At 37.7% G+C, this 286,233-nt stretch overlaps 11 protein-coding genes across 15 annotated transcripts in view; 4 read left to right on the top strand and 7 right to left on the bottom strand.

The window, feature by feature from the left end:
- LOC131959225 (aquaporin-8-like) overlaps positions 1–6,234 on the bottom strand; it is a 9,177-nt gene extending 2,943 nt beyond the window's left edge. The window contains exons 1-4 of the mRNA XM_059324358.1: positions 5,843–6,234; positions 3,782–3,908; positions 1,406–1,611; positions 380–514 (exon numbers count right to left, since the gene is read on the bottom strand). Of these exons, the coding sequence (XP_059180341.1) occupies positions 380–514; positions 1,406–1,611; positions 3,782–3,908; positions 5,843–6,108 (734 nt within the window). The 5' untranslated portion in view covers positions 6,109–6,234. The remainder of the gene's footprint in view (positions 1–379; positions 515–1,405; positions 1,612–3,781; positions 3,909–5,842) is intronic.
- Positions 6,235–8,838: 2,604 nt separating this feature from the next.
- Positions 8,839–26,380, bottom strand: lcmt1 (leucine carboxyl methyltransferase 1). The gene is made up of 11 exons (XM_059324356.1): positions 25,994–26,380; positions 24,716–24,807; positions 23,600–23,721; positions 23,396–23,472; positions 20,550–20,611; positions 19,429–19,531; positions 13,870–13,990; positions 12,212–12,313; positions 11,460–11,551; positions 9,741–9,838; positions 8,839–9,508 (listed from the first exon to the last, which is right to left on the bottom strand). The coding sequence occupies exons 1-11, from the start codon at positions 26,077–26,079 to the stop codon at positions 9,486–9,488; spliced, it is 978 nt and encodes a 325-aa protein (XP_059180339.1). The 5' UTR covers positions 26,080–26,380; the 3' UTR covers positions 8,839–9,485.
- A 2,840-nt stretch (positions 26,381–29,220) lies between these two features.
- Positions 29,221–77,382, top strand: arhgap17a (Rho GTPase activating protein 17a). Of its 4 annotated transcripts, XM_059324350.1 has the most exons (22): positions 29,221–29,747; positions 42,003–42,042; positions 49,833–49,937; positions 50,152–50,184; positions 50,620–50,696; positions 53,018–53,129; positions 54,632–54,708; positions 55,999–56,116; positions 58,296–58,364; positions 58,518–58,599; positions 59,554–59,681; positions 62,571–62,682; positions 65,530–65,611; positions 65,772–65,852; positions 66,347–66,460; positions 67,010–67,101; positions 69,676–69,823; positions 70,118–70,396; positions 71,577–71,728; positions 73,795–74,319; positions 74,416–74,440; positions 76,654–76,773. In XM_059324350.1, exons 1-21 carry the CDS (start codon positions 29,695–29,697, stop codon positions 74,418–74,420), a joined length of 2,484 nt encoding a protein of 827 aa, XP_059180333.1. In that variant the 5' UTR covers positions 29,221–29,694; the 3' UTR covers positions 74,421–74,440; positions 76,654–76,773. The 4 variants fall into 4 exon arrangements, with proteins under 4 accessions (XP_059180333.1, XP_059180331.1, XP_059180332.1 ...); XM_059324348.1 differs by lacking the exon at positions 74,416–74,440 and having other exon boundaries at positions 76,654–77,382; XM_059324349.1 differs by lacking the exons at positions 50,152–50,184; positions 74,416–74,440 and having other exon boundaries at positions 76,654–77,382.
- Positions 77,383–81,326: 3,944 nt separating this feature from the next.
- On the bottom strand, positions 81,327–141,477 carry grid2ipb (glutamate receptor, ionotropic, delta 2 (Grid2) interacting protein, b). The gene is made up of 25 exons (XM_059324363.1): positions 140,902–141,477; positions 135,795–136,048; positions 135,364–135,693; positions 134,794–134,948; positions 122,758–123,036; positions 117,777–117,862; positions 113,220–113,289; positions 107,671–107,823; positions 107,347–107,502; positions 106,300–106,451; positions 105,883–106,017; positions 104,105–104,190; positions 103,686–103,836; positions 102,836–103,137; positions 99,074–99,832; positions 95,163–95,315; positions 94,782–94,869; positions 93,655–93,744; positions 90,167–90,363; positions 88,704–88,859; positions 88,532–88,618; positions 88,314–88,443; positions 87,202–87,320; positions 85,695–85,859; positions 81,327–84,352 (listed from the first exon to the last, which is right to left on the bottom strand). Exons 2-25 carry the CDS (start codon positions 136,038–136,040, stop codon positions 84,281–84,283), a joined length of 4,317 nt encoding a protein of 1,438 aa, XP_059180346.1. The 5' UTR covers positions 136,041–136,048; positions 140,902–141,477; the 3' UTR covers positions 81,327–84,280.
- A 1,141-nt stretch (positions 141,478–142,618) lies between these two features.
- zdhhc4 (zinc finger DHHC-type palmitoyltransferase 4) lies at positions 142,619–149,472 on the top strand. The gene is made up of 7 exons (XM_059324354.1): positions 142,619–142,764; positions 143,044–143,182; positions 144,678–144,751; positions 144,876–145,054; positions 146,368–146,493; positions 147,320–147,564; positions 149,062–149,472. The coding sequence occupies exons 2-7, from the start codon at positions 143,060–143,062 to the stop codon at positions 149,353–149,355; spliced, it is 1,041 nt and encodes a 346-aa protein (XP_059180337.1). The 5' UTR covers positions 142,619–142,764; positions 143,044–143,059; the 3' UTR covers positions 149,356–149,472.
- A 2,317-nt stretch (positions 149,473–151,789) lies between these two features.
- pgp (phosphoglycolate phosphatase) lies at positions 151,790–157,810 on the top strand. Its single transcript, XM_059324357.1, has 2 exons — positions 151,790–152,666; positions 156,147–157,810. Exons 1-2 carry the CDS (start codon positions 152,072–152,074, stop codon positions 156,470–156,472), a joined length of 921 nt encoding a protein of 306 aa, XP_059180340.1. The 5' UTR covers positions 151,790–152,071; the 3' UTR covers positions 156,473–157,810.
- Positions 157,811–158,960: 1,150 nt separating this feature from the next.
- On the top strand, positions 158,961–168,664 carry bricd5 (BRICHOS domain containing 5). Its single transcript, XM_059324359.1, has 6 exons — positions 158,961–159,167; positions 160,271–160,408; positions 160,905–161,054; positions 161,654–161,761; positions 165,143–165,293; positions 168,219–168,664. Exons 1-6 carry the CDS (start codon positions 159,114–159,116, stop codon positions 168,311–168,313), a joined length of 696 nt encoding a protein of 231 aa, XP_059180342.1. The 5' UTR covers positions 158,961–159,113; the 3' UTR covers positions 168,314–168,664.
- Positions 168,665–168,769: 105 nt separating this feature from the next.
- mlst8 (MTOR associated protein, LST8 homolog (S. cerevisiae)) lies at positions 168,770–175,385 on the bottom strand. Its single transcript, XM_059324355.1, is given in 10 exon segments — positions 168,770–169,680; positions 172,662–172,825; positions 172,925–172,965; positions 172,968–173,054; positions 173,140–173,292; positions 173,841–173,916; positions 173,999–174,161; positions 174,252–174,303; positions 174,813–174,990; positions 175,282–175,385. Coding segments are annotated over 9 exon segments (984 nt in total). The 5' UTR covers positions 174,942–174,990; positions 175,282–175,385; the 3' UTR covers positions 168,770–169,561.
- Positions 175,386–176,706: 1,321 nt separating this feature from the next.
- On the bottom strand, positions 176,707–182,713 carry meiob (meiosis specific with OB-fold). 2 transcript variants are annotated; one of them, XM_059324353.1, is made up of 13 exons: positions 182,568–182,713; positions 182,298–182,355; positions 181,970–182,101; positions 181,365–181,401; positions 180,979–181,174; positions 180,139–180,239; positions 179,870–179,922; positions 179,587–179,682; positions 179,341–179,433; positions 178,494–178,638; positions 177,755–177,941; positions 177,145–177,231; positions 176,707–177,068 (listed from the first exon to the last, which is right to left on the bottom strand). In XM_059324353.1, the coding sequence occupies exons 1-13, from the start codon at positions 182,622–182,624 to the stop codon at positions 176,955–176,957; spliced, it is 1,356 nt and encodes a 451-aa protein (XP_059180336.1). In that variant the 5' UTR covers positions 182,625–182,713; the 3' UTR covers positions 176,707–176,954. The 2 variants fall into 2 exon arrangements, with proteins under 2 accessions (XP_059180336.1, XP_059180335.1); XM_059324352.1 differs by having other exon boundaries at positions 181,365–181,434; positions 182,568–182,706.
- Positions 182,714–223,898: 41,185 nt separating this feature from the next.
- Positions 223,899–247,022, bottom strand: si:dkey-121b10.7 (heparan sulfate glucosamine 3-O-sulfotransferase 6). Its single transcript, XM_059324883.1, has 2 exons — positions 246,502–247,022; positions 223,899–225,398 (listed from the first exon to the last, which is right to left on the bottom strand). Exons 1-2 carry the CDS (start codon positions 247,020–247,022, stop codon positions 224,780–224,782), a joined length of 1,140 nt encoding a protein of 379 aa, XP_059180866.1. The 3' UTR covers positions 223,899–224,779.
- Positions 247,023–271,861: 24,839 nt separating this feature from the next.
- msrb1b (methionine sulfoxide reductase B1b) lies at positions 271,862–277,405 on the bottom strand. Its single transcript, XM_059324813.1, has 4 exons — positions 277,270–277,405; positions 275,309–275,451; positions 275,079–275,196; positions 271,862–272,554 (listed from the first exon to the last, which is right to left on the bottom strand). The coding sequence occupies exons 1-4, from the start codon at positions 277,322–277,324 to the stop codon at positions 272,538–272,540; spliced, it is 333 nt and encodes a 110-aa protein (XP_059180796.1). The 5' UTR covers positions 277,325–277,405; the 3' UTR covers positions 271,862–272,537.
- Between the last annotated feature and the right edge of the window lie 8,828 nt (positions 277,406–286,233).

Consider the following 286,233-nt stretch of genomic DNA (forward strand, 5'->3'; position numbering starts at 1 on the left):
ACCTGCTGCACCTGGCTCCTAACTTCCATAAACTTCCAAAAACTTGTCAATCACAAAAGTAGCCACCTCACTCTAAATGGGACCATAATTCACAAAATGAACATCATGCTGGATTAAGAAACACATGAAACTAAAGATTAAGACCATAAACTCTTTAGGGAAATGTTTACTGAGATAGTAAATCAAGTGAAAAGTAGGGTTATTTTCTCATATACTTCTATACAATCATCCTTTTTTCAGCCAGTATAGTCGCCCCCTGCTGGCCATTAGAAGGACTACAGTTTTAAGGTACTTCTATGGTGGCTTCCCTTTTCAAACAGAGTCCATGCTTAAATAGTAACTACAGAAAACTACCATTGTGTTCTGGATTTTTCCATACCTGATGAAGCTGACAGTGAGCAGTGCACCACAAGTGGGTCCGACCCAGTAGACCCAGTGATGGTTCCATCTGTTGGCAGCCACTGCAGGTCCGAACGCTCGGGCAGGGTTCATACAGGCTCCAGACACTATCCCTCTGAAACAACAGCCAGCACATGCCACATACACATTTTTAAACCGATTAAAATGCTAATTCAAAACATGAATGTTGTGTAAAAAATTGTCCCCAGATATCTATAGATAGATTAAACACTAAACTACTCTATCAAGGTCATAACCATGACCAATAATTAACCTTGGCATCCATCTGATAACTATAATAATAAATACCTGTGTGCAGTAGGGCTGTGGCCAGGACACTTTGGTCACAATCTCTGTAATCTAAGGGTTTAGCAGTCTGGGGAGCAGTTTCTATATTCAAAAACCTGCTCATTTTTGAAAATGCTGCACATAAATGGACAACATGGTCTCACAGGAATCCGTGAAATAGCCACGGATTTGCTTAACCCAAAATCCGTGGAATAGCCACGGAATCACTCAAATTTCCGTGAAACTGACACGGATTTTGCTACAATGCAAGTTAATGACAGTCATATCCTGTAACATACAAAGTGATCATGTACATTCACTGAGTGAATATTTAGAAAATAAAACATATATTTCTCACTACAAATGTGATCAAAATCCATTTTATGCAGAAACTAAGTCAAAATATTGATTTTTTCACTAAAAATGAGAGAACTGTCCGCCATGTTTTTTTGTTCTGACCGCCGGGACCTTGAAAGTCACGTGACTTGGAACAAACCAATAGGAAGAAATATCCATGGAATAGCCACGGGATATGACTGTCATTAACTTGCATTGTAGCGAAATCCGTGTCAGTTTCACGGAAATTTGAGTGATTTCGTGGCTATTCCACGGATTTTGAGTTAAGCAAATCCGTGGCTATTTCACGGATTCCTGTGAGACCAGGTTCTAAATGGAATAATGGTAATGTTGGAGATTCATTTTATTCTGACAGTCCTACCCTGCAAATATGTTGGCTGTCACAGTGAGGCCGATTGCGAAAGGAGCCCATGGTGAGCGGGTTTGGCCGTTGACAGCCCCCATGCACACCACGGTGGTAAGGAACATGGACATCACTGCTTCTGCCAGAGTGGTTGCAGCCAGATCAGAGGAGGGGACAAAGGCTGCTCCAATGGAAGCATCATACACCGAGGAGGGGTAGATTGCCTGAAAGCAGTATAACATATATCAACCAGTTTCATGACAAAATTGATTAGACTGTTTAGTTATAATTTATCTTTTTTTCAACTAAACCAACATATTCTCATGAACAGGTTCACAAATGATATCCAACAAAAAAATAGTCAGTGTTCGGTCATTGTTAGGCTTAAAATTAGTACAGAACTACTGGACAGTGACGTGAAACATGAGTAAAGGAGTTTCCAACGAGACCTGAATAATGGCCTCCTGGGCCAAAACAAAAAGAAGTCTGTTTTAATGTAAGTCAGTAGGAAAATTACCCTCCTTCTCACTTGATTTATTATCACAGTAAATATTCTCAGGATGTGTTATGGTCTCAATTATTCGTTTTAGGTCTTCTTCAATACACTGCAAAAAAGCCAACTTGTATTTTTTGGCCTAAAACAGTGATTTAATTTGGTAAAACTTGGAAATATAAATTACTCACATTTAGGGCAATAATGTAAGTTAGCACAACAAAGGAAGCCAATTGTCTGCTCAAAAACAAGTTTGTGAGTTGTTGTTACTTATATCTTTAAGTTGGGATTCACAACAAGGGACAATAGTTCTGCTAACTCTTATTTCTTTGTTGTGAAATTCGGTCATTAGTGAAAGCTAGCGGCTAACTGATGCTAGCGGCCAACTGATGCTAGCGGCTAAGTGATAATAGCGGCGCTGCTTGTTACAGCTACAAGAGTAGCCGTTAGCGTATCAATGCTAACTCAAAATTGTGGTCACAACATTAGCTGACATTTCATAGCAGCGTTACAATCGTGCCAGAGAAATTCAGAGTTGAGCAAACTCAAAAACAACAAAACTTAAAATATTTAGTTTAATTGTCCAACTTAAAATTTTATCGAAGTTTGTTGCCTTGAAATTTTGAGTTCACCCAACTTTTCTTTTTTTGCAGTGTACAGCATGATGTTCATTTTGTAAATGATGGTTCCATTTAGAGTAAAATAGATTTTAAAGCAGGGTATGTTTTATGGTGAGGCTACCTTATGATTGATAGGTTGCCACAGTGCACTGTATGTTAACATCTTTCCCAGTGTGTTTTCACTTTATCAAAGTTATCTGTAACATTTTGGGTGCTTTAAAATGCCTTGTTAAGTGTTTGGTTGGAATAAAAGACGCTCTGAGGAGGAGGCTGTTAAACATATTGTCTTCAGTGATTGTAATGTTTTGTTTAATGGTTATCTTAATTTTTTTTTTCCTTGTCGATGTTGCAAATGGAGCTTCTGTGATGCAATAAATATTTTTCAGCCTAGATCTGACAATAAAGCATAATTTCTTCATAAATTCTGAGTAACACAGGGTGACTGGGCCATAATGCATATATAGTATGCAGTATAGTAGTCATTTTGTGGGTGAAGTATTCCTTTTATTAAAAAAAAAATGTGAGTTAAGATTATGTGATGTTCAAGTCAAAATCTTGAAAAACAAGTCAAAATTTTTGAGATATTATGTTGGCGTGCTTTTCATTTACAAAGTGAAAATCATGGCTATCCCATGATTTTCACTTTGTCAAAATTTGTATTAATCCTCTAATATTTTTTAACTTGTAACTCAAAGATTTGACCTATGTAAAAAAATAATTTTATTTTTGACTTAAGTCAAATTTCGACTTCCCAGAATTATTTTTTATATTAACATTTTTGTTTTTTTTATTTTTGTTTTTATTTTTTTATGTATGTATGTGGTATATATATAATTATTATTATTTTTAATATTATTATTATTGTTATTATTATTATTATTTTTAATTCATTTAATTAGTTATTTTATTTATTCTTGTTTATTTGTTTTCTCTCGTTAGTGCTTCTTGCTTTGTTTGCCTATTTATTTTCATTGTGTGATACATATAAATGAGCCATGTTATATATTTATATATATATGTCGTAGCATCTGCCCCTCATCCACACACACGCACACACACATACACCTGTGATGCCTCTGTGCAAATCGTTTATCATTTATGTTTTTCTTTGTTGTTGTTTGCGCTGTATATCTACTGTCTCTACTTGTGGTCCACATGGTGTAGTGTATTTGTCTCTCATGTCACCTTGTTTGTTACGTCATTTCACCAATAAAAAAAAAAAAAAAAAAAAAAAATTGTTTTTGTATTTCCCTGGCTTGATTGGGCTTCCACAGGTCTCACCTTGCTCAAACCAGCACCGATCATCCCTCCAGACATCTGAGCCAGGACGTACGGCAGCAGCAGGCGGAGCTCCATCCCTCCACACAGGTAGACGCTCAGGGACACCGCAGGGTTAAAGTGTCCCCCACTGCAATAAACGCAATGAACTTTAGTCTCAAAGTGTTATAAACTGATAAAAATAACACCTTTGCATCTGATGTGATAAACAAGATGAACAGACTTGACATGCGATTCTTTCCATTGGTACTAAATTTGTTGCATTAAATAGAGCAGAAAATCATAAATAACTATTTGAAACTTATTAATGCCCACTCCAATCCAAGTAAACATCAGAAAGTCATGGAAAAAATTATGTTTTTCTTCAGTTTCTTGTTCATTCATTTTCTGGTACAACTAAAGGTTCATTTGTTTGGGCAAATATAATGATAACAACAAAAATAGCTGATAAGAGTTTAATTTAAGAGCTGATATCTAGACATTTTCATAAACAGACAATATGTTACAGAAATTTCACTTTAAATTAGTCAATTTTCATTATCTTTTGCTCTACATCATCACACTGTTAAAAAATAATCGCCCAAGTAATTTTTTGTCAAAATTGTTTTTTTTTTGTCTAAATCTTCTCCTCATGACGCCGGCTACCTATAGTAAAATCGCCTACATCCTCAGTTGATCAGATCATGTGATTTTACCCCTTTAACATCATCATTTATTTGACAATTTGCCACATTCATAGGCATCAGATAAGAACCCAGCAAAGAAAAGCTAGAGGGAGATTGTTTAGTTATCAGTTTGGTTTATCAGTGTTTTATTGTTGACACTAATATTAGTAACACTTTACTCTAAGGTGTCTACATAAGAGTGACATGAGCGTGTCATAAACATGACATGGGATGTGTCATGAACATTAATGACACTTTGAAGTAACATTAATGCTCATGATACTTGTCATGTCATGTTTCTGACAGGCTTGTGTGACTTTTATGAACACTGTAATAAATTATTCTGTAGTCATTTCATTTTCCGTAATATATTTGATAAAATGTATTTAATATAAATGCGTCCTTGATTTTGAGGCAGTTGTTTCAGTAACTTTAATATAAAAATGTTTGAGATAGAATCTACTTATTTCGATCACATTAAATATAATCTTTATGTGTTTGTAATTCTAAATCAAGAGAATTTTGAATGAATCCAACACAATAGAATAAGTCTGTTTTTAACTGACAGGCACTTCCTGTTAGGTTATTAACTCAACTTGTAATGTAGTTAGATTTAATTAATAATATTGCCTGCAATCTGTTGCCTCAATTTTACTGAGTAGTTATTGTTTATCTTTTTTTTTACAGTGTAGACACCTTCAAAATAAAGTGTCACCATATCTTGCTTAAGTCACAAAGGCATGTTCAAAAAATGGCCTAAGTCATTTATTTCTCTTAAGTTACATAATTTACACACAGTGTTATTACTATGCCAATAGCCATCCTTTGTTACATCCTTTTTGAGTGAAATGATCAATAAATGTCATATGTTACACTTTTGGTGGAGTTTTTTGTGTTTCCTGCAAAACTTGAAAAAAATTAGTTAGGCGATTATTTTAACAGAACCAATTTGGAGTGTGCACCATTCAATATATAAGAGAAGAACACTCATAAGAGTGACATGAGCATGTCATAAACATGACATGGGATGTGTCATGAACATTAATGACACTTTGAAGTAACATTAATGCTCATGATACTTGTCATGTCATCTTTCTGACAGGCTTGTGTGACTCTTATGTAGACACCTTCAAAATAAAGTGTTACCATATCTTGCTTAAGTTACAAAGGCATGTTCCAAAAAATTGCCTAAGTCATTTATTTCTCTTAAGTTACATCATTTACACACAGTGTTATTATTATGCCAATAGCCAGTGTGAAATGATCAATAAATGTCATATGTTACACTTTTGGTGGAGTTTTTTGTGTTTCCTGCAAAACTTGAAAAATGAGTAAGGCGATTATTTTAACAGGGTGATGACATACAATATCAATGTATACAAATATATATATTTTTTACCTGATTTGCCCCAGTATCATGATCAGCACTCCCAGAGCCAGTCCATGTGCCAAAGCCGGCTGGATGGCTCCACTTGCTTGGCTCACATTTCCAATAACCGACGCACACCCCACAAACACAAACAGGCTGGTTCCAAACAGCTCAGCCAGGCAGGGCTGCACGTACTGCTCGAAGATGCACCTCGTCTTGTTCGTGTTGCTCTCCACCGCCGACTCTCCCGTCTCAGTTATCGTGAAGACTTCTGTCTTGGTTTCTGTCCCTGACATGCTGACTTGGAAAATAAATTCTCTCAACACTGTGACACTTGTTCCTCTGCTGGACCACAGCCCGCTCTGGGTGGCCTGATGGATGTACACTTATGTATATGAGCCATTCTTTGGATGATCCATAAAGGACATACGCACATCCCATTTTTTTTCTCTGATGCCCCACCTTCCTGCAATTGTTTATACTCCCAAGACTGTTAGCAATCAGGAGAAGCTCATAAAATTATTAGTAGTGTTGTTGAAAGATAAGGATAAGGGGTGTCAGCACTACGGCAACACTTGTCCTCTTTAGGTGATATCACATATTTTACTCTTCTACCATGAGGAGGATCTAAACTTCCACTTTAAGGGTAGTGGGAAAAAAAGCCATGAATGCAATACCATATATATTATTGCTTTTATGTGACATGTTTGCAGTTATTCAGTTCTACGTAAGTAAAAGTAGAAACAAAAGAGTGTAAAAATAATCTATTACAAGTAAAAAGTCCTGCATTCTTAATCCAATTTTTTTTTTTTTTTAAGTAGTGTTAAAATAATTGATTATTTTCTATATTGGTAAATGATTGTATGCTTGATTTCTGCTTCTCTGGTGTCTGTCTCTGTGAGTGACGCAGGTCACTATCAAAGGTCAAACCTTGGGTGTAATATCTCTCTCTATGCATTTATATTACATCAGGCAATATGATTTTGATACAATGATTATGTTTGTGTGTTAATGTTATAACATATATTTCATTGTCTGTTTCATATTTTTTAGACTTTTAGAATCTATGTGAGACAGTGAAAATCCTTTTGGCTCTGTAAGATATACTATCTTTGTAGACATAACAAGGCAGGAGGTTTTTGTTGAATGTTCTGGAGAAGAGGCCAGATCAGGATAATAATAATAATAATAATAATCATAATAATAATAATAATAATAATAATAATAATAATTCATTGAATTTATATAGCGCTTTTCAAGGATGGCCTTGTCCGGGGCAGCAAGCAACCAGCTGGCATGACGTGCCGTTTTGTATTGATTAAAACTGGCGAATCAGCGGATCAAGAAGGCGGTACTTCCTGGAGGAAGTCGACCAGCATGTTTTGTGAACAAATGTTAGTATTTTAATGGGTTCAGGGAGAGAGTCGTGGTTCAAACTTCACGAACTGAAACACGTCTGTTTGTATTCAGGGACATGAGTTTTTGAACCCGGAGAATCTCTGTAAAGTGCACATTTTTTGACGTATTGTAATAAAACTATGTTAAACTGAGAACTTGGACGTCTCCAGCTCTTCATTTCCCCATCAACGATCTGCGCAGAAAAATGGTGAGGTTTTTTCTGTTGGTGACAGATTATCAATTTTCAAGGTTTCCTCATCAATTTCCCCCTGTGTTATTATATTATATATTATATTATATGTTGTTTATTTTTTTTATTTTTTAATGTATGTATGTATGTGGTATATATATAATTATTATTATTTTTTAATATTATTATTGTTATTATTATTATTTTTTAATTCATTTAATTAGTTATTTTATTTATTCTTGTTTATTTGTTTTCTCTCGTTAGCGCTTCTTGCTTTGTTTGCCTATTTATTTTCATTGTGTGATACATATAAATGAGCCATGTTATATATTTTTATATATATGTCGTAACATCTGCCCCTCATCCACATACACACAAGCAGACATACACCTGTGATGCCTGTGCAAATCGTTTATCATTTATGTTTTTCTTTGTTGTTGTTTGCGGTCTAGTTTCGGCAAAAGTTTCCCCTCTCACTGCGACGTATGTTGTTGTCGTGGCTATCATTGTCATGATGCGTTGGTTTATATTGGGTCAATTACAATTATGTGTCTGATCTCGCACATCTTGTCATTGTGTAAGATGTTGTTCTATATCGCATCAAACTATATTATGTGGTGATGTCTCCCATCCCCCTGTGTTATTATATTATATATTATATTCTATGTTGTTTATTTATTTTTATATATGTACGTATGTGGGTATATATATAATTATTATTATTTTTAATATTATTATTTTTGTTATTATCATTTTTTTATTTTTTTTATTTAATTAGTTATATTATTTATTCTTGTTTATTTGTTTTCTCTCGTTAGCGCTTCTTGCTTTGTTTGCCTATTTATTTTCATTGTGTGATACATATAAATGAGCCATGTTATATATTTTTTTATATATGTCGTAGCATCTGCCCCTCATCCACATACACACACACACACACATACACCTGTGATGCCTCTGTGCAAATCGTTTATCATTTATGTTTTTCTTTGTTGTTGTTTGCGCTGTATGTCTACTGTCTCTACTTGTGGTCCACATGGTGTAGTGTATTTGTCTCTCATGTCACCTTGTTTGTTACGTCATTTCACCAATAACAAAAAAACAAAAACAAAAAAAAAACCGCTACAGTAGTCCAAAGCAAGTGTCCAGTTGAAAATGAACTTAATAGAACTGATAATTACAATATCTATGAGTAATGTGATCCGCTTACATACAAAACTAATGATTAAAGCTGCTTTAAATTGTGAGAACAGCTGACTATAAAGACAGGTTTCTCTATGGATAAAGGGCATTACAGCACAATCCAGTTTATAGTTCACACGAATACTCATATAATTTATAAGTTATATCAGCCTGACCCTCCCACTGCAGATAACTCAGCTGATAATTAGATAACAAGTCAATAACAAAGTACATAAATGAACAAAGCAACACGATCTTACACAAAAGGACCTTTTTATTCAACTGTGCTTTAACAGCCTTCATCAAATATAATCTGTCACAAACTAATCTGTCATGTCCTTTGAAAAATGTTTTAATAATAGAAAACATTTTATGGTCAAATGTGAATTAACCAGCAGTTGCGATGTAAGTTTGACACTAGTTTTATTGCATGCGTGTTTGTATTGTAAGAAAATGAGTCTCGAAGTACAATTGATGAATAAATAAAATCAAAATGGAACATTAAAAAAACAGAAATATGACAGCTGAAATGATTTTATCCAGCACAGGTGAGCGGATTTTCCAAACCGGATTTTTAAGTGGTCGCAGACAAATATCTGAAAGAAAATGAATAAAACAAACTTGATCCGTTCTTTCAGTTGGTAACTGAGTGCCAGTGTAGAGACACGCCTCTTCACAGTTCTCAGCCTAATCATCTTTTACCTTCGAGACCTCCGGAGGACGCTCGTCAACTCACATTCTGCTGACGTCGGGGGTTTTCGCACCAGAACGGTTCCCAGACGAGGACTTGGTGGAGAACATTGGTTTCCTCTTTCCCAAAGCCTCCTCTCCCACTTCTTCTCCTGCTGTTGATTTTGGCGTACGCACGTGTAAATCATGTCCAGCAGCGGGGCGGTTTCACAATCAAAATGCCAACTGTGACAGACCTGAGGAAACACAACGTGACCTGTTCTTGTAAATGACCACAGTGGACATTCAAACTGGGAGGATGGCTGGAAATATGAACTGTTTAACCCATATTACTAACACAAAGTAAATAAAGTAAAGGACAGCGTGGCGCCAAAGTTGTCGCAGATGACCTGAACAGTCATAATTTCACTTGTCTTCCTACAGTTAGTTACAGTTTTAATGCCTCTGTAACATAAGTGGTTTTTTTACCCAGGTTGAGTTTGTCCTTGGTGGCCCAGCAGATGCTGTAGTGTTGAAGCAGTTGTTGCAGCAGCTCCCTCTCATCCAGGAACTCCAGACGCTCAATTCTGGGAAAAAAAAAGGTTTCATCATCTGTTCAGGAATCTGATCTTTGACTAAAGCATGGAAACAATCAAATACACCAAAATTAAGAGCATGGGTATTAACAGCAGAACAAAGTTTAGAGATGGAAAAACTAACTTTTAGAAATAGGGAACAAATACATATTTGAAACAAGTTATACTGTAAAGAAAGGCTGGTAAAAACAGTGGAAATATTTAATCAAATGAATGAACTAAATGGTCCCCTCCCCAACATGAACACTTACATGCATACACACACACACACACACAGATTCATGAACACGCATACATGCACCACCGCTTATTTTTTCATTATATTATTACTTTTTTTTTTTTTTCCTGTCATTAGTTTGTTGTTTATTTCTTTTCTTAGAGATCCTCATTTGGGGAATACCAGTTTGCCTTGTATATATGTTTGTCTGTTTACCCTATGTTTTTGTTATTTACTTTGTGAATATATTCCTTGAAAAAAAGGGGTGGGGGTGGGGGGGTGCAAGGTACAATATTGTAAAGAAAATGAAATGACTCATTATGTTTGTGAAAGTAAGAAGCCTTGCAATAAAGTATTAAAAAAAAGGAATCTGATCTTTCATACAGGACCGTACACAGAAGTGGGCTTTAAAAGCAACAAGCCAGCAGCACACACTCACTTTTTTAAGCTCATATTGTTTAGCGTTAAGTGTCTTTTATTCAGCTTTTCTGGTGTAGATCTCTAAGGTTTGGCACACTATGTTTTTGAGACTTCTCCTCTGACAACTTATATAGAATGATGATAATTATGCCGTGTTTTCAGTTTATGTACCAACACCAAAGCTTGTTTTCCCTCTTTCTTCTTAGGTGAAAATGGGACTTATTTTGTTTCTTTCAATTTAAAGGAAAGTTTTTTTTAAGTGAGGTTGTAACTATACGTTGATATATCAGTTCATCTGTGAATAATTCCAACTACACGGATGCATATCGCTGTCTTTAAACATAAACGCTTTTATTTTGACAATCTCCCTGTTTGAGAAGTAAAGTGAGCACACAGATAGAAGCTGCGTTGAGAATGATCTATGTTCATAATTGAAGGATCATCACAGACTCTTTAATTTAACCCATAAAAAATGTTTGCGCACTTAATGCTGCACTTTATAGGGAACAGAAGGTCTATTTTTATTCTTTGTATGAAAAAAAAGGATGGATTGTTTTACTGTCTATTTACTATCTACTGCAGTAACGCACTGACTTTGGGTGAGTCCCTCATACAACCTCACTTCAAAAAACTGTGTTGTACAACTGGGTTCAATAGAGTACTAAGTAGTATTTTAGTTGTGATGTTAAGTCTGTGGGTTGGTTTGGTAGAGCGGTCGCCTACTGATCGGGAGGTTGTTGGTTCGATCCCTGACCATCCTTGGGCAAGATACTGAACCACAAATTGCTCCCGATGCTGTGTTCATCTGTGTGTGGATGAATTCCCAATGATGGCAGGTGGCACCGTTTAGGGTAGCCTCTGCCACCAGTATGAATGTGTGTGTGAACGGGTGAATGAGCGCAGTCTGTAGTGTAAATCTCTTTGGATAAAAGCGCTATATAAGTGGACTCCATTTACCATTTAAGCCTACATTACCTTTCCACATCCTCCTGCGGCAGCATGCTGTAAACCGTCATCATGTCCAGAGCATCAGCATGCTCCCAGCCCGCCTTCAGAAACCGCTCCTTCTGCAAACAACACACATTAGAATACAGACCTTCAAACCATTACATTTAGGGAACCTGGTCGCACAGAAATCCGTGAAATAGCCACGGATTTCGCTTAACTCAAAATCCGTGGAATAGCCACGGAATCGCTCAAATTTCCGTCAAACTGACACGGATTTCGCTACAATGCAAGTTAAAGACAGTCATATCCCGTGGCTATTCCATGGATATTTTTTCCTATTGGTTTGTTCCAAGTCACGTGACTTTCAAGGTTCCAGCGGTCAGAACAAAAAACATGGTGGACAGTTCTCTCATTTTTAGTGAAAACATTTATATATATTTTTTTATATTTCTGCATAAAAATGGATTTTGATCACATTTCTAGCGAGAAATATATGTTTTATTTTCTAAATATTCACTCAGTGAATGTACATAATCACTTTGTATGTTGGAATAGCCACGGGATATGACTGTCATTAACTTGCATTGTAGCGAAATCCGTGTCAGTTTCACGGAAATTTGATCGATTCCGTGGCTATTCCACGGATTTTGAGTTAAGCGAAATCCGTGGCTATTTCACGGATTTCTGTGAGACCATGTTGCATTTAGGACTCGACAGGCCTCTAAAGTCATAAAAATCCTCTAAAAACACTAAGCTTGTGAGCCTGAAGTAATGAGTACCTGAGAGTCCAGGGACTGGCAGGCCTCCACTCCTGCCAGGGTGCACTGGCGACGCTGCAGGTTCTCGATCATCACCTGGCCGAATCGATCGCTCATGTTCACCTGGGGAAACGGATCACGTGAGTAGTTATGTTAGGCTACATTATTAAAGCTCAAACACACATCTAGTACTACACATCACATTTATTTGTATTCACATTTCCTTTAGCAATGACAGTTGGCTCTTAAAGTTATGTACTTACTTGATTCCTATGGTCTATGTCTAGTACCATCAGGTTGAATGCACTTATTGTAGGTCGCTTTGGACAAAAGCGTCTGCTAAATGACATGTAATGTAATGTAATTTGTATACAGGTGCATCTCAATACATTTGGATATGATGGAAAAGTCCGTTTCCAGGAGTTCAAGTCAAATAACACCAACCAAGTATTGAGTCATATACATGGATATATGTTTCAGAGGCCAACATTTCCAAATACATACTTTTTAAAATTGGTCTTTTGTAATATTTTTTTTTTGAGACACTGAATTTTAGGTCTTCATAAAATGTAAGCCATAATCATTATAATTAGAAGAAATTAGGTGAATTAAGACATGAAATGTTTCATTCTGTGTGTAATGGATCTATATAATGTGTTATTTCACCTTTTGAATTGAATTACTGACATAAATAAACTTTTCTATGATATGCTAATTTATTGAGATGTACCTGTAGCACCTTTCAACAACAGGGCAATTCAAAGTGCTTTACATAAAACATTAAAAGCATTTAAAAGAGACATATATAAAATTACATTCAAATATAAAAATTTAAGGCTAAAAACGAGCAGATAACATTTTTGGGAAAAAATATAGAAGTACATTCAAATATAACATTTTAAAATCGAAAGCAAGCTGCTAAAATATATTTTTTTAAATATCAATGTTATGACTGTGGTCATATTATAGTTATTGTTTAGCAAAATGCATTTGTATGTGTGCCCTGTGTTTTTGTTTTCCTTTTTTTATATGCAGATTGGGGTGTGCCATAGCCACGGTGCGATTGGTGGAGAGGTTCCACGCCTGTGCTGGGATTGGCTGCAGCCGGAACCACATGGTTTAAATGGAGCCAAGGTGGCGGCCGTCAGTGGCAGCAGGCTTTTTCCTCATCCTCCTCTTCTCCCAACCGGTTCACACCTTTTGAGTTAACTTGTGGTTTTGGACTTAATTCCCTTGTTTTGAGTAGTAAGGGTGGGTTGCCAGGTTTTGTTTCTCGTTTTCTCTTGTTTAAGTAGGTAGGGAGGTAAGATTTTGTATCTTTTGGTTTTTCAGATAAATTTCTTATTTTTGAGATAGAATTGTTTTGTTTGTTATTTTGGCTTTAGTCCACCCCTAAGTTGAAGAATATTTGTATTTACCTAAGTTCTCTTTGTAAATAAATATTTACCCATTCTTCAAACTTATCTTTGTTTGTGGCTACTTGGGAGATGGGGAAGATGGGGCCTTTTCATGTTGTGCTCTAGGCCCCCTAGACTGGGGTATAACAATCAAATTCTCTATTCATATGGCTAAACGACAGGAGGCCCTCTAGGAGCTTTAAAGAAACAGGTGTCTCTTGTGTAACGGAAACCAACACCTGTGTTCTCTGGCTGTACCTTGAGGTCATGTGTCTGGCTTACCTGTTCGTAGTTGATGAACATGGCGGTGTGGAAGGTCTCTGCTGCCCAGTGTACTACGTTGGAGGACTGGGAGGGCGTCATGTAAACCAGTACACACTCTGACAGGAACAGTGTGGGTAATCTGGCAGTTGGAACAGAAGTAAACTTACAAACACGACTAGAAAGAGAAACTGTAGCTCTTACAAAGCCAAACAAGCCTCCAAATCAGTCATTATCATTTTGTTTATATTATGATTTCTGTTTGGATCCAGATAAGTATTAAAGTAAACACAAATTACACATTGTCTTATTCAGTTACACAGCTCAAAAAAGTGAAACTGTTAATACATATTGCAGTTAGTAGATCAGGAGAGACTTTTGCCTTTCCACCAAACTGCATTTAAATTTGTAACATTTTTGAGATATCTTGCTAATCAACTAAAAGACAAACATGACTTCTTCCTCTATGAACTATTACCACTTACACTATGAAATCATCATACTCACAGAGGAATATTACATTCCTGGTCCTACTTAGTACAAAAGAAATACTCCCTCTTGAACAATAAAGATCATAACTTCACACTTTCGCATCAAGCAACTTCCTGAAACAGAGTGCCTCACTCTTAGTCAAACTTCCCTCGATAAATACAGGTAATAATGTGAGAGTTATGAGCTGGGGCCATAGAAAACATCCCATCATGCGAAAAAAGGAAGTCTGTGCCGTCCAATTACTATAAAATACACATGTGGCTTGGTATGATACTTAACTCCAGCGTAAAACATTTAAGGTTGTAGTTTCCTCAGTGGACTGAAAGGATGACAAGCTTCACAATAAAACAAATAATTAAGGTTTGGAAACTCCTGTAATACTCAAGGTGGAAACTTTCCATGGTAATTGGCAGGAATTTATGGGAAATTAAAAAAAGTAGTGGAAGTAGAGGGGTTTTCCTCAGGTTGCATTTGCCCTGTTATAAGCAGACAGTATTGTAAACCTTTGTAATGGAAATGACAAAACAAAATCACAAACAGAGAATCAAGAATATAATAGTTTTGGATTTTTCATTAGTTTTAGTTTTAATTTCGTTGTGAATTTTTGTTTTCAAATTCAGTTAGTTTTAATTAGTTTTTAGAGTGAGTTTTCCAGTTTTAGTTTATTTTTTATTTTTTGAAAATGCTTAGTTTTAGTTTAGTTTTTATTAGTTTTAGTGTTAGTTTTAGTTTTTTTGTAATGGGCTATATGTTGGATGCGAGATTCAAATAGATCATAATAAATTTTGCCTTTATTTCCTTTGGTTTATCCATCTCAGCCCCAATAAGGTTATTAACTCTTACAGTTCCAGGTGATTTGAATTTTGGTTCTAGTTCCCAGTCTCAGTAAACATATTTACCATGTGTTGCATGTTCAAATAGAAAAAAGTTGACAAAAACGAAAACTAAGGACATTTTGACTTTAATTTTAGTTAGTTTTGTAACCACGCAATACAGTTTCAGTTAGTTATCGTTTTTTTAAAAACTCTTGTGCCAGTTAAAAGACGTGCAGCAGCATTTTGTACCAGTTGAAGGCGGGCAATGGAGGACCCACTAACCCCCATATAAAGTGCGTTACAGTAATCCAGCCGAGTGGTCACGAAGGCATGGATTACTGTCTCAAAGTGCCGTGTTTGCAGGAGTGGTTTTATTTTTGCCAGCTGCCGTAGCTGGAAGAAACTGGACTTCACCACAGCTTTGATCTAGCTGTCAAATTTAAGGTCAGCGTCCACTTTAACCCCCGGATTACTCACAATTGGCTTATGATGTTGTGCCAAAGAACCCAGATCAACCAAGGGGGGTTTTACAGAAGAGCCACCAAAGACCATGACTTCGGTCTTTTTCTCATTAAAACGTTTGAGGACATCCATGCTTTGATGTCATGTAGGCACCTTAGGAGTGGGTCAATACAGTAGGAGTCATCTTTTTTGAGGGGGACATAGATTTGGCTGTCATCTGCATAACAGTGAAAAGAAATTCCATGTTTTCTGAAAATGGACCCAAGTGGCAGTAGATAGAGGGAAAATAGAAGTGGGCCAAGCACAGAGCCCTGCGGGACCCCACATGAGAGAGGAGCAGTGGAGGACACAGAGTCACCGAGGCTGACACAGAAAGTCCGATGTGACAGGTAGGACCTGAACCATTCCAGTGCTGTGCCACTGATGCCCACCCACTGCTCCAAACGAGCCAACAGGATTTCATGGTCCACTGTATCAAAAGCTGCAGACAAATCTAAAAGTACCAGGACAACACAATGACCAGAGTCAGTAGATAAAAAGATGTCATTAAAAACTCTTAAAAGCGCTGATTCTGTGCTGTGCACTGTTTTAAAACCGGATTGGAAGATCTCAAGAATAATTTTTGCATTTAAAAAGCCCATGAGCTGTGAATAAACTATCTTCTCTAGAATTTTAGAGATGAAAGGCAGTTTAGAGATGGGTCTGAAATTTGCCAAGACAGTAGGATCCAGCCCAGGTTTTTTTTAACAAAGGCTGCACCGCATCATGTTCAAAATTTAAAGGGACTACTCCAGAGGACAGACTGCTATAAATTACTGTGAGACAGGATGGGCCAACAGTGGGAAAAACCTCCTTAAACATCGGGGCGGGACAGTGTCACCCGGCGAACCCGAGGGCTTCAAATGACACACAATCTCCTGCACAAAGGGCAAAGTCACAGGCTCAAAGGTGTCAAAAACAGCAGAGTAGGGTACAAACACTGAAGGATCAGAAGCAGGAGGTGAAATAAGTGCTCTGGTAGAGGCGACCTTATTAGTGAAGTACTGAAGAAAGTTCTCACACAGAGCAGGAGAGGCATTAAATCCAGTAGGTGGTGCATTAAGAGCAGAGTTAATTACTTTAAACAACACACAAGGTTTATGACGGTTCACCATAACAATATCAGCGAAATATTTTCTTTTTGCCTCTCTTACAGTGGATTGGAAATGACGCCAGCAATCCCTCAATATCTGAAAAGACACTTGTGGTTTGTCCTTTTTCCATTTTTGTTGCGCTCTTCGACACTCCTGTCTGGCCATGCGGGTAGTTTCTAGAGGTGGGGGGAAAAATCGATACAGCATAGTATCGCGATATTTTGCGTGGCGATATAATATCGATTCATGGCCGCCAAGTATCGATACTTTTTTGTCAGAATGAATGGAAAAAATGAAGTGAATTCTTTGGTACTTAAAATGAAATCAATTGCTTTTTTGATCCACTAGATGGTGCTGTTGAGTATTATTCTGGTGAGGTCAGTAGAGGTGATCGTCAGCGTGACAGAAGAAGTTGGTACAACAAAGATGGCGGCACCGGCGATAATAAATAAGGAGAGCCCCGTCGGCGTTAATGTCAAGCGTGTGGATTTATTTTGGATTTTTTTTTAACAAGGAAGGGACGAATGAGATAGAAATGACACATGGAGTTTGCAAGGAGTGCCGCATGAAAATAAAATACTCGGGGAATACAACGGACTTGCGGGCTCATCTAACTCGGCACCATCCTGAGATCGCATTAACTGATGACGCCAAAGCTAAGGCTACATCATCGCTACCGAGAAACCAGCCGACAAAACTGCCTCTCAATTCAAAATCGCAATATATTGTATCGCAATACTCACCATATCGCGAAATGCTTAAAATCGCAATAATATCGTATCATGACTCAAGAATCGCGATAAAATCGTATCGTGGGGCCTCTGGTGATTCCCACCTCTAGTAGCTCTGATTTAGTTCTCTGTTGCCTGGACTTCAAAGGAGCAGCAGTGTCTATAGCTGTTTGACAGGTGTCCAGGAACCAAGAGTTGAGAGACTCTGTGTCGTCACACACAGACTCAGGAATCATGCAGCTCTGACTGAAGACTGCAGAGAAGTGAGCAGCAGTGAAAGAGTTAATGACTCGACATCTGCGAGCAGCAGCGCGAGGTTTAACTGTGTTACGGCAAACAGCAGCTTCAAAAAGTACAGGCATGTGATCCGAGAAAACAGCATCACAGACCTCCAGGTTAAGAACAGGCAAACCATGAGATAAAACCAGATCAAGTGTGTGACCACGTTCATGTGTAGGCCCCAGTACACACTGCGTGAGGTTAAAAGAGTCAATGATGTCTAAAAAGTCACTCGCCAAAGGGTTTTCAGGGCAACACACATGAATGTTAAAATCTCCAGCAATAAGGACCCGGTCATATTTTGGCATGATATCTGCCAAAAACACAGAAAAGTCTGTTAAAAAGTCTTTGGGGGGCCGATAGACCACCGCACACAGCACCGTGTGCGGACGCCCCAGCTCAAACAAGCTGAGTTCAAAGCTGGTGAACGTGGATGACGGCGATAACTGTTTACATTTAAAGTCACTCTTAGGCCCCGTTTACACGAGGACACTTGCGGGTAAAAACGACAAAATATTTTATCGGAAGTGCCTTTCGTTTAGACGGTGACGGCATTTTTGGGGCTTAAAAACGCAAAAATCTGAAACCACCTTCCAAAGTGGAAAAGTTAAATCCGCTCCGCCGTAGCGTGTCCGTCTACACTGACAAGACGCAAAACTCTGCTCAGATCTGCTCACGTCACGTATGTGTTTACGTCACATACATGCTCCAGTACAGGAAAATAAACAAACGTGGGATTATTTCCATGCGTCGGACCTTCAAGCTGCTCTGGCAGCTCTAATAAACTTACAGGAGTCTTTCCACCAAATGTACAGGATATGTAGAGATAGTATTAGTGAACAGAGAAGGATCTGTAATTACCTCCATCACATTTTGGATGCAGCAATTCGTCGGAGGCCAGACGGCTGTGAACGAGACCTGGGAGATCTAGTGATGGTGGATAACTTTGTGGAAGGAGTAGCTGATGAAAATGTGTGGCATGAAAACTTCCACATGCCCAAAGATGCTCTTATCGCTTTAAGTGATGCCGCCTGGCTGCATACAATCGAATTTCACACATTTTTGCGTCACCGTATGCACGCAGATTTCCTCCCGAAAATGCTCGTCTAAACGAGGAATAAAAAGTGAAGACGCGACGCCACTTTAGCGTCTTCTGTTCAGACCGTCCTCGTGTAAATGTAGCCTTAAAAACAGTCGCAATTCCTCCACCTCGGCCAGACGTTCGAGGAGAGTTAAAAAAGCAGCCGTCAACAGGTAAAAGTTCTGAAAAGACACTGGATTCACCAACACTCAGCCAGGTCTCGGTAATAAACAGGAAATCCAATTCCCGCGACATGAAGTAATCCTTAAGGATGAATGATTTTAGCAATATTTTATCAAAAAAGTAGCCACTCTACATGTCCACATGGATGGTTTTATCCTTTCAAATCAGTTCCAGACGTCCGATATTACATCACCATTATTGCCACACTAAAAATAGTGACTGTTATCTAGCCTTGCTCTCCATAAAAACACAGAGATAAGCTTGAATTCTTGGATCTCTAATAGACATACAGAGAAACCTAACGACACCTTTCAGAGGGCAGCAGAGGGAGGGACTTAGTCTAATGTTTAGCACGACTAGTAGAAAGCATGAAACCGAGATCAGGAAAATATATCTTCACGTACTCTGGATTAAGCTGGAACTTTTTCAGCTTTTCATCCAAGTTTGAGATGTCTCTGAGGTCTGCTCCAATGATGCAGTAACGGTCTGAGTCGAGGCTGTGAGCATCTGAGTGAACACAAACAAAAAAAAGATACTGAACATATGCACAGAAATATTTTCTGACCCCACCTAAACCCAACATTCATTATGCCATCTAATGCTACCTATACACCAGAAGACTTTGAAAAGATTTGGAAAGACTCCTGCAAGACTATCAGCTCACACCTGCTCACATCTAAAGACAAGTGTTGAGAGTTTTTAGTCCCAGCCTAGTCCCAGACTGAGATTCTACAAAGACTGTGAATCTTGCAGGGTCACTATTTACAAGACTACAACTAGATTTCCTTTAGCATTTTTTTACCTACCATGCAATTTTTGCGTGTGGAGTGGTTTGTGTTGAAAAAAAAAACAACAACAAAAAGAAGAGGAGAAGACGCCCTCACAAAGCTGAAAAAGGATTTCTGTTTTTCTGACATGAAAAGTTGACTATTTACAGTAAAAATAGATATAAGGAAGAATAAAGGAAAGGAAACTGTAGAAAAGAATTCATGATATACATTTATGTCCTATTTAATTATAATTTGTTTAATTGAATAATTATACTTATCAGCTCTATCAACTTTCATTTAGTTAATCACACATTCATCATCAATTATTTATGACTTATTTATATATACATTTATTCATTTTAACTGGGTCTGCTTACTGTTCTCTTTACTACGAAACAGCGCCCCCAAAATCCAACTTTTGGCCGTAAATATATTACATCTCTATATTTGTATTTAGGATTGAGTTTACTAACATTATTGTGATGTTACTTTTTCCTGTCCAAGTGGTTTTACTGCCGGTCTGGAACCGCTCATCTATTGGTTGTTGATTGTGTTACGTCACTGCGACTTGCGATCATATCAAACACGTTTGATATGATCGCAATCCCAAGACTAGGAAAAGACTGATAAGAAACAGCGCCGATTAATACCTTACACTAGGACTAGATTTACTAAAGACTTTTAGTTTTTAGTCTGGGACTGTGAAAATCGTTTGGTGTAAACCCAGCATAAGGAGTATAATGCTTGTTTATTACCGAGCAGTAAGGAGTCTGTGGAGTGGGTTTCGATGAGAGGTTTGGACAGGGGCGGTTTTGTCCTGGTAAAAAAGAAAAGAAAAAACATCATTAGAATGTATAACCAACTGCTTGTCAACAATAAACTTAAGCGACACTACATTCATTTTACGTGAATACCGTACAACAGTCCTGCAAAAAAGCTGACCTTCATGAGTTTTACAATATTATTTTTAGTATGTTTTTACATTTATATGACAGAGTAGACTACATATACAGTACAGGCTTAAAGTTTGGACACACCTTCTCATTCAATGTGTTTCCTTTATTTTCATGACTATGTACATTGTAGATTCATCAAAACTATTAATGAACACATGTGGAATTATGTACTTAACAAAAAAAGTGTGAAATAACTGAAAACATGTCTTATATTCTAGTAAGCAAAGGGTGGCTACTTTGAGGAATCTAAAATACAAGACATGTTTTCAGTTATTTCACACTTTTTTTGTTAAGTACATAATTCCACGTGTTCATTCATAGTTTTGATGCCTTCAGTGAGAATCTACAATGTAAATAGTCATGAAAATAAAGAAAACGCATTGAATGAGAAGGTGTGTGTCCAAATTTTTGGCCTGTACTGTATATACACTACCGCATAGAAGTTTGGAGTGAGTTAGAAATGTCCTTATTTTTTTATAAAATAATCAAATTACAATTTAAAATAACAGACATACAGTCTAGACATTGTTAATGTGGTAAATGCATATTAAAGATGGAAATGGCTGATTTTCTTATGGAATATCTATTATATATTGTCAGCAACCATCACTCCTGTGTTCCAGTGGCACATTGTGTTAAAACACATTTATAGTGTTAAAAGGCTCATTGGTCATTAAAACACCTCAGCATTATTTTAGCACAGCTGAAAACTGTTTGTGCTGATTTGAGAAGCAATAAAATGATCCTTCCTCAGGCTGGTTGAGTATCTAGAGGTAAAGTTGGAGATTTGTACAGGTTAAAATTATTATTTCCACCCTTGTAAATTATATTTTTGATTCATTTTGTAACTCATTTCATGAATAAAACAGTTTGTTTTCACGGAAAACAACACAGACATTGTCTGGGTGACCAGAAACTGTTGACCACTAGTGTAAATATTTTTTTTTTCATTTATTGTTCATACTACAACATACAACAACCTATTTAACTGCGGGATAAAGCTCTAAAGCGCAATATCTGTGAAATACAAAATGCTCTCAGGGAAAGCTGTGACGACTAAATTTCCCCAATGCGGGATAGTTAAAGTCATATCTTATCTTATATTAGAAACACTTCACATAATAAATAACACCACCACAAACTTGGCCCGAGAGGCAATACCAAATTATTAGATAATTATTGTACTATAAAAGCTGACCCGCCAGTATTATACGGCGCATTTACAGTTAATACTACAAATCCCACAATGCCCTGCTGTTGTTTTGGCGCGTCAATCAGGACAGGACCCAGAAACGCTCCTCTGTGACAGTCGTCATAGCAACCTCAAGCTAGAGCTGTCTCCGAGCTACCCCTTCCCAAAAACGGCGAAAAGAAAGGCAGAATTTATTAACCTGTTGAAAAAGTTTATTTTGATATTTAAATCAGAAGGATGCAAATAGAAAAGAGGCATACGATTTTTTTTTATTTTATTATTTAATAAATGAATGACATTGATGTGTTTTTTATTTGAAATTCGATTTTGCATGTCTGCACTATTTATTTATATATTGTATGTTTATAAGCGTTGCATATTTAATGTTAAAGCAAAACATGTTTGGTATATATTAAAAGGTTTATTTGTTCAATGTTGGCACGTGATTTTATTCAAGTTTTAAATTTTGGCCCATTGTGTATTTGAGTTTGACACCCCTGCTCTACAGTGACCCTTGTGAGACAGGTATACCTGATAACCTGACATCTGAGTGTTTACATGATCTGTAAAAATCTCCAACTTTACCTCTAGATACTCAACCAGCCTGAGGAAGGATCATTTTATTGCTTCTCAAATCAGCACAGAACAGTTTTCAGCTGTGCTAAAATAATGCTCAGGTGTTTTAATGACCAATGAGCCTTTCAACACTATAAACGTGGATTAACACAATGTGCCACTGGAACACAGGAGTGATGGTTGCTGACAATATATAATAGATATTCCATGAGAAAAATCAGCCATTTCCAGCTTTAATAGTCATTTACCTCATTAACAATGTCTAGACTGTATGTCTGTTATTTTAATTTTAAAAAAAGTGCATTTCTTTCAAAAATAAGGACATTTCTAAGTGACCCCAAACATTTGAGTGTATAACAGATATACTTACATACATGTATTTTTAAAGCATCTTTTACCTCTTTTTGTTGCCTATATTATGTTCTGCATTTATTTATTTTTACTGACATATCTTAACTGTTTAATTCCACTTTGATTCTGCATATTTGTCTTTGTGTATCCTTTTTATAACACACTTGCTCTTGTTCCAATACTGTTTCAATACTGTTTTCTAATGTTATATTGTCTTCAGCCTTCTGCTTTTCCTCAGCTCTGTCAAAGCACTTTGTAAGTGCTGTTTTTAGAGTCGATATATAATAAAGTTATCATAATTAAAATTACAGCACAAACACACTACATTGTTCCTTGAATTCTTTTGGACAACAGCTGTTAGTGGAGCTCTGTCTCCCTCTTCAGGTCTCAAGTCCACATTGCAATACCAAAGCCATCACTAACTAATGTTCAAATTAGACATTTATTTAAATATCCAGGTTTATATGCACAGATTATCATTATAACAATAATTAGAATAAGTATAATAACAGCATGGTTGTCTTACTTGATATTGTGTATTTTTCTGGCCACAACTGTTGGAAAATCAACTTCAAAGAACTTCCGTGGCATGAGGTTTTCATCCTATAACACACGCACACACACACACACACACACACACACACACACACACACAGAGGTTTAAATGCATAAGACTGATGGGGTCACATTTAGACCAGAGTCCTGCAAGTGAGCTGCATTTGTTGCAAACCTTAAGTCTCCAAAATGTGGTATCCAGTCCAGCACCCAGGTTGATTACTTGACAGTCACACTCTGTTTTCCTTATAAACGCATCGAGGAGATGGTTAACTCCTTGAACGCGGGCATAGTAACCTGTCAAATAGGATAAGGGGGCAGTAAATGAGACAACATACACCTGGTCTACGTCACATGCAAAAAAAACTGTTGCGCAATGTGGCTTTGCAACGTAGGATGCAAAATACTAACACTATCACACATATGGAGCCTATATAAGTCTTATAAACATTATGACTGTGTGAGTGGGAGAATTTACTGCTAACTTATCACATTGTAAAGTGAGATGTTGATAGCTGCTTAAATAGACAGTCATCATTACTTTATGCACTGCACACATTCTTTTAACTCTGCAGTGTGGTGCGTATTAGGGACTTGCTGCAGACTACTGACTTGTGGTGCAACTTTCAAGTAGGGGTGTGCCATATCGTATCGTTCACGATAATATCGGTATATTTTTTTTAATGGTTAAAAAAAATGCATATCATGATATTGGCAATATTCCTACTTCTTGATGTAGTGGCGTAAAGTTAACATTAGCTAACAATTAAAGTTGTTTTAATCACAAAAAGCGACTTACTCTCTGACGCTAACCACATGCAGCTTTCAAAATAAGAGCACAGTGTTTTAACAGAATCCACCACAGAACTAACAAGACTGTCAAAATAAGATGCCTGAAATAAAACATACAAGAACCTTTATTTTCCTTCACAAAATGTCATTAAAATATGCCCCCGGAACCCCTAAATGGTTATTTTTATTATTTTCTCCTACATTTTTTTTTATTTGGCAACTGTTGAGGTTTGCACTTCACACTACATTTTAGATTTTTATTTATTTATACAGACTAAAAAAAAAACATATTTTCTATATCTTTTTATCTTTTATAAGTATTTCGTAATATCGTAAAGAATATCGTTATCGCAAAAATAGCCTGAAATATCGTGATATTCTTTTAGGGCCATATTGCCCACCCCTACTTTCAAGTACATATTATGAGTTGTTCCACATGACTCTATTGACTTACTTTGAATAAAAGGAAAAATGTGTGTGAAAGAAAAAGCTGTATCACCTCTATTGATTTCAGGCGCCTTCCGCTCTCCAACAGATCTTGCAAAATACTGGATATAGGGGTCCTTCCAGTAGCTTTTACTGGTTGCAAACCTACAATAGCAATTACACATTTAATAAGATGAGATGCATAATTAAAGCACTAATGAAACAAAACATTTTTCATTATTATTTCATAAAATTACCCGATAATTTCAGAAGATTATACAAAGGGCATGAGCTCTAAAGATCTGAGCAGTTATCTGCTCCATGCTGGATGGTCTGATCCTCAGGACTACAATGGGATATCCAGATAAATATCCCCAATATTTCAATGGTGATTTTTTTTTAAATTTTCAATATTATGTAGCTGTGTATCAAAGCATCAATAATTATCTTTAAGGGATTCTGGGGATTTTAGTTTGTTATTGAACATAATTCATAATTTCAACTGACATGCAGCTTACGTTACACAATTACATGTCGTCACACTGTTAAAATAATCGCCTATGTCATTGTTTCGTCAAAATTGTTTTCTTTTGCCTAAATCATCTCCTCATGACGCCAGCCACCTATGGTAAAATCACCTACATCCTCAGTTGATCAGATCATGTGATTTTACCCCTTTCAGATAATGGCCTATATCAAGTGTGTGACTTAAGCGGATTTTTTATGCCTAAGTCAAAATAAAATGTGACTTTGGCATTTTTTTGAACATGCCTTTGTGACTTAAGCAAGATATGGTAACACTTTATTTTGAAGGTGTCTACATAAGCCTGTCAGAAACATGACATGGGATGTGTCATGAACATTAATGACACTTTGAAGTAACATAAATGCTCATGATACTTGTCATGTCATGTTTCTGACAGGCTTGTGTGACTCTTATGTAGACACCTTCAAAATAAAGTGTTACCATATCTTGCTTAAGTCACAAAGGCATGTTCATAAAATTACCTAAGTCATTTATTTCTCTTAACTTACATAATTTACACACAGTGTTATTACTATGCCAATAGCCATCCTTTGTTACATCTTTTTTTTTAAATGATCAATAAATGTCATATGTTACACTTTTGGTGAAGTGTTTTGTGTTTCCTGCAGAACTTGAAAAAATGATTTAGGCGATTATTTTAACAGGGTGACGATATAGCTTTAAGTAACTACGTAGCTTGTTTCATGCAGCATGGCCTTCCGTATGCATTAACTCCTTAATTTCTTCACCCTAACATTATGCATTTCAAGCCAAATGGTTGTAAAGTGAAATAATTAACTTTGCTGCAGCACGTCCTGCTGTTACCTTTTACATGTAGTTGCATCGTCACAGGTCGCCCTCACTGCTTCGTCGGAGGTATCCGAGTCTGTGAAGGGTTTCCGAGCTGCCATTAGTGGTCCTTGTATAGCCAACGTTATATATCAAACACATTAATACTGTACGCGTTGCATAACCGCGTCCACCTGCTTTACACTGGCTAGCTAAAACAGGCTAACTGGCTAGCTCAATTTTGACAGGTGGGTGTTTTTAACAAAACAGGGAAGAAGAAGAATTAACCTGTGAGCTTAGTCGGGTTTCTTGATAGTTATGGATAGCGAACAAACTAAAATAAGCAATATTTAACGAGAAAGTAATATTTTGCAGACTAATAACAACTCGCTGCTGGAAATGTACGACGACTTCCGGCCAGATGGCAAATACTTCCGGTTAGTATTTTTCAGATTAAAAGTTTGGCTGTAAAAGTTCTCATTTTGCACACAAATAAAATAAACATACTGCAACCCCGGCAAGTTTTTTATCTGCTAAAATCTGTGCCTTTATTATGAGGATAGTTCAACTACTCCATTTATGTGTTTTTAATACTTTTATGTTATTGACACAGGAGGGAAAAAAATGAATAAAAATTGTTTTAGTGATAAAACTAAATTAATAGGTAACTATAAAACGTTAAAATAATAACTTCCATAGTCAGGGAAATAAACAGTATTATAACAGAACGAAATAGTAAAATAAAATTACAACTCTAAAAGGTGTTGACACATAATCATTAAAAAAAAGGAGGGGGGTGCTTATAGAGTATGTCATACTGATAATGATAATAAAATATTAATAATAAACATACTTTTTATTATTTAAAAAAAGAAAGAAAATAGAAAAAAGCAGAAAAGGAAAGCATTATATGGCTAAACTATAGAATAAATTATTTTAACTTCATCGTTAACAATTGTGTACTTGATGTGCTACTTAACTTGTACAATGGTTAACAATAATTAAATGGATAAATAAATAAACAAATAATGATAAATGGGCAGTCCTTGGCCTAAAGGTTCGGAATCGGGCTTGTAACTGGAGAGTCGCCGGTTCGAATCCCGGTATTGACAGCTCTAGGACTGAAGTGCCCTTGAGCAAGCCACCTGACCCCCCTGCACAGCTCTCCAGGCGCAGTAATGTGCTGCCCACTGCTCCTTGCATGGTGTGTTCACTTGTGTATAAAAAAAGGATGGGTTAAATGCAGAGGTTGAATTTCCCCATTGTGGGATTAATAAAGTAATCTTCTTCTAAATAAATAAACCTTAGACAGTCTGTCTAATAGAAGACTGCTTTAGGATCACATTGATTTTTGAATTGCTTACACATTTAAATAATTAGTTTTAATATCTGTTATATACTCCTCTGGTTGTCTCCAGGTATCTTAAACAAATTCAGAATTTGTAATAAGACTTGTAAAATATGCGCCTAAATCAGCCAGCCACTTTCATCTGTTTCATTCTGAAAATAAGAGTGAAGACAGCAAGAATTATACAAGTGAAAACACTGTCTCACTTTGAGGGGTTTAAAAAAGGAGTTTTACAGAAGAGGAAAACATTAAAAGATGCAGAACAGTGACAGGACATACATCAACTCCCATGTGAAATATAGAATTCAAAGCCACATTTCCATGTACTTGCGTGGGGAAATCCTGCCATTGCCAAGCCAAACTCATTAAGGACACCTCAGATAATCAAGAATTCCTTTGTGGCAACTGTGGAGTGTGTCTGAATCCCTCAGAGAACCTGATGCAGCTTGTGTAAAGTCACATAAAAGGCAGAATTGTCCTACTTGTGGAAGAAACTTCAGCAGCTTTATTAAAAATCTGTTTGAGGATCCACACGAGGGAGAAACCATACAGCTGCACAGCCTGAGGCAGACCACATGCAGAACAATACAGGCTGCACCAGGCACACCGTGGCTGTTCAAATGTGTGTCCAATATTGTAACGCTTACATTGCATTTTTGTGATACCAGTAATTAGGGAGTTGACGAGCAGCTGAAAGGATAAAGATCTCTGGCTTCGATCTTATAGAAGCATAATGCATTTGGTCTCTGATAACAGCCTGTCTGGGTCGTTTTACTGCTATCAGTTACTTGAGTTGAATGCCATTAAGGGTCAGTACAGCCTCACTGCCTTACAGCTAAAAGGTTGTGGGCTTATAATAATACTTATTTCCAGTAAAATCTATGTTTTCCTGGTACTTTGTCTTTGAAATCATCTGAAATAAAGTAGAAGATAAATCTGTTTTCTGTTTTTTTTTTATTTTTATCTCAAATGAATCAGTGTGTTCAGAAAGTGCCCAGTCATTCTTATCTACACAATATACACTTGTTAATCTACACAACATCAACACACTGAAATGGTCAAATGTCTTCAGTCTGGCATACTTTATAATGAATTTATGTAGAAGCATTTACAAATCAAGTCTCCAAACAGTTCAGTGTTTGGAGATGATCTTTGTGTAGTTTGTAAAATAAGTTATGCAACCTCAATTGAACCAATTTGGAGTGTGCACCATTCAATATATAAGAGAAGAACACTCATAAGAGTGACATGAGCGTGTCATAGATAGATAGATAGATAGATATACTTTATTTATCCCAAGCTGGGAAATTACAGAAACATTATGAACACATTATGTAACTTAAGAGAAATAAATGACAATTTTTTGAATATGCCTTTGTGACTTAAGCAAGCTATGGTAACACTTTATTTTGAAGGTGTCTACATAAGAGTCACACAAGCCTGTCATAAACATGACATGGGATGTGTCATGAACATTAATGACACTTTGAAGTAACATTAATGCTCATGATACTTGTCATGTCATGTTTCTGACAGGCTTGTGTGACTCTTATGTAGACACCTTCAAAATAAAGTGTTACCATATCTTGCTTAAGTCACAAAGGCATATTAAAAAAAAATTCATTTATTTCTCTTAAGTTACATAATTTACACACAGTGTTATTACTATGCCAATATCCATCCTTTTTGAATGAAATGATCAATAAATGTCATATGTTACACTTTTGTGTGAAGTTTTTTGTGTTCCTTGCAAAACTTGAAAAAAATAAATGACTTAGGCGATTATTTTAACAGGGTGACGACATGTTGCTCCTGTCAGTGTCCAGGGGGAGGTGGTGCTGTGGCAGCTGCCTGGCTCCTTCCTGCTGCTCCTCTCTCTCCTCTGTGTGCTGCTCCTCTCTCTCTCCTCTGTGTGCTGCTCCTCTCTCTCCTCTGTGTGCAGCCAGAGGCAGGTTGAGCTCCGCTCTGCTCTGGGAGAAAGCGGCCGAGGATTATCCAGCTCGGTAACGTTAGCTCGTCGGCTAACGGCTCAAGACAGCAACCGAGAAGAGCCATGAAAAGCCGCCGGAGCCGGTGAAAGTGAGTCGCGGCTTACTCTGGGACTTTAATGTACGGAAACACACTAAAAAGGAGGCTCGCGGGACATGCCGTTGCCCCCAACGGGAACTTTTCTCTAGAGTTTCCACTTGGGGAAGGCTAGCTCAGGGGCTAGCGAGGCTACACACTAGTTTTAATTGGCTTTGGGCTCAATGGCTCCTGCTTGTTTTTCCCTGTCATAGCGACAGCTTGGAGAATTAAAAAACGGGGAGAGGCCCTGTGAACTTCATGACAAACCAAAGCCCAGCTTTGAAGCCTCACTTCGGAAGACGAGACTGGCAAGGGACCGAAAATGAAGAAGCAGTTCAATCGGATGAAGCAGCTCGCCAATCAGACAGTTGGCAGGCAAGTATTGAAGTCTGTTTACTGCTCATCAGCAGACCAGCACACACTTTTTACTGCTCTCTCTCACCTGACCTCCAATGCTTGGCGATTTAATTTAACTTTTAACCCTTACCCCATACTTTCCTTAACCCTCTTATTATGTTTGTTTCTCAGGAATAAAAATAGTGTGTTTAGAATGTCTAATTATCCAAAGGTGTCAGAAACTAAAAAATCCCAATAAACATTGTTTATATTTCATTATTAACTCCATTAGTAACCATTTCAATCAATATTTAGTGCCATGGTGTTCTTTACCTCTCACAGATCAGGGTTCAATGAGGATAATTCACTCGTTTTTCATAGAAAATGCACGTTAAAACTTTTTTTTTATGTACATTGGAAAGACCTACATATAAAATACAATAGTTTTATAGGATGTTGAGTTTTTGAAAATTTTATTTTACATTTATTATTTTTTTCTTTTATTGAGTGATGTTGATAAATTAACATGAGTCACCTCTTAGTATCTATGTAATATAAAAATGCAAATATGTGAAATTAACCGTTTTCTTATTTTATATGTTGATTACTCTCATTAAGACATGCAGAAGATGTTTCATCCCCGAAAAAAAATATTTTAACAATTTTTTTAGAGTTTTAGACTTTAAAATGGGTCAATTTGACCCGCAACATAACAGGAGGGTTAACTCGTTACGGCAATGAAATGCTGTAAAATCACATTAGAGAAGATCTAATCAGTCTTTCATGAATGAATCAGTGGCTTTTTAACCCTATAAAGCCAAGTGTATCATATTTGATACATACGTTTTTGAGACCTCTACATCATCAGTGTGATATTTTTTTTTCCTGAAAAACCTAATGAATACATGAATTGAAGATTAAAAAAAACTGAGCAACAAATTTCACAAAAATACCAGATGTAACAAAAATGATTTGCTGGTTCCACTGGTGGATCTGTCATTGCTGCGTGAAAACTTCATATCAGCAGACGTATGATGTTGTTTTATATGGGAAAAAAAGATTTTGTATGTTTGAGGAAAATGTTAAAAGGAAAGTCAAAGTTTTATTTGGTTAAAAATATTAGGTTTAATATGATTATGTTAGTTCAAGAAAAGCAAATTGTGAGCAACAAATTGCACAAAAAGACCTGATGTATCAAATATGATCCAAATTAAATTCATATATGCAAATTGATATTGAATTTAAAAAAAGGTTAGCCGGTTCAACAAACACTCCAGTTTTGAAAATTTAGAATTTTCTGGCAATTATTTCACGGTTCAGGCTTTATAGGGTTAATGGCAGACAAGCAGACTTAAGGACATGACACAATTAATAAAAAGTGGATGTGGGAATGTTTTCCTTGATGTGTGCAGTCCTCCTCGCTGCTGTCTGGACCCAGCCAGATGTCTTCTCTAAAACTTCCTGAACCAGCCATCTATGCAGTGTTGGCACTATTTATATGCAAAATAAACACGAGCAAAGAGCCCAATCATGATGCATTTTGCTCCTGGTCTCTTCCTCAGTTTTGGCCTGTTGCTTTCTTTCATTATGAAGGTTCATTCAGCAGTCAAAATCAATGTAACATAGCAGATATGTCTGACTAATTTTGGAAAACATACAGTAAGGCATGTGACCAAGATAGGGATAAATCAATTAGGGCCTGACCAATATAGGTTTTTGAGACTGATGCCAACAAAGATGAAATCATTTTATTGAAGAGACCATTGCTTTATCTCCTCCAGGATTGTTTCCTGCATTACATGTTCTGTTCTGACAACATATACTCCAATAGCAATATATCTTTGTAGGCAAACATCAGTCCATAATATATAATACATGATACTATATCTTTATAGGTCTTGTTCTAGCATCAATACAGGTTTTTTTTAAAGAAAGTATGGATATCTTCGATTGTCCTACACAATCAACAGATACCACTATGCATTTTTACAACAACATTTCTCATGAATGCAGATGCTGAAGAGGGTGAGAACTATGTATGGTAAACTGTGAAAACATGCCCATAAAAATGGTAGTTTAAAATATTATTGTTCTCACACTGATGAAGCAAATTTCAGCTCGTAACAGACACCAAACTATGATACAACTCTCTAGGGATGGGCTCTGTGGCACTGATCTAATTGCTTAAATACTAACTTTAAATGCCTAAGGAGTAAGTAAATCTTGTCAGTGTCAGTGAGCCAATAGGCCTGCAGCATGCTTGTACTGAGATCTAATAATGCAGGTGACTGGCTGGGGCTCACGTGTGTGTTGTTGTTTTTTGAGAGGCTTGACAACAGTGTGAGTTGCACCGTAATGTTGTAGGAACCGGTATGGTATCAAGGCATTGGTACCAGTACCAGTATCAAACATATTTATCAATAACCTGCTCTGGTCACTAGCAGAGGCTAGGGGTGTGCCATATCGTATCGTTCACGATAATATCGGTATTTTTTTTTTTATGGTTAAAAAAATGCATATCATGATATTGGCAACATTCCTACGTCTTGATGTAGTGGTTAAAGTTGTTTTAATCACAAAAAGCTACTTACTCTCTGTCGCTAAACACATGCAGCTTTCAAAATAAGAGCACAGTGTGTTAAGAGAATCCACCACAGAATTTACAAGAAGACTGTCAAAATAAGATGCCTTAAATAAAACATATAAGAACCTTTATTCTCCTTTACAATATTTCATTAAAATATGCCCCCGAAACCACCTAAATGGTTATTTTAATTATTTGCTCATACTCAAGAGTCGAGAGTAAATTTTTTGTATTTGGCAACTGTTGAGATTTGCACTTCACACTACATTTTAGATTTTTAATTATTTATACATTTTCTGTATCTTTTTAGGTATCTCCTAATATCTTCAAGAATATCGTTATCGCAAAAAATGCCTGCAATATCGTGATATTCTTTTAGGGCCATATAGCCCAACCCTAGCAGAGGCCTAACCTTTGTTGCGCAGTAGTATTTCTGGACTTGCCCTCTGTGCAGCTGAGTTCAGACGTCAAACAAAGGGAAAATAGAAGCAACAAGACTGATATGCTGCAGCAGAGGATGAGCTGTTATATACTCTGCCAGGTTCACTTTCACTCCGTGCTGATAAAGTGGCAGTAAGAGCTCTCTCCATTTGAGAAACACTAGACGCTCAGACATCAAACCTAAAACATATAAAATAGATTATTGTGTGTAAGTGATGGATAAGTGTCTCTGTCTCCACTTCAGGCATTTTCTCTCTCTGAACTTATAACACAGTGCAGTGTCTAAGCTATTAGGGGAATGAATGCACCCTCTGAAAGTATATAAAGCCGAACAATGAGAAAGCATTCTGCAGTGTTTAGGCTTGTTAACTATGTGCCACTATGCTGTTGTGTGATGACTCAGTGTCCCTCTGTAACCCGATGTCTAAAGTAGCGATGGCTGCAGCCAGGCCCTGTGTGGACAGGAGGGTGAGACACGCCAGAGGGTGTTTTCATCATGAGAGGTTGGCTCACATCATGTGTGCCAGTGTGTGTGTGTGTGCGTGTTTGTGTGTGTGTGTGTGTGTGTGTGTGTGTGTGTGTGTGTGTGTGTGGAACCTGGTCTCACAGAAATCCGTGAAATATATCCACGGATTTCGCTTAACTCAAAATCCATGGAATAGCCACGGAATCACTCAATTTTTCGTGAAACTGACACGGATTTCGCTACAATGCAAGTTAATGACAGTCATATCCCGTGGCCATCCCATTGATATTTTTTCCTATTGGTTTGTTCCAAGTCACGTGACTTTCAAGGTCCCGGCGGTCAGAACAAAAAACATGGCGGACAGTTCTCTCATTTTTAGTGAAAAAATCAATATTTTGACTTTGTTTCTGCATAAAAATGGATTTTGATCACATTTCTAGCGAGAAATATATGTTTTATTTTCTAAATATTCACTCAGTGAATGTACATAATCACTTTGTGGTGAAGATCTCGCCAGAAAAATATGACTGTACGATTCCGTGGCTATTCCACGGATTTTGAGTTAAGCGAAATCCGTGGCTATTTCACGGATTTCTGTGAGACCATGTTGGTGTGTGTGTGTGTGTGTGTGTGTGTGTGTGTTTTGGGGTTGTCAGTGTGTGTATGTGGGAGCCAGCAGGGTTTGGCACCCCGGGGCTGGCAGCGGGTGGATGGTACCAGATGAAGCTGAAAACAAAACTGTGTGTAGTTTCTGTATTTAAATAGCATGAAATATGACTGTTATAGTTAATTTTTGAGCTAGAATGAAAAATTTTTTTCTAAGTGGATTTTGTACTGACATGACAATGCAAGCAATAACTTTATTAAAGAATATTAAACTAGAGCCCGACAGATATACAGGTTGACATCACTGTATATTAGGGGTGTTGAAAATAATTGTATAATGGATGCATCGCAATCCAGATATGGATGATTCTGCATCGATGCAGTGACAGTCAGACAGATAATGTTGGTAGTAGGCTAGGCCTATGCTATTTATTTTTTACAGAAATTTTGGTTATCAGCAATGTCCTTAGAGCAGTAGAAAGTTATTAGAAACTACAACTTGTCTCCAAAAGTCAGCTATACAGTTTGTTAAGCACTTTAGATATAAAAAGTGAACCCACATTTATCAGACCAGTATAATTTATTGATGAAAAAGTAACCATGTGTTCTAATATAAAAAAAATTGAGGATATAATGCAATCGAATCGAATCGTGAGACCAGTGAAGATGCACAGCCATAGTGTATATGCTGTCCGATATGTGCCATTCTGAATTTTTTTACACAATATAAAAATGCAGAAAACATGATTTAGAAATGGTATTAGCTATTCATTTTTTTAAAGTCAGCAATTGACTGAAACTGAACAATAATAATGTTTATTTAGCTATATATTTTATCCCTATTTATTCTACATTTTCTCAGTTATCATTTATAGATGTGATTTACAGTGAAATGCATAGTTTGTATAATCTATAGTAATCTATGACATTACATTAATATTATTCTGGATTTTCAGTTGCCTTTATAGGGATAAAAATACTACCCTAAATAGAATAAGTAATAGAGGACAATGTGCTGCTAGAAAAAAAAATATATCTCTGTTTATTTATTAAAACAGGATGTTTTGGCTCTGGCTCTTTACCAGCGGAGCAAACATTTTGAAGAACTTTGGGCTTACTTTGAGGCACAGCTGGAATACTCATAATTTCCTCACTGCAGTATACCAGCAGTAAATTACAACTGGAGAGAGCGTAATGCAGAAAACAGACATCTGTATGTATGTGTGCGTGCATGCAGTAGTGGTTTGTTCTTCTGTCTGCACATGCAGGGTTAATCCCTCATGCACTCACATACATGCCTGTACTCAATGACTGATCTGTCAGCGTTTGGATTAAGGCAAGCGAGCATACTCTGCCATTACGTTTGTGCATGCTTGTGCATCTGCAGCTACAAAAGTGAGGAGTGCAAAGGCCCTCTCCGCTGCCCCCTGGGTTCCTGTGATTGTGCAAAGGCAGAACACTGTGTCCAGCGAGCAGCCGCTCTGAGGAAGTCTCTCCTTCTTCTTCTACAAACAGGAAACTGCCTCCCAGAGACACGCTTTCTAGAGAACAGGAGAGAGAGAAATCTGGGAAGATTGATGTGGAGAGAGAGTGAAACTGAGGTGCAGGGAAAAAAACAGCATGTGACTCATGCCAGGGAGAATAACAAGGATTTTTATATCTTTGTGGAAGCTTATTTAAGTTGGCCATCTTTCAACTCCTTGGCCCTATACATGCATGTTTGCTGAACGTTAACATGGTCGGATAGGAACACCTGTAAAGGAGATAACATATAAACGGGGTATAATCACTATCTGCTTAAAGATAAACTAACAATCATGCTCCGCAGACCTAGAATGAGGTCGGTAATCGGCACTGTTTTGCTTGTGATTATGACATCAGCCCTGAATGTGAGGGAAACAGTCTTAAGATAAGTTTGTCAATGGCCGAGGAAGGAATTTGATAATCAGTGTTCTTCAATCAAGGAGTGAGGACAGAAGCCGCTAACGAGGAGAGGTCAAAGGTAAAGGAAGGAAGAGGCCTTTAATCTGTTGGACCTGAGACATACAAGGTTAAACCAACAACACACATATCTAAGCTGTTAGAACTCTTCCTGTAAGGTTGGTTAATATTGCAACTTTTCAACTGATTTTAACTAGCAGCTGGAATAAGTCACTGTGCTGGTTGGTAGCAAAGGAGCTGCAAAAGTTGGGGAAATACACCTATTTGCTCTCTGGTGGAGATACAGATCCCACTCTTTGTCTGTTAAATATGAAGCTACAGCCAGTAAGTGTAGCTTAGCATAAAGAGTAAGAAACCAGCCAGGACTCTGCTGCTTCATGGCCTTATTCAGACTGACAGTAGCCCTGCGTGAAAGAACACAGCCCTCTTATTCGTTTGAATGGAGCCAGTGCGTTGATGCAGCGAGGGTGCCAACTTTGGGGGGGGTTCAGTGGCAATTCCAGGATTTTTTTAATGAGTTGGAACTGGGGTGGCCCATGGGAAATAAGAAAAAAATCAATCAGTAATTCAAATAGTGTTGGAGATTGGCTTAGAAAACATTGTGCACCATTTTTAGTGCCCAAATACAGGTGGTATGACATGAAAAGTGTCACTGCACAAGAAGACCTGAAATCCCCCAAGAAAGCCCAATGGTGGCTTCCACAGTGGGTCAGTAAAATCACAAATAGTTTAAAAATCACCCCATGCACCTCAGCTGAGAGAAGTTGCATTATATGATCCTTTTTGTTGCCATATGTAACAACCGCAATCTTCATTCTAGCGCAGTGTTGTGCAACCTAACGCTGACCTATTGTAAGTGGAAGTCCTAGATAACTCAAGAGGGAGTTGTGTTGAAAAGAAACTTTTCCCCACAGGGATCAGCTAAATGTCACTGTTGAATTAACAAGGTTAGGTGACTCTGGGCGTTCCCCCCTCGTCTGATCAGGCCAGCGCCTCGAGGACAAAGAGGTGTGTCAGCTGGGATGACTTTGTGGAACTGCTAGTGATGGACAAGACCAAGAGTATGAGGCCAGGCTGCTGTTTGGTTGTTTACTGGTTGGGAGCATTGTGTATTGACAACCCACATCTTATACAGTTTCTTCATTATATCCTTATGAAATAGTGTATCCAGGCATCAGTTACATTATTTTTGTTATGGCTTGCTGTCTACTCAGTATTTAACTCTACAGCAATCCATTGCCACATGTTGTATCTGCAGTTAGAAGTTAGAGTTGAAGTCTCAGAATTGGTGTCAATAGATTAAAATTTGGTTTGATTAAAATGAGGCCAGGCTGCTGTTTGGTTGTTTACTAAATTGGTGGGACAGAAAAATGTGACACAACTATGGCAAAAATGAAGATGTTAGGTATTTTATTATCTCAATAATCAGGTTAATATGAAGGCAGAATCTGTCGGCAATGGGACAATAGTTAGGGGTTGAAAAGTTTCTGGTTTAAGATTGTAGATTGTAGATTAAGCAGGGTTTGGTGGACTGTAAGTAAACAGTCCCTGTGAAAAGCAAAACAGGCAGAACACATCAGCCAAAAATGCAATCTTGCAAACCATTGGCTGAAGCCTGACGACAATTTAGCTGTTTACTATATTAGGTAACAGAGATAAACTGGCTACAGGATTTCCACCGGCTACACCTGAATCCCAGAAATAGCCCCCTAAACCTTTGTCAGACCCAATTAGAGGTTTGTTCCAAGATTGGCCATTTTAATCCCAATAATCCCAATAATTTGCCTCAGTTGCAGTAATTTATGTACTACTGAGCAGTCTTGATCATTTGAAACTGAAGTATCTTCAAGAGACAAACAGTCACAGTATTTAGAAAACTGAATTTATATCGTATTCAAACATAGTAATGTTACACTCTTTTGAGTAATGTTGAGAAATTGTCCTGATACTAGAGCTGAAACCATTTGATAGAAATTTATTGGCAACACGTTTCATAATTGATGAGTCATTTGAGTCAAATATTAAGCAAAATGCTAAATATTTGCTGATTCAAGCTCCTCAAATGTGATAATTTGCTGCTATGCTTTGTGTTGTATGAGAGCAAGCTTAATATTTTTGGGCTCTGCACAATATGAGCTGTTTTATAACTTCATTGGGTGTTTTGGGAAATTAGGACCAACCTTTTATTTAACTACACCTTCATTTATTGTGACAACATAGTGCTGGGAAGGGAGAATCTTGCTTAGTCATGATGCACAGGTTTATCTTTGTACCACAACAGTACGCCCTGAATGTATAAAATCCTTCATGTTTTGCATGTTGTTGCGCAGGTCTAAGGTTAGCGAATAGCTCACATAATCAGCCACATTACGGAGCTTGTATGAGTTGAGTCACTCAATTATTCCCGGAGCTCCTTTCATCTGGGTCCAGTATCCATTACCTTGTGCCTTAAGCTGCCAACTGTTGCAGCCGTAAGAGGCAGACCCTCCCTGATTGTGTTGAGTGGCCGCTAACAGCCGCTCTATTGTGCTTATGGCTGCAGTATTCACTTACTCCCCTTCCACTTTAGTAGTACATCGCCATGGTTACCATTCTGATGTAGTGGCCGCGGCTGTGCAGCGAGGATCTCATGTTGTTAAGAAGTCACATGCGGTGCTGCACAGTGACACACTTTCTCTAAAGGCTGCTGCTTCGGTGAGGCACGATGGGGTCAGCTCTATTCGCTCTAGGTCAGCTGATGCCGGCAAAACAATTGTTGTTTTGTTTGTTGTTGCCCGTCCTCACAGCCTATTTTTTGCATCTCTGACACAGTGCTTTTTGGGGTTGGTTCACAAAAGTGTTGCTTTTATAATGATCTAAGTGGCTTCATGTGTTCTGATTATTAAATTACAACCGGGTTAGGGCAAAATATACCCTCATCAGGTTTTCTTGTAGCTTAACTTTTCAGGTGAATGGTAAATTTGAATGAATTCAATTGAATGGTGGATTGCACTTATATAGCGATTTTATCCAAAGAGCTTGACTGCACTCATTCACCCATTATGTCACACACACATTCATACTGGTGGCCGAGGTTATCCTACAACGGTGCCACCTGCCACTATTGGGAATTCATTCATACACTGATGAACGCAGCATCGGGAGCCATTTGGGGTCCAGTATCTTGGCCAAGGATACTTCGACATGGTCAGGGATCGAAACACCAACCTTCCGATCAGTGGGAGACCGGTCTTCCAACCGAGCCACAGCCGCCCCAAGCTGAAGTCCTTGTTGCTTTTTATGCTGCAGTCCAGGGGTTCTCAAGGTTTTGATGACTTTAGTGACAATGTAGGGAGCCAGCAAATGATTGAGGCCGCATAGGAAAACTACACAGATAAAAAACAGGATCTTTTCCATCTCACTTCCACATTAAACTGCCATGGAAACCACTAACTTTAGCTAACAGGAATTGCGTTGATGACACACGTAATTCCCGTGTCACTTGCAAGGATGCAGCTAATTGCCATGCACTAACCAGTAACCTTCTACGAGTTGCCATCCCAAACCTGCCGGACACTTTAAGTAGCTGAGTAGTGTTTTAAATGTCAGCTACTGAAAGTAAAAGTAAGTAGTGTCGGACTGGTTGTTTTGGTCCGCACCAGAGTATGATTGGAGCGTTCACAAGCGACCAAACAAGCCGTAACAAGGATTTAACTGCACCAAAGTTTGATTGAAACTGACTAAACTTTGGCCCCTAAGAAAGTATGTTGTAGTCCGTCAAACTCTTCGAACTGAAGTTATGCTGGAAGTTATTTATGTTCATATTAACATACTGAATGATCATATGCACATGAGCCATAGGCGTGACAGGATAAGTCTGCTTGATGAATACAGTGGTGTTTTAGATTAAACCCTTGACAGGACCACATAAAGAGCTCTTCAGCGTGTAGACTACACCAGAACATGGATTCCATATTGTGGCTGTATAATCACGCTCTCTTGTGTGCGTTCATTATAATGTGTGTGTGTGGCTCACATTTTTTTCCGCAGCTAGCTGGAAGTCTTGTCAGTAGGTTTCTGTGGGTTATAGGTCCTCCCTCACTCATCAGCTCTGCCGTGGCTCTCCTCCAGAGAAAATCTTTCCATTCATCCCCAGCCTCTAGATTATTCTGGTTTGGCACTTTTAGGAGTCTTTAACCCCCCCCCCCAGCCCCCAAAATTTCTGTATTTGTATTTCTTTCCTTCAAACCCCCAAAACTATCATCCCCTCTCTGTCAGTCTCTCTCAGTTTCTCCCTGCTCCCTGCCTCTGTGTTGTAATTGAAAGCAGCTGTGACGAGGTTACTATAGTTCACAGAGAGCAGTTTTTGGAGGAGCGCCCAAGCTGCGTTTTGGAGCTCCAGTTACCCAAAATGCAGGCAAGCCACTGTCAACACGTCACTACAGTCAGAGGGCTGAACCCGCACTTGGAAAAGTTTGCACATTAGTTAGATAGAACAATACCTGCACAGTCTTCATTGTGCGTAACAGGAAAAGGAGAAAGTTTGATGTTAGAGTCACATGAGGAAAAAGGGGGAATAGGAGTGTAATACTGGAAGTCTGTTCATTAGCTCTATTTCATAGGTAGTATAATATAATTGACATTGCATGGTACTGAAATGACTCAATCTTCTTATATTTATCATTGGCAAAGGTTGTGGATAATACCTGGCAACCAGCTTGTGGTTGGTATTGTTTTCACCTTGTCAGTTTGTGTTCCTGGAAACACCTACAGTAGTGGAAACAATCACAGAGTGGTTTTGATTACTTTGCCAGGTGTTTCCATGCATGTCTGTTAGAGCTTGAATGATGATGAGATATGTTTTGAGACCAATACTGATTCTTCAGGGGAAGGATGCTAAAACCAGACCAAAGACCAAATGCAAAGGCCTAATAACCCTGAACAAGTAACACAACATTGAATTATGTCAGGAAAGGAAATGCTACATCCTACAACATATATACAGACAGACTAATGTGGTCTCAGGGTATTTACACAAATTGGACATATGTTTCTGTTTGAATTAAATTCACTGTCTGATGTTGTGCATTCTGTAGTGCAACTCATGTTTCCAGAATTATTCTAAAAAACACAATCTTTGGATATATAATTTAATAAAATGCTAACAATGAAATATGTGATGATGGAGCCAATAAAGACCTTCTTTTGGGAGCATTGTGTATTGACAACCCACATCTTATACAGTTTCTTCATTATATCCTTATGAAATAGTGTATCCAGGCATATGGTTAACAAGGTTATGGCTTGCTGTCTACTCAGTATTTAACTCTACAGCAATCCATTGCCACATGTTGTATCTGCAGTTAGAAGTTAGAGTTGAAGTCTCAGAATTGGTGTCAATAGATTAAAATTTGGTTTGGTGTGTCAATTCTTATAAACAGGCCAATAAAATAGGGTTATGCCCTACAGATGCATAATTGATGTATTTGCTTCATAATATAACGTGTACCTTCAAAAAATTACAATACAGCTCGTATCAAACTGTCAACCTCAACTATACTGCAATCTAGACTTTGCGTTTCTGCTCAATGAGTCTTTAAGTTGCAACTATACCAAGGCATTCAACTTGTCCCCAGTCACTTGACTGCATTGAGGCCCTCCAGTAGCCACAGAAGCCTGTGTGAAGGTGTTGATAAGCAGTATGAGCTGAGCCTGTGTTTCCCAGCCTTCTCCCTTTAAGTGAATCTAATCTGTCTGACCTCTTCAAGTCCAACTATTAGTTTACTATTAATAGGCTCAGGCTGAGCAGGGCCGGGTGGCTACCCTTTGAATGACGCCGTGAGCCTTGCTAGCTGTGGATTAAGTAAATCAAAACTTCTTACCAGGACAAACATGCCTTCTGTGTAATTGGGCTTAACAGAGACGTCACATTTGTAATGTTTATTATCAGATAGAATTCAAGCTTGTTCATGAGTAGAGATGCCTTGGTGCAGCTGCAGCAGTGAAGTCAGAAGAGAGACATGTTTTGCCCCCAGCCTGTTACCATGGCAGTAAAGCAAAGAGACCCACCCTCTCTTGAAAAATTCCCACGGATGCCCAGGTGCCCTGACAGTACTTTAGTGTTCAAGCTGGAAACCAGTCTTTCAAGAGCTGTGTCATTCGTCTAGCAGATATTTTCACACTGACTGCACAGTGTAATGAAGTACAACTACTTATCTGCTCTGGTTGTCTGTCAGTGCTAATCTCTGTGCTCTCTGTTGTCTTTTCTCACCCACAGAGCGGAGAAAACAGAAGTCCTCAGCGATGACCTCTTACAGGTAAATCATTAATCCGACCGGCGAGCTCTGACCAGCACTTAACACTGGAATGGCTGCGTCTGTTAGCAAGCGGCTGGAGTTACACTGACCAGTTTTTGTCTCTTCTGAATCAAATCAGTATGGTTCACAAAACTACTGTCCATCTGCTACACCTCTGAATTTGACTTCTCTTAACCCATTGACGCCTAAAACTTCCTGTAAAACCTCTGGGCGATTTTAAAATGAGCCCCTAAAACCTGAAGTTTTTCTGGAAATTCAACAGAAGTGTCAACGCTTCTACTAAATAATAGATTTTTCAGCCTCTGTAGCAGATAGAAATGAAATTCAAAAAGTATTTGAGAGCTTATACAAATACTACAAAACGACGTATCCGCTTTCCAGGCTTCAATGGGTTAACCCTATGAGACCCTCGAAACCATCACTGTCTTTAAGAGGCTGTAGCAGGCTCAAGCTAGTGAGAGCATGTTGGTATAAAACTAGTATAGCTATGGCATCCATTAGACCCAACCATGTCATGCCAGTTTGTCTGTAAGGCTAATAAATGATGAATTTTGGCATGGGAAAAACGGGCAATCTCATTATTAAATTGGCCCATTGGGTTTCCACGAGTCTCCCTTTACAAAAGTGTCCACATTACACTTATACTATGTAATTTTTGGAAAAATGTATTTAAAAATGGTGTATCTGAACATTTCTGCATACTGGTTTCCCTAATCAGTCTTGAAATTGCATACATTTGGAATGACTAGAAAGCAGATACTCTTGTGGATTTAATTAGCCTAATCTTTTTCATGTAGGATGATGTTGATCCCCAAAGTAGCCATTTCATTGCAGTGAGGGCATTTCCTGAGTCTTGACCTCACTGTCTACAAGGACCTGTTTTGACCTCTGGGATAATCACAGCCTCAACACACTCGAGACCTACAGCATTCAGACTAGAAAAACCTGACACACTGGGTTGAGCTGCCACTTAAATTATTCTTCAAGTTCTTAGCTTTTGGATTGTTTATTGTTTATTGTTAAAAAGATCCCCATTAGCTGTCACCAAAAGTGGGACGAGCTAGTCTTCCTGGGGTCCACAAGAGAACACAAAAATCACTTAACAATTAAACATCGTAGACATTATTATATACGTCATCAGAAATCATTCCGAATAAGTTATTACATTCATATCTATTACATTAATTCTCACTTTCATACAGTAAATATGTTAATTCACTACTCACAAATTTAAATAGTGCATTCTCAAGTAATAATTAAAAGATACTTTACTATTCAGTTCACGTATATTCAGTGGGCAATTATTCCAATAACTGATAGCACGATAAATAACTGTTCTCTTTAAGGCATTTGATTTTGGACATGGTAACATCATCTGACCACCATTAGCTGACCTTGTCACATAAGAATGAACCTGATCACATCTGACAATTTGGTTATATAAGAAAACAGGTTGAAAAGAATAGACAGTGTTTCTAAAAAATGTTGTTGTATTGCACGCCAACCTGTACTCTACCATTAACCAGGAAAGTTGACGGTGCATACTGATAGTGTTTGTTCTCATGGAACAAAGTAAAACCAACCTGGCAGCTCTGTTCTAGGCAGTTTGTAATTTCCTTAGTTGACCTTTAGATGCGGAGGACCATACAGGTGCAAAATAATCCAGGTGACATAATGTACACCACTTCTATGTGGCATCTACTTTTGATCCGCTTTCTCCCCCTAAGTGCCCCCTGTCTCCCCCTAACAAAGGCAAAAAATGGGCCCATGGTGGGTCTCTTATGGTTAATATTAAAATATGATCAGTATTGGATGCAAAACACACACCAAAGCAGTGAGCTCATCATCTAACACAAATATAACATGCAGCATTTAGTTCGGACTTCTCCACTGTCTTTGACAGGAAAGAGTCTGATTGAAGCTTAAAGAGCAGCTGGACCATGTGCTGACCAACCCCAAAAGTATGCAAGTTTCCATGCCAACCAAACAGCAGCTGATACCACTTATTAGATCCTCTGCTCTAGTTGAAGTTTGCTAATCAGTGGGTGTCACACTTGGTAACCTGCAAACTCATGGGAATGTTTGCTGACACATGGTTAAGAAACGCGTCTGGAGTAACAACAAGCTGCATAGAGGCTCGTGAAGCATATCTCTACATATCTCTACATATATCTATATATATTTTTTTTATTTTATTTTTTCTTCTTTTTTTGCTGGGACAGTTAGATTGTATAAATTATATGTTGATTGTAATTCAATGATTGTAAATATTGCTTTCTTTTATTGTTATTAGTTTTTCTTTTCTTTTAAAATTAATAACAGAATTGTAATAATTTATTGTAAATATTGCTTTCCTTATCTTGTTATCTTTTTCTTTTTTTAAACTTTGTTTATTCAGTTTTTTCACAATAAAACACAGACATACAGGAACACTCAGAACAGAATCCCCACCCCAGAAAGCGAAAACAAATATATAGATAGATAAACAACAATAATAATAATGATCAATAGATGACTCAATCTAAGACAATATAAGTTAAGTATGTTGTTATCTTTTTTTCTGATGCTTGCTTTGGCAATATATACATTGTTACGTCATGCCAATAAAGCCAATTGAATTGAATATATCTATATAGCTCTATGTGCGTGTGAAAGGCGCTGGTGCAGGGATTTCCCCCGGGAAAATCTCCAGCCCCTGAGCCCGTCTGAGGCAGACAGCAGGTGCAGCTGGAACAAAATATTGGCTGCTCAGCAAAGACATTCCAGGGATGCAGATTGTCTTTGTGTTTGAATGGGAGGCGTAATAGATGTTCAAACAAACTCAGCTGGCTTTGCGTTCCTCCTTGAGAACAGTAAGCACAACAATGTCTGACACCCTTCATTGTTGTACCCTCTTATGTAGCTGCTGCATAAACAAACGGTACTGAAACTTTCAATACCTTATCCTCTTTTAGGTGTTGTGAATCTTGGTCTTATATGAGCGAACATGTATTTGAGTGACAGTTAGAACATCAGAGTTAGCCAGCATGAGAGGCCGTAATGCAATTGGACAAGTGGACAGTGGTGACTAACGGCTTCGGGGCTTTTCACAGAGCAGAGGACGTTATATTATGACTGACAATTGACTTTCACTGTTCCTCAAAGACGCAGTTGTTCTGCTTCTGTCTGGAAATCGGCCGCTGAGACTCTGTTTGTTACTTCATAGGAACATTGCTGTCGGGTCAAGAAAAAAGGAGTGAGAGATGGAGAGATAGCAATCACACGACGCCTTAATTCCTGAGATGGCTGTGTTGTTCTTTGCACTTAAAACACAGACGTCAGGAAATCCTGGAATATTTGTTCAGTGCTTCATATGTGAGCTGTATTAGATTTATAGTTAAACTTCATTTCTACTGCTAGGGGTCTCTCAAGCTAAACAATAACAAAAGAAGGACTTTGATTTCGCTCAGTCTCCCCCTTCTTTTCCCCATTTCTTCTACTACACTCAACAACAAAATATTTTTGTTTTTACCAGGATTTTCACAGTGTAATCTTCCTGTAATCGCTCGCATTTATAAAGTCTTGTAGAGAAATGAAAGTGAGCATAAATAAAGACCTTTGGAAGCACCATCTGAGATTTACTTTGTCTCTTCAGGGTTTAAAACTAACTTATAGCATTTCCTTTTGGTTGCCATTTTAATTACCTTATACCTCAAGTAATTAGGATTCTATATGTTAGCTTAATCATGAAACTAATACATAAAAGAATCCTGCTGAACAAAAGGCATAAGCATCAGAAACGTGTGTTTTGCCACAGAACGTATTTTCTGCAATGATACAAAATCCAATGCAAAAACCCCATAGGCGAGTTCTCAATAGACCCCATGCTACTTCCAAGTTGGCCTACAAACATACAGTACAGGCCAAAAGTTTGGACACACCTTCTCATTCAATGCGTTTTTCTTTATTTTCATGACTATTTACATTGTAGATTCTCACTGAAGGCATCAAAACTATGAATGAACACATATGGAATTATGTACTTAACAACAAAAGTGTGAAATAACTGAAAACATGTCTTGTATTTTAGATTCCTCAAAGTAGCCACCCTTTGCTTACTAGAATATAAGACATGTTTTCAGTGATTTCACACTTTCTTGTTAAGTGCATAATTCCACATGTGTTCATTAATAGTTTTGATGAATCACAATGCAAATAGTCATGAAAATAAAGGAAACACATTGAATGAGAAGGCGTGTCCAAACTTTTGGCCTGTACTGTATGTCATTTCGTTTGCTCTCTATTTTAAAAAGGCCAAGAATAGTTTGCCAATTTCTCAAAATCATCTCCAATGGCCAAATTGACATTTCTGCTCTTCATTCGATCTCATTTACATCTCAGGTGTGAGTCTTTATTCTTGGCCCGTACATCTAAAGACCTTTTTCGTATACAATCCTCAGGGTGCAGAAGAGCCACCCGGCATTCTTGTACCAGCTGTCCTTTCCATGCAGCTCCTCCACATAGCATCGCATCCACCGGGGGGGGTACCACAGAAATGCTCCAGAAATACCAGGGTGCCTGCCTGCTTGCACACGCCCTTTATAGATGGCTTTAGCATTTTATCAGGAAGCAACCAGCTGTTGTTGACACTCCTGTCATAAACCCATAATGCTAACAGATTATTTTGTTTTTTGGCACTGCATAATTCCACCCTTAATGCGTCATGTAATGTTATTTTTGTTCATTCAGTACTTGTCCAGACATGTTAACATCCTCTCTTAGGAACCAATAAACAAACTCCGGCACACAGACTGTCTGTCTGTCTGTATGTCTGTCCGTCTATCCTATTTCGTATTGGGATTCCCTGTTCTATGACGCATCATGGGATTGACCAAGTGTTGACCTCATCGCATAGCAGCAGGAAAAACACACCCTGCTGCCTGCTGTGTGGACTCCTTGGCCTAGGTTCTCCCACTCCTCCGCGCATTTTATTTTCTGACTGTATGGTGTCGTGTGTCTAACCCCATTTCCTTACAATGGAAGGAAGAAGAATACTCCCAGTGCCATGCAACCCAAACATTTCCAATACACCCACACAGGAACTTCGTTAGAGCACAGAGAGGGGAATCCCCTGCTTGTTTTGTGCCAGGTACAAACTCGGTTGGGTCTAAGAAGTGTTCCCAAGTCTATAACTTATCCGAGTGGGTGCTTTGCTTGTGTGTGTATGTGGGTGCTTTGCTTGTGTGTGTATGTTTGTATTTGACCCAGCTGTTTTGGGAATGCCGGAGGCCACCATGGGTCGGGAATGACGTAAGAGCGCGAGAACAGAGGGAAGGGGGGGCGTTGCACGGAGGCCGATATCTGCTGTGGAATTCCTGAGTTCCCACTTCGTTCTGTTTTTGGAACACAATTGTCTGGTATTTGGTTGATCCTCCCTGTACATTTGTCTCTGTCCATTTCTGCTCGTTTTGCCCTCCAGACCTCAGTGTTCCCATTTATATTTGGAACATTGTTTGTCCCAGCTCTTGGGTACATGTTTGTCCCTTTGAGGGACTGATAGACTTTCTCTCATCAGTTTTTACTTACGAAAAACAGTAGACACACCTATTATGTTTGGAAGCAATGCATGTAATCTGCTTTTGACTCAAACCCGTACTTTGCATCATCAGACTTTTAAGCAGACTTGAACCGTAACTTGCAATCATCAGTTCTATTCATAGGGTAGTGACAGGCAGCCCTAATGTTGACATTGACTGTCACACTTGGGCACCTGGCATGACAAGGACAGTGAATAGTCATCCTGCAGAGTTTCAGTTGGCCTCTGTCTGAATAGCTGCATCTCCCATCAATGACAGTATTATATCTTGTCAGGCTAAAAGCACAGAGTGGATCTGTGTAGTTAGCTAGCACACAGGAGAACGCCTGTGTAATCAAAAAGGCCTTTTTAAAGGCAAAGAACCCCTCGCTCTCGGACACAGCCCATCGGTTGTTGCTATAGAGACACTTCCGATGAGTCATGTGTTTCAAAGATAACATTCCAGCGTTGTTCCGCAGGGACGAGCCTTATCAATCATGCGTGAACTTTGACCCCCGACTCCCTCGAGGCAGCTGCAAATGAAATGCCTACATGGAACTGGACCTCATCAGCCATCAACACTGCAGACACTCTGTTGCTGTGAGGGTTTATAGAGGCAGCGTGTTGTGGTAATAAAGACTGCTCGCCATGTGTGCGCTTCTTTAAGAGTGCTGTCACAAACAAGACAGGATGTAGTCCAGTCCAAGAACTAACATCTATAAAAGTAAAGCTACATTTCCACAACCAAATGACCTTGATTACATGACACTCAGCTGCACCCATTGCAATTTTCTTGGCCAATTCCACTTTCCAATTTCCAAAATCTGACTTGCTGATTAGGGCTGGGCAATATGGACCAAAAGTCATATCCCGATATATTTAGCCCGAATATCGATACACAATACATATCCCACATTTTTATCGCAAAAGTGAGTGCAAATGTTCAGTAAAAGTCAAAGCCAAATTTGACATGTCACAAGTTGTTTTATTGAAATCGTTTATTGTAGTGCACATAAATACTGTATAACAACAGGAGTACCTTTTAAAAAAATAAAATAAAATTCCATATTGTGCACATTTAAATAAAAAAATATCTTAAATAAAAATAGCCTATGAAATAAAATAGGCATTTTTTTCTGGAATAAATATATATTATTTATATGAGAAAAGAATAACGAACATTACAAAATAAGTAAATATGACAATCCCTAGTAAGGCAGCATATATATATATATATATATATATAAAGCAGCTTGCCTGGAGCAAGGATCACAGCTCAAATTTGAACTATACTATACTATACTATGACATATGCGATATGGTCTAATTCCATATCACATTTAAAAATATATCGATATTAAAAATATATCAATATATTTTTTAATGTGATATTGCCCAGCCCTACTGCTGATCAAACAAACTCAAAATCAACAAGTGCTCCAGTTTACTGGAGACCCGGCACTGCTGGTCGTATACCGCCCAGCATGCATGGGAATGAATTCCAATATATTTGATTTGAATAAAGTGCTAAGCACTCTTGCCTTTCAGCAAAAGGGTTAGAAACAGTTTGAATCCGGCCTGTGGTTCTTCTGTGTGGAGCTTGTTGGAGTCCTCTGGCAGCTTAGGTTTAATTAATGACTCTAAATTGCCCATAGGAGTGAATGAGAGTGAATGGTTGTCTGTTTCTATGTGTCCCTCCAGTGATAGTCTGGCAACCTGTCCAGGGTGTACCCCGCCTCTCCCAATGTAGGTGAAATAAAGTCACTAAAAGGTTCTTAAAAGTCACTAAATCTAGGTTGCAAGATGCCCAGTTGGCCCAAGTTTGCCTTATCCGGGAATGGGTGCAGCCAGACCTTTCTCCACAGCTCTGTGTCAGTGCTGGAGATATGCAAGACTAGCAGCCAGTTCCAATCACCGGACGATCAGTCAGTGCTTCTGTATATTGAAGATATTTGCTTAAGATCTGTGAACTTCCATGTCTGAACAACTGAATTTGTTTCTTTGAGCACTTTTAAATCCAAACTAAGAGTTATTGAGGCCAATTCCATAACATGCACTTTTTTCTCATGACGTGTTTAAGGTCTGTATGTTATGTAAATATGTAACTGTATTCTGTGTTTGCTGCCTCTTGGCCAGGGCTCCCTTGAAAAAGAGGTTCTTAATCTCAATGGGATATTCCCTGGTGAAATAAAGGTTAAATAAAAAAAAAAAAAAAAATGTCTTATCCTCTCTACAGATTGAGCGGCGCATGGAGTTGGTGCGTGTGGTGTCCCACAACACACACAAGAGGATGGTGTCATGTCTACAGGGACACATCGGTGCAGAGGCAGAGAAGAGACATGTAAGAGCATGTTGCAATAAAGCCTTCGTTACAGCTGCAGGTTTTTTTTAACCAGAGCACTCAACTGTTTTAGGATGTATAATAACTTGGATTGTGTTATAGACCTCCCACACAATTTTTGAGATGTTTTCATTCTAAGTGTCCACAGTAGGCCTACAGTCCATGATTTGTCTTTTGTGTTTTCTACCCCGCACCACCCAAAAACGCACCTCAGTCCGTACCACGCCTCTATACAGGAAATGGTCAGGTAAAAACACTGATTCCTTATTCCGCCTCTCTGGTTCTCAGCACCGCTCGCTCCGTTTTCCCATTCAGACATCTGTCATCTTTACTCACTGTGCATGACACTTCTACCTTTGGGATTCTCTGGGAAAAAAACAGGATGTTGCACACTCATAAATGTTTTGCACAGATGTAGAAACAAGCTCCAGTGTTGTCACTTGATAAATGTCTCACTTCCCTAGTTTGCATCTTAAATGTCTGTATTTTTCCTCCTGTGCTCAGAAAGCTCTCTTCCTCTTCCTGACTGTGAATTTACCGCTCAATGGAAAGTCCTTGATGATTCTCCATTGGCCTGAACATCAAATACTGAAACTACTGTATAGAAGTTGGTGTTTTTTTTGTGTATGTTGATAACTGTAGAAGTCTAATCAGTGTCTGGATCTGTCCCTCTCACACACAGAAAAAGCTTCCTCTGACTGCACTATCCCAGGCGATGGTGGAAGGCGGGAACCAATTGGGAGAAGACTCCTTGATAGGGTGAGTTTGGGATTGAATGACAGGCTGAACAGCCAATCGACCCGCCTTGGCAACTGTTGCTAATGGAGCAGATGCACCCTAGAGAGTGTGAAATATGAGGCCATGCATTCAGGGCAAGCAATCTGCCCAGTTTTTTTTTTTATTGTCGGGACTTTCAGAAGTTCCCATCATTCATCGTGACCGAGAGAAACACACAAGTTCAGCAGAGGATCTAGAAAGCGAATGTCTCCAGCAGCCATGTGTCTGTCTGGAAGTTATGAGGAAGGGAAACTACGTCAGATAGTCTGCTAGTAAAATGTGATGCATTTATGTTGACTGTGAGCCGAGACTTTCTTTTTTGTATTTCAAGGCTACAGGTTTTTTTTTAATTCCTGGAAGAAAAAAATAACCGTGGCACAAAACTCACCATGATTCATAATCGCAGATGAGCCGTCACTCGGCCTTCTGTGCTCCAGGCTCCGGGCAGCTGGAAATGATGACATCACAGTAACCTGGTTTTGTTTTCAGTTATTGACTGGGAACAGAGGACGAGCTGGAGCAGACTGTCATCCTTCTGTGTTGTTTTATTTTGTCGGGAATGTGTTTGATTAGTTACAATCAATGTTCAATCTGTCAACAAGGCATAAATATGACTACTCTGGGATTTTTAGCCCTCGTGTCATCTGAGGACATACATGAGGACATGTCTGCATGAAAAAAACTGCCATAAAATGATATATTAATATTATTATATCACTTTCACTGAGCTGAATCTTTTAACCCTTCAAATTGTTTACATCATGCCATTTTTGTTTTTTAAAAGGGGAAAAAACCCACAAAATATTAATTATTTAGTATTTTCAGTTTACTAAATGCTAGTGGAAATTTTTATTTTAATCTTTTTACAGTACGTCAAAATAGTCATTCATTTCCATATTTTAACCCTTTAAATTCCAGTTTGGAATTTAACTTTTTCATAACTTTACATAAGGCCAGTGTTTGTTTGTTTGTTTGTTTGTTTGTTTGTTTGTTTGTTTGTGTGTGTCTGCAGGATGCTAAGGGGATTTTTTTTTTTAAGTTTCTGGTAGTCTGGGATGTGTCGAGCAACAATTTGATTTTTATAAATTGTATCAAAGACTGTTGTGCTTGATAATACAGCAAAGTGATATATATTTGCAAATAGGGCATAAAGAGATGTGATTTGTAGTAAAAACTACAAATTTAAAACCAGGGCTCAAGATTTAAAGCCTGATATAATACAATTATATTATGCTCTACTGGCCGTGGAATCAATCATTTTTTAATCGGCTTTAATGGGACATTTTTGTCCTCAAGGGTCTAAGTGTCTGTATTCTGGTTACACAGTTTATTACAGACTTCCAATAGGAGCTGAGAATGAACTCACATAAGTCAAAGTTTATTTATAGAGCACATTTAAAAACAACCTCAGTTGACCAAAGTGCTGTACAGTTATTAAAATATAATAAATCATACACAACTGGGTATAAATAAAAACAATAAAAAGAATAAAATACTAAAAACAGTAAAACAATAAAATAAAATAGAATAAAAATAGTAATAAAAACTCAATCCAAAACAGAGTTAGAGATAAAAAAGACAAATAAAAGGGTAAAAAAGTAAAAAGAAAGCCAAGGATTCTTGCCTAGCTGGGACTGAACGCCAAGGAGAGGTTTTTTTTTTGTGTATTTATTTTTATTGTTTTCATAACAGAAAAATATATACAAATTATGTATACAAATTAGAGATAAATGGTGGAGCTACACAGAACAATATGTTTTTTTTTTTTTGACAGAGTTTTTGACATTAGACAAACAAAACAAGGGTATAACATAAATGGCACAGCAATAGAATAACACTAATTCAGTTTTTAGACATTAAATCAAGAAAAGGTTGCCATATTTTAAAAAAGATATCCTCTTTAGTAGATATGATGTACCTGATTTTCTCCAAGTGTAAGACATTTCCCAGCTCTCTCAACCACATTTCAAACGTAGGAGCTCTTTCAGATTTCCAAAACTGTAGAATTAACTTTCTGGCTAACAATGTTGAAAGGGAGATAGCCTTAGCTTCATAACTACTTTTTACACTATCTGGATTAGCCACTCCAAACAACACAGTGAACGGGTCTGGGTTACATGGAGAATAAACAGGTTTTTAATAATGTTTTAAAGTGCTCAACAGACTGTGCAGCTCTGACCTGGAGAGGTAGGCTGTTCCACAGCTTTGTATGCCATATGTAGTGACGCAGCCAAAATGATCATAAATGAAAAGCCAAAAAACGACAAGTAAAACAACCTTGTCTGTCTTCGGGGTGTTTACAGAAAGATGATGGAAGTGTGCGGCGACGCAGAGAACCGCCTGGCGTCAGAACTGATGCTACATGAGCTGCAGATAGAGAAGGACGTTCTGGATCCCCTCAGCCAACTGGCAGAGGTAAGAAACCTCACACCTTTATTACACCCAAAATCAAAAATAAACAATTAGGCCAACAACAATATTGTTGGAGAAACTGTGGGCAACTGAATGCCAACCATTCTCATATATTTTGGTCATGTGAGAAAATACAATTGTTTTAGGGAAGTGGTTTTAAGAGCTATGGGTGAAATTTTTGGGTATAATATCCCTAATGATCCACGGTGTATATATCTAGGACTGATACCAGATAATGTAATAGGTAAAGAAGACATATACCTGTTCAAGATCCTATCACTTGCAGCTAAGAAAGCCATTACATGAAGTTGGCTGAGAACTGACCCTCCTGGACTGAACCACTGGCTGGACATTGTAGAAGAAATTCGATCAATGGAACAAATGACCCACAGTCTTAGAATCAAAACAGAGCTATATGTTGTAAGATGGACAAAATGGCATCTCTATGTGACAAAGTAGTGTTTACCCCCCTTGTGTTTTTGTATGTTTCTGTATGTGTTTTTATTTTTTGAAAATTATATTTATTGGGTTTTTGGAATTAACATGACACATACATTAATGAGGGTTTACATGCCCACATTCTTAGATAAAAACAAAACAAAACAGACAAGACAAATTACCACTAAAACAAAGAACAAAACGAAGTAAAACAAAAAACCAATAGATATAAAAATAATAATAATAATAATAATAAAAATTACAACTCTGTATTTCCTATGTAGCTGCTGTGTTGAATATTACATTTTCTTTATGCACACATATACACTTCATTGTCCTTTTCAAGTGTTCAACATCTTGATCGGTGACTTTCAAGATATTCAATAAATTGTCCCCATAACTTAAAAAAGCTCTGTATTTTTCCCTTGGTGGCATAGGTTAACTTCTCCATGGCTAGAACATTGGAAAGACTGTTAAACCAATGTTTAACTGTGGGAGATTCAGTGCTCTTCCAGGAAGTTGCTACTGGAAGAGTTGGAAGTTGCTAGTTGCTTTTTATTAACTGGAAAAAATAAAGTTTAAAAAAAAAAAAAAGAAACCTCACACCTTCTGGACACAGCGGCAACTAAACCCCAGTTAAATATATAAAATTCTTTAATAGCTCTTGGCCTGCTTATAAGTGCAGTCACACCCCTACTATTTGTTTTCCTTCGTCTTATAATAGAAGAATGGATTATTTAACAGCTTTTTGTGTTTCCGTGTTTGGGTTTGCACTGCCCAGTCACGTGAGCCCACATTGGCCTGTTTTGTGAGGCTGGAGAAGGAGAAGTCAAAACAAAACTGATTGCAAGCCTGGTAACATAAGGACGTTCCTCTTTGTCATTACAGGCTGTGGTTTGTCATCTTTTATACCACATATTCCAAACATGCTTTTGGGGTAGTTTCTTGTACAACTGCACTATCTACAGCTGCTACTACTGACACGCTGCACATCTCTTTGGTTCAGAGACCTCCATGAACTCACATCTTTGTCATACTAATTCAACTTGTGTGTGTTTTGGATAAAGGTGGACATCCCCAACATCCTGAAGCAGAGGAAACAGCTGGCCAAATTGGTGCTGGACTATGATTCTGCCAGAGCTAGGTCAGTCCGTCTACAGCTCGTTCTTTTTCATACGGAAGAGGATTAGGGCTAGGTAGGAGAAAAAAAATAATAAGAGGAGGGAGGTAAAAATTAGTTATGCACTTTTAGAAAAAACAAGAAAAGACGACAATAAAGTCGACTTTTTGAGTTCTGTAAAGTAGACTGCAAGCTACAACCTGATTTTCCTCAATAAGTCTAATACAGGGATGGGCAACTTAAATGCTGCAAGGGGCCACAATTTTTCATGTTCACTACCACAGGGCCACATATAGGACCGTGCACTTATCCAGATATGATGAAACTGCAATTTTAAATATGTTTACAGTGCAGTAACTTAACATATTTCATGCTCAAATGCATGTATAACAATATAAATAGGAATACAAAGGTTTGAAGCAAGTAAAAAGTGCAAGAACAGCAGACCAACATTAATTGCAAGAAGTAATTTTGTGCATTTTTACACTGCACTTTTAAGATTTCATGCTCAAATGCATGTAGTTGTACTGAGGGCCACTTCAAGTGAGGGTGCGGGCCGTATGCGGCCCCCGGGCCTCCAGTTGCCCATCCCTGGTCTAATATATGTCTAAAACATTCACAAAAAATGAGCAGATCTATCAATATCCTATATTGTGATTGTTTTTGTGATTGCTTTGGAGCAATCTGGAACCAGAATTTACTTCGGGATTGATAAAGTTCTATCTTATCATATCTTATCTTATTTTCCCAAAACAATAGTTGTAGTAACCATTTATGTGTAGGGGGATTTTACGACTACTACATTGGGGTGTTTCAATTTTTATTAATTTATACAGGCTAAAAAAATTATATTTTCTATATATTTTTCAGTATTTGAAATATCGTCAAGAATATCGTTATCACAAAAACACCCTGAAATATTGTGATATTCTTTTATGGCCATATAACACCCATCCCTACTACTGCACCCTTAAATATAGTGGTTATTGCTCATTTTATGACATTAATGTTCCTCTGATGACTTATTGCCACAACAAATCTGTAAATATCTTTCCAACTTTACCGAACTCAAAAAGTTGACTTTATTCCCGACATTTCGACTTCTTTCTCGAACTGCATAATGAAAAAAAATGTCCTTCTCATTATTATTTTTTTGTCTGCTACCTGGCCCCAATCCTCTTCCTTATTTCCATCATGTTATACGTGTTGCATTATATATCGTGTCAGGTGATGCATCCATTCCAGACAGTGTTTTCAAACTTTAGGTAATCTCTTCCCGTGTTTCTCTCGTTCCCCCCTTGTTTCCAAACTCAGATGGTTGCAGGCAACCAAGTCAATAATCTCAGGAACAAACACTCAAGCACTGACGGCCAAGGCTGACCTACTCAAGGAGGAGATGGACGAGGCCACGAACAAAGTGGAGCTTTGCAAGGTAACCAGCATTAATGTATAGAAGACTCCTGGGTCTTTATAGGTCAACTATTGCTTTATAAACAACTTGTTTATCAAGATCATAGCAGGTCATACCAGGGCTCATTAACCCCTTGACGCCGGGAAAGCATTATCGCATTTCTACCATTAAAACCGGGAGCGCTGTTGCGTCACTCCATTAAGGCCGTCATTTTGTAGTATTTGTATTATTTTCCACCTATTTTCAGTCTTTGGCCGATGAAATGCATCAGAATCATGATCAGAATACACAATATATATACACAGAATATCACAATCAATAATAATTGATTGTGATGATGATATAAGAAATCATGACTGTTTATGTCTTCTATTACTTTACGCGTCGTTGAGTAGCCTGAAAACTGCAATATATAAAATGTATTATTATTATGATTATTATTATTTTTTATTAGAGTAGGCTAATGAGAACTATGTCTTGTTCTTCCAATGGTCATATCATGTTTGCATCTTGCTAATGGGCATGTATTAGTATTATGCATAGGATTTTTTATTCAGTCAAATGTAACATTTGCTGAGTTTGTTGATTTTTTAAAAAAATTTATTGAAGGTTTGGACGAATAAACTCAACTTCGTATGAAAGCCACGGGTATAAGCTCTCAAATACTTTTTGAATTTCATTTTTATCTGCTACAGAGGCTGAAAAATCTATTATTTAGTAGGTGTTGAATTTCCAAAAAAACTTCAGGTTTTAGGGGGTCATTTGAAAATCGCCCATAGGTTTTCCAGGCATTTTTTTCCAGGCGCTTTAGGCCTTAATGGGTTAATAGAGTTAAATAAGCTGCGATTAGCTCTGATCAGAAACAGGAAAAAGAATAACCACAGCAACAACTGGACTTCCCAAGACCGCTGGGCCCTCTGACCCAGTTTGCTGACGCACGCAATGAAAATGCCTCATCAGCTCAGTATGTGTGTGTGTGTTTGCATCTATTGAACTGAATCACTGGTGAGTTTTAGTGTGTGGCGGCTGTGCGATGTGTCAGGTTTTCTATCCAGGAAGCTTCGAGCCTTGTGTTTCCCCTGCAAAAGTTCTGCCCCCCAGTCCCAGGGAGTCCAGCCAGCAGCAGGAGGATTTATGACTCATGTAGTGCTGAGCTGACCACTGATGTCTGTCCTCGTGCCACCTGAAGTACACATTCATTTGATGGATGGAGTTTTTTATTTTTTTATTTTTTATTTAACCTTTATTTAACCAGGGAATATCCCATTGAGATTAAGAACCTCTTTTTCAAGGGAGCCCTGGCCAAGAGGCAGCAAACATAGAATACAGTTACATATTTACATAAAATACAGACTTTAAACACGTCATGAGAAACAAGTGCATGTTATGGAATTGGCCTCAATAACTCTTAGTTTGGATTTAAAAGTGCTCAAAGAAACAAATTCAGTTAATTTCCATTCTTTCTGGTGCATATTCCATGCATAAGGTGCAGAGTAAACAAATGCCCTTTTACCCAACTCCGTACGAGCATAAGGGACAGAATGCAACAATTGATCTTGTGAACGAAGAGAATAACATCCTGCATTTCTCACAGTAATTAAGAGTAGTAATACAGTAATACAGAGTTATGAAGTGGGGATGAAAGATCCCCCCAGGACTTTTCCTTTTTCTTTTGTTTACTACCTTGCCCCCTTGGTTTTCTGTAGAAGTTAGGAGAAATCTGTGTTCTGGGTAAAATTCAGCCCACGTTTCTCTGAATTTTTATCACGTGACTGTTGGTCTCAGCCAACTCATTCATTGCTTCACGGTTGTGCTCAGGAGGAAAACATTTAATGCATTTAACAGAATTTGCTTGCTATAAAGGGTTTATTTTTGGCATCATTTTAAATGGCACTTAGAATAAAGTGATTTTTAAAGAAATTTTAAGCTTGATTTGGTAACATTTCCTGACAGAGGTGTTCACCACATGATGTATTCAGGGACTGTTGGGAATTAAAAAAAATCTGATTTCTGTTTTTACAGCTTCTGGCTGGATTAAATGGTGTAATTCTGATGATTTCATTTATTTAAAAAAAAAAATCTGTTTTTAATTAAGCAGCTGGTTGTGGGGTAATTCACAGCAGCAAAGCTTCACTTTGTGTCACTGTTGTTGTTAATGCTACACTGCTTCACTTTAAATTCTTCTTCTTTTATCTCCCAGGATCAACTCGCTGCAGACATGTACAGTTTCTTCTCCAAAGAAGGGGACTATGCCCGCTTCTTCGTTACAGTGAGTACATTGTGTCATCAGCATGTGTTTGAATGAGTTTCTGTGAGAAATCTCACAGCTGCAGAGTAACTGGGGAACACAGACTTGGCCAGTCATTTTATTTACTCACGTTATCCAACTGACCTCCATCTATTCCACTTTGTGTCTCTGCAGCTCTTAGAAGCTCAAGCTGATTACCACAGAAAGTCTCTCACTGTTCTGGAGAATGTGTTGCCAACCATCCAGGCTCAGCAAGGTACGATACATGCAGACTTTTAACACCAAACACTCCAGCGTTGTTATAAAAATGACATACAAGAAGGCTCTGTGCAGCACAGAATATGAGCCCTTTTAACGCGTTTCCTGAAGAATGCGCCTTTTTTCCGAGCGACTACCTCTGTTTTCGTTCGGTTCCTGTGTTGTTTGGGTCCCTTTAAACAAACCTTTTCCTGTTAGGCGGTTTGAGCAGCTCGCCCAAAGGTGACAAGCAGTTGCTAGGAGGAGAAACACTTTCTTATTCACGGCTGGAGAAATGAAACCAGCTACTGTACCTCTCAATGACATCACTCCAGTCTGTTTTTCTGAGCACCAGAGTTACCCGAGTTGCTGTAAAGGCCGCGGATATTAAAGAATGTTGTTTTTTTTCCTCCTCTCAGAGCCCCATCATTAATATTTTTTGGTCTGTGACGCTGTGTCTTTTTCAAGGAGCTTGTTTTTTCCCTGTATTAACACATGTGGTTCAAACCAGATGAGCCTGGTCTCCCAGCATGTGGCGATGACTCACGAGCTACACACACACACACACACACACTTCTCACATCACACCCACCTGGGCTTTTTTTGCGAGCTCCCCTCTCGCTCCTCTGCCTCCCCGTTCACAAACACACATGCACGCAGAAAGCGGCCACGCTGCCGACGAGGAGCATGTGGTTATTATTTGACGGCACCATGTAGGGGGAGCGAGGACCGGCTGGGAACTGGCCCGAGGGAGAGTTGTTGACCCAGAAATCTGCCATCCAGACCAGCAACAGGCTTGAGTCCTGAACCAGTGCTGAGTTTTATTTATTGTTTTATTGCATACCAGTGTGACAAACGAGCCTGACAAATAATCTGTTTCATTTCCACACTTTTTTTTTCAGATTTGAATGAATTCACAGTCTAGCATTGCTGTCTGGTACTCTCTCCAACATTAATGACTCTCTGTGTTCAGACTCGTGGACAGAGAAGCCTGCGTTTGGCACCGGGCTGGATGAACACCTGAAACGGAGTGGAAGGGAGGTGGCCCTGCCGCTGGAGGCCTGCGTCATGATGCTTCTAGAGACTGGCATGAAGGAAGAGGTAAGGAGGTTAAAATGTGGAGAGATTAGGAAGGAAACTTGCCTTCTTTGTAGCTTATGTCATGATCATTCTGCTCTACGGAGGCATTGATCTACTGAGTGAAATCAAAATGATGTGGATCATTAATATGGTGCATTAACCGGCATCACTCACCGGCCACTTTTATTAGGTACACCTGTGCAACTGCTCGTTAAGGCAAATATGTAATCAGCCAATCACATGGCAGCAACTCAATGCATTTAGACATGTAGCTATGGTGAAGACGAGCTGCTGAAGGCCAAAGGCCGCGTTCAGACTGCCAGCCAAAATCCGATTTTTAGCCCATCCAGATTGGAACTGGATGGTTCTTTTGAAGTCTGAATAGTCACAAATCACATGAAATCCAATTTTTGCGAACCGGATCGAAACCACCTTCGGGAGGTAGTTTCAGATCGCATTTGGACTGATGCGTCTCAGTCTGAACCGCTCCAAACACTCGGATCGGTTTTGACTGTCTGTGACGTCACTCTACGTGTAGCGCCGGCAGCGCGGAGACGAGGTGTCCACCGGCAGCCGCGCCCGACTCATGCGGGCCCGACAGGGGCGTCCAGCCGCCCGGTTTCTCCCCTGGTGCGTCTGAGATGTTCTGCACCTCTACTGGACAATGATGATAAGGCGATAAGGCCAATATACTGAGGTGACCTGCTTCCATCATGTTTGTTGTTGTTGTTCTTGTCGCTGTCGCAGTTATATGATGTCTGACGCCGTGACGACGTCAGACGCTCTGACGCCGTTACTATGGCAACCTGTCAGATCAGTCAAAAATGTGGCCCAGTCTGAACAGAGCCATATCCGATTTGGACACTTGCTAAAAATAGTGTGGACAGTCAGCCCTAAAAATCAGATTTGAGCAGGAATCTGATTTGAATCAGATTTGCCTGCAGTCTGAACGCGGCCTTAGTGAAATCAAAATGATGTGGATCATTAATATGGTGCATTAACCGGCATCACTCACCGGCCACTTTTATTAGGTACACCTGTGCAACTGCTCGTTAAGGCAAATATCTAATCAGCCAATCACATGGTAGCAACTCAATGCATTTAGACATGTAGCCATGGTGAAGACGAGCTGCTGAAGGCCAAAGAGAGCATCAGAATGAAGAAGAAAGGTGATTTAAGTGATTTTGAATGTGGCATGGTTGTTGGTACCAGACGGGCCGGTCTGAGTAATTCACAAACTGCTGATCTACTGGGATTTTCACACACAACCATCTCTGGAGTTTACAGAGAATGGTCCCAAACAGAGAAAATATCCAGTGAGCCTTGATTCCTTGTTGATGTCAGAGGAGAATGACAAGACTGGTAGGAGTAATAGAAAGACAACAGTAACTCATCACACGGGTTATAGAAGCAAGAGTCCACACTGCCACTTTATTAGGTACACCTTGCTATCTCATAAAGTGGCTGGTGAGTGTATGTAGCTCATTGTTTCGGTTTTATGGCACACAGGTTTACTCACTTAAGTCAAGATCATGAAGAAGGACAGTGGGCCGAATTGTTATCAATAAAAATAGATATGGAGCCAGATTATGCAACACCCCTTTTCTACTTTTAAGTCGATGCTGAATAAAAAAATATGCCTGTGAAACAAATCCTTGAATAAATAAATGACACAATACATTTGTAACTGTTAATATAGATAGATATAAATGAGTTTACATAGTTCAATATTTTAAAAAAAAAAACTTTTTTTTTATAAGGGGACATTTATTTTATCATTGACATCCTATTTTTTCCCATCTAACTCATTTATTTATTTAAATGTACATTTCCTCTTATACTTGTGTATTTTTTAACCTTTTTTATTTATTTCATAGCCTTATTTATGGATTTCATCATTTTTTCATGCGTTTCATAGGAATATTTTTTTTATTTTATAGCCATGTTTGCTTATTTCATAGGCTTTTTAAAAATATTTAATATTCATTAAAATGACATTCAATTTTCTTCTCTCTAGGTCGGCAACTGATGAATCCAACTTTTTATATAAATGTATACGGTCACATGTTTTGTTCTTTAAATAATAACCAGCAGACATTTGAGAAGTGACCTCGAAAGAGAGGTCACTTCTTATCTAACGCCAAGCTCATTTCCTGCACAGTGTTTTATAGCATGTGTTAAGATTTGTCAGCGTCACCGACTGGACTTCCTTTTGTTTTCCTCGTCTAACCATGGAAGTAAAAGAAGTGCTGGTGTAGCTCATTAAAAGTCACATGGAGCTGTGGCTGCGATTAGCGGCTCCGCTGGTCATTGTCATAATTAAAACCAAGCTTTAAACTGTTTGTTCACATGAACATCTTAAGAGCGAAGCAGACGGGCGGACAGACGAACTGTAAACAGGGAAACTCCTGCATATCTGCCATGCTGTTCCAAAGAAACTGTCACCCGTTATGCTGCATCGACGATTTATGATATGTTTGTGATGTCCCTGCCCGATACAAATTTAGAATACAATAGAATCTACTTGTCTCCTGATCATAAATCAGATTCCTGTTTTGTATCTGTGCAACAAAAAAATGGCTAGAGAGAGTGCAAGTGTTAACTGCACAGCCCACTATTTGTCGACCTATTCATTCCCGGGCGAGTCCGGTCTGTGTCATTATGGTGTGAAGACGGCCTTTGTTTATGTGTCAAAGTAAAGAGCGGGCTGTGCTGTGAGTGGTGGGTGTGTTTGTTTGCCTGCTTTAAGGTTTCATTATGTGCAGCTGGCAGGGGGAGTTTATGTAGTGGAGTTATACAGAGTCTGTGTGTAATTGGCTGAAAGCTCAGTGTGCCTGCTTGTGTCTTTGTTGTTTGCTGGGGATGTTACTGTGCTTTATTTATCTTTCACTGTATGTGTTTGTGTGTCAGGGTCTGTTCAGAATCGCAGCAGGGGCGTCCAAGCTGAAGAAGCTAAAAGCAGCGCTGGACTGTTCCACTTCACAACTGGAGGAGTTCTACTCCGACCCCCACGCTGTCGCTGGTACGTCCCAAACCAGAGACCATTTTAAATGCTCGTTTCTTGGTATACTGGGACCAATTCTCCAATTTATATTACTTCCAAATGAACACTATCTTTGCATAAAAGTAGATATTGTCTTTATTAGGGCCCAAACAGGTACCGACCTGCGAGGTCCCTATTGTTTTTCTGTTTTTTATTTATTTATTTTTCTTGGTCAGATCAAATGATCACATTTTTCACTGCCTGAACAATTATTTATTACAACAATTTATTCATAACTTTAAGCTATTTATTACAACAATTTATTCATAACTTTTAGCTAACTATATCAACTGTTTATCCATTATATTTTAGCTAATTTTATTACTTCAAGCTTAGTTAATTATTAATTAATTAATTAATTAATTAATCAATAATTAACTAAGCTTGAATTATTGATCTGTCAGTACTTTAAGTTAACCATTTTATCTGTTTATTTATTACTTTTAGCCAATTATTTGAACTGTTTAGCCATTAATTTAAGCTACCTCTTTAACTTTCAGTGCTCACTAGTTTTCAGGCCCTCTTATTTATTTTAAATGCTTGTTTCTTGGTATACTGGGACCAATTCTCCAATTACAATTAATTTCATTACTTCCAAATGAACACTATCTTTGCATAAAAGTAGATATTGTCTTTATTAGGGCCCAAACAGGTAACGACCTGCGAGGTCCCTATTGTTTTTCTGTTGGTTATTTATTTATTTTTCTTGGTCAGATCAAATGATCACATTTTTCACTGCCTGAACAATTATTTATTACAATAATTTATTCATAACTTTAAGCTCTTTATTACAACAATTTATTCATAACTTTTAGCTAACTATATCAACTGTTTATCCATTATATTTTAGCTAATTTTATTACTTCAAGCTTAGTTAATTATTGATTAATTAATTAATTAATTATTGATCTGTCAGTACTTTAAGTTAACCATTTTATCTGTTTATTCATTACTTTTAGCCAATTATTTGAACTGTTTAGCCATTAATTTAAGCTACCTCTTTAACTTTCAGTGCTCACTAGTTTTCAGGCCCTCTTATTTATTTTAAATGCTTGTTTCTTGGTATACTGGGACCAATTCTCCAATTTATATTACTTCCAAATGAACACTATCTTTGCATAAAAGTAGATATTGTCTTTATTAGGGCCCAAACAGGTAACGACCTGCGAGGTCCCTTTTGTTTTTCTGTTGGTTATTTATTTATTTTTCTTGGTCAGATCAAATGATCACATTTTTCACTGCCTGAACGTACCTCAAAACTCACTAAACTTTGAATATTTTTTTTATTGAACTGTTAATAATTAGGTTTTTAGCTAACTATTGCAGCCATTTATTCATAACTTTTAGCTATTTATTGCAACCTTTTATTCATAACTTTTAGCTATTTATTGCAACCTTTTATTCATAACTTTTAGCTATTTATTGCAACCTTTTATTCATAATTTTTAGCTATTTATTGCAACCATTTATTCATGACTTTTAGCTATTTATTGCAACCTTTTATTCATAACTTTTAGCTATTTATTGCAACCATTTATTCATGACTTTTAGCTATTTATTGCAACCTTTTATTCATAACTTTAAGCTATTTATTGCAACCATTTATTCAAAACGACTAGCTATTGATTGCAGCCATTTATTCATAACTTTTAGCTATTTATTGCAACCTTTTATTCATAACTTTTAGCTATTTATTGCAACCTTTTATTCATAATTTTTAGCTATTTATTGCAACCATTTATTCATGACTTTTAGCTATTTATTGCAACCTTTTATTCATAACTTTTAGCTATTTATTGCAACCATTTATTCATAACTTTAAGCTATTTATTACAACAATTTATTCCTAACTTTTAGCTAACTATATCAACTGTTTATCCATTATATTTTAGCTAATTTTATTACTTCAAGCTTAATTAATTATTGATTAATTAATTAATTAATTATTTAATTATTGACCTGTCAGTACTTTAAGTTAACCATTTTATCTGTTTATTCATTACTTTTAGCCAATTATTTGAACTGTTTAGCCATTCATTTAAGCTACCTCTTTAACTTTCAGTGCTCGCTAGTTTTCAGGCCCTCTTATAAAAATGCAACATGCAGTGTTCCAGCCGACTTAATATGTGGCTATATCCTTCAATCAAATCATAATTATTTTTTTAATGAGTTGAACTTCTCTACAATCTTTCCATATATCCCCTGTGGTACAAGTACCCCTAGTTGGGAGCAAGGTTATAATAGTTTTGGATTTTTCAGTAGTTTTAGTTTTAATTTCGTTGTCAATTATTATTTTCAAATTCAGTCAGTTTTAATTCGTTTTTAGAGTGAGTTTTCTAGTTTTAATTAGTTTTTATTTTTTGGAAAATGCTTAGTTTTAGTTTAGTTTTCATTAGTTTTAGTGTTAGTTTTAGTTTTTTTGTAATTATTTGTTGGGTGCCAGATTCAATAAGGTCACAATGAATGTTGCCTTTATTTCCTTTGTCTGATCCATCTCAGCCCCAATAAGTTTATTATTAAGTCATAAAACCAGATAAATGAAATAGATTTCATATCAACATAAAAAGGTTTACGTATGAAAAAAGCTGAAAGACAAAAACTAAGGACATTTTCACTATAATTTTAGTTAGTTTTGTAACCACAAAATACAGTTTCAGTTAGTTATCGTTTTCTAAAAAACTCTCGTTTTTATTTTTATTTCAGTTAACGAAAATGTTTTTTCAATTCTAGTTTTCGTTATTTCGTTAGTTTTCGTTTACTATAATAACCTTGGTTGGGAGTCACCTGCTTAAATGATGAAACCTGTGTGTGGTTGTGTGGTTTCAGGAGCACTGAAGTCCTACCTGAGGGAACTCCCTGAACCTCTGATGACCCACCAGCTTTATGATGAATGGATCCAGGCATCCAGGCAAGGCTCTTAACACTATCACTGGGAATAAAATGTACCAAAATTGAATGAATCTATCACTGTGCAGCAGTCAGAAATGATAGGATGATTACTCTGGGAGGTTCAGCCCTCTGGAGACTGTACTAATAACGTGCTCTGCTTTCATTTTCCATCTCTCCAGTGTGTCAGACCCAGACAAGAGGCTCCAGGCGCTCTGGGTTGTGTGTGATAAGCTACCAAAGAACAACAAAACCAACCTGAGGTCAGTTGTTTAAACCCACGACAGAAAGGTTGTGACGGCGTTGCTTCAATTGACAGTGTTTCATTAAGTTTCTTGCAAGGTTATAATAGTTTTGGATTTTTCATTAGTTTTAGTTTTAATTTCGTTGTCAATTTTTGTTTTCAAATTCAGTCAGTTTTAATTAGTTTTTAGAGTGAGTTTGCTAGTTTTGATTAGTTTTATTTTTTGGAAAATGCTTAGTTTTAGTTTAGTTTTTATTAGTTTTAGTGTTGGTTTTAGTTTTTTGTAATGGGGTATTTTTTGGGTGCCAGATTCAATAAGGTCACAATAAATGTTTCCTTTAGTTTTAGTTAGTTTTGTAACCACACAATACAGTTTCAGTTAGTTATCGTTTTTTAAAAAACTCCCGTTTTGATTTTCATTTCAGTTAACGAAAATGTTTTTTCAATTCTAGTTTTCGTTATTTCGTTAGTTATCGTTAACTATAATAACCTTGGTTTCTTGTTCTCCTTCAGGTATCTGGTGAAGTTTCTGGCCAAACTGGCTCAGGACAGCGAGGTGAACAAAATGACTCCAAGCAACATCGCCATCGTCCTCGGACCCAATCTGCTGTGGGCCAAGACTGAAGGGTGAGAGGGAATGACCGCATCACGTGTTAGATAGATAGATAGATAGATATAGACTTTATTTATCCCAAGCTGGGAAATTACAGCGTAGCAGCAGCATTACACACAGAGACAACGACAACACAATTAAATAAAAAGAACAACCTAGGCATACTTCAAGCAATAAAATATAAAAATACAATAAAATACAATAAAAAATAAAGTGTCTAAAGAAGGAGTAGAATAGAATTCCAGTGCAGAATAAATATGAATATACAGTGTAAAAATGTTGGTGCTATGAAACAAATAAGGTGCGATGAACAGTGTGCATAAAGAACACATAAAGTGCATAGACAGTATGTAATGAACCAGACTATTATTTGTTATTGTACAGTGTGATGGCATGTGGCAGGAAAGATTTTTTATATCTGTCCCTTAGTTAGTTACTGTGCCAAACAAAGGAAATGTTATAAAAGGCATGACCCTATTCTAGCGAGGAAAAGCCTGTTATTTTATGTCCCTCATTATGTTAGAAAGCGTCTCATTTCTGCTCATGTGTATGTGTCCACCCAGGAGTCTGGCTGAGATGGCTGCAGCTACCTCTGTGCACGTGGTGGCCATCGTGGAGCCCATCATCCAGCATGCTGACTGGTTCTTTCCTGAGGGTAGGTTGTTTCCTCTGCAGCAGTTCCTTTCAGTCCGACCAATCAGGGCTTTTTTTTATTTATTTATTTATTTTTTTAAACAATATATTTATTGACATTTCCTTACATAACAAAACAAGATTACAAATGGACTATACACATACACATCACAGACATCCACTTCTCAGCCACAAAACATTTCATAATTCAATGCCTTATACAATTGCAGGTACATGAACTCATTAATCCTGATTTAAGGTTTACTTAACTGACTGCTTATTCTTCTTCATTGTCAATTGTCAGATTAACAAACCGTAACAAACACTTTAAACGGTTCCCATATTTTTTCAAACAAATCCTGCCTTCCTTTTCGTATGTATGTCACTCTCTCCAAAGGAAAAGTTGTGAGCATTTGCCTCACCCAATACATAGCATTCGGTCTGCTGGTCTTTTTCCAAAACATTGCAATGGCTCTTTTAGCGTGTAACAGACACATATCTATTAATATTCTTTCACTTTTGTTGTATTTGTGACCTTTTGGATAAAGTCCTAAGACAAAAAGTGCAGGATCCATTGAAATGTTTTTTTAAATAATTTTTTCTATTGCCTCTTTAACCTCCTCCCAAAAATATTTTATCTTAGTGCATTGCCACACACAATGGAATAGTGTCCCTTTCACCGTAGTACATTTTGTACACACATCAGGGATATTCCTATTATATTTATTTAATTTAACTGGTGTGATATAAGTTCTCATCAACCACTTATACTGCAATAGTCTAAATCGAGTGTTGATTGATTGGGTGTGAGCCTTATTACATATAGATTGCCAGTCCTCTAATGATATGTCTGTATCCAGATCTTCCTTCAATCAGGGCTTATTTTACACCAGGGATTCACGGTGAATACGATTGATATTAAAGGCCTGGCGAGAAAAGAAGGAGTCAGCAGTAACGATGCTGCAAGATTAAAATCACTGCTGTGTCTGCCCTGGCTCCATCTGTGGTTTGTACTTCAGTGGTCAGCTCAAAGGATGCAGTGAAAACTTAGAAAACAGATGTCAGATATTCCCCTTTATTCAGCTGAAGGAGTCAGTATAGTGCTGTTCCCTTTTCAAGAGACTTTCCATAAAATCAATTTGAGTGACCGACTGTTACAATTGTTATACCAAAGCTTGTGCACTCTTCTGTGAATTTGTATCATGGGATGCAAATTACACTTATTTGATTAAAGCATTTTGCATTATTGTCATGGTTGATCTAGCAGCTCTGGTGCTCATACAGAGAGAGGGGGGGGGGCGATGGGTCAGTGGCTTGTGCTGTCATGTTAAAACAATAAGGACTTTGTGGCAGATTCTTTCACAGTCTCAAGACAATTTCAGGCAGTTTTTTAGACTTGTAGATGCCCATCGGTTTCAATCCAAGCCAAGGTTATTATAGTTAACGAAAACTAACAAAATAACGAAAACTAAAATTGAAAAAACATTTTCGTTAACTGAAATAAAAATAAAAACGAGTTTTTAAAAAAACGATAACTAACTGAAACTGTATTGTGTGGTTACAAAACTAACTAAAACTAACTGAAATTATCGTGAAAATGTCCTTAGTTTTCGTCTTTGTCAACTTTTTTCATTCATAATTCAGTGTTTCTATTTCAACATGCAGGAACACATGGTAAATATGTTTACTGAGACTGGGATGTCTACACTCCAACCCAAATACAAAACACCTGGAACTGTAAGAATTAATAACCTTATTGGGGCTGAGATGGATAAACCAAAGGAAATGAAGGCACATACCCATTACAAAAAAACAAAAACTAACACTAAAACTAATAAAAACTAAACTAAAACTAAGCATTTTCAAAAAATAAAAACTAAACTAAAACTAGCAAACTCACTCAAAAGTTTGGACACACACCTTCTCATTCAATGCGTTTTTCTTTATTTTCATGACTATTTACATTGTAGATTCTCACTGAAGGCATCAAAACTATGAATGAACACATATGGAATTATGTACTTAACAAAAAAAGTGTGAAATAACTGAAAACATGTCTTGTATTTTAGATTCCTCAAAGTAGCCACCCTTTGCTTACTAGAATATAAGACGTTTTCAGTTATTTCACACTTTTTTGTTAAGTACATAATTCCACATGTGTTCATTAATAGTTTTGATGAATCTACAATGTCAATAGTCATGAAAATAAAGGAAAAACATTGAATGAGAAGGTGTGTCCAAACTTTTGGCCTGTACTGTATGCGATATGGTCTAATTCCATATCACATTAAAAAATATATCAATATATTTTTTATATCGATATATATCGCCCAGCTCTACTATACCTATAGAACTATTTGCTTTTTAAAAAAAACAAAAAACCCTACTTGCAGTTTCACTTGACCGTGAACACCTCTAATTCAGTCAAAGTTTTGCAGCATGTTTGTCACGTGACTGCTGGTCTCAGCCGAGGCGTTTACGACTTCCCAGTTGCACTGAAGAGTGCAGCATTTAAGGTTTTGTACAGGATCTGGATCTTTAAACTGCTAGTGTCGTAGTTTGCTTTGGTAAACCTTATCCTCTGTGTCTCCAACAGATGTGGAGTTCAACGTGTCCGGCATGTTTGCGATGCCCACGCCTGCGTCCAACCACAACAATCACCTTGACTACGACTGCAGCACCATTGAGAGGAAGAGGCCCGGCAGCATGGTGGGACCAGAGAACGACACGACGCGCAAAGACAAGTAATCAGCCTCAGTGCAGCCCCCTCCTCTCCGCCCCACAACACTCAATACTTACTCTGATTAATTGCTTTGGGATTAACTCAGTTTTTAATCCAGTTGCTTTTTTCTGATCCCTTTTGCTTCTTGTAAATTTTGGGGAAGATTCCTTTTTACTATGATCATTAACACTGATTGTAATGACTTCTCTCTGTGTGGTAATGGGGATTCTCTCTCCTGGTCTAATCAATGACTTTCTGATCAAAGCTTTGGTGTTTATTTTTTTCCTCCACTGTCTCCCTGCTCTCCCTCGTGTAGCACCCCTAACAAGCACTCGGACCACACCCTGCGTAGAGGCAGTAACACCTTAGGTAGAAAGCAGCACACTTCACCTGCCTTCCAGCCTCCTTTACCCCCTGTGGAGGCTCCGGGGCAGGGCCACGGGGCCCCGCAGGTCCCCCAGCCCTCGGCTGAGCCCCAGCCACAGGCTCCATCAGGGGGTTCGGGGCCTGACGCTGCCCAGCAAAGCTTGGCGCAGAGTCTAGCCGCTCTCGCAGCCGCTCAGCAGCTTCTAGCCCAGCACACAGAGGAGCTCAGGTAAGGGCTGCCTCCATGGTCAATGACACAGCATGCTTTGATTCTATCAGTGGTGTTATGGGAAGACATTACTGCAGGGGTGGCCAACCTGTGGCTCCAGAGCCTCATGTGGCTCTTTAGGCTACCTGCAGGGGCTCCCCGTGGCTGGGACAAAAAAAATGATATACATATTTTTACATTAAAATGTTCATTTATCCATGGTGTAGACCAAAAGCTATTTGTATTCCTCAATTGTTAAATTGTATAGCCTTTTTACAGCATGTTAAAAAAGTTTTGACATTTAAGTCAACTAAAATGGGCTTCATAGCTAACGAAAGTCTCCGGCCCGGTGCCTTAACCTTTCAGTTTTGCCAATTTTGAGTTTAGTTTTGAGTTCCCCGACATAGACTAGTTTTCAAAATCATATTAATAAATGCTCAATATGACTATTAATAATGTTGGTAGGCTAATTTAGACTTATTAGGCTGTTTAATTTTCATTTTAGGCTCAATATAAGGTTTTATAAAGATTTTCTCTTTTTTTTTTTTTTGGCCAACAGTGGCTCTTTAGTTAGTAAAGGTTGTCCACCCCTGCATTAGTGCATTAGTGCTGGAATATTAATGCATGTTTCACTGGTATCTTGCAGTCATTTCCTCCTCTCTTGGTCACTATGGTTCAGTTTCTCTCGCAAAAACCACAGTTTTTCTTACACCACCACCAGTTCCAGCTATGCAGACACGTCTGCGTTCAGCCCACAGACGCAGCACAACAATGGCTGCTGTCATCCTGCTAACAGTCACTCCCAGGGCCTCTCGACTTCCCATCCCTCTGCTTTCCTCCCCAAATCACTGGAATCAGCAGGAACCTCGCACTAACTGGCCCAAACTGCTTTGAAAAGCCTGTTATGCAACAACTGAAGGGTGTCTTTGATTTAGCTGCTGAAAGGACAACCTTCATATGCAGACAGATAGCACTATTCAGTTCAGCATTCTTGTGGTCCTACAGACTCTGCTGGGAAGGTAGATTCAGATGAGGCACCCAGATAAAATTTGTGAGGCACTTAGGTTTGCTGTATCTATTTTAAAAGATCTAACCTTCGGTAAAAGCACTCAGCTGTGGATGTTGTTGTATAAATAAATACCCAGATTTTTTTATAAAGCTTGCAGGTTTAAAGTTTCTTTTCTCCCCTTCTTCTCAAAAGCAACCCAAAGCTACGTGATTCCACATCTGTCCCGACCCCTCTGCTCCAGAGGAACGGCTCTGGAGGAGGAGGGGGCCACGCTGCAGGGCAGCTGGGCACTGGGACCCCCGCGGCTGGATCCATGGGGCCCAGTCCGCACATGATGCGCAGAGGTAAGAGTGTGTATGGTTCAAATAAGGATATTGCTTCCAAGCTGGTCAGTCATCCAGGTCTTAAGAAGTTTAACCCATTGAAGCCTGGAAAGTGGATACGTCGTTTTGTAGTATTTGTATAAGCTCTCAAATACTTTTATAATTTCATTTCTATCTGCTACAGAGGCTGAAAAATCTATTATTTAGTAGGAAGCGTTGACACTTCTGTTGAATTTCGAGAAAAACTTCAGGTTTTAGAGGCTTATTTTAAAATCGCCCAGAGGTTTTACAGGCGTTTCAGGCCTCAATGGGTTAAAGGGACGGCACACTGACTGTGGATGAGACCCTCATACAAAAATCTGAACAATCCCTTTAAGGAAACTGGACATGAAGACATCTGAAATACGTTTTTTCCATTTTGGGAAATCTCTCCAAATTGTTATCATTTTTGTGAGAAGCTAAGAATGCTAATCCATCCTTTGAGTTAATCTTCAGATGTTCTGCTGTAACATTCACTCTTCTGACTAAAGAAAACCTCCAACACTCAGAGTTCGTCAGGCCGAAGCCTTACAGGCTGTTGAATAGCCGCAGCTTACATTTATGAACTTACAGAACCTGAAATCTATTCTGTTTTGAGATGTGTTGTGATTCCTGAGTTCAAACTGATGTCAAGCTTGCAGGAAAACTGTTTATTTGATCTTTTTATTGATTCACAATGTTGCTTTTTGCTCTCCTACTTCTTCTTTTTTTAAGCTTTCTGTAGTTTAACTTTTTGGGTAATAGTCCTTTGCCGTTTCGACACTTCAGTTTTTCATAAAATAAAATATAAAGCATAATGATTGCACTTTGGTGGTGCTGCTAGACTGATTTTGTTTCATTTGGACAAAACTAGTTGGCTGGACAGGCTAATTGTTTCATCATGTTTCACCTGTTTTCAGTCTTTTTGCTAAGCTAAGCTAACCGGTTCCTGATGGCAACTTTGTATTTGCTGCACAGACATGAGATATAGGCGTCAGTCTTTTAATCTAACGCTGCAAGAAATGTGTATTTCTCAAAATCTAAGACTGAAACTTCAACAACTTCCATCAACAAATTCCAATGCACAATTTTCAATGCGCATAAATGTTTTTATGCTCGTTTGAGGTAGTTTTTGTCCTTTTCGGGAAAAAAATAGTAATGCGCTAAATGGGAAATTGAAACGCTTTTCCTGAATACGTTCTGACGTAGCAAACATTTAACTCACATGGCTGATCAGCTGTTTACGCTCTGACATGAAAGAATTATAAGTTGTCCAATTGAATCCAATTCTGGAATACTTCTCTCTATTTTCTCTCGTGGGTGGCCAAAGTGTCCGATTAGCAATTTCTTTCTTGTTGTTTTTTCCCTCTTGCGCAATCTCTTCTTCTTCTACTGTTTACTGACGGATTAGCCTACAGCAATACATCACACTGCCATCTGCTGGCCAAAGTACGTTTATGCAGCTTTGGTTATTTGCTCTAAACCAGTTGATTGAAACATCCCTTATTCGCATTCTCTTTAATGCAACATTTCAAAATTTGCTTCGACTGAAATGGAAACAATTGAACTTTTTACCACCTTTTTGTTATTTTTAATCTTTTGTTCATATTTCTGATGTTGTTGGTATCACAGTTGCAGTTTTGTGTGAAACACATACAGTACAGGCCAAAAGTTTGGACACACTTTCTCATTCAATGCGTTTCCTTTATTTTCATGACTATTGACATTGTAAATTCATCAAAACTATTAATGAACACGTGGAATTATGTACTTAACAAAAAAGTGTGAAATAACTGAAAACATGTCTTATATTCTAGTAAGCAAAGGGTGGCTACTTTGAGGAATCTAAAATACAAGACATGTTTTCAGTTATTTCACACTTTTTTTGTTAAGTACATAATTCCATATGTGTTCATTCATAGTTTTGATGCCTTCAGTGAGAATCTACAATGTAAATAGTCATGAAAATAAAGAAAAACGCATTGAATGAGAAGGTGTGTCCAAACTTTTGGCCTGTACTGTATTTGTAATTTCTTTTAATAATCAGAAGATTCACCGTCATATTTCAGGTACCAAGAAGCAGGCTCCTGCCCCTCCCAAACCCACCAACCCTCCACCCTGCCAGCCCTGTAATTCAGTGAACCACGCCTCCTCCTCCGGCTCGTCCCAGTCCCTCAGCCCCACCCCCAGACCCCTGTCCAGCCACTCGCCCACCTCTCCCACCTCTCCCACCTCGCAGCCATGTGCCACGCCCAGACGCCACTCTAGCAACCAGCCCCCGATCCAAGCGCCCAGCCACCCGCCCCCGGAGCCTCCGTCACAGGCCAGCCCTCCTCCATCGCAGCCCGGCGGGGACCACCAGACCACGGACCCCTCACCTCCAGGCACCCCGACCCCTCCAGACACCCCTCCGCCCTCCACCACCATGCAGGATGTAGCTCCTCCGTCCCCGTCTCCCTTCCAGTCAGGCTCCCTTCCCCGGCCCAGACCCGTCCCCAAGCCCCGGAACAGACCCAGCATCCCGCCGCCGCCCCAGCCCACCCCGCTGGCCGGCGACACCAACGGGATCTGTGCCACAGCGTACAAGATGATGGGTGAGTGGTGCCTCTCACACAGCTGCTGCATGTTATTCTCTGCTCAACACTAACATGCTCTCTCTCTAACAGTGTTGCATTGTAATACCTCCACAGGTTAAAGAGGCTCTTGTTGTGAGAGGTTTGTTGTTAATCCACCTTTTCACTCGCAGCACCTGCACCCGTTTGTTTGCCTGTAGAAATCATCTCATCACTGCATTCATTAAGTTCTGCCTGCTGCCTCTCAGACATCAAGTACCCACTGGAGCCCTGATGGTCCACCGGCACACTGTGTGTTCATAATGTGTGTTCACAGTGCTGGATGGTGATAGATAGATCTAGATGGATGGATGGATAGATGGATAGATAGATAGATAGATAGATAGATATAGATCTAGATAGATAGAGAGATAGAGAGATAGAGAGATAGAGAGATAGAGAGATAGATAGAGAGATAGATGGATGGATGGATGGATGGATGGATGGATGGATATAGATCAAGATAGATAGATAGATATATCAAGATGGATGGATAGATATAGATCAAGATAGATAGATAGATATATCAAGATAGAGAGATAGTTATATCAAGATAGAGAGATAGATTAGTTATATCAAGATAGATAGATTAGTTTTATCAAGATAGATAGATAGATAGATAGTTATATCAAGAGAGATAGATAGATTAGTTATATCAAGATAGAGAGATATTTTATTGTTAGATATGTTGAAAAAATATATATTATTATGATACTTTTGCAAAATCTTTTGAAAGAGAAAAAAGAGACAAACACAGAAATAAAAATGGAATTGGACAAGAGAATGATAGAAATATTGAGACATAAAATTAAGATGGATGAATAGAAAAATGTAGCCATTAGAGATAATGCTAGAAAGAAAGATAAGAAAGACCTAGAGAGATTAGATAGGTAAAGATATGTAGAGATAGAGAGACATAGATAGAGATAAATAGTTATACAGAGAGAAGGTGGTTTGATAATTCTATTTTATTTTTTAATGTGAGTTGTATTGTTTTAAACCCGGTGTGAAGCATGTGTAACTGACATGCATGTTCTCGTCTTGTCTCGTCAAAGATGAAGCACATATTCATCTTGTATCTAACACACACACACACACACACACACACACTTAGATTTTTATCTCTTTTATCAAACTTTTAAATGCAAACTGTGAATTTCCAGCTGATCATGTAGTTTAAACCAGTAGTTCTCAACCTTTTTGAGTCGCGACCCCCAATTTAAGATGCATGTTGTCCGTGACCCCCCGCTCACTGAACACAATCTCACAGGCACAGTTCAGATCACCCAAAAAAGAAACAAAATGACCAAAAAAAGGAAACAAAATGATCAAAAAAGACACAAAATTACCAAAAAAAGAAACAAAATGACCAAAAAAGACAGAAATTGACTACAAAATGATCAAAAATAAGACACAAAATGACCTAAAAAGACACAAAATGACCAAAAAAAGACACAAAATGACCAAAAAAAGAAACAAAATTACCAAAAAAGACACAAATCGACCAAAAAAAGAAACAAAACTACCAAAAGAGACAGAAATTGACTACAAAATGATAAAAAAAAAAGACACAAAATGATCTAAAAAGACACAAAATGATCAAAAAAAGAAACAAAATGACCAAATAAGACACAAAATGACCAAAAAAAGAAACAAAATTACCAAAAAGGACACAAATTGACTACAAAATGATCAAAAAAAAGACACAAAATGACCAAAAAAAGACACAAAATGACCAAAAAAAGACAGTAAGTGACCCCAATTGGGGTCCTGACCCCAAGGTTGAGAATAGCTGGTTTAAACCACTTCACCACTCTTCATATTTTCCATCCACTCTCCCCTGCCTGTTGCACCGCTGCTCACAGTCTGTGGCCAGACAGCGCCCCCTGCTGTTCACCCTGACCGAGCTGCTGTTTCACTGCTGAGCTCCTGCTGCTGTTTGAATCTATGGAAAATATGACGAAGCTGCACCGAATGGCATAATTACAACAGCTTTACATGTTTTCATACTCCAGAGACGAAGCTGCACATGTTTGTGATTATGGCCTATTGTTCCTATAATGTGGAATTAAATAGTGCATTTATGTTTTGTGCAGTGCTCTGTGTGAATGCCTGCATGCATGACAAACATATTAAACGTTACGTAACACAAACGGTAACTGAAACAAGCTTTTCTACTTGATTTTATCAAGTTTTATGTAAGGATTATGTGTTCTTTGCAACATAAAAGTCTTGTTCAATGCAGCTTTAAAAAAAAAAAAAAGACGGTTATGATATTTATGTGACTTATGTTGTCCTCATCTTTTGTCTCTTTAGACCCGGGGATGTCTTTCAAAGGGCTGAGTCGAGCTTTGGTCCCTGAGTTCGCTGTAGACCAGCAGCCATCCACGGCCTCCTGCCTGCCGCTCAAAGACTGTGACCTGGACACTGAGAGCACTGTCCTATAAGGAGGGGACGCTCTGGTCCAGTAGCCCCCCACCACCCCCAACACACACACACACACACACACACACACACACACACACGTCTCATCATACACACACCGTTCATCATTTAGTCTGCTCGTGTTTCGTCCCGGCCCTCCTCTGCCATCATGTCCTCCCAGTCAGTGCAGCCTGTATGAAGGACTTAATGTGACATAAAGCAGTTTCTGGCAGCCATGATGGAGGTCCACAGGTCTTGGTAAACAATGGCTGTGATGTCCCAATCACACATCTGATGATTTATGCGTTTAATTGTCAGCATTTTAATCAGGAAACCAACTACTACACTCATATTAAAGTGGGGTTCTATAATGTACCTACCCATAGTCAGCGTATTAGCTACCACTGGACAAACAAACCAACAACCATCTGACGGGACTGGTGATGTCCACCCACGTTTTATAGCATCAAATAAATAATTCAAACTAAACATATCAGAAATATGAACACTTTAACATACATCAGCGTGCTAAGAATGACTTAAAATGACAAAAAAAAAACGTATGGGCTGAAATATGAGCCACCAGAAACTGAATTTGAATTCTTTATATTTGAATTTGAATTGCTTAACTTGAATAATTGCATGAAAAACTGAATTTGAATCACATGATTTGAATCTGTATCGTTCAATTTGAATCATTGCATTGAAAAACTGAATCTGAATTGTAACTGCAGTTTTACCTCAGAACGCAGGAATTGCTGGGCTACCGATGTATTGATCATCGATCAGTTGTCTTAAAACCCATTAAAAGTCACATAATAACTCAAAAGGCAGCGATCGAGGCAGCGGTAGACCAGCAACTCCTGTGTTCTGCAAGGAAAAATTCATGTGTTTGTCAATGGAGTCTGGTGGCTTAGATGAAAAAATAGAACAGCTTCAGTTCCCCCCTGTGTAAAATTAGATAAAGCGGTGAAAATATTATAAATGTAGCATACACGTAAACTTATATGACTTTTCAGGTGGCTAAAATACATTATGCTGCTGCCGCCAAACTGGAGGGGTGCTGAGCCCCAAAAACTTTACACTGACTATGATAAATACCTCATAAACCCCTCTTCAACATCATCCAAACTTTCCCTTTAAGCAGTATTTGTAGCAGCTATAACATGCATATTAAGATCACTTAGTTAAGTAAGTTGGATTCCAAAGTCAAAAGCCCATACTTATGTCACGATTATCTGTACAGTCATGGAAAAAAATATTATACCACCATTGTTTTCTTCAATTTCTTGTTCATTTTAATGCCTGGTACAACTAAAGGTTCATTTGTTTGGACAAATATAATGATAACAAAAATAGCTCATAGGGATTTAATTTAAGAGCTGATATCCAGACATTTTCCATGGTTTTCTTGATAATAACCAAAGTCATTATGAAACAAAACCCATGGAAAATGTCTAGATATCAGCTCTTAAATTAAATCCTTATGAGCTATTTTTGTTGTTATATTTATATTTGTCCGAACAAATGTACCTTTAGCTGTACCAGACATTAAAATGAACAAGAAATTGTAGAAATCAATGGTGGTATAATATTTCTTTTTCCATGACTGTACATTATATATGTTAAATAACTTGTAGCATTTCATACTTAGGGGCTGAAAGTCAGTAAAACAATAAATCGATTTTCATAATACCCAATAACATGCTACTTGAATATCTAAACTTTGGCTTTATATATACACTACTGGTCAAAAGTTTTAGAACACACCAACTTTTCCTGAATTTAATTGAAAATGATGCAGTTGAATGTCTCAGTCTACTCTGAAATTATTGCACATTTAAAATTCTTTATTGAGCATGATAGTGTTTTGAAAATAAAAAAAAGATTCAAAATCACATTTTATGTTGGACTAAAGGACTAAAAAAAGACACAAAATGACTTAAAAAAAGACACAAAAAGACACAAAAGGACTTACAAAGACATGAAAATAATTCAAAAATGGACAAAATAGCCCAAGACTCCATAGAGTTAAGTTGTTAACCCATTTCTTGTTCCCTGGCCTACTTTTATAATTCTGAAATGTTCATTATCTTTCAGTTTTGGTTAAGCTTACCTTTTTTTTATTTACCTCTGGCAGTTCACCAATTACCTTTGTACCCTTTCAAGCTGTTCATTTGACTTGAACAGCTTGAATTTCAATAAAAAACTGGAAAAATTGGGCTGTTCTAAAACTTTTGACCGGTAGTGTATATATATATATATTTTTAGACCAAATTATTTATTAAGACTAAATCAAATCAAATATCAATTAATTACAGGCCTTGTCCAAATCTCAATATTGGACCACTTCCTTTGACCTCCAGCCACTCCACTAGTCTTCTTCAGGTATTTCTCATTCCCAGTTGAGCTGTTAGAACTGTCAATAGTCATTATTTACCAACAGAGAACCCTGTTGACCTCCATGATGGTGCCAGTTGTTTCCATCTTTACGCCGCGCTCCCTACAGACGAAGCTCCAGACAATCAAACAGCTGAGGGACGGCCTTATCCACCAGGGGACGCCAAGTTATAGACTGATGATGTGAGGTTTTTGTATTCTTTAAAGTTGAAGAATGGCCTTAGAACAAGAATTAAAAAGAAGGAAAAGTATTTCTACAGCACAGGGGGTGACGGGGAAAAAAGGTCTGACGTAGAAACCAAAACTGTTAAAGTGTAGCTGGTGACTGCAGGTTTCCAGTCGTCTCAAACACTTGATTTTTGTATGGAAACCTTTTTTTTTTTTCTTTCTCCTCACTCCTGTATTTATTTACCGATTTAAAAACACACATTCCCTGTGGCTTTGACGTAATTAATGCAGTCTTTAAATGTAAATCATGCCTTATGGGTTCCTCCCAGAACCGTGTAATGAAAAGCATTATATATTTACTGTATGGAGGATATACTTGGCTCCTAGTTCTACAGTATTTTCCGAGAAGCTGTCTTGGCGACAAGTATGTTTCAGGGACGTTAAAGGAAGGTGATTGGACCCTCTGCAATAGAAGTCTTGTATTGTTCAAACAGCGGTTTGTGTATTTAAATGATTTGTTTGGGTTTTTAAAGCATTAGTAGCAGGGTTACCCACCCGCCCAGCCTGAACACACTCAGTATTCTGCCTTTCTGTTTCTCCATCGATCGATTAAACGCACCAGGCTGAGTGAATGTAGTGAAAGGACAATTCTTAATAACCAGCCTGAGCAGAAGGATGCTGATGTTGCACTTGAGCGCAGGCCAATGAGTGGTTTCCTAGAGGATTTTTTTTTTTGTTTTTTTTTTTGTCGTCTTTCCCACTGAGCTGAGAGCACGCAGCGCTGTGAAACCTCAGTAGTGATGTGGTGTTAGATTTCGCCAGGTCAAAAGATTAAAAAGAGAAAAAAATGCTTTGTTGTATTTTCTGTGTAAGCTTTGACCCAATATGGTACCAGTGGAGAAAGTCTTGGATGCTGCAGTTTGACCTGAAGACAAGTTTGTTTATCAGAGAACACGGAGCATTATAATCCCCTCCTCTCTCTCTCTCTCTCTCTCTCTCTCTCTCTCTCTCTGCTCCTGTACCTCGCTGCCTTACCCCCCGTGCATCCACAGAGATCGCTCTGTCCAACGCCATTAAACTAGAAATGATAATGCTGCATTTTTAAGCTCCATTGTTTTGTATGTATGCCGTCTGGTGAGCTTAAATATGGAATAAAAAAACATGTAATATGAATGCTTGGTTATACCCCCTTTCCAAAGAAAATAAAGTATATGAAGAAACTATTTAAATCATTGTTTATATTTGTGTGTACAAGTTTTTTTTTGGTAACGCTTTATATTAAGGTCCGTAATAACCATTAATTAACAAGTAATAAGGCATTGTTCTCGCTTTAGATCCGGTAGATGCAAAAAGCATAGTTAACTTATAATAGATGAGCAATAAGATCAATAAGCAAATAAAATAAGATTAATAAAGGCATGGCAAAGACATAATGGGTGGGTCATGGTTGTTTGTAATGCCATTATTAACACTTATATAAGCTTATAAACACACAATGTTAATAAGCATCTTGTAAGGACTTACAAGGGCCTTTTTACTTGTTAATTAATGGTTATTACAAGGACCTTAATATAAAGCGTTACCGTTTGTTGTTTTTATTTTAACTTTTACGCATTATATTTCATACAGTCAACTAAAGGTACATTTGTTTGGATTAATATAATGATAACAACAAAAATAGCTCAAAGAGTTTAATTTAAGAGCTGATATCTAGCCATTTTCCATGGTTTTGTTTATAATAACCAAAATCATTATCAAGAAAACCATGGAAAATGTCTAGATATCAGCTCTTAAATTAAAATCTTTGAGCTATTTTTGTTGTTATCATTATATTTGTCCAAACAAATGTACCTTTAGTTGTACCAGGCATTAAAATGAACTATAAACTGAAGAAAACAAGGTGGTCTAATCATTTTTTTTCCATGACTGTAGATCAAAATGTATCCATTGAAGGTGAAACATCAAACAAAAAGAAGAGGAAGCCTATGGGCAACCAATAAATAGACCAACAGAAGTGTTTATTTTAAACCTAAAATATCCAGGGAGGGGAAATGCTACCAGCTGCACATCTTAATACATTAACTGCACCAACATGCATTTGATTTGGACGAGAAACACTGTTACCACACTAGTAGCAGCTAGGATTACGTCGTTACGAGATCAGTCGCCTCGTAAGCCTGACTAAAGCTGCGCGTAAAGAATAAATAAAACGGTACGTTTCCTGATGGGACTTTTGAATGAGAAAATAAACCAGGACTTAGAGGAGAATACAAAAAGAGAAAAATGATGAGCAGTGCATAGCAAAAACTGTAAATTTACAACAATAGTTCAGTGACATAAATACAACACAGCTACAGGTACACTGTACTGTAGATGAGTCAGATCACCATGACGACCAGAGAAGCAGGAAATGACCATTTACAGTAGGTTGTTTTTTTCCCCCACATGCGTTCATTCATTGAGCAGCCGGGCTGTGTTCAGAAACACTCGAGAGATAATGAACAAAGTGCAGATCTATTAGCAGTCCTCTACCCAGAAGCCTTTTCACATTAAAGCTGCCTCTCGTCTTCCTGTACCGACAAAACAAGACGTTCCACCCACATAGTTTTATGAAACAGATGATTTTTGAGCCAGGTTTGTCCATGTGCTGATGTAGTCAGTGTTGCCTCACTGTGAAAGGTGTTTTCAATGATGTTATGCAAATAAATATGTGTTTACTGAATGCATTTGGCGTCCTCACAGGCAGAAGAATCACAATGCAGATTGAAGGACATCCTGTTGTTTAGAGGCTTTGTAGTTCCTGTGATTGGACACATTTCAGTGGCTGCTCAACGCCTCGTTTCCACACAGGTTTGTTTTTTTGAATATAGAATACATAGTATGCTCCAAAGTTTTTAACACAAGGAAATGCATCTCTTAATGGATGGATAGGAACACCAACGCAGAGATGATAAAAAAGTTAAATTTGTGTTGTTTTTGCCATCCGTCGTTATGGAACATGCACATGGAGCATTACCGTAATACACCTAATATATAAACAGATGAATGTAATAATGAACTCTCCCAATATTAACTTCCATTTAGGTGTTTTCACAAAATATCCCTCAAGTTCAAAATGTGTTAAACTAGCTTAACTAGTTTCTTGTGAGTTATTCAATAACACTATTTGACTAACAGTATAGCGACACAGCTGATTTTAATAAAACAGCCTGCTAGCGAATTCCACAGGCAGTTAGCATAAAATGCTAACGGTACGTTTCCTGGTGGGACTTTTGAATGAGAAAATAAACCAGGACTTAGAGGAGAATACAAAAAGAGAAAAATGATGAGCAGTGCATAGCAAAAATCTGTAAATTTACAACAATAGTTCATTGACATAAATACAACACAGCTACAGGTACACTGTACTGTAGATGAGTCAGATCACCATATTGTGGATCACAGAGGTTCCCGTTATATATTAATATATTATATATTAATGGCCTTACAGGTGACTCGCATGTAAACAGAACTGTGTGGAAACGAGGCGTAAAACTCCCTCTAAAGAAATATGGATAACCACTGAAGCAAAAATATTTTTAAAAATGTAATGATGTCTTCATCCTTAATCACGCTTGTATGGGGAGCTGAAGCTAAAGTTAACCACAACCTAATTTTTTTGTCTAAATTTGTGAACCCCCCAGAAATAAAAAAAGGTACAATCAACCCAAGATGGGAATTCAAACAATTTAAATTCAGAATAGATAGTAATATTTCATGCTGTCAATTCAATATTGAGAATTCAGTAGTGATTAAAATTTGCAATTGGGTATTCTGATATTTCTAAAAAAGTTAAATCTTTAGGGCATTGTTTTACCTCCATCTTAAAATAATCCAAATATACAAGAATATGTAATGATGTCTTCATCCTTAATTACACTTGTATAAGGAGTTGAAGCTAAAGTTAACCACAACTTTTTTTCATCTAAATTTTTGAAACTGAAAAATAAAATTAAAAAAAATTCTGGAAATATCAAAGATGGGAATTCAAACCATTTAAATTCAGAATAGATAGTAATATTTCAGTTTTATAGATTAGACTTTAATTATAATATTAAGAATTCAGTAAGGATTTGTGTTTGTTTGGTAATGTTTAACTTCCATACAAAATCCTAAAAGAGAAATTAGCAATGTAACATTCAGTGTACAGCAAAGAACAAAAGCAGAGCTTTGTGTGGATGACTTGACCTTCACTCCCTGTACAAGAACAGGAAACTATTAACTCTTTATGTCATTATAATTCCCATAATAGAATAGATGCCCTTTAAATTCACAGTAGTTTACATTAAGTCCACATTAAGTTTAAGTCTGGACCATTAATGTGGACACATGACGTTGGAAAAAACTCTAAATTAATTATTTCTAAAAAAAGAAGATCCTGCAGTATGGGGGGGCAGTGAACGCACCACTGTATGAACTGCCTGGCTCCGTACACGCTAACTAAACTACACTGTGAGTCACCTCGCTCCTAGATAACTGTCGTCAGTCTACATCTATGCTTAATCTTTACAATTTTCAAATATGATCTGATAGAAAATATAAACTTTATATAGTCATGTATGTATTAAACATAATCTAAATATCCAGACCAGGTGTTTTCATTACTTACATGTCAGTTTGTGTTCCAAAGATGTAAATAATGTGAAGTCTGGCTGGAGCGGTCAGTGTGCGGTGAGTTCCTGAATGTTCCTGCTCTACCCAGCACCTGAAATATCAGTAATGTAGCACACGGGGCACTCATTAGCCGATTATCTACAGATAGATACAGTGTGGTTCCATCCTGTTTGCTATAGATGACGTGCTCTCTGAGTGTCTCTGTGTGTGATCTTGGCACTTTGGTTGTGGAGAGCAGAGTGAAAAATGGTGCCGCCCGGCCTGTCGGTTTGGCCCGACGTCCGTCTGTTCCTAACTTCTACCAGGCCAGAGGGGAAGACAGTCTGGGGCTTCTGGGGTTGTCTGGAGTCTGGGTCTCATTGAGAGCTCTCTGCAACACAAACCCACAAAAATCTCATGTGATTTCCACTTATTTTACCGCATTATTTTCAGATTTGGAGCACATTTGGTTATTCCACAGACGGCAGCATTTTGCAGCTTAATCACTGTGTAGCTGCAGGCTGCTGTCACTCTGTGGGAGCACCAGCTGTATATCTAATTGTTCTGGAGGTTTGGATCCGTCAAACACCTGCTGCATGTATCAGAACATGAGCTGCTCACCTGCAGGAACACGTCAAACGTGTCCTCGCTGCTTCTGGTATCAACCGAGGTCATTATAGTTCACTAAAACTAAACTAAAAACCTAAAACTAGATGCAAAAATAAATAATTAAATAAATATATATACAAATTCCATTACTGCAGATGAACTAAAAAACAAAAAAGTGTTGCTGTAGATTAATTAAATTAAATTAATTAAAAATAAAAATCAGATAGAAACTTTGTTAAAAAAAAATGTCAACATAACCAAAAATTTTAAAAACTGAATACAAAAAACAAACCAACGAAAAAAATTCCGTTACGGCAGATGAACTGAAAAATAAAAACGAATGCAACTCTGATAGAAACTTTGTTAAAGAAAATGTTAACAAAATCCCCCAAAAATATATAAAAAATATATATATTAAAAAAATAATAATAATTTTGTTAGTGTAGATTAACTTAAAATAAAAATTAATAAATGACAAATAAACATGACCAAAAATTTTAAAAAACTAAATACAAAAAACAAAAAAATCTGTTACTGCAGATGAAATAAAAACTAAAAACAATGCAACCAAGATAGAAACTTTGTTAAAGAAAATGTTAACAAAATCCCCCAAAAATATATAAAAATATATATATATTTTAAAAAAATAATAATTTTGTTAGTGTAGATTAATTTAAAATAAAAAATAATAAATGAAAAATAAACATGACCAAAAATTAAAAAAAAACTATATACAAAAAACAAAAAAATAAAAAAAATCTGTTACTGCAGATGAAATAAAAACTAAAAACAATGCAACCAAGATAGAAACTTTGTTAATGAAAATGTTAACAAAATCCCCCAAAAATATTAAAAAATATATATATTAAAAAATAATAATAAAAATGTTTTTAGTGTAGATTAACTTAAAATAAAAATGAATAAATGAAAAATAAATATGACCAAAAATTTTTAAAAAATAAATACAAAAAAATAAAAAAATAAAAAATGAAATAAAGACTAAAAACAATGCAACTCAGATAGAAACTTTGTTAAAAGAAATGTAAACATTATAACAGCAAAAAAACAACAACACATCAATATACTAACTCTGATATGAACACAGCTGAAGAGTATCAGCTCACCTCAAACTTGCAAATGAACTCAGCGAAGATGGCGAAGAAGGACTCGGTGCTGGCCGAATTGCTGTCCTCTCCGAAAAAGGAGGCCACCTTGGCGAACTCCTCCATAGCTCGGGTCTGCAGGGACTCCAGAGACTGGATCGCAGGGTGGCTGTTCTCCAAGAAGCTCTGTGGGTGTTAAAGGTCGCACATCAAACAGGCACATCGACCATTTTTACACATCAAAGTTTACTTATCAGGAGTTACTTCTACTCAGCCTCTGAGAATTGTATTATGCTGCCATCAAAACTCTGACTTCAATAAATGTTGGGTTAATGTTACAAATTATTCATATATACACTACCGGTCAAAAGTTTTAGAACACCCCAATTTTTCCAGTTTTTTTATTGAAATTCAAGCAGTTCAAGTCAAATGAACAGCTTGAAAGGGTACAAAGGTAAGTGGTGAACTGCCAGAGGTAAATAAAAAAAGGTAAGCTTAACCAAAACTGAAAAATAATGTACATTTCAGAATTAAAAAGTAGGCCTTTTTTCAGGGAACAAGAAATGGGTTAACAACTTAACTCTATGGAGTCTTGGGCTATTTTGTCCATTTTTGAATTCTTTTCATGTCTTTGTAAGTCATTTTGTGTCTTTTTTTGGTCATTTTGTGTCTTTTTTTAGTCATTTTGTGTCTTTTGGTGTCTTTTTTGGTAATTTTGTGTCTTTTTTTGTCATTTTGTGTCTTTTTTTAGTCCTTTAGTCCAACATAAAATGTGATTTTGAATCTTTTTTTTACTTACAAAACACTATCATGCTCAATAAAGAATTTTAAATGTTGCAAATGTGCATTAATTTCAGAGTACACTGAGACATTAAACTGCATCATTTTCAATTAAATTCTGGAAAAGTTGGTGTGTTCTAAAACTTTTGACCAGTAGTGTATATGTATATAGATATATCTATATACACACAATTGTTCATTATTTCATATATACATGCATTAATATAGCTTTTTACCATACTGACATGTTAATGACATGTTAATAACATAACACTAACTATCCAAGTCAAATTGATCTGTTAAGGGGTAGGACTAGATACGTTTTTTTAATCCTCCTACCCCCTTTTGAGCATGCAGAAAGTGTCTGTTTTTTAAAAATTTTTTTGCTTTTTTGTTTTGTTTTTTATTTATTCATCTATTAATATTTAAATTTGTTTTTTTTATTGCTTGCATGTTCGAAATAAAGACAATCAATCAATCAATCAATCAATCAATCAATCAATCAATCAATCAATCAATCAAATGTTTTAATAAATTATATTGTATTAGCTGACCTTTAGTTCCTGTCCAGGTATATTAGTTATTTATCAGCATTAAAGGAATATTTTATTGGTTAACAGCTGTCAATATGCTGTTAAAATGCTCTGAACAATAAGATGAGAGTGATATTGATCTTCTCATCTAACTCACAATGTCTGCAGCTTGTATGAACATGTGTAAGTGATGCTTTATAAAGGTGTTAGCATACGCTCATCACGGAGGCAAAGTGGTCCTCGGAGGTGGGCGGGATCTTCAGACAGGACTTCCTGATGTCCAGGATGGTGTTGTGGAGGTCACTCAGCTCTGCTGTGATGGCCCTCTGGTTCACTGAAGGTACACAGATATATCATTATGATGAGTTATCAAAACATTAGCACTTATTAAAAAACAGTACATGGATTAAAGGTATACTATGAAGGAAAAAAAACAATGTATAGGCTCATACAAAAACAATCTGTATAAATCAGGAGTGTCAAACTCTGGCCCGCGGGCCGAATTTGGCCCCCAGTGTAATTTTATTTGGCCCGCGAGGCAATACCAAATTATTATATTATTATTGTAAATTAAGGACATTGATGGTTTTTTTTATTTTAAATTTGATTTTGCATGTCTGTACTATTTAGTTATATATTGTATGTTTATAAGCGTTGCTGGTTCCATATTTAATGTTAAAGCAAAACATGTTTGGTATATATTAAAAGGTTTATTTGTTCAATGTTGGCCCGCGATTTTATTCAAGTTTTAAATTTTGGTCCATTGTGTATTTGAGTTTGACACCCCTGGTATAAATCATCACTTATTATGACTTATTGTGGTGTCTGTATCTGCAGGGATCCTGCCTTCTGCTTGTATTTTATCTTTTTTTTTTTTCTTTTGCTGTGTCTGAGACGTTTATGGATGTCACGCCTTTGGAAACAAAGCTAAAAAACAGAAGGTACCGTGCAAAAAAAGCACAAATATAGTGAGGCAAAACATCAAGTGTACAAAGCTTGCTTTGTTTGCTTTAACTTTCATTAAGCCGGAGAGGAGGAGCCAAGTTTAAAATCTGTGTTTACAAACAGTAAGAAACCATTCCTGCATAGTGTGCCTTTAATCTGCAAATCAGTGTATTAACAAACAGGATGCTATGAAGACAAACTAACAGGCATTTGAATAAACAGCATGAATTAAAGTTAAATTAGATGCTTTAGGCAAAGTCTGCAGTGACACCCAGCACCATGTGTACTGTGCAGGAATTAGGAACATTTACATCCTCATACTAAATGATTTTCATGAAGGTAATCAGAGTCTCAGAGCTGTGCTGCTGTAACATCATCGTACCCTTGGCTGCCAGAGGCACTGTTGTCAGGTCTCTGGAAAAGTTGAGCAGCTCGGGGAAGTGTTGGCACAGAGACTTGGCCAGAATGTGGAGGAAGGTGGATTTCCCGTCTACTGTTTTGGTTGTGCTTAGCTGCAAGAGGGAAAAAGAAAGGAATGAATGACTAAAACTGAAGGTGAAAGAACACAATGTGCTTAAAGAGCAGGTGTTTCTGCTGTACCTCAGTTAGGAAGTTGATCTTAAAACTGGTTGTCCTGTGACTCTTTGGCTGGCCATTATTCAGGTAATTCCCCATTGCAAGAACAAACTGCGGGCAAAAACCCCCACTTAATGACCATTATAAATATAAAAATGTATGCTTTATGTTCTTCCTCCCAGCTGTGGCTGTTTACCTCCAGGATTTTGGCCAGTTTCTTGCTGCTCTTCAGCTCCACCGAAGCCTTGTAGATGTAATCGTACGCAACCTTCATCTCCTCCGTCCTCTCCTGCAGGGTGGTCTTAAAGTGGAGGCTCCGCAGACGGGTTTTATACTCTGGCACCATCAGCATCTGAAACAACACATAAAACACTCATTTACTGGAGTAACTCCATGTTGCTTTTTCCAGCTTTGGTTCAGTGGTTTTGGTAACAAAAAAAAACTCTTATTCTTTTCTTCTTTAACATATAGCACTCCTTTAGCAATGACAGTTAGCTCTTGAAGTTATGTACTTACTTGATTCCTATGGTCTATGTCTAGTACCATCAGGTTGAATGCACTTATTGTAAGTCGCTTTGGACAAAAGCGTCTGCTAAATGACATGTAATGTAATGTAATGTAACACTTTACAATAACCATCATTTATAAATGGTAAACAGATAGTTTATTAATGTTTAATCATCATTTATAAACCGTTTATAGGCCATTTAGAATGGCAAATACATACTTTATTAATGTTTAACTAACTAAATCATACATAAATGACAAATATATGGTATATTAATGTAAGTTTATAGTTACTTTACCATTAACAAACCAGGAAATTATAATTAATAGTTTATCAATAGTTTTAGTTGCACTCATTTTAACATTTTAACACCATATTAAGTATGTTAATGATTTTTAAATGATCCATATACCTTTAAGAAATTGGTTGAAAACATTTAAAAATGAAAATTGTAATAGCACTATAAACATCACCTAGTTGGTTATTGCAGTAGTTCTCAACCTTTTTGAGTCACGACCCCCAATTTAACATCCATGTTGTCCGCGACCCCCGCTCACTGAACAGCATCTCACACGCACAGTTCAGATCACCCAAAAAAGAAACAAAATGACCTAAAAAAGGAAACAAAATGACCAAAAAAAGACACAAAATGACCAAAAAGACACAAAATGACCCAAAAAGAAACAAAATTACCAGAAAAGACACAAAATGACTAAAAAAGACACAAAATGACCAAAAAAGACACAAATTGACCACAAAATGATAAAAAAAGACACAAAATGACCAAAAAAGACACAAAATGACTAAAAAAGACACAAAATGACCCAAAAAATAAACAAATTGACCAAAAAAGACACAACTTGACCACAAAATGATAAAAAAAAGACACAAAATGACCAAAAATAGACACAAAATGACCAAAAAAGACACAAAATGATTAAAAAAACAACACAAAATGACCAAAAAAAGACATTAAGTGACCAAAAAGACTAAAACACATTAACACATGAACACTTTAACACAGTGGAGACAGAGCTGACTTCCAAAATGATTTGGCGACCCCCAGAAATCTTCTCGCAACTCCAATTGGGGTCCTGACCCCAAGGTTGAGAACAGCTGGGTTATTGTAAAAGTGTTTATTGTTTCTGTACCTGGAAAATGAACTGGTCGGGCTCGCTCAGTTTGGCCGGGTCCTGTTCAAACCGCTCGTACTGTTTGACCTCGTCGTCGTCCGGCGCGTAGAGCAGCAGCTGCTTGATGTGGGCGGGCTCCAGCCGCTCCGTGGTCATGTTCATCAGGATCTGACGCAGCTCGCCGGTGGAGAGCTTCAGATGAGCGATGAGGATGGCTGCAGAGAGGAAGAGGAGGCAGGGAGGGATTTACATCTGTTGTTTTTTTTGCATAACAAAGCACTGATCACTGGATCAGTGTGTGCCGGACAGTTTTTTACTGTTGTTTGGCTGCAAGTTGCAAAATCCATTTATAACTCAGTATTAATCCCCTGTTGCATTTTCATATACAATGGTCATTATCATATAAGGCTTTTAATTGTTTTTCTTGAAAACAGTCTCTGCAGTGGTTATATAACATTATGCAAATAGTGTAGTGTAGAGTTTCAGTTTATTTTTACTGTTAAATGAATGCCACTGTAATATTTTAATATCATGCTACTTTTTAATTTAAAGAATAAATCCGTAAAAGAGGAAAATTATTGCGTAAATGTAAAAGACAATTAAAAAATAAATAAATAATTCGGAAATATAAAGAGAAATAACAATTATAAAATAATATAATAATAATATAATATTTATTTATATATTATTGATATATATGTATATATTTATGTATATATTTATTTATTTATGTTTAAAAAATGTTTATATTTTTTTTATTATTTATATTTATTGTAATTTAATATTTTTATTATATAGTTATTTATATGTAATTTATTAATTTTCATCCCTATATTTTTTCTTATTCTTTTCCCTATTTCCTTTGCTTTCTTCAAATGTGTCTAGAACTAAATTATGCTGACATATTGTCATAAGAAACATTATCCTGTTATTTTCTCATCTGGCTAAATAAATCCTGGAGGAAATCATCTTGAATACCTTGTATTCTTATGTTAAAATAAAGACAACATGAGAAGTGTTGAAACCAGGAAGAGTATATCAGGCTGAGTGCGGATCATGTGATTTCAGTCACATGAGGTAAGTGTGTTGGGAAGCCTCCCAGCATGCATCAGGACAATAAATTCAACATGTTCCTGTTGTTATTTTGTTCTTCATTGTGCTCCACAATGTTTCCACACTTCATCACTGTTAAACAGTTCGATATGACCTGTGAATGTGGTCGGACTACGAGTAATGTTGGTGCATTATTCTGCCCTACAAAGCAAAAAGGCAGTAACTACGCAGAGTGCAGAACTGAGAATTATTACTAATTATTACTTAAAATTACTTTAACGTTATCCTGTCATCCAGCCGTTTAGTTACTGTACAAACGACTACTATTTTTCTCCAAAACGACACACATTTGAGATAAGATGTTTTGTCACATAACAAAGGATGCATTGAAAGTCATGAAAATGATAATAACTCATTTTTGACCAAAAATGCAGTTACTGCCTTTTTGCTTTGTAGGGCAGTATTGGTGCCATGGATGTGTTAAACAAAGAGTTTAGACATGAAGTCGTTGCTTTTGAAACACTAAGTGAAGACACATATTCATCAAGAAAACATAAACATTTATTCTCTTAATCACAAGAAGAAGAAGAAGAAGAAGAGGATGAGAGCAGTCAGCAGGGCAGCAGAGCATCACCATCCTCAACATGGACTCAAAGAAACACGGCAGCAAGAAAGACTTTTCACAGCAGAACCAAGAAACTGATACAGCAGATCAATCAGTATCATCAACCAAAGTACAGGATTATTGACAGTTAGCTGATCATAATCATAAACTCCATACATGAACTCATTGCAAATGCAAATGGCTCTCTTTCTGAAATTTGTGATCAAAGAGTGTTGATATAATTGATTTTAGATGAGAACTATGGAGGATGGAAGCTACCAAAATAAAAAATAAATAAATGACTAGATACATTAATACCATTAGATGTACAAAAAGTAATACTACAATGAAATATAAAATTAAATAAAAAAATAAATACATAATAAATGCAAAAATAAATACATAGATTTAAAAATTAAAATAAATAAATAAATGACTAGATACATTAATACCATTAGATGTACAAAAAGTAATACTACAATTAAATATAAATTAAATTAAAAAAAATAAATACATAATAAATGCAAAAATAAATACATAGATTTAAAAATTAAAATAAATAAATGGGAAAAAATACACAACAAAGTTAATTAGAGGAATTTATACAAAGGTAAATAATTAAAGAAACAAATTAAAATGAAAATATCAATTCATATCAAATTTATTTCAACGAATGAATGCCTACAATTATTTTTAATAATATTTTTGACTTACCAAGTTGCCAACTTACCTTGATTTACCAAGTTATTTATTTATTTTATTAATTTGTTATAAAGCTTCCATTCCCCATAGCAAAACATGCAGGTGATTGAAAAATATATATATATATATATATATTTTCCATAATAATAAATTATGAAGAGTTACAGTGTACATAAACATCATAAAATATACAGAAATATACAGTAATAAACATCATGACATCATCTGAGATACAGTAAAAAGACATGAACTGAAAGATTATCACTGAAAAGTCTCTTTCATGTTAATCGGGAACCTTCACCTTTCATGCACCAACAGTACTCGAGGTCTTAGTACATTCACAGGAAACATCTGACTGTTTAACAGTGTGGAAACATTGTTCAGCACAACGTAGAACACAATAACACCAGTAATAATGCAGGAACACATAAAATTAATCTATTGCCCCAGTGCATGCTGGGAGGGTCCCCAACACACCTACCTCGTGTAACAGCACTCAGCCAATCACATTAGTCTTTGAGCCTTTATTTCAAAATAAGAGCGCAAATGTTGTTCAAGGTGATTTCATCCAGGATTTACAAATCAATCCTCAAACTGCTTTCAAAGTGATAAACATAATATTTGTCTGTTTACTGCAGTTATGTTATTTACATCAGGTCATACATTTTCATCCCCACCACCACTTCCTGTAATAATAAACACCTTGAATACAAACTTGGCTGCAGTGATGTCACCACACAAGTGTTACCTGAATATGAAATTGCATAGTATTTATAAAAGACTCAATTTCATTGAGTAAGAGAGACTGTTGTTGTTGTTGTTGCTGTTGTTGTTGTTGTTGGCTGAGTCTCATCTGACATGCTCCACTACACAATTCTTAGTTTCAAATGATTATACACAAATGAAAACATAAAATAAATTGTATATCTCTGTTAACAGAACCCCCTAAATCCTACACACTGCTCCTTTATAATAGAGTTTGCAAAGCTGCATCAAGTCAATGGAGAAAAATCGTATTTTAGTGAGTCGGCGCAGCTTTTCAAAGCGATCGTAAAATACTGTAATGTGTGTTATTTCACTGTCGTCTCACAGACCGGAGCCTGGCCCTTTCAGTTGTGACCTGCGGCTGTGTTTTTGTGGTACTCACAGGCGTTGTAGGCTTTCTTATGAGACAGAATCTCCACCACGTCTTTCTTTTTAAAGTTCTCCGGCAAGAAGGCTGGCTCTGGAGGAGAGACTGATAATATTAACAACGGTGTAAGAAAGTGTTCTCCAGGCACCGGGGATCAACACACACACACACACACACACACACACACACACACACACACACACACACACACACACACACGGTGGCTACAGGTGGCAGGTTGATGGGTTAATAACACAGCTCTGCCGCTTGAGTTGCCAGAGGCCGAAGCGTCTCGGAGGTCTACAATAAATAGCAGTAAGATGCGTTTTCTCTGGCAGAGCTGTGTTATTACTGAGCTCTTTCAAGACAGATAAATGAATGGTGCCTTATGGAGAATGGATTTGATGAACAGGTGAATGGAGCAGCTCATCATAACTGTGAAAGGACAAACAAGACAGTGAATTTCAACAGATAAACACATCACTATCACATTAATCTAATCCTCTCATAAACTATTTGATGAAATATTATCACTGTATGACATCAAGCAAGATGTAAATGAAGGAACCTGGTCTCACAGAAATCTGTGAAATAGCCACGGATTTCGCTTAACTCAAAATCCGTGGAATAGCCACGGAATCGCTCAAATTTCCGTGAAACTGACACGGATTTCGCTACAATGCAAGTTAATGACAGTCATATCCCGTGGCTATTCCATGGATATTTGTTCCTATTGGTTTGTTCCAAGTCACGTGACTTTCAAGGTCCCAGCGGTCAGAACAAAAAACATGGCGGACAGTTCTCTCATTTTTAGTGAAAAAAATAATATTTTGACTTTCTGGATAAAAATGGATTTTGATCACATTTCTAGTGAGAAATATATGTTTTATTTTCTAAATATTCACTCAGTGAATGTACATAATCACTTTGTATGTTGGAATAGCCACGGGATATGACTGTCATTAACTAAGCATTGTAGTGAAATCCGTGACAGTTTCACGGAAATTTGAGCGATTCCGTGGCTATTCCACGGATTTTGAGTTAAGCTAAATCCGTGGCTATTTCACGGATTTCTGTGAGACCATGTTGAAATGAAGACATGAATGAAGATGTTGGATGATCACATGTTCACGGCTACTTACTGGGCCGCCGTTGTGTCCCAAAGTGCAGATCAAGGTCCAAGTACTTCACCATGTCAGTGAGCTTGTCGTAGTCTGAGTCCTCTCCGAGCTAAACATAGACAAGGACACACTCTGTACTCTCCAAAGACACAGCCAAGGCTTTGTAAAATACAAGTAGTTGTTGAAACATGAAAGATTTGTGCTTCGATGCAGCCGTGACTCATCGGAGACACAACAGACTAGATGAGTAGTAGGAGGAGTGAGAAAATTCACAGCCAAGGTGGGAAGATTGGCAAGTTTTGTTATTGTTTATTGTGTTTATTTTACTGTATTTAAGCCAAGCGTTCTTCTTTTTTTCTTTTTCTTATTACACTTAATCAAAGAGTAATGTCCTGGACTCACCTGACCCCATATGGTTCCCTCAGAGTTCTCCACCTGCTCCCAGCGCAGCCTCTTCACACTCATGTGGTTGGTGTCCGAGGCCTGGGAGCTCTGCTTGGGCAGCGGAGGCGGGTCACAGGGTGGGGGCAGGGGTGGAGGTGGGGGTGGCGGTGCCTTGGAGATCAAAAACATTTTATTTTATGACCATTAATTATTGTTCTTGTACAGGGAGCCACAAGAATGAAACCAAGTTGTAAGTTAGCATTTTAGCACCCTGGGGTCTAACCTCTGAAACTCAATGAGGATTTTGAATGGTTGGTGGTTGAAATAAGGTCTGTGGTTAACACTCTATGGTATGGTGTTGCCCTCAGGCAACATATCAATTTTTGCATGTTTTTGAGTGATGCGATACTTTAAAAAGAGGGAAGAGTATAGGGAACCAGTAGCAATGCTTTACTTTGTCACATGACCTCCAGGAGGCCATATTGAAACCTTTTTTTGCAGACTTTTCCAAAGGAAACAGCTTTGCAATTTTGCGCGACAAAAAATTGCTCAAAACGTAATTTCCTGGCCCTTTTCCATCTGGAAAAAATATATTCCTACTGATAGGTGAGTTAAACCTTCATTTTTCATACACTTAGACTATTAAAGACAATCATTCCAAAGGGTCGTTGGTTCAATGGTACAATGTTGCCTACAGGCAACATTCAGACAGGAAACCGGTTAAAAAAAGGTCCTTTTATAATGTTTTTAAATTCAAAATGTTATGTAGCCCTGTTGAAGCTACTGAATCTTTTACACATGTTTATTAGGTAAATTATGTTAATATTACTTGTGGTACAATGTTGCCTACGGGCAACAAACCCCAAAAACTTCCAAAAGAAAAAAAGAATTATAACATTTCTTCAGATTATGTTTATTTAGTCTATTTTAAGACAAAAAAACCTAACTTTTTCCTAACTGGCATCATAATGCGTGCCATAGAGGGATAACACAAGCTGAAGAGATGTTTGCTTTTGGTTGTAAAACATAAAATACATTTGTAGATACCCCCACTTGTGAATTTTGACGTTTTTTTGTGTCCTTAAGAAGGCGGTTGCTAACCAGTGGCTAAATGAGACTACAGTGGTTGTCGGGGACATTAATGACACCCGGACATGGACAGGAACTCTCTCACTAGTCCGCCTCACAGCCTCTAGTTGTATTTTTCTCTTGCAAACTCTTGTAGATTAGGTTAATAAACAATTTATTAGGCTGCGGTTCCGCTAGCTTGTTGAAACTGCTGGTTAGCTTGTCGTAGATCATCCGAAGCTAACGGTAGGGACGTAGAAGTCATGCGACTGTCGAGCATTTCTCTATAGCATAACATTAGCTTTTTACTTCTGTCAGCTGTATTAACGCTTCAAACATCATTAAAGTGCTGTTAATGTGTGAAGATTATCCTGCTGAACAAAATGTATCTTTGCTTATGTTCTGCAATGATCCAAAATCCAATGCAATCCCAATCCCATAGGATCCTCTCTATAGTGCATCCTGACTAATCACCAAAACTTCAGGGGGTTGAAATGCACTCATGAGGTGTTTACAGGTGAATCTCAATAACTTAGAATATTATAAAAAAGTTTATTTATGTCAGTAATTCAATTCAAAAAGTGGAAGTAACACATTATATAGATCCATTACACACAGAATGAAACATTTCATGTCTTAATTTATTTAATTTCTTCTAATTATAATGATAATGGCTTACATTTAATGAAGACCTAAAATTCAGCATCTCAAAAAGATTTATATTACAAAAGACCACTTTTAAAAAGTATGTTTAATATGGAAATGTTGGCCTCTGAAAAGTATGTTCATCTAAGGCTACTTTTACACGAGGACGGTCTGAACAGAAGACGCAAAAGTGGCGTCGCGTCTTCACTTTTTATTCCTCGTTTAGACGAGCATTTTCGGGAGGAAATCTGCGTGCATACGGTGACGCAAAAGTGTGTGAAATTCGATTGTATGCAGCCAGGCAGCATCACTTAAAGCGATAAGAGCATCTTTGGGCATGCAGAAGTTTTCGCGCCACACATTTCCATCAGCTACTCCTTCCACAAAGTTCTCCACCATCCACTAGATCTCCCAGGTCTCGTTCACAGCCGTCTGGCTCGCCTCCGACCAATTGCTGCATCCAAAATGTGATAGAGGTAATTACAGATCCTTCTCTGTTCACTAATACTATCTCTACATATCCTGTACATTTGGTGGAAAGACTCCTGTAAGTTTATTAGAGCTGCCAGAGCAGCTTGAAGGTCCGACGCATGGAAATAATCCCACGTTTGTTTATTTTCCTGTACTGGAGCATGTATGTGACGTAAACACATACGTGATGTGAGCAGATCTGAGCAGAGTTTTGTGTCTTGTCAGTGTAGACGGACACGCTACGGCGGAGCGTATTTAACTTTTCCACTTTGGAAGGTGGTTTCAGATTTTTGCGTTTTTAAGCCCCAAAAACGCCGTCACCATCTAAACGAAAGGCACTTCCGATAAAATATTTTGTCGTCTTTACCCGCGAGCGTCCTCATGTAAACGGGGCCTAAGTGACTCAATACTTGGTTGGAGCTATTTGACTTGAACTACTGGACATGGACTTTTACATCATATTCTAATGTATTAAGATGTATTAATGTAAATGCTCTCCATCAGCTGCAGCAAACAAAATTTATGTCTAAGGTGTGAACAAACTCGATACTGCAAACTGATGTTTATCACAGATGCTGATGTTTGCTTCAGATTTACCTTCTTTTTCTAACAAGTTTCCTTTATTTTAAGATTTTACTGTATTCTTTTGAAATGTGGGACAGAAACAAAGAGCCAAAAGATGCAGTATGGTTTTTCTATCAATCTCGAGGTCTGCCATTTGTGTGCACATATTGCGTGATGCCAAATATAGGACTAACACTTTAATGTAATAGCTTGCATAATGCCAGTTCTTGATTTTTTTTTCAGTGACACCTCTGTTGCTAGGCACTCACTGGCATTGCAGTATTCTCAGTGTTGACTTTCCATGATTTTCTTTTTGCTCTGGCTGATAACTCATTTGTACAAAAACCCTGAGAGGCAAGTGAGAGAAAAAAAAATGCTGGTGATCCATTTTCTAGGTCTGACCTAATTTGTTCTCTCTCCTGTGCTTATGACTCAAGAACAGGTGGGAAAAAGGTTTTGTCAGCATCATTTTTCAAGTTATCCTGTCATTTATTTGTTAAATAACACAATTAGCAGTATAGACCTTGTGTTTAGAGTGCATGTAGAATGAAAACATGTACGTCATCAAACTTTCACTTTCTTTAAAGATAAGACAAAAGTAATTAAAAAAAAAAGTGGTAAAATGTTAATTTCCCTCCTTTTTCATGATGAAAGACAAGAAATTAAGTATTGAAATGATCCTGGCAAAACTGTTTTTTGATCATAAAGACAAAAGAGAAAATAATTAGATCAGATAGATCAGATTTATATGACGGTGTATTTGGACCATTGTAAGTAAATAAAAGTGAAAAAAAAGAAGCCGGCGGAGGGGAGGCAATATTCCAATGAAAAAAACTCACAAATTTGCAAGAAGAAAACAGACAAATTTACTAGAAAAAGCTCACAAATTTACAAGAAGAAAACAGACAAATTTACTAGAAAAAGCTCACAAATTTACTAAAAAAAAAAAAAAAAAATTTAAGAGAAAAAAAAAATGTACAAGACAGATTCACTTTTGCAAGGTTGGATTGACCTGGAGAGATTTAATAAAATAGATCAACAGCTTTTTTTTTTCTCACTTGCCTCTCAGGGCATTCATACATCAGATACAGATACAAAAAAAGTTGGAAAAAAACTTTTTTGCAGCATTTTACATAATGTCTTGTGTTTTAAAAACAACTTGTAGTATATGCATATGTTACCTGTTGTGACGGGTGTTCCTGCCGAGGGGTTTCATAGGTCTTGGTGTGGGTGGGGAGGGTGGAGTGAGAGGCCGGAGGCTTGGAGTGCAGCGTGGAGCCCGCGGGGCCTTGACTCTGACTCTGAGACGAGCCGTGTTCCTGGAGGGACGGCGGCAGCGGGCCCTGGTAGCTGTGTTGGTGGTGGAGCTGGTGGTGCCTCTGGAGGACGAGCTGGCTGGGTCTGAGCGGCTGCGGGGAGGGCTGGGGGGACGTGTGGAGGATGGGCTGGGGCTGGCTCAGCTGCCGGGGCAGGTAGCAGGGGCGGGACGGCTGGGAGGAGCGCAGGGTGGAGGAGCCCAGGTTGGTGTGGCCGTGCGAGAGGCGGGTGGTGGGCTGGAAGCGCGGGTGAGTTTTCTCCGCTTCGTCTCTGTTTGGGGGCCCTTTGTGGAGAGGAGAGCGGCTGGACAGGAGGGTCCTCGGAGGGGGCGGAGGCGGAGGGATGATGGGGTGGTGCGGCTGGAAGGGCATCCGGCTGCGGGGGACGTGCTCTGGGGAGAAGCGGACCGGCGGCAGGGGGTCAGTGAACTGGACAGGGGGCGGGATCAGAGACTGGAAAGGCGGGGGAGGCGGGGGGCTCTGGGTGGGAGGTGGAGGGATGGCCTCGGATCCTGAGGAGTAGGTGGGGGAGGAGGCCTCGTCGCTGCTACTGTGCTCCTCTTCGCTGCCGCTGCTGAGCTGCCGGGGGATGAAGCCCAGGTCCTGGTCCTCCTGGAAACTCATCTGGAGGAAGGAGAGGTGCACCGTCAGACCTGATAATAACAATGTTCACCTCCACATACTAATCATAATGGAAGCTCATTTTCACTAATGGGATAAAAATCATTATAATGAGAAACTGTCTTGAAATAATGAGTTAGTATCCTAAGAGAGTTTCTCGTTTTTTAACCCTTGTATTATGTTGAGAAAAAAATACATTTATTATGTTGCGGGTCATTTTGACCCGTATTGTGTAAATCCACTCAAAACAGTCATAAAATGAAGTTAAACCAATAAGAACTTTATTTTAGATTATACAAACATTTAGAAGAGATGAGAAGTAGATATATACAATTCCAACACTATATTAAGGTACTAACTCATTATTTCAAGATAAGTAAGGCATTATTTTCAGAAACTTTCTCATTATTTTGAGACCATGACTCATTATTTTAAAAAATATTCAAATTAATTTGAGATACCGTACTTAGTAATGATTTCGAGATACTAATTATTTCAAGATAAGTCATTATTTTGAGAAAATCTCTCATTATTTTGAGATATTAATTATTCAAGAAAAGTCAGTCATTATTTTAAGAAATATTATTTTGACATATTTATTAATTATTTTGAGAAATAATTAAAAATATCAATAATAATTGAGACTCTAAGTCATTATTTTGAGAACATTTGTCGCTGTTTTCATGACTTTGAAAAATGTTTAAATATTTTTTTAAATACTAATTATTTCAAGAGAAGTAAGTCCATAGTTTGAGAAAACATATTATTATTTGAAGATATTAACTCATTATTTTGAGAAAGTTTCTCATTATAATGACTTACAATGTCTCTTTTTTTTAAAAAAAAAACCGTTAAGTTTTCATTTTATCTTTTTTTTTTTACTGGCAGAAATGAGCTTCCATAAAAATTAAAGTAATATGAATAAAAATTTAAAAAATGAATTGGGGATCCTTTGAGTTTTAGACTTGTCAATCTGCATTCTTTTTGCCTACTTATGGGAAAGACAAACCATAAAAAAATAACAAAATAAAAGAACCTAGTTTTAAAGCACATGCACTTAAATATGACCAGTACTTTGTCTATTTATGGAACACAAGAAATGTAATGCAAAGTAATGTGAAGTGGTAGTGTAAGAGAAACTTAAAACAATACTAAAAAAGATCAGTTTTAAAATACGTGCAACCCAATGAATTATGTTCTCTCCCCATTTCTGACAACAGACACAAAACCGCTCTGACAAATCTCAACATGGCTGTATTTTTTTTGTTTGGTGATTTAAAGTCAGCCAACATTATCATAACCTTAGATTTCCAGTCAGAAATAGGCAGATACAACTAGACTCTACGGTAAAACTGATGTTTTACTTACAGGCACCCCTCTTCTTCTGAAACCATGATAACCACCTTGAAATATCTGTTCATGTGACACAAGTGTTCATTGTAGCGTACATTAGAGCTGCTCTAATGTAAACATGCAACACTACAACGTCTTTACTTCAGTCTGATGTGAATTTACTTATTGTGTGACAATAAGCAAATGCACAACAGTAAGATTGAAAAAAAATTGTAAATTGTGCTAAATGTAATCTTCAGCTTTAAAAGAGTAACTATGAGGCATTAGTCTAGTGAAAGTTAAAAAACAAGATCATGGTAGTTCTACTTGCTTCAACATGTGCAACTGGGTTGAAGTTCTAGGGTATCTTGTTCTTTGCAATAATAAAAAAATACAATATATTTGGAATTATAAAGTTTATAACTAATTATGCTTAGAAATCAAAACTCATTTAAAGGTACTATGTGAAGCAATTTACATGTATTGATCACTTTAGATTGCGATAGGGTGAAGGAACGTCAACTTTCTCCGTTGCCTGTAACAGCCTGTGGAATAATACGCATGTAAAGGACTCTGGACAACACAAGACGATTAATGTCGGGGAAATTCAAAGGATATGAGGATTATGAATGCTCCTGAATGTCTTAACTTTCTTAAGCTCCCCTACAGCGCCAACAGTGTGCAACACTAGCTAACGTTAGCTTAAAAAGTTAGTCCGCTAACGAAAACACACGACCCAAACCCACCACAACCAAGAGTCCAACATTTATTGCTTACTTCATCAGCTAATATTACAATGCAATTAAAGCCAGAGCCATGCCGTGTAGCTAAGTTACAGCTAGCTGGCTAAAATGAGCTTACTTGCCTACTCATTAAAATTAGCGCTAGCAAAATACTGTTTAACTTGCCAAATTAGTTTACCAACTAACAATAAAATGTTATGTATTTTGGTTAATTGATTTTAGCCAAAAATAAATGATACAACAGTACAAAGCAAAGGTGTTTTTACTAAGGATTGCTTTCTACTAGCCAACAGTGATGCAATGCAGATGATATGATTATTTTGTTTCCCAGCAATCACAGCTGTCAGTGTTTCGATTGATGCCCAGTGGGCTTGTTTTCGTCTACAGACTGTAAAAACGCGCAGGAGCAACTGGCGGACTGCATTTCACTTAATGCCCACTGTTGTCATTAACCCATTGACGCCTAAACTTCCCGTAAAACCTCTGGGCGATTTTAAAATAAGCCCCTAAAACCTGAAGTTTTTCTGGAAATTCAACAGAAGTGTCAACGCTTCTACTAAATAATAGATTTTTCAGCCTCTGTAGCAGATAGAAATGAAATTCAAAAAGTATTTGAGAGCTTGTACAAATACTACAAAACGAAGTATCCGCTTTTCAGGTTACAATGGGTTAATACGGGTTTTCTGAAAATTCCACACAGTACCTTTAAAAATGACTTACTTTTATTTTTGAAAAATTAAGTAAAAATAAGTGTCCTCATTATTCTGAGACTTTTGCATGAACTATGAAACTAACCTGAAGTTGCACCAGTAATTCATGCAAGGACTTAGGAATAATAAGACATTAAAACGTATACTTTATGTGCTTAAAAACTTGGTGTGTGCATAATTACAGCTGATGATGCAGTATGATGGAGACATGTCATCCTCACCTCCTCATAGTCGTTCTCCCCGTGTACGAAGTCATCCACCAGAGTGACCCGGTGGCCTAGCTGCTCGCTCAGAGCATCCAGGAACTTGTCCGTGTCCCGGCTGCGGGGCGGGCGGGAGAAGGTGAACAGCTTCTTGCGGCGTGTCAGCGTGTTGGGGCCGCTATCCGAGGGCTGAGGGGAGGCCGGGGGGCTTTCCAGGCTGACGTAAGGGTTGGAGTCCACGCTGCTCTGGTGGTGGATCTCGTACACAGGAGTGGGGAGAGGCTCCTTCCAGGACAGGGAAAGGCCCGATTTACGGTTACCTGTGAAGCCGGAAATTTAAAGATGGATGTACATGTTTCAACCGGAGAATTGTTAATTGGATGATGTATATATTATGCTGCTGATTCCCTCGAGAAATTATGTGTGACATTCCTGGCCATGTTGTTGCCTTGGGGATGCTTTCTTCTCAGAGGTAACCATGGCAACAAAATGATAAACTGCAGGCTCATATGCACATGTAGATTGAGTTTTCAAACATTCAGGAGTTCTCATGCCATGTTCATATCTAAATGGTAAAACCAATTCGTTCAAACATCCAAAATGATTTTATTAGCACTGTGTATTTAACAATTTTTCCCTTATACCGCAGCTTGGATTTACAGCAAAACTAACGTGACTTGAACATGGCATTAATCATGTGCCACTGAGGCCAAAAGTTATTTTTTATTCAATAACTTATTCTGCAAATGCATCAAACCTAAGTGGCACATGCTTTTGTGAGCCATTGATGAAAGCATGTGCCTGAAAACATGCGCGTATCGTGTGTGTGTTCATATGTGTTCGGGCGTGTGTGTCGGCCCCAGAGTACCTGTAAGAGGGGGGAGTGTGAGGGGGGACAGAGGGCGCCCGTAGGCCTCAGTCTGTCCCTGGCCCTCGGGCTCTGCGGAAGAGCCGCCCTGCAGCGGTGACACACTCTTCCCTGGGTAAACGGTCTCCAGCTCTGTGTACACCCCTGTCATCTACGAGTGGAGGCATGATTAGCTGATTAGCACACAAATTGCTGCGGAACATTCGATTTGAAGGCCTGCTGCTTTTAAAAGCATTTCAAGGAACAATTTACACACCGCAGGATCACTGCAGCCACAAATCAAATTTAATACCATGAATTGCAGCAATTACAATCAGACCTTCAAATGATGTGAGGCCAGAGAGCACAGATAACATAACTAGCATCCATTATGCCAGTTGCTGAGTAGCTAGGCGCTGAAAAGCTGCAGTTATACCTACATGATTGAGGTCAGGGGACTCGGGGAAGGAGGTTCCATCTCCTGACTGCCTCTCCTCCGGGTTCCCGGATTCATCCACATGAATTCCTAAAGCACAATAAGGCATGAACAGTGACACATGGATGTAAACCTCCTACTTCCATCCCCCCCCAGCCTTCAGCGGAGAGAGGATGAAGCAGAGAGGAACAGCATGGAGGAGCAAAAGACAAAAGCTTGGCTCCTGGAGCAGGAGTTAGCGATGGAAAACAGGAGAAAACCATGAATGAAGTCGGCTGAAAATAAACTGTGTGTGCTTCCAACCTGACAGCTTTGGGACATTATCAGAAGCTGAAATATGGAGTTAATGTATGAATGTATGATGGTCATATTTTACCTTATGTTACCTTCAAATATCTACTTGCTGAGCATGCATCTTTTTCAGCAACAGTCTAACAATTACGCATATTCCCGCCTGGAAGCTGACCAGTCCGTAAACAGCCTTATTACTGAGCTCTGGGCAGCTCAACTGGATGCTTTGCTCAAGGGAATGATAATACTACAGTAACTGCTGAAGGAAGCTCATTTATTATGTCTACCCAGATTTTCCATCTATGTCTAGGGATCCAAACCCAAAAGATGCAATTATAATAAATACTGAATTAATAATGAAGAAGAGATTTCATAACAAAGCAAAATAACCCACTCACTTTACAGTAGTTGTTGTTAAACCTGAATTAAAATATTGTTTTTGGTCACCACACCTTTTACAGGTAATACATGAAACTTTCTTGGTTACTTATGAGACCGCTGACCAGTGATAGAATGCTGGAAAATTATATCAAGAATAATGTTACAATGTGAAATGTTTCTCTATTTTTAACACCGTAGGTTGCATGATGCTAGCTAGCTTGCCATTTGCATGTTTCTTTATCAGCTAAAGTTAGGAAGAAACCATCCATGCCGCATAGCTAGATTCAAGCTAGCTGGCTAACCATAGCTAAGGTTACAATTAGCTAGTTGGCCACCCTTGCCTTGCATCGGTCTTGGCTAGTAAAGCAACTGCTAATTATACACCTTTGCTTTATATCGTTGCATAATTTATTGTTGTCTTAAACAATACTGTTTACGTAATAACATCAATCAACATCAATTGTTATCATGGATTATGTTAGCTTGTGAAAAATTTTGGCAAGCTAAGCTAGCCAACTAACTTATCCACTCAGATAGTATTTTACAAGCAATTATAATAATAATTAGCTGACAGTATTTTTCTATGTGACCGAGTGAGCAATTCGTCAACGTTAGTGAGCAAACTAATGTTAGCTAACATTAGCCAGTTAATACTACAATACATTTCAAGTGTCTATGTTTTGGTGGGCGCTGGCTGTTTATGACATAAGCTAACATGTTTCTCACATTCTTCGATTTTTCTGAAAACTGCCCATAGAAATCAGTCCACAGGCTGTTACAGGCAAGATGGGGGAAGGTCTTAGTTTTTAAGCTATGTTACATTCACGCATTGGCAAAACAAAGTGATTTATACACGTACATTTTTACACACAGTACATTTAAGTTGATAAGGGAAGTCCTAGTTCTTCAAAGTATTTGGAGATAATTAGCAGATTATTATAATCTCTCTGTCACTAAAGACCTAAGACCTAAAATCCTCTTCTCGGTTAGAGGTTTTTGATCCAAAAATAAGATAGTGAAACCTTGGTATCAACCCAAACAACCTTGTGGATTTCTGATTTTGTGCTACAGGGCAAGAAATCCTTGTTCTTGTTGTCATGTGCAGCGTACCCATTCCCAGGTGAGTCCCGATGATGCAATCATCAGAGCTTCTCTCTCTGATGCTGCCACGGTACGATGTTCCCGTCACACGCATGGAGCTGCTCCGCCGGTGGTGCTCCGGGCCTATGTCAGGCTCCAACACTGCTGCAAAACACACACACGTACACATATATTCAGCATCACATTTTTGTTGTTTACCAGCCAAAATGTCCAGCTGCTCCTTTGTGCCTGTATTAATTAAAAAGAAAGAGCCTTACAGTACATCTAACACCAGGTGGGTGATACAAAAGCTTGTTTTTCAAGTACATCAGCAATTTTTTAATTATATTTTTTCTCTCTCACATGGTACTATTTGTTCTTTTAAAATTAAACAAGCAACTTATTGATTGTCTGCTGATACTGTATGTGTTAGTCTTTTCGGCTCACCACTGCTCTTGAAACCAAGAAAGCGGGACAGCTTGCCCTGGCAGCGCTCCTGCTCATCGTACGTCAGTAGCTGGTAGATGAACTGCCAGATCAGCTGTTTGGCCGGAGTGTCCAACACCGGAAACACGTCTACTATCAGAGTGTCCACGTTCCTGCAAAAACACACACACACACACACACACACACACACACACAGAAACAAAGCATTCTTACACATCTTTATATAACCAACCCCTATTTTCCTGCTGGGTAATGGATTGCCATGTGATGTAAGGATTTGTAGAGATTTATATTGTAACGACACATATGGTTGAGAATGAGCTAGTGGATGAAAACAGATTAAGAAAAGGTGGGAGGATAACAGGAGTGTCAGTTATGGTAGGAGTTATGCCTGTGGGTGTTTACACTGTATGCCCATACTGTAGAATCCAATTGGCATTTTGCTTATAATCCTGCAGCATCACATGTTTGCATCATCTGAGCCATCTCTTGTTCTCAACCCATCAACCTTGGACAAATCAAATCAAATCCTGCTTAGCTATGTGAATTTGATTGTCTACTGCTTTTTCTCTCACCATCTTTTCCCTCTATCTCTTTCTTTCGCCTGCATTGATAGCATCCCCAGCAGTTTGATATATAGAGTACAGTAAAAACTGTTTCCCAGGCAACAGCTGAATATCTGTCAATGTAAGCTCACTAGTTAATAGAGTTTTGCTACAAAGATAGTTTGACAAATGCTGAAAACTGAACTTTAAGGTACATTCCTGCTGTCTCTTGCCATCTTTTGGAGCTGCCAACTTAATATACTGAGTTTCCCAAGTAAAGCTGAGAGTATTTTTAAAGAAGTCTTTTATAAATTTATCTTTTCAAAATGTATGGGACAACTCCAGTAGCTGCTTCTCTCCTCGCTTCATCCTTCAGCTCTATTTAATATAATATTGTTGCAGACTGCAGACCTATACGTTTTCTACTCCTCATTCGTGCTTTTCATGTTCTCTATCTATTGCTGCCATTTATAGACCCTCATTCCCCTTCCATCCCACTGACCTGTGCTGGAAGAAGGTCTCCAGGGACTTGCAGACTGTGTACCTCTCCTGGATGGTCAGCAGGTGCTCCAGCTGCTGGCTGAAGGTCCGCCCGTGGACTTTAATGCTTGGTGGAAGAATCTCTGCCACCCACTGCAGAGAGCTGAGGGCTGGAGACCTGCAGCATGCACAGAGGAAGATTATTCTTCAAGTCTTACATTTGCACACTGAAGTATTTTTTCCTCTTTGCTGCTTGGCAGAGGGGTCTGATGTTAGTGTGTCCCTGCAGACCATGAGCTATTGAAAATGTCAAATCAAAATGTCAGGTTTGTTGATGTGTATTGACCTGGAGCGCGGTAACGTGGTGGGTGGCAGGCTTGGAGACTCCTCTGGGTCGGTTTGGTCTGAGGAGTATTCAGATGGACCCTCCTCCACCACCAGGGTGGGCATCGCCCCGCTGCCCTGCAACATGGACACCACCTTCTCATGGGAACAGTTCCTATAAAGAAAGAGAGAGCAAATGTGAGAGGGACAGAAGTAAATGTTGAGAGTTAATGGACATTACCCTGCATCTTTACCTAACTTTTTTCATAGTTACTTTGAGTTTAATTCTCATTATCATACACATCTTACAAGAAGAAATAATGATTTACATATTCCTTTCTGTAGGACCTCTGTTGCCAAATTCTCATTTGTTTATCAAGGTGCAGTGCTGTGGAATGACATAAAACATCTAACAGAATCATGTTCCTCTTTAAATACTTTTAAGACCACGCTCAAAAAATCCCTATAGATGTTCTACACCTTTGTATTTGTTTTATTTAAATTTTGTTTGTATTTTTTTTATTTTCATCTAGCTATGTAATTTAAGTAAAGTATAGTTATTTATAGGTTTAAGAGGGAGGGTCGCGTATAAGCCCTTTGGGCTTTTTGATCTTTCCTGCATTTTCTTTTACTGTTTCTTGTACTGTTATTTCTTAACGATTGTATGTTTTTTAAGTGCAAACAACAATAAAAAAATAAATAATAATAAATAAGCTATAAAGCAGAAGTAATGAAATCTGTTGTTTGACTTCTAACTAACATATGGAATCATGTTATTGATAATAGACAGTCATTCTTAACATGTTTATTCCGCCTGTGACCCCTTAAATCAAAGACATGCCTCGTGTTACAAAGGTCTGTCTGTCGTAACAAGTTAAAACAAATGTATGATTTTCTTCTTGTTATACAGTATAAGAATACTTTTGATCATTTTTTCATAACGTTGGTTACTAATAGTAATCTGGTTACTACTTGAGAGTGTTTCAACCGCTTTCCCACCGACTTCAGCCAGCTATTACCATCCTTTGTCCCTTACTTTTAGCAAACTACTTCAACTGTTTATCAGCTACTTTTAGTTAACAATTTGAACTGTTTATCCATTACTTTGAACTAACTATTACAACTATTTATCAGTTACTTTTAGCCAACACCTTTAACTGTTTATTCATTACTTTTAGCCAACACCTTTAACTGTTTATTCATTACTTTTAGCTGACAATTTCAATAGTTTATCAGTGACTTTTAGCTAACAATTTTAACTGTTTATCTTTTACTTTTAGCTGACAATTTTAAGTGTTTATCCATTGCTTATAAGAATGTAATTTGTTTATACATTTTCTAGCTAACTTTTCAACCCTTTATTCATACCTTTAGCTAAACTTAGCTAACATTTCTTTTTGCTGACTATTTCAACTGTTTATTCATTACTTTTAGCCAACACCTTTAACTGTTTATTCATTACTTTTAGCCAACACTTTTAACTGTTTATTCATTACTTTTAGCTGACAATTTCAACAGTTTATCAGTGACTTTTAGCTAACAATTTTAACTGTTTATCTTTTACTTTTAGCTAACAATTTCAACTATTTATGTTACTTTTAGCTGACAATTTTAAGTGTGTATCCATTGCTTATAAGAATGTCATTTGTTTATACATTTTCTAGCTAACTTTTCAACCCTTTATTCATACCTTTAGCTAAACTTAGCTAACATTTCTTTTTGCTAACTATTTCAACTGTTTATTCTTTCCTTGAGCTAGCCTAATTATTTGAACTTTGTTTGCTCAATACTTTTAGCTTAGCACTCCGGGAGCTTATCCAATGGTTAAAGCTAAGTATTTTAACCATTAATCCAATACAATTTCAACTAGTTTTCATGCACTCTGAAATAACTGCAAAATTTAGTGTTCAGATATTACAGCTGACTTAATATGTGGATATATTCTCTTAACCCATTGAAGCCTGGAAAGCGGATACGTCGTTTTGTAGTATTTGTATAAGCTCTCAAATACTTTTTGAATTTCATTTCTATCTGCTACAGAGGCTGAAAGTCTATTATTTAGTAGAAGCGTTGACACTTCTGTAGAATTTCCAGAAAAACTTCAGGTTTTAGGGGCTTAATTTAAAATCGCCCAGAGGTTTTACAGGCGTTTTAGGCCTCAGTGGGTTAATCAAATCATAATGTGTATATATATTTTAATTAGTTTAGCTGCTACACAATCTTTCCAAGTACCCCCTGGCAGCAGCAGAACCCTCAGGGGGAATCTGCCATATGTTCACTTTGTAAACACGGCATTGAAAGCTCCAACAAATCTTGCATTTTCTTTTCTTTCTCTCTCTGGTGAAGGACTCCTACTGTTTTGCTGATCACCTCCCACTGCCGCAGCACCGTGTTATCAGGCAGAGCAGCGAAATTATACAGCGCCAATCAAATCAGTACATCAGGCAGCCATGGGAACAGCTCTGCGATTTTTGCTCACATGGCTATCAGTGTGGCAGAATGAGTAATACTGTTGCTTCACACAGCAGTGGATACACTGGCTTGTACAGTATATTGCTTGATTTACTGTAGTTGCTGAGCCCGTATAGGTACAATTCAATTTTATCCACACTGGATGTCTTATCTGCACTCCCACACTCACTCTTTGAAAAATCAAGAGGCAGAAGGTCAAGAAGTTGTAAGTCCACACAAGAACGATGACTACTCCCACAAGTGAAGTTTACGTAAAGGCTGTGTTCACGTGCATCAGCCAAAACATACATACTGCACCAGCAGTGACTCACATGCATACAGGTTAAAGGAGAACACAGCCAGATTCAAAGTTAAAGACTTGTTTGAGATTTTGGGAAATACGTTTATTGACTTTCTTGCCAAGAGTTAGATGAGAAGATCAATACTTTTCATAAAGTGGTCTTGATCTTCTCAGGTAACTCTTGGCAAGTAAGGGAGTAAGCATATTTTCCAAAATGTTGAATTGTTCAGCCTATTTTTTTAGTCACCAGTCCATGTGTTCAGTTTTTCCCCAATAGATTATTCGTATTATATTTATCATTATACGCACTTATCATTACCCTACTCAACAAAGCTTTTATATAATCTTGATCTGTCATTCAAACTACTACTTTTTCCCCCCTGTAATTTATATTCATACCTTTTGCTTCTGTTTTTGATGACAAGTGATTTTCCCAGTTGTGGGATCAATAAAGTCTAATCTAATCTAATGTAATTATAATAGTTTTCAATTGTACTTGTTTCAACAATTAAGTCTTCTGGATTACAAATACTTCCGAAATCAGGGGAGACACATTTGTGTATTACTGTCTAACATTCATCATGATTACTAATATGTTGTGATTTATTTTGTTTTCTTATTTTATTTATTTTTCTCTGCTATATCTGTAGCCGGATGATTCTTCCTTTTAAATGTTCTCTAATTAAATGACAAATTATAAGTGTATACAGCTGATATGGACACTATAGACATCTGAATTAATGATTTTTGCAGTATAACATTTGTCGGGTAAATATGAATGTAGAATTTTTTAACAGTATTGCATGTTTGTATTAATTGAGTTTGTTACTGTTTTTCTTGTATGTACTGTTTTTGTCTATGTTGTTTGTATGTCATTTTCTATGTCTTTTTAGGGACCCCAGGAAGACGAGCAGTTGCCAAGGCGTCAGCTTATGGGGATCCATTCAATAAACAATAAACAATTCACATTGTATGATATGTTGAGAATATGTTTTTCTTCTGTATATTCTGTGTTGTTCCTGTGGACTCCAGAAAGACTAGCTGGTTACTAAGGTACCAGCTAATGGGGATCCTTAATAAATAAACAAATAAATAAATAAACAATACCACACAGACATTTATTGTATATATCAAGCAATTTTTGTTCTGCCTAAAATGTCAATAACGCCCCCAACTGACTGATCGAGACCGCTTGCTTGCACCTGTTCGGTTAAAGATAAAAGTCAGTGAATGTGACGTACTATAACTATCTCAGAAGTTTCTGCAAAGTCAAAGTATTTGTAGGATGAATACTTTCACTATCTCCAGTGGTGGAATGTAACTAAGTACATTTACTCAAGTACTGTACTTAAGTACAATTTTGAGGTATTTGTACTTTACTTGAGTAATTTTATTTTATGTAACTTTATACTTATACTCCACTACATTTTGAGGTAAATATTGTACTTTTTACTCCACTACATTTAGTTGACAGCTTTAGTTACTTTACAGGTTGAGATATAACATAAAATATAAGATCAATTTAAAGTGATTAGACATATTTTTAATTAAACCTCATAACAGAATTTTAAGTAGATACAATGAGTCCTGTCTTTACTGAATTAAAACACTGGTTACATAAAAGGCACATTACAAATAATGTAATAATATATTTAGAATATATAAAACAATCTGAGTGGGTCCGTTCTGCATAACGAGTACTTTTACTTTTGATACTTTAAGTACATTTTGATGCTGATACATTTGTACTTTTACTTGAGTAAGTTTTGAATGCAGGACTTTTACTTGTAGTGGAGTAATTTCACAGTGTGGTATTAGTACTTTTACTTAAGTAAGGGATCTGAATACTTCCCCCAACACTGACTATCTCCTCTTTCCTGTCACTTTGTAGAGGCTCATGAGCAGACCAGTTGAGGATCGGCTGTTGATCGTTGGCAGTCATTGACCACTGTGATGTAAAAGCCTCCGCCACCCTCCATCCAAACCACACAGTCTATGGTCCACACCAACACCGGGGCCGGATTTGTGTTGGCGTTAATTGCATGTTTAAAAGTAAAAATTCAGGTTGGTGCACAGCGTGCGACAGACAGACACAAGGTCAAAATTTGTTGTTTGAATGAATCAAAAATAAAAGAGCATCTTGTTCAAACTAATTTGAACTTTTTCAAACATACATAACTATCTATGGACAACTCATTTCAGGTGAAAGAAAACCACAATTGATAATAAAGTGGATAAAGCTCCTGTAGTGGAACTTGTGCCCACATGATTTGATCTGTTTGGATTTATCATGCAGATATCATTATCCATCAGGATGTTTCAAGCCAGATCTGTAATGTGAGAGCCAAAAACTTGATCAGTTAGTCAGTGGCTGTGATTGTTGATTGATATTTGGTTGGAAGAAACAAAAATTGCTTGCTGTAAATTCACCGAGCCTTGTTCATTATCAGAGCAATACTCTTTCAAAATAAAATGTCAATCATGATGATTTATCACATCAATCAACTAATCTTCACTACTTTTTAATTCACATAGATTTTACATCCATTCCACACCTCTCTATTTGCATTTTTATAGTATTTATCAATTAATTTTTGTTACTTCCACCCCTCATAATTAAAAGCTTCATGTGGTCTGTGATGGATTATCTGGCACAGTGAAAAATGTTTTCATACTAGCAGCAGATGGATTCTCCTGGAAAAAAACAAACTATCTCTAAATATACTGCCTAAGTCCAAGAACTTGGACTGCAGGCAAAGGCAAAATACTACTACAACTACTGCAGCTAATAATAACAACGTTATCCATCAAAGACAAACCTCATGTCCAGTCCATTGAGGAAGAGGATACGGTCGCCTGTTTTCAGTCCACATTCCTCAGCAGGACTATCTGAGAGGGAGACAAAGATGGCAGAGATTGAAAAGGGATGCTGGCACAACCTCAGCAGCTAACAAGGTGCAGCGAACAGACGGGCCGAGCAGGAAGAGATGGTGACTAATGTGAAGCTGTCAATCTGACATCCAACAAAGCCCGTCAACAAGCGACATGGTCTCCATGCTAAATTTTTGTTACGTAAGGAAACAGTGCTGTCAAAACAATGCCCGGCCGAGTCTGTTCTTACTGCACCGTACCCATCCACCATCGCCTCCTCATCTGTCAACTCAACGCTCAATTTCCCTTACATTAGATGTCAGATCATTGTTTTTTCCCCCCAAAGTTTTGGATATAACAAACTGTAATAATGGAGTGATTGCACATTCACGGGCCACGAGACAGACTTTAAATCAGAGTAAAAGATCTGTATTCAGATCACGACGAGAGACATGCTACCCACCCCCGCCATCTCCATATCAACCTCCATAAGGCCCACTGAGTCAGTCCTCTCTGGCCGCTTCAGCACATGATGGTGGGAGATGATGGTGGGCGGGAACAGTGCAGTCATCATCAAACACACACACTTACTGTAACACTCACACACACACACCTCCCTCGTCGCCGAGGAACCTGGCAAATTCCCTCAGCAGCAACTTCGCAGCCTCGCTTGTCTGCTACTTTTATTTACGAGAGCAATAACGGCTAATTAAATAACCTCTTACTGCTGGAAATTTAGAAAATGGAAGTAATTAACATGCTCACAAAAAGCTCTTACCCTGACAAATATTTAACGGTGAGTTTCATTTTCGTGCCAATGATCTCAGTAATAAAAAGCAGCTAAAGAAGTTCATAAGGAGTGGAAACAGCCTTACTGTGACCCTGCTGACTCAAAAAAACAAACGATAAGATAATCTGCATTGCTGACCCGAGGTCATGTTTTGATCACAATCTGAAATGAAAATCTATTTGTATTGGCACCAAATGTCAGGAATGATTTATAGTAAAGCCAGACAATAGGAACACTTCAGTAACCTCAAAGGAATCATTTAAGACTTACATGCAAACATGCATATTCACTTTCTTGTCACATTTAGATGAGAAGATTAATACCACTCTTAAATATGGCTGTGAAACAACTAGCCTAGCTTAGTCTAAAGGCAACAAAATCAAACCATGACATGTTTTTACACTAACTAAATGGGCTATAGGAACCATCCTGTTTTGTGTTAGGAATATTGCCAGAAGATCTAGATAACAATGATCAGAGGGTATTGCTGAGAATCCTTCTTCTAATTGCTAAGAAGATGATTACAATCTCCTGGCTGAGACCGCAGCCCCCCACAGTAGCACAATGGAGAGAGAAAGTTAAGGATGTTTACTATATGGAAAATATAACCGCAAGGTTACACTTGAAAACTGATGTATTCCTGACTAAATGGTCCCCAATTATTTCACATTTTGTTAACTGATATGACTTTTGATCTGATTGATGTGTTCTATATGTGTGTGTTTGGCTTTTGTTTGATTTATTTATTATTCTTTAACTATTTTATTTTTTCCTCCCTCGCCATTCAAATATGAATAATGAATGTTTGTACACTGTATATTAATTTTCTCGCTTAATGAGCACCACTGCCCACTTTCAAATATGGACTCTGTCTGGATATTGTTGGGATGCCAAACTCCATGGACTACCTCTACCCCATGTACACCTGTGCTGTTTCTTTGAATTTGTGAATGTATGACTGCACCTGGAAAAAAGGAAATAAAAAGAAGTTAAAAATAAAAATAAATAAATAAAATAAAATAAATAAATGGGTTCTTAAACCAGGAAGTAAGTTAGCATTTTAGCGCCCTGGGGTATATCCTCTTAAACCCATGTGGTTTGGTGGTAAGATGCCTGAATAAGGTCTGTGGTTAACACAAGCTGAAGAGATGTAGGCATTTTGTTGTCATAGTGTTGATGTAAAATATGTACCCTACCCTAAATTGTGAATTTTTAAGTTTTTACGTGTCCTTAAAAGGCGGTTGCTAACAAGTGGCTAGATAAGACTTGAGTGGTTGTCGGGGACATTAAACATCATCACACCGGACACAAACTCTCTCACTAGTCGCCTTACAGCCTCTAGTTGTGTCTTTCAGAGCTCTTGCAAACTCTTGTAGATTGAAGATTAGATTTATAAACAATTTATTAGGCTACGGTTTCGCTAGCTTGTCGTAACTGCTGGTTATCTTGTCAGAGAGCATCTGAAGCTAACGGTAGTGACGTTCAAGTCCTGCTACCGTGGTGTTGTGCGCTGTAGCATAACATTAGCTTTTTACTTACTATCTCAAGAGTGGTGTATATTTGTGAAGATTATCCTGCTGAACAAAACACATCAGCATCAGAAACGTTTGTTTGCCATAAAGCTTATTTTCTGCAATGATAGAAAATCCAATAGGTGAATTCTCAGTAGACCCCATGGTGATGCTAACTTCCAGGCTGGCCTACAAAAATATATAATTTTGTTTTCTCTCTATATGGTACAAGTTTCAAATATAGCAGACAGACATGACAGTGGAAGCTAACTCAGGACAAGGAAAGTGAATTCCTCATAATGTCATTGTTTTCATAGCTCTATATAACAACATCTGCTATCATATCTTGGTTGTTTGTTGTGAATTTAAGGTTGTAGATGGATTACAGATGCCCATGGGGGTCCATTAGAAAGAAATGAACAGGTAGTCAGTTTGAAAACAAGTCAGAGTGTCTGAGATTCATAAAGGACGTAACAAAATTATAGTATATTGTTATATTGTTATCACAATAACATGAAATGAACCAGCTGTGATGAAATGTGTGTGAACTGAAGCATAAAATAAGGAAAACAAACTATGGGACATTATAAAACATCTCCTAATTTTGTTCTATTTGTCTTTAGAAAAGGTTTGAATTTGTATTTGCCTTTTTATATCTCAATGGAAGCTGAAACTGTCTGTGGTCGTATTTTTTTCTTTAATGTCATTATTTCTCAAAATTACAAAATAATTATTCTGTGATTTTTGATAAGATAACAAAGCTTGTTTTCTCAGATTCTCAAGAAAACAAAAAGCTGATTCCTTAAGAAAAAGATAATTTATCACGGGAAAAACAACTTTGTTTGATTGTTTTTGGTGTCTGTTTCATTCAAGGCAACTGTGGCTCAGTTGGTACAGCGGTCGTCCACTGATCAGAAGGTCAGTGGTTTGATCCCTGACCATGGCAGCCTACATGTCGAAGTTTCCTTGAGCGAGATACTGAACCACAATTTGCTCCCAATGCTGCGTTCATCGGTTGGATGAATTCCCAATGGTGGCAGGTGGCACCGTTTAGGTTAGCCTCTGCCACCAGTATGAATGTGTGTGAGAATGGGTGAATAAGTGCAGTTGGTAGTGTAAAGCACTTTGAGTGGTCGCAAAGCGACTTGAAAAGCGATATATAGGTGCAGGTCCATTTACCATTTACCAAGGATCTCTAATTTCAGCACCACAAGGGCCTGGACAGCTCCGCTTCAGGCTAACCGAGTTTAAATCATTTCTGTGGCTTGAATACTGTATATACAGTGTCAAACATCTACAGTAAGGATAATCTCACTAACTTACTAATGTATGTTAATAGAATAAAGTTGGTAAATAATAATAATTAATAATATTCCTTAATCATCCTTCAATTCCAACAAGTCCCTGCACCGTTTTCTGTTCTCACGCCCTAATGATAATAAAATAATAATAATAAAAGTAAAATTACATTGATCTTGATAGCCCTATAGCACAAAGATATGATCCCTAATATTACATTGAAGTGATTTGGACTGCACAGGTTTCAGCTTTTTATATCAGCATGTCAGTGAAGAACCGCAGTGATGGGTGCTCCTTGATCCGACATTTTCAGCTTAAATCAGTCGCTCCATTTGTCAAGATGCCATCGTTGTATGCTGGCGTGGCCCACCGTATCTCTGATAAACGTTATGAGGAAGAAGAGGAAGAAGACCTTTTGTTTCCTCCTGATAACAGGTTGATTATCTCGAGATATCAAAGCCCTTTTGCTCGAGATAACAAAGTAATTAGCTCATGATCTCCGGATAACAGCATCGTCTGTACGTTCATTATCTCAGCATGATTTGATTATACGGAGCATTAAAAAAAAACATGAATGCAACCGTGTAGCACTAACTGACTGCTATAAGTGTCAGAACAGAACAGCCTGTTCTAAGTGTTTTGCTCTTCACATTTCATTGGTGAGTCAGACTAATCCACTTCCTGGTACACTCAGTCACACACACAAACACCTCCTGATCACCTTTAACCCCCAGCGGCTGGCACCACAACAGACTCACCCACATAAAATACAGCCGCCCCCTCCCCTCGCCAGCCAACGTAGAACAATGTTCAGGTCAAACCACCACACACACACACACACACACACACACAGAGGAGGCATCTATCAAGACTGTAGCATAAGGGTTTAAAGATAGAAGCAGTACCTGGGATAACGGAGTCGATGCAGACGGGGGCGTGGCCTCGCAGCGTGAAGCCGAAGTTCTTCTTCCCCCGGTAGACACGAACCACCCTGAAGAAAGGGCGGGAAAAGGAGGTCAATGATTAAACAGAAGATTAACAGACAGCATTATGAAAATAATTACATTACATTACATTACATTACATGTCATTTAGCAGACGCTTTTGTCCAAAGCGACTTACAATAAGTGCATTCAACCTGATGGTACTAGACATAGACCATAGGAATCAAGTAAGTTCTAAGTAAATTCTTAGATTATTATATCAATTACATAATACGTTTGCCAACTTTAACTGATACACAATATCATAGTTTTATTGCGTCAATGCCAAAAGCTTAACAGATTTATTTTGTTTTTATGGAAGCCCATTTTTGCCAATGTGATAAAAAAAAAAAAAGTTTTCTTAAGCGATTATAAGAAAAAAAAAAGTTATTATCTCAAAAATAATGACTAAGTATCTCAATGTAATGACTTATTATCTCCAAATAATATATTTTTATTTCAAAATAATGATATCTTTTGAGAAAGTTTCTCATTATGTCGAGATAATCACATCATTTGTATATTGAATTAACAAGCTCTGTTTTTCATCTCAAGGCTGAGTTTTCACTTTTTGGCGGAAATGAGCCTGCATATGTTTTTGGCTGCTAAAATCATATTTCTTTTTAGAGGGAGAAATAGTTTGAATCATTTTGTCAATAAACTGTGAGAGTGAAACGTGTCAATCAAAATGTCTCCAAACTGTGTGATTGTGTGAAACCCAAATATATTAATTTTACGATGATAAAAACAAAACAAAAGCAGGGCTGAAAAGCTTTTCAGTATTTGATCGATTAAACAATGAATCAGTTATTACATTTGTTGTAATTACTGCTTTCAGCATGAACTGTGACATCATTTACCAGGAGGAAATTTAACAACGTTTCTGTGAATGTACAGGGAGCCCAGCTGTCTCTGGATGATGTAGGATTCACTCACTGCTGTGTACCAGGCTGTTTGTGCTTCACTTTTGTTTAGATTTGTCACTTCCTGTAGGTGGGAGTCTGAACAAGTGGAGGCATGACGCTTGTCTTTAGTGCAATATGACTTTGTGATTAAGGCTGAAAACTTTTTTTTTTTTTTTTACGTAACAACCCCAACTAGTGCAGCCTCGACTCCATATCCCTACACGTGTCTCTCTGTGTTTATTCTCCAGCCTCTGGCCTAAATAAAAATAATTCACGACAATGAATGAAAAAGCTTTGACATTTCGCTGATGGTAGTGCTTTGCTCTCATGCACCCCAGTGGAGGAGTACACGGTGGAACCTCCCGTTACATCAAAGATGAGACACTTATGGTGTCTATCCACCGGTGCGTTGCCATGGAAACGACTCAAGGCAACAGTGGCTCGATATGTAAACAGGGGGAAAGACAAAAAGAGATGAAGGGGGGTCGGGTAGAGAAAACAGACAGATCTGTTCTTTGATAGCCGCGGTTACTGGCTGTTATGTAAGATGAGCTAAATGCAGATAGGTACATTGTGTGTGTGTGTGTGTGTGTGTGTGTGTGTGTGTGTGCAGCCACAAAATGAGGCTCAGCATCAGCCTTGAGCACACTTGACAAACTGTGAGACTCCGTCAGTCATCAGGCTCCTCAAGGCCTTCCTGAGTCCCATCAGTCGACAGCAGCTGCACTTTACATGACTTCCCATTAATTTATCCAACTCAAAAATGAGCCCATCACTAGGGGTGTAAATCGTGGGATTCATCATTATATGATATTAGATTGATTCATTGGAAAACGATATGATATTAGCAATATAAACGATATGAGTCTGCCACGGTACGACTTTGATTCGGTTCGATTCAGGGTCCAGTGATCGATATGAGACGATATTAACACAACCTGTTATATGAAGTCACAAAAAACAACTTAAGAATGATTATACCATTTTATTTCTGAGCTCTTCCATATATTTAAATAAAAACAATCCATTCTTTTAATACAAAGAATAGAAATAGATGTTTACTATTAAGTGCCACATTGAATTTAAGTGCAAATATTTTCATGGGTTAAATCAAAGAGGCTGTCATGATCTTTCAGTTATGAAAATAAATCATTCCCATGACAGCTTCTATCCGTGTGCTCAGCTTACTTCTCAAAACAAAACAGGGAGACTGTCAAAATAAAAGTATATATTAAAGACGTGATTGTTATCGTTACACCCCTAGCCATAATGTTATGTTAATGTTAGTATCTATCTATCTATCTATCTATCTATCTATCTATCTATCTATCTATCTATCTATCTATCTGTCTGTCTATCTATCTATCTATCTATCTATCTATCTATCTATCTATCTATCTATCTATCTATCTATCCATCCATCCATCCATCCATCCATCCATCCATCCATCCATCCATCCATCCATCCATCCATCCATCCATCCATCTCAATAGGAGTCTAAACAGTGTAATTTAACCAATAGCCTTATGTGGCAGTGTGATCTGAGGCCCACTTAGTAGACTGGAACATGACTCATGGGACAAACAATAATGACACTTAATTCCGTTGAAGAACTCTAAATATTCAAAGCAAAAACACCAAATAAGGTCTGTCGAGCAGAACTGGGACGTTTCCCATTAATGCTAGATATACAGAAACGAGCAATAACATTCTGAACACGTCAAAATTCCCAAAGATAAACTTCATTTTTAAAGCCCTGAAAACCCAAAAGCTGAGCCATGAAAATACAATAAGGCACAGGCTCCCATCACTGACAACACAACAGAATAAAACGTATTATGAACCAGTCAAAGGGTCTATGTGTATCTATTTTCTCTTTATGAATCTCTTCTCTACGTCTATCTCCATTACCAAACCACTTTCTCTCTGTATAACTATTTATCTCTATCTATGTCTCTCTATCTCTACATATCTTTACCTTTCTAATCTCTCTTTGTCTTTCTTATCTGTCTTTCTATCATTCTTTTCTCCATTTCCATTTTTATCTCTTTCTGTTTGTCTGTCTCTTTTTTTCTCTTTCAAAAGATTTTGCCAAAGCACCATAATAACATACATTTTTTCAAAATATCTAACAATAAAATATCTCTCTATCACGATATAACTATTCAATTGCTGAATCTGTTTATATTTCTCTATATTCAATTCAATTCAATTCAATTCACTTCAATTCAATTCAATTCAGTTCAATTCAATTAGATTCAATTCAATTGGCTTTATTGGCATGACGTAACAATGTATATTGCCAAAGCAACCATCAGAAAAAAAGATAAGATAAGGAAAACAATATTTACAATAAATTATTATAATTCTGCTATTCATTTTAAAAGAAAAGAAAAAGTAATAACAATAAAAGAAAGCAATATATAGCTATAGCTCTCTTTTTCTGTCAATCTATCACAATCTCTATTTCTATTTGTGTCTACATCTTTATCTTAGATTTTCTATTTCTTTTCTCCATGTACCTATCCGTATTTTATCTCTCTATATCTCTATCAATCTCTTCTCTATATGTCTATCTCCACCTTTAAACCTCTCTATCTCTGTATCTAGTTTGTTACTGTGGAGAGACAGTGTTACACAACACTCTTGAGGGCTATTATTCAGTTCAGGGAAGGCAGCAGCACAACTTCTCATTGTGCCTGTGCCACTTACAGCACATGACGAAACCTCTTCCAATTAACACCATCAGCTTGTCTTCCATTGTCCTGTAGCCTGCCCATATGATTCTACTTGACATGTTCGGCTGCGCATTTTCATTTTCATTTCCATGTGGATGAAGACAGGTCTTGGGATTTATTTAGTTCGTTTGTGTGGGAGTGTGGGAGTTCACTGCCACCCCTGTAATCCTGCACTAAGTCCACTGTGGGGTTATTAATTGGACAGTCGTGTAATCAGCATGTTAGTGGGTGGGAGAATGAGCGGGAGTGAGTAAACGTTCAGGGGCTCTGCAACAGCACAGGATTAACATGTTGAGTAGATGAAGAGATACACACTAGCAGAGGGTACAGTCATGGAAAAAAACATTAGACCATTGTTTTCTTCAATTCCTTGTTCATTTTAATGCCTGGTACAACTAAAGGTAGACAAAAATAGCTCGTAAGAGTTTAATTAAAAAGCTGATATCCATACATTTTCCATGGTTTTCTCGATAATAACCAAAATCATTATCAAGAAAACCATGGAAAATGTCTAGATATCAGCTTTTTAATTAAAGCCCTATGAGCTATTTTTTGTTGTTATGATTATATTTGTCCAAACAAATGTACCTTTAGTTGTACCAGGCATTAAAATGAACATGACTGTGATTTTCCTGTGCACTTTTTTTACTTGTATTGTCGGGTGTCAAAACAACTTCCTTTTGGGGTTTTCTAAGTTCAGGTTCATGATGAGATTCAGAGTAAACAAGAGCTTTAGAATGGAAGAATCTGGAGACAACAGGAATGGAAAAAGAGACACACTCTCTTATGTTTTATATCCATTTTCAAATAATCTATCTATCTATCTATCTATCTATCTATCTATCTATCTATCTATCTATCTATCTATCTATCTATCTATCTATCTATCTATCTATCTATCTATCTATCTATCCATCCATCTATCCATCCATCCATCCATCCATCCATCCATTTTCCTGTGCACTTTTTTTACTTGTATTGTCTGGTGTCAAAACGACTTCCTTTTGGGGTTTTCTAAGTTCACGTTCGTGTTGAGATTCAGAGTAAACAAGAGCTTTAGAATGGAAGAATCTGGAGACAACAGGAATGGAAAAAGAGACACACTCTCTTCTGTTTTATATCCATTTTCAAATCATCCTGTAAATCTGAAGTCAATCTTTGGCATTATGTGTTGAGATGAACTTGTTGGAAGCCTGGTTTCCAACAGTCAACAACTCTAAGTTGACATCAAATCAATACATCTTTACACGTGTGCTCACCTCTGATTGGGTCCAATGGGGGGATGTGCGGGCATCCCAGAGACGGACTTCCTCGTGCCCCTGTCTCTCTCCGCCTCCCCCCTCCCCCCGGGTTCTCCATCTCTGGGCACTGAGCTGGCCCGTTTGGACCCACGATGGCGATCGGAGTGATCCTCGCTCCGACTCCGCCGGATCCTGCCCTGCGGCTCGCTGATGCTCTTGCTGCGGCAGAGCCGGTTCGCCACGTTCTGGTTCACGGCCTCGTCGAAGCGCTGCCGGTGCTTCTTGGGAATGAAGATTCTGGCGAACATGGTGGCATGTGAGGAAAATAAAAGGGGGCTAATGTTAATTTTTGTCCACAAGAGTTGCCTCAGAGAAAAAGAAAAAGAGTAGGAAAGAGGATGGATCTACATCACAGATCCACCTCGATCCATTTTGAGAAACATAGAGTCCGAAAACAAAAACCTTGGATTCCCAGTGAAATAAAAGTCAAAAATAAGAAAGTGATGATCAACTCGATCGTTGCTGAAGTGTCTTCACAATCCACACTTATTCAAATCAACAGGCTTCCTCCTTCAAGACTGAAAGACAAAAGGCTTTTGTGGACATGTGAGGGGTCTTTCGCTCCCCAAAGACTAGAAAAGATAAGTTAAATAGCAAGCGAGAGAGAAAAGATCTTTCTCAGAGACAGTGAGGAAATCTTGGCGTCACTCGCTGCTTGCTGGAGTCTCACTGCAGCAGCGTGAGGTACCAGAGCCAGAATACAGCAAGAGGAAAAAAAAAAGGTGTGGGAGTGACTGAGCGAGCATGGGATTTCTCCTCTGCTATCTCTCTCTCTCTCTCTCTCTCCATCTACAGTATGTCATTCTCACTCTCTCGCTCTCCTACACTTCCGTCCACGCTTCACCTCTGTGTCACTCTGTCCGTGTGAGCGCGGAGCAGGAAGCTGTCATCAGCTTGTGGACCTCAGACCTTACCGTTTCAACAATTGTTTTTCTTTGGCTGTATGACGTAAAAAAGACACGCATAATTAACCTAATCAAAATGAGCACTCAGTAGGTGGATAGGTTTTCATTAAACAAATGATTCGCTTTTAATTTTAGAGTCCAGTAATTTCTAACAGTTTCCTCTCATTATAAAAAAGCTGAGGTGACGACATTTTCACTATGTACAAACAACAACAAGAGGAATAAACATCAAACTGGAAGCTCCACTGTCAGTCTACAGATTTAGTATTGCACTGTAATGACATTGGACGACTCACAAGACAATAATTTAAAAATGACAGACAAAATTGGTACACTGTAAAAAATGTTTGTAGAAATTACAGTAAAACACTGTCAAATTGCATCAGAAATAGGTCGTAAAATTAAACATTGTACATCACCATAGTAGATACTTTTAATTACTGTAAATCAAAGAATAGTATAAAACTTTAAATTCTACTGCCATAAATTGTAGAAAACACACAGTTTTGCTGTAAAAATATAAAATTTTCATGTAAAGTTAATGGAGAAATACCATGATGACACAATTATCCTAACAGTAATAGGAATATTCAATATAAATTACAGTTTTTGCTGATATTTACATTAACACACGCTCACTGTATTTTTTTACGGTGATGTTTTGGCAACCACAGCTGCCGGTATTTTACCGTAAATTAAACAGATTTTTTTTTACGGTGTACAGCAGGGGCTGGGATATGCCTACTTTTAGCTCATGGCTTTTAGCTCAACAAATCTTACAATTCCCACAATGCATCTGGATCAACCACCTTCTTGTTGAGAATTAGATAAAAGCGAAAAACTTCTGGGTCCGAAAAGTGAAGCCAGTGCCAAAGTGCATTAAACCTTTATTCTTATTGATGATCACTAGGGGGCGACTCCACTGGTTGCAAAAGGATCCATTTACATAGAAGAAATTAGAAAATTACTTTAATTTCACCTCATTTATTACCTCAGTCAATATTTTCCTAATGAGTTTATGGTCTCAATCATTAGTTTCAAGTCTTCTTTAATACAAAATGATGTTCATTTTGTAAATGATGGTCCTATTAAGAGTAAAATAGACAATAAAGTCACTATTATAGTGGTGTCCTTGGGTTCTCAATCCACCCCTTGCTAGTTCCTAGCTCCTAACTCCTTGTCCAAAAAACCAAGATGGTGACAGCCAAAATGTCAAACTCGGACAAGGATTTAAAACAATAGTCGACAAACCAACGGGTGATTACATCCACTTCTTTTATACAGTCTATGGTCAGATAAGATGATTGAGACTTCTTTCATTCAAGCCAAAGTTCTAATTTTACATTTTGTCTGAACACAATCAGCCGTGCGCCAACTTTACGGGAATATAACTATAAATATATGTAAACAAGTGCTGTGTAACATACAGTACAGGCCAAAAGTTTGGACACACCTTCTTATTCAATGCGTTTCCTTTATTTTCATGACTATTTACATTGTAGATTCATCAAAACTATTAATGAACACATGTGGAATTATGTACTTAATAAAAAAGTGTGAAATAACTGAAAACATGTCTTATATTCTAGTAAGCAAAGGGTGGTTACTTTGAAGAATCTAAAATACAAGACATGTTTTCAGTTATTTCACACTTTTTTGTTAAGTACATAATTCCATATGTGTTCATTCATAGTTTGGATGCCTTCAGTGAGAATCTACAATGTAAATAGTCATGAAAATAAAGAAAAACGCATTGAATGAGATGGGTGTGTCCAAACTTTTGGCCTGTACTGTATATGTAAACAAGTACAGACTGCAACCATTGACTGTATGACTACAACATGCATTTTGTCACACATAAACTGGCAAAATGTCAAATGGGTGTGTGATGATGAGTGTGGACTGTACGTGCTGTTTCATTTTGAGTACTGGCTGTTTACTGAACAACAGAGCCGACTATGACAACAAAACAAACTGAGTCGTCCCCCCACACACATGGACAATAGAAAACATTTCATTCAAGTGAAAAGAACTGCTGCAAAGACACAAGGCAACCGCCCACACATGCATGCACACAGTTTTTATCACTATACCTGTGAGGATTTTCACTCTCTACGCCTCTAACAGTGATTTTAATTTGTTCTAAGACATGATTAACCTTAAAGAATAAGTTCACCAGTTTTCATTGTGGGCACAAGTGGTGATGTAACCGCATTTCTGGGTAATGTTTGTTTCAGTCTGTAACCTTAATAAAGAAAATATCAGTGTAGACAAAAGGTCATTCTGGGGGAATAAATCGGTAGCTGAAAACCAACACAGTAAATCACAATATTCGTGGTTCATTCAGTATTACAGATTAATAATAAAAAGTGTACGAGAACAAACCCTGTTATTTTCCTTTAGCCTTAACTTCTTTGATATGATTCACTTTACTGTAAAAGTTTGACATTTTGAGAAATAAGCTTGTTCACTTGCTTGCCCAGAGTAAGATGTCTTTATGCCTAACTGGAGCTTAAAGGCACTCGTCAGTCACTCAAAGCGACCATGCCCTCAATTATGCATAACTATAAGCCTTAATGTAATCAAAACAATTGAGTTGTATAAAAATCCACCACCCTCACACTTATCATGAAGGGAGAAATTCATTTTTGAGATTAAAACAATTTTTTTACCAGGCTGAAAACATGTTTATTTCTATTGGAAAGGTGGAAATTTTAACATGGCAGTCTATGGGGATTGAGACTTCTTTTGAGCCAGCATCTAGTGGCCACTCGGAGAACTGCAGTTTTTCGCAATTCCTCATTGGCTTCATTTTCCAGCCCCGGGTGGTTACCAATTGATAAATATGCAGCTACCATCAGCAGCCAGTTAGCTTAGCTTAGCATGAAGTATGAAAACAGGCAGCTTGGCACTTTCCAAAGCTTGGTGGGTATATTTTATTACCTTTGGAGTGATGTGTTTTTTCGAGTCTTTATATTATAAGCTAAGCAAACTTCTGGCTGTAAAGTAGCCTCAAATTTTCAATATAGATATATGTGAGAGTGGTATCAAAGTGTTCATCAAACTAACCTGGTCTCACAGAAATCCGTGAAATAGCCACGGATTTCGCTTAACTCAAAATCCGTGGAATAGCCACGATATTGCTCAAATTTCCGTGAAACTGACACGGATTTCGCTACAATGCAAGTTAATGACATATCCCGTGGCTATTGGTTTGTTCCAAGTCACGTGACTTTCAAGGTCCCAGCGGTCAGAACAAAAAACATGGCGGACAGTTCTCTCATTTTTAGTGAAAAATCAATATTTTGACTTAGTTTCTGCATAAAAATTGATTTTGGAACTGGCCTCTTAAAAAAAGAGAAAACTGGCTAAAATTACCTTAATTTGTAGGATTTATTAAAACGTGTTTTCATATAAAGGAGACAACAACAACATACACACGTACAGCAGCCTAAAAAACATAAACACACAGCATGTCCAATATATTAACACCTTGTTTTTAACTAGACTGCCCTGCTTAATGTCAATTAAAGAGAACCAAAATTCCAGCAGATACGTCAAGCGAGTCAAAAGTTAAATATTTGACTCCATGTTTGCTACATCACAGTGGCATTAAGTTCCAACTGAGAGCACAGCCCCAACACATCTTTGCAAAAAACTGTTTTGATTCCCACCTACACCAGTCTGTTGTGTTCTCCCTAGCTGATTCGCTGCTGATCAGATGAATCAGCCATAAGTAGACCGGGTGTGCGCAGTCTGTGAAAAACAGCACCAGTGGAGTAATTAGCAACAAACACGCTGATAGAGACAACAGAGAGACAACATCTACCACTGTATGTGTCCTCCAGAAGCTAATTAAGCTGCATAAGAACAACTTTGACAGCTAAATAAAGCAATTAGGACAGACTAAAAGTACAGAGAGAAAGAGAGAGAGAAAATCTTTACAGAAAAATGAGAGGCCTGACCACTTTTCATTTCATTATCCGGAGCTTTATTGAAAAGGCATTCAGGTAAATATAGAGCGTCTCACACTCTGTACTGTTCCTGACGTGTGGCGTTTAATGAAGTCTCACTTTCATGTGGGACCTAAAGGTCACAGCTTCTGTTAACAACCCTGGTCTCTTGTATGAAGAGTTTAATTTTGAAAAAATCTGCACACCAGATCTTGACTCTTTAGTAGCTGTATCTCTGTAGGCCTATATAGATAAAAAGGATGTACTTAGAGCCTGAATAATTGTCTTTTTTAGGCAGATACTGACATAAACATCACTGTGCTTAAGACACAGGAGATTATTGAGTTTATTGGGGGAAAAAGGCCTATTATTCCATCTCTCAAGAGCATAGAGAATATAGACATAATTTAGACATGTCTCACTGTGGGCCTCCCAGTGGTAGTAAGATAAAATACACTGTGGTAACAATGTTAGCTGTTTTTTTCTTTACAAGAGCTCTCCATTCAGCACCACAACAACGCAAGACCAAAGACAGCAGGAGCTTATTATTTTTGACATGTTTCTCTCTCCTGCTGCTTGAAGAATAGTTTTTGTCTTACTTTCATAGCTCACAGCAAGTCCAGTGTAATTAATTTAATTAAAGGTGCCAATTAAATACTTACAAATGGAGCACTGTACCAATTTTACACATTAAGAACAGTTTAATTGGCATGAGGAGTCCTACTTTTCATATGAATAGTTACTCTTTTTATCTTTTCACTGCAATATTATAATCAAAGATTAATTAATAGCACCCACTGATTTAGAATTAATATAATAGGCTTTTTTTTAACTCAATCTGATGTTTCCTTTGAGATGAAAACATTTGGCTATTTTACTAGTATTTCTTTACATATGGCCTCCCTCTTGTTGGGAAAAAAGACACAATTGCAGTTCCACAAATGTCTTCTGTTCATGTAATATTTCAAGTTTGACCACAGAGAAGATTTCTTTTTGCCGCTGGAATAATTTAAAAGATCCTAAAAGTTGACCTAACCCTAGTCCCGCCCCTTTTTGCTCCAATAACAATTGAGTTTATTTAAGTTTGATAATAAAACCAATGAAACCAAATTTTTATAAATGAAGATGTGCCTGGAGGACCTGTAAAAGCGAAACTTGGTACCTAGAAAGTGTCACAATCTTTATGGACACATTATATTGTATACAGTCACATCTTAAGTTAGCTAGTGTTAGCAAAAATGCTAGGTAACTAGCTAGATTAATGTATATGTTGCTAAATCACAAGAAGTTAGCTTGTTAGCTTAACATAACACAAACATCATCCATTTTTACTTTCTCCTTATTTCTGTGGTAATGTTAGAGAGATTAGGAACAGAAGGATGGTTGCTGACATATTTTTCAGATGACATTAATTATCTTAAGCCCGAAAAACTAGGCTAACTTTCCTATATTATCTCTAAGGCTATATGTCGTCCCAAAGTAACCTGGTGTCATTTATCCATATACACGACTTCTAGCATCTCAACAGGAAAAATAATGTTGTTCTTCTTTCAATGTTTTAGCTATATTGCCTGATGCCTACAAACAAATATGCACCGTCACTTAAAGGAACCAGCATATTCATGTTTCTTTTTGTCAAAACGTGTTTAATTTAGCAACAGTAACTAAGAGGGCCCGGACATTTGGATCAATCATTTACATCAAATTACACAAAAAACACATAGTGGCTTTAAGTTAGCATACCTTAAAAAATATACACCATTTATGCTAACAGAATGCTAACACTTGTTTTAGAGTAGCTGCCACTTTTAAGGATTCTCATTTTAGAAGCAAATCTGCTCATTTAAAGATATAGGCCACATATTCTTAGCCTGCTGTCACTGTCTCTGCAGATTTTGATCAGGCTTAGGCGGTTTATGTATCCGACTGCAGCCTGAGACAGTGTTACATGAGCACAGACTACTGGTTACAATGAGCAGACTCCTGAGATATAAATAAATGTTCTGTAGTGATGTAGGTGTAGCAACCCACACAGTCCCTCTCTGTTTGCTATCTTCGCCTCCCTGCGATCTGCTTTCTATTCCTATCACAGAACTAATATGTCTCTGTCTCTCAAACAAATACAGTGCCTGTCTGTCAAAGTGTGTGTGTGTGTGTGTGTGTGTGCGTGCGCGCGCATGTGTGTAGCAGCTGCTGCTATCAGCATTCGGCTTTTATAAATGTAGATGTTTCTTCACCTCAAAATGCCCAGCCATCTGTTGAAACAGCCACCTCATCAGAAAAAGTTTTCTACGTCAACTCTTAGAAACTAAATGAGTGCTCTGATTTGACCTCATTTATAAAGAACAGAGATCTATAATTATCTGAAGGAGGGTTGTGGAGGAGGAAGCAAGCAGGGAGAAAGGGACAGTTTTCTCAAAAGGGAAAAATGACATGCAGAAAACTACAAAGAGGAGACCTCATTTCATTCCAAGTGTCCTGATGTGGCTTAAATGTGTGAGTGAGGCTAAAGTCTGAGACTGGTGCCGTGTCTGAACACACATAGTGCTCCAAAATAGTAATGTGTCTGTTGGTCCAGCTCATCTTCAACACTGCCAAAAAGGCACAGTGGTGGGTCACACATTTAAAGATAAATCTAGTAGAATTAAAAGATAATCATATGATTTCAAATCTGTTGTGAGCATCACTTGGTGCCTGGTCTTTGTCCAGGAAAAAGTAAATGATTAAAAATACGAGTCATATCTGATCCACTGAATAAATAAGAACACACTGATCAAAGCATAAAAAAGCAAGAATAAAGCACAAAGCATAACCTACAGCTGAGGCTGATGGGTACAGGTATTTGGCCAAAACCCTCAATATTGGACAAACTGAGACTTTGATCTTTTGGTAGCGGTAGATGAAAAGCCAGATGATCATTAAAAGTTTTTTACAATAAATCCTGAAGGGGACATGAATGTGTGTATTCGTAGCAGTCAATCCGATGGCTGTCAAGCCAAATATATGGACTTCATGGTGGCATTAGATGAAACGTGGTATCATGAATATCTGTCCAATATTCAAGATATATAGATGAGGAATATTGTCATTGCCATCCATAGATATATATATAAGAAGTGGACATTGGCACTCTGACATCACCCACTGGTTTGAAGTCTTGAGTCTGCAATTTTGGCCCTCGCCATCTTCATTTTTTGGATCAAGAAGTGACCATATTTGGACAATGGGTGGATCTGACTGAAAACCCAACACATGGCACCCGGCTCCTCGCTCCGCCTAGCAAAGCCCCTGCTAGCAACATTAGCTTTCATAATTCAAGACAAACCAAAAACAAGTTCACAGCAATTTAAATGTATAAGGTGCCACAGATATGCATATCTACGCCTCTATCCTGATTAACAGGTTCAAGCAACTTGTCAATCACAGGATAGCCATGCCTTAAAGCATACCCTGATTTATTGTCCATTTTAATCTAATTGGGACCATAATCTACCCAATGAACATGGCATTGTATTGAAGAAAACTTTAAAATAACAATTGAGACCATAAACCCTATTAGCAAAAATGTTTTCTGAGGTAATAAATCAAGTGAGAAGTAGGGTTATTTTCTCATTGACTTCTACAGAATTGGATGTCTTTTTGCAACCCGTGGATTGGCCCCCTGCTGGCCATTAGAAATAATGCAGGTTTAAGGCACTTCCAAATTGGCTTCACTTTTTAAACCTGGAGCAACATTTACTTCTCTTATACAGTCTATGTTGCCATGCCTACAGCAGCCTATTAGCCTGGCTAATAAACAAACTGATACATTGTGGGTTTTATCGCCCTTCAGCCTCAGCATGTTGGTCACATCAAACAGAGCCTAATGCCAACGACAACTAAAAATAGACAACTTGTTCCACTCCAACTTGTGAACGTGCTGGGTTTATGCTCATCACCCACTTTAATGAAAACACTTTGCGAGGCACTTGTGAGACACTAATGTTTATCATCTTGTGCGGAGTAGCAGCTCAGCAGTAGCAGAGCTCCACTGACCTGCAGTTAAGATTAAACACCATCATTACCAGCACCATTGACAAAGAAAGCTCTGTGCACAGCCTGCACTGCGAGGTCAAGAAGAGCTGATAAATGCAGATATGTGGATCATCCAGATCCACCATAATCATCCTCTAATCGCTCTTATTCTTTTCTATAAAACAACTATAACTGTGGTAATAAGGAATCTCCATGACAATAATGTCACCCATGCAGTTACTGAAATGTGGTACAAAAAAGAACAAACCTGCCTTCTAGATTTAGAGAAGACAAACACAGCATAAAACAGGCAAGTATAGTTCAAAAGGAATATTATGTAATCTGTAAAATCAACATTCGGCTTGAAAGCATGCACAAAAACAGATACACACTCAGGCACGTGGTGAGAGTTACAACATACATAATGATTTCAATCATTTAAAAGATGAGAACAATAGCATTACTTTGTAGTACTAACTATGCTACGAGCAGTGTCCGTATAAGTGTGGTCACATCACATCAAACTGCTGCATATTAATGTAATGAATTATAGATTTTTCGCTGCAAATTGCCTTCGAGAAATCTGAGAAAAGAACAAGGGAATAGAGGATTTTTTGAGATGATAAGTATCAACAGCAGCTGTCATCTTATTCTGTATCAATTAAATACTCACTCACCTCCCTCTTCACATACATAGTTACACTGGTGGCAAAAGTAGCTGATGGAATGCACACATTCTTTCAACAACCACAACCACTTTTCAAAAAACCTTAGAAAAAACAAGAGTTAAATTGAAAAAGAATGGAAATGTATACTCACCCCAGACAATCCATCATTTTAGCTGTCACCCATAGCTAAAAAAAACAACTAATCACTAAGTTGCAGCATCTAATAGTAAGCAGAATGGCAAACACCTACTGCCACATCACTTCTACCTCTCTGGGGGGGATAAAAGATATGGTGGGACCTTGGTGCATACGGAAGGCTGTCTTTACCAAGTGTCAAGGGAAAACAGTCACCACGCAGAGAGAGCAGGGAACAGCCCGAGCTCTGAGCGGAATAATGAGAAGAAAATCCATCAGAGAAAAACACAAAAACCCCCTCAGAGAGAGGGAGAGAGAGGGAGGTAAGAGAGTTGTGAGATGGGTGGGGGATGGAAAAACCACAAGGAGATGGCATTAATGTTATTATTGGTGCTTGTTTAAATAGGAGTGTCCTTTATTATAGAAAAACCAATGACGAGTTCGCAGTATTTGAATTATTCATGACCAATTTGAGGCAAAGTAACACTGACGCCAAACGTCATTTCAGGTAACTACCTCAACACTGACCTCGTATTATTGGAAATGCTTCTTACGGTGTATTAATACCCCGAAAAAGTGTTCAGTGGTGTAGTAGTGGATGGCAGCCAGTGTAGTAAGAGAATAATAGGTTTGATTGGCTCTACTTGTGGAAGAAGTGCAATCTGTGGACAAACTGTCTGGGGGTTTAGAGAGAGGCAGGAGTGCTGGTCACTTTGGCACACAGACAACCAAATATCACTGGCTACCTGACTGTTTTTTCACATCTAGTCATCTGGCGTTACTCCACTTCACGCTCAAAAAACCTGTTGGGTGTAGCTCCAGGTTTTTTCCCTTTTTTTGGACGGGACAGCAGTTACAGAGCAGCATGGTCACCGTTATTAAATCCATGAAACGAGCACTCAACTAAATCTGTCACCTCCATGCTGTGACTTCACTTCACATTGACAATTTATTTACTGCTTAAAACTCTTAGCTACAGTCCCTACATGTCATTCAGTCTCTCAGTTTCACTAACACTGGTGACACTTTCAGCGACCTGGAGGGGGTCACTGTGGATTTACCCCTGGTGGCAGATGGGGCCCACCTAAACCCAAAGCGTAGCTCTGAAATGCCTGGCAGTGGTCAGGACCGCCTCTAATCCAGCCTAGCAGAGTGAGCAACATTCATTATGACTTAAATCTCTGCAGATTATTTTACTTTTCACTGGGCTTTGAAAATGACAAGTGAGCATGTATGTGTGGGATACAATACCAGGAGTGGGAGTAAATTTGAACAACAGTATAATGCTTTGCAGCGGCGAAAACTGTCCTTGGCTTTAAATGACAGTTTTGCAGCATAGAATGACAGAAAACATGTGCTTTATGTTTTGTTATGTGATGAAACACATTTCATCTTGACCATGACCTTTTGTGGTCAAGTTGTCTTTGTACATTAAAAAATATTTAAAAAAATATATTTGTTGTTATTTTTAGTCTGATGGTTTTTGTACCTTTTTGTAGTCAGTGTTCAACTTTTGTAGTTGTTTTGTGTCTCTTTGTTGTCATTCTGTGTCTTTATATTCATCTTATGTCTCTTTGCTCTGTATTGATTTGTGGTCGTTTGGCCCTTTTCATAGATGTTCTTGTTGTTTGCATCTATTTGTTGATTTTGTCTCTGAGCAGTCATTTTGTCTCTTCTTTAGTGTTTGAGTCTCTTTGTGGTTGTTTGAGTCTCTTTATGGTTGGTTTGTGTCCCTCTGTTGTCATTTTGCATCTATTTGTTGATCTGTGTCTCTTTGTAGTTGTCTCATGTCTCTTTGTAATTTGCCTTGTGTGTCTTAGTAGTTGTCATGAGTCTCTTTGTAGTTGGTTTGTGTCTATTTGTGGTCATTTTGCCCTTTTAATAGTTGTTGTGATTCTCTTTGTAAACTCTCCTCAGAGTTGTTTTGCATCTTTTTGTAGTCGTTTTATTTTTCCCTGTGGTCATTTTGCATCTCTTCCTGGTTGGTACATGTCTATATAAGTGATACTTTGCAGGTGAAGACCAGAGGGGGTCCTGACACTTTGAGTCCCTGTGCCTGATAGGCCCATTCAGTAATCCATCCAAAGGGTGGATAATGTGTGAGAACGGCGCTCTAGCAACATTAATGCAAGGGATGTCTTATGTTAAATTATATATGCCTCAGACTGCCCAGGATACTGCTTTTTATGTCAATGGTTGGCCCCTTTGAAACAAGGATGCTGCTATCTTTACATAAATATACCCTACATTCTACAACAGTGCACCCTATATTATGCTTGGCAACCCATTGTTATGGGAGCTGAAACGCTTGGCTCTTACCTGATGCTGGAAATGAGCTGCCGATGCTCATCAGTGGTGAGAATGTCAGGCAGGGCCGAGGCCAACCACTCCACTCTCTTCTCCGCTGCATACTGCTTCAGCACAGTGAAGAGTTTCTCTTTCACTTCAGGTTCGTCACCTAAAATCTGGTCAACCTAATGGGGAGAGGACAGTGATGTTAAGAGGACGGGAGGAGTTTTGAGGACAAGTGAGTGGAATGAAAAATGGGGTGGGTGCTGTCACCTCACAGATTTGCACAGTGCAAGATTGTTTCCATAACAACACTTCATCTACAGCTCAAAAAAGAATATAGACTTACTCTGGGAGGTATTACTTGAGTTTGTTATGATCTTAGTCTGCTTTATATTCATGCTTTTTTTTAACCATCCACAAAGGCCTCTGTCTGTCTGTTTGTTTTTCTTGCATTGCAATATTAACTATTTAAAGGATTACACCAGTGCTGTGTATGTATAAATGTGATAAAATTTACATTTTCAGGACCTTTAAAGTGACTTAAAACTGGACCAGGTGTAATATTTAACCAGGACTCAGCTGTGTATTTAAACGTACCCTCCTGTTGAACTCCAGAGCTTTATGTTTACGGTCCAGTCTCGCTCCCTCTCCTCCCATTTGACTGTCCTCGATGCTGATGCTGCGTTTCTGCCTCGGGCCGAGACACAGCACCCCCAAACGGAGCGTCCTGCCCTGGGAGGCCTTGATCAGCGCCGCGGCTGTCTCGTGCTGCCTGACGGGGATTCCGTTGACCTCCATGACGTAATCCCCGGCCCGCAGGCCTGCGCGGCCGGCTGGAGAGCAAGGCGAGCAGTCCTCCACCAGCAGGGGGCAGTCTCCCACGATGGTGAACCCAAAACGACCATCCGGACCAGGTACGATGTCCATCTGGTTTGCAAGAAAAAATAAATATACTCCCAAAGTCTAGAGTCTCCACAGGCATTAACCTACATGCATTATTGCTGTGATGGATTTAAAAGCTGTAAGACCTGCTGAATGCGGGACACCACTCCGATACTGGGAGGGATGTTCTTCTGAGTCTGGGCGATGGCGACGACAGCTTGGGGACCCAGCGTTGACACATTGTGGCCCTCGATCTCCAGGACCTGATCCCCTGCCTGCAACCCAGCCAGGTGTGCGCTGCTGCCCTCCTCCACAGACAGGATGTAGCTGGGTCCATTGCCACCAAGCTGGAAGCCGAACTCCTCAGGCCAGCCCTGGTTGGACGACGGCATGCTGAGGACTTAAGGGAGGAAGGGATGGAATAAAAAAGGTAAGGTGGGAGAAAGAAAGATTTGAGGATAAGGAACAAGTATTCTTGGAACCAATCAGCCACCAGTCTGACAGCAATTTAGCCTCTGGCGGCAACAGCCAATAGAGGATATCTGGGCTCAGACTTCCCCTTCAGTTTGTTGAGCAGCAAGAAGCTAGAGGTACAGAAAGCATCCAGACATTTCTATTAATTGATATCTGTATATTAATCCGTTCATTCATTCATTATACTTAACCGCTTACAGGGCGGCTGTGGCTCAGTTGGTAGAGTTGGTTGGCCCCCAACCGAAGGTGGTTGGTGGTTCGATCCCTGACCGTCGCAGCCTACATGTTGAAGTATCCTTGAGCAAGATACTGAACGCCAAATTGCTCCCGATGCTGTGTTCATCGGTGTGTGAATGAATTCCCAATGGTGGCAGGTGGGACCATTTAGCGTAGCCTCTGCCACCAGTATGAATGTGTGGGTGAATGAGCGCAGTCTGTAGTGTAAAGCGCTTTGAGTGGTCGCAAAGCAACTAGAAAAGCGCTATATAAGTGCAGGTCCATTTACCATTTACCATTTACACGCACTCGGGTCGTGGGGGGCTGGAGCTGATCCCAGCTGACATTGGGTGAGAGGCGGGGTACACCCTGGACAGGTCACCAGACTATCACAGGGCTGACATATATAGAGACTCTCATTCACTCCTACGGGCAATTTAGAGTCACCAATTAAACGTAAGTGCATGTTTTTGGACTGTGGGAGGAAGCCGGAGTACCCGCAGAGAACCCACACTGACATAGGGAGAACATGCAAACTCCACACAGTAGAGCCACAGGCCGGAGAAATAAATTTAAATTGACAAATACAATTAAATTGACGACAGGCCCAAAGGCTCCAAGTTGAAGTTCAGCCAATGACTAGGCCAGTCATGATTACTAATTTTTGTTAGACAATACATTTTCCAGAAAATAATTGCGATAAACTTTATCACTGTCATTATAGGTCAATTTCATGCCACTGATATAATAATTGCATCGTCCATCCATTAAAAGAGCAATTCACTTTTTATTTCTTAAAATATTCAGACATTGCAACTGTCATTGGAATTGGAATGTGAAATTTAATAAAATATAACAAAATAAATTAAAACCACACAAACAAAACAATAAATAAAAAGCACTCTGGGGCTCTTTGAACAAAAATTGCACTTAAAAAAAGATTAAGCATTTAGCATTGGGGTTAGGAGAGTCTTTCATTGCCTAGCAGGCAATATATACGACCAATTCAGTTCCTCAATGGTTAGGACCTTTGTTAACATAAGCATAGTTTTTTTCTGATCATTCTTAATTCTTAGGTGTTGTAATAATAAAAAAAAGCTTAGGGGCTGTGCCCAAGTCTTACACTGCTCGGAGAAATCTGCTGCTTTAATGACATCATGTTGGCTAAAATGTTGGTGAGATCCATATGTCAACAAACACACATTTGCAGTTTATGTAGATGTGCTTGATTGCATTTTTGCTGGCCTCAATAAACCGATAAGATCATGCATTCTGCCTCTTTTGCTTTCCTCACAAACGGTTTACCTGCATGCAACCAAAGCCTGCTCAAATTTGATTGGTCAATACTACTTGGACTACAAACGGACTACAAACGGAAACGACATGCAAAAATCTTGTCACATTGCAGGTATAAGGGAACAGATAAGACAGCATGCTACACAATGACGAAGAAAAACCTCACAGGGACTTTCAAACACAATCACTTACCCACTTTGGCCAATATATTCAAGTCTATCGACATTGCAAAACCCCTTTTGATCAAATAATCCTTTGCATGTTATAAAAGAGCTCCGTTTCTAAGTCTTCATGCCAGGTCTCTGCAGCCTCCTGCTATCTTCTGTGTCTCAAGTTGTACTATTGAGAGCAGCTCTGTAACCCTCTACCCTGAACTCAGCGGTCCCTGACCTGGTTCACAAACTCCAAAGCAGCCAATCAAATTAAGGCATCGCAGAGATTGTGACCTTAATTAGCTTGAGAGACAAAAGGTCCTCCAGCAATATTTTTTTTTTACTCCGTGCACATGCAAGTCTATCCTGTTGAATGGTAATTATGCAATAGAGTACACCACTGACTGCACTGATTATGTCTTAGCAGGTAAGAGACACAAAGTGGCAATCAAATAACCTAAAGAGGTAAATTGGCAAATATACAGTAGAGGCATTTGTTTGCCAAACTTTGGACTTTAATATTAAATGAGAACATAAAAATCCAGACATGACATAATTTAAAAAATAGACATGTTTGCTTTTGCTGAATATAATAAAGTATAAACCCTTTGACACAGCTGGGAACTACTGATGTGCTCCACAGTGCAGCAGGATTCACACAGTGGACGAAGCTGATAAAAGACTTACAGAAATCTTTCGATGGATACCGGGAGCCCCGCCGGAAAGAGTATCTGCCTTTTTTGGTTTGCAAAAACTTCTTCATCTTGAATGTCAAAAAGCAGGCGGCCTGCTCGCAGCCTGATATCCAATCTGTCTTCTTAAATGTGAAAATAAAAACCCCAAGGACCAACCCAAAGTCAAACAGAAAGGGACTCAAAACCTTGCCCCATTCTTCCACACAGCAGTGTCCTCATGAGCAAAGGGTAAGTGTGCATGAGAAGCGAGTGCAGTCTCTCTGTGAGTGTGTCAAGGAGTTAGTCCTGCGTCTCATCCCTGATTCATCCTAAGGCCAGCCTGCTTGCACAGTGTTAATCAGAAAACTGGGACGCATGCACCCGCGCACCTCGGTTCCTTAATAATTCTCTCTCCAAAAAGGGTATTGTGAGGCCTCATTTTTCTATAAATACACCAATGTGTCTTTTTCCTCCTCCTCCTCTCTTGGCTAGGTGGCTCTCCGAGGGACCGCTACTGGCCCAGAATCACTCTGCGTCGATGCAAGGAAACCTGATGAGTACTAATTGGAGCGTCTGCATGCCTGAAAATCTGTGTGTCCATGTGTGTGAGCACACTGAAGTGCATGGTCCATTGAGAAGGAGCAGGGGCAATTTAAGACTTTAGCCTGTAGGATTAGTAGGATTATGAGCTGAATCTTCCGCACTCCTCCACCCCCTGTCATTAATACTGAAGGAACACATGCTCCACTCCCTTAATGGATACATACACTGACCATTGTGCATACTGTATGTATAACCTGGTGATAAGTAAGAATTTATGACAGGACACACAGGGGATGAGAGGCTGAGTTTAGGTCAAAGCTGGAGTTAAAAAAAACATTTCCAATTTAAGACTGACAGCACAAAACAGTTGCAGCAGTATTGTGGGGTAAAAGCTCTGTTCTGATGACATTTTTTCCCGGGAACGTTAGAAAACCTTGGTGAAAATTAAGGGGAAACCTTCAAGTCTGAAAAGTAAAGCCAATGCGGAAGTGCCTTATACCTGCATTGTTTCTAATGGCCAGCAGGGGGAGACTCACTGGTTGCAAAAAGAAGTCTGATGAGAAAATGACCCTATTTCTCACTTGCTTTATTACCTCAGTACACATTTTCCTAATGAGTTTATTGTCACAATCACTAGTTTTGTCTTCTTCAATGCAGCATGATGATTTTATAGATAGTTGTCCTATTTAGAGTACAACAGACAACAAAGCAGGGTATGTTTTAGGGCAGAAATACCTTATTATTGCCGCTACCATGGCACACTGTGTACATTTAAATAGTTGTGAACTTGTTGTTGGATGTTGTCTCTGTTTTCGTCTTAGAACTTTGACCCTTTCACAGCGTGTTTTCAGTTAATTAAAAAGTTAATTGTAACACTTTGGTAGCCAAAGATTCATTGTTAGGTTGTACTTAAAGACACTCACAGGAGTCTGCTGTTAATTTCTTCCATTAAGTACATTTTTTGCTTTAAGCCTATTTTTTGCTAGCCAAAATAGCATACCAATTAATATCACGGTTAAGGTCAAAGAGGGATACACCTTGCTAACCAAGCTAGCTAGCTCTACCGTTAGCTGGTAACTTAGTATCATCCTGCCAAGCTCCACCCTCTTGTCCAAATATGCTAACTTTTGGCTAAAAAATAAACAGTAGTCCATTTGTGCAATCTATGAGCTGATTTTGGCAAGTGATTGAATTTGTGCTACCATCCTTGAATATGAAAGATTATGTGTAGCAGAAAGAAAACAGGTATTATGTTATATTATACAATTGTTAGGGAAACTCTAATACACTTATTATATGATGTTAAGTGAGTAGTAGGTTTGTCAATAACAGCAGTTATTGTGTTGCAGTCAGTAATTAATTAAAATGAGAATTCATTACAGCTGTAGAGAAAGTAGTGAGGAAGCCTTCAGGTTATTGGAGCGCAAACTGTCATTAGTGGCTAAGCACGTTATGAAGCACAGGCCGTCCGTTACTAACTGAATAATTAAACACAACTGGCTGTTTCTCCAAACAGACACTGCTCACTCCAATCAAACTCTCCTCTTACACTACAGCCAAGACAGTTACTCATGTATGACAAGATGATGGACAGAAAACTGACATTTCACAGGCAATTGAGTCCAATAAAACAGCCTTTTCTCAGTCTTTTCACTGAGTGAAACTGTAAAAAAGAATATCCTTTTAATAATCATGACTACATTAGAGCATATCTACATTATACTTTAGATGCGTTTTTATATATCTAAAAAAAAAAGACGTGCAATAATGCATCTTTAAGACAAAACTGGTATTTTAAAATGCTTCCCAACTTCAAACTCTAACTGTTTATACACTCACTACATTATGACCAACCACAGATCCAACATCCAAAATCTAAAATCTAAAATATCCCATACCTTTTCAAACAGCATCCATAGGTGTGCATGCAGAGCTCCAGAGTAATGCTCCCCTCTCCAGCACTGCAAGCTGTAATATGAGCGATGGGCCATGGCGGCAACCAGATCCAACAGGTGTCTTGTGATGCCTTATTGCATTGTGTGGAGCACTGGATGGCCGAGAGAGAGAGAAAACAATACTAAGTAACTTCAAGTTAGTTATTCATGTAGGCACTGAAGCCAAAATGTTGTAAACAGTTCAGTCTTCTTAAGTGGCCTTATTTTATATCTGACGTGGAGGAAGTACAACATACGTTTTTTTTTAAGTACACTGGTCAATTAGGAAACTTTGGGTTATTTTGCTTCCATAAGATGTCTGTTTTTCAGCAGAGGCAGATTTATTTTACCACTTTTTGTCTATTTGTTTCTGTAGATTTCTGCTAAATATACCAAAAGTTAGAATTAGATTACGTTTGATTTGCTTATTTTACACACAATTTCAGAAAACTTAAATAATAATTGTCCTCATGTAAATAATCCACTGAGGAAGTTTCATGGTGATATATTGTACCCTATTCACATGTATATTTAATATTTGCACATCTCCTCTTCATTCAGAAAACAAATTTCTGAAACTTAAGTGGAAATGCTCTGTGGAAAAATAAAAGGATTTCATTACACTGCAAAAAAGGTGTTTCTAAAAACAAGATTAAAACACTAAATGTGAGGGAAATTATCTTGCTGCATGGACAGATAATTTTACTTGACAAGATTTCTTGAATTAAGATTGTTAAATATAGAAATAAGCATGTTGAACGCTTAAAATCAGAAATTAACTCTTAAAACAAGATTAATTATCTAACACTTCTAAATCTAAGGTTTTTTTAAATCTTGGTAAGAAACAAATCGTCACCCTGTTAAACTAATCACCGAAGTCATTTTTTCAAGTTTTGCAGGAAACACAAAAAACTTCACCAAAAGTGTAACATATGACATTTATTGATCATTTCACTCAAAAAGGATGTAACAAAGGATGGCTATTGGCATAGTAATAACAATGTGTGTAAATTATGTAACGTAAGACAAATAAATGACTTAGGCAATTTTTTGAACATGCCTTTGTGACTTAAGCAAGATATGGTAACACTTTATTTTGAAGGTGTCTACATAAGAGTCACACAAGCCTGTCAGAAACATGACATGACAAGTATCATGAGCATTAATGTTACTTCAAAGTGTCATTAATGTTCATGACACATCCCATGTCATGTTTATGACACGCTCATGTCACTCTTATGTAGACACCTTCAAAATAAAGTGTTACAAATATTAGTGTCAAAAATAAAACACTGATGAACCAAACTGATAACTAAACAATCTCCCTCTAGCTCTTATTTGCTGGGTTCTTATCTGATGCCTATGAATGTGGCAAATTGTAAAAAAAAAACAAAAAAAAACTATTTTGACAAAAAATGACTTTTTGGCGATTATTTTAACAGTGTGACGAAATTATTTGCTGTGTAGCCGTGAAGGCATTCAAGACACTAACTGTAAAACTAATTTGTAAGATTTATAAAGGGATACAAGGTTATGTAAGTGTGGATATTATTACCATTATGTGTTATGTGTTACTATCAATATATCGACATGCAGAGAGACAGTTTCGGATTCTTCCACCCACCGTCCTCCTGCAGCAGCTTCAGCAGGTTAGCACCACCCCTCAGCTGTTAGCTTCAAATTAGCTACACCGATGCTAAGGAAGTAGCATTGTTTACAGCGCTGCACCAAAGTGATGCTGGTAGCCACGGAGCTAACACTATCAGCTATGTTAACGTGAGATTTAAAAAAAACTACAAGGCAGCTATGCGTGACTTCGACTAGGAGGTAAGGGGTAAATTAATGAAGTATGTTGCTTCAGGACGTAAAGAAAGTGGGGATATAACAAGTAGGTTTTGCTAACGTGGGTACTGGTTAGCATGCTAACGTAAAGTTGTTCATCTGAGTCTTTTTAGATGTCGCTAGGATACACACCCTTCATTATTTGATCTAAAAGACTTCGACTTGTTTAAACTACCAGAAAAACTCACTTCATACACAACTATAGCCTCTAGGTGAGTTTGGTGTTAGTTTGTGGCATGAACACCTGTTGTTGTGTGTGTGTAGAGCCGCCAGGTGAGACATGGATTTCCTCACTCTGTTCGCTGTCTACGTCGTGGTGGTGCTGACTTGTATCGTGCTGGTCTGTCGGTACTCCGGTCAGCAGCAAACACCCTTTAATATCCTCTTCAACTTTGTGGGAAAGGTAAGATAGAAGCGTTTTAACTGCATTTCCACAAACCTACACTGTGCGGCGCTGTTAGACTATTCTTACGCCATCTAGACATAAACTATATCTTTATTATACTTATTATTATTTATTTTACACACAATTTCAGAAAACTTGAATAATAATTGTCTTAATGTAAATAATCCACTGAGGAAGTTTCATGGTGATATATTGTACCCTATTCACATGTATATTTAATATTTGCACATCTCCTCTTCATTCAGAAAACAAATTTCTGAAACTTAAGTGGAAATGCTCTGTGGAAAAATAAAAGGATTTCATCACACTGCAAAAAATGTGTTTCTAAAAACAAGATTAAAACACAAAATCTGAGGGAAATTATCTTGTTGCATGGACAGATCACTTGACAAGATTTCTTGAATTAAGATTGTTAAATCTAGAAATAAGCATGTTGAACACTTAAAATAAGAAATTAACTCTTAAAACAAGATTAATTATCTAACACTTCTAAATGTAAGGTTTTTTTTAATCTTGGTAAGAAACAAATCGTCACCCTGTTAAAATAATCGCCTAACTAATTTTTTCAAGTTTTGCAGGAAACACAAAAAAACTTCGCCAAAAGTGTAACATATGACATTTATTGATCATTTCACTCAAAAAGGATGTAACAAAGGATGGCCATTGGCATAGTAATAACAATGTGAATAAATTATGTAACTTAAGAGAAATAAATGAGTTTGGCGATTATTTTAACAGTGTGCCGATATGATATGCACAGCGTTTTTTTATTCCTTATTGAAAAAAACATTAAAAACATTTACTATATACAACAAACCATAGACTATATATAAAGATACAGTATTCAGTTGCAGACAAGTACCCCACATAATGATACAGTCAAACAAGAACATGACTCTAAATAAAGTAGGAAAAATAATGATAATTTGAAGGTTAAAGTGGGGTAAATATTATTATTATTATTATTATAAGAAAATACATTATTATTCTTCTTAAAACTTTACCATATAGTTTGACAGTTTTATCACTTTTTTAAGGGTTTAAAGAATTCATGTTAATTAAATGTTAAATTATTATGTTATTATGTACAATAAATTATGATATTATGATTGGTTTCATCCAACATATAATTTTTAAAAACAACTGCATGTATACCATCATCAAATAAATGTGTTTTAGTATTTTTTTTCTCATTTCATAGAATAAAATAAAATTGCATACATGTTTATCATGCATTTATCATTATTTATATCAATGCCTTTTTCATTAGATGGGACAGACCATTAGCTATAGCTTTTATTACAAAATGTAATTATCTGCTTGTTACAGGAAATTATTTAACAAGAAGAAATTGTAATAACTGAACAATTAAACATTTTTATCTTAAAGATAAATAATACTTTTCTCAACTCAACTTTGCTTAAAGAGATCGTTTTCCAACACTTATGTCTCCATTATTCACATTTAAAGCTGCTTGCCATTCTTTTTACAGGTAGTTGCACCATTCACGCCAAAATGGCTCCAAAAGTTTTCACAGTGGACTTTGCACAGGCTGTTTCATCAAAGGTTTGAAGTTCAAGTGTTCCCAGAAATAAATATATAGTCATAATAAATGTAAGTTTGCATCTCAGGGTCAAAAAACTTAAAATCCTGAATATTTGCCTTCTTTGTCATTTGCCTCTAATTGCAGGAACAACATGTTCATCTATCTGCATATTGTGCTGGAGGGTGCCGTGTATGCAGAGTTCACCTATGAGGTGTTTGGCTTCTGCAGGGAGATGGACACCACTCTGACCAGCCTGTCTGTGCCTTACGTCCTGCTGGCCATCAAGACCTTCTTCTTCTACCTCTGCATCAGGAGAGATCCAGGTTACAATTATTCTAGCTGAAGTATTTTAAACACATTTCTTATGCTTATTTAAAACTTGCACACATTGAGATAGATAGATAGATAGACAGACAGACAGACAGACAGACAGACAGATTTTATTTATCCCAAGCTGGGAAATTACAGTGTAGCAGCAGCATTACACACATAGACAATGACAACACAATTAAATAAAAAGAACAACCTAGGCATACTTCAAGCAATAAAATATAAAAATACAATAAAAAATATAGGAGTAGAATAGAATTCCAGTGCAGAATAAATATGAATATACAGTATAAAAATGTTGGTGCTATGAAACAAATAAGGTGCAATGAACAGTGTGCATAAAAAACACATAAAGTGCATAGATCTATTCCTTGTCACCATGCTGCCACATTTCTGAGTCTTATGAGCAATAACTGAGGATGCTGGTAATTACATATCACCCATGGTGCAGTAAATAAGCCTCATGTGATTCCATGTCTTGGGAAGGCCACATGCAGCTACTTTGCTTGTTTCCACTCTATTTGTCTGTTTAGTTTTCGTAACAAATTCTATTTCAAGTTTTTTTTTTTTAAATATTAGAATGTGTTTCTGTTGCATTTGATGACAATATCCCTACAAAGATCAATTTAGACTTGAAGAGTGATGTCTGCCTCTCTATTACTAGTTTTAAGGCCCTTTTAGATGTCAATTCCTAATTCAGAATGCTCCAGTCATTTCATTCGAGTAAGTTCATCATTTCAGCTGGTGTTTTTTTTTTTTGTAAAACAGTAAGTTAAGATAAGATAGAATGAACTTTATTAATCCTGAAGGAAATTCTGGTTCCAGATTGCTCCAAATTCCAAAAACAATCACAATATAGGATAAAATAAGAAAAGCAATGAACAAAATGGGTAACAATAACAAAAGAAAAAAAGGGGGAAAAAGTGTCAAAGGAGTAAAATGGGTAGAGTGCAGACGACATGGTAGGATATAATATACAGATATGCTGCACATAAAAATGACCATAATATAGTCTGTGGTGTTAAAAAATGGTATTGCACATGGTGTTAATAAGTCAATCAAGTCAAAATTACTTTATTTATGCCAGAGGGGAAATTCAGTTAGTCTGGTAGAATCTCATGAAGAATGAGACAGCCTGATGGCTGTAGGAGAGAAGGATCTTCTGTATCTCTCCGTCAGTCAGTCCAATATATTAGCCTTCCTCCCTGCAGAAAAAGGAAAGCTAATATATCGGTATATATCTGTATTGTGGACATTGTTTTGTGTTATTACAGGAACTGATTTTTTTTCCTCTCTGTTTTGGCAGGCACAGTGACGAAGAAGAAACTGGCTGGCCAGCTGCAGATCTATCCGTACGACAGGAGGATGTTTCACCCGGGAGTCTCCTGTGAAACCTGCCACCTACTTAAACCAGCTCGCTCCAAACACTGCAGTAAGTGAATACATATTAAGGCTACGTTTACACGAGGACGGTCTGAACAGAAGACGCAAAAGTGGCGTCGCGTCTTCACTTTTTATTCCTCGTTTAGACGAGCATTTTCGGGGAGAAAATCTGCTGCATACGGTGACGCAAAAGTGTGTGAAATTCGATTGTATGCAGCCAGGCGGCATCACTTAAAGAGATAAGAGCATCTTTGGGCATGCAGAAGTTTTCACGCCACACATTTTCATCAGCTACTCCTTCCACAAAGTTCTCCACCATCCACTAGATCTCCCAGGTCTCGTTCACAGCCGTCTGGCTCGCCTCCAACGAATTGCTGCATCCAAAATGTGATAGAGGTAATTACAGATCCTTCTCTGTTCACTAATACTATCTGTACATATCCTGTACATTTGGTGGAAAGACTCCTGTAAGTTTATTAGAGCTGCCAGAGCAGCTTGAAGGTCCGACGCATGGAAATAATCCCATGTTTGTTTATTTTCCTGTACTGGAGCATGTATGTGACGTAAACACAAACGTGACGTGAGCAGATCTGAGCAGAGTTTTGCGTCTTGGCAGTGTAGACGGACACGCTACGGCGGAGCGGATTTAACTTTTCCACTTTGGAAGGTGGTTTCAGATTTTTGTGTCTTTAAGCCCCAAAAACGCCGTCACCGTCTAAACGAAAGGCACTTCCGATAAAATATTTTGTCATTTTTACCCGCAAGCGTCCTCGTGTAAACAGGGCCTAAATTTTAATAATTACGCAACATAGTCAATTTTGCGTATTATTTCAGCAAAACATATAAGAACACTGTTAACACTGTTTGTATTTCAGGGGTCTGCAACAGGTGTGTCCAACGCTTTGACCACCACTGCGTCTGGGTGAACAACTGCATCGGCGCTCAGAACACACGTTACTTCCTGCTTTACCTCTTCAGCGTGTGCGCCATGGCGGGCGACATTGCCGTGCTGACAGGAGACATGCTGTTTCACGCCGTACTGCGGTCGGGGCTCCTGAGGGCCAGTTATATTGATGAATACGGTGAACAGCAGCCAGCAGGGCCTATGTTTGTTGTACAGGTGAGACTCAGTACTGCTAACATACTGTTTATTCCCAATCTAATACCTACGACGGCGTATTAATATTATTTATGACATTAAAGTGGCAAATCTACAAGAAAAAAGTAGCAGATTTGTGTGAAAAAAGTCGGAAAAATAGGCTAGTGTTCTGTTTTGCAAGGTACCACATCACCAAGGTCATAAAAATTTTTGGATTTTTCATTAGTTTTAGTTTTAATTTCGTTGTCAATTATTGTTTTCAAATTCAGTCAGTTTTAATTAGTTTTTAAAGTGAATTTGCTAGTTTTAATTAGTTTTTATTTTTTGGAAAATGCTTAGTTTTAGTTCAGTTTTTATTAGTTTTAGTGTTAGTTTTAGTTTTTTTGTAATTTTTTGTTGGGTGCCAGATTCAATAAGGTCACAATAAATGTTGCCTTTATTTCCTTTGTCTGATCCATCTCAGCCCAAATAAGTTTATTATTAAGTCATAAAACCAGATAGATGAAATAGATTTCATATCAACATAAAAAGGTTTACGTATGAAAAAAGCTGAAAGACGAAAACTAAGGACATTTTCACGATAATTTTAGTTAGTTTTAGTTAGTTTTGTAACCACAAAATACAGTTTCAGTTAGTTATCGTTTTCTAAAAAACTCTCGTTTTTATTTTTATGTCAGTTAACGAAAATGTTTTTTCTATTCTAGTTTTCGTTATTTCGTTAGTTTTCGTTTACTATAATAACCTTGCACATCACCACTCATTTCTACCCTCTTTTCCATGACTCACTCTGTTTTGGGTGTTTTATCAGAGTGATTGTTTATGAGTGGAGAGCTCAGTCAAAGCACTCATAAACAATCACTCTGATAAAACACCCAAAACAGAGTGAGTCGGCACACGGAACGATGTCATTCCGACCCTACTCTGTTCCTTGCTTGACAGTTACAGTGCATAACGTTCGTCTAAGCTTTTAATCTTGTAAATCTGTAACTTTTTTCTCTCAGATTTGCCACTTTAATCCCATAAATTTGCGCCTTTTTTCTCGAAATATTACCCCCCTCCCCCGGGTCTGTATTTTTATTTATTTTTTCATACTTGGCCCATATACACCGTCATAGATACCTCATGTTTTTTTTTTATTATTCTAAAACTAGAACGGTGCGTGGAGTGTTGAAGGAGTCCCCCCCCCCCTCCCCCCCCCCCCCCCCCCCCGCCGTTTTTTTTTGTTTTGTTTTGTTTTTTTTTTTTTTTTTTTTTTTTTTCTTCTTCTTCTCTTTCTTTTCCTTAATGAAACAGTTCATTGAATAAGCAAACAATTAAAAATGAATATCTTATTTACTTATTTATTTATTCTTTTGGCATTGCCTCTTGTAAAAAATGCATAAATGTGGCAGGATGAATTGAATATGTGATGAAGCTGTTAATATTTGTAATTTCATAACCTGCAATAAAGTAATAAAAAAAAAAAAAAAATAGATGCCTCATGTTGAACTGAAATCATTTTCTTTTTTCCCCTTCCAGCATCTGTTCCTGACCTTCCCCCGAATCGTCTTCATGCTGGGATTTCTGGTCTTTGTCTTCTTCCTCCTGGCGGGTTACGCCCTTTTCCATTCCTACCTGGCTCTGGTCAACCAGACCTCCAACGAGTGGTACAAAAGTCGAGGTTACATGTGTCAGCACTGCCACCCATCAGCAGACCAGCTCTGCAGCCCGCCCCCAGACCACTCTAAAAGATACTACTATAGCAGAGGGCTGCTCCGAAACCTAGGAGAGATTTTTTTCCCTCCAAAATCTGTTCAGAAAAAAGACAACTAAAAATAGACACTGCCATCTGTGTTGTGATGCTGCATTTACTGTAAATCCCCTGGATTTTACTGTGCGTAAGAACTACTGGCGACTGAAGAAATAAAGTTTACATTAGTCATTTCTCTATGTACTGCAGTGTCAATCTCCCATAACGTGTCATGTATTGGGAAGCCATGCCTTTTTTACCATCTTTTTCCTGACATCAACTAACACAAGAACACTACCAAAACTGGAACATGCGTGCAATCTTTGGTCCATGTATGAGCACGGCATTATGACTCGGCTTTTGAATGTATATTGAGTTTTATAAATTATTACCATATTTTTAAGGGGTTTAAAATAAAATAATATAATGAGGGAGATTGGTATACTGTTGTCATTACAATATATTGCTGAAATTTAATTTGCATTTGCTTTCTACGGTGGCACTGCAATATTGAATGAAACATACTTACAAAATAAAACAAAATTTTATAAAATTGCAACATTACAGAAAACGCATCAACATGTTAAGGGGTTGTCTGGTTTGCTAATGTGTTTTCTATTTTTTGCATTTTCTGAAAGGGTTATGTGTCATATATACTACTGTAAAATGTATATCTTTTTTTCTACATTTCTTAGTTTCAAAAGCCACGTCTTCATCCAAATTAATCATACATTTTTGCCAAAAAAACCTAAACCAAAATGAAAATGCTAATGAATGCTTGTTTCAATCCACTACTGTTATGCAGTTTTTAGGAGTCATTAATTGAGATAAGCAGTAGGTGGTGCCAAAATCATACTATTGTAGGATGCAACAAGATGCGGTAATAAAAATAGCACCCTTTGAACCCAAATGATGAACAGCAATGCAAAAAAGCTCAATGGAAAATTTTTGCATAACACATAGGGTGTTATTTGCATTTTGCTTTTACCAGTACCTGTACTTTTTCCACTTCAGCTGAGCATAAAAACTTTAAGATATTAAGAGTTTTTTCAGATTTTTATGCATTTCCACCAAGCAAAATACTTATTGTCACACTGTTAAAATAATCGCCTAACTCATTTTTTCAAGTTTTGCAGGACACACAAAAAACTTCACCAAAAGATGATATGATATGATATTTATTGATAATTTCACTCAAAAAGGATGTAACAAAGGATGGCTATTGGCATAGTAATAACAATGTGTGTAAATTATGTAACTTAAGACAAATAAATGACTTAGGCAATTTTTGGACATGCCTTTGTGACTTAAGCAAGATATGGTAACACTTTATTTTGAAGGTGTCTACATAAGAGTCACACAAGCCTGTCAGAAACATGACATGACAAGTATCATGAGCATTAATGTTACTTCAAAGTGTCATTAATGTTCATGACACATCCCATGTCATGTTTATGACACGCTCATGTCACTCTTATGTAGACACCTTCAAAACAAAGTGTTACCAATATTAGTGTCAACAATAAAACACTGATAAACCAAACTGATAACTAAACAATCTCCCTCTAGATTTTCTTTGCTGGGTTCTTATGTGATGCCTATGAATGTGGCAAATTGTCAAAGAAGTGATGATCTTAAAGGGGTAAAATCACATGATCTGATCAACTGAGGATATAGGCGATTTTACCATAGGTGGCCTGCATCATGGGGTGATGATTTAGGCAAAAAAACCCAACCATTTTGGCAAAAAATGACTTTGGCGATTATTTTAACACAGTGACGTTATTAACCCTATAAAGCCAAGTGTATCATATTAGATACAGTAATTTTTGAGACCTCTACATCATCAAAAACCTGATGTATACATGTGTTGAAGATAAACAAACTGAGCAACAAATTGCACAAAAATACCAGATGTAGCAAAAATGATATGCAGGTTCCACGAGTGGATCAGTCATTGCTGAATTAAAAAACTTCATATCTGCAGATGTATGATGTTGTGTTATATGGAAAAAATATGTATTTTGCATGTTTGAGGAAAAAGGAAAAGTCAAAGTCTTAATAGGTTAAAAATGTTAGGGTTTATATGTTTTTGTTAGTTCGAGAAAAACAAACTGTGAGCAACAAATTGCACAAAAAGACCTGATGTATCAAATATGATACAAATTAGAATTCATATATGCAATTCATTTATTTCTTAAAATTCGTCAGCAGGTTAATAAGCACTCAGTTTTTACAAAAATTGAATTTTCTGGCAATTATTTCATGGTTCAGGCTTTATAGGGTTAAAACAGGTTGATCAACAGGGTAACACACTGAAACAGTTCTTATTGGGTTTTGAAACCTTGCACTAAAGGCTCATGGGAGTTGTAGTTTTGTGTGAAGAAGATAGCTTAAAATAATGTGTGTTGGCCTTAGTAATAGCTATTTAAGTTGTGTGTTTTTTTTTTATTTCTTGGAAAGACAAGGGTGTGAGCAGGGGTTAGTGACAGAAACTCGACCGGAAGTGGAGCCGTGTGTGGTCCCTGTCACTTTAAGCCGGTGCGGAAGTTACCGCGGAGTTGCTGCAACCCTCGGTGGAAGGTCAGGATTTCTCTCCGGTGAATTTCAACACAACGCTTATTAAACCACACAGCTGCCTCAAAAGAAAAGCTGGGCGTATCTACATACAACAGTACTGCACTCTATGTCAACCCGAGAGGCTCGTGACTCTGCTAGGTAGTGGAAGCAACGTGCAGTAACGGAAACTTAACGGTTACTTAACGGCGCGTTACGGTCCGTTTAACGTCCTCTCCCCTCATGTCTGGGTCTAAGTGCCAACGGCTGAGCGGAGCGCTGGTGAAGCAGGTCCTGGACTCGGTGGACAGCGTGCTGTTTGACTGCGATGGGGTCATCTGGCGGGGGGACCAGGCCGTCCCCGGAGCCTCCCGAGTCATAAACCTGCTCAAGGAAAAAGGCAAGAAAGTCTTCTTCGTCACCAACAACAGCACCAAGACCAGGAAGATGTACGTGGACAAAATGACCATGTTGGGGTTCAACGCAACGGTAGACGAGGTGTTCGGGACGGCGTACTGCTCCGCCAGGTACCTGCAGACCGTCTGCGAGCTGCAGGGCAAGGTGTACCTGGTGGGGAGCAACGCGATGAGAGAGGAGCTGGAGGCGGTGGGCATCCAGCAGACCGGGGTGGGACCAGACCACATCTCAGGGAAGCAGACCGACTGGGCCAACGTGCCTCTGGACCCCGAGGTGAAGGCGGTGGTGGTCGGGTTCGATGAACATTTCAGTTACATGAAGCTGAACCGAGCCCTGCAGTACCTGACCCAGCCGGGCTGCCTGTTTGTGGGGACCAACAGGGACACCAGGCTGCCCCTGGAGGGGGGCAAAGCCGTCCCAGGTACGGATACTCAGTGGATACACACACTCAGGGTTAAAAAGGGCTTTCTTTAACCCAGCGGTTCCCAAACTTTTTTAGCCGTGCACCCCCTTCTATGTCCCAACTGGGTTGACGCACCCCCAATCCCCCACACCTTCAAAAAAAACAAAATGCAATAAGATTTTTTATAGCCATATTAAAGGTGGAGGATGATGACAGGCTCAGGATCAGAGGCAGAAAGCAGATCAGTTGGGAAAATGTTATAATATTTTGAGCTGCGTTGAACAAAAATTGCTGCAAATTTAAATGAGCGTGGAGTGAACACAACCCCGTCATCATAACACAGGTTGGAAAAAAGATACAAGAACAAGAAGATAGCTTCTTCTAGCTTCATTATAAGATCAAAAACAACCAAAAATAGATGCAAAAATGACCAAAGATGACACAAAATTATCAAAATAGACACAAATTGACCAAAAATACATGTAAAAATGACCAAACAACCAAAAAATAGATGCAAAAATGAACAAAAAATGACACAAAATTGAATAGCCTGTATTTATTAATTAATTAATAACACGTCTTTATTGTGTGGGGGTAAAAAATTTAATTGTGTCATTATCAGACCGCCATTACATTTTTCATCTCGCGCACCCCCTAGCAGCAGCTCACGCACCCCCAGGGGTCCACGCACCACACTTTGGGAATCCCTGCTTTAACCCATAAGAACCCAGACCCAGTTATCCTTAAAGGATGTGTTCTATAAGTGGACCACATAGAACACATTTCTGGTGTTTTTAAAAAATACTACCCCTAAATGTCAAAGATCAGTGATGTGACATATATGTTACAATGGGTATTTATGTTCATGGTATTTTTTATTTTAAAATAGAAAAAAACTAGACACATTTTCTGCTTACAGAGACACAAATTTGCCTTTTTATTTTGCATCTCCATAACATATATCAAAATTGTGACTTTAATTTGTTCAAGAAATATGGTCAGAACAAGTTTAATGCAATACAGGACATCCTATTAACAGATTAAAATTGTTAAATGGGTTTAAACTTAACCTCGTAACAAAAAATAAGCTTTTTAAAATTAGCTTCTTTTCTTCTTCTTCTCTGTATCCAGTCACACCCATATTTTGGAGAAATCACTTCTTGTCAAAGTCACACAACCACCACACCAGGGTGTTGAGTATAAGGTGAAGCATAAAACTGAATATGGGAGATTCTAGAAGATTTAAAGTGTTTGTTACACAGGTGTCACCATGGGTTCTTATGGGTTAACACTCATATCGTCACACTGTTAAAATAATAGCCTAAGTCAGGGATGGGCAACTTAAATGCTGCAGGGGGCCACAATTTTTCATCGACACTACCACAGGGCCACATATAGGACCGTGCACTTCACCAGATATGATGAAACTGCAATTTTAAATATGCTTACAGTGCAGTAAGTTAACATATTTCATGCTCAAATGCATGTAGTTGTACTGAGGGCCACTTCAAGTCATGGTGTGGGCCGTATGTGACCCCCGGGCCTCCAGTTGCCCATCCCTGTCTTAAGTAATTTTTTCAAGTTTTGCAGGAAATACAAAAAACTTCACCAAAAGTGTAACATATGACATTTATCGATCATTTCACTCAAAAAGGATCTTTGCATAAAATAAGTTTGTGGCTATTGGCATAGTAATAACACTGTGTGTAAATTATGTAACTTAAGAGAAAAAAATGACTTAGGTAATTTTTTGAACATGCCTTCGTGACTTAAGCAAGATATGGTAACACTTTATTTTGAAGGTGTCTACATAAGAGTCACACAAGCCTGTCAGAAACATGACATGACAAGTATCATGAGCATTAATGTTACATCCCATATTATGTTTATGACACGCTCATATCACTCTTATGTAGACACCTTCAAAATAAAGTGTTACCATATCTTGCTTAAGTCACAAAGGCATGTTCAAAAAATTGCCTAAGTCACATTTTATTTTGACTTAGGCATAATAAATCTGCTTAAGTCACACACTTGACATAGGTCATTATCTTAAAGGGGTAAAATCACATGATCTGATCTACTGAGGATTTAGGTGATTTTACCATAGGTGGCTGGCGTCATGAGGAGATGATTTAGGCAACAAAAACTATTTTGACAAAAAATGACTTAGCCGATTATTTTAACAGTGTGACGATATGAGTTTGTCGACTAATCGATTACTTAATTTCATTCACAGATCTGTAAAGCAGTTACACCACAAAGAAACATGCAAAGCATCACTTAAATATTTTGTTTCAGAGAGATGTGCTCATACATTTCTTGGAAATAAGTCATTCCCCATGGAAGAAATGAAAAAACATAACCCTGACCAATGACTAAAAATTCTTAGTCGACTAAGACCAAAAAGAATGATTAATCAACTTCAATTAGGGGAGCTCCCATTATTAAGATTTAAATTTCACCTACATGTCATGTACAGGTGGATCAGTTATTTCAAAGGTTATTGTGTTGTGTCCGAACAAGTATGGACAAGTTTTTGATCTGTTATAAGGCGATTATGGAGGCAGGGCCATAGAGCTAGTGCTTATACTAGTAAAAAGAATAGAATAGAATAGTTTGATTTGTCATTATGCAATCCATAACAAAATTAAGTGCAATACTTCAGTGCAGGAGTACACAATTAAGTACTATGTAAAAACACATCCGGTATTATAAAACAGATAAAACAATACTACGCCCAAACCTGCATGAAAATCATGCAGAATACTGAATCATACATACCAACACTTGTCAGATTCAGGAACATTACATAAAATAACTTTTAAAGGGGCCATATTTTGCTTATTTTCATGTTAATACTAATCATCCAGACCATTTTGATATGGTTTAAACACGCATTACTTTCCTCATACTGGCTGTCTGAATGTACCTGTTCACAAAGCACCGAGATCAATGGAAAAATGGAAATGTCACATTTTATGGAAAAGGCTTTTTTCAGGAAATAGGAAGTTCATCATCATCAGAAATTTTATTGAGTAGGATAAACCCCTTGAGAGGAATCCTCTCGTTTTCGAGGGGGTCCTAAAGTACATTACAAAACAAAACACTCAACAATTTACAGACATACAACAACAAAGACAACAGGCATCAACACAAACATAACAAACAAAAAAATCAATAATCACAACCTCTCAATGGCCACAAGTTGGCTATAACATTAGTGTTATGGCCAAGATTACATTTACATTATTGTAAATTGAAATTGCATTTTTTTAAAATAAAAAAAAATAAAAGTTGTGGATGTTTTAGCACCTACCTGTCTGAACTTAAAAGTTCCACCCATCTAAAATATTTTTAAGGCATATAAAAAATGTATTGTAAGCTTTACGCCGACTTTTTATGGATGAGGTGACTGAAACAAATGTCTGCACCTTAACCCAAAAAACTTGTAATGTAATGAAATTGAGTTAAAGGTCCCCTCTCTTGTCCTCCCAGGTACAGGCTGCCTGCTGCAGGCCGTGGAGACAGCGGCCCAGCGCCAGGCCCAGACCGTGGGCAAACCAAACCACTTCATGTTCGACTGCGTGGCCTCCCAGTTCGGCTTGGACCCAACCCGCTGTCTGATGGTGGGCGACCGCTTGGACACGGACATCATGCTGGGCTCCAACTGCGGCCTGAAGACCCTCCTCACTCTCACCGGGGTCAGCACTGTGGCGGACGCCGAGGCCCATCAGAAGAGCGGCTGCGCGGAGAGGCAGGGGATGGTGCCGGATTATTACGTGGAGAGCATCGCGGACCTCCTCCCAGCTCTGCAGGGATGAAACTGCTGCAAGTCTGTCTGGACTGTAGAGTAGCTATGTGATAGCCTCACGGGTTTAAACACGAGGAATCTGGCTAGCCTGCCACATGCCAGACTCCACTGTCTTCAAAAAGGGAATTATTTTCATTAAGCTTTATATGATTAAAGGAAAACTTTGCCCCCAAAAGGACCATTTTTATATCAGTTAATCACCCAGTGTTACCTTGCATTCTTGAAGAAAAAACAGAAAGGGAATCCAAAAACCGAGTCTTCTCCGTACCAGTACCGTACCGCAAAAGTGTTTTAAATTGTAATATTTTAGCTGAAATGCATGTGTTTGGTAAGTAGTGAGCATATAACTGGATGAGGGTAGGGCTGGTGCAAAAATGTTCAAACCAGTTTCATAACAAGCTTTAACACCAGGCCAGCCCCAAATTTTAACACTAGTCTGCCCAAACTCAAACCATGGACCAGACTGGAAAAACTAAGAATCAACCTGACCCGACTCTGGACTGGATAAATAAGACATGAATTATACAGAATGAGTTGTGTGAAAAAAAATTAAATTACATTTTTTACATAGTTTTGCTGTTGTGAAACACAGCCTCAATTTTCTCCATTTTGGGATTCTCTGTTCATCGGGAAGGCACATGAGAGAAAAAAGGTTTTCTTAAAAAAAGTCAAAAGTAACACAAGGTGAGCAATTGAAATACAAAATGATCATTTTGGGTGTGAAATACACTTTTAAAACCCTCTCTATAACAAAGTCACAACCAAGCAGCTAGCTGATGTGTGACAGCGAACAGAGACGCCATTATTTAACTTAACTGTTTTTAAAATCTGCTAATTTAACATGACAATGATTTATTAATAGTAACATAAGAACAATGACTCACAGTATTGTTTCAATGTGTGTATGTTCCTTTTTGGGCGAAGGAGAGTGTACTTTAAAGACCCTGTCGGGTGCAATCTCCTGTTAAGCAACTACAAGTCAAACTCAAAAAGGGAAATGAGCACACACAATGTGTCGACAGTTTGGTAATACACTGTATAAGTGTTCAGGTTTACAGCTGTTTAAAAGTCTATTAATAGAAAACAGGCAAAGAATGGGGGTAAAAGGCACTGAAATGGTCTGTTTTCTATGTATTCTCACACCTCAGCAGAAATGTTGCAGTTACATTCATGGGATGGTGCAATGATACCCACCGTTGTCATGTCAGTTTGTTCGTTAAACTGATTATTAGAATGACATATATTTTAAATGTCTTCCTTTTCTGTTTTCTCTGACTTGTCCTTGACTCCCCGAATCACTGAAAACAATGCTCTAATCTGTAATAAAGCTCAAACTATCTTTACTAAACTAGGGTGACCAAGCGTCTTCTTTTGCCCGGACATGTCCACTTTTTACGTCCTGTCCGGGGCGTCCGGCCGGGTTTTATAAATTCACGAAAATGTCCGGTGTTCACTGTTTTTCATAGGACCAGTACACGTGCACGTAAATTGACCGGCGCTTTGCACACAATTTTGCGAGACGTAATTACCAAGAGGTTGCCTTGTGGGCGGGTCAGCGCCGCTCACACACACACACACACACACAGAGAGCAGAGCAGACAGAGGGTAGATCGAACAGCGGAGCAGCATTGCACGGGAAATGCCGGAGCGTAAGTGCAGCTTCACAGATGAACTGCAAAAAAAAAATTCCGACGTACCGTCCCAGTCGGGACAGGTGGGAGGCGGAGTGCACCGTGAACAAAGCTGGCACATATGTCTCAGTGTCTAATAAAGGTGCTGCAGATCTCAAAGCTCTTTGCGATCTTTGTGAGACTCTTCTATTATTTATCTTATTGCAGTTATTAAGAGATATCTTGTTGAAGCTAGATTTTCTAACAGAAGAGTTCATATTTAGAACATTATTTCATATGATTTATTCATTTATTTGAAAAGAGTCTACGAGAGCTATTATTTTGTTACAAGTTTTTACAGATTTCATTTTATTTTATTACAGAAGTTAATTTTGCACCATTGAAGCATAATAAAGCATGTTCATCAACCTCCGAGAAGCCTGTCTGAATTTGTGTCTCGAGGCCGTGCCGATTGTCCTCTTTTTTGGAAATCAAAATATGGTCACCCTAACTAAACGGACTTCTGCTCTCTGTGGCTTTAAGTACAAAGCGAACACAGCAAACTTCCAGTGCTTAAAGTCACCTTGGGCTGTCATCGGCTGGACGCTGCAACAGTCAGAAGCCAGTATCACCTCTCACCTGATGAGAGAGGCTTTCAGAGCTGCACCTGCCTCACCCCTTTGTCCATTGTCTGGGATGGGGAGAGCGGCCAGTTCCTCTCGTGTACGTGTGTGTTTGAGTGAGGGGGGGCGATGGAAAGATGGAGGCATATTAAGTCATATTAGACATAAAAAGGGAGGAAATTGCAGGAAGACAAGACTTAAAAATTGGCAAGATTTCGAGTTTTGTGTGAAGTGGTTGACTGTTTTGGGAGGGAGACAGTGAGACCCAAAAAAGGAGGAGGAGGAGGAGAAAGGGGGGAGGTCTGCAGGGACAAAGAGAAGCTGGCCAGGTGTATTGAGTCTCAGTCATGACCACAGCTCCATGCCGGTAGCTACGAGCAGGGAGCAGACTGAGTGAGGAGCCGTCAAGGGACAAAGGATGGTGAGGTGTTGGAAACATTCAGAAGACTGTTTGGAGGAAGCACAGTGCACAGTAAGTGGATAGAAACGATTAACAGAGGAATACATGAATATGAGCTGGGGTCAAGTCAGGACACTGTTTTTGCTTACATGCAAATCTTGCCACCTTCTTTACATTACAAGCCAGTAACAGTTGTATAATAGGGTGGGACTATTGTTTTAAAGGGATAGTTGGGATTTTTTTGAAGTGGGGTTAGATGAGGTACTTATCCGTAGTTAGTGTATTACCTGCAGAAGGTTGCGGTCGACATGTCCCCGATTTGGAAAAGCAGGCAGGAGAACCGGCATGCAAGCTCAGCATTGTACTGTGTGGACAGGGGCAGCAGCTAAACATGCTTTAGCCACCTTAAAAAGTCAATACCACTTTCAGTTTATTCTTTATTTACAATCTTTTCTCTGCTTTACCTTGTCTGACAGAAATGTTTACATGTATTCAGTGGTAGCTACAGCTGTTCTATGCGCTTATCAAAGCCACCAGACTCCTCTGACATAAACAGTCATTTTAACTTGCAGGAGTTGCTGGTCTACTGCTGCCTCCATCGGTTTGTTTGTTTGTTTGTGTTACTGTGTGACTCTGGTGAATCAGAACTAACTAACTAACTTTAAAACACCAGAGTCAAACAAATATATAATCAAACCAATCGACGAAGTGGTAGACCAGCCACTTACTTGTTCTGCACGGTAAAATTGCTGTTTTTGCCAATGGAGTCTGGTGGCTTTGACGAGCGCATATAATGGCTTCAAATTCTTCTGCGTAAACTTAAACAGGACTGTCTTACAGTTAGGTAAAGTGGTGAAAATATTGTAAATATAGCATATGCTTGAACATACATTGTTTTCGCGGTCCCCGTACACCGCACATTGTACACAGTACATTGCTTAGTTTCCTGCCTGCTTCTCCGAACTGGGGGCGTTCCGAGTTCCAACTACTGTAGTTAATTCAACAATTATGGATAACTACTTCACATAACCGTACTTGAAAAAAATCCAAACTGTCCCTCTAAGTAAAAATCTCAGTCGCAATGTTAGTTTCTAACTCCGCCATCATTTCTTGAGATGTTAGATGTATGAATAGCTTGTCACTGCTCATTGTTTGTGGATAAAACATCTCTCCAGGATGGGGGCTCTGCTGCGTCCTCCCAGTCCCACTTCCCACACAAGGCATTCTGGGTCAGCCTCTCAGCCTCTCTGCTCCTGGTCGTCATTGTCCTCGCTTCGACGGGGCACCTGGGGCTGTCGCAGCCTCATGCCGAGGTATATGACTGTCACCTCACCCGTCAGACCCCATGTATTACCAACATGATTTCTTTTTTTTTGTAATGAACTTTTTATTGAAATTTATCAAACAAATATTACAGACAGGGAGGAATACATTCATTCAATCAGGGAGCCATCAAGGCCAGGAATTCACTCCCTAAGTTATTTTCTTTCCTTTTTTTCAGTAAATGAGTTGAAAAAACAAAAACAAACAAACAAAAAACAACAACAAACAAACACAACCACAGACCACCACACTGACACCTCTCAACAGATAAACACATCAAATCAATGACAACACTGCATTGCCACGGCAACCATTAACCCACAGACAACCAGTCAGTAAAAGGGCTCCAAGTGAGCATATATTGATCCAGTTTATCCGGTAGGGAGTACGTCACCCTCTCGTAGGCAGCTAACTGTGCCATTTTTGTAGACCATTCTTCATAAGGAGGTGACCAACATGATTTCTAACATTAATCTGCTTTTGTAGTCTTTACAGATAGTCAGAATCACAGTTCCAGATCAGACCGGAGTTCTGATCAACCAGTCAGCTGTTGTGGACCAGCAGAACGACCTGGTGACCTTTTCTGTGACCTCACCTGGAAATCAGACGTCCACTGTGCTCTTTGATATCAAACATGTACGTGCAGGTGATATGCACGACATTATATGTGTTTTATCTGTAATGATGCAAACCACATCCCTTGTCTGCAACATGGTCTCACAGAAATCCGTGAAATAGCCACGGATTTCGCTTAACTCAAAATCTGTGGAATAGCCACGGAATCGCTCAAATTTCCGTGAAACTGATACGGATTTCGCTAGTTAATGACAGTCATATCCCGTGGCTATTCCAACATACAAAGTGATTATGTACATTCACTGAGTGAAGATTTAGAAAATAAAACATATATTTCTCGCTAGAAATGTGATCAAAATCCATTTTTATGCAGAAACTAAGTCAAAATATTGATTTTTCACTAAAAATGAGAGAACTGTCCGCCATGTTTTTTGTTCTGACCGCTGGGACATTGAAAGTCACGTGACTTGGAACAAACCAATAGCCACGGGATATGACTGTCATTAACTTGCATTGTAGCGAAATCCGTGTCAGTTTCACGGAAATTTGAGCGATTCCGTGGCTATTCCACGGATTTTGAGTTAAGCGAAATCCGTGGCTATTTCACGGATTTCTGTGAGACCAGGTTGCTTGTCTGACCGTGTGCTGTTGTGTTGCAGGGTTTGATATGCTACAAACCTGTGGAGCAGGAGAGCTGCTTCCTGAGAAAGATGGAGCAGTCTGACTATGACAACGTGCACTCTCTCCTCCACGAGTCAACAAACAAGGTAGAGACATTTCAACACGTGAGAAACCGAGCGCTCGTGTTATATAATCGGGCTTCCCTCGTTGCGTTCAGGATATGTGAGACTAGAAAGCTTATGATGAAAGCACACCTGGCCAAATAGAGAAAAGCAAAGTTAAAGGTTTGCCCTTTCAGCTCTGCCAGGTGTTTGTAAAGTCACCGCCTCACTAATGTGTGAACTGGCATTTCTGACTGTGACTCATAGCTTAAGACCTGCTGGGTTTCATAGGTTTTGCATGACTTCCTCGCCGCTCGCTACAAAGAGAGGGGTGAAGCGTACAGGGCTGTATGAAGAGCCGTATAGTCTCCCTCTCTCGTCCTCCACGGCTGAATTCCTCAGCACATCTGATCCCTGCAGGCCCCCTCAGCGTGCCCGGGATCTTCTTACAGGAGACTACGGCAGCAGCCTGAGCCCTGGACCGGGCACAATGGCCACTCTGTGTGAGGGCTTTCTAGCTTTTAAGGCTCCTCTGTTGGATTAAAATACAGCCTGTTGCACTGGTTAGTGAGGGGAGGGCTGACTAATGCCTGGATCTCTAATATTGGCGACTATAGTTGGTTCAGAATCGAGCCCTGTTGCCCTCAGATATGATGTGTGTGATCTGATTCTTAACCCTTGTGCATCACTAGGGGCCAAGGTTATTATAGTTAACGAAAACTAACGAAATAACGAAAACTAGAATTGAAAAAACATTTTCGTTAACTGAAATAAAAATAAAAACAAGAGTTTTTAAAAAAACGATAACTAACTGAAACTGTATTGTGTGGTTACAAAACTAACTAAAACTAACTAAAATTATAGTGAAAATGTCCTTAGTTTTCGTTTTTGTCAACTTTTTTCATTCATAATTCAGTGTTTCTATTTCAACATGCAACACATGGTAAATATGTTTACTGAGACTGGGATGTCTACACTCGAACCAAAATTCAAAACACCCAGAACTGTAAGAGTTAATAACCTTATTGGGGCTGAGATGGATAAACCAAAGGAAATGAACGCAAAATTTCTTATGACCTCTTTGAATCTGGCACCCAACATATAGCCCATTACAAAAAAAACTAAAACTAACACTAAAACTAATAAAAACTAAACTAAAACTAAGCATTTTCAAAAAATAAAAACTAAACTAAAACTAGCAAACTCACTCTAAAAACTAACTAAAACTAACTGAATTTGAAAACAAAAATTCACAACGAAATTAAAACTAAAACTAATGAAAAATCCAAAACTATTATAACCTTGCTAGGGGCATCTTGGACTTTGTTGGTAGTTCAACCTCAGGTCCTATAATAGGTCTGCTATAAACGGCATATCGAAAATACAGACACTCAGATAAAAGGGACAAAAATGTTCCCATTGAAATCCATTAAAATGAAAATTTTCAATCTGCCCGCCATTACAGCATCTAATAATTAGACTTTCAATTTAGAGTCCTGGCTTCAAAATTCCGATTTTTTTCTTCTTCTTCCTTTTACTATATTAATTTATTATGTAGGATCCCAAAGGAAAAAAGTCTACTTTACATAAAATTATTAATTGTTTGAGTATTTTTTAAGGAACAATGGTGGCACTATGTCAACAAATTGACATTTGAAGGGTTAAAATTCAAATAATAAAAATATATTGGTAGTTATGATCAGGACCAAAGTGGACAATACTAATATATATATATATATATATATATATATATATATATATATATTGACAGTCAGTTTTAGGAAGGGGAGATATTTGTTCTCTAAATTTGATTTTTTTTTAATCCTTAATCCTACAAATCACAACAAATAAAAAAAACCCTCAAAATAAAAATTTGACATTCAAATATATCTCACTGTGAAAAAAAGTATCTTGCATGTATTGCACATTTATTATTAAATTGAAAATAATTACATTTTTTGTAATAATAATAATATAATAATATAATATTACAAACAAACAGGCATATAAAGGGTAAACATTCTGAAAATAAATTAATATTTTGTAGCACTTAAGTTGGTTAATAGATGAGACTCAATGAAAGTGATAATGAAAATAATATTAAGATCAAATTTAATGGCAGTTTTTTTTAAATTTTGAATTAATCTGAAATCTCAACTTTTTTTAAAGGGATACACAAGGGTTATTTGTGATTTGACAACATGAGTAGGTGAATGGTCATGATGTGAGACCGTGCAGGTAAACTGAGATGAGACTTAGTTTCTCTGTCTTATCATCTTTTGGCACAAAAGCTCCATTTCCACCTGGAGCTGAGTCTGTGAGTGTTGTGATCCAGTCTCGTGGTGTCACGTATCTCATAGAGCCCCTCAGTGTTGATTGTTGTCATTTAATCTATGATAGGAGGGATAGGCTGCTTATGGATGGAGAGTAAATGCACTCTGTTAATCTATTCTGCAGCACAATGCTCTTCTTGGTCTTTTTTCTCTTTTTTTTGTTACGTAATCCACTCAAGCAAAACGGTACGTTAAGTGGTTCACTATCGGAGCCAATCACAGGTGTAAGTGGTGCAATTACACACAGTCTTTGTGGCGAATAAGAGCACAAATGTGCAGCAGTGTTGACCTCATCTGCTAGGATATCACGCTAATAGCAGCTTGAGTTTCAATCTGCTTTTTCTTCTTCATATCTCCTCTGCTCTGACTGCAATTTGTTCATTTGACTTTGTCACTGTGAGCTGAATATGATTTCTCACACTTATTAAATGACACTGCAGCATTCATTCCTCCAGAGGACAAAACTCCTCGTCTGCTGCAAGGTTATTATAGTTCACGAAAACTAACGAAATAACGAAAACTAGAATTGACACATTTTCTTAAACTTGAAACACATTTTCGTTAACTGAAATAAAAATAAAAACGAGAGTTTTAAAAAAACGATAACTAACTGAAACTGTATTTTGTGGTTACAAAACTAACTAAAACTAACTAAAATTATAGTGAAAATGTCCTTAGTTTTCGTCTTTGTCAACTTTTTCATACATAAACCTTTTTGGTTGGTATGAAATCAGTTTCATCTATCTGGTTTTATGACTTAATAAACTTATTGGGGCTGAGATGGATAAGACAAAGGATATAAAGGAAACATTTATTGTGACCTTATTGAATCTGGCACCCAACAAATACCCCATTACAAAACAACTAAAACTAACACTAAAACTAATAAAAACTAAACTAAAACTAAGCATTTTCCAAAAAATAAAACTAATCAAAACTAGCAAACTCACTGTAAAACAAGTAAAACTAACTGAATTTGAAAACAAAAATTGACAACGAAATTAAAACTAAAACTAATGAAAAATCCAAAACTATTATAACCTTGGTCTGCTGTGGATCTCCTGTTGAGATGTTGTGATACTGTCCTCGGCAGAGTCACTTCCAGCTGTTTGGGAACGAGACCCAGAGGCAGACGGAGTTCCTGGGAGTGCTGGCAGCCAGTCAGGTGGACGTGTCCTCGCTGGAGGAGCCTCTGCAGGCTCTGTGTCAGGACAGCTCCGTCCACTGGACCAGGAGGGTCCAGGGTGAGGACATACAATCTTATAATCCAGCTCTGTCTCCCAAAAATGACGTTCCCAATCACAAAAACTGCATTGTACATTACATTATGAGGGAAACTGGTAATATTCTTGAGGGAACCAAATGAGTATTAATCCGCCACAGAAAATAGTCCCGAGCAAATGCTCTCCTTACTCCTGTTTAACAGATGTTAACATGCTGTTAACAGTGCCCAGCTGTTCCAGTATCCTTAGCCTTTTAAAAATAGTAAATCATATACATAGATATATAGCATATATTTTGACTTACACTACCGGTCAAAAGTTTTAGAACACCCCAATTTTTCAATTTTTTAATTGAAATTCAAGCAGTTCACGTCAAATGAACAGCTTGAAAGGGTACGAAGGTAAGTGGTGAACTGCCAGAGGTAAATAAAAAAAGGTAAGGTTAACCAAAACTGAAAAATAATGTACATTTCAGAATTATACAAGTAGGCCTTTTTCAGGGAACAAGAAATGGGTTAACAACTTAACTCTATGGAGTCTTGGGCTATTTTTTAATTCTTTTCATGTCTTTGTAAGTCATTTTGTGACTTTTAGTGTCTTTTTTTAGTCATTTTGTGTCTTTTTTTAGTCCTTTAGTCCAACATAAAATGTGATTTTGAATCTTTTTTTTTACTTTCAAAACACTATCATGCTCAATAGAGAATTTTAAATGTTGCAAATGTGCATTAATTTCAGAGTACACTGAGACATTGAACTGCATCATTTTCAATTAAATTCTGGAAAAGTTGGTGTGTTCTAAAACTTTTGACCAGTAGTGTATGTCTTCAGAATAAAAATAGGCTTCATGCTGACTACTCAAGACAAAATAGAGAAGAAGAAGTATTTAGAAACAGGGTTCTGGTCTCTTCATGCCATGTGCTGACAATAAGAAAAATGTAAGCTAATGTGTTTGGTTAACAGAATCTTAAGAGATTTTCACATTTTGTTTTACAACATAAAATAAATCAGTAAAAAATCCTGATTTTTAAGCTTTTGCATGTCTTAAAAAGGCAGTTGCTAACAGGTGGCTAAATGAGAATGAAAAAAAAGTAATATTAAACATGATTTTTTAACCAAACATTGTCAGCTTAGTGGTGGTGATGTCAAAGTTTATAATCTAACTTTAGCTTTTTACTTCTGGTGATTGCCACAAAGTGTATTTTCTGCAATATTTCAAAATTATGTCAGCCATGCCACATTCTCTTCAATTTATATTTTTCTTATTGACACAAAAACCAATGGGTTTTTCAATTGGATTTTGGATTATTGCAGAAAATACACTGTACAATTGTATACAATTGTGGCAATCGCCAGAAGTAAAAAGCTCACGGTCGGCGACTGACAAAGTTTGACATCGCCTCCATTAAAGTGACGATGCCATTTAATGTCACTCTGTCGTCTCATTTAGCCACCTGTTAGCACCTACCTATTTAAGACACGCTAAAGCTTAGAAATTCAGGGTTTTTACTGATTTGTTTTATTTTGAAAATCTAAAGATTCTGTTAATACAGACCTTATTTCGGGCATCCAACCAAAAACCTTTAAATCCTGCCTTATTAAACAGACATTTTACTGATATACTGTATGCATCTAATAATTAGACTTTCAATTTAGAGTCCTGGCTTCAAAATTCCGATTTTTTTCTTCTTCTTCCTTTTACTATATTAATTTATTATGTAGGATCCCAAAGGAAAATAAACAAAAGGAAAAAGTCTACTTTACATAAAATGATTAAATGTTTGAGTATTTTTTAAGGAACAATGGTGGCACTATGTCAACAAATTGACATTTGAAGGGTTAAAATTCAGATAATAAAAATATATTGGTAGTTATGATCAGGACCAAAGTGGACAATACTAATATATATATATATATTAAACAGACATTTTACTGATATACTGTATGTTCTTATTTACGTTGTGTATTTAAATTTTGGATAAAATCATCAAATGGCATGTTATCTTAAATATTAGGAAAGTGTGCTTGGTCATATTACACACCACAGGAGTTAGAGATCCATTGGTCAGAATCCACAGACTGTATGAAGGGAGCATTTAAAATGAGCCAGCTGGCAACTCCATAAGCAACCAACCAATGTGTCAGGCTGAAACCTAAAACTAATCTATGACATCTAGTGACCTTTCCACTGTCGCAGTGAATGATAGGCTATAAAAAAAAACTTATACTTACACTCACTTATCAGTCTACAAGTGGTGCAGCAGAAAATCCTACTTTAATCATGAATCTTAATTCATGAATACTAAATACTGCATTAGAGACATTTTATTATTTATGCTTTAAAGTTGTGAAGTTAGGTACACTTTTCTCCACTTGTACGGAATGAAATATGGGTATTGTTTTCAGAATCAGAGGATAATATCATTAATTTAGAGAGTCGGGTTATTCAACTATTCAATCTACCATTAACCCTCCTCTTATGTTGCGGGTCAAATTGACCCATTTCAAAGTTTGAAATTTAAACAAAAAAATAGTTAAAAGTATTTTTTCAAAAAACGTAATAATAACATTTTAAAAAATCAACGTCATATAAAGTAGTAGTTTATATGTAGGTCTTTCCAATGCACATTAAAAAACATTTTAACATGCATTTTTTAATGAAAAACAAGCGAATTATCCTCATTGAACCATGATCTGTGAGAGGGAAAGAACACCATAGTACGAAATATTGATTGAAATGGTTAGTAACAGAGTTATTAATTAAACATAAACAATGTTTATTGCGATTTATTGGTTTCTTACACTTTTGGATAGTCAAATCGAACCCATGAACATTATTGCTGCTCCTGAGAAATGAACATAACAGGAGGGTTAAACAGTAAATGCTGCACTTTCTCCACGATGATGTGAATCTTTTCATGGATTTTAAAGTCTCTGTCTTATTCTCAGGCCCGGGGAAACAGAGGCTGGTCTACTTCTGCATCGACATCTGCTTTCCCAGCAACATCTGTGTGTCCGTGTGCTTCTACTACCTGCCAGAGTGACTGTGTATTCTCCCTTTTCTCCTCCCAGCAAAAGATCAGGGAAACAAAGTTGTCTTTTTAGCTCCCTCTACAAGAAAAAAACCCTGAACAAAAGCCAGCTTTGACTGTTTCCTTTGTGCCATACAGCCGCCAGTAAACCAGCGAAGCAGCCAACCCTCCCAGTGCATTTCCATCCTTCCGAGAGAGAAGAGATGGAGACAGGCTGTCATGGTTATCGCCAAAGCCCCATCGTCACTCTCTTCATGTGTAATACCCTCTCTGGTGGGACACTTCGGAGATTACAGTAGAAAGAACCCTCTTTTTTTTGTATGCGCCTCTAATTGTATTTCCTGTAACCCACTGCTGCAGTATCATCATGTGTAACCGTTCCAGAGTGTTTTCATCTGTCCAATAAAAGACTGTTGTGTATTCGTGGCCAATTTTTCTTCATTAGAGTGAAAAAGAAGACTCGAGATACATGTTTGAATTACATCTTTACTGCGAAATCACTTAGAATAGCAAATAAAGAGTGAATTACACATATTAAACATGAGAAAAAAATCCTGCATGTTGACATGAAACGTGGTCCTTTGATACAATAAATATTATGGTGCACTATATAAACAAACACCTGTTTGTTTATATAGTGATGAAGTAAAAAACAAAGGATTGTTGATGAATACTAACATACAGTCATGGAAAAAATTACTAGCTGATATCTAGACATTTTCCATGGTTATTATCAAGAAAAACATGGAAAATGTCTAGCTATCATCTCTTAAACTCTTATGAGCTACTTTTGTTGTTATCATTATATTTGTCCAAACAAATGTACCTTTAGTTGTACAAGGCATTAAAATGAACAAGAAATTGAAGGAAACAATGGTTTAGTAATTTTTTTCATGACTGTATTTTCAGATTTATACCAATTTCTGCACTGTTGGTTCAGAAGTTTTCCTGTAGGGCTGGTGAAAAATAGTGTGTGTGGCCCTTTAAGATGGATTTTGACTTGAATTTCTGCCTTGCTGAATACTTACAGATATCTGGCAAGAAAGAGCCCTGTAGATATCTTGGATCACAGCTGAGATTCATTATAATGTTCAAACACAAGCCTTCTCTTTCTCAGGATGATCTTTTCCGGGATCATTTGTATTAATTCCCAGTTGAGGCACATCTTCCCAAGAGTCCGTTCTGAGCTTTTCTGTCCTTATTCCACCTCTGCACAGACTGTCTGCCATCTCTTCATCTCTTCCCTCCTCCTTCTCCTCTTCAGCCCAGCACACTGTCATTGAAGGCCAGACACACAACAGCCTTCTGGTGGCCGCTGTATTCCCTCTTGATCTCGCCGGTCTCCACACACCACAGACGAGCCAGGTTGTCTGAAGAGGCTATAGATGGAAACGACACAAGTTATTAAACATATTCTGTCCAAAATGCTTAAAAAGTGACTTAATCTGTATAGAGATGAACAGCAGCATTTAGGAGAAAATGAATAGTTTGGATTTTTTGAAGTGGGGTTGTATGAAGTGCTTATCCATAGTCGGTGTATTACCGACAGTGGATGGCATTTAGCACCCGGGAGAAGCATGCAGGACGACTGACACAGAAGCTCAATGTACTGCTGTGGACAGGGTGCGGCAGCTACATATGGGTGGTTGACGTGAACTCAAATTCAAAGTGAAAAAAAGAATAATTCAAAAATATATGTCAAATGACATACAATTATATTCCCTTATATGTGAATAATTCCACACTGAATGTGTCCATTTCTAATTCTTCATATATTTAGCATATTATTAACTTTTGGTGTGGTAGTCCTAAAATGTGTCCACCGGTGCAACAAAATAAAGAATGTCATTATTTAATTCAGAGAATGTTGGACAGATAAAATAGATAAGCCCAAGGCATATAAGTTATGAATATTTTTATCAATTTACATTATTTTCAATGATCAATGTAAATTGATAAAAATATTCAGATCAATACTTAAACTGCGTTGTACCAAAGGACTACCTTAAGACGACCAGTTCCAACACTGCACGGAAATAGTAATATTATGAAAATATTTGAGACAGAACTGATCTTGTGTGCAGTCCACCTGCTCCAGAGATGTCTTCTGTCCTTCCTGATTCTGGAAGGACCCCTCTCAGTAATGGGGTGGTCACATTAATGCCTGTTTTATATCTACATAATGGCGTTGCTCCAGGAGGACACCAGTTTTGCGGACAAAATGTAATGTGTCATAATAACTCTACATAGGGACCTTAACACTTATATCCTCTAGATTCAATAAGTAAACACTCGTATGACATGCATTCAAGTATTTTAATGTATTTAGATTAATTTTTCATTAAATTACAGTTGTTTTAAGATAAGTAATGCTACCTAGGACAGTTGCACCGGTGGACAAATGTCATGTTCAAAACAGAATATTTGCATAGTTGAAGAACGATACTCATTGTTTGCAGATGGATTAGATGTAGAAGAATGAACTGCATATTAAAACATTAATTTTTAATGAAATATTATCAAATTTTAGTAATATTTGTCACTAGGAACACAAAAATTGAGCGTCACGTCAACCACCCATATATTTTAGCCACCTAAAATATCAATATCAGTTTAAGTGTTACTACAATTAGACTTTAACTTGCTGTCAGACAACCCAGACATTGAAGTTGCTCTCTTCAAAACCACCAGACTCCATTCATAAAAACAGTAATTTTACCTTTAACTTGCTGGTCTACTGCTGCCTGGCTCGGTCAGTTTTTTGTCTTATTGTGTGACTTTGATGAAACTGAACTAACCCTTTAACTTAAAACACCAGTCGCACATTGTATATAAATATATGTTATATATATTATATATTTTTTCTTGATATGTATCCAGGTTAAGAGACTTTGCTGTTCCCCTCTGGCTCTGGCTTCCTGGACTCAATCTCTGGCCCTTTTCATATGAGCGGACAATTGGGGGCATTTTGTTGGACCGACATGTTTTTGTGCACATTTTCTTTTTACGTTAAAGATTAAGTGGTGGCTGGCTGTCTTTTGCTTCTGTTTTGTTTACTTTTATTTTATTATTTTTTCTGTTGGGTTTCTTCTATCTTTTTTTTCTATCTTTTCTATCTTTTATCTTCTATCTTTTTTTAACTTTGCATAAATAAAATTTACGAAAAAAAAAAAAAAAAAAAAACACCAGTCGCACAATAACACAAACAAACTATCAAACAAAGGCAGTGGTAGACCAGCAACTCCTGTGTTCTGGAAGGCAAAATTACTGTTTATGTCAATGGAGTCTGGTGGCTTTGAAGAGAGTATAAATAACAGTTTCAGATCCATACCAGAAATGTCTTTTTGACAGCAAGGTAAAGTGGTGAAAATATTCTAAATTTATTTGGGTGGCCAGAACATGTTTTGCTGCTGCCCCCGTCCACAGCAACACATTGCAAAACTCACAGACTGTTCCAAGTCTTTCTCATAAACGTCTTTATCAATAGCTTGTGACTTTATATGTATTTGCATCAATGCAGTTTAAGGCAACTTTTTTGCAAATGCTTTGTCTGTAAAAAAACCCTGTTGTTTCTGACTTAAATGATACTTAAATTAATCTAATAATTGCCAACATATTTTCTGTTAAACTCCAAAACAGTAGGACTTTTATGAGTGTGGGATCCTTGTGTTTGTGTCTGTTACAGAATTGCCACTAACTCTTCTTATTTAGCCCAAACTAAACCATTATTTAAACAATTGCAACTACTTACAATTTATGAGGTAAATAAGTATCAAACAGGGGTTCTTATGTATAAAGTAATTTGCCTTCCTGCATCTTTACCTAACTTTTTTCATAGTTACTTTGAGTTTAATTCTCATTATCATACACATCTTACAAGAAGAAATAATGATTTACATATTCCTTTCTGTAGGACCTCTGTTGCCAAATTCTCATTTGTTTATCAAGGTGCAGTGCTGTGGAATGACATAAAACATCTAACAGAATCATGTTCCTCTTTAAATACTTTTAAGACCAAGCTCAAAAAATCCCTATAGATGTTCTACACCTTTGTATTTGTTTTGTTTAAATTTTGTTTGTATTTTTTTATTTTCATCTAGCTATGTAATTTAAGTAAAGTATAGTTACTTATAGGTTTAAGAGGGAGGGTCGCGTATAAGCCCTTTGGGCTTTTTGATCTTTCCTGCATTTTCTTTTACTGTTTCTTGTACTGTTATTTCCTAACGGTTGTATGTTTTTTAAGTGCAAACAACAATAAATAAAAATAAAAATAAAATACACTGCCCTGATCTTGATCATTATAGAATTGATGCAATGTAATAGTGATAGTGAACCCATGGTCCAGGACTTATGTACTGACCAGTGACAATATACTGCGAGTCTCCAGAGAAAGCACAGTCCCACATCCAGCCTCTGGACGTCTCTCCGGGATTGTTGCTCTTGATGCTGAGCTCCGTCATCAGCGAGAAGTTGGACGTCCTCCAGATCTTGCAGGTCTGGTCTGCTGAGCAGGTGGCCAACAGACTGCAGGTGACGGCGAAAAACACAAAAACCTGGTTACCTTTATCAGCAAAAACAACAACAGAGAAATATTTATAGTGTGGAGAGAAAGAGGGCACTCACGTGGAATCAGGGCTAAACTTGCAGCGGAGGGAGTAGCGTTTCGTTTGTGTGCAGGGATCTTAGTCTTGGGGATGAGCTGAGTCACCTCGTCTCCGATGCCTCCGGCGAGGTTCCACACGTAACAGTTACCCTGTAAAGCAGAACAAAACAGGATGCTTTAAAACTCATTAAGTGTGAATACACAGCACCTTTTACAGACCAGTTTGTTTACTGACCGAGCTGTTAACCGCCGCCATGTAACTGGCATCTGGGTCAATGTGAACTGAGTTGACGGAGACCTCTGGCTCAGGAATCAGCTGTTCATTGTGGTCAGTCTTCAGATCCCAGATATGGATCACTCCACTCTGGTCTCCAACAATCAGCTCTGCCTGAAAAACGTACAAAAATGACTTATAATAACATAAAAAGCAGACATATTACTACTATTATCATTATACCGGCCTTATTTATTATTATTATTATTATTATTATATATCATATTATTTTACTTAAAATTACTTTATTTATATTTTTCATTTTATTTATTTTTATATTGTTTATTATCTATTATTACATATTATATTATATACTGTACTATTATTATTATTATTATTATTATTATTATATACCGTCTAGTCAATATAGCATTGTTGCCATCATATCACCAGTTTAATTATTACCATCATCTTGCCAACCATCCTACCAACTGATTTTCTTTTTTTTAACTTCTTAAGTGTCCTTGTTCTATTCTGTGTTTTTTTCTATTGTTGTTTTTATTGATGCTACCTCAGTATTTTATTCTATTGTATTTTATTGTACTTGAATACCGGACTGCTGTGACAACCGAATTTCCCTTCGGGGATGAATAAAGTAATCTATCTATCTAGCTACATATATCCATGATGGTTTAAACTTGAATGTATGCTTTAAGTCTCACCTGGTTGGGATGCAGGCATACACAGTTGATTGGAGCGTTGACCTGGAATATCCTCTGACACTGTAGATTTCTTGATCTAGAAGGAGCAGTTTTAATCAGTTAGGTTTGTTGAATGCAGTCTGAATGTGTTTAATCACAGTCAGCTCCCTCTGCAGTACCTAAGGTCCCATATGCGAGCCATGCAGTCCTCTCCTCCCGTGTACATCCAGCGTCCATCTTCATGGAAGCCCACAGATGTGATGTTTTTGCTGACTCCGTCGTAGTTGATCACCGGGTTGGGGTTATTGGAGTTCAGGTCGTACATGCGGATGTGCTGATAACCTAAAATAAAGCAGAGTTGGAATTATTATAAATATAGCAGCTATGAATTGAATAATGCAATGCAAGATTTGAGAAGAATTCTTAACCGACCTGCAGCTGCAATCATACTCCTGTCAGGTGTGACCTCAAGTGAATTTACTTGCTGAGAGAAAATGTTAAGGAAGTGGATTGTTTAGGCTCTTTTTTAAATATCGCCTGATCGCCCCACCTGGTGCACTAATGTTCGAAAGACGAGGCAAAACTGCCCTCTTGGATGCCTCTGTGGTATGAACAAATCGTGGTTAAGTGCCCCACTACACGGAGCACGTGCCCTTTTCATCATTTGCCCCCCTGCCCTTCAAAGACCCTCAGTCCGCCAGTGGAGATGCTCCAAAAACAGTAAACAACAGCAATTTTGACAACATACACGTTGATCTTACTGAGACATGGGGACCTTTTCTGATTCAGTGGCCTATATTAACATATTTAATAGAATGTCTAAAACAGAAAGTGGAAGGTTATAAAATGTCTGTGGAAACCCAAATCTTGAATATTGACACACATTTTGTTTATAAGGTATGCTAACTGTCCACAAAATGTAAATATTACAATTTAACTCTATTCTAGACGGCATTTGTCAGAACACGCTGTTGTACAAGTCAGTAAGGATACGGAGTCCTGGTGCTGGACTGTCCTGGTGCAGATCCCGCTGTGGGCCTGCCAGAACCGGACCGTGTGGTCGTATCCCGCCGTGGCCAGGATGACCGGGTCGCTGCCCACCGTCCCCTGGTTCACATTCATGCCTGACTGCTGGCTGTCTCCGCTCAGTGTGAGGCGTGTAAGTATGAAACTGCGTGGAAATACAAGAAACACTTAGCTGCACTTTAACTTTCCTTGGAAATCTGTTTAAAAACAGTAGAATGGATTAATTTACTTTCATACTGTCAAAATAAACGATTCAACTTATAACTTGGAGGCTAATGTTAGCTAGCTGTGTTCAAGGGTCACGCAGTTGAGGCAGGAAGCTAACGTTTCTAGTTCAAACGCTAACACATTATGACTGTAGTGACATTTCCATAAAGGGTATTATGTGTGACAATTTCGGCTGCGTAACGGAATAAATGCAATAAGTTTATATTACCTTCAGTTGTTGATGTTGACGACAAATCAGTACACCCCCGTAATGTATCCGTGTAGAAACATACGACGATGTTTCGAAGGTTCCGCTTTCAAACCAACGCTCTGCTTCCACCTACTGACTTGTTTCATCATAGCAATAACTGTTAAAGTTGCAATCCCGTCGAGCTGAAATACTCGTCCTGCATTGAAAAACTGACTTAAATGTATTAGCATAAAATATACCTGAAGTACAAAAGTAAAATTACACATTATGGTGAATGACCTATATAAGGAAAATATAACTGTATATTATTGAATCATGATTAATCAGTGGTGGAAGAAGTATTCAGATCCTTTACTTAAGTAAAAGTACCAATACCACACTGTTAAATTACTCCACTACAAGTAAAAGTCCTGCATTCAAAACTTACTTCAGTAAAAGTACAAAAGTATCAGCATCAAAATGTACTTAAAGTATCAAAAGTAAAAGTACTCGTTTTGCAGAATGACCCCACTCAGATTGTTAAATATATTCTCAATATATGATTTGATAATTATTATTGATGCATTTATATAAGCAGCATTTTATTTTCTCAAGGTAGGGCTCATTTTAACTATTTCATATGCTTTTATGAGGTCTAATTTAGAAAATGTCACTTTAAACTTTAAACCGATCATGTTTTTCATGTTAAATCCCGATCTGAAAAGTAACTAAAGCTGCTGGCTATATGTAGTGGAGTAAAAAGTATAACATTTGCCTCTAAATGTAGTGGAGTAGAAGTATAAAGTTACATAAAATGGAAATACTCAAGTAAAGTACAAGTACCTCAAAATTTTACTTAAGTACAGTACTTGAGTAAATGTACTTAGTTACATTCCACCACTGTGATTAATGATGCATTAATATGTAATTATCACCATGTTGCAGCTAGTAAAGGTAGACTTAAAGCACATCCTTATATACTGCCAGGTATATTTTGTATTAATGATCTCAACACCTAAAAATAGTCAAAAGTAATTAATAATAGTGGTGGTAGTGGAAATTTCCCCGTTGTGGGACTAATAAAGGAAAATCTTTTCTTAACTAATGTCAGAGAAATGTAGTGGAGTAGAAGTATAAAGTAGCAGGAAATGGAAATAGTCAAGGAAAGTACATCAAAATTGTACTTAAGTGCACTGCTTAAGAATATCCTAGTTACTTTCCACAACGGATAGCAATAGCAGAGTCTTTGACAGAGAAGTGTTTCAACACACAGTCTGGTGTTAAACTCTGTAGAATATTTTGTAATTTATTGCATGCTGTAAGTAATATTAAGATTATCCTCTTGGTAAAAGAAGTACCCAAATAAACAATTAAAAATAAATGTATTGGTTAGCTAGCGTTTTCAAATAATTAAGCCAATATACACAAACAAATAGAACAACAGTGAGTACTTAGAAAACTGTCTTATAATCTTATATGTAATATCCTTTAATGCAACAACATAGGTTCACTGATACATTTGACACTGAACATATTGAAAAAAGGCAACAGAACATTCTTTAATAAATACATTTAAATAAATAAGTTAAATAAATAAATATGCAGAGAGTCTATCTAGACACAAATGTATAAATTAGTTATTTCAACCAGAACATTTCCTCACAAAAACTTTAACATAATGTGCTCTCCTGCTCAGTCAGTGTATGTTGAGATCAGAGCTGCTGCAGCAGGGCAGACATGTGCTGTTTCACCTCCCCTGGGTCCGCCACTGAGCAGCCCAGGACCGTCCCTTTGATCCCACTCCTCATTTTAGTAGAAGGGAGGATCTAAAACAAATTGTAGGAATATTTTAACTTATGGGTTTTTTTTTAAATAGCTACCACACACACAGAGCTGCAGTACCTTCACATATATTTTGCATCTCTCCAGAAGAAATTTCCACTTCAGTGCAGTGCGCTCGTCATCAGTCAAACTGGTGAACTCCTCGGTCTGCAACAGATGAAAAAGTATTATTGGTAACACTTTACAATAACTATCATTTATAAATGTTAAACAGATAGTTTATTAATGTTTAATCATAATTTATAAACCGTATATAGGCCATTTAGAATGGTAAATACATATTTTATTAATGTTTAACTAACTACATCATTTATAAATGACAAACAGATGGTTTATTAATGTAAGTTTATCGTTACTTTATCATTAACAAACAATTAAATTATAATTATTAGTATATTAATAGTTTAAGTTGCACTCATTTTAACATTTTTAACACCATATTAAATATGTTAATGATTTAGAAAAGATTCATATACATTTTAGAAATTGGTTGAAATTATTTAAAGATTAAATATGTAGTAAATGGTTAATAATTGGTTTATAAACCATCTATAAACATAACTTAGTTGGTTATTGTAAAGTGTTACCGTATTATTTAATCCAAACACACAGAGGCTACTAAATGTACAATTGAGGCAGAATAATCATCCGTCTGTGAAGTGCCACTGACTGTACAGCCGAGTGTCTTCTCTGCGACTGGGCTCCTCAGGGTGCAGGCATGCAGGGTGCCGGTGTGGTCTGTGAAGTCAACCAGCAGGCCGAAGCCTGTGGTGGCTGAAAACGGCTGATCCCTCCCAGGACACATCAGGCTGCTGCAGCTCTGTGCATCCTCAGGCACCTGCAACTTGCACCTGCAGCTGAGAGAGGAGAGTAGTTCACATGTTCAAATATAAGGGTTTACAATAACAATAACAATACAATAACACTTTACAATAACCAACTTAGTGTTTATAGATGGTTTATAAACAAATTATTAACCATTTTCAAAGTGCTATATACATATTTAATCTTTAAATGTTTTCAACCAATTTCTCAAAGGTTTATGAATCATTTCAAAATCATTAACATACTTAATATGGTGTTAAAAATGTTAAAATCAGTGCAACTAAAACTATTAATAAACTATTAATTATAATTCAATTGTTTGTCAATGGTAAAGTAACCATAAACTTACATTAATATACCATCTATTAGCCATTTATAAATGATTTAGTTAGTTCAACATTAATAAATGATGTATTTAACATTCTAAATGACCTATATACGGTTTATAAATTATGATTAAACATTAATAAACTATCTGTTTACCATTTATAAATGATGGTTATTGTAAAGTGTTGCCAATATAAGTTATAAGAAGAAAAGGAATTATACAGCAACTTTTCAATGAGTTTCCTCTATGAACTGACCACCGCATCGTGATGACTTTTGAAACAGAGGAGTCGATGTCCAGTTTGGAGATGAAGCTGTATGTGATTCCAAAGAAAGCCTCAGGACTCTCCTGACCTTTCTGCTTCAGCTGGCTCACTGTGTACACGTCAGTGATGGAGTCCACTGCAGACAACAGCAGCACCACATATACTGTTTACATGTCCTGTCTCTCAGGCAGGCAGTGACACAGGTGAAATTTGTCATATTGTCATCTGATAATTAAAAGCATAATATGCAGTGGTTTATGCAGTTTATTCACATAATACTTTATACTTCTACTCCTATACATTTTAGAGGCAAATTTCTGTACTCCACTACATTTTGCTGCCAGCTTTAACATGGACAAATCACTGAATTTAAAATGACTATGCATTAATTAAACCACATATAAGTACATTAAGTTGTTAAAATTAGCCTGACCTTGACAACAGCAAAATGCAACTTACATAAATGCATCAAAAATAATAATCCACTGATATATTTGGAATATATAAATAACAATCTGTGTGGGGCTATTCTGCATAACAATCTTTTTTACAGTTACTTTTGATACTTTTAGTACATTTTGATGCTGATACTTTTGTACTGAAGTAAGTTTTGAATGCAGGACTTTTACTTGTAGTGGAGTCATTCTGCAGTGTGGTGTTAGTACTTTTAAGGGATCTGAATTATTTTCCACCACTGATTATATGGAAAAATATAAGTGACACACACACACACACACACACACACACACACACACACACACACACATATATATATATAAGACATCTTCTCATTCTAATATTAAGTATAAAGACAGAGAAATTCTTCACTGGAACCGACCAGGCACATCTTCTTGCTTCTCGTCTTGATCCAGAGCTCCAGACTCAGATACTTCTTTAGCGTAGCTGAACAGCAGGCTGGCCTCTCTGGTGTCTGACACAGAATTGAAAATGACTTTCACAGCAACAAACTGACAATATTCTACTTACACTGTGAGCCATGGCTGCTTGGTTCAACCTTGCTTTTGATTAATTGCGCGGTCATATAAGATCCTATGTTTTTGTAAATGTTGCTGTGATATCTCACCGGGGTTGACAGTGATAATCGTCTTCGAGTTAACGGTTGCTGTCATGCCGTTGCGAAAGCTGTCAAAGCTAATCTTTGCGTCAGCTATGAAGAGCACTTTGAATAAAGAATAGAAGTTAAAACAACAGTAAGTTATCTCAAACATAAACACACAGTTACATCTCAGATATCCACTTCCATGTTTCTCTTCAGTACAGTATGTTAATGGGACGTGACAGGCTGCAATAACAGTTAAATAAAGATTCATTTTGTGGTTGAGAATGAGCAGCAGCTGTTAACCTACCCGTCTCCTTGGGTATCAAAGTTTGCACGAGCTGAATGGCTTCTCTGTCCCAACTGTGAGTGAAACAAAGGTCAGAGAAAATCAAACACACATGGAGTTCAGCAGGTTAGTTTAAAAGCTTCATGTCACCAAAGAACATTCATGGTAACCAAAAGATACACAGCAGTGATCCAAGGGATCTGGGACCAATAAGATGGAATATGGCACAAAAGCAACAAAATTAATAGATCTGTATTCATTTTCCAAATTAATAAACGAGCGTGACGCACCAGACGAGAGCAAAGGAAGAGACGGAGTCATCAAAGAGCTTCACTTCCAGCCTCTGCCCTTTGCGTCCGTCTGAAGTGGTGAACTGCTTCAGCTCTCCGATCTGTCAATGTAAACAGAATCATCTGAAGTTCCTATCACAATATCTTCCCTTGCTGTAAAAAAAAAAAAAAAAAAAAAAAGCAGTGACATTAAGTGCAGGGCCTGGCCTATTTCTGAACTCTGAGGCATGCCTTTAGGGCCATTATGGTAAGCTGGTCTGTTCCAAGCAAACAAAGAGGGTACCACCATGTAACCACATAGACAAAACAAACACCATGTAGTATATTAGGCAATTGATACGATATGAATTCAGTAAATTTTAAAAACCAAATATTTGCTCAGCGTCCAGACTCATTGTCCAAAACTTCCCATTCCATGCTTATCAGGTCTCCGACGCTGGCCTCAGTGACAGGTTTCATGACTTTTCCATGGCTGACTTTCATAATGTTCACATCGGACCACTTTTAACAACCCTTCCCCTCTTGTTAATGTTGTTTTTTAGTTCAGGAAAATTTACCAGCCTATTTTCCACCATAACTGAGCTCACTGTGGAGAAAAAGGCAGCTGAGAAACCACCGTCTAATGCAACCAGTGTGTGAAAATGTTGGAAAATACATTTTGGTTTCTCAGTTGGTTTATAAATTTGATTTTTATTCCCTCTTTGAAAAACACCTCTTGAAAATCAATGATATCCCAAAAGATCTCATCACCTGTGATTGATTCAACAAGCAACACTTATTTAACTGCAAATCACCATTTGCTGTAGGTACTACACTGACTGTGGATAAGCGATTTCCTACCGATTTCACTGCGGCCAGAATATTTATCACCGTGCCATCTAGACTCTGCCCGTTGGCCACGATGTCTCCCAGAGAGTAGAAATCTCTGGAGTCCTTCACTGGCAGGTGGAGCAGTGGCAGCAGCCTGTCGATGGTTTCCATGTCAGCACACAGACTGACCTGCGAATGAGCCTCCGCCACCAGCAGCCTATAGAGGCTGAGACAGCACATACAGGCCTTTGAACCAGCTGGTCCTCAGACGCTCTCCTCAGACATTACACGCTTTTACATCATATTTTACACAGCATTACACTGTGTTAACCTCAATACCATTAAGCTTTTAAAAGCACCACATCATGAGCATGACTAATTCTTCTATAATAAATGTTTTATAAAGTGTTAATTACCTCGGTGTTGTGGGAGAGAATCTGTCTTTCTCTGGGTCTATGTTGGAAACCAAAGGATTTTCAACAATAACTGAAAAAACAACAACAATCACATACTTAATAAATTACATTACATTACATTACATGTCATTTAGCAGACGCTTTTGTCCAAAGCGACTTAAAATAAGTGCATTCAACCTGATGGTACTAGACATAGACCATAGGAATCAAGTAAGTACATAACTTTAAGAGCTAACTGTCATCGCTAAAGGAGTGCTATATGTTAAAGAAGAAAAGAAGAGAAAAGAATAAATAAAATACACCTTTTTGTTTTAGATTTTATAGCCATTAAACATTTTATTTTTGTCTTGTTACATGGTTTTATTTGTATATATTTCTATTTTTATGTAGGTTGATTTTAATTCTAGAAGTAAATAAATACATCACAAGCTGGACAAGAGTAAGAAAGTAAGTTTAATTTTTTAATACTACTGATTAATACTGAAGAATCACCGAAACTAGATATTGATAATAAATAAATAAATCTATCCATATTTGTGGCATTCCATTAAAACAAATTTTGTTTGTTTTTAAGGCTTCTGGGACTTTGAGAGTGACTTCCTCACCACAGTCTCCAGTGCTGAAGCTGTTGGAGAGCCCGTTGATGTACCCATCATTTCCCCAGGCCGTCACATTAATGAAGAAGTCAGGTGAGTCCCTCATTGTGAAGCTAAAAGTGAATCTGTCGACACCAATATCTGAAATTCACATGTAGAGGTTCGGTTAGTGTTTCAGTAAAATGGAAAAAGAGGAGAAAAAAGCTCTAAGAATGGAGATTAGTTTATCTGTTCTCCAGAAGAGGGCGCTGGTGTACCAGACACTGGGGTGCAGTGCTGTTGGATGAATGTGTAAGAAAGCAACAGCTAAGGTGCATTCATATCAAAAGATACTAACTTTTTCTGTCAGGAAAGCTTCTGACATCAGTTTTCCCAATGATGATACCTGCCACTTTCTGAAAAACATCAAAGGGCAATGACAGTGTGCAGATATTACAGTTTAACCCAGTTTACAAAACAAACTCAGAATAAATAGACCTCAAATACACCATTTCACAGTTGAAGAAAAGATTCCCTGCTATTAGACACAGGTTTTGTTTTTAAATCTGCTATAGGAACCAAAGGTATTATATAGCTGTAAAACTGGCTGAAAATCATCAGAACTCACAGGATGAGAGAAGTTGGGATGCAGCTCAGAGATGGCAATGAAGGTCTGAGCAGCCATGTTGTTTATTCACAAGTTAAATCACTCTCCAGCCCAGTTTTATTACATATACAGACTCTGTAAAATGAGGCAAAACAAGTAAAACATGAGAGTTGGTTTAATTCCATAAAAGGTATTAATACATTTTAGGTTTTCTAACATTACCTAAGAAATCTAGCTGATAACGAATACACAACGGTAACTTGTTTGTTTAGGTTAACCCATAAGAACCCAGACCCAGTTATCCTTAAAGGAAAATTATGGGTTATATACCACAGACCAAGTGGACCACATAGAACACATTTCTGATGTTTTTTCTAAAAATACTACCCCTAAATGTCAAACATCTGTGATGTGACATATACAATACATTGGGCGTTTATGGAATTTATGTTTATAATATTTTTTATTTTAAAATTAAAAAAACTAGACACCTTTTCTGCTTACAGAAACGCAAATTTGCCTTTTTCTTTTGCATCTCCACAACATTTATCAAAATTGTGACATTAATAGTGCTGTTTAACAATAAATTATTTTTCAGATGTTTTTAAGTAACAAAATAATAATAAATTAATAACAAATAAAAACAAATAACAATTTGCCTTTTTGTTTGCATCTCCATAACATATATCAAAATTGTGACTTTAATTAGTTCAGGAAATATGGTCAAAACAGGTTAAATGCAATACAGGACACCATATTAAAGGATTAGAATTGATAAATGGGTTTAAACTTAGCCTCGTAACAGAAAATTAGCTTTTTGAAGTTAGCTACTTTTTTCACATTTCTGTTTCCAGTCACACCCACATTTTGGAGAAGTCTTGCTTTGGGTCTTAATGAGTTAAGGTGAAGCATAAAGCTGAATATGGGAGATTCTAGGAGATTTAACCCTCCTGTCGTCCTTCCAGGTCAAATTGACCCAATCTGTTTTGACTATTCCTTCTTTCCTCCCTCCTCCTGCCTTCCTCTCTTCTTTCCTCCTTACTTCCTTCTTTCCTCCCTCCTCTATCCTCCGTCCTTCTTTCCTTCCCTCGCCCTCCTTTCTTTCTTTCCTTCCTTTCCTTTCCTCGCTCCTTCCCTTCTTTTCTTTCCTCCTTCCGCCATCTCCTTTCCTTTCTCTCTTCTTTCCTTCCTCCTGATTTCCTCTCCTTTCCTCCTTCCTTCCTTCTTTCATCCCTCCCGCTTCCATTCCTTCCTCTATCCTCCTTCCTTCTTCCCTTCCCTCCTTTCTTTTTTTCTTTCTTTCTTTCTTTCCTTCCTCCTTCCTTTCTGCCCTCTTTCCTTCCTGCCTCCCTCCTTTTCTCCCTCCTTCCTTCTTTATTTTTTCCTTCCTTTCTTCTCCTCCTCCCCTTTCTTTCCTCCATCCTCCTTCCTTTCTCTCTCCTTTCCATTCTTTCTCCTTTTCCTCCTCTCTTCTTTCCTTCCTCCATCCTTCTTTCTTTCCTTCCTTCTTTCCTCCATCCTTTTTTACTTCCCTTTGCGTCCTTCCCTCTTCTTCCTTCCTTGACCCGAGGACAACAGGAGGGTTAAAGTGTTTGTTACACCTGTGTCACCATGGGTTCTTTACATTTAAATTTAGAATGGAAAATCCATTCACTGTATTTTTTTACAGTGAAGTTGCTGCTATTTTCCTGTAAATCAAACAGTTGTTTTTTACAGTGCAGCATCGGAGAACAATAAAATTATTTAAATTTAGCCACGCCCCCTGGTTAAGTTACATGTTAGCTAGCTAACTGAAAAAAGGCTAACGTTAACTTTATCTAGCTGACCTGTTCACTGGTATTTACATAATTTATTTACAATATGGTGAGTATTTGAGTATTTGAAGGGTTTCTTTTGTCTTAACTTATTCTGATACAAACAGTTTACTTTCTGCCTTTCTGTTATAATTAGTTTATGTTTTTACCTGCTTCTGTTTTCTTCCAGTTCACCGCGGTAAACCTGTTGCACGCGACAAAAAAAGGTGCTGCCTTCAAATGCAGTCGGAAAAAAATACAATTTCAAGTATGCGCTAATAAAGTCAATCTTAAAGTAAAATGTCTGACAATATAAAGCTTATGTCACGTACTAATGGACAATGCAGTATGTTAGCAGTATGGTTGATAATATATGTTTTTACCCATAACGATACCATAATACCTATATTACCACACTGTGAAAAAAGACTATTTAGCCATTGCACTACAAGTAAATAATCCTGCATCGCAAAACCCTACATTAGTAAAGGTATGTAAAGTAAACATGCAAAATGTACACTTTTATCACCTTTTTATGTTTTTATTTTATTTTTTATATCAGGCTACTACTGCATTAATGTGTATGTTGCATTTCCCTTGCTTTAGATATTTGAGGTTGTGCTAATATTAACTCCTTGATACACTATTATGCAGATTAATCTAGAAAAATGCATCTCATATTCTATAAGAATTTGTCTCTGAGAATTAGTGGAGTAGAAGTATAAAGTTGCATAAAATGGAAATATGCAAGTAAAGTACCGCACATTTGTATGCAAGTACAGTACCTAAGAAAAAATACTTTTTGAGAAGTTTACAAAAGCAAATATGCTCGCATACCACCAATTTTTGCCCAGTTATGATATCCAAAAAACTTTATGCATAGCTCGTAGGCCATGTATGAAAAAGCATATTATGTTGCCCTATGTTACCCCCAACAAACACACACACACACACACACACACACTCATCTCCTCAATAATGAAGGAATTATTTGTCAGGGATAATTTAAATTAAATTAGACACTGCTCTACAATACTGTAATTTAACCACTTCCAATCACATCAATTTCTATTTTGTTTAGCACAGTCATCAGTTAACTCTCTTTTGTTATGAAAAGACAGTTGCGTTCGCGTAATGTTTTGTTAGTGATGTTGATGAAATCAATTTCAAAAAGTATAATTTCAACACACATTCACTACAGCCAACATCTGTACAGCTGTGCAAACATGCATGAAATAGGACTGAACAATAAAACTGCTGATGGACCTGAATTATACACACATTCACTTTACACACACGATATATTTGTACACTATGTGAGTCATCTCTTCACCTCTGCCATCACCTTTATAATCCACCCCAGTCATCATCCCAACATGGGATTTGTTCTCAGACAGCTCTAGTGAGATGAATCTGACAGTTTCCTCGTTTGTTTTGATAACACAAAGCTGTATTTGATACCGTCTCGTACACCTTAGCAGGTATCAAAAGGTGTAACAGTAAACCCTTTACACAGCCTTGTTCCTGTTCCATGGTGACTAATCCTCTCGGTTTGGCTCTGATATCTCATCTGTGTGACTAATGGTGATTTTCAGGCAGTAATATATCTGTTGATGTGATTCTCCAGTCAATGTGTTCCTAATCACTGAGAGAAAGCAGTGCACCAGCAGCCATAAGGCATTTCTAGCACAATAACACAACATGGTGATATTATTTCTCAGCAGACAGCCCGATGTGTAATGCTCCATCAATGTATTGATGTACTTTGTATAATGTTGTATAATGTGAACTGATTAAAAACATTTAACATGTAGCTGTGCGCAGACTAAATCGATTTGCTATTTGCACCAGTGCCTGGCTATTCAAATGCAACCAAATTTCAAATTCTAATTTCATTAGGTTTTTCTGACTACAGCTTGTGAGTCCATTAATCACAGCGGCACTGTAAAGCATCATCAGATAAATCAAGTGAAACTTACTTTTGCTTTAGTGATTTATCCGTAATGAATTCATGGCCTCAGTTAATCTGTCATCAATCATACTTTCGTCCGATATTCAGTTGGTTCTACTGAAGTGATTTGAATAAGCTATTTGAATTTCTTTATGATAAGCAGTAACATAGGGGTCTGGCTCGTCGCTTCCGAAGGCGTGAGCAGGAAGTACCTGCAGGGTGGCGTGTCTGCAGACTGCAAACACGGTCACTGCAGGAATGTGAATCTGCTGCAGGTCGGCTCCCTGGAGGGCCTGCAGCCGTCTGACCGCTCCTCAGCTATTAATCCATCATCTCACTGTGTGTGTGTGTGTGTGTGTGTGTGTGTGTGTGTGTGTGTGTGTTTCCGTGTGGGATTATGTGTTTCTGTAGACCTACCATAATCATTGTCACAGTGTCATTGCACTGGTCTTAGTCTCCATAGAAAATGAGTCAAGTACTGTATGATAAAGGTAATCAGAGGTGATTTTTTTTTTTCTAGTTGTAAAGTTTAAATACTAGTAGGTACAGGACAACTTTGGGTAGCTATATTGGAGCACATGGTTAGGCTGATTGTATTAAAAAAATGCAACATGTCCATCTCATCTCATCTCATCTTATCTTATCTTATCTTATCTTATCTTATCTTATCTTATCTTATCTTATCTTATCTTATCTTATCTTATCTTATCTCATCTCATCTCATCTCATCTCATCTCATCTCATCTCATCTCATCTCATCTTATCTCATTTATGTGCTGTCCTTTAGTGGGAATTAATCATTTTGTCACTGATACATCAATCACTGTCTTTTGAGCACATTTGCTACATATTAAAGGAGACATGCTATTCAAATTTTCAGGTTCATGGTTGTATTTTGGCTTACTACTAGAACATATTTACAGTACAAAGACATTATATGTCTCATACTGTTTGTCTGACTATACATGTATTCACCTTGTATCTGAAACGCTTCGTTTTAGCGTCTGTCTCTTTAAGACCCCCTCTGAAAAAGTACAGTTTGCTCTGATTGGTCAGTGTTTCTGGGTCTTCTTCATCTATGTGTTTTGGCATCTCTGCACCATTACTGCAGCTGGGGAACGGTTGTAATGACACTGTGGCCACACTTTCTACCTATATATTGTATAGTTGTGACATCACAACCCTTTACAGAAGTCATGAGGGCTCGTTTAAAGTCACAGTTTCTGATTACGGGCTGTGCGCATTTCTTAATGGATTGAGCTTTTTGATATTGTCACAGTATTTAAAGCACCTAGAACTTGTCTATGATCAGAAGAGACATGGAAATCTCACTTTTTATGATATGAGACCTTTAAGAAAACAGCATTTCTCTACACACCCTGGAATAAACAACACAAACTTCATCTAGAACACAGGCCAAGAAATTCAAACACCACATTCAAAACATGTTTAATGAAGAATCTGACTATTGTATACCCCTTATAGTGTTTTTTTTAATTTTTTTATTTTTTAGATTACTATATATGTTCACTACTCTTAGCCTCTTTAACAACGATTCTCTTTAGATGATAAAAAGTTTTATTTCAAGATACTCTCAGGGTAATTTTAGGTTTAAAAAAAGGAATAAAATGAGATTCAACTTAATTTATTATTATTATTATTATTATTAGCTCATAGTGTATCATAGAGAGCCAATGTCAAATTTGAACCCAAAACTAATTGAAGTATTCACTTTTATCAACACCAAAGCAAGGTCAACCACATCCACCTCTCATTATTATGTCATATTGGTGGACAACAAAGTACATTCATTGTATTTAAGTACAATTCTGGGTCAAATACTGCACTTTACTACTACATTTACACACACAATTATATATGTTATACACATATATAATATGAGGCAGTATATTAAACTACCCAACAATCTGTAAACCTCAACGTTAGATGCTGACTACATATAAGAGATTCGACTCAGCTGCAAAGAGACTACAAAGAGATTTAAACAACTGCAAAGAGAAACAAAAGGACTACAGAGAGACCAAAACAACTAGACAAGCACAACAAGACAGCTCAATATGACTACAAAGGGAGCTCTAACAACTTCGAAGAGACTCACAAAGACTATGAGAGGGTAAAAACAACTACAAACAAACGGAAAAAACAAGACAAGAAGGCTCATAATTACGACAAATCCACAAATCCAAAAGTTGTGTAAGAGACACAAACAACAAAAAGGATCTAAACAACTATAATGTCTTTGCCCAGGGACCCATTGTCTCGTAATTTGCACATGTAAATATTACAACTTGTCTGCCCACTTGCTGTGTAGGACTTTTTGGTACATCACGTATAGTGTGAACACCAGCTCTTAGACTTCCTGGTTACTACACAGCAAAACAGCCAACTTGTGTTTTTTTGGCCTAAAACAGTGATTTAAGTTGGTAAAACTTGGAAATATAAATTATTGACATTTAGGGCAATAATGTAAGTTAGCACAACAAAGGAAGCCAGTTGTCTGCTCAAAAAACAAGTTTGTGAGTTGTTGTTACTTATATCTTTAAGTTGGGGTTCAAAACAAGGGACAATAGTTCTGCTAACTCTTATTTCTTTGTTGTGAAATGCGGGAAAGAGGTGAAATTCGGTCATTAGCGAAAGCTAGCGGCTAACTGATGCTAGCGGCTAACTGATGCTAGCGGCGCTGCTTGTTACAGCTACAAAAGTAGCTATTAGCGAATCAATGCTAACTCAAAATTGTGGTTGCAACATTAGCTGACATTTCATAGCGGCGTTACAATCGTGCCAATTCAGCACATTGCAGAAGTTAGTAGAAGTAAGTATTAAAAGTTATTACAATGTAAAATTATAAGTTAGTACAACTTACAGTTGAGTTGACAAAAATCAGAATTCAGAATTGAGCAAACTCAAAAACAAAATTTAAAATATTTAGTTTAATTTTCCAACTTAAAATTTTATCGAAGTTTGTTGCCTTGAAATTTTGAGTTCACCCAACTTTTCTTTTTTTGCAGTGTAATGGTGATTTAGATCGAACCCTAAGTCTGTGCAGCTCTTTTGTTATACAAAGAATGAAGAGGGAATACTGTATGTAGCTGTCACATCCTTTATATCCGAGCAGCACTGAGAGAGTTTGGCTTTGTGTTGTTTTTGTGTTGCTATGCCCCTGAGCAGTAGCTCATGTCTTTGCTTCCTCCTCTCCTCTCATGTTTTACACAGAGTGTGCAGCTCAACCACAAATCTCCTGTCTGGTGCCATCGTGGAGGTCCAGTGGACAGTGGCTAAATATGAACAGTGGTGGAAGAAGTACTCAGATCTTTTACAAGCAATACCACAATGTAAAAATACCCAACTTACAAGTAAAATTATTGAATTAAAGAGTCAAAGAATATACATATAATGAGTAAATGTACTTAAAGTCTAAAAAATGGCCTATAGAATGGCTCCGGTCAGTGGTGTATAATTTATTAGATTGTTGAGCTATTGGGTGCTGTGTTTGTTTTGATCTCTCTGAAGTAATTTTGTGTCTCTTTGTTGTTGTTTTTCTTTTCTTTGTAGTAATTTTGAGTAATCTTATAGTGATTTTGTGTCTCTTTGCAGCTGATTTGCATCTCTTTGTAATTGTTTTATGCTTCTTTGTAGTTATGTTGTGTTTCTTTTCAGCTAAGCTGCATCTCTTAGTAGTTGTTTTGGTCTCTCTGTAGTCTTTTTGTTTCTCTTTTTAGTTCCTTTGTAGTAATTTTGAGTCTCCTTATTGTAATTTTGTGTCTCTTGGCAGCTGATTTGCATCTCTTTTCAGTTGTTTTGTTCTCAGTGTAGTCTTTTTGTGTGTTTAAGTTTCTTTGTGGTCATTTTGAACCTCTTGCTGATTGATATTTGCGTCTTTGAGTGACATTTTGTTTGTGAATGCCAGAGGGGCCATTGACACTTTGGCCTGTGTCCGGTTAGCTCGTTCAGTTATCTTTCCATGAGTATTTAGGTTGATGAACCAAAGAGTTTTAGTTCACATGCGAACATAAACAATGGGACTTTTGTTAATAATGAAATATTTTTTTAGTGCACCTCCTGAAAACGACATCCTGTCAGGATCTAATGAAACCAATCATGATTATTTTATTGAATCCGATCATTAAAACATATTGTTCTAAACGGTGAGCAATATCTTGGCATGGCCATACTGTCTACATCCAAGTATAGCTTTTGCAGTCGTTGGCAGAGGCCTGTGCAGTCTTTATTGGCTTCCAGAAGTGGAAGACGTCCAAACTACAAGTATGTGTACACTGTAATTTCCCTGCCACCTGTGTGACTAACTATACTGTAGCTGCTGCACCACTGGGTCTGCTCACAGCCATTGAATCCAGCTGGGCTCTGGTGAAACAATGCACTCTGTCTCCTCATCCCCGTGTCCAGTGAGAGGGGGGTGGGGGTGGGGGGGTGTACGACTGTGAAGGAAACCTTAAATGATGTTAATAACGTGCTGTTGAAAAGCAGCGCAGAGACAGAAATCAGTGGCATGCATGATGTCAGCTCCCATTATGACTGTGTGCCACCATGTTGAGGTAATGGGAGGAACACTGTGGCATTGGTCATGTTATTGCTATGAGACTTAAGTGAGGCAGGAAACATTAGATTACACGACATAAAATGAAAAATACGTGAGAGGAAGGTGACATTTATTTTGCAGAAAATGAAACAACTTGCGTGTTTTGATTGAACATTCTTACTGAGTGTATAAAAGAATGTCTTGTCGTTTCAGTGATGCTTGTGGTTGGACACATTTATGTCACCGTCTACACAAAACAGGTACCGTCACCTACACGCCCGGCTCAGGCATGTTTCCTGTCTTCCTGTTGTCTGGCTTGCACAGTTATGGCTTTAATCCAAATTTGTTACAATGAATGGGGGTTGGGTGGAGAAATTCCCGTCTGTGGCATTGCTTTACAAATCTCTCAACAACCACGGCTGGTGCCATCATGGAAACAGTATCGAGAATTGGCTGTGTGTAGATAATGGTGAATTTTGTTTATAAAAAATGACTTTTGAACATAATATTTTTATATTTAATTAACTCTAAAACTGACCTTAGCTGATTTTAAGTATATGTTAAGTGTCTTTCTTTTTTTTTGTAAATTTTATTTATGCAAAGAATGCAAAAACTGCAAAAATTTGGTACATATATATATACATACACATACAGTACAAGAAACATAGAAAAAACCCAACAGAGAAAAAAATAAATAAAATAAAAGTAAACAAACAGATGTTAAGTGTCTTTCTACTGTAATAAAATGTTGTATCCTCAAAACCAGACAGATTGTACATTAAATACAGTTGATTTTCAAGTGTTGATCGATAGTATTAAAGATGATGTGTGTTTGAGGGAGAAGAGCATACATGATTGATGATAGACAGATGACAGGATTAATAAGGAAAATGTTTATTTTAGTGTAATACTAAGTTTATTTTCTTGGAAATGTAAATTTTATGCAAATGTGGTTATAACCAGTGCTTCAATGCAAAGAAATAACTGAAATAATTCATTCTTGCAGTAAAAAGGTTAAAATTGAATCTGTAAATAAACATAATCCAAACGAATGGAGAATGAGCAACAGGTCTGCCTAGCTGATTTCTGTCTCATAATTTCAGAAACTCCTATCAGAGGATTATCCTTATGCCGCAGTGGCGGGCGGTGCATTTCACACTTAGGCCTTCAGTGATGTCCAACTTAGTCAATAAATACCTTTCATTATGCCAGCATTTATAACACCAGGACTGGAGAGTAGTTAGAAACACACTTAAGCACTACTAGGCATTGCATCACCTCAGTTGTGTACAAAATGGGCTATTATCCGGCGCATTTTAAAAATCAACAATACCGCATCAGCAATTAAAACATATCTGATATGCTACTGTCAAAACTTAAAAATAAAAGGGTCTTTAAAATTATCTTTCCAAAAAGTTTTATTAAATGAGTCCACAAAGAATATGCAAGCTTTAACAAGATTGTACAATAAATTGCAAAATCGCAGTTTAATATCAGAAAGACACTAACAAGACGGCCATACTTTGGCGACAGCGACACAATAAACAAGTCTCTTTGTGAAAAAACTTTTTCATGTCAAAACGTGACGTATTACGACTTTCTGTGACCTGTTGCTTTGAGTACAACCACACAGCTGCGCCAATGCACCAGATTATTTACATACCGTTAACAGTCCCGGGTGTGACTCTGTTGATCTGCATAGCACTGCCGTGGCTCAAACTAGTAAGTATCCATATCCAATCACAGGACGCGTAAATGTCACATTCAACGTGAGGCCAGCTAGGGGGCCTTACTGACACAACTCGTGATCTGATTGGCTATCGTAACTATCTATCAACTGTATTTGCCCGTTCACTTACAGTGCACAGACGCCCGCATTGTTGATTCTGAAGGCCCGGGCAGATTTCATACAGCCTGGCAACATAAGATAGCTGAATTCTGATTGGATAAAAACTCTAACCTAAAAACAACAGCACTGGAAGGAGCATAATATGACATGAAGAGAATATGAATACTTTTAGATATTTAGGGAAAGAAAATAAAAAATTTAATCAACCTTTATCATAATTATGATCATGATTTCTGGTTATGTTAGGCCAGCAGAGAAGGCCTTGCTGGCCCTGATGGCCCACCACTGCGTTCAACGTGAGGCCAGCTAGAGGGCCTCACTGACACAACTCGTGATCTGATTGGCTATCACAACTATCTATCAACTGTATTTGCCCGTTCACTTACAGTGCACAGACGCCCGCATTGTTTATTCTGAAGGCCTGGGCAGATTGGATAAAAACTCTAACCTAAAAAACAACAGCACTGGAAGGAGCATAATATGACATGAAGAGAATATGAATACTTTTAGATATTTAGGGAAAGAAAATTAAAAATTAAGTTAACCTTTATCATAATTATGATCATGATTTCTGGTTATGTTAGGCCAGCAGAGAAGGCCTTGCTGGCCCTGACGGCCCACCACTGGAAGAATTCAAAACAACACATTGTTTGGCGTGTTCCAGGCAAACCACATCACCGAAGATGTTAGACGCATTCTTCATTTTTGTCTTGGGGCTTTTGGAAATGTCCAGCCGAGTTGGACAAAGCCGGCTTACCGCAGTTGAGTGAGTACGTACTTCCACTCAGGCAGGGGGCGGCAGTTGAGTAAGCGGCCCCTAATGTGGACGAGAGTCACATACCCGTTCTCACTACTACACTGTAACAAATTACTGTAAGAAAACAGCCAAATTATGACAGTAACATACTGTTTTCCATTAAAAAGGTATTATACTGTAGAAAACAATGAAATTGTGAAAGAAAACAATGCATTCTGGGCAATAGGTAGCTTGCCGTTTCCCATAAAATATATGATATATATATCATATATTATATATATTTCTATATATAACTAACTCATTCAGTATATGGGATATTAAAATTACTGGGGTTACAGTGAAGATATCGCTTAATTCATAGTAATTGGCTTTCAGACAGTAATATGCTCTATTTACAAAAAATGACTGCATTGTATACTGCAACAATATTTCAACTAGCTTCAGCACTATACTGTGTTTTAGTCTACTGTAAAAATCAATTAAATGCAGGATTTTACTGTAATTCACTGTGTGGTTTTATCACAGTAACATACTGTAAAGTAAATGAACTGTAAACTGTAAAATTAACAGTAGAATGCTGGCAACCCTGCTGCCAGCATTATACTGTTAATTTACAAGACAATTGTTTACAGTGTATCTGAATGATGCCTGAACCACCTCTGAATGTAGTTTTTGACATACGATCTCAATGCGTCCTGACATTGTTTTCACCTGTATTTAGAGCTGTCCACTTGTGTTCAGATCACTCAGACCACATGTTACTGCGAAATGGAAACAGGGTCAAAGAGGTGGATTTAGCAACTAATGGACCAGCATTGCTATCCTTAGAGTCATGATGTTGGTAAGGCTAAAAACTCTGGATTGTCTGCATATGACAAATTCATGTTTTATTCCACAAATAATACTGTCTACATGCACACGCACTCTTCAGCTGCCATCACAGTATATCACTACTTCTTGATCTGAATTTGGAACATAACAAATGTGTGGTATGATACATTTCATGGACATCAGTGGGATATTGTTTTACTTGTCCTAAATCAGATTTTCAGTGTGTGTCATCCACGTTATGTTTTTAAATGTGTGTATTTGCCTGTACGTACTTTTTTAGTATTGAGTCGAGCATCACTCAAGTCAAACTTTTTATCCACTTGGATGAAAAAATCCCACCTGATATACTGCCACTGTCAATTTAATGTTACCCGGAGAAGTTTTCACCCATTCATCATTTTAACTGTGGACGGGCCCAGAGCTGTATTTCAGCTGCATCAAAGCCCGCCCCGCTGTCCCAGTCTATCACAAACGTCCTCACAACATTCACTCTCCAGGCAGTTCGCCTCCGACAAACCCTGACAGAAATATCTCGCTCCACATTTGACCCCAAGAGTCCTTTTTTTTTTTTCAAGATGAGGAAAAAATCTTTGAAGTGTGCCTCAAATGAGGGGAGAAACACATTTCTTCAATTATCACCGAGTGATATATGAAACAGAAGCTTTCATTTCTTTGCCGCATGTGTTCCACTGAACAATGAAATCATTATATTCTGGAGCATCGCCCCTAAAAGTGGTACAAAGCAGGACACAGTTTCACGCTATAATGGCATTTATGAGCTGATTGTTAAATGATTTCAGCGTTGCTTTGTTTAGGTGCTGATTTTATGGTATGTGACTGATGTTCTGTGTTAAACATCATCTGTATGGCCTCAATATATGCAGACACACTGCTTTTCTCTTATTTATAATGGAATATTGTCTTTGGAGAGTTTCATTAGAGGGTGAAATATGCCGTGTTTGAATAACAGTGACATGGAGTCTAGTAAAGTGCTTACTGTTTGGAATATAAAACTCATTATGGTGTATTATTGGGCTTATTGTAAGATTATGACTTTCCAACAAATACCAGATTTAGGCATGAATCATTTATATATTTTTTCCAAAAATGGAATGAACACAGTGGAATTTTGTCCTCTAATTTGATGGTGCCTCGGTTAGAAGTGCTCAAGAATCTAGAAGTAACAACATAAAACAAAATATGATTTATCAGATCTGTATTTTTATGCATATCCCTTGTTTATGTTCACTGTGTGGTTGGAAGTGTCTCTGTTTTTCTCCTCATTTGTCTGTCCCTTTTACTTATCATTGTTATGATCTGCTGACTGAAGGATCGAATATGATGTGTAACAGAGACAACCAGATCTACTGATATTTGGATTTCACAAGATCTCAGTGTTATTCTGTCCATGAACAAGAGATCTCTGGAGACATCTCTTTGCTGTACACCATGTACTGTACCGCTGTCATATTTGTCCATTAAATATGTAGCTACAACCGACACATAACCCCCCGTAGAGCCACAATAAGCGTGTGGTTTTTGTAGAAACTAGATGTAACATGTTAATAAGTGAGCTTTAGAGGTGGTGGTAGGCAGATATTTTTAAACTTTGGACCAAATGGCAACCATGATGCCTGAAAGATGAAGCCTTTAACATGCATTCTTTTACTGACCAGCAGGGGGCGACTCCACTGGTAACAAAAGAAGTCAGATTGTACAGAAGTCTATGAGATATAGATCTTTGTAGAACCTGATAATGTAATAAATTTCTGATAAAGTAATAAAAATTTGCACTTGAGTCCATTGAAAATGTATTAAAACCTGATAATGTAATAACTTCCCGATAATGTAATAAAGTGCATTTCTCAATAATGTAATACACTTTTTTTTTTTAACCAATAATGTAATAAAGTATAACATAATGGGAGGTTATTACATTATCAGGTTAGCCTTCATTTCGCAAGTCCTGATAATGTAATAATTCCCCAATATTGTAATAATTTAACAGCAGACCACCCATTACTTGGGTTCAAGTGGTGATACTGTGTATCAACTCTAGCTCAAGAGCTCTAGCGCCACCAACAGGTCAAAGTTGAATGTTTATTAACTTTTGACCCGTTCACCCGTTTTTCACAACACACCGTTTTTCACATGACACACAGCTTCTTGAAATCTAAAGGTGCTTGGTGTTATACTTTATTACATTATTGGTAAAAAGTGTATTACATTATTGGGAAATGCACTTTATTCAGGCGGCAATCTCCGTGCCTGAGCATGGAGGCCACCAGGAAGTGCCTTAAGCCTGCAATTCACCGAAAATTCCAGCAGGGGGCGCTAAGTTTGGCTGCAAAAGAAATCTGCCCATTCATTTCAGTGCTAAATTTGAAAACTTCTCACTTGATTTGTTACCTCAGAAAATTTTTTTCTGGGACAACATTATGGTCTCAATCACTAGTAAAAAATCTTCTTCAAGACAATTTGATGTCAATAGTTCTAATAATGGCCCCATTTAGAAGAAAATAGAAGATAAGGAATCGTATGATTTGGGGCATTTTTAGCTTTGATTGACAGGTCACTGACAAGGCGAGCCGTCACCAGGAGAGAAGCAGAGCAATGTGTATCCATGGAAACGTGTCAATAAAGTTATATATAACGTTATATAGATAGAAAAGAGGACGTTTACCGATTTGGTCTCATAACTTTGACCCTTTCACACTGTATTTTCACTTAATGACAGTTTATTTGAACGTTTTGTTCAGTAAAAATGTCTTGTTCAGTGTTTGGCTCGACTAACAGACACTCCAAGGAGTCGCTGTTCAGTTTTCTGAGGTAAGAAAGATACATTTTGTTTTTGTTTTTTTGCTAGCCAAAATTAACATCCCAGTTAATGCTCCAGTTAATGCTAACATGAATTAGCAGCGGCTTCTCTCAGTCGGGTTGCCGGTGTAGAGAGGCTGTAGTCAATGTCGTCAGATCCCTCGCGCTCCGCCACAGTCCAAATATGGTCTGCTCCGCGTATCGGAAACATGATGGCGACGCAAGATGGCGACGAGTATAACGCTGAACTCGAGGCTTCCAACGGGCCACAAACCAATGGGTGACGTCACGGTGACTACGTCCATTATTTATATGCAGTCTATGATTGCAACGCTACACTGATGCATTAGATGCATACAAGAGCGAACCCGTATCCTGTTGGATGTTATGTGGGCCTTCTTCAAACCAAGCTCTGCCATTAAAGGGAAAAGGCTCCGTCTCATCTGTCTCTCCTGGTCTTCTCTCCTCGGATGGTACTAACATCACATATGGAAGACATCATGCTGTTACAGAGCAGCTCTCCTCACCGAGCACTAATAACAGTGTGGCTATGGGTTTAATAAAAAGGAATGGAACGAATTATGGCCCCATCCCAGCCAGGGCCATCATGTACTGCAGTGCATTAGCGTGGCCTCAGCAGCCAGTCCAGACCAGCAGAGACTGGGAGGGATGACAGAGAGAAAGAGAGAGAGAGAGAGGAGAGGACCAAGCTTTCCAGCAATAACCAGTCAGGCTCTTAGGGTTCGATGCTGTGGTGGAGAAGAGGGGGAACACACAGAGAGATATATAGAGAGAGTAAGCCTGTGGGCAGCACGGAGACAAGCTCTGCCAGGAGGAACGGAACGTCAACAGCAGTTTCACAAAGGATGTTAAGCCGAGTCTTGATTAAAATGGAAGTCAGAGTATGTCATGCTCAGCTAAATAAGTGAATAAATGGGAACGCAGGGAGTCTCTGGGGATTTAATAGTGAAGAGCCCACTGAGCATGAGAGCAAGATGTAGAGCTGCAGGAATGTAAAACTGGAAACAAGAGAAATTAAACTGAAGGCGAATGAACGATTGATCAAGTTAGGGAGTTCAAATAATAGTCAGAAAGAAGAAAACATCGGGCAATTTACATACATATACATTTAAATAAATATATAAATGAGTCAGTAAAAAATAGGTTTTTATTTAAAAAGATGTTTAGACTGCTTTTATTTATTTCAAGAGGATTTCATTTCATAATTCCAAATTTCCTTTCTTCTACCTATTTATTTGATTTGATTATATACTGATATGCTGATTTATCCACACACACACACACACACGCACGCACGCACGCACGCACGCACACACACACACACACACACAAACACACACACACACGGCCTCATTTATTTATTTCAGGATTTATTTAATAGCTGCATTTATTTATTATGATTTTATTTCCCCATTGTGCTACCAGGATTTATTTGGACTCAAGATCCAATAAGTATCTCTCATAACTCACTTATAAATGTATTCTTGCAATTTTTTTTTACAAAATAATAAGCAGCAGTTTATTAATTTGCGCACAAAATGGGACAATCCAATCCAATCCACTTTCTTTATATAGCACGATTTTAGCAAGCACACAAGTTTTCCAAAGTGCTGCACAAAAACTAAAAACATAATAAATAGATAACACAATAAAAACACAATAAAAAGGATGAAATAGACAATAGAACGACACAAATTAGCATGTTATATAAATAAGTATTTAAAGTCATAAGTACATAGAACAAGCTCCCACAAATTCTTCTCCAGATTAAAAATAAATAAATAATTAATATCAATATATCCAACCCACACACATAGATGTTTTGCACTCCTCAACATGTCCTTCTGTCTCAGCTGTAAGTGGATTGTGGCTTTTTTAATAAAAAAGAATAATGCATTACAGAATTGTGTGCTCTACTTTGGCCACTCAGACAACAAAAAAATCTCACAAAACAAATAATAGAATAATCCTGCAGTAAATACCAGTGAAGTAAATGCATTTTGTGGTGTTAAAAAATCTTCTTATTTCTTTAAATTTGATCAAATCTAATTTGACATTGTTATCTTTGCCACTCACAGAGAGCCTCAACATGAAATTTCACCCCTCATGGGGGTCTCCACCCTCCACTGAGACCACCCCAGTGATCCCCACCTTAATGACTGGGTTCCCCTCTGTCTATAGATAGATAGATAGATAGATAGATAGATAGATAGATAGATAGATAGATAGATAGATAGATAGATAGATAGATAGATAGATAGATAGATAGATAGATAGATAGATAGATAGATAGATAGATAGATAGATTACTTTATTCATCCCCGAAGGGAAATTCGGTTGTCACAGCAGTCCGGTATTCAAGTACAATAAAATACAATAAAATACAATAGAATAAGATACTGAGGTAGCATAAATAAAAACAACAATAGAAAAAAAACACAGAATAGAACAAGGACACAAGTTTAAAAAAGCAGATGAGCTGGTAGGATGGTTGGCAAGATGATGGTAATTATACTGATGATATGATGGCAACAATGCTATGGTGACCAGACGGTATATAATAGTACAGTATATAGTATATAATATGTAATAATAAATAAATAGTAACAATATAAAATATAATAAAATAATTATAAATAATTAAAATAATTATCAAATCAAATCATCAAACTTTATTTATATAGCGCTTTTCATACATAAAAATGCAACACAAAGTGCTTTACAAAAAATAAGAAAAAACAAACAATAAAAATGACAAAACCCACCCCTCCCTCCCCCACATACACATCTGTAAGTATACATACACAAACATGCACACTCGCATTTAGTCATGCACGCACACAAACACACTCAGACTCACACACAGCACATATTGATTGACAGTGTAGAGACATGGCAAGGCACCGAGGATCCAGATGAGGAAGAAGCAACCTGAGGGAGCCTCCTCACTGAGAGGTGGCAGAGCCCACGGCCATAGAGGACGCCATCACAGAGACCACCAGGACCCGGGGAGACCGAGGCGGACTCCACACATGGTGCAGAGCCGCCCAGCCCCCCGGGCCCAGGGAGTCCCCAAGACCACATCCCCATGGGCAGACCCAACACACCCCCCAGTGAGGGGGCCCCCATGAGGAAACACTGGAGCTAAAGACTAAAAGACTAAAAGACTAAAAGACAACAGGACAGAATAAAAACTAAAAGATTAAAAGACAACAGGATAAAAACTAAAAGACTAAAAGACAACAGGACAAGATAAAAACTAAAAGACTAAAAGACAACAGGAATTAAACTAAAAGACTAAAAGACAACAGGACAGGATAAAAACTAAAAGACTAAAAAACAACAGGACAGGATAAAAACTAAAAGACTAAAAGACAACAGGACAGGATAAAAACTAAAAGACTAAAAGACAAGATAAAAACTAAAAGACTAAAAGACTAAAAGACAACAGGATAGGGTAAGGGTAATAAATAAATAAGGGTTATAAATAATTATAAATAAAATAATATGATATATAATATATAAATACATGAATAAATAAATATATTAATATATAATAATAATAATAGTAATAATAATAATAATAAATAAGGCCGGTATAATAATAATAATAGTAGTATATTACAGTATATAGTAATAATAATAGTAATGTCAGCAACAGTATATATAATAATAATGATATAATAATAATAATAATAATAATAATAATAATATGAATAACATAGCAAAGTGTCATGTGTAGATTTAGGGCATAGATTTAGTGCATAGATTTAGTGCATTTCAGTAATGTTGGATCTGGCAGAGATAGATGAATTGTATATATATATATATGTATTGTATATATTATGTAAATGTGAAAAGTCAATCAAGCTTAATTAAGACAATGAGCGAGCTTATGAAGACGCGAGCGGAGCAGTTGGCAGTGAAAGTGGGTGCTGGTGCTTCCTGGGTGGGCAGACTTGGTGCTAACCCCGCCTCAGTATGTAGCGACATGTCTGTCCCTGGATCAGCTGCCAGTGCAGGAGATGACAGGTTAGTTAGACCTACAGCACTGCACTGAATCCTAATGGCTCCATCAAAACAAGTGCACTGTCTGTTATGTTACATTTCCTCTATATCTGACCAAGGTTATAATAGTTTTGGATTTTTCATTAGTTTTAGTTTTAATTTCGTTGTCAGTTATTGTTTTCAAATTCAGTCCGTTTTAATTAGTTTTTAGAGTGAGTTTGCTAGTTTTAATTAGTTTTTATTTTTTGGGAAAATGCTTAGTTTTAGTTTAGTTTTCATTAGTTTTAGTTTTAGTTTTTTTGTAATTATTTGTTGGGTGCCAGATTCAATAAGGTCACAATAAATGTTGCCTTTATTTCCTTTGTCTGATCCATCTCGGCCCAAATAAGTTTATTATTAAGTCATAAAACCAGATAGATGAAATAGATTTCATATCAACCAAAAAGGTTTACGTATGAAAAAAGCTGAAAGACAAAAACTAAGGACATTTTCACGATAATTTTAGTTAGTTTTGTAACCCCAAAATACAGTTTCAGTTAGTTATCGTTTTCTAAAAAACTCTCGTTTTTATTTTTATTTCAGCTAACGAAAATGTTTTTTCAATTCTAGTTTTCGTTAGTTTTCATTTACTATAATAACCTTGTATATGACCTGCATGTCACCGTTTCAGTGAAGGCAGCAGGCTTATATTTGACCGTTGTCTGTCTACGCTATTCTGGAGCTTAAATTTAACAATTCTGCCACTGTCTCCTTCACTCTTTTACTGTGTTTGGTCACTTGATACGGACCTCCATGCCAGCTCACCGTCTCTGTCTGTCTTTAAAACGTCCGTTTCATTGAACCTACACAGACGTCTGTTATATTTGGATTAGAAGACACCAGCTCGCCTGATTTGCTCTCCCACTCTCTTTTTGGGACATTTATTTTGACCTCTAAGTCGTTTTCCCCTTCACTGTCAGTGACGTTATACTCACCAGACCACCAGAGTTGGACTTCTGGTATTTCACTCTGGCCTCGGGATTACATACCTACAGTATATGTTGGAATAATTACATCTAGAAGGATTTTCACAGAAAGCGCTCGTGGCTGCTCAGTCCTGCTACTGCACACAAAATAATACAAAACATGTACAGGAATAGTCATGAGTGGAAAATGGGACAAATATGCAAAAGACACGACCACCACCTTATTCTAAATAGGAGCCTCTTTTCAGTTTTGTTTTGTAGTTTCTCTTTGTGCTTGTTGTGCATGTCTCTGTGGTTTCCTGCCTCTTTGTGGTCATTTTGTGTCTCTTTGTAGTTATTTTGGTCTTATTTGCAGTCATTTTTGTCTGTGGTTGTTTTGACCAGTTTGAATTTCTTTGTAGTTTTGTGTTTCTCTTCTGGTTTTGATGTCTCTTCGTAGGCACTTTGCATATTTTTGTTGTCGTTCTGTGTATCTGTAGGTTTTTTGTGTTTCTTTGGAGTCAATTTTCATGTCTTTGAAGTTGTTTGGTGTCTTTTTGTATTCATTTTGCACATTTTTGTAGTCATTTTGTGTCTCTTAGACGTTTAGTGTCTCTTTCTAGTTGCTTTGTGTCTTTGTAGTCATTTTGCCTGTTTTTGTAGTCGTGATGTGTCTTGTGTTTCTCATTTTTTGGGGGGGTTCTTTGTAGTCAATTTGCATGTGTAGTTTGGTGTCTCCCATGGAAACTTTGTGTCTCTTAGTAATGATTAAGAGTATCTTTGTAGTTGTTTTGTGTATCTTTGTAGCTGTTTTGTTACTTTTTGTAGTTGCTTTGTGTCTCTTTGTAGCTGTTTTGTGTCTTTTTGTAGTTGTTTTGTGTCTCTTTGTAGCTGTTTTGTGTCTTTTTGTAGTTGTTTTGTGTCTCTTTGTAGCTGTTTTGTGTCTTTTTGTAGTTGCTTTGTGTCTCTTTGCAACCTTTTGAGTCTGTAGTCATTCTCGGTCTCTTTGTAGTAATTCAGAGTCTCTTTGTTGTTGGTTTGTGAATTTGCACTAAACTGAACTAAAAAATAAAATAATTAGCTGAGGCTAATGGGAATATTATTTGACCTGATTTGGTTCATCCTTGACATGAAACATTAAGGGGAAAGTTATTAGTTAATTCAGCAGTAAGCAGAAATGTCTGCACCAAATTTCAAGACAATTCATCCAACAGTTATTAAGACAGCTCACAAAAACCACAAGCTTATGGTGGCACTGAGTCAAGGGATCACTAGGATTCATCCTCTGGGGACCATAAATGTCTGTATAAAATTCTCTTTGTAGTTATTTTGTGTCTCTTTGTGACCTGTATTGTTTTGGGTCACACAATGTTTCCTATAGTTGTTTTAAGCTTCTTTATGGACAATTCGACTCTCTTCCAGGTTGGTACGTGTCCCCTGAGCCTGTTCCTAGTTGGCCCGTTCAGTAATCCATCCATATGAATACTCTCAGATTGTCTATAAAACTAAATATTACTGCCTGGCAAGCTAATTCATCTTTAAAAGATCATTTGGGAAATTTCCCTGCTTGTTTATTTTTCAATAAAAACTAATATATGTGTAAATGGGGACTCATTCATGAGTAAGTGCCAATGCAGTCCTGATATTAACAGCAGAGTCGCTGTGTAATTGATTTCCTTTCGGCCTCAGTGTATCAGAGTGATCAGGCCCAGCGAGCTGCAGCCTGGGGAATGGCTGTTCTGAATGCAATGGCATGTCAAGTTGGCCAAAGATACATTTGTGTTGTAAAAAGATATATTAACTCAGACACACATGCATGCATGGGCAGCTGCAGAGATGTCACATACACACAGACATAAAATCACACACATCTGCTCACCATCCTTGTAATTGTGGCTCCATCAATATCATATTACCTGTTCCTTTGGCTGCCTATTGATCACGCCTGCAGCGGCTGTTCATGTGCTGGTTACGATGTGCTCTATTACCTGTGTGTTAGTGTCAGCCTCTCAGACCGGGGGGTGCTGGGATTGACTGTGCATCATGGGAGGGCTGAGGGGTGGGGGGATCGTGGTTTGTCCTGGCAACACATTTATCTCTGGGAATGTGAAGTGTCTGGTACAGATGGACGCCTTATGGCATACGGAGCATGTTATGGTGGCCTGCTTAGGATGTATGGATTAGCTTTTGACTGGTATGGATTTCTTAAAGCTCATACTAAGAGTGGTGGTTTCGTATTGAAGGTTTATTCTGACGATTATTATAATCTAAACTGACCATTACAAAACAGGAAACAAGCTGTGGCTCCAATCACCCCTTTGTTCATTAACTCACTGTTCAAACCATAATAAATATCAATACAGTTGAGTCCATAGTAAGCAGTAAAATAAGGTATCAGACACGTAATCACTATTGTTATCTTCTGTATTAAAAAAACCCGTATTATGTGTTTTTCGTAAAACAAACTAATATTCTACAGACATGCTAGTGACTTTGTAATGGTGCACTAAGACTAAATAATCCAACATGGTCTCACAGGAATCGGTGAAATAGCCACGGATTTCGCTTAACTCAAAATCCGTGGAATAGCCACAGAAACACTCAAATTTCCGTGAAACTGACACGGATTCCGCTACAATGCAAGTTAATGACAGTCATATCCCGTGGCTATTCCAACATACAAAGTGATTATGTACATTCACTGAATGAATATTTAGAAAATAAAATATATGTTTCTCGCTATAAATGTGATCAAAATCCATTTTTATGCAGAAACTAAGTCAAAATATTGATTTTTTCACTAAAAATGAGAGAACTGTCCGCCATGTTTTTTGTTCTGACCGCTGGGACCTTAAAAGTCACGTGACTTGGAACAAACCAATAGGAAAAAATATTAACTTGCATTGTAACGAAATCCGTGTCAGTTTCACGGAAATTTGAGTGAATCCGTGGCTATTCCACGGATTTTGAGTTAAGCGAATCCGTGGCTATTTCATGGATTTCTGTGAGACCAGGTTCTAAAAAAAAATGTATTATGTGTTTTTCGTAAAACAAACTAATATTCTACAGACATGCTCGTGACTTTGTAATGCTGCACTAAGACTAAATAATCACATCAGCATACAAACATTTTTACACAAATAAATATCACAGTTCAAATTTTTCAATATTATTTGACCTGATTTGGTTCATCCTTGACATGAAAAGTTAAGGGGAAAGTTATTAGTTAATTCAGCAGTAAGCAGAAATGTCTGCACAAAATTTCAAGACAATCCATCCAACAGTTGTTAAGACAGCTCACAAAAACCACAAGCTTATGGTGGCACTGAGTCAAGGGATCACTAGGATTCATCCTCTGGGGACCATAAATGTCTGTATAAAATTTTATAGCAATTAATAAAATAATAGTTGCTAGCAGTGTTTGGGAGTAACTACTTTCTTGTATCATGCATAATTAAGTTAAACGATTAATGTAATTTATTATGTGTTATATTTATAAAGAAAAAAATATGTTATGACATCTAGAAGGATTTTCACTGAAAGCCGCTCAGTTCTGCTATTGCACACTGTTTTGATGAAACAATAATACAAATCAAGTCCAGGAATAGTCATGAGTGGATATTGAGACACAAGCATGCTAAAGACATTGACACCACCTCTCCTACATAGGAGCCACATTTTGTAGTTGTTTTCTGTCTCTTTTGAGGTTGTTTTGTAGTGTAGTAATTTAGAGTGCCTTTGTATTTTGCATATTTTTGTTGTCGCTTTGAGTCTCTTCCTATTTATATTGTGTTTCATTGTAGTCAATTTGCATGTCTTTGTCGTTGTTTGGTGTGTCTTTTGGTCATTTTGTGTCTCTTAGTTGTAATTTAGAGTCTTTTTGTAGTCATTTTGTGGCTTTTTGGAGTCGTTTTGTGTCTCTTTGTAGTTGTTTTGTGTCTCTTTGCAGCTTTTTGTGATTGTGTCTCAAGGAAGCCTAAATGTCTGCACTAAATTTAATGAAAATTCCCCCAACAGTTCACAAAAAAAACAACAACCTTATGGTGGTGCCAGCGTAAAGGGATCACTAGGATTCATCCTCTGGGGACCACGAATGTCTGAAAAAATCCATAGCATTTTATGAAATAATAGCTGTGGAGTAACTACTTACTTTATCATAATTAAGTAAAAAAAGTTATTGTAATGTTATATTTATAAAGAAAAATATGTTATTAAACTTTTTACTCAAAAGGTTTGCAAAAGGGGTTACAGCCAAATATACCTTAATACCTGTTGGTAAAAAGCTTCTATGTAGAAAATAATTCTATTGCGTTTTATCTCTTTGCTGTGCAGGAATATCTTCTTTTGGTATATTTCAGACAACGCCGGTCAGCATACTGACAGTATGTGCTCAAATTTTGAGCCTTATATGTTTTCCTGTTTGAATTCACACCACTTCTCATCTGCCAATCAAATCAAGCACATAGTTCTAATCAACCTGAGTTTGCCACGTTTGTAAAAGTAGGCTACTCAAAAGTTAATCAAATGCATTAAGTTTCATTACTTATTACATTTCTAACAGGGTAACTAGTAATCTGTAACCTATTATATTTCAAAAGTAACCTCATATATATATATATATATACACTACTGGTCAAAAGTTTTAGAACACACCAACTTTTCCAGAATTTAATTGAAAATTATGCAGTTTAATGTCCCAGTGTACTCTGAAATGAATGCACATTTGCAACATTTAAAATTCTTTATTGAGATAGTGTTTTGAAAGTAAAAAAAAGATTCAAAATCACATTTTATGTTGGACTAAAGGAGTAAAAAAAGACACAAAATGACCAAAAAAAGACACAAAATGACTTACAAAGACATGAAAAGAATTTAAAAAAAATGGACAAAATAGCCCAAGACTCCATAGAGTTAAGTTGTTAACCCACTTCTTGTTCCGTGAAAAAAGGCCTACTTGTATAATTCTGAAATGTACATTATTTTTCAGTTTTGGTTAACCTTACCTTTTTTTATTTACCTCTGGCAGTTCACCACTTACCTTTGTACCCTTTCAAGCTGTTCATTTGACTTGAACTGCTTGAATTTCAATAAAAAACTGGAAGTATATAGTAGTCAAATATGTAAGTATATATAGAAGTATAAAACTAGTGTATATATATATATATATATATATATATATATATATATATATATATATATACAACAACATTATGTTAGACTAAACTGTCCACTTTAACCAAACTCTATAGTTTAAATCTTATTTTAGATAGTTCTGTCACATCCTGACAGTGACTGAGAACTTCATAACGTCTTCCAAGAAGCTGAAAGAGGAGACAAGTCGTAACCGCCATCATGTCTTGTAACGACTTTCCAAGATCGGATATTTATTTTAAAAATCCAATATAGGTCTGGTACTTTGTATTTGTGTCTGTTTCCAAAAAGTGAAGGTTCACCTCTGAACAAGACCAGACTTCAAGATCTATAACATATCTTTTAGTCTGAAAAGTATCCTTTATGGTGCAGCTGTGTCAGTGCTTAGTGCTGTAGACGGCTGATTTGACCATGAGGCCCATCACTAACATCACAGAAGTCATTTCATATGATTAGAAAATAATAATATCAATGGCAATGTTTGTCTTTCCAACCTCTTCTCATCTGCACAGTGCTACCTACAGTCATATGGACTTATGGCAGAAATAATGGCTATGTAATTTTTCTCTTTGTTAATTTCTGGTTTGTCTTATACCTCAAACCAAAGGATGTCAGTGTGATGTCTCAGCAGCTGCCTCATGGTGACACAAATGGTAAAACAATGTGATATTTTGGAGTAGATGCTGAGTAATTATGTCTATGCTGTCAGTGAGCTCATATTATAGTATGTCTTTTATTGATTTGAATTGTGAATGATAACCACATCTGCTTATAGTTATAGTTGCTGATCTTCTATCTCAGCTAGTGTGTCTCTTATTGTGAAGGGAACGGGGAAAAAATGATGGAAAGTGTGTATGGCCAAGGATTTCTATTTTTCTTGGGACCTCTCGTCTCATTTCTCTCCCCGGTGTTGAAGGCCTGACCTGGACACTGGACTTGTTCCCCCTTTTTCTCCATCCTTGACTAATCACCCTCATCCCTTATTTTTGCTCTCCCTCTCTTTCTCAGTCACCCTTTACCCATCTGTGAGCAGTAAGTAAAACTTCGTTCACACAGCGGTTTTTCAAAAGTGCTTCACGTTTCAATTTTTAAACCAAAATCGTGAAAGAGAAAGAACAAATTGGGGCAAGGAAACATGACTGAAATGCAGCTGAGAGTCAGATCACTACTTTGTTTACAGGATAAAAGTCAGAATAAATATGACCCAATATAGCAAAGTCTTCTGACTTCTGACTAAGCTTGAAGTTATGATGTGGAAACAAGATGGATGCTACAAAGATTAATTCTATTTTATAGAATATGTGTTAAAATAAAACACTGATAGCAGTTTCCAGTAATTCTGTGATGACAAATAGCAAAGGAAACAGATCAGATGATCCCTGAAATGAGAACCAATATGTATGGCAACTTTCTTAGTAGTTGTTGTGACTTGAGGGGACTTTTAATTTGAAATTTCCAATTTTTCTGGACCACACCCCTGCTGAATCACTCACATGTAGGCATGATTTACTCTTCCCTCCTCTTTTGTTTTGAAAGGTAACTTCTTTAAATGTGTGTGTATTGTGTTACCTATCAAAAAAATAAATTCAATTAAAATCCCTTAATAGTTTAGTTTGTTTCAACAAGAATTCTGCTTATTTTTAAACTTTATGAATATTAAAAATATATCCCACTGGTCTTTGTTGTCTGAGATTCCCAGGATAAAATCATAGTATTTTATAAAAAAAAAGTATTACTATTATAAATAATAAAGTTGTTATTTAAAAAAAAAAAAAAATTTAAAAATAATATTAAAATTAATTTAAAGATAATAATAATAAAGTAATTAAAAATAATTATTAATTTGATTAATTAAATTAAATGTAATTAAAATTCAATTCAAAACAACTCACACATTATGCATGTCTGTTTTTTATGTTTTGTCTTGAATTTGACTTCATATATATATATATATATATATATATATATATATATATATATACACACACACACACAATAATGTTTATCTATGAAAAGGTTGAGGATTGATGATTTTTTGCTGGGACAATCTAACTGCTGTTTGCAGTTAGATTGTATAAATTATATGTTGATTGTAATTCAATGATTGTAAATATTGCTTTCTTTTATTGTTATCTTTTTTTCTGATGCTTGCTTTGGCAATATATACATTGTTACGTCATGCCAATAATATATATATATACATATATATACGTAGGGTATTATGTTTGCTTCTGTGTGTTTAATTTGATTTGAATTTAAGAACATGAGTTCGAATGGAATCATCAATCGTCAACCTTTTCATAGATAAACATCATTGTGTTGTGAGACAGACAGAAGCTAACTACTAATCAGTAACATACTGCTTCAACACAAGACATCTTGAGAATCTACCTGCTAGAAATGGACCCTCGGATGAAGAACATGAGGCCCTGTGGCCCCTGCTCCCCTCAGGACCAAGTGAAAGAGCTGCAGGAGTTGCTGGCGCATGAGCGTGCTAAAAACCTCTCGGAGAATAACAGGAGAATGGACCTCAGCAGACAACTGGAAGAGACCAGGCTAGAGTTGGCGCGTCAGAAGTTCATAAAAGAAAAGTCAATCAACGAAGGGAAGGAAACACGCAAAGAGCTGGAGAGGCTGAAGGAGCTCAGCGACCCAGAGACCATGAAGAACATTATGTTAGCCGCTGGGATTCGCAATAACGTCAAAATAAAGAAGAAGAAGGTGCTTCAAAAAGAGTATGAAGACCTTAAATTGGCGCATTTCCTCAGCCAAGGCAGGTTTGCAGCAGACCTTAAGGTTCAAGAAGATAGAAATAAAGCTCTTCAGCAAGAAATTGATCACCTGCAAGAGATCAACCTGCGCTATGAAGCTGAGCTGAGGGATGAAAGGAAGAAGAACAACGCTGAAAGGATGTCAGAGGACCTGGAGGCCACGAAGCTCTCAACAGACTGCGGAGGAGAAGCTTGATGAGTCATTGTCCATAGAGACTCTTCCAGACTAATGCTTTTTATTAGAGTATTAAAATAAAGCATACAAATTAAATAGCTGCTGGTTTTGTGCTGTATTTTAATGTTATAGTTGGAGAAATTGTTCGGTTTTGTTGGTCTGTACTGGAGTTGCTTTTAAAGAATCTGCTATTAGAAATATATCCTTAGAATCAGATGCAAAATACTGAAGATTGTGAAAACAAATGTAGACAAGAATGAATACTGTCAATCACTAGAAGAGCTTGAAATTAACATGCACTCAACAAGTGCCTCTACTCTAAAACAACAAAAGGTTAAAAGGTGACAAAAAGCTGTTTGTCAGCATATCCAAAAATAATCCCATGATGAATCATATTTATAACCTGACAGCTCATTGATTAGATTAGGGCAACTAAAACTGTTTAGTTAAGGTTTGCGAAAGACTCTGGTCATACTTAAAGAAAAAAGAAGGAAGACTATAATCCCCCCCCCCCCCCCCTCAAACCCCCCCCCCCCTAATAATAATTAATAATGACACAATATCTGCAATTTAACGCAATTTAACATAAATACAGATTATCTTTTTTTTTTTTTTAGATTTTAATGTCCATTTTGGTACTGCATGACACATTTGTATTGTGGCTATTTTCCTTGAAAAATAACACAATTTTATCTGCTTCACCTTAAAAAGTGGAGGGGCATACATTCACAAAAAAACAACAACAATAAATAAATAAATGAAAGAAAAGTAAAAAACTATCTGCTCACTTTTACCAGTAAATAAGAACCTGGTCTCACAAAAATCCGTGAAATAGCCACGGATTTCGCTTAACTCAAAATCCATGGAATAGCCACGGAATCGCTCAAATTTCCGTGAAACTGACACGGATTTTGCTACAATGCAAGTTAAAGACAGTCATATCCCGTGGCCATCCCATTGATATTTTTTCCTATTGGTTTGTTCCAAGTCACGTGACTTTCAAGGTTCCGGCGGTCAGAACAAAAAACATGGCGGACAGTTCTCTCATTTTTAGTGAAAAAATTAAGATTTGACTTAGTTTCTGCATAAAAATGGATTTTGATCACATTTCTAGCGAGAAATATATGTTTTATTTTCTAAATATTCACTCAGTGAATGTACATAATCACTTTATGGTGAAGATCTCGCCAGAAAAATATGACATATGACGAAATCCGTGTCAGTTTCACAGAAATTTGAGCGATTCCGTGGCTATTCCACGGATTTTGAGTTAAGCGAAATCCGTGGCTATTTCACGGATTTCTGTGAGACCATGTTGGTAAATAAGGATGTTATGCCATCCCAAGTCACGATGAGCTAACAAGCTAGAAGGCTAAACAACTTAGTTGATGGTCGTTCCTGTCTTTGGCATTGATGTGCAGCAGAGTCCTGTGTGCAAGCGTATCTATTGTTGCAAACCCATTTCATCCTGCAACTTTTGGAAGAAAACAACAGTGTGGGGCTCGAGGTCTGGTTCTAAAAGGGAGCAGAAGCATACATTGCACCTGTACTATCATTGCAGCATTACCACAGCAATTTTTGGACTAGGCTGTTTCTAAAACTTTTCGTATGACTCTGGCTGTATTCACTTACTGCAGTTTAAAACTTTTTCCAGCTGTGTTCCAGTATAATCTGTTCATCGAGGGCCACGGTCAGGACCACCTACGCTATTTTTCATTGCTGTTGCCGGCCCGCCCTGGCTACTACAGCACCAAAACTAATTTCAGATGCACCCTAAGTCATTTTGTTTTTGAACCGGGCCGGCGTCTTTACTATCTGAATCTGCATCAATCTGTCTCTTTCTCTCTGTCTCTGTATCTATTTGCCATCACTGCAGCTAAACCAGTGTCTGTAAATCGCAGGCTGGTGTGTGTGTTTTCTAGTGTGTGTGACATGCTTCTTATTGAACACTGGCCATAAATCTCTGACCTCCTTGCAGCCTCAGAGTAAAGCGCTCTGATATTAAATAATGAGACTCAGGGAGGTGATCTGGTCCCCTGTCAGGCCCCCCGAGGGATGAGATGTGATATTGTTCCCATCTCTGGCTCCAAAGTGGGAATTAACTGTATCCTGGCTCCACGGAGTACACAGGAAGAGGACACTGTCTCCAATGTGCTCGGGTAATCACTGGACATAATAAAGCTTGATGATCTTTTCTCATACCGACGGATAATATTTGCTCGGCCTGAGCTACTGATTCAGTGAGTACACAGTGAGTCAGCATGAGTACCCGTTCAGCAGTATGGGCTTCTGAAAGGAAAATAATACGAACATGGATTATAAAAAGCATTGACGGATAGTTAACTGGAGGCTATTTCCATTCTGGTCTTGACATGCACTCGGAAATGGTTATAATGTTATAAAAATGAATATATGCTGCAGAACACAGGATATGCATGATTAACATTACGTACTCTGGCTGGTGTAGTTTTATGACAAAAATTAGCTTCAGCTAGCTACTGAAGCTAAAAAGGCTATTCCTCATTGGGTTTAATGTTCTGCTGCTTTCATTGGCCCACTGATATCACCTAATCCTATCCTTTATCCTAATCTTGACCTTACCTAATATAAAAAGATTTACCTTATGGGGACACATTTTGTCCTACAAGGACAGTGAGTCCCCACAATGTGGGTTATACAAGCCAATACACAAACACATGTGTCACTTTTAGGGACATTATAAAGACTTAAATGAATTTCCTGGTGACTTACCGTGACCTTAACTTTAACCACTGACACAAAAATCATCTTTTTCCTAAATGGGTTCATGGCTTTTGTCCTCAGTAGGACAGTTAACTTTGTCTGAAAACAAACTGAAACAAATAAAAAAAAGTTATAGAATAAATAAAAGTGTGAACAGCTTTAAACAGCCTTATGCACAACCTCTGAAATAACATTTATATCATCATGGGGCACGAAATCCTTTATCTGAAATTAAGAAATTAATTTGAAAATGAACAAAAATTAAAACAAATGTTAATAATGTTTTTACTATTACACTATTTTCAGGTGTAAGCCTCTTATCATTTATAGTATCTGGTATAACTGTATCTTTAATGTATTTCCAATAGCCTATTAAATATGTGTATTTTTTAAAAACCAACATCGGACATACAATGTGGTTGCATTACCTCATGCTGCATAACGTGCAGAAAAAGGCGCAAATAATAAATCACATGTCCAATAAAGAACTTAACAACAATAATAGCAACAGCACATTTTCCATACAAGCAGGAGTTTTTACTCTTCCTCTGTGCAGCGAGCTGCTGAAAGACGATCGGGTCCTCGAGGACATGCTCCTTCTCTTCAGCGGGAGCGAGAGGAAACTCCATCTGACCTGAGAGAGCCTTCAGAGAGAGACTCCAGTATACAAGGGGAGACCTGACTCCCCAGACATCTGTTATGTGGAATGGCATCTAATTTACCTTTTGGTGCAGAGGGAAAAACAAAGGACAGGAGGAGAGAGGGTGGAGGGGGAGGATATAGGGCTGTGTGTGTGTGTGTGTGTGTGTGTGTGTGTGTGTGTGTGTGTTCTTGTACTTCCTACATAGTGAGGACCATACCACATTTTTAACCAACAGAGTGAGGACATTTTTGCAAAGAGAGGACATTTTGGCTGGTCCTCACATCTTTAAAGGCTCTTTTGAGATTTAAGACTTTGTTTTAGGGTTAAGGTTACAAAAAAAAGATAATTAACTAAAACTGTATTGTGTGGTTACAAAACTAACTAAAATTATCGTGAAAATGTCTTCCTTTTTTGTCTTTGTCAACTTTTTTCATACATAATGAAGATGGATAAGACAAAGGAAATAAAGGCAAAATGCACTGTGACCCCATCAAACAAATACTCCATTACAAAAAACTAAAACTAACAAAAACTAAAGCATTTAAAAAAATAAATACTAAACTAAAACTAGAAAACTCACTCTAAAAACTCATTAAAACTAACTGGATTTGAAAACTAAAATTGACAACAAAATTAAAACTAAAACTAATAAAAGATTCAAAACTATTATAACCTTGGAAGGGAATTCACTATTCCAATGAGGGTCCTCACAAAGATAGAAGTACAAGAATGTGTGTGTGTGTGTGTGTGTGTGTGTGCATGTTAGAGTCCATCTTTGCTTCCCCCTGTGACATAAATTTATGCCCCGTGAATAGTGATACACAGGAAGAGATGGATTTTACAATACCTGTGTGACCGGAGTGAGTAATAGAGAAAATGCCAGGACTTTATAGACAGCGGACACAGCTCACACTCTTTCAATTACAACCCAGGAACTGAAACACGAACTTGGCCCCAAAAAACAAATGCTTTTTGCAGCGTGTGTGCTGACTAAGTCGAAGTCTCCCATGTTGTCTGTGAAGTAAACTGGAGTGAGCAGCCTGTTGGACTGTCACAGTGCAGGCTGCAGAAACAGCTGTGTAATAGCAGGTCCCTCACACAGAGCTACACACGGACACAGCAGGCTAATGAACGCTGAGTAAACTACAGGGAGGAAGAAGAAAAGTGAGCAGGAGAGGTGGGGGTTTGTTCTGGTTCTAATGCAAAAAAAAGGCTCATGTGGCAAAGCTCTCCTGTTAATAAAATTGTACAAATTAAATTAAATTATACAAAATAAAAAGACTAAAGAAATATTCTACAATAAATTCATGAAAACATGTAAATTAATTATCTGTTGTTTCTTTGACAAAACTTTAGCCTACTATAACTCTGGTACATTTACAGCAATGTTTATCAATGTACATTGTCCCTGTTGAAAATAACTAAAATAAAATATATAATTAAAGCTTCAGTAGATGATTTTTCTTTTGCTGCTGAAAAACCTGAACATGTAAAACATTTTATTCTACATATGTTATGAGTGCCATAAAAGGAATACATCTGCAAAAAATGAGAAAAAAATATACAGAAAAAAATTATGTCATTTACATACAATTAAAAAAATGAACAATAAATAACTACCTAAATAATTAATAATTTAATGTGAAAATGGAAGAAAAATACTTTTATTCCCACATTATTTATGTATTTATTTATTTATTTATATATTTCCACATTTTCTATTTACTTATGTATTCTTTGATTTCTTTCTCTTTATATTTTAACATGTTTTATTGCCTTTTTTTAAATGTTATTTTTTATTAGTCTTTATATACCCACACTTATTTTCTTATTCTTTTAAAGATTGTTCCAATAGAGAGTAACCTTATTATCTACCTCTGCTTTGGTCAAAGGACTTTCACCACTACAAATATTTAATTCCTATTCTCCTCAGTATGAACGACAAAGAAAGTTGAGTTGTTTCAATTATTTTATTTTCCACACAATAAGTTTCTTTCAGAAAAACACTGGTAACAATCAATAAATCATAAATAGTTAATAGCAGTAGTTCATTATCAAAAATAAGTGCATATCCCTAGCAGGTTGACGAGCCTTTCCTGTTTCAGGAGTTTGACATGCACTTTAAGGGTCAAAGGTCATCCATAGATATCCACTGTGGGGTCAGCTTCATTAGGTGTTAATGACCCTCCCTGAGGGCAGGTTGTCAGCTGTTCTTTTATACCTCTATTTTATTATTCAGCTTCTATTTCAAAATAAAAGACAACCTGTTCTCTAAAGGTCTGTTCATCTGGCTGCCTCGGCACTTTCTCCGTCTCTTCCTGAGATGTTAAATGACTGACTGAACCACCAAACATCTTGGACCCGAAACAACATGAAACCTCATTGAACTGGCTCTGCTAAACATATGGTGGAATCAATGAGAGGGCCCATTCATTAAGCCAACTGTCATCAGGAGGCCATTCAAATGGAAACTAGTGTATACAAGCATGTAACACAGGAACTTGGGTTTATTCCCAGTGATTTGTAATTAATGTATGGTACATGTCTTTGGTCCTCCCTTGATCTGCTAATTAGAGAGGAAACACGGGTGCAAATCCTCTCCGCTTCGCTGGAGGAATGTGGCTCTTGCAGCCAGAAGAACCGAGTGTTCTCTCCTAATTTGAAGCTCGCTCGTCAAAGTCGAGAAGCCCTCATATTAAACCAATCACCGGCTGTATGATTTGGCGTCCATTCAGGCAGTTATGATAAACAGACAACAGCAGGATTGAGGTTTTGAAGGACACCTTTTTGATGTTCAAGGCTTTGATTCCAGCTCCCTTTTGAGCCGACAGAGTTCTCGTTAGCACGGTACGAGCCAGATTCAACAGTCGTGTTTTGGGGCCTCTAGTTCAATGACTTTACTGCCAGTGTGGTCCCTTTGGGGCTGGTTAAAAATCTTTGAATGTAGAACACATTTTGAAAAAACAAATGTGTGTATTTGACTTAAATTTGAATCACTGGCTTGTGACAAAAAACTTTTTATTATATTACACTTTTTTATTATATTTGTTCAGTGAAATGAATGAATGCCAAGTTAACAACTTTGAATATTCCAATATAAAACTATGTAAATAAATAGCTGCTGTTTGGAACTCCAGATAGCCTACAGATATAGACAGGTTATGAGACAATGGGCCCCCAGATACATGTAAAAGGTCCCACAGCACTAAAAAAAAAAAAAAAAAAAAAAAAAAGATGTAAAATCACTACAAAGAACTGCATTTGTAGTCATGCTGCATTTATTTGTGGCCGCCTTGCATGTCTTTGTATCTGTTTGTGGTCATTTTGTTACTCTGAAGTAAATTTGTGCCTCTTTGAAGTAAATTGTATTCCTTTGTGGTTGTTTTGCATCTGTTTGTTGTCATTTTGTATCTCTTTAAAGTCATTTTGCGTCTCTTTGTGGTCGTTTTTCTTCTGTTTGTTATAATTTTGCACCATTTTGTGCTCGGTTTGCATCTGTTTTTTTCATCTTGTAGCTCTTTGAAGTAATTTTGCGTCTCTTTGTGGTTCTTTTGCACCTGTGTGTTGTCATTTTGTATCTCTTTGAAGTAATTTGATGTCTCTTTGTGGTAGTTTTGTATTAGTTTTGTGGTCATTTTGTGACATTGAAGCAAATTTGTGTCTCTTTGAAGTACATGTGCCTCTCTTTCTGGTCGTTTTGCATCAATTTGTAGTTATTTTGTGACTCTTTGAAGTCATTTTGAGTGTCTTTCAAGTCATTTTGCATCTTTTTGCAATCGTTTCACCTATATTTGTAGTCATTTAGTGTCTCCGTGTTTCATACAGAGGTTCAGGCCCATTTAAGTAATCCATCCTTAATACGAACAAGCCAGCTGCCCATCACCTCCTGACTCTGGTAGGTGGAGCATGACGTGGTTTCTACAACAGAGATGCATATTTTGATGTAAGCTTCTTCGCCAAGAGTCTCTCAGATTCTGACAGAGACGTAATAATTATCTGAGAATTGTTTCAGCCTGTGGCCAGGCCTGCTCATTCAGTGTCCGGCCATACATCCTGAGAAAGATCCTTTGGTTTCTGGCAACAACGCTAAATAGAGGAACTGGATATTTAGTGCTAAGCACTGAAGCCTTCGCCGAAATCTGTAAAGTGTCATACAAAGTGTAACACATGTTAATAAAGGAGCTTTGTGGAGTTAAGGTGTCAGACTCAAGTATGTCTGGCTGACAGCCAACTTCCCCTCTTCCTCACACTTCCATACTTTGGGTTCAGAGGGCAACAGATGACTCCTCTATCAGATGACCACCAGGACACACCCCACCCACAAAGATATCACTCTGGTAGGCAGTTGTTTCATTAAATCTACGCTTCTTCACAGGTTATGTTACACAGAGTGATCGTCAATTCAGATTAATATATATTTTTGAAGCAGATTGAAATCCCACCACAGTCACACTCGGCCGCAATCTGGCAAAACATAAGGCATCATACATAATAATGTCAATGAAAGGGTAACTCCCTGAGCAATTTCCTCAATAATGACCAATTAATCTCTATCATTCACAGTAAATGAGTCCATTACACGGGGACCGGACTAGATCGTAATCACTTTTCCCCCTCATCAGTCTGAGAATAACCCTCTGCATATGCGGGTCAAATGACTATAAGTGACCTCGGTGGTGGAATGCACTTTGAACTCTGACCTCTGGGCAGGCCAGAGGGCTGATCCTGACCTCCACAGAGGAGTGACCAGTTGCTCAAGTCACTTCAGGAGAGAGAGAGGAGATGCTGTTTGGGTTATTAAAGGGGAATGTGGACAGTAGATAGGCTGTGTGGAGGCTCAGCTGTGGGAACAAAACAGGCCTGTTTTCAGTTTGGTTCCTGAAAACAAGTGTGGGCATTTTAGTGCTTATTCAGCGGGATTTTAGAGGACAATGGTGGCCGAATTTGGTTAACCTACGGAGGAGTCCTTCAGCTTAAAAATTAAAGAGTTGCATGTTTTCACAAAAACAGCGGTCCTTTAGGGCTGTCGATCGATTTAATATTTAATTGAGATCAAAAGCATGATTGTCCATAGTTAATTGCAAATTTATTAAAAAAAATGTAATCTGTAAAATGTATGCAATTGGTACAGACACTCTTGTGTCCCAGATGATGTATCCCACTGATTTTAATGATCCCCAGACTTGATTGCCATGAAATTTGATGATTCATTGACTTTTCATTAAATTTTTGAGTCAGATACTTTGGTAAATTATCAAAACGAGCTAATGTTGCCTTCTAAACTTAGATGGTGTACATGCTGAACATTAACATGCAAAATCTGTAATTTTTGCTCAACTGCATTGTTTTTCCCCACTTAAACTCTAAAGTAAAATTCAGCTTTTGTGTTTTTCTTCATTTTAAACTATTATTAAACTCTTATATGATGCAGTAAATTGTAAATAAGATAGATATTGAAAATTCCAAGTTATCTGGAAAAATGGGCAAAAGCACTTACTCACGGGACATTTTCTGACCCTTTTATTGTCAATATAAGCAAAAAGTCCAGACGGAAATTGAAAGCCTTGGATGTTAAAGGGTTAAACACCAACATATTAGCCTTGCAAATATACTTTTGCGAATGTGAAACAATGCTAGTAGAAAAGTTTGGTAAAATATGAAGAATTTCAGAATGGATTGTGAAATTGTGATAACCAAATGTTGATTTCACCAGTGTGGACATGCAGTTGACGGCACCATGGTCAACTGTGTTACTGCCTGGCGAGTGCTGTGGCTTCTAAGCAACCTGGTCTCACAGAAATCCGTGAAATAGCCACGGATTTCGCTTAACTCAAAACCCGTGGAATAGCCACAGAATCGCTAAAATTTCCGTGAAACTGACACGGATTTCGCTACAATGCAAGTTAATGACAGTCATATCCCGTGGCTATTGGTTTGTTCCAAGTCACGTGACTTTCAAGGTCCCGGCAGTCAGAACAAAAAACATGGCGGACAGTTCTCTCATTTTTAGTGAAAAATCAATATTTTGACTTAGTTTCTGCATAAAAATGGATTTTGATCACATTTCTAGCGAGAAATATATGTTTTATTTTCTAAATCTTCACTCAGTGAATGTACATACTCACTTTGTATGTTGGAATAGCCACGGGATATGACTGTCATTAACTTGCATTGTAGCGAAATCCGTGTCAGTTTCCCGAAAATTTGAGCGATTCCGTGGCTATTCCACGGATTTTGAGTTAAGCGAAATCCGTGGCTATTTCACGGATTTCTGTGAGACCATGTGGCTTCTAGGAGCTTCCCCCCGTCCTCCAGCTGTTCCATGCCTGATTGAGCCCATGCAGTGCCCTGTAAGCAGGCTGGCAAACTGGCGGCCAGTGATCAGGCAGCCATCCCTCTCCCGCCCAAGTGAGGACACTTGACCCCCTCAACAAGGGTCACCAGTTACTTTCATTCGGGACGTAAAGATCTGAAGGGGTGACATTAGCCCATCCATCCCAATATCCGGGTTTGGTCTAATCCGTGCGTGCTTGGATCCTCTGCGCCCTCACTGGAGCCAGACGCTCACATGGACCATTGACAGGGAGGTCATTGTGTCAGCGACAGAGAAATGTATCAGGAATGGAGCCAGGGCTTTTTGGATAAAGGCCTGTTCTGCAGACCTGCAGCTGAACCATCCTGTTTGCATATCAATACCTTCAGGCCTGAATAACTTCAGTCAGCTGATGAATGAGAGATTTGCTGCTATCTCAAATCTCAGGGCTCTTTGGTGCAGCGAGAGACATAAAGGAAACTTTTCAGCAGCGGGAAACTCAACGACATAGCTGGCTGGTTCCCTTTACGCACTCCTCACCCATGAATGGGATTGTGTGACTTGAAGATATTCTATAACTGGAGGGCATGCGCGATGGTAAATGAACACCACCCACCTGTCAAATGCTAGCAAGTTTTAGTAAAAATGATCCGAGATAACTGATCATCATCTAAGGTCTATTCTGAAAATGTAGTTGGCTGTGAAAGTGGCTGCTACATTTTGAAATAAAAAAAATGCTTTTCTTGACCTGAAGCCATGATAATATTGTAGGCTTTCAAATCCTGATTGCAGTTATTTTGCTTTTTGGGGCAGCAGCAGGAACAAACAATCAAGAAGATATGAAGCAATATTAGCATTCATTTGATTCATTTCATTATCGTGTTCCTAGACAGATGCAGCAAATGCAAGTCAATTATTCACTCTGCTTTTAGCTCTGTTTTTGGTCCCCATTTAAATTTATATCTGGAAATATCTGGCTATTCAGCCACAAATGTTCCGTTACGTTTACCCACGGATAGATTATTAAACGGGCCTACAAGGGACAGGCCCTGGGGCCCAAAGTGTCAGGGGCTCCTGTGGCCTTCACCTGCAAAATGTCACTCAATGACACACGCACCTGTCATGAAGAGATGCAAACTAACCACAAAGTAACATAAAATGACTACATAAGAGACATAAAACTACAAAGGAATGTGAAACAGCTGCATAGAGACACAAATAAATGATCAAAAGGGGCAAAAAACACACAAAAAGAGACACAAAGTGACTACAAAGAGACACAGAATGACTACAAACACATGCAAAAGGACAACAAAAAGGGACAAAACAACTATAGATAAAGAATAACTATAAAAAGAACAAAACTATTAAGAAGTGAAACAAAAAAAACTACAAAGAGCCACGAAACAACAACTAAAACAGGCTAAAAAACTGTTACGTTTTTGTGTCTGGCTCCTGTGTAAGAGACGTGGTGGGGCCTTTCCCATGTCTGTGTCCAGGGGCCCATTGTCTCCTAATCCACCAATGCGTTCAGTTAACATTTGTCCGCCTGCTGTTTGGTGCTGGACTGCTATGTATGGTGTGCATCAGAGGTTTTCCATGTATTTTGTATCAGTTTGATGATAATTATAGATTACTATAGTGATAATAATGATAATAAAAACACAGACTGATACACCGCTGATTTGTAATGAGATGAAATATGAACTTTAACCACCACAGATGGATATTAGATGGATGAGACCAGCAGACTGTGCGACCCTGGAAAGATTAAAGTCATTCCCTGATGCAGCATCCATGTGTGCTCCCTTGTGCATGTGTGTTTAGGTCCTGCATCGATTACAGATGTATGGAAGATATATCAGCTGTTAAATAATATTTTACAAATGTATGATAGCGACCCGTTCCCGACCCCTGAGTTAAATCATAGTGACAGTGGGACATGGTACGTATAAGCACATATCCCCGCCGCCTATAAACTAAACAGGCAGTTATTGATCCGGACCATCTCCCTTCAGTGGAGGTCCCAGAGGCTGAGAATGCAATATTAATGGATCGGGGGGAGTTGTTGTATGCCTGTGTGTGTGTTTATTTGTGTGTGAGTGTGTGCATGTGTGTGAGAGCATGCAACCACGCTCATAGCTCATGCAGGGCGACTCCATTAACCAGCAGCGATGGCGGTCAGCAGTTTATGGCGCCCAGGCTCACAGGTCAAGGGGGAGCGAGGAGGTCAAAGATTGTCCATTCCCAAAAGGTCTCCAATCAACCCAGTGAATTGATTGCTTACACACCAGAAAAGCCACTGTCCTGTGTTAACTTAAAATTTAACCCCTGAAGCCATATGGACTGACTGACCACTTGCTTATGCCTAAAGAGTAACTCCCCTTTTTGGGGTTATACACTTATTTATTTTCCTACTGATATAAAATTAGATTTGAGGGTGGAAACCACTCTCATGATTTTCTGTTTAATACAAGGCTACAGCCAGGAGCTTGCTAGTTTAGCTCAGTATAAAGACTAAAAACATGGTGGAAAACTAGCTTAGCTCCGTCTGAATAGAGTGGGTGAAGCTAGCAGCCACCTGTGAAGGCACCCAAAGAAGCGCCACCCTTAATTAATGCATAACTTTAAGCCTTATTTTGTACCAGGTTGTAAACATGTTTATTTCTACTGTAATGTAAGGCTTTCTAACATGGGGGTCTATGGGGATTGACCCACTTTTGGGGCCAGCCTCTAGTGGAGAATTTGTGGAATTGCAGTATTTGGCACTTCTGTATTGGCCTCATAATTTGGCGCCAGAGTTCGTCGCCACTGACAACTCAGAAATAAGAGAGCTTATTGAGAAGTCAAGACTATTCTCTGTCTCAGGAAAAACAGATTTGGCAAAATAGATCAAGAAAAAGAAGAAATGTACTAATTTTCTGATAATTTCTAAAATTAAATGTTGTTGTTGTTAGCTGTGTAAATGTAACACATTTTAGCAAAGAAAATATAAATGCATTATCCTTGACATTCACAGCACTTAAGACACGACCACTTCAGAGACAGGAAGTGTATACCAATTCCATCTTTTGCAATAGAGTATCTTGCTATCTATTGTCATTTGGTAGACAGAGCCAAGCTGGCTGGCTCCACTGTGTTTTTAGCCTAAACTAAGCTAAGCTAAGCTAAGCTAAGCTAAACAACTGCTGGCTGTAGCCAGAGATTGGTACTAATATTTTCATCTAACTCTCAACAAAAAAAATCAATGATAGCAAGATTTGCTGTTAATTTTAAATTTTTAAGCATTGAAAACTAGCTTTGTAAACCGTACCAGATCTTTTTGCAGCTTTAATTGTATTTTAAGTCACTTCTTTAATACACAGATTGAAGCTCAGACTGTTAGAAATAGGGAGAAATCTTTTCTTAAAAAAAAAAAAAAACCCAATGTAATCACCCAGAAAATTTGATTCCTGTTGGCAGGTTTTGCTACTTTCAGGCCTTTTCCATTTTTTATGCTTAGCTCAGTTAAATGGCTGCTGGCTCTCGTCTCAACTGTTGATGTGAACAATATTCTTTATTCATTAAAATCCTACATTGAACCCATATTTTAATGTTATTCACTTATGCCATTTATGAGTTTAACACTTGATTTTATAAATAAGCAAAGGTTTAAAAGATTAAAGTAACAATCAACAACATTTTCACATTGTAAATAAACTTCAGCTTTCCTACTAATTCATCCCTTAAAATCAACAGTGATTAATTACATTTTCTTTTCCAATCATCCAGTGTCTCTGTAAGTCTTTTCCAGAAAGAAATCATCTGCTAAACAGATGTATTTTAGATTCCCGGCCACAGCAACATTGGTTTGTTTGGAATAAATACAAAGAGGATGAACTCAGCTTGTCGGTGCAAATAACAGCCCAAAACACATGTTTTACAATAAAAGTTTTAGTCAGAATTTCCAGCAGAATTTCATATACAAAAGTCTCAGAGAAAACATCTCAACAATAGTTTGTCATCTTATAAATTAAGCTTCTAGAAATATACAGTTGCATGTAAGTACCGTTGGTGGAGGTGAATGTCGATTAAATGAAGTAGAAAACAATCACAGATGCAGGTGTTGTCTGTAGAGAACACTTTATACAAGCATTATATTGACATAAATAACAGCAAATTTACAGCAAAAAGTGAACTGTGTTTTACATTTATGGTATCTTTTTTCACCAGTAGCAGATATCCTACTGCCTCTGCTACATCTTTAATTTGTTATTAATGACAGTCCAGAGAAGGAGCTTGCATCATAAGAAAAAAATAATTTCCTTTAACTGCATACACTGTAAAACATGACAGAGGCGAACTAACAATGCTGATTGGACTTAAATGATTCTGAATGAAGTTATGTCCCAATAATACACATTTAAATTTATTCTGATTGTGCATAATTCAAACCCTTTGCTTTTTTCCTCGCTGTCTCTCCGAAAGCTCCACTGTCTTTTGGTTTATCGTAGCTTTGCCAGGTTGTCGAAGCTCGTTACTATTTTGCCATTTGTTTTAACTTTAGGCACATCTCTTTGCAGTGTTGGCGTCTTTCTGAAGTTATTTTCAATATAGAGTCTGTGCTGTTAAGTGTTTCGGACAGCAAATGTCGTCACATTGCAACGCCAAACTTTTCTTCAGCATCTCTTGCTAAAGTGGCTCAAGGAATAGAAGCTCTCGCAGACTTTGCAACCATGGCTGTAAATCTGGAGCAAGGCAGAAGTTTTCATAGTCAGTTTTCATAGCTTAAGAATTGAAGAAAAGGCATATTTTCGCACAGTAAAACTTTGGTAACACTCAATAACTTCAAGATATCCCTGTCTGGTTTTGGTAGTTGGCTGAACAAGAATGCTACTAACAGTTTTTAAGAGCTTTGGCGAGTAGCCGTTCAGTCCCAGCCAAAGTTGTGGCCGGTCATTTGGTAAAACTTGAGATTGAAGGGTCTGTAGAAGTCTCTGAGCCTGTGCAGGACCTCAGAGGGGATCTGGGGATGGGGCCTGCCCTTGGACTTCCCCAGGCAGCGCGGCCTGCTGCTCCCCTCGGGCTTCTTGAGGCAGGGGAAACCTTTGGTCTGGTTGAAGTAGAAGTGCTTGTCTGTTACCACCCGTTTGAGTCCCAGGAAGTCCTGGACCCGGCCCATCTCGCCCGCCGGATCCGTCACGAGGCGTTCGCCGCTGACAAAAAGGAGGCGTGAGAGGGGGAAGTAGCGCAACCAGTTCTCGAGGTGTTTGGCATAGATGCCGATGCGCACGGCGCTCCAGGATGTGTCGATGAGGCCTGTGGTGGTGTTGCGGAAAGCCAGGTTCTGGAAGGACGGGAGCCCGGGCGATTTGGACAGAGTCTGGGTGTAGTCGGACACAGCCCGGGTCACGGGGTCACGCACCACCACGATGAGCTTGGTGTGGCGGCTCATGGAGAAGACGCGGCGAGGGGCTTCTTTGGTGATGAAGTAACTGGGGGTCTTCTCCATGGTGATCTGACCCTCCAGAGTACGAGGCATCAGGTTCCTGCATGAAAAAGAAAGACTGTCATCAATAAAATTGTACCGTAAATATTCTATAAGAGTAAACTTGAGAAAATGCCAATCGCTGTATCTTCTTTATGACTAAAAAAAACATCTATATATTAAAAAATAATTAATACATTCCCTTCCCTTTCGCATAATCCACACAGCATTCCTTTGATGATGCCTCACTTGCCTTGAAGGCTTTTTGATTTTCTTTGTAATTAGTGGGCTAAATCTGTGATTAGAGGGAGATAAACATGACATTAGCTGCTGGCACTGATGGAGTGACCATGTCAGCGCAGACTGGGAGTGAGTCTCTGAGTGACTACTGTAGAAAAAACCGCAAGGCTATATTAACCTCAGGAAAGTAATTTCCTCTCATCTGCTGCCTCCTCATAAACAGGCTGGACTCTCCCTCAGCTCCTGGTCCTTGAAGCTGGGAGACCATCCCACAGGACTGAAATAATCACCACATTACTGTCATACCACTGGTATTTGTAGTCTTACAGCAGGGTTGGAAAAGTTACTTTTAATGCTACATATTTTCACCTTGTTTGTACTATAAGATAACCACATGACAGCCTTGGACATGTTGCTTGAAAAATGTAATAAATTACTCCTTAGTTCAAAGGTCCCATATTGTAAAAAGTAAGATTTCGCATTGGGCCATTTTGATGGTTGGTTGATTGGGGGGAATTTTTCCGCTATTTTCAGACATTTTTTTAATATCAGTTAAGTTTCTTTTACCACTGATATTTTGTAATTTGCATTTTAAATATTGTAAGATTTCCATGATATTTTTTTATTATAAAGCCGGTGCTATGTAATTACTGTGAAAGTTTTAAAAAAAACAGCACAAACAGCCCTTATTCAGAAACTGTGCCTTTAAACAAGCCGTCAGGAGCCGTGTGTGTGTGTGCATGTGTGTGTGTGTGTGTGTGTGTGTGTGTGTGTGTGTGTGTGTGTGTGTGTGTGTGTGTGTGTGTGTGTGTGTGTGTGTGTGTGTGTGTGTGTGTGTGTGTGTGTGTGTGTGTGTGGAAAGTGCCATTACAGTGCTGTTACAGTCATTTTCCGGCTGCAATGATGGTGCAGAGACACCACTGACCAATCAGAGCAGACTGGGCTTTTTCAGGGGGGGTCTTTAAGAGACAAGCACTAAAACGGAGCGTTTCAGACAGAGAGGGAATCCTCTATGTTCAGACAGACAGTATGAGAAAAATAATGAGTTTTTTTAAATAACGAAGCATGTAAACATGTTCTTGTAGAAACACAAAATACAAGTTTAACCATGAAAATAAACATAATATGTACCCTTTAAATAACCCCAAATCCCCGACACCCATCACTTATTCTGTATTTTGAAAGGTTGGTTGACCAGCCAACCCTGTTCGGATATATTTACTGATCATCAGCTAGCTTTGCCCCAATGAATGCACACAGCCTTCCAGCACTCAGTGAAGCTGTCAGGTCTGTATGATTATGATTCACGTTTCACTCTAAATACATTGGTTTAGATGGCAAAACATTTGGCCTATTATAGCCTATAACCCGTCTGATAATCTGATTACTAGCTTCTTGTCCCGTCGTCTTTCATAGCAGCAATTTGTCATGCTCCCACATCTGCATGTATCCACATGAATTATTTGGTGGATACAATGTTATCATTACCAATACAAATGAGGACCAAAGTTATCAAAATAAGACCTGAGTGGTAACACACTGGAATTACTCTTTAATTTATTGAATATTTTGGCTGCAGTAGTCTTATTAGTAATTCCTGCAGAAAAAAACATGTTAGTTTGAGTAGTGTCTTATGGTCGCCATGTGTTTGCATTCAGAGCTAGTTGTTGCCTTTGGCCCTGTGATTGTTATTATCATCAGTGGTAGAGGTATTCTAGGCACACTTTGGCTCTTCATCTTCATCTTTATCCTACTTAGATGACTCAGAGGCTGAGAAGACGTACTAGTACCTCAAAATATTCACCAACCCGAACCAAAGCATGCATTGACTGAGAGTCCTCACGATGTGCCAGAGCAGATTGTATATAAAATGAGGGAAATGGGAGGGAAAGGAAAACCTATTTATCTTGTGTCATTTATTTCATTCAAATGCTACTGTAACGCTTAAATGGAATCTAATAACCTCCGCTGTAAAAAAGAATATCCTGCCAATTTTCCTCTCTTGATTTAAAAAAAAAATATATAGCTCCTTTTGTTGAGTTTAAAGACGAGATTTAAATCTCAGTTATAAAATCTAAGTGATGAGGAATGCCAGTGTTGCAACTGTGAAAGATCCCTCAGCTAATTTCCATGCCTCCCCCTCCCTCCGCCCTCTGCAGCAGGCATGTGGTGACGCTTGGGTCGGAGTCTTCGTGGTTGGTCTGTAAGTGAAGGGGCTTATGGGTCTCTGAGCTTTGGTGTGTGGTGATGGAGCCGACTCCATTCCTCTCTCTCTCTGATCCAACACACACAGTCAGATCCAAGTCCAGCATGTCCCCTGGCATGAAGCTATGAGGGTAACACCAAATACACAACTTATGGTATTCATAAGAAAACCCTAAGATGTATTACAGGGCCGGGGCTAAACAGAAATCTAGAGAAATACAGCAAATACCAAAGGGAGAGAAGTTTGGAAAAACACAACTGTTTCTATGGCTAGTCGTTACATTTGGAAGTCTTTCAATGAGCATTTCAGGCCAAAACGTAAGCTGCAACCTATTGCTCTCAAGCCAAGTTTCTGAGGCTGTGGGTCGTGGGCTTATTTCTCGTCGCCACATGACGTGAGTGGCAATATAGTTTTTATGAATATAAATAAATTGGACTCTGACTAACTCTGAGAGGAAGTTCCACCCTTGGATATTGTTAGTCATCGATCCGTGAAGTTATTGTGTAGTAATTGCATGCTGGTTTGGTTCAGCTACCTGCCGTGTCTACCTGTGTTTCCCAAGCCTCCTTCAGATATAGTTACCGGTAACTTACTGGGATAAGCTTTCAGACACCGCTAGTGGTCTTTTACTATTCATACATGTACTACATTCAGAAACATTTCCGTCTTGCGCATTTTCACATATGCCATGATGAGGGACAGTATGGACAGTGCACCAGCTGGTAATACCAACAGCAATAAAACTTAACTGAAGAAGAAGAAGAAGAAGAAGAAGAAGAAGAAGAAGAAGAAGAAGAAGAAGAAGAAATGCAGGGTGTACCATGGATGTATAAAGATAACTGGATGCAGCCCCATTCATTCCTATGAAAGTTTCTCAGTCGCACATGGGCTAAAAAGTCCAGCTTCCGCATATAAAATTAGCTAAATCCTCTCTGGCATTATTATTTTTATTATTATTATTATTATAAAGCATTAACACCAGGCCAGCTAACTTTCCATTTAGCCCTCTTCTAACTTGAATGGTGATAAAATAATTGAATCGGCAGCTCCTGTAGACTTTCCATATGTTATCGGACCGAATGGAACAAATTCTGATATGAGTCATTTCGCAGGGGTTGTGATGCTCCAAAAAATGTATCCACTGTTTTACAGATGTCTCTTTCCAAATGTAAGTATATGGGAAACAACTTTTTGGGCCCCATGGCATCATGTGATGGACCCAGAAGTTGTAATTCCATGGTTTGGCCACTATGTTTACGGCTTGCCGCTCTTCCTTGGGGCTTGGGATGTACACAACATGGCAGAAGATGGCGAGTGTATGGCGGTAAAGGAACTTTTTTGTCAAGTGGCAATGTTCTTGAAATGTAATATTGAATATTAAGTTTGCCAGATACAAGTAAATATGTCATAAGCATCAACATATTTCGGCTGCAATTCACTTGGGTCCCACAACATAACTGGAAGTGGACTCAATGAATTTCTCCCAGTATGACTTGTGTGCATTATTGCACAACAGAGGCTACAGAAATAATCCCTCTGCTCTAAAGGGACTAGAACTAAAATGTGACGGTAACTGCTGAGTGTGGCACAATTGTCTCCTACAAAACATAGTTTTCGTCTCGGATCATGAATATTTTTTATCCAAAGGAATGCGAAGAAAAACACAGTACCAAACAAAAATATGAGCAATGCAAAAATATGAGATATGCAAGATATTTTCAGTATTTTTGTTTTTTTCTGTGGTTGCAGGCAGTTACATCCACAGCCCACAAAAGGATCGCACAAACATCTGAGGTGCCAGTGTGTTTGGTGTTTTGCGAGTGTGTATAGCACTAAATGGATGTTTGATTTCATCCAATCACTCTAATGGAAGCCACGGTGTTCCGTTCGAGGCTGAGTGGGGCTCCCATTGACATCATGTTTACATTTTGAACCACCAGCCTGTAATCACAGAACAGCCCGGCTGCAACAGAAAGCCCAGGAGGAGGCCACACAGCGGTGGAGTGCAGGCAGGAGGGTGGGGGGGGGGATAGAAGAAAAAAAAGAGTGGGCAAGAGTAAAAGGAAAGAAGGAATGAGAACAGCAGCAATCCTCTCATTAACCTGGACTCGCTTCAGCTAAGATGAAAACATAGTGTTTGTTCTTTTTATCTGATATCAGCCTCTGTATGCTTTCCAAAGAGTGTTTAGAGAAACTTAGCGACCTGATGTTTGTTTTCATCACACCTTCACTGTTAGCATCTGGAGCAGGAATGCTGTCAGCTCTAAAAGTGTGCAGATGTGCCTTTATCTGCACGTACAAATGTGTCCAGACGCTCTCACAAGCTCACACGCAGTAGTGCTCTGTGTGGGTGGGCTCAGCTTTATTAGGGCCTGTTTAAAGCACTGCAAGCTAATAGGCTACTACTACTGTTTATGACGAGAATATGAGGACATGAGTGAGCTTTGTACACTGAACCACGTCAGGCTCTCAACAAAAGCAACAGGGGACAAGCCGGGGCTGCTTCATGTGTAGACAGATTGTTGGAATAGCGTTTTCCATTTTTTTGCCCGACAAACCAACATGAAATAACTACATATTTGGTTAAAATTGAGTTAAAATCCAAATCTTTTGACATTTTTACTACATAAAAAATGATTGTGCCATGTAATATTTCCATGAAAACACTATGCAGAATTTGCAGTAACTATTCAAGCCAAGCCGCACTCTGGCTTGGTAAACTGCACTCTCTGCCACAGAGAAACAGCTATATGAAGCTAAAGCTAGCAAATGGTGAGATAAGGTCATGGAAGCAGTGCGTGTTTAAGGCAAATAAAGTTTTATGACAATGCTATTGAAAATGTAGGATAAAGTGTTTTTGGAGTTTGACCAAGCAGCAACTCTTTGAATGAAAACATGGAAGTGCCAAATATTGCAGTCCTTTGAAAAGCCACTTGAGGCTCCAAAAGTGAGTCAATTCCCATAGACCCCCATGTTAAAATTTCCAGCTTTACAGCAGAAATAAACATGTTTACAGCCTGGTACAAACCAGTTTTGGTCTCTAGCTAACTTCCCCATTCATGACAACTGCACAGAGGGTTAATTTTTATAGAACTCACCTGTTAAATTACATTAAGGCTGAAAGTTATGTATTATTAAGGACAGGGTCACTTTGAGTGACAGGTAGCTGCTGCAACAGGTGGCGTGTTTCAGCAACCAGGCTGCATTCAGCCCACTTCAGCTCACCCACAGCCTCTTGTTTGCTCATTTCTGGATTAGCCGGGAGTTACGAGGAGTCATGCAAAGCCCAGATGGCGACGGCTGGAGCCACCACATCTAGCTTCATGTTGGCTCTTAGAAACCTTTTGTTTGGGTGACGTGATGGATACACTTCTATATTTTATAGTCTCTGAGTTTGATGCATACTAAGGAATAAAAATGTAAATATAATTGGGACTTTACTTTTTAAAGTCTTTTTCCAGCAATTTTCCCAACAATGTAAAGATTGTAATACTCTAACTTTAATACACAATAAAATTGATTCAAAGTTATATATTCTTGATTGAAATTAAAACATAAATGGTTTATTACAAATGATAGACTGAATGAGACACTTAAGATTGTGACAATTTATTAAGTATGAACAACAAAAAGTAGCTTATTGTTCAATGAACAAAGATGCTGAAAGAAAACATATAGGTTTGTACAGTAGATGCATTTGAACCTGCATTCCCTGAAGACTGTTCAAAGGCTGAGGGACATATTAGTTTCTTTTAGGGCATGAAGGGGTTCACTCACTGAAGTGCTTCTCAAATGCGAATGTGTGTACTGATTTTAATGTAAAAAATGACAGCTGCAGGTCTTCTAAACACATTTTTTTTCCAGTAAAAAGCTCACACTCCTGATATTTTCATTTGTTTGTACACTACCCATATCTCTCTTTTTCCGCACGACATACACTCACACACGGAAACACAACACAGACACACCAAACATCTGAACATGCCTTCCACAGGATAGATCCACATCTGGGAGCAATGAAGCCCTCAGTTTGTGTGTGTGTTAGGGTGTGTGTGTGTGTGTGTGTGTGTGTGTGTGTGTGTGCCTCTGTGTGTGTGTGTGTGTGTGTGTGTGGCGAGGATGAGGGAAGTGTTTCTGGGTTAGGAAGTTTCCCCTCTGGTGCCGGGGTTCGGAGCACCGAAAGCTGTGATCCATACCGGCTCTGCTGGGCCCGAGGCCAGACCCCCGGACCCTCTTAATCCCCGCCAGCCCGGCCGCGCGGAAATGGACTCTTCCACCCTGAAGGTCAGAGGCAGATGGTTGTGATTCAGAGGGCGAGACCACCGGGGATAATGCAACATGTCATCATGTGCAGATTTCTCTCTCTACATGCGATGTTTCTCCCTCCTTTCCTTCCTCTAATCCCTCCATTTCTCCTTCACTCACCTCTGTTTTTCCACTTTTCCCCATCTCCCTGTTACAACTTCAAAGCCCCCACTTGGCCTCTACTGTATCCTTCAAAGTGAGGCTGTTATAAGTGCATTTGACACGTGTGAAGGAATTTTAAAACACAACGACATCCTCAACCACTACAGAGGGACGCATGAAGACAGATACGGTCTGCCTGTGTGTGTTCAAAGATCTGTAAAAGCTGCTGCGTGGAGGGAGAGGTTTGTCATTACTGACGGCAAATACAGGGCTGAGGAGCTTCTGTGGGCTGATTAGAAGTCAGCGGGGACTGTAAGCAACTCAATAAAAGAGGAGGTAAAGTACTACTTCTCTTTGTGTCTGTTGGAGCCGGGCCATTACATTAGTTGGATGATGTTTTTGGATAAAATGTTGCTTTGAGGGGTAAATGTATCCATTGCCATGAAAAAATAGACATTTTCTTATTTTTCTTTCAGGTATTTGGGTTGTGAGGCTTTCAAAAAGAGATTTTTAGTAATTAATGATAAGTAATTGCATCTGGTTTTTAGTGCAGATGTTTTGTTTCTAAATGCAGTTTCAGAGGCTTTTCTTGTTAAGAGTAAAATTCAGGTGGAAACAGTTTAAACTTATACGTTTTAGTATTAGGACTAGAACCAACTTTTTACATGGTTTTTGCAATGTTCAAAAAATGTAATTTTGTCAATTTAGGACTTTTTGAGAACTTTTTAATACCTTTTTCATCACTAAAGATACCAGCAGGGACAATAAGGCCTGCATGCATTTCTAAACTATACTAATTTATTGAAATACTGTATGCGTAACAATTTTGTTAGTAACTCCCAAGTCTAGACAACAATAATTCCTTCTTATGTAATTAATTCACATAACCTGGACCCAGATAAGCAACAGAAAATTGATTGATTAAATGATTAAAAGACTTATCTTGCAGACAAGCAAGGCATTTTCAATGCCAGCAAATATCCAGATATCATCCCTATAGCCGATTACAGACATCTGTATTACATAAGCCTGTATTGCCCACACCTACTGCTACTCTATCTCGCTTCTGTGTGTGTGGCGGGCTATTACACACTCCGAAGGTTACCGTCTGGCTGAGACACCAGGGTGGTGAGGAGTATTTTTACCGAGGAGGTTTGCATCACTGGGGTAGGTCGGTAGGAAAGAGCTGAAGAATGTGTCTAGCTGAGGGGAAAAATAGAGGCGTAACAGTTAATAGAGACATCACAGGGCTTGAGAGTGGTGAGTGAGTGAGAAGTGGTCAGTCAGAGTTTCCTCTGTGAAACCAGGGCAGTGCTAATGACAGAGGATGATATATGTTTGTGCTTTTGTGTGTGAATTTCAGCAAAGCTACTAATTCTACGCAGTTTAAACCGTTAGCTTTAGCTTACAACGTCCACCTTGACACCCCCTATTAGTTTGTCAATAAACATTTTAGAGCCTTAAGTTTGGCACTTTGACCACATCTTGGTTTTTAACCATCGCCATCTTGTTTTTTTGGAGCTAGATTTGACCATATTTGAACAAGAAGGAGCAGCTAAGTTTTCAGCTAGTGCTATCTTGGACAGCAAGGTGCAAAAATGAGCTGACTCCTTAGAGTTTGTATTTTAGTACAACTGAACCCTGAATATTACATTTTTAAGGCAACCAAAATATTACGAGTGACTTTCATTTACTAAATACACACTGTGAAGGTCAAAAGTTCAATCATAAGGTAACCATGCCTTAAAGCATACTCTGCTCTAATGTCTATTTTTCTCTAAATTGGACCATCATTTACAGAATGAACATCATGGTGTATTAAAGAAGACTTGAACTACAGATTGAGAACATAAACCATAAATAAAATGTTTACTGAGGTAATAAATCAGGTGGGAAGTAGGGTAATTTTCTCATAGACTTCTACACAAGCAGACTTTTTTTTCCAGTGGAGTCGCCCCTCTGCTGGCCATTAGATAGAATGCAGGTTTGAGGCATTTACACATTGGCTTTTCAGGCCTAGGGGTTGCAGGTTGAGCTACAGCCAACAGCTGGTTAGCTTAGCTTAGCATAAAGACTGGACACCAAAGGTGATGTTCTACCTAGTTTTCTTATTTCACCATGCAAAAGTGCAAAACATACATTGTCACTGTAATTATTGAGCTGGGTAGACAGATGTTGTTAGCCTGAAACAGAGACAGTCTAGCTGTTCCCCCATGTTTCTAATCTTTATGCTAAGCTAAGCTAACTGGCTTCTGGTTGTAGCTTTATATTCACAATACAGACATGAAAATGACATCAACTCTCATCTAACACTTGAAAGGACAGTGAACACACTTATTTCTAAATCAAGCATAAATTGATTAAGTCACATCAGTGAAAAAGAGCACCTTTAACCAAACATATACTTACATATAGGCTACTACAAAAGAAGCACGGTAAGAAAAATAAAGAGAAAAAAATTAAGAACAGGAAGAAGGGATGCAGTGATTTTATCTTTCTGATAGCGTAACAACCTGTAATGACAGAACATGGAAATAAGCCTGTTATGTTTGAATGTTTATGTATGAGTGTACTTCATGTGTCCATATGAGTGAGTAAAGTGTGTGCGTTTGTGTGTGTGTGTGTGTGTGGTGATTGCTCCCACCCCTCTTGACTTATCAAATGGGAAAATCTACAGTCGTGTTCCTGCCGGGCCCACAGTGGCCTACTTGTGTGGCTTTATCTCCAAGCTGCCGGGGCCCCGGGGGCCCCACCCTGCCTTCATCCGATCCCCTGAACGCAGGATGGAGGGAGGGTTGGACGGGTAGATCGGGTAGATCCTGACCCCTGTGATGTCATGACATCCTTGCCACAGTTACATAATTGGGCTGTTAGTTAGATGACGGTATGTTGACTCTGTTCACTTTAGATTACTGGTCATTTAAATGTATAATTTCTCTAGATATCTGAATGAAATTGGAATCTATGGGTACCCACAAGTCTCCCCTTTACAGACAAATATCAGTTGTTACAAGCTTTGGTTTAAAGACAAAAAAAGGCTATTTATGACAACAAATTGAATCGATTGACAGCCCAGATTCATATTAAATCACCTATTTTTTCTTATATTTAGAAACATACAATAAATTATGAAGAATATATACAATATATATGTACATAAATGAAAATTGGGAATATATTACAAGTATTTCCTATTATAAATACACACATATAGATGCACACATATATAGATAGATAGATAGATAGATAGATAGGATAGATAGATAGATAGATAGATAGATAGATAGATAGATAGATAGATAGATAGATAGATAGATAGATAGATAGATAGATAGATAGAGTTTATGTATTATTTAAAGTTTTATACTATTCTTTGTTTTACAGTAATTAAAAGTATCTACTACGGTGATGTACAATGTTTAATTTTACGACCTATTTTTGATGCAATTTGACAGTTTTTTACTGTAATTTCCATAAACATATTTTACAGTGTAGATAGATAGATAGATAGATAGATAGATAGATAGATAGATAGATAGATAGATAGATAGATAGATAGATAGATAGATAGATAGATAGATGATAGATAGATAGATAGATAGATAGATAGATAGATAGATGAGTTTTGTTTTGCTTGTGTTTGGTCAGTGGAGTTGAAGATTAGGTGTACTGTACTGTAATGTTTACCCTTTGAGTCTGCTCAGGCTACAGAGAACAACCACGTTTGCACTAATTAAACAGCTTTTCTAAATGAGTAGACACACATGTGCACACACCTCAGACACACTGTAATCGACTCAATATGGACTTTTGCTCGTCTGGCAACTCCCCAGGTCCCGACCAATAAGAACACTCGATACTCTCCGATGCTAAAAAGCCCACTTCCGAGCAGTTTCAGACTGCCACTCCTTGTGGTTTCTCAGCTCATTGTTAGCAGCGTCTTAAGCTGAAAAACGGAAATCAGCGCTGGCAGAGACACGGCTTTTACAACTGGAAACAGTCCATTCAGCGGTCTGCTATTAGTGCCATCTATCAGGCTCATCAGAGTGGACTCAGCAGGCCTTGGCTACGTTTACACACATCAAACATACAGGACACAGTGGAGTTTGGATGGACATGAAGCGGGAGCTGGTGTCGGTTTCCAGATTTCCTCCCATCGTTGCGTCTTGTTTGATGTTTTGCTTGTCCTCAAATTCAGCTCCAGCTCTCTGCGCCAGAGTTTCAGGCATAATTAATCTCATTTCCTCTTGAAGCCAGCGCACACATCACTGACAATTAACCAGTTCGAGTTGGTTAAGTAGAACTGATGGGAGTTTTCTACGGAGGTTTTATAGGAGACAAAGAAAGGTGTGTTTCTCTGTGTTTCTCAGGGTGGCTGCAGGTTCTCACGACCCCCCACACACACACCCAGGCAGTGAGACATTAAACAGAGATAGACACCAGTGAGACGGCCACACACACACACACACACACACACACACACACACACACACACACACAGAGTCAATAATTACCTGCCTCTCCAGACAGACCAGTGATGGTTAACTGGGTGTGGGTTTGAATATCTGTTCTGTCCATCAAAACCAACAACAGTAACTCTGAATGTATGTAACTGTCAGTGTGTGTGTGTGTGCGTGTGTGTGTGTGTGTGTCTTTTCATGACAGAAATAAAAGAGCCTGATTTTATCAGCCCGTATCATATCGACATCTATTTTGTCTAATACGCACGGTATGAAAACCTTTTTTACAGAACATATCATTCAGAAAATGATTCTTGGGGGATTTTAAATTAGCCAATTATTTCATTTTATTTGATTTATTCTATACTTAAATCGTCATCAATCGACTGAACATACAGTCGTGATGTTTATTATTTATTTATTCCTTGTATTCTCATTTTTCTGAAAATGTAAAACACGTATGTATAATATATAATAATGTTAAATATTTTTACTAAACTTTTTCAATCGCGAAAGCAGCTCTTTTTTCATTGCAGCTAAAAAATTTACCAATCAGACGCCATAAAATGGAATCATATAGGTACATTTCCCCCTCTGAAATCTGTATTGTATCAGCTACAAAAATCCCAAATTGGTTGGACTCTAGCTCTAAAAAAATAACTAAAATAAGGTGAGTTCAATATTGTATTAAGATCCTTTCTTCAGTGTAAAACTGAAATAAATGGAGCCAGAAAAGAGCAGAATTAAAACATAATTCCCCTGAGCTTTCTCAAAATGATCTAGAATATATTCCATTATAGAGATGAACGAATTCATTGACTAGCAGATCAGTTGATTCCCATTAAAGTTGGTATGGCTAATATTTGGGGGACTGATTTGTTTTTTAAGTCATTTTTCTAACTGAAAAGCCAAACTTCTTTCCAGCTGTAGAAAACCGTATGCTTTTCTTTTTAATGTGAGACACTGGGGACGAAGTCCACCAGTCTTGTTTTGCAGAAGTCCAATGAAGGCGCATATAAAGCTTCTGCAGTCTGACTGACAAATCAAGTTAGTATCTTTGAAAGCTACAAAATTCCTTCTCTGTGTCGCTGCCCCTCTACTTGAGCTCAGCGAGAAAACACTCAAACACAAAGAGGTCATTCTTATATTGAGGGAACTGCATTAAGTAGGGATCCCTTAATGGCTACTATGGACAGGAGGAATGATTACAGTCACCAAGAACTATTTAAATTTACATATGAACATGTGAGTTTAAGACAGACTTGAAAAAATGTTAATGCGTCAATGGCACGAAGCAAAGAAAACGAAAAGAAGAAGTGGTTGAGAGGAAATAAAACCATAAGACGTAGTAGAGATGAGTAGATGGGAGGAAGTAGAAAGATGATTATCTTGTTATGGTCCATTTCACATGCAGCTCGTCTGTCATCCTGTCTGTCTAACAAGGAAAGGCAGACTTTGATGAGTCTGCGGCTGAAATAAAAGTAACAGCACATCTTGAGTCTTTTATTTTGAAATGCACACTCTCAGCCTGATAGTCAGGAATTAAAACCCACACGGTTGAATTCAAAAGTCAGTGATGAGCGACACAAACTGTCTCTTCATAGTTCCACCAGTGATCCTCTCATCTTGCATGTGACTCCATTATTTCTGATTGGATGACACACGGCATGCTGGGAGTCAAAAGGTCGACCAATGACAAGCTGTCAAAATATTGATGACTGAGTTGGATCAGACCTTCTTTTTTTTTGCGCCAAGTAAAAATCCATACCTGTCTTACACCAATTTATCAAGTCATGTTTGATTATATCCTTATACTTTTTTCCAGCTTCATTTGCATATTAATTCAGACGAAAAAACCCTCAACATGTAGATAGCAGCACGTGTCACGTCATGTTTATTAGCTCTGACAGACATGCCCCATAGTGTTGCTCATGTTCATGCATATAACCGACTATTTTTTTGCTATGGACGCTGATGTGGCTTCAAATACTCGCAAAGCATTCAACCCTGTCTCCTGCACAAAGACTTCTTTCATCCTACAAGATCTATACATTTCTTATTTTTCCGAATTCTTGTCTGAAAGCCTCTCTTTCCCACTCCTAAAAAACCCTTTGTCAGGCTGAAAAACACTCTGCAACTTGCAGCTTCCAAGAATGCGAGCGGAGAGGAATTCAATCGGAGAATCCCCTGTGATTGGTAGAAAAGTCTGACAGGAAATAAAACCTGGACATTCCTGTCTAGGTAGCTGAATTATACACTATGATTCCTGAGAGAGACTGCGAGACAAAGAAAGGAGTCGATAAGGAAAGAGATTTAGAGACGGAGAGGAAAAACTCTCAGGGCTGGTCTAACAGGAGCGAGGACTTGTTCGGCGGCTTTACATTATGCAGTTTGAGTGACCTGAACAAGCCAATAAATCCACTCTAGCAACACTCAGACTGTGGGGTATAAATGTCAGCAGTGGAAGCAGCTCCTTGTCAACAAGATTGAATATTCAGAAGTTAATTCATTTCTGCTGCAACAACGTGATAAAGCCAGAGAGAGAGAGAGATCAATAGAAAGAGCCTATTTTAGGTGATCGATATGGGGAAATGACATTTATATCTCCTGGATATTTATAGTGTCAAGAAAAGGCGGAGAGAGGCTGGAAAGAACAGGGATGGACTTTCAGGTAGAGCCGAAGCAGTGTGAATGAATCTCAAACACATGCTCACACTCACTCACTTTGCACACCATGGCTGTCTAAACCCTCGTTCCCCACCACAAAACCACAGAATCGTTTCCAGTAGATGGCAAAGCCAAGGCTTTTCCACATATAAGCATTTTTTCTAAAACAATTTGCCAAATGCTTCCTTTAAGGATGTCCATGTGTTTTACTTGGTTACCAGCTGAAGAAAGGGGCCAAGGCTCTCTCTCTCAGAGCTCAGAGACGCAGACAGCGCTTTGAAATGAAGAGCTCTGTCAGAGAATAAATGTTTAAGTGATACTTTCCAGCCCAGTTTCAGATGATATTGTTGGCCTCATATGCAACGGTTCTGTTTCAAATTGATATATGTGAATCACTGGGTACTTAACATGTAATTACACTAAATGAATAATATTTTTGTAACTACATGTGATATGTTGAAGTATGGAATAGGCAGGAGGACAGAAATGGAAGGAAGAAAGGACAGTAGGAAGGCTGATTACTCATTAGCTTCAAAGTACAGGCTGCAGGTCAATGTCGAGCTATGTCAATCAATACGTTACACATTATTTCACGAAATTAATAATATTTTCAGAACTATGTGTGATGTGTGAAGTGATGTGTGTAAGACAAGGAAAGGACCATTTATCCATTACCTTTCGCAAACTATTAACTATCAATCCATTACTTTTAGCTAACGGCAACTATTTCAGCCATTACTTTTAGCTTAATATTTCAATTATTTGTCCAATATTTATAGCTGTCTCAATCATTTATCTATTTGCCTACCTTTAGCTAACTGTTTTAATCATTTACCTATTCATTTTAGCTAACAATTTTAACTATTCCTCCATTACTTTAAGCTAACTATTTCAGCCATTTATCTATTAGTCTATTATTAGCTAACTGTTATAACCATTTATCCATTACTTTTCCCTAAATATTTTAATTATTTGTGCAGGACTTTAAGCTTAATGTTTCAATCATTTATCCCTTTTTTTTTGCTAACTATTCTTAGTTATTTATCCACTTTTTTTTTAAAGCTAATTCATCCATCATTTTCAACTTTTTAAAAACATTTACAGGCCTACATAAGCCTGCTTTTAGCTAGCTGTTTACCGAACATTTATCCATTACTTTGAGGTAACTACTAACAATTTCAACCATTACTTTTAGTTAACTATTTTATTTTTTTATCCAGAACTTTCAGCTAAACGTTTCAATCATTTATCCCTTACTTTTTGCTTACAATTTTAACCATTTATCTGTTACTTTTAACTTGCTGTTGGGACTGCTTGCTAGCTTGCTAACTAGTTTCCAAAAAACGGTATTTAATTGCACTGTAGAAGGACACATAGAGGCGTTTCTGGCCTGACGACATAATTTGTCCATGCCTTCCAAAACTGAAAAACATGTTAGAAATAACATCACAAGTTAAAATGATTACTTTGTTAAGGTTAGGGGACCTTCGTTGTCATGGTTACAGTCGTAACCACATGGATAAGTTTGGGAACCATGGTTAGAAGAAACCAAAGTTGACTAAAAATGGGAAATGAACATGTCTCTCATGATGATATCACATACCTATGGCCACTAGAGGGCTTTGGCACCCTAACGTATATTATGTTGCTTTAGGACCCTTACAGAGATGGCCAATTCTGTTATTGATACGTGGATATATTTGTAAAAATCTAATTTCTGTTTTTTCAAATAAACTGAGCTACTTCACAATCTTTCCATGTACCCCTTGGCAACTGTACAAGTACCACGGACTATAGGTTACTTGTACATGCTTTAACATTTCCATCTGTGTCATATTAAAATAAAAAATGTCCCAGTAACTCTTGTTACTTGTCCGAGCCAGTGAACGACACAGCCCCGGGGTACAATAAGCTTCCCCTATAGCGCTAAAGGTTGAGATGGAGGAATACTGAAGCGTTCATCATGGTGAGGTGAGGGGGTGGCTGGGTGGGGGTGTGGACTAATGCTTCATAAGGCCTTGTTTAACTGCGACCAGGGGCCTAATCCCCCTCAGCCACTCAGCATGTCCCTGAGCTGTCCATGTTAATGCCTGACCTGTCATTACACCGGTCCAATTCACACAGTGTTGACACGAGCTGTCAGCGGATTAGACCAGAGCAAAAACACACGTTTCATTACGCCTTCAAAAGACGGAGAGGAAGAGAAAAGAGAGGTGAATACGTGTCTCCTGTCTGTGAGTACAAGGTGAGGTCAGTTTCCCTTCAACAGAGAGCAGTAAAAGGAACGTGTAAAGGTCACAAGACCTCTCACCTTTAACTCCTTCAAGTGTCAAGTCCTGCTCTGTCACCTTTCAGATAACAACAGGCGACAGAGTGTGTTGCCTTAGCTTAAAATTAATGTAATCAAACACTCACACTTCAGATTAAATAAGAGAAAATGCAAAATTATCAATTCTGAGATTGCTCAACATTTGGATGTAGTTCATGATATAGTTGCTGCTTTGTAGTATTATCCTGCAGATAACAATACTGACATTTCCAGTCTCACAGTTAACCTCTTTAAATCTGAGCAGTAATGTGCTGCCCACTGCTCCTTGCATGGTGTGTTCACTTGTGTGTAAAAAAGGATGGGTTCAATGCAGAGGTTCAATATCTCCATTGTGGGATTAATAAAAGTAATTAATCTTAATCTTAAATCTTAATCTTATGTTCCCCCCAAATACCCTCTTACATCTACTCAGAATATATGAGTATTACTGAAAATGAAAAATAAATTGTTGGTTTGTACACCTTTTCCAAAATTCCAACAACTTATATAGATCTGAAACAATTCTCCTATAAGAGCTGAAACAATTAGTCAATTAATGAATTAGTTGACACACAGAAGATTTATTATTCTGATAATCAATTCATCATGTCACTTATTTTACTGGCACAAATGCCCAAACATTTTCTTCTTGTATGACAGCATATTGGAGTAATTTGGGTTACAGACTGATGATCACATACAGAAAGACATCATCTTGGATACTGTGTAATAAAATGTTCACAATTCTCTTTTTTTTTAATAGAAAAATACTCTTTCTTTCCTCTATTTGAGCCTTTTCGCCTCTTTGAAAACTGATTGCAAACAGTTGTTTTACAGATGTTACAACAATTTGAACAAAACTTATAGAGCACAGAAATTCATACAAGTTAAACTGCCTCGAGCTGCTGCCCGCATCACCAGTGGCGGTTCTACACAGGGGCCTCCAGGGGCCACTGCCCCTGTGAAGAAGCCCTTGGCCCCTGCTGTGGCCCCTGTGTCAAATTAATAATAAAATGATCAATTTATAACGATTAAGGACGGAACAATTCTTACCTATTTTTTGTTCAAACAATATCTCATTGTACACAAAAGGAAACCATAATGTGTACATTGTATAATAGTTTAATTGTGCCATAAAAGCTAAATATAAAGATCATTCTCACTGTACTGCACTTTCAAAATTATAAAAAAGTAATTGTGCACAAAAATGAGAAATGTCATTGTCGTACAAAAATAATGTTAATGTTGGTAAGTCTCATTGCTTCAATCAATGTAGTTCTTCCAAATATGAGACTTTTTGCTAAAATAAAGGTTTTGAATGCTTAAATATCATTTTTGACGATTTTTAATGTGCCCCTCTGATTAAACACTGGCCCCTCCTTGGCCCCCACAGTGAAACTGGTCTAGAACCGCCACTGCGCATCACTCATAACTACATCATCAGACGTTTTTATGTAGTTGGCATGCAGCAGGAAAACCCCGGCCTCGTCCTCTTCCTGAGAACCACACTGAAGAAAGAGAACCAACACACAAGCTCACACTTTGATCTCCGGTGTCACTTAGCGCTGTTTCACCTGAGCCTCAGTGAACCCATCATTACCCAGCTGTATTGATCTCTCCCTGTCTTCTTCTCTCGCCCTACATTTGTGTGCCACACCTCCATGTTCTCTTCTCTCCTCTATCGTCTCTTTATCAAACCGTCATTTACTCCCCAGACCTTTTTTCCTCATTCTTCCTCTGTAATGGTTTCCCGCTGTCCCTCCCTCTCTGTCTCTTTTTTTCTCATCTGTGTACTATCAGATATCAGATTCCTCTAACAAACACTACTGAAAAAAAAACCTTTTTGTGGTAAAAAAAAAAATTCTCACCCATTTTATTTATCAATTGAAGCAGTTAAACCAGGGGTGTCAAACTCTGGCCCGAGGGCCAAATTTGGCCCGCAGTGTAATTTTATTTGGCCCGCGAGGCAATACTGATAATATTATATATATATAATAATTTACCGCTAATACTACAAATCCCACAATGCCCTGCTGTTGTTTTGGCACGTCAATCAGGACAGGACCCAGAAACGCGCTCCTCTGTGACAGTCGTCATAGCAACCTCAAACTAGAGCTGTCTCCGAGCTACCCCTTCCCAAAATTGGCGAAAAGAAAGGCAGAATTTATTAACCTGTTGAAAAAGTTTATTTTGAAATCAGAAGGACGCAAATAGAAAAGACGTATACGATTTTTATTTCATTTTTATTTAATAAATTAATGACATTGATGTGTTTTTTATTTGAAATTTGATTTTGCATGTCTGCACTATTTAGTTATATATTGTATGTTTATAAGCGTTGCTGGTTCCATATTTAATGTTAAAGCAAAACATGTTTGGTATATATTAAAAGGTTTTATTCAAGTTTTAAATTTTGGCCCATTGTGTATTTGAGTTTGACACCCCTGAGTTAAACTAAGATTAAAAGGTCTCTCTGCATGCTGCCAGTTGTATTTTATTGGAAAAATGGAAATGGAGGCTATTTGTGACAAGAGAAATATCGCTGCCAATCTTCTAAAGCCTCAAACACCTGACCGAGGGGGTCATCCACACTACCACCATCCACAACAACCCATCCTCCCTCTGTGATCAGGCCGGCAGCGAGGCCCTCAGGGGACCAACACGGACACTTAGGGAAGCAGCGTGTCAGCTCAATAAACAGCAATTTATTGGCAGGGGACTGAATACGCTGCCATCCTTGGAAGCTATCAGCAGAGCCTCTTATCGGTGCTGAGGGATATTAATGAAGAGAGGAGAAGGAGAGGAGAGGGACTGATCACATCACACATGAGATGATGCGTGTGCCTGCACAAAAACATGCTTTATGTGGACTCAGAGTGTTTGAAATAGCTCTGTTTTTTGTACACTGTGGTAATTTGTCATCATTTGCTGTAATCAGAGGGGTGTAAAACAATATTGATAACAAGAAAAACAAGAAATTATGTTTTGTGATACAGTATCGGTTCTCAAAAACACTGCATTGATTTTAACTTGATTTTTAAATAATAGTTTTCATGCATAGATTAGTAGCAGAAAAAGTAGTGTCATGATGCTGGATGTTAAAGTGATACATGCAAATGCAGATCTCACTGCTCTGATTGCATAAAAAAACTCGACTTAATTTTTACTCAGATTTTATGCATATATTATGTTTGTTAAACTATGACAGTTTTCATTAAATTAGATTACATTTTTAAAAACATATCGCCTCACTTAAAGCATCGCAATTCATCGCGATATATTGAATCGTAACAGATGTATCATGATACGTATCGTATCGCCACATTCTTGCCAATACTAGGGCTGGGGGGGTCATTTAATATGATTATTTAGCCCTTTTCTATGGAATTATATACTTACTAATATGATATATGCATGTATATATGTTTCCCTCTATGTTTCCACTTGTTCATTTTGCACTAGAGTTCTTATTCAAATGAGAAAGTACTCAGCATTTTTTTTTAAATTGTCAAGTATTTCAATCATAAAAGAATATAAAAAAACAGGCTTTACCAGATAGTTACTTTATATAGACTATTTATTATCAGAAGACATGCTACATTGTGATATATATCGTTATTGAGATTTGAAATGAAGATTGTGGCATAAATTGCCCATCCCTACACAGCACTGGTGCAAAGAAAAGTAGAAAATGCATGATAATATCATGACGACAGCACATAAAAATGCCATCTGAAGCACTTTTTCCTCTTTGGTCCCAGATTGGTTAAAAAGCATTCAAAAAAATCTCCCACATATGGCACTAAAAAGTGTAAAAACTGCCCACTTCTCTACTTACTTACTTACTTACTAACTCTACTGTAACATATATTTAAATATACTTTTTAGCACAAGATGAAACAAATTCCAAAGACACAAAATGAGATTTAACTTTGTATAAATCTGACTATCAGACATCATCCACCCCATCAGACTGGTCAGACGAGATCCACTAAACACACTTATGAGCAACCAGTGAAGACAAAATATATATCATGCATATTTTGCATTACAGAGTAGATTCGTAAATAATCTAGAAGAAGAATAGAGAGGATCAGGGGACTTTCTTTTGGCACTTTCATTAAGGGGCCCCAGTCTACTGGCCCTGAATGACTTTATTTTACTACTGCACCTTAACACGACACACTCAGCCTAATACAATGTATAACCCATCACAGGGATAACAGGGATGTAGGTAGCAATATACAGGTATTGGGATAATATGATATTTAAAAAATAAAATACTATGATAATAGTTAAAAATACACACATGATAATATCGTGTAAATGTCATTATTTTTGTACATTTATGTCTCTCTCTTTCCACCTTCCTGTACTCATATTCATTTTTCATTTGTAGAAAGAGATGAAACATACAATAAACAAAGTTAAAGTTGAATTTGACAGACAGCTTTCCCCCCATTATTATTATTATTATTATTATTATTATTATTATTTTGTGTAGACATCGTGATCGATCTTAATATCGTTGTCGTGAATTCTTTTAGCCACAATAATCATGTAGTGAAAATCTGCAAATGTTTTAATTAATTTTGCTTCGGGTTTAAGGAGCCAGTTCAATAATACGATAAAGGGTTAATCACATGTTTGTATGTGTGTTCTTCAGGTAAAAAAAAGTCTCTACGTTAGAAATTGAGTGTGGAAAGTGACAGTAAGCAGCTCCAACTTCTAATCAGGCGTCCATGACTTCTGCCCTGATCTTTGACCCAAACAGTTCACCTACTATTCCGGTCATTTCCCGTCTGGGGCCAGCAATGATTCTCGTAATCTTGAGTAAATATTTAATGAATTGTTGTATCATAAAAGAAAGGCCTACCTGTACCAGTCCAGTCCCTTATCGTAGAAGCGGTCAAAGAAGTGCGGCTCAGATCCGACGGCTCTCACGTCCGGATGGATGCGCAGGAACTCCAGCAGAGCCCGAGTCCCACCTTTCTTCACCCCGATGATGATGGCCTGAGGAAACTTTTTGCTCCCGAAATTATTCGCTATAGAGATGTTATTAGACGGAGCATCGCTGTTCGACAAGTCCGACAGCTGTTCCCGGACAACCTGAGACGCGTTGTTGTACGCGCCGAGCTCCTGCTCCGGCGACGCTCCATCATTTAACAGGATCTTATTTTGAAAATGACTTTGTTGATCATAGACTGGCCTGGGTAAGGAGTCACAGTATCCGTTGAGGCAGTAAAAGAGGTAAGTGAAGAGAATGATCATGGTAAAGAAGACGGACAGCTTGGACTGCACCCTCAGGTGTCCAAAGTTGAACGCAGCTCTCCATTTACTACATCCCATGAGTCGCAATCCTGAGCGCGAGGACACAAGGCAGGAAACATGCCACATGAAAAGACTTCATACTTTAATTCTCAAAGTGAGATCGCTTTGGGAAAAATCACCGTGCCGCAACAGCAAGTGGCGCAAAACTTGCCCCCCGTGCGTCAAAAAGCTCCACATGCTCCCGCGCGGATCTGACTTCCCGTCAGCTCATCATTGAAGACAACTTGTAGATTTTTTTAATAACTTGAGCCCAGCTGACAAACTGGCTGTGAATGAATGTCCCGCAGCGCTCCGTGCCTTCTGTGCGCTCCTGTGGCTCCTTGGCAGCGTCTCTATAGGAAACCCTCAACACCCCCTTTACCAAATCCACGCCCTGTTTACCAAACACACGCCCCTTCCATCCTCACACTGAAACAACAGCGAGGAATAATTAACATCGTCTCCAAGCTGTCAAAGAGGGAGAATATCAGATTATTATTATTATAGAAAAATCAAATCTAATTGTATCTCATGCATTGGAAGAGCAGGGGAATATCTGGAACATGATGAAGAAAGGATATTAGTTTTTGATTGCGGACTAAAGATGCAATTTCCCCTCATTTCCCCTTTAAATCACCACATCCACCGTGAAACTTCACCAGTCTGAGCTCCAGGTTTGCCCGATTTGCTCGCTGTATATTGGGGCTGTAGTGGCCACCTGCTGTCTGCTGGTCCTCCTGACCACACACCCCCATGGAGCCAGCTATGACACACACATTTAACCTTTACACTCCCGCCCAACAGGGACAGACAGGTGGCATCAGCTCTCTCTAATTCCTTTCTCCCTGTGCATTGTTTAAAAAAAGTGTAAAAAAAAATAAGTGTAAAAAGCCACACTTACGTCAAATAAAATGTACAGATAATTCCTTTAAAAATAAGGAGATAATATACTCATAATATCTGTATTCAAAATATGTCTATAGAACAAGTGTCTTTAAAAAAAATATATTTTATTTAATAATTTAAACTTGGCCTCACTTTTCATATGATGGTAAGTGGCTATTGCTTCCAGACTTTTTACCATTTTTTGCGATTTATTTATTTTTTACATTCAATTTAATTTAACTTTAACAAAACAGAAAGTTTCTTTAATTTTACATCAAGAAATATGATGTATATTTTTATTACATTGAACTCATATATTGAATTCACTGTAATTTAACATTCAAGACCATTGAGCAAATGAATAATACTGTAAAAAAATATTTACAGATTTCAATGTCAATCTTATGATCAATATTTGCAATAAAAGTAATGAAAACGTTTTTAATGGCATTTGCACTAAAAGCATTAAAAACAACAACAACAACAACAACAACAACAACAACAACAACAACAACAACAACAACAACAAACCCCATGTAAAATTATACTGGAAACTGGAAGTTTGGGAAAATAACCTTTTTTTCTTTTTACAGTGTGTATTTGTGAAAACATGCAGTGCTTTTCACTTTTTGCTGTATAGGTACAAACTGTTAAATTACAGTCATAAAAACATCAAAACAGCCTAAATTTAGTTGTCATATGAGACATTTGCTGATGCACAGCTTTTTGGAACATATTTTGTATATGTCCTTGTAACCTACCCGTTTGTTCCTGAATCTTGCCAAGACATCCTAAGGACACAGATTATATTTTCAGCAATGACAGACAGATAAAATGTCTGGACTCTTCTCCTTGTGATAGCGGTAACTGAAGGTGTACTGCGACACCAAAAATCCTCAACACAGCCTTGTTTTGTTCCTGCAACATGGAGATTCTCACTGATAATCCTCACAGTAGGAAATGTGCAACTTTCTGTTCAAAGCAAGAGCAAACGACAAGATGTCATGTTTTATGTCTGCACTGTTGTATTAATTAGAAAAAAACTACTAACGTTGCCATCATTCTAAACTGACATGTTTGATATCTTTGCAAACTTGGATCTTATTAAAATAAAATTTCTGGACTTAAGGCCGATGTTGCATCTACTCACCTGATCTGGACGTTACCACACAATTGAATGGGAGTTTCAACAGTTATCATCCCATATTTATGGGCAAGTAGGGGCCTATTCCACCTTCTAGTAGGTCCAGTAGGTTGTTATCAGCCCTTTCAATGGCTGGTTGCTGTTTCGTTAGGCTACAAAGCTACTTCTCTAAGGTTAGGGCAAAACAAGTTCATGTTAGGTATTAAAAAACGTAAATTTATGGAGCCCAGGATTTGCACTGTTGTTTTTTCCACAGCACTATGGAATATTAAATAGTTGAGATTGCAAGTATCGTCTATATCCCACAATAAAGTAGTGACCATAGTGATGTCCGGTATTACACGCTACAGTCCAAATTTCAGTAACGTTAGTTGTCCAACATGTTGCAAAAAGGTCTTTGTCAGCTGATGACATCATGATGGGACTAGATCTCCAGCCAGGCGCGAACTAAAAACTGAAATGCCATTGGCAGGGCTTTACATTATAGTCAGGCTGCTTAGCACCAGATTTTGGAAGAAAGGGGACACGCCGGGCAAAAGCACCAAATTTTTTCCACATGCTCTCCATCACCATAGGTTTCAATTTTTGGTAGGAGCCACTTCATCAAGATTGTGGATCGGAGATGGCAGCCATATAAAATCTATGAGAACCAATATATCTTCCAAGCCACTTGGAAGGTCAATCTTGGTGTCAAACATTTTTTCTGTTGGGGAAAAATGTATATAAAAGGTCTGACATGAGATGAAAGCATTACCTTGATTTTTTTAGCAGTGTACATCGCAGCTAATCCGCACTCTCCCGTGAACATTGATTCCAAACATTTTCAAGTTAGGATTACATGCTGCAGTACTTGAAGCGAGTTGCCTACCAGTCTAAAAATTAAGTCTGAAAATGAAGATATCTATTTGATCAAATAATCATCTAGTGATATTCTCAATAGCTTTAAATGATTCCTTGACCCAGAAAATGTAGATTTTGACACCAAGATTGACCTTCTAAGTGGCTGGGAAGATATATTGGTTCTCATAGACTTAATATGGGTGCCACCTCCGATCCGCAATCTTGATGAAGTGGCTCCTACCAAAAATTGAAACTTATGGTGATAGAGAGCATGTGCAAAAAATGTGGTGCTTTTGTCCGATGTGTCCCCTTTATTTGGCTAAGCCTCCTGACTATTACTAAGACGTGCATGCAATAAACCACATGCCCGACTTAGTAAAGTGTGCATGCAAGTTATAAAACGCACATGCGCTTTATAAAAAAATGACGTTCATGTCGCCTCCCGGGTTCCATATAAATGCACTTAAATGCCAAATGAAAATTTGGTTTCAACATGAGTCTCCTGGGTGAAAGTCCTGGGTTGGTTTCACCACCACTCCAGCACCCCATAACTACACATTTTGAATGGACTAGCAAGCACAACAGATATTCATTTAATCCCGAAGTATGAGCTTTAAATTAGAAAAAGACACATTTTGAGGAAAAGAGTCCAAAAAAAACCCCATCAGTCAAACATTAGTCTGCCTTTCTTCGCTGTAGTTCCCCGGTGGTGGAAGGAGCTTCCAAACACCATGTCTTGTGTTGCCTTTTGACTTCATCTTTGTTTGTGTTGTATGAAGTCTCAAATGTACGTCTCTTTGGATAAAAGCGTCTGCTAAATGACATTATAGATTTGTAGTGGAGTTGTAGTTTTTAAATCCGATATCTGGTGGTGAGTTTTCAGTACGTTTCTTTGCCGTTTGACACAGATGATTGAAAGTCAAACAGGGAAAATCTATCACAGAACAGACTGGGACAGACAGACGAGTTCCAAAACCCACAGAAACTTTAATAGACCACAACACAGCTGCAGCTCCAATCTGACAGGTTTTTATTGTTAGTGGAAGATAAACCTCTTTTCTTTTTTCAAATTATTAGACTTTCAGCACGGTGCTCTCTAATGTTCTTTTACCGCAGACATAGTTTTGGTTCCTTGTACTGTTAAGGTTGAGCAGACGACATCGTGCTTGATCTACTGTGGAACCTCAGGTGAGATTCATGGAGCCACAGTGGATTATCCTGAGCTCATAATGAGCCTTCAGTTTGAAATGGATGCTTCTGGATACCTATTTTCCCAAAATAGTTTTTGACAATATATGTGTTACAGTATAAATCACAATTTATTGGCACTTTCAGGCTATATGTTGAAATATAAGTGAGGTGCTACATGGCAGCACATCCATATGGATGATAAATCTGAAGGGGATGACAATATCTATCGACCCAGGCCTGCTCCAGCCGAGCAGTATGTCAATTTCCCCAAGACTCTAAACAGAGAAGGCATCATTTACCCCTCTGTACTCTCCCAGCACTCCTTCATATTGATCCGCTGGGATGTTGAAAAACAATCGGATACGTGCCACTCTGTAGTCAAAGTGATCAATAATGTGGACTTGCTTTGTTTTGTTTAATGTGAACCATATGGAGCTGTAGATCTGAGGTCTGCCCAAACGCTCAGCTCCTTTAAAGCAGGACTAAAAACACTATTGTTTACTGCAGCTTACTCTTAACTTTAACACTTATCTGCTCTACTCTACTGCCCTTACTTTTTAACTACACAATGTTTGACTTGTGCTTTTTATTATTTTATCTCTTTTTTTTATCCTGCTGTATCTTATTTTATCCTATTTATATTTTTTATATCAATTTCACTGTTTTTACTGTTTTCAATTACGTCTTGCTGTTTTTAATGTGTATGTAAAGCACTTTGAATTACCTTGTGTTGAATTGTGCTATACAAATAAACTTGCCTTGCCTTGCCTGTGTTCTCTTTACTTTAAGTGCAGGATTCAGAGGATTTAGGGTTTTTGAATATTGTTTGTCTGCAGGTTTTTTTTTTCCAAAGTGCACTCTGCTTTGGGATAATCTATAAGGATGCAAGCAGAAAACGAAAATCTAGAAACAAAAGTGTTTTGTCAGCTTTTCATTTCATTTTTGACTTAAAAAATTATTCTGATAGTTTACAGTCCTACGACAGAGTATTAGGGCCACTTTAGAATTTTTTTAAATTACGATAATAAAGTTGTAAATATTGAATTAATTACGATAATAAATTTGTAAATGTTGAATTAATTACGATAATAAAGTTGTTAGTATTAAATTGATTACGTGAATAAAGTCGTACATAATTGGTAGGCTGTTCTACTTAAAACGGAAGTAGGTCTAAACGAAATGTTGGAGACGCCGGGCTCGCTGCAGCTCGACTCCCTCTGGATCCAAAATCATTTTAATAACTCTCCTCCTCCAATTTATTAAAAATTTACGACTTTATTCTTGTGATTGATCAAGTAATGAATTCAATATTTACAACTTTATTCTCCCAATTAATTAAATATTTTTGACTTTTATTCTTGTAATTAATTCAGTATTTAATGTTGTTTAATCATTATTATTATTATTTTCAAAATGTGGCCCTAATACTCCGTCACAACATCCACCTAACGTCTCACCTGTGTTTTTTGTTCACTACGATTGGATTTGCGAAATTTAGTTGTAACCATTTAGTTCGTCACCTAGCGCGGTAGATCCTCATACCTTGGCTCCTCTAGTGCTTTTGCTACTGCTTAGTGTTTATTAGCTTGTGTGTTAATTACTGATGGCCAGATGAAGCCTAATGAAGCCTTTAAGCTTTCCATCCAATTGGTTCAGAAAGAGGTTAATTTTCTTGGCTTCATGTGCTCACAAACCCCCCTGCTGGTCAAAACCTTTACTGTCATTTCAACTATTTGTGATGACCTCTTGTCTGTCTGCAGCAGTGTCAGCATGGGAACAATCACTGCCACTAACTATTTAATGATATTTTGTGTCATTCATTCATTTAATCATTTTTTTTATTAATGTGTGGGTAATGGTTATAGAGGTATATTAATGTAAAAAACAAACAAACAAAAAACAACGTGATGATAGTCACTATTTAAATAATCCAATTGGACATGAGATTTTCATTAAAACTGTTCCAGTGTTTTCCAAAGATGGGACAGTGATTGTGCTTATGAATACTGGGGTGAGGATGATGACTTTATTCATTTTTTATTAAGAAACAATATTTTTTCCATTATGCTTGGACTCAATTTTGCGGGGATCCATTACGCTTTATATATGTTCATAAATCACTAAACACTCGAACCACTCCCTGAACCAGCGAGGCTTCAAACCTCCTCAATGACATCACTCGTCCTTAAAGAAGCAAGTAGTAACTTATGTAGTTCATAACACAGGCTGGGACCTTTGGGCCAACGTGAAAGTGCCTTAAACCTGCATTCTTTCTAATGGCCAGCAGGGGGAGACAGCACTGGTTGCAAAAAGAAATATGACTGCATAGATATCTATGAGAAAATTACCCTCGTACTTATTATCACTGTAAACGTTTTCTTATGAGTTTATGGTTTCAATCACTAGTTTCATGTCTTCAATGCAGCATGGTATTCATTTAGTAAATTATGGTCCCATTTCAAGTAAAATAGATGATAAAACAGGTTATTCTTTAGAGCACGGCTACCTTGTGTTTCACAAGCTGCTACATCAATGTTGTACCATATCTTAGACTTTTGACCCTTACATAGTTTCTTTTCAGGTCATGAAAATTTAACCTTTTGGTTGGCTTATAGAATCCTGTTCAGCGGTTGTATTAAAGACACTGTGTGTGTCTGTGTGCGTGCACGTCTGATGTACTGCTCTGTCTAACAATGCTATGTTTTGCTCCTGACCTGCCGAGGGACTGCAGTGTAAATTAGCTTCAAGCTAACTCTGGTACAATGCATCAAATGACAGCATGTATGTTTAATATTCTACATTGTATAAATAAACAGACCTTAGAGATAGGGTGAGAAATAAAAATGAAAAAGATTGCTGTTCACTTTTGCACGTTGCTACCAAAGCTAGCTACCTAGTGCTACCACTAACATTAGCTAACAACTTAGCTCCACTGTCTCGTCTAAATATGGTCACTTCTGGCTCCAAAAACTAAGATGGCATCAGCAAAAATTAAGGTGGAGATCGCCAAAATGCTTTTTAAAGATTATTTAAAATTGTTTAGTTTATTTAATTGTTTATTTTGGAGTAAATATGGTTTCATGGTTTCAGTCCAGACATTGCCAAGACAGAGGGTAGTTTCCTTTGGTATGTTTTTTTTTTTTTTTTCATTTAAATATCACAGAAATGACAAATTACAATAACACAGTATATAAAGCCTAGTTATATATAAATGTTTTAAAAAAAATTCTGGGCAAAATTTAGCAACATTTTGTATCAATACCTTCCATATTTGAAATTGACCATTTTCATCCAGATAGTTGAAAATATTTGTTAACTTGCTTATTTTCTTTAAACAAGATAAGATAACTGCTCTCATGAGACACTTCAACTTGAATTAAAGATGAGTCGTAACATGAAATATATAATTGATTCGTCAATGTCCAAAATGTGCAAAAGGGAAAAAAACCCAACCTCTGGCTTATTATCCTTTATTGTAGCTGCAGGCAAAAAGAAACCATCATTTCTGTGTGTTATAAGCAAAAATCAGCAGTCACCTACAGTATCTGTCTAATCCTGAATGACAGTCTAATGTATGGGAACTTTGCTCCCTTTGACAGTTCACCGTGAAATACCTGAAGTAAAGCATTCCCACACACACCCACACACACCTGAGTCTGTGAGTGACATCCTCGGTGTTGAATTCCTGCCTACCTGTGTCAGGTCTGTGGCTGTGGGAAGTCCGACAGCTGTACAAAGCTCAGCGGTGCCTGTTGTGCTCTGTAATCCCGGTAAAGTCCCTGTGACGACCTGCGGCGGCTGCTTCAAAGACAGGAGGACCTTTCCCAGTACAGAGTATAACTGTTAGTCTGGAGTCCAAACAGTTGTATCTTACTGTATTGTGATAAAATAACTTTTTTTAATATACTTTATTGCAAGGCTACTTACTTTCACAAACATAATGAGTCATTTCGTTTTCTTTACAATATTGTACCTTGCATTTTTTTTATTTTTTTTCCCCCCTTTTTTTCAAGGTATATATTCACAAAGTAAATAACAAAAACATAGGGTAAACAGACAAACATATATACAAGGCAAACTGGTATTCCCCAAATGAGGATCTCTAAGAAAAGTAATAAACAACAAACTAATGACACAAAACAAAACAAAACAAAACAAAAAAAAAAGGTAATAATATAATGAAAAAATAAGCGGTGGTGCATGTATACGTGTTATGATAAAATAACTTGGAGGTCAAATTAACTGACCTTTGAAGAACAAAAACCACGAGATGCAGATGTTGTACTGCCCTATAAAATCCTGTACCTTGACTTTATCCTTAGACATTCAAGTGGGCAGCAACAAATATTATATTCATATTCTTACTGTGAAAGTCAAACCAAGGCGCTATATAAAAGAGGCCAGCTCAGGGCTTGCTGAGATTAGTCTGTTAGCTTGGGATCAAAAGAGATGTGGATGGCTGATCTCACCTCACATTTCCAAAAAATGAAAGAAAAATTGTGAATATACAGACTACATATTTGATTACTTTTTCATCTGAAAATATATTTAAAAGACTTTCTATTATAGAGTCCTATGATTAAAAATGTGGTTTTCGTTTTTTTAAAGCTACAGTGTCCCTTTAGATTTCAGTTACATAACAGTCAGCACTGGGATAACAGTGGTTCCCTTAGAGGTTGAGTAATTCAATGCATTTTAAGCCAATCCACTGACTTTGTGTATCTTTTTAAAAGGCTTTCTGTTTTTGTGTTCCTCACAAAAGCTAATCCCCTCACTGTTTCAGGTCAAAGTGAACACATAGACTTCTCAAGTTGTCTAGAAGGGCGGTGCAGTCATTGTCCCAGCATTGTACTGGATCACTGAGGATACAATACAGCGCTACATAGCTACTGAAGAGCTGCTCTTCAGATGGCCTCACCTGGATGGAATGTGTCTCACACACACACACACACACACACACACACACACACACACAAACTTGTCACCAAACTCCCCCAGACATCATCATCATTAAAGGCCAGCACGGATTAAAGGATGAGTTGCTTTCAGGGGTTTTTCAGTCCAAGTGATTCGATCCAAAGTTAGGAAAAGCTCTTAAACTTTCCAGGCTGTAATCCGTGTCTGCTGATGAGAAGAACTTATTATCAACAGCAAGGATCACAGTGAACTACTTCAAGATTGGCGGAATAGGAATAACTGGAAAACTTCCCGTTATTGTGGGTTTCTGTGAATGCTTTGTCATCTCACTAGGCCAAAGCAAATTAAGCCTTAATAGCTACACAATTATAATTTATATTTTGTTGAATTGATTGTATCAATAGTGGATTTTGATGGTGGCTTTTTCCCAAGTGGGAGATGAACTGTCAGAAATTCCTGATATCTCTGACTGGGAATGACAAGAAGCAGGCTGATGTGAAAGATTTTTCCCTCTCGACCACTTGTAATTATGGTATGTGACGTGAATGCGGCGTAACCCTTAAATGTATTATTAGAACTAGAAATCAAACTCAGATGGCACCCATTCACTCAAACGGAAGATATATCCGTTCCTGATTTGTTTGTGTGTTGTGTGGTCCATCTCAAATACTGTTCGGCAGAGGATCTGAATCTTTTTTTCAATTTTTTTCTGAATCCTTTTTTCCTTTGACTGCATTTCAGTATATACACACTCACACATACTCTTAGAAAGACCAATTTAATGCCATGTCATTTTAGAGTTTAAATGTCTAGGCAATAATTTTCCAAAAACCAAGATCAACTTGCCAAAGTTTATAGTGTATCAAAAGTGTTTGATTCTAACACATTTGCACATGCTAAATAAAACCCTGACCCCTAATTATTTTAAATCATATACAATAAAATAAAAATACAAATCATATGAAATATGACTGAATATCATGATAGGCAATAATAATACTGATTTAAAAAAAAGTGTGTGTATAACTAATACAAATAATACAAATAAAATAAAATAAATCAATATAATATGATAAAATGAAATAAAAATAAAATAATAAATGAAATAAATCTAATCATAAAATGCAGCCAATGTAATAAATACATTTAAAAAACACAAATTTGTGTTTTATTTTTTAGCATAACTTTTTTCATTGCCAATGTTTCCTTTTTCAATTAACCCATTGAAGCCTGGAAAGCAGATAAGTCGTTTTGTAGTATTTGTATAAGCTCTCAAATACTTTTTGAATTTCATTTCTATCTGCTACAGAGGCTGAAAAATCTATTATTTAGTAGAAGTGTTGACACTTCTGTTGAATTTCCAGAAAAACTTCAGGTTTTGGGGGCTTACTTTAAAATCGCCCAGAGGTTTTACAGGCGTTTCAGACCTCAATGGGTTAAAAAAAAAAAAAGTTCTTTATACCAAAACTTGCTGTCACTTCTCTGGCTCCGTATGTTTGCATGTTAACTGAGTTTAAACCTCCGGGCTGCTACAGTTTGATGCTGTGCCAAACCTGGGACATGAACTGGTCTGGACACACCTCTTACTCTATCAACAACACATCCAGGGGAAAAAAATAAACGTTGCAGCAACTATTACCACAAATAACTACTTTGATTGACAGCTACTTTCATTCAGCATCAAAAACATGCAGGAGTTTTAGCTCAGCACCAAAGATGTCAACAAGAAAACAAAGCCCTGCAGATACGCACTAAAAAAACTTTACACACAAACACAGCACAGACAGACAGCAGCCAATGAGATTGCCGTCCAGGCTGCGTGTTGTGTGAAAGCCATTGGCAGGGCCATATCCTGCCGTTTAACTGCAGGGCAGAGCTCTGCGGCGAGCTGGGTAAGTATAGGGCACGGCAGCACTGTACATTATCACATGGGTGTGGCTACGAGCTCGAAAATGTTTTCTATTGAGGAGGAAAGAAAGAAAGAAAGCACGTAAAGTGCCAGGCATGCCTGCACAGGATCGTCGCCTCACTGTGTGTAACATGGGGAAATCTGAGGGTAATTATAAAAACTGTTTACCGGTTTAGAGCTGCGTCATTTACAGAGGGGACAGATAAGAGTAGCTGTTGTCATGAAACCCAATCTTATGTCTTCCTGTCTTATCAGGTTTCTACTGTTACTGCAGGTCACTGTGGTTAAACAGTGGCCACGTCTAATAAAACCTCACAGTTTTTCTTTATTGGTTGTTTACAAGGAGCAGACGTTTAAATGTGTTTATTTCTTTCCCTTATTTCTGAAGGGGAACAAATGAACTTCAGATGGTAGTGCAAACAATCTGGTTTCACAATAAAACAAATATTTTCAATTATTCAGTTACTATAAATGTACTTTAAAAAAAAATGTATTTATTTATTTATTTATTTTTATTAATTTAGACAAAACACAACACAAATCACCAATGAACAAACACAGAGAGAAAATCAAAAACAAAACAAAAAACACAACAACAAAATCACAAAACCAACCCAAATAAATAAATAAAACCACAATAATAAACAAAAACCTTAACACATCAAAACTAAACAAGACACAAACAAACATCAAACATAATTACCACATAAAGCATACAGTATATCAGTAAACTTGATAACCTAAGAGAAAATAAAAAAGGGTTAAGTTAAATGTACTTTATGTTTTATAAGATTGGAGGTGAACATATAGTGATCTGTTGATCTGTGTGGCTTGCAGCTACCTGGAACCAGCTTCACTCCCAACCGTTGGAGTAACAACACAGGAGGAGATAAGGCTTCAGGTGTGCCATGCAGTGTTGAGCTGCAGACAAAACAACATGCAGAGTAATCAGCTTATCTCGTGACATCTGACATCTCAAGATGGAGAGAAGAAAGTGGCTGAAACAGAATGTTACATTCAGTGAGGAATTACATTCTCCTGTAATGTTAAACCAGACTGTATACACGTATTTCACTGAGACTTTCTTCGACAAGTGGAGTGGTCAAAGGCTGTTAAAATGTACCATTCTCAGGACCAGGAGGGAAAACAGCTGTCTCCAGCCATGTGCATTTTTGAGGCTGTTTGGTTGAAAAAAGTCGTGTGAACCCAAAGATTTTATGATTTCCTGTCTAGAAAACAAAGTCGTTCAACTCAGAACAAAAGCAGAAAATATCACCAAAATGGGAGTTGCAGTGTCTTTATCTGCCTGTTTCAAGTTTCACTCACTCAATCTCACATTTTGTGAATTTAAACCAAATAGTGTAAGTAAGTTAGAGTGTTTCCAGTCTTTGTGCGAAGCTAAGCTAATCGGTTGCTTTGTATTCAGCAGACCTTCACAGTTAACATTTGGTGATAAAGTGAATAAGCATATATTCAAATATGTCAAACTAAGATGGAATTTAGTGATGCCGTAAATAGTGTGGCATTGTGGGAGTTGTTGTCTTCTTCTTCTTCTTCTTCTTCTTCTTCTTCTTCTTCTTCTTCTTCTTCTTCTTCTTCTTCTTCAGTTTTTTCCATTCAATATGTTTTTAGCAAGAGCCGAATAATCCACAGGTCTCTTCCTCTCCAAAACAAATGGACACGGTCATTAAAACTGGTAAAATTACTAAATGAAGCAGTTTCACGTTAAAAATCATTGTTTCTCTGGTGCTGTTTGGCAAAAAGCTAATGCCAATGTTTGCTTGTTTTCTCTGTTAGCTTAAGATTCAGATGTCAGATGACAAAAACCCTTCCTCTTAGTAAATATATATATGTAAATATATAGTTAAATGAGATAGATAAATAAATAAAAAAAGTCCATTTATGGCAGCTTTTGGCAGACATATACTCCATTATTTGGCGGCCAAATAAAACAGACCATTACCTTTATTAAAAATTGTGGACTTTTTTGTGTTTGAACATTTTTCTAAACATTTGGGATAATATCGCTACACATCTCAACAAAATATATAGCACAGATAGGAGACATATTAATGCACAAAAATTACATATTATGTCTTTAACCCATAAGAGCCCAGACCTATTTATCCTTGAAGGAACATTATGGGGGATATACTGTACCACAGACCAAGTGGACCACATAGAACACATTTATGATGGTTTTAAAAAAAACAACCCTAAATGTCAAAGATCTGTGATGTGACATAAACATTACATTGGGCATTTATGGAATTTATGTTTATGATATTTCTTATTTTAAAATAAATAAACTAGACACATTTTCTGCTTACAGAAACACAAATTTGACTTTTTCTGATGTATACGTCACAGCTATATTTTTGTTACATGTTTTATATTAATTTGTTCAGGAAATATGGTCAAAACAGGTTAAATGCAATACAGGACATTAATGGATTACAATTGTTAAATGGGTTTAAACTTAGCCTCGTAACAAAAAATAAGCTTTTTGAAATTATCTACTTATTCACATTTCTGTTTCCAGTCACAGCCACATTTTGGAGAAGTCACTTCCTGTCACAGTTAAACAGTCTCACTAAGGAACTTAATGAGTTAAAGTGAAGAATAAAGGTGAATATGGGAGATTTTAGAACATTTAAAGTGTTTGTTACATGCATGTCACTGTGGGTTCTTATGGGTTAAATGTGCAGCCTGACATGAGACTGGTATCAACCTCGTAAGCTAATTAAATGTACTGAAAACTATTCCTTGAACTGAAAATCTTCACAACAACAAGTGAGGTAATAAAACAAAGGAATGGAGTAACAGCACAGGTGACGTCAGGCGGAGCTATCAGCTGATCTGTGCTGCACTTCACAGCAGTAAGCAATCAGCTGCTTTGATAAGTTATCTGACAGGTGTAACTCAGGGTAATAAGGCCACCCTGTAAAATGTGCTGATTAGCACTCTGCTCCCTCACAGGTTATGTGAGTACAGTTTATGTGTGTGTTCTTGCGTGCAGGCATCCCCTCATTGACCTTGCATTTTCCTCTGCATCGAATTCAAACATTTAGCCAAGAATCTTGGCATGCACGCTACAGCTACCGTGCGATTTACTGCGGCGTGTATAGAGGATTTCCAAAACCATGCGATTCCATGATCTACAGTCATGATGTCATTCATGCAACAAAAACTGGCCTATAATCATTCTGGTCACTTCTTCTCTGCAATGAAATTCCACGGAGGAGGATGATATATCAGAAGCTGGACGCGGCTGTAAATATAGACACACACCGCGCTGGTAGACCATCTGATAGGTACTTGCAGAACCCAAGGACAAAATAAAAATGATTAATGCCAGCATTGGTTTCTCACATTGTGTGGATGTGGAGCTTTTTCAAGTCAGAGCTTCACAAGCATGCCATAGAATCCTCCATTTGATTATTTGACGATTTAAGCTGCAGAAATCAATGGACTGTGGCGCACGAGGGGCCTCACAAAAACTTTGAAAACTAGTAAGATCCTCAGCAGCCTCACCACAGAATTATACCTCCGTGAGCCTGAGTCTGACCCACTGAGAGAGACAGGCAGCCTAAACAAACATGACCCCCTTAACCACTACCACCACACACACACACACACACACACACACACACACACTCACAAACACACATAAACACACACACACAAACACACACCAGCGTCTGCTTTCAGGGCATATCACAGTTCCAGGTCTGCAGCAGAGGCCAAGAGAAAAGCTCCTGATTAAATAGTTTTGGAGCGTGTGTCAAGGAGCTGAGCAGCTTTGAAGCCAGTCGTTGGCTGTTATCTGCACTCGGGACTGAAGATAACGGAGTTAGACAGCGCTCAGAGACGATGTTTACTAACAGTCAGTGCTGCTGTCAGGAGGCATCCACGGTAATGCAGAAATGTGGCAGAGCAGGAGGCGAAACCAGACAGTGATGACTGGCCAGATGAAGTTAGAAACCTGGATGTGCATCTACCTGCTGCTGCCAGACATGCCATACAGCACTTTGTGTAAACTTTGAATCGCCTCATAGCTGCTCCTGTTTTTCATTAGATTTCTGTTAAAGGGTCAGTGCACACAAGTTATGCAGAAGAATTGTTTCTCACTATAGCTGTGCAAATACAGCCCAGATGTTAAAATGACTCTGAGATTAATTCTATGCCCCAATAAAATAGAGGTGAATATATTTTAATTTGGGGCATCCTGGTGGCCTCGAGGTTGTCAACCATGCACTGCAGAGGTTGTTCTCCCCCCCAAAAAAAATTCCCCATAAACCTACAAGCAGCTTATTACGACTCATATTCACTTTTGTTGTTAGGGTGAACTCTAGTGGCCCTCAAGGAAATGAGGTGAAGTAGTATAAAGAGCGACAAAGTCCGCATAATTGCGATAGGTGATCGCTGAAGATTTGTTAAACCAAAACTCTTCTTTTAACTTATGTATATTACTATGTTTGACCATAATCATGTCATGTGCTATGTCACATACGTAACGACACATATATAACTATGTCACATACTTATTTGAACCCCCAAACCATTATCTTTTCCTAAACCTAACCAAGTAGTTGTGTTGCCTAAACATAACCAATAATATAATAGGTTATATGGTTAATAAAATGGTCATGTTTCCATGGGATAGTTTCACATAACAACGTCATATATTTTTCTCCTTCATGTATGTAACTACGTCATGTAAACATACATATTTTAACCCAAACCATTACTTTTTTTCCCTATAGCTAACCAAGTAGTTTTGTTTATCTAAAACTAACCAATCTGTGACCATTTTATAACATTAACCAAGTGTTTAAAATTGTGACCATTACGTTTAGGAATGACAATGTCTTAATCCCCTGCCACTGGCTTGGGTGCTAATTTAGGGGGAAATCCTGTGAGTTGTATTAGAGGGTAGGAACAAAGGACCTATGTGGCCACATTGGTTGGAAGACTTGTTTAGATTTTCCATAAGAAGTATAATAATATTAAAATGTAGTGCTTTAAATCCATATTAAGAATATTTTAGTTCTTATCATGGACCATGATGCTAATTTGGGAAAGCGAAACAGCAGCATTAAGGTGATAGATTCTACTTTAGATAGTAATGTCTCTGACCAAGGAATTGGAGGGTTGCATCAAATAATTTTTATAACCTTCAAGTGAGGTGATTTGGTAAAATTATGTCTATATACCTGGCGGGATGACACTTTGTATCGTACAAAGTAGTTTGTGTCAAGTATACCTGGCCTGATTGGCCCCTGTAGTCCTTTTGCAATAATAAAAACTATAATAACTATAACATAATATATAACTATTGCCATTGTGAGATATCAAGGAAGAAAGGCAATAAGTCAGTAAAGCCCCTTGTTGCTTTCAAGCTCAAATATGAAGCTGAAAGGTTTATTGTTTATTGGTTATTGTTAAAAAGATCCCCATTAGCTGTCACCAAAAGTGGGAGGAGCTAGTCTTCCTGGGGTCCACAAGACAAAACAAAAATCACTTAACAATTAGACATTGTAGACATTATTATATACGTCATCAGAAATCATTCCGAATAAGTTATTACATTCATATCTATTACATTAATTCTCACTTTCATACAGTAAATATGTTAATTCACTACTCACAAATTTAAATAGTGCATTCTCAAGTAATAATTAAAAGATACTTTACTATTCAGTTCACATATATTCAGTGGGCAATTATTCCAATAACCGATAGCACGATAAAAAACTGTTCTCTTTAAGGCATTTGATTTTGGACATGGTGACATCATCTGACCACCATTAGCTGACCTTGTCACATAAGAATGAACCTGATAATGGAAAGAATTACTTTCAATTTAAGAACACAAAAAGAGGTATTTATTGAAAATTGGCAAAAATGGATTACATATGTCTCTACCATAAAACCGGATTTCAGGTATTTGGACGATCAGAATACTTTCATTTCTTTGTACCTTTCCCCTTTTTATTTTATTTTATTTTATTTATTAATTTATTTTTGGGTGTTTTCCAATCCCCTTTTGTACACTTTTACTTTTTTCTTTGATATTTTCTGTATTTGTCTATAGGTCTTGTTCTCTGGTCTTGGCCTGTTCATTTCAAAAACCAATAAAAAGTAAATTACAAAAAAAAAGAATGAACCTGATCACATCTGACAATTTGGTTATATAAGAAAACAGGTTGAAAAGAATAGACAGTGTGTCAAGGTGTCGATACCTCTCTGTCTGTGCCGTCTGTTCACTGACTTATTGAGCAGCAGCTCAATGCTCTGGATCTACGAGTATGATGCATGGGGATACGTGTGTGTGGGGTCCGCCGGGACCTGAGAGATGCTGCTGACATTGGGGACACACAGCAGGCCCGGTGAGCTGGGCGCTGCCGTCTACAGGCATCACATGTCAGGACATCAAGATGGATGGTAGAGATTTGCTCTGTGACTATGGGATGGAGCATAATTTAGCCCAGATGCTGACTGACTCTTGTCCCACTGATGGACTGGTTGGCTGTGTGTGGGATGATGGCGGCTGAAGACAGTTTATGATTACACACATCAGTCTTCACACAACAGAGCACACTCTTCAGACGATTTTGTAGCTTTTGCTAACTTTTCTAAACTTTAGTCTAGGACTTCCTGAACACTTTAACCCTCTATCGTACGCATTGTGTGCCAGTTAGGAAAAAACAGTTTGGAGTGTTTTTTTTTGTCTTAAAATAGACTAAATAAACAAAATCAGAAGAATTTCATAATTATTTCTTTGGAAGTTTTGGGGGTTTGTTGTTCGTAGGCAACATTGTACCATAACAGTGCACAAGTGAAAAAGAGTTTTTTAAAATTAATTTAATTTAATAAACATTTGTAAAAGATTCAGTAGCTTCAACAGGGTACAATACATAAACATTTTAAATTTAAAAACATTATAAAAGGAACTTTTTTAACCGGTTTCTTGTCTGAATGTTGCCTGTAGGCAACATTGTACCATTGAACCAACGACCCATTGAAATGAATGTCTTGAACAGTCTAAGTGTATGAAACTATCAAAAATGGAGGTTTACTCATCTATCAGTAGGAATGTATTTTTTCCAGATGGAAATGGGCCAGGAAATGACATTTTGAGTGATTTTTTTGTGGCGCAAAATAGCAAAGGTGTTTCCTTTGGAAAAGTCTGCAAAATAGGGTTTCAGTATGGCCTCCTGGAGGTCATGTGAAAAATTAAAGCATTGCTATTGGTTCCCTATACTGTTCCTTTTTTTTTTTTTTAAAGTATTGCATCACTCAAAAACATGCATTGTAGAAATTTGACAGGCCAAAAATGGGTATGTTGCCTGAGGGCAGCACCGTACTATAGAGGGTTAATACACAGCTTCTGGTGAGCGATCTTGTAAGTTGGGGCTATTTTTTTCTAATTGTCAGTAACATCAACAGTTTAGGTGTCAGAGTTCAAACTCAGGTTAATGTCCACAGATTTTACACATGTTGGTTAAATTACTCATCATTTGTTATACTGCAAATCAACATGGGGTGAGAAAGAGGCGTCCAAAACGCAACAAAGGTGGTTGTGTAAAAAGGAAGAAGCATTTGAGGTTCCCCTTGTTCCCAGAAGTAAATCCCTGATTCATTTTTTTTCATAGATAGTTTCTCTCTTCAGTCCAAAATATGAAACACTGGGTTGGAAATGATCTGGGTTTTTTGTAAATGGTTAATAGACTGCGCTAATAAAGCCCTTTTATCTAAAACGTTTTACACCACAGACTGCGTTCATTCACCCATTCACACACACATTCATACTGGTGGCCGAGGTTATCCTACAACGGTGCCACCTGCCAACATTGGGAATTCATTCATACACTGAGGAATGCAGCATCGTTGGGCCATTTGGGGTTCAGTATCTTGCTAAAGGATACTTTGACATGTAGGCTGCCATGGCCAGGGATCGAACAACCGACCTTCCGATCAGTGACCGCTCTACCAACTGAACCACAGTTGTCAATAAGTCAAACATACAAGCTTTTGTAAATAAAGATTTCAGGGAAATGATCCTGACCCCCGAGGTGCATTGATCCCCAACCTAAACGACAGAATAGTTAATTTGTCAATATCACCCAAAACGATATACGGTATAGGAACATTTGTCAAAAAGACCCATATGAGCATTACGCTGGTACAGAGGGTTCTAAAAAATAGCGTACACGTCGTTTTACATTCACATACGGTTCCCGATTGAAAAATGAAAAGGTTGCAGTTTCGTTGAATTTAAGCTACAATATCACTGATCTAGGTTTAGGGCAAAAGACTTCTAAATAAATAAATATGTGCAAATGCTGGAAGAGAAGTAGTTATAAGGATGTGACTACTGGAAGTGACAAAAAACTGTCCCAGTGTTTTCACATGGGCCACAAAGCCCGTTCTCCTGGATGAAAGTCCGACGTCCGTTCCACCCATCCATCTTCCCTCCCACCAGCGCTGAGTGCAACTTCCGAGATTCATATTACGCATCGCCATCAATCATAATTATTACGGCAGCTAGAAGGCAGGGTAGGATAGTCTAAAGCGTAAATATGGTTCGTATTTTGCTGCCTGTACAAACGACCTATGGAGTCGTTTTTTGAGAGGAGACCATTGCATTTCAGCAAGAAACATCTAATTTAAATAGCTAATAATTCTGTTACTTGTGCCGCTAAAGGTGGAAGCTAAAGAAAACTGTTAAGAAAACTGATTTAACAGTCTGCGGCTTAAATCAGTTCACTTTCCTCTGGGGTTAAATCTTCCTGAGCTAAAAAAAATTAAGCCAACGTAGAAGTGCCAAAGGCTAGACGAAAAAAATGATTCAATCTTCTCCACATTGTTTTTTTTAAGGGGAACTTATGACCATCAAGTTTCATAATTTTGCACCGGTGTTCAACAATCATACACAGGGCAGCTCATCACAGTATAAGAGATACATTTCTGACATCATAGACCCGCCCTGCTGTTAAAATACCAGTTAATTGCCAGCAGCATTGAAGCAATATATAATTGCTTATATGCAACATTACATCACACTTTTAAGAGAAATGAAGCTGAGGCCTGGGGAATGTTGGAAATAACAGGTTGAGACACAGAATACTGAAAAGGTTTATCACGGCATATTTGTGATACCTACCCTCATAAGATTGTCTTCCTGTATACTGGCTATTCAAAAGCCCTGATGCTGGTAAAGCCTGCAGTGTGTAGCAGCTGCCCCCATGAGTAGAGCCATTTACATGAAAAGTTTAATGGTTTAATCTAACTCTTAATCTAGATCTATAAAGAATAGTGTTCACTGTCCCGTAACAAAACCATCGCCTGTGTGTGTGTTTCAGTGTTTGTGTGTGTTTTGGCACAACATCCTGCTCTAATATGCTCTAATAACCATGATGTCATCCACCTGTTTTTTGGCTCCGGGGGCAGCGATGACTGATGGAACAATTTTGAATAATCATCTTATCTGATCTGGAGCTCATGAGCTGAAACCCAAAGAAATTACAAACCATAAATGTGAAAAGTCGTCTATTCTGAAATACCCTCGGGGTTCAGCCGATTTGGGTGGAAAATGGTGCAACAGAGGGTTTTCCACTCAGTTTCTCTAAAATAATGTTTATCAAGTCTGAAAAAGTGTTTGTAAAGCACTTACTTTCATATAATACATTAATTTGGTTTCATTTACCCTTTCAATCATGTTGTGGTAGGGGATTTCTACCTAAACTGTTCACATTTAATAGAACATTTACCTGTACAGCCCAGAAAGGAAAGCTACGGGTCCCTGAATGCACTAGTACAATGAAAATGACCTTTTAGAAGATATAGCTGTCCTCCGAATACCCTCTCCTTTTATAACATTGTGTAAGTAGCTCTTTCATGCCTACGCAAACATTTTCCCCCCTGAATCAAACATTAACCCCGTCTTTAAAACGTCTCAGGGCAGCCGGGTTAATGCAGTGCCCGTGTGACCCAACAGCGTACTGTCTGCCCTCTGAGGAGATTCACTATTAACCTCAAGTTCAGTGGTACAAAAAAAATTCACACTGCTTTGAGAAAGGACTTCTCTTGTCTACATTTTTTCATCTCATTGGAAAACACAAACATGCTGCATGGGTCTGAATATGAGTCATACAGTGGGTAATGTCAGTGATGAGAAGATAAATTATCGCTGATGTATTTGTCTTGTTGTTGAGCACAGAATGCCCGGAGGAAGCATTTCATGAACTGCACACCCTGTTCAAACCAGTTTGGTAGTTAACGCATTTGTGGTCCAGACACATGCCACGTTGTTATTGCCAAAATACTCCTTTGAATTCTGGTTTCCTGGGAAATTGAATTGTAAAGCGGTGATGGGAAGGCTACTATCATATACCTGCATCAACCTGAAAGGAAAAAACATTTCAGCACAGTCTCATGATGTATTTTCTTTTCCCCGAGGATAACATGATGTCATTAAAAACATAGTCAGGTGTCTCATCAGGCAAAGAAAGAATGAAAGACAGAAAAAGAAAACCATCGGAAGGAAGCTTCAGTTTCTGGGTCGAAAACAAAACAGACCTTCCTCGCTCTAAAAACAGCCATGTATTGTCGTTTGGGCCAGCAGCTTATTATGATCCACGTTCAGGCAGCGACCTCTAGTGGCCGTAATAATCACAGGAGCAAAGGAAAATGTCAAGTGGCGTAGTATAAAGAGCAACACAGTCCATATAGGGAGGAGGTTGGGTGGTCAACAAAACACAGGACTTTGGACTCAAGGACACCACTGTAGTGTCATACGTGAAACCATGTGACCATTTTACATAATCACATTACGCCCAACTTCATTATGTAATTATGTCATACATATGCCACATACATATATCCACACATAGAGGGGGTTGGGGTAAATGGACTTGTTGTTTGACATGGGTCAAAGTCCTGTGTTTGTTTGACCCATGTTAAACAAAAGTTAATGTTGAGTTACTTTAACTTGCGTACTTTATAACCACGTCACATACTATGTCATGTATGTAGCTACATCAAACATCAACGCTGAGTTATTTTAACGTAACTACAGTATGTAATTACGTCACATACTTATGTCCAATAAAAAACATACTTATTCAAACCTAAACTTAACCAAGTCCGTTTCACAACATTATCCACGTGTTTAGAAGTGCGACCATTTCACAACATGAAATAGGACGTCACATTTTTGAAACTGCCACAGTTTTCTAACCTTGTCTAACCTTGTGTTTTTTGTTGAACTTGAATAGGTTTAAACGTGGCATGAATTAAGTCGTTGAGAAAAAAGTATAGACTGGCAGGACACAAGCAAAAAACAAAAACATACAAAAGTATGCTACCGCACGCGGTAAATCGCTAGCTAGCTACAGCTAACATACAGTTAGCTTATAGCTTATTGTATTATTTTGGAGCTAATTTACACACAGACCTTCTAACAATCAAATTTGTCCAGCATGCTAAAACAAAGTAGGTTAAATATGTAATCATTATACCTTATTAACAAAGGCATGTTAGTTCCTTTTTAAATATAAGCAAGCTAGAATTTTGACATTAGCTTTTAGCTCAAAGCACCACAAAGCAGAGCTGCATGCATGACTGTAAAAGGTTTCTCTTAAGCAGCTGAAGAAAAACTCAAAATAAGAAGAAAGACAGACAGAAAATGAAGAATGGCAGGAAAGGGAAAGCGTATGTGGGAAGAAAACCTGAAGTGACCTAAATGACATGTTAAAGTACAGCGAGTACATCAAAAAGATAAATTACAGCTGGAATGCACCAAACCTCACAGACTGATGGAATAACAGCGCAAGATGATCCAAGGGTTGTTTTTTTGCTTTAATTAGAGTGTACCTCAGATATCTGACGTAGCGATCACATTCTCATCTCTCTGTATTTGCTCTGTGCTTATCTGACTGAGTCAGACAGTCTAACTCCTGTACAGTTTGATGGGCAGAGCACAACACAGCCACTGCCAGGGTTGTGGGTTTGATCACTAGCGGGACCACCTCTGCTAAAAATGCTCTCAGTACAGTAAGGCAGCTTTGGGTAAAAACATCCACCAAATGGACTACTCTATGTTAAAAGAATAAACTGTTGAGCGTCTGCCTGCCAAGACAACACAAGAGGAAATTTACTCGGCCATAGTAACCTCAATGCAAGGTCAGGCTTCTCCACCACACGGAGGGCTGAAATTCATTTGAATACCTTTGGCAGCGTGTAGAAGTGCAGTTGGATGGATGTGGAGTGGTGCTCCAGAATATTCAAATTGTTGATGCTGAGAGTTCAACGACATCGCCGAATGTTATGATGACCTCTCGTAATTGCACACTACAAGAAGTGATGTTTTGAAAGAAAATACGCTTCAAACTTTACTTGTCTGCGGTGAGACCAATAAAATCGAAGACAGTGTGTGTGTTTTTGTGTGTGTGAAAGATGCATGTAAAGTGTAAGACATTAATGCATGTCATAACAGAAGGTGAAAAGAGACGAGTGAGATGTGTCCAAGAGGAGTATGGCCATGTGTTGATTGGCACACGTTTCTCTAGGGATTGTGTGCATGTGTGTGTGTGTGTGCGTGCTTGCTTGTACTTCCTTTGTAATGATAGCCCTCAGTCTCTCACCAGGCGGCCAGGCTACTCCTCTAAACCTCATGGTGTTTGCCAACCCCCAGAGCCCAGAGAATATGGCCTGCAGCTGGGCCACAGAGAGAGCCTGAGCCCCTGTAAGCTACTGGAACAACCAGCAGTTATAATCAATGCAAGACAACAATCAGCTTGTGTTCATATCAAGCTTCTACATGTGCAGGTAGTAAAGCACTCACAACAACAGATAGTATCACATCTTGTGTTGTTCACACTGTCCGGCAACGAGTGTGTGATATCTTGTAGCTCAAGAGCTCCACCTAGAGGGCAGCTTAGGGAACATCAGTTCCTCTATTTGTATAAAAGCACTCAATTTGATAATTTTGTTTGGGTCTTTGATTTTTATATTGGTATTCCCAGCTTGTTGTTGTTGTTTTGTCGTTTTGTATGGTCCTGTCTTCTGTATGTTTGCTTGTAAGAAAAGTGAATAAATACAGTATATATATATATATATATATATATATATATATATATATATATATATATATATATATATATATATAAAAAGAGTGCACAGGTACCTACTACTTTACTGTACATAATATCCATTGCTGTATATACTGTATACGTCCCAATACCTTTCATTTTGCTTGTAAAACGTTTATCATATGTATTTATGATTGTACTTTACTCCTTTGTGACATTACATGTATTGTATTACAAAAAAAAAAGCACTCAATTTAGAAATTACCTTTTACTGTTATAAAGCTGAAAGTAGAGATAATTTTGTTTCCTTTAACAGTTTAACTGCTGGTGGCAACAAACTGTGTAGTTTAAGTCTTTTTCGGTGAGAACAGGGGATCTTTAGCAGGTTATTATCTGCAAACTGGGAACTTTTGGATTAATTTGAATTGCAGCTGATAGATGCTCAAAGCCAAGATATTTTGGAACATCAATGAAAAATCCATGCTGTGATTTGATATTTTAAAAAAAACTTTAAACGTTTTGGAGTTTTCTGGCAGAAGTGTGTTTTTAGTGATTGGATGACACTTCTGTAGTCGAAATTGCACAGAAACTTCCTTATTGTCAATATACCTAGAAAATCATTCATCCACTGAATGCTCCAGGTCTGTAGTTTGTGGCTGTAAAGTTTCATGAGGCTGTGATTATCCTATAATTTATGCAGTTCCAAGACTGTTTAAGGACCCCAGCATGCAGAAATATTCAAATACAAGGGAATAGCAGATTTATACCGCATGAGAAAAACTGCATGGTCTCTGCCTCAAACTGCATGGGATTGTCATAAAGTGGGCATGTCTGTAAAGAGGAAACTCGTGGGTACCCATATTTTCATTGAGATATCTTGAGGTCAGAGGTCAAGGGACGCCTTTACAAACAGCAATTTCTCATGAAAGACAAGACAAAAATCTACCAAACTATAATTTATTGTTTGTTCCCTTATATGAGCATCAAAATCCTGTAACGGTGAAGGTAAATTAAAATGCTGCGCTAGATGAGTTTTTCAAAATAAAATGCAAATGTACAAACATTCCTATAAATTAATTATTTTGCATGTAAGAATCGAATTCAAGTACACTGGCTTACAGTACATAACAAAAAGAGAAGAAAATATTCCTGTTCATACAGTAAGTTGACAGTTTCTTTTCTTCTGTATAATCTTGAAATAAACATACAACAAACAAAACGGATACCAAAAGGAATGTGAACTTCTTCAGTGCATAGATAATAGAGTTACATCTCCATTAGGGAAGTGAACTGGGAGGAAATCATACCAGCAATATAATGTAAAACTATAGAGGTAGTGAAAAAGATAGCAGAAATACCCAATATCATGGTAAAATAACATGCATCTACTGATATATTTGATAATCATGGAGTTAACATATTTGAATATGAGGCATTTTGTTAAGGAATATGTGCAGATGTGTGGTCCTGTCACTGTGTCACAGGCTGGTCAAAGGTTCTTCAGTGGACAGGACGTCCTGTTTAGGCCTTTCCCCCGTCCACGTCACACGCTGACCCCGCCTGTGGACTGGACCGAGCAGCAGATACAGCAGCTGGAGTGGAAACTCACACCTCGCTCTTTACCGCTTGTCCTTGCCTGGGACAGAGACAAATCATACACACATACATGAATGTGTCGCGTGCATTAATGCTGAGTGGACAACTTGGAGAAGAGACACACATTTGTTAGTTAAGCACAAATTTCACACATAGAATAAAAAACAGTATTTAAAAGTTTTATGTCACTAAATGCAGACAAGACAGAGGTGATCATTTTCGGCCCTAAAAATGAAAGATCTAAGATCAGCGCTCACCTTGGCTCTATGTCATTGACAGCTACAAATCAAGCCAGAAATCTTGGTGTAATTATTGACTCAGACCTGAACTTCAAAACCGACATCTTTTTTTAAAATTATTTTATCTATTTTTTTTATCCTGCTGTATCTTATTTTATCCTATTTATACTTTTATTTCTATTACCCTGTTTTAATTGACTGTTTTTACTGTTTTCAAATATGTCTTGCTGTTTTTAATGTGTATGTAAAGCACTTTGAATTACCTTGTGTTGAATTGTGCTATACAAATAAACTTGCCAACTTGCCAACACTTCCTCTCAGCCATATAAAGCTTGTACATGTACTAGAATGGATTTTTGGTTTTAGGACCACTTTGTTGCTACTCTGAGGTAGCTGAAGAACGCTCATTTCCATTAGTCAATACTGATGATGAGCCTGAGTCTGTCGGGAAAGTAGGTTCTGTTGTGTTTATTTATAGCCTCAAAGACCTCGGCGGAGTTGGAGAGTGCAATTGAGGCAAAATACTTCACTCCACTTACACTACCGGTCAAAAGTTTTAGAACAACCCAATTTTTCCAGTTTTTTGTTGAAATTCAAGCAGTTCAAGTCAAATGAACAGCTTGAAAGGGTACGAAGGTAAGTGGTGAACTGCCAGAGGTAAATAAAAAAAGGTAAGGTTAACAAAAACTGAAAAATAATGTACATTTCAGAATTATACAAGAAGGCCTTTTTCAGGGAACAAGAAATGGGTTAACAACTTAACTCTATGGAGTCTTGGGCTATTTTGTCCATTTTTGAATTCTTTTCATGTCTTTGTAAGTCATTTTGTGTCTTTTTTTGGTAATTTTGTGTCTTTTTTTTTGGTAATTTTGTGTCTTTTTTTTTGGTAATTTTGTGTCTTTTTTTAGTCCTTTAGTCCAACATAAAATGTGATTTTGAATCTTTTTTTTACTTTCAAAACACTATCATGCTCAATAAAGAATTTTAAATGTTGCAAATGTGCATTAATTTCAGAGTACACTGAGACATTAAACTGCATAATTTTCAATTAAATTCTGGAAAAGTTGGTGTGTTCTAAAACTTTTGACCAGTAGTGTATCTTGTGCATTCTGCTGTATATATTCAGTTTCCATCTGATTTTTAACAACCAAATGGGTCTATACAATTATTCATTTTATTTTATTTTTTTACTGCTATTATCAAGTGTGTTTTATTTTCCATTAATCGTGACATTCTATCCAGTGTTTATGTTCATTCTGTGTCTATCTATGTCATGTAGTTTCCATATTGTAAAGTACTTTGTGCTTAATTTCTTGTATGAAAGTTAGTCACAAACACAAATACAATTTATTTTATTATTATCATTATTATTATTACTACAGGAAAAACATCTCTCTATATATTTTTACTCCCTCATTTCAAATCACAACTCAAAACACATCTGTTTATTATCTATTCCCTCTGATGACAATTACCCTGTCCAATCTATCTATTGTATTGTATTGTTATTAATTCTGTGTATTTTATTGTATTTTATTGCTGTTTCTTTTCTATCTTTTTTGTACAGTGTCCTTGAGTGCCAAGAAAGGCGCCTCCAAATAAAATGTATTATTATTATTATTATTAGAAACAATAGGCCTCATTCACGAACCGTTCTTAAGAACAAATTTGTTCTTAAGTCCTACTTACGAAGATTTAGTGAAGATTGTGGCATTCATGAATTTAAGAACACGGCTGCGAACAATTCAGGGGCTAAAGAACACGTTGATGAATCTGACGAAGGGTCTTCTTAGAAATCTTCTTAAGAAGGACTTAAGAAAGAATCTAAGAAGATTCTTAAGAAGATATTGGTGAATGAGGCCCATATAATAATAATATACAGTACAGGCCAAAAGTTTGGACACACCTTCTCATTCAATGCGTTTTTCTTTATTTTCATGACTATTTACATTGTAGATTCTCACTGAAGGCATCAAAACTATTAATGAACACATATGGAATTATGTACTTAACAAAAAAGTGTGAAATAACTGAAAACATGTCTTGTATTTTAGATTCCTCAAAGTAACCACCCTTTGCTTACTAGAATATAAGACATGTTTTCAGTTATTTCACACTTTTTTGTAAAGTACATAATTCCACATGTGTTCATTAATAGTTTTGATGAATCTACAATGTCAATAGTCATGAAAATAAAGGAAACGCATTGAATGAGAAGGTGTGTCCAAACTTTTGGCCTGTACTGTACATGTCTCACAGTTGTGGGTTCTCTTTTTTTTACTTGCTGCCTACTGTATGTGTCACTCATGTCTGTGCTCGTCTTACCTTTGTTGGGGACAAACTTGAGCGAGTGACTGAATATTCAAAATCTCGAGAGTCCTTCGTCTGGGCCGTCATTTACAAACTCATGGCCGAGCCCGTTGCCACACTTGCCACACAGAACCTGCGTACATGAACACAGTCACATCAGCGTCCCGGGTCACGTCCTGATGCAACATGAAAACAGTCCAATCAGTTGGATACAGTGGCTGATACATGTGAGTGAAGACTCTGACCTTGAAGGCTGTGAGACTCTCCATCATCTTGGTGACGCTGTCCTCTCTGAGGGTGTCGGTGAAAGCCGGCCAGGGGGACGAGTGGGCAAACTTGGACCGACTGGAGAACAGTGGGTGGTTACAGTTGGAGCACACGTATATACCTGAAGGGGACAGTTCAAATCAAATCAATCAAATAGTCTTTATTGTCATTATGTCACACCGCGGTGAAGTCTTGGTTTTTTTTATGTTTTGGTCTCGTCACTGCTTTTATTTTGAAAAGTAACTCTCCTCTCGTTTCAGGTCACTTGCCCTTCCCTGTGTGTCACCTGTCTGAGTGTCTCCCCTAATTACCGATTGTGTTCACCTGGTGCTCCCTCCCTCATGTGTTAAATAGTCTGCGTCTCCCTTGTCTGGTGCCAGTGTGTCGTTTATCGTCTCGCCAGCATTACCACAGTTCTCGTCATCGCCACAGTCATCTGCCTTGCTTCGTCTTCAAGTGTGTTCTCCTCGTAAGAGTGATTTTCTTTTGTAAATTTTCACAGCTTAGCTGCTCCCTTAGTTTGTTAGTTGTTAGATTGCCTTTTGTTTTTCCTCCTTCAGAGTGATTTTGAGTTATTCAGTTTTTTCTCCCTTAGATAGTTCCTCCAGTTTACGGAGTGATTTTTAGCTTAGTCTTTTTCCCTGTAAGGTTGTTTCCTCCCTTTTGGAGCACCTTGTGTTTATTAGTATTTTATTTTGTCCCTTTTTCTCCCTTTTCTTGTCAAGTTGTTTTTCCTTATCCCTTAGGATAGATTTGCCTTGTGATTCAGGTTAGTCAGGAGTTTTGTTATTTTCCCTCTTTTCAGGGAATTTTAGTTTTAGGTCTTCTAGACTGTTAATTTTCATAGCCCTTTTGTTTCCTCTGTTCGGGAATTACCTCTTGCTGACTAGTACTCAAATAAAGTGCTTTTTTGACAAACTCTATCTCTGCGTCTGAGTCCTGCTTCGAGCCCGGCCTGACAGATTATATAGTTCACTATACAACGAAATTGAAAGTGCCACTGCATAAGGTGCATAGTTATGACAATCATAACACAAAACAACATGAGTAAAAACATTTAAAAAATACCGAGCTAAACAAGGACAAGAACAAGGACATGTGATGTAATAAATAAGTATAAAAATAAATAAATGGCTACTTAAAATGCTATAATTTATACATGAGGTAAATTGAGTGTTTTGCACATATCAATTGTATTGCACATGTCCGTTTTATTGCACTTTTTAATTAATTTATCCTGTGTGGGTGTTGAGAGTTCTGAGTGTTACGTTTTATTGCATTGTTTCATTTCCTTCCTGAAAAACACATTTTAAAAAAACATGTAACAGAGCAATGGGTTCGAACATAAATTGAGGGATTATGTAATTTTATTTTTTTATTTTATTTTATTTAATTGCTTTTATTAATTTCAGACATGACGCAATACCTAAAATATAAATATATATTTATAAAATTAAAAAAATATACAAAACATTTAAATGAAATGTCTGAAAATTAACTTTGAAATTAAATAAAGGAGTAATGAAAAATATACAAAATTAAGGTTATTTTCTTCTTCCCAATGTTGCTTTACTTTACATGATTTTCAAAAAAGGTAATCAGTGGTTCATTTTACTTAGATATTCTACAAAATCATACTACTGTTTTTTTTAACCATAATTAGTAATGGCAGCTTCATTATTATTATTTCTATTAGAAATTTCACTTAAATTTCACAAATCTGAAATATGATGGAATAAAAATCAATAATAAATACCCCCAAATGCTATCACACCACGTTCCCCTTCACACGACTCATCACTGCGATATTACACAATAATTCAATCGGAATTTTCCACAAAATTAGTTTATTTGAAGCCGAACCTGAGAAATGTTGATTATATCACCTATAATCCAGACTGAAGGGAGGTTACGTCACAGCTCACAACAGTCCGCTCACCTGGTTTGAAATGATCCTTGTAGACTTCTCCGCCAAAAAACTGACAGAACGACATACTGCGGTGTGTGTAGGTCAGCTGGAGAATTAATAAATGCTTATGAGTTATGCTGTGTTTTCTTCAGACGACCGACTGTCTTTCCTCTTCTCGTGTGAAGTGGTTTGAGCTGGAGATTTAACGGGAGCTCCGCCCACTGCTGTGTCCTGTTCTAACCACTAGAGGGCGGTGACAACAGCAGGCCATAATGTAGAGCAGGGATGGGCAATTTAAATGCTGGAGGGGGCCACAATTTTTCATGGACACTACCACAGGACCACATATAGGACCGTGCACTTAACCAGATATGATGAAACTATAATTTCAAATATGTTTACAGTGCAGTACACTGTAAAAAATAATCTGTTTAATTTACGGCAGCTGTGGTTGCCAGAACTTCACCGTAAAAATTACAGTAAGTGGATTTTCTATTCTAAATTAAGTTATTTTTAGGGTAATTGTGACATTCATTCACACATCATGGTATTTCTCCATAAATTTTGCATGAAAATGTTATATTTTACAGCAAAACTGTGTTTCTTCCAGTTTATGACAGTTTATAAAGTTTTGTGCTATTCTTTGATTCACGGTAATTAAGTGTCTAATACAGTGATATACAATTTTTGATTTTATGCCCTATTTCTGATGTATTTAACAGTGTTTAACTGTTATTTCTACAAACCTTTTTTTACAGTGTAACTTAACATATTTCATGCTCAAATGCATGTATAACAGTAGAAATAGAAGAAGAAGATTACTTTATTAATCCCACAATGGGGAAATTCAACCTCTGCATTTAACCCATCCTTTTTTACACACAAGTGAACACACCATGCAAGGAGCAGTGGGCAGCACATTACTGCGCCTGGGGAGCTGTGCAGGGGGGTTTGGTGCCTTGCTCAAGGGCACTTCAGTTCTAGACCTGTCAGTACCAGGATATGAAAAGGTTTGAAGCAAATAATACATTTTTATTTTTTTTTAAATAACCACTACTTACTGTGATTTCTTTTTTTTCCGTGCAAGAACAGCAGACCAACATTAATTGCAAGAAGTAATTTTGTGCATTTTTACACTGCACTTTTAAGATTTCATGCTCAAATGCATGTAGTTGTACTGAGGGCCACTTCAAGTGATGGTGCAGGCCGTATGCGGCCCCCGGGCCTCCAGTTGCCCATCCCTGATGTAGATATATACTGCCCTACAAAGCCTAACTGCAGTAACTACATTTTTGGTCAAAATTGAGTTATAACTAAAAATGAACCTCTTAATGTCTGTTTTATCTTGTGACAAAGTTTTAGATTTCAATTTGCTTTATTTCAGAGAAATAATTATATAAAAACCACAAATTCCAACTCAAAACCAAGCAGTAATTGCACTTGCCATGGTCTGCTCTGGATATATATACTAATCAAAAAACAAAACAAAAATAGAAATTATAAGTTTATTTGAAAGGGAAATATTATCTAGATAGTGATGAAGTAAAAAGTGAGATAAAATTATATTTAAACTAAAATATAACATCTCTTCATAATATTAAGTCTAAAATATGCAAATATTTGAATAGAGTTGTGAAACACTTTTAAATACACTGATAACAAAATCAATTTGAAAATGTTTATTCACTGAAAACAAAATATAAAATCTGAAAGAAGACAACACTGTAGTTACTGCACTCTGTTCTTGCACTACTATTAGAACCTTTTACAGAAAAACCTGAGTGCAGTAACTATTTTTTTGGGGTCAAAGGTCAAATGAATCATCGTGACTTTTGAGCATAAAAATTACATCATCAATTCATGTAGAAATATGTGTCATATCCCTTACCTACCTATAACCCATTTGGCTGGCCAGCTAAAACACGTTAAAGAACTTTATAGCAGTTTTTGTCAGTTTTACCCTTTGTGTAATCTTGGTGTTGTCATAGACTCAGGCTTGAATTTCAAAAAACACATTAAATCAATGAATAAGTCAGCCTATTACCACCTTTAAAACATATCAAGAATTAAAGGGCTTATGTCTCAGCAAGATTTAGAAAAACTTGTCCATGCATTTATCTTTAGTAGACTTGACTACTGTAACAGTGTCCTTGCAGGGCTTCCAAAAAAATCTATCAGACAGCTTCAGCTAATTCAGAACGCTGCTGCTCGAGTACTCACCAGGACCAAAAAATTGGATCACATCACCCCAGTTCTGAGGTCTTTACACTGGCTTCCTGTCACTCAAATAATTGATTTCAAAATATTAATGTTGGTTTATAAAGCCCTAAATGGTCTAGGGCCAAAATATATTACCGATCTGCTGATACGTTATGAGCCGTCCAGAGCCCTTAGGTCGTCTGGGACAGGTCTACTTACTGTCCCCATGTTAGGACTAAACAAGGAGAAGCAACGTTTAGTTTTTATGCACCAAATCTCTGGAACAAACTCCCAGAGAACTTGAGGTCTGCTGCAACTCTCAGCTCTTTTAAATGAAGTCTGAAGACTTTTCTGTTTCCATTTTAACCTGTGATTTTTATTCATTCGCTTTTAAATGTTTTATTCATTCACTTTTTCTTTTTTTTAATTCGCTTTTAAATGTCTTCTAATGTGTTTTATGTGTTTTAATCTTGCCCCTGTAAAGCACTTTGAATGGCCCTGTGTACGAATTGTGCTATATAAATAAACTTGCCTTGCCTTGTAGTTACTGCAGTTAGACTTTGTAGGGCGGTATAGTGTCCAACTCTATAGAGGTGTTACAGCTACAGTGAGTTCAGATAAGATATGACTTTATTTATCCATCAGTGGGAAAATGTAGTTGATTATGTCTATATGTTAAGATAAAGGGAAGTACACATGACTGGGGGAGTCAGACACGGGTCAGACGTATTTCTGCTGTTCTACGTTGGAAACCTCCCACTATAGGAGGCATATAAGCCAACAGTTTTAACTATCATATGAGCCTTTTTCTCTGTAACCGTACTCGCTGTGTTGCATGATTTAAACGCTCCTCTTGTACAAGACTTTAATTAAATTCAACTTAAACTTTGATACTCTGAATCCAACTGTCTTTACTGAAGGGTCACTCTGAAAAATTCTTATAACAGTGGTCACTTTGGCCCATATCATTTCCTGTTATAGACTGACCCCCATCACAGAAAGAAAAGTTGATGAGGCCCCCACCGGAAAAAGTTTGGGGACCCCTGCTTTAGATGGTCCCCAGAGGAAGATAAAAAAGAGAAATCACAGCTTAAAAAACTAAATATAGAATAGATATAGAATATCTAAGATATCCAGCAGGGGGCAGTGAAGGATCACTATTTGCTGACCACATATTGTAGACAGCCTGCTAGTCCAGAGCTCAAATAAAAATAAATTTTAGTTTTTTAGTTTTATTTTTGAGTTATGATATTTGTGCTTCTAGAGGAGCAGGTTAAACTAAAATTAATTTTTGCTAAGAAGTCATATGTTATGTGTTGTTTAGAAAAACAGGGAGGGTATTTTTTTAGAAGCATGACTGCCAAATTCCCACCCATGTCCCCACCTGCACCTGATTTTTCTTATCTGCTCTGTAGTACTTATACCAGCCTCTTTACCCCAGCCATAGACATGTGAGCACCATTTATTTGTTTTCTAGCATCTGTTACCTGTTTTCTCTGGAACACTGCAACCTGTTGCCTATCTGCTGGTCTGCCTGCCTTTATTCACTGGACTTTCAACTTTTGTGAGTGTAAGTTTGCAAAAACATCACTTCTACAGCCAGCTGGGTCTATACAATCTAAATTTACAGATATCAGGTATAAAGGTTACATCGTGAAGTTGCTCCATGTGTGGTGTTGGTTTTATATTAACCTTAATCTTTGTGTTCACTAACTGACTTTATGAAACGTGTAATCGTTAATATGTTGTTGAGTGGATTGAATCCAAATTGGCAGAAATGACGGGAAAAAAGTATGTTTTTGATACACAAGTGGTTTTACAAGACAGGGCAGGTTGGACACAAGATTTAAAGTCCAGATAAAGTAAGAGTGAATATTTGTTTTATTCAGCAGTAAGGTAGTTATATAAACCTGCACACAATGGACTGTAACTCCCGTATTTTAAAGTCAAAGTCCAGAGTAAGTAAGAGTGCCTATTTGTTTAATTCAGTGATAAGGTAGTTAAATATGCCTGCACACTTTGAACTGGCTCTTAAAGCTGACGGTGAGTGCTTGTTATGATCTCAACCACATACCTGTATGTTGACTTATTTGACATTAAGTAGTTCAGAAGTTCTAGGTAGATCCTGATCTGACATTTTCAGCCAGGCTGGATTTTAAGGTTGGTTGATGCTTCGAACTGGGGCTAAATAAACCTGCATTTATTCTGTGCTTCACCTGCAGCTGAATGGACATGTGCAATACAATTGATATGTGCAAAACACTCAATTTACCCCATGTATAAATTATAGCATTTTAAGTAGCCATTTATTTATTTTTATACTTATTTATTTCATCACATGTCCTTGTTCTTGTTTTTGTCCTTGTTTAGCTCGGTATTTTTTAAATGTTTTTACTCATGTTGTTTTGTGTTATGATTGTCATAACTATGCACCTTATGCAGTGGCACTTTCAATTTCGTTGTATAGTGAACTATATAATGACAATAAAGACTATTTGATTTGTTTTGATTTTGAATCTGAGTGTTGCTGATGACTGAAACATTGTTCCTATCTGTGTCTTCTCAAAGGGATTGAGAACATGAAACTTTACCAGTCCAACCTGGAATGGCAGACGTTTAATGGCTCTCCCCCCGATGGAGCAGTTTCAATCTACAATGAAGAATATAGACGCACCGACTATGTTTGCAAATACGGGATGGAGGCCGGCTTCTACAGCCCTGGCATGGGTCCTCACTGCCACTACCCGTACGGAGACAAGGAGCTTCTTGGTTCCCCATTTGAGATCCTGGTGAACAAAGGCAACATTGAGGTTTTAGAATGGAAGCATGGCTCCTGGGGTTCAGTACCTGAGAATTCAGTCTACACCTCCTGCACCAAAGACGTATATGTTGGGAAGAACAAGTATGGTCTTGGAAAGGTGCATGTTGGGCATAAAGCCTTCTTCCTTCCCCGTAAAGGTTCTGAGTATTGCTACAAAAACTACCAGGTCCTGACTGTCAACAGTACGGAAGCCCTGAAAGGCAAAGTGAAAACAAATTATTTTTTTTCGGGCATTGTTTCGGCATTGTTTCAGGCATACTATCTCATACGTGTGGGTTTCTCGTACGTACGAGATATTATTTCCTCCTCTCTCCTACGAGATAATGCTTAGGTTTTGGCCCCCCCAAAAAATGTTCACCTTGCCTTTCAGGGCTTTGTATCTCGTATGTACGAAATAAACATAGGTGTAATAAGGCTGTTTGGAGGGAAATGTCTGACGCACAATTCAAAGGGAAGTGAAATGCAGCATAAACAAGATTTTACCTTATTAGTTAACTACAAATGTCTGTAAAACATAATGGGACTGTGCATGCCAGCTTGGGTTAAACAGTGTAGATGGAAAAAAAAGTCTGATGGAATCATATTGTAAAGAGACTGCATGTTCCACATGGATATTTAATATTCACGTGACCTTGATCATGGTGTCTGCAGGCCGCGTAAACCTACCTAATGTGTATGTAATACACCTGGATAGAAAATGCCATATCGTTAGCCTCATAGCATAATTGCCTAAGTCATTTTTTGGCCAAATTGTGATATCTGCCTAACTTTACTCTCCTACCACTGCTGCATCTTTCTGCCTTATTGCCTATGTTCTCAATCTATCAGAACACTTGTTAGAGTCCAAAATCACTTTCTGCCTTAGTCATCTCCTTGACTTACGCATTTTTGCCGCTCCATACAAACCAAACTACATTATTTATATGTAAGAGAAAAATTGCCTTAGTCAGGGCATATTCTGCCTAAGTCACTTTTATCTGTTATGAAATCGATGTGTTTAATTTTTTATGCAAACTTGTTCACACTTCTATTTGAACTTACTGTTACAATATCAATTAAAAATACCAATGGGCTTACTAAAAATGGTGTTTTTTCTTGTTTCCCGAAAACGTTCAAATATGACTTAGGCAAATATGCTATGAGGCTAACCATATGTAAAATAAATGTAACGACAAGTTAAGTTAAGTACACGCCTGGGCATTGTTTGTGCATTACAGCTGATGCGTCTGGACTTGGCTGTTACACAGGAGGTGTTTTCACTGTCGACTGCATCAGGTGATTTAAGGAGATAAACACGAGATCTACAGTACATCTGTAAGATGTGGACATGTTGTTGTCATTCACCTTTGACTGGAAGCCTACTGTATGTCCGCATGTGTAAAATTACGCACCAAGCTGGGAACTGGCTGTTCCCAGACCTCCTGGATCGTTGTGCCCAAAATGAATCTAAAAAGAAATTAATGAAGCTCTGCGTTAGTTCAGGTGGAATACGGTAGTCACGCCCGCTTGGCTGTCAGCTGGTCTGACAACCGCGCCAAGCCCAACCAATCACTATCACACACACACAACTAGGCGGTCCATTTAAACTGTTCTGCCTCTCATTCCTCCTGCATCTGTCACACCGCGGTGAGGGATGTCTTGTCTTGGGTTTTTTGTCTTGTTTACGGTTTTATTTTGAAAAGTAACTTCTGGTTTTATTTTGAAAAGTAACTTCCCTCTCGTTTCAGGTCACTTGCCCTTCCTCCTGTGTCTTCCCTGATTCCTGATTGTTTCCACCTATGTTCCCCCGTGTGTATATAGGCTGCGGTCGAATAGTCAAATTTGCTTAGGAACCTTCCTAATTGAGTGAAATGACCCGGAAGTATTATCGTAGCCGCCATGATAAGAGCTGTTCGAATTCTCTAACTGTTAAGGAAAGGAGCTTCAATGCTTCCTTTAGTATCCCCTTTAGCATAGGATACACCGGACCATCCTTTACGAAAGGAAAGGAGGTAATGCCGTCCCACAATTCCTTGCGGTAGCAGCATATAAGGCCGACCGGTCACGAGAAGAAACGACGTCATCAACATTCGCCGTCGCGTGATGACGTAGACTAAGTGTAAGTGCAGTCGGATTCTCTAAACACCGCGATCGTCTTCTCCTAACTTCTCATGAATTCTCCTTCTCATCTTTCCTTGACCTCGTGACGTTTCCATTGAGGTTAAGGAAAAGTGGTTAGGAAAGGACTTAGGAGCTGATTTTTTTGACTATTCGACCGTACCCATAGTCTTTGTTTTCCCCTGTCCTTGTTGCCAGAGGACTTCGTCGTCCTGTCGTATGCTTCCAGCCCCGTTCACAGTCCTGTATTGAGTCAAAGTTAAGTGTCAAGTTTTATTTTCTGAATTGTCTTTCCTCTGAAACAGAGTGATTTTTTGTTCATAGTTTTCTGGTTAGCTTCTTTTTTATTTTCTAAGTCAGAGTAATTTTTGTAGCGTTGTTTTCCTCCTTTTGGAGCGTTTTCTGTTTGATAATTTTGTAACATAGATAGAGTAGATAATTTCATAGCCTGTGTGCTTTTCCTCTTCGGAGTGATCTTTTGTTTCTAAATTTTCATAGAGTATTTCCTGATAAGATCAGAGTAGTATTTTTTCCTCCTTCGGGAGCGTTTTTGGTTCTGTGTTTTGTGTTCTTGATGTGTCTTCGGACCTTCTAGAATTTCATAGCTTGTTGTTTTATCATTTCTGTCTATGAGAAATCTATTCAGTAAAATAAAGCCTGTCATTACTACTGCCTATCTGCATCTGAGTCCTCCTTTTTGCCCAAGCCTGACAGCATCGCTCACTCTGCTGCACACACTGCTGCGTTAAACCTCCCTCCACCACCCCAAGCACCACCTGTACAAGCCAGAGTATTTTTAGGATGAATTATTTGCAATGTTGTAATGTCTGCAAGTGTCAGTACTATTGCATACAGCATATTCAGGTTCTGCTCTGCATGTCCCTGGGGGATTGAATGTTGCACTCTCAGCCAGAATCTGTTGCATGCTGCACAGATACTGCCTGATAGCTTCTAGAGCAGAACCCACACCGCCAAATACAACTGTACAAACCATCTTGCAATAAATGGTTAAAATCTATGACGAGAGTATTCCTGACTGAAATATAATATAAACTGTTTGAAATGCGTAAGAGTGAAAGAACCTTTAATGAAAAGTTGATTCTTCACTGTGGTTGCTAAAAGAAGCCAATCCTGGATGAAAAGATTTTCTTTGTGTGTGTATAGTAACATTTCAATATGTAGTTCCATTTTTCAAAAGAAGTTTATTCTGTGTTTGTATGTGTCTTAATAAATGTTGTAAGGCATAAACAATCAAAGGATTTTAATTATATAACTAAAATAAATGAATGGTATGATACCACATTTATTCTTTAAACGAGGCACGTGCAGTCTGCCCGTTTTTGCCACCTGATGTCCAAAAAGTGCTTTTATCAAGTTAATTTTATTTTAATTTTACGAATTAATTTTTATCATTATTATTTTTGTGAAAGCCTGCAAGTGGCCCTTGTCAAGAATAATATTTAACAATTACTAATAATTTATCTATAAATAAGATAACCGGGTTAGTGTACGTCACATGATTACCCGCGGCAGGTGAAAGGTCATCATGTGACGTGCCCCCGTTTCGCTCACGTGCAGCTGCGACCGAGGACGCCGGAGACAAACATCGACAACAGTAGATTCAATTGTGAGTTTTATCTATAGTCTTATGCAACATGATATTGGTGCTGACTGCTGATAAATAGTTCGGGCACACCTTTAAATTAATTTGCGCAGTATAATGAGTCATAAGTAGGGTATCTGTCTATGATATGTGCATCATATGATAAAGTATATTAACATGTTCTAATTAATTTGGTGTTCTCCAGACTGTTGTCATACTTTATTTTTATAATACTTTTTCCTCCCTGTATATTTGACCATAGAGAATGCAGTCT

This window comes from Centropristis striata, chromosome 21, assembly GCF_030273125.1.
Source record: "Centropristis striata isolate RG_2023a ecotype Rhode Island chromosome 21, C.striata_1.0, whole genome shotgun sequence".
In the NCBI taxonomy this organism is placed as follows: domain Eukaryota; kingdom Metazoa; phylum Chordata; class Actinopteri; order Perciformes; family Serranidae; genus Centropristis; species Centropristis striata.

Bases quoted from the DNA above. Each gene is read 5' to 3' on its own strand.
- meiob (XM_059324352.1), bottom strand. From the start codon at position 182,624: ATGGCTGCTCAGACCTTCATTGCCATCTCTGAGCTGCATCCCAACTTC. The intron at 182,356-182,567 runs GTGAGTTCTGAT...GATGTTTTTCAG, and splicing joins ATCCCAACTTCTCTCATCCT to AAAGTGGCAGGTATCATCAT. The intron at 181,175-181,364 runs GTAATTAACACT...GTGCTGTCTCAG, and splicing joins TTCTCTCCCACAACACCGAG to CCTCTATAGGCTGCTGGTGG.
- zdhhc4 (XM_059324354.1), top strand. From the start codon at position 143,060: ATGGATTTCCTCACTCTGTTCGCTGTCTACGTCGTGGTGGTGCTGACT. The intron at 143,183-144,677 runs GTAAGATAGAAG...TTCTTTTTACAG, and splicing joins TCTTCAACTTTGTGGGAAAG to GTAGTTGCACCATTCACGCC. The intron at 144,752-144,875 runs GTTTGAAGTTCA...CTCTAATTGCAG, and splicing joins CACAGGCTGTTTCATCAAAG to GAACAACATGTTCATCTATC.
- grid2ipb (XM_059324363.1), bottom strand. From the start codon at position 136,040: ATGCCGTCGTCCAACCAGGGCTGGCCTGAGGAGTTCGGCTTCCAGCTT. The intron at 135,694-135,794 runs GTCTTACAGCTT...CTTGCAAACCAG, and splicing joins TGGTGTCCCGCATTCAGCAG to ATGGACATCGTACCTGGTCC. The intron at 88,619-88,703 runs GTAAACAGCCAC...TTTTGCCCGCAG, and splicing joins AACTGGCCAAAATCCTGGAG to TTTGTTCTTGCAATGGGGAA.
- pgp (XM_059324357.1), top strand. From the start codon at position 152,072: ATGTCTGGGTCTAAGTGCCAACGGCTGAGCGGAGCGCTGGTGAAGCAG. The intron at 152,667-156,146 runs GTACGGATACTC...TTGTCCTCCCAG, and splicing joins GGGGGGCAAAGCCGTCCCAG to GTACAGGCTGCCTGCTGCAG.
- arhgap17a (XM_059324348.1), top strand. From the start codon at position 29,695: ATGAAGAAGCAGTTCAATCGGATGAAGCAGCTCGCCAATCAGACAGTT. The intron at 42,043-49,832 runs GTAAATCATTAA...TCCTCTCTACAG, and splicing joins TCAGCGATGACCTCTTACAG to ATTGAGCGGCGCATGGAGTT. The intron at 58,600-59,553 runs GTACGATACATG...CTCTGTGTTCAG, and splicing joins AACCATCCAGGCTCAGCAAG to ACTCGTGGACAGAGAAGCCT.
- lcmt1 (XM_059324356.1), bottom strand. From the start codon at position 26,079: ATGGCAGCTCGGAAACCCTTCACAGACTCGGATACCTCCGACGAAGCA. The intron at 19,532-20,549 runs GTAATAAACAAG...GTGTTCACTCAG, and splicing joins CACAGACTCCTTACTGCTCG to ATGCTCACAGCCTCGACTCA. The intron at 13,991-19,428 runs GTACGTGAAGAT...TCCAACTGCCAG, and splicing joins AAGTTCCAGCTTAATCCAGA to ATTACCCACACTGTTCCTGT.
- bricd5 (XM_059324359.1), top strand. From the start codon at position 159,114: ATGGTGAGGTGTTGGAAACATTCAGAAGACTGTTTGGAGGAAGCACAG. The intron at 159,168-160,270 runs GTAAGTGGATAG...ACATCTCTCCAG, and splicing joins TGGAGGAAGCACAGTGCACA to GATGGGGGCTCTGCTGCGTC. The intron at 160,409-160,904 runs GTATATGACTGT...CTGCTTTTGTAG, and splicing joins TGTCGCAGCCTCATGCCGAG to TCTTTACAGATAGTCAGAAT.
- si:dkey-121b10.7 (XM_059324883.1), bottom strand. From the start codon at position 247,022: ATGTGGCATGTTTCCTGCCTTGTGTCCTCGCGCTCAGGATTGCGACTC. The intron at 225,399-246,501 runs GTAGGCCTTTCT...TTTTTCATGCAG, and splicing joins AAGGGACTGGACTGGTACAG to GAACCTGATGCCTCGTACTC.